Here is a 219,742-nt window from a genome sequence, read left to right as displayed (position 1 = left end):
CATTATGAGTTAGAACAACCTGTGATTACTATTGTTTATTTAGATTTTGGTTTGAATCCAGCCCTCAGGTCAGTTGGTGGTTTTGGTTTCCATTGACCGTTGTTACGTCATTTTGTTCTCAACTAATTACACAATGTACAGTTAAGATTTTGATCTTTAATGTATTTCATTTATCAAGACCCAATGTGTGACTTTAGTGTTCCCTTAATTTTTTTGAGCGGTGTAGCTCTAGAAGACAAGGGTATATTTAGATTTGTACCTTTTGAAGTTTAGAATATTAAAAGTAAACTAAATACAATGGATAGGTTGATTTAATATTTTGGTTTAAACTTTGAACTAAGTTCCATGGTTTTATATCTATAACAGGCTCTCTCATTTCCTTTGTACTGTTGCTTGAAGAGTGGCACCTTTGCTCATTTACTTTGGTTAAGCAGTAGAGCTGTAAGGTTGGGAGGAAGCTAGTGTATCTGTGTCACACGGTTTCTCACCTTGTCCTGCTATGTTTCATTTTAATTTTCCAACAAAGACATTCTGTGGATTTAAATATGCATTTGGAATAAAACTGTTGTATTTTTCCAACCTTTACAACGGTCTATGAGTGGACACTAACTGAACATGAGTTGGCCATGACTAAGTTAGGTCGCCTTCTTGCATTAACACTTTCCCTGAAAAAGACAGACATGGCAATAAGCAAACCAACTAACAACAGCTGGTCCAAAACATGACAACAACAACATGCTTTGTCTTGTAGTGGTACAAGATAGACCCAAGACAACACAAAGGTTGTTAATTTAACATTATATTTATTTATTTTGCATCTTCACAGTAATAGTTTTACATCAACAGGATCTCTTCATCATAATCTACTAATAGAAACAGAATGCAGAATGAGAGCGGTGGCAGAACATACAGCAGATCATGATGATGTAGAGTATGTACCTGCTGAAGAAGGGAGAGGAACTACTAATCCTCATATTATGTAGTCACAATGTCCCAATTATGTCATTATATTACATTGTCCGGATGATCTCATATCACAATGTCCTGATGATGTCATTATATTACAATGTCCTGATGATGTCATATCACAATGTCCTGATGATGTCATTATATTACAATGTCCTGATGATGTCATATCACAATGTCCTGATTATATTTTTATATTACAATGTCCTGTTGATGTCATATCACAATGTCCTGATGATATCATTATATTACAATGTCCTGATTTTATATCACAATATTCTGTTGATGTCATTATATTACAATGTCTTTATGTCATATCACAATGTCCTGAAGGTGTCATTATATTACAATGTCCTGATGTCATATAAAATTCTGTTAATGAATGTGTTATTTATGCAATATTTTGTATTGCTGGAAAATAGTTGAAATGCATGCTGGGTATAGTAATCATAATTTATTCAACTTCAATAGCTCCTTTCATACAATCTCAAAGTGCTTCAAGAGCAAAACAAACAAACAAAAATATATCATGACAGGTCAACCAACTGAGGATAAGCATCAACACTTCGTTCTCATTGTATTTCAGCTTCAGATCAAAATCTAGTAAATGAGAACATGAAATAAACATGAAGCATAGGTATATTGATGCTAAATTCAAATTGCAATAAAGCCAATCATTTTGTACATAATGGAAACAAACTGTAATCAAACACAGGAATCAAACTGTAGCATCATTAATCAGATGAACTCACTGTACAGGTGCATTTAACTTTAGAATATTATTTAATCCAATTGATTTCCTTAACCCTAGGATATGATTTTACTTGGTCAGAGTGTTTATTTAACCCTAGGATATGATTTTACTTGGTCAGAGTGTTTATTTAACCCTAGGATATGATTTTACTTGGTCAGATTGTTTATTTAACCCTAGGATATGATTTTACTTGGTCAGAGTGTTTATTTAACCCTAGGATATGATTTTACTTGGTCAGAGTGTTTATTTAACCCTAGGATATGATTTTACTTGGTCAGAGTGTTTATTTAACCCTAGGATATGATTTTACTATGTCAGATTTTTTATTTAACCCTAGGATATGATTTTACTTGGTCAGAGTGTTTATTTAACCCTAGGATATGATTTTACTTGGTCAGAGTGTTTATTTAACCCTAGGATATGATTTTACTTGGTCAGAGTGTTTATTTAACCCTAGGATATGATTTTACTATGTCAGATTTTTTATTTAACCCTAGGATAAGATTTTACTTGGTCAGTGTTTATTTAACCCTAGGATATGATTTTACTTGGTCAGATTGTTTACTTAACAATGTGATATGATTTTACTAGGTCAGATTTTTTATTTAACCCCAGGATAAGATTTTACTTGGTCAGAGTGTTTATTTAACCCTAGGATATGATTTTATTTGGTCAGATTGTTTATTTAACAATATGATATGATTTTACTAGGTCAGATTTTTTATTTAACCCTATATGATTTAATCATAGAATATGATTTGACCTGGTAAGAGACTTTATTTAACCCCAGGATATGGTTTAAACTGATCAGGTAGTTTATTAAATCCTAAAGTTTATATTTAATCATAGGATATTACTTAACCTGGTCAGAGAGAGTTTATCATTGTGTCTGAAGAAGAATGACATGTCTACAGTATGTCTCTAGAAGCGTTCAGTGCTGTAATCCATCAACACACATGTGAACATGATAATAATGATATGGCCTGGAATTAGAATGGTATCTATTGACAACAGGTTGTTCACAGTAGATGTAATGAGTTCTGTAAGTCAGTCAGTCAGTCAGTCATGGGACTGACAATGTTTTGATATGTCATGCTGCTATATCATGTGATATCTATACATTGCTGTAACAATTCTATAGTTTTCATGCAAGAATAGTATCTTTAACATTCCTCATCAGGAGTCCAGTAGCTCCAACACAGTCACCATGACAACATCGGGCAGGACACTAGCCCGGGGGGGTGGGGGGTGTATGGGGGGGAGAACAACTAAAACATTTAAGAAAAATGAAAACAATCAAACATACATATATAATAATATTGCACTGAGGAGTAAGGAAAGTAACACAGAGCCAGTTCATACCGCTGGCTGGAAAACACTGACGCACATGTCTGAGCCTGTGTGAATGCTGTCTGATTCATCTCTATGTGAACCTTCATTGGGTCTAACCTTTCCACCTCATCACATGATCCATCTAGGGGGAGAGGAATATGGGGGACTGGTGTGTAGGGGGAGGGGACTCGTATTTGGGGAAGGGTGGGGACTGGTGTGTAGGGGGAGGGGAATGTGTGTAGAGGGAGGAGACTGGTTTGTAGGGGAAGGAGACTGGTGTGTAGGGGGAGGAGACTTGTGTGTAGGGGGAGGAGACTTGTGTGTAGGGAGAGGAGACTGGTGTGTAGGGAGAGGAGACTTGGAAGCAGGGGGAGGGACTTGGAAGCAGGGGGAGGGACTTGGAAGCAGGGGGAGGAGACTTGGAAGCAGGGGGAGGAGACTTGGAAGCAGGGGGAGGAGACTTGGAAGCAGGGGGAGGAGACTGGGGTACTGCTGTACAGGATAACAAAGTCAATATAAACAACAGATCACCGAACACCAGGGTGGAGGACGGGCAGGGTGGAGGACGGGCAGGGTGGAGGACGGGCAGGGTGGAGGACGGGCAGGGTGGAGGACGGGCAGGGTGGAGGACGGGCAGGGTGGAGGACGGGCAGGGTGGAGGACGGGCAGGGTCAGCTGAGATCCTACTGACTGAACAGTAAAACTGCCTGTGTGCTGAGACAGTCAGTCGTTCTGATAATGTAGAACAGCCTCCCTTCCACTGTCATACACGGCTTCCATCTTTGAAATCAAAATATTAAACCCCATGAGAACCAACAAATCTAGATCCTCTTCATCCTGCAGAATCACAGGAGCTCAACAACAATATACTGCATAACATCGCATTGTTTTATTAGTCAGAACAAAAGTCTAACAAAATGTATAAAAAAGTGGGGTTCAACAGAATGCTGGGTGAAGGGTCAGAGATCGTCAGTTTTATGTTTTCCTCCCAGACGCGGAAGAACCCAGTCTTATCCTGTCAGAACCTGATTGAACCAGTTGGTATTACAGATAACCAGTCTGAACCGGTCTGCATGAAGCACAGTGACTCAATTTGTTGAGATTGAGTCGGTAGCTACAGAACCCTGCAGTTGAAAAAGAACCAGCCAGGCAACACCTCACTGTATTCTAATCCAAAGGGAACCTATATATATATTGATTAGCCTATTTACTTATTCTTGCTTATTAATCAGAATAGTGAAACTATAGCTGGGACTAGCTATGTCAACAGACTCTAATACTGACAATGAGGCGATGCCTTATTAAAACCTTGTTCTGGTTAATAACAATAATAATAACAAAGTTTGATTATATTATTATCATTATTTACACAAATGCTATAGTATGCACATTGCACGATATACACAAAGCAACGTGACTAAAGTAGTAAATGCTTCAATAATTGGCACATTTCTTTCTGTCTTCCTCTGTATCATCTATCACGGTGGACAAACATCTACTGCTACAACAAAGCTACATTATTAAACTGGAACAGCCAGGAGCTCTGACTAGGGCTGTAGACCCTCCCTGAGCCGGAACCTGGTACTGTTTAAGGTTCTAGGTAACATAATTCTACCTACCAATGTAGAGATACATTGTGTGCTTAAGTTACTACTACTTTATCTGAGCAGGTGTCCAGGTGTAGAGCGTCCAGGTGTAGAGCATCCAGGTGTAGAGTGTCCAGGTATCCAGGTGTAGGGTGTCCAGGTGTAGAGTGTCCAGGTGTAGAGTGTCCAGGTGTAGAGTGTCCAGGTGTAGAGTGTCCAGGTGTAGAGCGTCCAGGTGTAGAGCGTCCAGGTGTAGAGCGTCCAGGTGTAGAGCGTCCAGGTGTAGAGCGTCCAGGGGTAGAGCGTCCAGGTGTAGAGCGTCCAGGGGTAGAGTGTCCAGGGGTAGAGTGTCCAGGGGTAGAGTGTCCAGGGGTAGAGTGTCCAGGTGTAGAGTGTCCAGGTGTAGAGTGTCCAGGTGTAGAGTGTCCAGGTGTAGGGTGTCCAGGGGTAGGGTGTCCAGGTGTAAAACAGTGCTCTTTGTGCTACTGCCTGTTGCTGTGGCTCTGAGAGACAGGAGGGTTAGGGTTGTATTGTTCTAGGACAGTTTTGGATGGTTAGCGGGAGATCCAGAGAGACCCTTTGTATATGTGTGTGTGTGTGTGTATGTGTATGTGTATGTATATGTGTGTGTGTGTATTTGTGTATGTGTGTGTGTGTATTTGTGTCTGTTTATGTTTGTAACTGAGTGTGTGTATTTGTTTATGTTTGTAACTGAGTGTGTGTATTTGTTTATGTTTGTAACTGAGTGTATGTATTCGGTTTTTCTGTGTGTAACTACCTGTGTGTGTGTGCTTATATCTATGTGTGTGTAAACGTTATGTGTGTGTGAGTGTGTATCCGTGTGTGTGTCCCTGTCCTCAGACCACAGTGCTGATGCCGCTGTGTTTGGGCTTGGTGGAGGAGGGGGGGGCGGGGGTGGTTGGTGGTTGGGGGTGGTGGTGTGGGGGGTGAGGGGCGTGGTGCTGGGGGTGAGGGGGAGGCTGGGAGGAGGCTGAGCCGGGGGGTGGGTGGTACTGGTGTAGCGGGGGTTGGGGGTGTGTTGGGGGGTGGTAGTGGTGGTGGTGATGGTATGGTGGAGGATTCTGCTGGACTGGAACATGACAGTACTGAGCCCCATGGTGAACCTCACCCTGGCCCTGGGCCGTGTGGTGGAGGTTGGACGGGTGGGGAGTGTGGGAGATCAGAGTGGGGTGCTGGGGGGACAGGGAGGGAGAGGGGGACTTCCCCCTTTTGGTGCCGAACAGAGAGCCCAGCAGAGAGGAGGAGGAAGGGATGGAATATCCTCTGGAGGGGCAGTCTCTCTCTCGAGATGACATCACTCTGCGTCTCAGGTGGGGGCTGTGGTGACTAATGATGGAGCCCTGTTGACAAGTCAGACAGGCAAACAGACATGAGAGAGAACAGCCAGTAAGAGAAGAGAAAGGACAGCCAGTCATCAAGCAGAAAGGACCGCCAATCAGAGAGCAGAGAGGACAACCAATCAGAGATAAGAGGAACAGTCCCTGTACAAGCCAGGCCATTGCTAAACATTACTGGTCGAGGACAACTACAAGGAGACATGCTGAATGATGAGTGGCTGAGTCAGATCAGCTACTCTGTTAGTGCAGGAACAGACCAAAAGCCTGCACAATGAACATTGTTCAGTTCATTAGGAAAAGAAACAAACATATCACTTCACAGCAGAGTTCAAACAGATGCAGTGGTACCCAGACACAGCTAATCCAGTTACTAAGCACACAACAGCCATGCAGCAAACATGCAGAAACATGACCATGCTGAAATTCTTAGACTGTTAGGACATTATATTCACCTTCAGACAGGCTACATATAAAACCACTCAATTTTAGTTGGGTTTAATTTGTCGTTATCTAAGGTCCAGGATACTTCTTACGATAATTCATCTGTTCAACCGAGTATTGCACACTGTGTTGTATATTGATTAATTATTTATTATCAGTTATTATAAAGAATCCAGATCAATTACTAGGGATACATTGATAACACCTTTTCATTGCCGATACAGATTCTGAACTATGTGTATCTGCCATTGATCCTGATCCTGCCATTTGTAGTTTGTTGATATCTGCACATTCACATAATTATTGTTCATGACTGAATAATAAGTCACACAATTGTTTAGGAACTGACTCAATATTAACCTGACATTTAAAGTGGAATTTACACAGTTTTTACAACATAAAATCTGATTAAAATATGCTGAAATACAGTCCAAGGACACCCCAAGGTACATTAAAGCATATAGCATAGTAGAATGGGAAAGTGGATGTGAAATGAACAGTCACTGCAGTAAAACCTACGGATGTGATAAACTGGCAATTTTCCTTAAACTTTATAGTGCCATTTCTTATCATCTTTTTGTTAAAATGATCAAATTCAATGTGAATTGGCATGTTTGGCTAGTTGTTGTCTAAGCACAACCATCAAAGTATCACTAGATGGAATTCTGTTAGAGGCACTTGGTGTGTAGCGGTACACTTGGTGTGTATTGAAAAAATAAAAAAAGGCTACAACACTTAACATCAGGCTTGCTATTTACCTATGAATCTGAATAAGAGTAGAAAAAGCACAGTTAAAAGTATTATATTCTCATTCTCAATAAGGCAATAGCTAGCTGGCATTAGCTTCTCTATTGTCACCCAATGAAACAACTGGTTGTTAACTACCATTTTGGGTTGTTGCTGTTTTCCAGACTACAGACATTACTGTGGTGGTTGTTGAGCTTCGACATGTTTCCATCTGACCATCATCAGCAACTAATGTGTTTACGGCACACTGGTAGGACAATCTGTTACACTGGTTCATCACACAGAACACTGGTTCATCACACAGAACACTGGTTCATCACACAGAACACTGGTTCATCACACAGAACACTGGTTCTTCACACAGAACACTGGTTCTTCACACAGAACACTGGTTCATCACACAGAACACTGGTTCATCACACAGAACACTGGTTCATCACACAGAACACTGGTTCATCACACAGAACACTGGTTCATCACACAGAACACTGGTTCATCACACAGAACACTGGTTCATCACACAGAACACTGGTTCATTACATAGACTCCCCGTTGCCAATGCCCGATCCAATATATTTGACCAGTATCAGAAATGTTTCTAATGCCAATATTGGATCAGTGCAAATATATAATTTGGCCTGGGTTAGTTATCCAGATCGTTTAGCCTAGGCTCAGAATGTGGCTGCTACTATGAAACATCTAATCACTGATCTAAACATGACTTAGTATAGTTGATGGATGAAATCTACAGTCTTTGTCCTCAACAAATAGATGTGCTGCTCCTGACCAGTAAAACCAAATGTTGCTGTTCTTTCCAGGCCAATATGACCTCATGTTTCTGCTCTGTATTGACAGGACCTGGTATTGTTGGTCTGCAGCCTGGTAGAGTGATCGCTTCAGGTTAGGAAGAAAAGAGACAAGAGGACAGATTTTATTTTCTATTTTCATCATCACTCTGAAGAATGGAACCATGGCTTTCTCAGGTGTACAAACAGCAAAGAGAAAAATAAATACAAAGTAAAAAGCCCAAAACTAAACAGTGACAAATCATCAGCCTCAATGTTACTGAAGATTAGCCAGTTGGATTAGTCAGGTGTATTAATCAGGCATATTAAATATGGGCGAATTAGTCAGGCATATTTAGTATGGGTGTATTAGTTTGGCGTATGAGTCAGTTGTATTTAGTATGGGAGTATTAGTCAGGCATATTAGTCAGGTGTATTTAGTATGGACGTATTTAGTATGGGCGTATTAGTCCGGGGTATTAGTCAGATGTATTTAGTATGGGTGTATTAGGTGTATTTAGTATGGGTATTAGTCAGGTGTATTTAGTATGGGTGTATTAGGTGTATTTAGTATGGGTGTATTTAGTATGGGTGTATTAGTCCGGGGTATTTAGTATAGGTGTATTTAGTATGGGTGTATTAGTCAGGGGTATTTAGTATGGGTGTATTTAGTATGGGTGTATTAGTCCGGGGTATTTAGTATGGGTGTATCAGTCCAGGGTATTTAGTATGGGTGTATTAGTCCAGGGTATTTAGTATGGGTGTATTAGTCCGGGGTATTAGTCAGATGTATTTAGTATGGGTGTATTAGTTCTGCGTATTAATCAAGCGTATTATTCAAGTGCTAGGAGCACCTATATGGGAGGTTAACACTGAGCAGAGAGACAGATGAGCAGAGAAACAGACAGGCAGGCAGACAGCCCAGGCAGGCAGCATACTGTCCTCTTGAAGTTCAGGGAGAAGAAACAATGTAGATCACACCACAGAAACCAGAACAAATAGTGCATTCAATGAAACAACCAGAAAAATTTGATAAACTGTTAAATCAAACCAAAAAGCAAAAAGGGATTCAAGACTACCAAATGCAGTTACATTTTAGGGTACACAGCGTCATGCCACACAGGAAGTTGCCAGACAGACCAATGATCAGGGTCTTCCTACTTACTTCCATATTGCTGTCTAGTGATCCAGCACTGCTGCGGCGCCCACGCTTCCCTGCAGCCCAGGGTCAGAGGTCAGGTTAGAGTCAGAGACCAACACACTACAAAGGGTTAATACCTGTTGTAAAGGGATTAACTACACAACAAACATGGCGTACAGCTACAACTACTAGTTAACCAGCACAGCTGGTGTACAGCTACAACTACTAGTTAACCAGCACACCTGGTGTACAGCTAAAAATACTAGTTAACCAGCACACCTGGTGTATAGCTACAACTACTAGTTAACCAGCACACCTGGTGTACAGCTACAGCATCTAGTTAACCAGCACACCTGGTGTACAGCTACAACTACTAGTAAGCCAACATCCAAACCCTACTATTAGATACTACTAACAACACTACAAATGGTTAATACCTGTTGTCAAGGGATTAACTACACAACAAACATGGCGTACAGCTACAACTACCAGTTAACCAGCACACCTGGTGTACAGCTACAACTACTAGTTAACCAGCACATCTGGTGTACAGCTAAAAATACTAGTTAACCAGCACACCTGGTGTATAGCTACAACTACTAGTTAACCAGTACACCTGGTGTACAGCTACAGCATCTAGTTAACCAGCACACCTGGTGTACAGCTACAACTACTAGTTAGCTAACATCCAAACCCTACTATTAGATACTACTAACACTACAAAAAACTCTAGATACTTACACTAGATACTACTGACAAAACTACAACCAAGCCCTAGATACAAACCCTATCTACTACCAACAACACAACTACCAAAACCTAGATACCAATACTACTAACAATACTACTACCAAACCCTAGATACTAATACTAGTTATTACAAAAACATACTAGATACCAGTATGAGACAATAACAACGATACTACTACCAAACCTCAGATACTAATCCTATAGACACTACCAACTTTATTACTACCAAAATAAAGTGCAGTATTTGGACAGTAACACACATTTTGTTTTCATGGCTCAGAACTCCAGTACACTGGTTTTGAAATGAAACAAAGACTAAAAGGTTAAAGTGCAGACTGATAGCTTTAGTTTGAGTCTGTAGGAGCCATTTCTCTAAGTTATGTAGGAACCATACTAAAACCAATTGGACAGGTATTTAAATACCACTTCTACTGGTATAACCTATACTATTACCAATTATATAAGTATGAACTACACTACTAAAAATTATAGAAGTATTAACAATACTACAACCAGTTATACTAGTATGAACTACACTACTACCGCTTATACTGGTATGAACTATACTATTATCAATTGTACTAGTATTGACAATAGTACTACCAATTATAAAGGTATGAACAACACTACACTGCTACCAATTATACAAGGATGAACTATACTACAACCTATTATTCTGGTTTTAAAAATACTACTACCAATTCTACAAGTATGAGCTATACTACTACCAATTCTACAAGTATGAGCTATACTACTACCAATTCTACAAGTATGAGCTATACTACTACCAATTTTACGAGTATGAGCTATACTACTACCAATTCTACGAGTATGAGCTATACTACTACCAATTCTACAAGTATGAGCTATACTACTACCAATTCTACGAGTATGAGCTATACTACTACCAATTCTACGAGTATGAGCTATACTACTACCAATTCTACAAGTATGAGCTATACTACTACCAATTCTACAAGTATGAGCTATACTACTACCAATTCTACAAGTATGAGCTATACTACTACCAATTCTACAAGTATGAGCTATACTACTACCAATTCTACTAGTGTGAATCCCTCTCTCCCTCTTCCCTCCTCCTCTCTCCTCAACCCAACAAAATTCTAACAAATTTCTTTGCGTTGGTCTAAATGAAAAGGTATCTTTAGCATACTTACCTGGTAAAATAGCAGTACCTTTATTTTTATTTTAAACATTATTGAATACTTAACAAAAAATATAGAGTAAAGGACAGCAGTCTAAACAGATAATAAAATAAAATGACTGAAATATCTTAATGTAAAAATATGTCTGAAGCTCTGATACTATGAGTCTATGGAACAACATGAGTCAGAACTGGCAGGACACTTCTAATGTTCTATTAAAAGAGATTTCAAGAGGGAAACACTGAAAAGGATAACATGAGACTTTAAATCAAAACGATGTGAGATTAAGGTCTATTCAAACAATTACCAGAAACAGGCAGCTACAGAAGCAGATTGGCCTGATTGTGAACGAACACACTCAGTTCTTTAATAAAAATGCAACAGTATTCAAAGCGCCAACTAAAAACTGAGAAATGTAAAAGATTGAAAGTGTGAGAAGAAACAGGTTGAAAATGAATAAACTGAAGAGCAGAGCAGACTGAGATAAACAATACAATTTTGTGCATAAAAAGCTGGAATTGATGACAATGACCCACAGGTAGGTGAGCATCCTCCTGGCCTAATCTAACCAGTAGGGCTGTGTATCAAGAACCGGTTCCAAGTTCCAAATTTCCAAGAACCGAAAAGACACGTGCATTTCGATTCTGCTTCGGTTCCTAACGTTTGCATTTCAGTTGCGCATTTTACAGTCCATAAACGTTGCACTTATCTGTCAGCACCTGATATGCGGACGGTGGACCTAATGTCACGTAATTAAACAGCAAAGAGGTGAGTGTCCTACTGGCCTAATCTCACCAGCAGAGAGGTGAGTGTCTTACTGACCTAATCTAACCAGCAGAGAGGGGAGTGTCCATCCTTCTGGCCTAATCTAACCAGCAGAGAGGGGAGTGTCTTACTGACCTAATCTAACCAGCAGAGAGGGGAGTGTCCTTCCTTCTGGCCTAATCTAACCAGCAGAGAGGGGAGTGTCCATCCTTCTGGCCTAATCTAACCAGCAGAGAGGGGAGTGTCCTTCTGACCTTATCTAACAAGCAAAGAGGGGAGTGTCCTACTGATCTAATCTAACCAGCAGAGAGGGGAGTGTCCGTCCTTCTGGCCTGATCTAACCAGCAGAGGGGAGTGTCCGTCCTTCTGGCCTAATCTAACCAGCAGAGAGGGGAGGGTCCGTCCTTCTGGCCTAATCTAACCAGCAGAGAGGGGTGTGTCCATCCTTCTGGCCTAATCTAACCAGCAGAGAGGGAAGTGTCCGTCCTTCTGGCCTAATCTAACCAGCAGAGAGGGGTGTGTCCATCCTTCTGGCCTAATCTAACCAGCAGAGAGGGGTGTGTCCATCCTTCTGGCCTAATCTAACCATCAGAGAGAGGAGTGTCCGTCCTTCTGGCCTAATCTAACCAGCAGAGAGGGGTGTGTCCATCCTTCTGGCCTAATCTAACCATCAGAGAGGGGAGTGTCCGTCCTTCTGGCCTAATCTAACCAGCAGAGTGGGGAGTGTCCGTCCTTCTGGCCTAATCTAACCAGCAGAGAGGGGAGTGTCCTACTGATCTAATCTAACCATCAGAGAGGGGATTGTCCGTCCTTCTGGCCTAATCTAACCAGCAGAGAGGGAAGTGTCCGTCCTTCTGGCCTAATCTAACCATCAGAGAGGGGAGTGTCTGTCCTTCTGGCCTAATCGAACCAGCAGAGAGGGGAGTGGCCGTCCTTCTGGCCTAATCGAACCAGCAGAGAGGGGAGTGTCCGTCCTTCTGGCCTAATCTAACCAGCAGAGAGGGGAGTGTCCTACTGATCTAATCTAACCATCAGAGAGGGGATTGTCCGTCCTTCTGGCCTAATCTAACCAGCAGAGAGGGAAGTGTCCGTCCTTCTGGCCTAATCTAACCATCAGAGAGGGGAGTGTCCGTCCTTCTGGCCTAATCGAACCAGCAGAGAGGGGAGTGTCCGTCCTTCTGGCCTAATCTAACCAGCAGAGAGGGGAGTGTCCGTCCTTCTGGCCTAATCTAACCAGCAGAGAGGGGAGTGTCCTACTGATCTAATCTAACCATCAGAGAGGGGAGTGTCCTACTGATCTAATCTAACCATCAGAGAGGGGAGTGTCCGTCCTTCTGGCCTAATCTAACCAGCAGAGAGGTTAGTGTCCTGCCATTATGAGATAAATGGCAGGTTATAGACATTGGTACACATTGGAAACTCCAAATGAGACTCTACAGGGATTTGTTTTTTTAAACTAAAGTACAATAAAAAAAAAGTGTCTGGAACCTTCTGTGCCATAGATATGAAAACCTAAGAACAGGTTGCTAAATAGTGAAACTGTCCTTTAAGAGAGGCCATAAGACTCCTATACACAAACTGCTCACCTGCGTCTGAGAGGTCTCGTAGTGAGCTGCTGAGGGCACTCCTTTTTAGCCCCTCCCCCATGGTGTAGCTGTCATCAAGGCTGCCCCGACCCATTTGGCCATTTCCAGAGTCCTTCTTCAGCACTGAGCTCTGTGATAGGCTGGGTCGAACCATACCCTTCTGCTTCTCCAGTTCCGCTATAGGAGAACACACAGATTAGACAGTGTTGTGATAGGCTCTGGGACCAGTCAGTCAGCCCTTAGCGCTGTGATAGGCTCTGGGACCAGTCAGTCAGCCCTGAGTTCTGGATAAATGACACACATTTTATGTTTTCTAGCTCATTTGAATGGAAGTTCTTTATCTTCTGGATGCCTCTGCTCAGGGTTAGAAAAGATAAAAGACACTAACATTCAATGCGGTATTTCTCCATCTCCTGGACCTCAGCAATGGATTCTCTCAGGTCGTCAGTAAACTTCTTTCTGTCTTGAGGGTTTGGGGCGTTGAAGTTTATCAGAACCTTGATATCTGCACCTGGAACCGCTGATGTTAACCGCACACCGTTGGGATAGTCTAAGGAACGATCACAAGACCAGTAACATCTATCATATATTCTTCTGTAGTGGTCAAAAGAGGCAGAGGCAGAAAAACAGTATGTAAATAAAGCTATGTATTATAGAGGTAAAGAGAGACAGAGGCAGAAAAACCTCAGCAGAGCTTCCAGACCAAAGACCGTAGGACATCTCTATCATTATAAGTCACTGACATTACAAGATATGTCTAACACTAGGACATCTGACATTACAAGATATGTCTAACACTAGGACATCTGACATTACAAGATATGTCTAACACTAGGACATCTGACATTACAAGATATGTCTAACACTAGGATCAATCAATCAAATTTCAATCATTCAAATCTATTTATAAAGCCCTTTTTACAAAGTGCTTTACAGAGACACCCGGCCTTAAACCCCAAGGAGCAAACAACAGTAGTGTTGGATTTCAGTGGCTAGGAAAAACTCCCTGAGAAGGCAGAATTTTAGGAAGAAACCTAGAGAGGACCCAGGCGGTGACCAGTCCTCTTCTGGCTGTGCCAGGTGAGATATTAAGAGTCCAATTAGAATAATAAATACATTTCTCTGGGCTAAATCCAGAGTCTATTTGATTCTAGACTAGGTCAAAAGTATGCCCAGGCGGACAAGAACAGGGACAGCAACGGGCCCCCCAAACCAGGTACTCCGCAGGTGTGGACCAGGACCTCATCTTCTCCTAAAATTTAAAACTGGAGGAGACTGAGAAAAGTTAGAAAGTGCATTCCTCATATCCCCCAGCACAATAATATAGCAGCGTAACACCTTGGAACTGAGATGGGGGGGTCCGGCGACAATGTGGCCCTACCTGGGGGAGGCCCCGGACAGGGCCCAACAGGCAGGAAATCAATCCACCCACATTGCCAGGCATCAACCAAAGGGACACCCACCAACCGCAACCCCCCTGAATGAGGGCCGTGTATTGCCAGCAGCATACAGCCCAATTGTACAAGTGCGCAACAGAGAGTCAACAACAAGCCAGTGACTCTTCCCCCGAAAGGCATTGGAGGGAGGGCATCCCAGTGGTGACGAGAGCCCACCTGGCAAGACAGCAAGGGTGGACAATATCAAGCCTACTGGTCACCTTCATGCCACCGGGCCAGGCTACACCTAATTATAAACCACTGTAGAGATGAGTTTTTAGTAGACACTTGAAAGTTTGCACTGAGTTTGCATTTCTAACCTTAATTGGCAGATCATTCCACAGTAGTGGAGCTCTATGAGAAAAGGCCCTGCCGCCAGCTGTTTGTTTAGAAATTCTAGGTTCAATTAAAAGGCCTGCATCTTGCGATTGTAGGTTACGTGTAGGTGTGTATGGTTGGATCATTTCAGCAAGGTAAGTAGGAGCAAATCCATGTATTGATTTATAGGTTAAGAGTAAAACCTTAAAATCAGCCCTAACAGGCAGCCAGTGTAAGGAAGCTAGGACAGGAGTAATGTGTTAAAAAAAAAAAATTCTAGTTAGGATTCTAGCAGCCATGTGCAGCACTAATTGAAGTTTATTTATTAATTTGTCTGGATAACCAGAGAGAAGAGCATTGCAGTAATCTAATCTAGAAGTAACAAAGGCATGGATACATTTTTCTGCATCAGTTTTTGATAGAAAGTTTCAAATTTTTGCAATGTTTCGAAGATGAAAATAAGCAACTCTTGAGACATATTTTATATGTTCTTCAAAGGAGAGGTCAGGGTCAAGGGTAACGCCAAGGTTTTTTACAGTTTTTTGGGATACGACCATGCAGCCGTCGAGGTTCACAGTGAGATCTGCTAACAACACTCTTTGTTTCTTGGGTCCTAAAACGAGCATTTCTGTTTTCCTTGAGTTTAAGAGCAAGAAATTCTCTGTCATCCACTTCCTAATATCTGAAATGCATGCTTCCAAAGTAGCTAATTTAGGGGCTTCTCCATGCTTCATTGAAATATATAACTGTGTGTCATCAGCGTAACAGTGAAAGTTTACATTGTGATTTCGGATTACATCACCCAGAGGGAGCGTATATAGTGAGAACAATAATGGGCCCAGAACCGAGCCTTGAGGAACACCAAAGCATACACTAACAAACTGATATCTTTCAGATAAATAAGATTTAAACCAGGCTAGATGGGATCTGAAACCGGACTGGAGTATTTCATAAATGTTATTGGTCTTTAGGAAGGCATTCAGTTGTTGGGAAACACATTTTTCTAAGATTTTTGAGAGGAACGGGAGGTTCGATATTGGCCTATAATTGTTTAATATGTCGGGATCCCGATTAGATTTTTTTTAGAAGAGGCTTAATTTCCGCTATTTTGAGTGAGTTTGGTACACATCTGGAGGAAAGGGAGCAATTTATTATGTTCAGCATTGGCTGACCTAGCACAGGAAATAGCTCCTTAGGACATCTGACACTACAGGGTGTCTCTAACACTAGGACATCTGACATTACAGGGTGTCTCGAACACTAGGACATCTGACAATACAGGGTGTCTCTAACACTAGGACATCTGACACTACAGGGTGTCTCTAACGCTAGGACATCTGACATTACAGGGTGTCTCTAACACTAGGACATCTGACAATACAGGGTGTCTCTAACACTAGGACATCTGACATTACAGGGTGTCTCTAACACTAGGACATCTGACATTACAGGGTGTCTCTAACACTAGGACATCTGACAATACAGGGTGTCTCTAACACTAGGACATCTGACATTACAGGGTGTCTCTAACACTAGGACATCTGACATTACAGGGTGTCTCTAACACTAGGACATCTGACAATACAGGGTGTCTCTAACACTAGGACATCTGACATTACAGGGTGTCTCTAACACTAGGATATCTGACATTACAGGGTGTCTCTAACACTAGGACATCTGACACTAGGGGACATCTCTGTCACCACTACTCACTCTGGTTGTCAAACAGCAGCACCTGCATGCCATACAGGGAGAAGGACTGGCGGAAGCTGTACGTAACAGAGTTCTTCTTCTTCTGGAAGATTTTCGTCACCTGATGAGGCACAATAAAACATTGACACAAAGACAGAGACATAAAGAGACATTCAGAGACAGAGACACACATAGACATACAAAAGACAGAGACACAGAGACAGAGACATACAAAGACAGAGAGGCAAACAGAGAAAGAGGCACACAGAGACAAATTGAGACACACAGAGAGACACACACAGACATAAACAGAGACATACTGAGACACACAAAGACATATGGAGACAAACAGAGACAGAGACACTCAGAGATAAACAGAGACAGACAGAGATACAGAGAGACAGACCAAGACATATAGAGACAAACAGAGACAGAGACACTCAGAGACAAACAGAGACAGACAGATACACAGAGAGACAAAGACAGAAAGAGACACACAAAGACAAACTACGAGACAGAAACATACAGAGACACACACAGACAGACTGAGACATACGTAGACAGAGACAGACTGAGACAGACTGAATGACTTCATCTGTTCATTGAGATCCTACATGGCCTTGTAGATAACTGGCTGGATTACAACAAATTCTCAACTCACAGAGACACAGTCACTCGACCATGGGTCAGTCACCTCACAGGAGTTAAGGATGACAGAGCTGAGCTCTCCAACGTACCACCAGAAGGTCATTGAAGAGGAAGATCTCTCTTTGGTGCAGACCCAGTTTCTGAGGCTTGTTTGGGTCTGGGACCTCAAACAGTCGACAGTAACACACCAGCCTGCGATGGGGCAGGGAAAGGACACAGCCCAGTCCATGGTGCAATGACCCGATCTGGGGTGGAAAGGAGGGAGGGTGTGGGGGAGAGAGATAGGGACAGGGGGAGAGGAGGTGAGGGCAAACAAACAGACTACTGAAATACAGGCAAACCATTTAAACCTCAGTGGTACAAAATTGCAAATTCATTTTTAAACACTTAATTTGGACCACATTGGGTGGCTGATTTGTGTTAAACTTTCTGCTATTGAACTATTGATAAAATCATATAAAATGTTGTTTTACGACATGTTATCTGGGGTTTTCTTCTGCTGTTCTATCATTCCAGCTTTTTTTCAAGCAAGGAGATTCAGGTATCAAAAGGCTGAACAGAACTGAAAGAGAAAACGGCACTTTCCTGACCTCTTGACCCCAGGTAGATGGAGTCGGGGCATTTCCTAAGGAATTACCAAATCCTGGCTTTTTCATGGCGGAGAGATTGTAAAGAACATGGCAGCCTAGAATGATAGTAAGAATACTACATTAATAAATATGACCTTACCGGCTTCTTTCCAACGATGAGTTTCTCCACCTTCTGGACTTGAGAGACGTGATCCTCATTGGTTTTCAGCTCCCTCTTCCTGATCCTCTCGTAGATCCCAGCTAGCATCTCCCTGGGGATGTCCTCACCATCATCAACACCTAGAGTTGGTTAACACAATGTTAAAACCCTAACCTATAACCCCTGACATCTAACCCTAACTTCATCTCCCTGGGGATGTCCTCACCATCATCAACACCTAGATAGTTAACACAATGTTACAACCCTAACCTATAACCCCTGACATCTAACCCTAACTTCATCTCCCTGGGGATGTCCTCACCATCATCAACACCTAGATAGTTAACACAATGTTACAACCCTAACCTATAACCCCTGACATCTAACCCTAACTTCATCACCCTGGGGATGTCCTCACAATCATCACACCTAGACAGTTAACACAATGTTACAACTAATGTTACAAATAGCCCTAACCTGTAACCCCTGAAGGTTAAGAGAGCATTAATAAAATGTTGATGTAAGTAGACATTCCTAAATAGAGTTACACTATATTCATTCTTGAGAGTTACCTTTCTGCTCTGTTCAGGGTTTAATCAGTCACAATGCTTGGGCTTCAATTCCACTGCTCAGACTGAACGTGATGACTGAACATGACCTTCTAGACTGGGAACCTTTTATAAAGTAGGGTCTCTTAGAGAAAGAAGTTACAGCTTAGAGAAGGAAGGGTCTGATCAGACAGCAGACAGAAGGGGTTGAGATCAAGTCCTGGTCTGATCACACAAAAGACAGAAGGCTGAGGTCTAGTCGTGGTCTGATCACACTGTAGACAGAAGGGGCCGAGGTCTAGACCAGGTCTGAACACACAGCACACAAAAGGGAGGGAAAATGTCCTGTTTTCATAAAGGAATTTGAAATGACTGGGACAATTCCCTACCTCTGAGGTTCTTGATGAAGTCCTCCAACTTCATCTTCCTCTCTGGTTTGACATTAGGAGAGTACATGTCTGTATTTAGGAGAATGATTGCAAAGGCCAAGATGAAGATGGTGTCAGGGTTATGGAACTGACGCACCACGCCAGGGTTACAGATGCAGTACCGCTGACTGAAGAGGGAGAGGCAGGGCGAGAGAGAAAACATGTTAAATGTCTTTACAGAAATGTGTTGAAAGACAGAAATGGAGAGGGCTTTTCTCAAGCTTCTACGTGTGTGGGTCTCTCACCTGTAAGCCTCTATGAGCCGCTCAACCTTCTGGGCCTCCCCCTGGACTCTAATGTGAGCTTGGAACTTCCTCAGAGCTTCATCTAGTTCCATGACTGAGAAATCCATCTCATCCACCACACAGCTGGGAAGGAGAACGGTAGAACAATGAGACACGTAAACTCATTCATCAAACGGCTCTGTTTCACTGATGTGTTGTGTACAGTTTTTCACAATAAATTGTAAATATCTTTCCATCTTCCACAACAGCATACAATGTAAAGGCTCTATTTGCTTGTGCAGTCTTTCACAGAGTGGTGAACCCCTCCTCATCTTTACTTCCAAAAGACTCATCCTCTCTGGGATGCTCTTTTTATACCCAATCATGTTACTGACCTGTTGCTAATTAACCTAATTAGTTGTGTGATATTCCACCAGTTTGTTTTTAGCATTACACAACTTTTCCAGTCTGTTGTTGGCCCTGTCGCAGCTTTATTCAAACGTGTTGCTGGCATCAAATTCAAAGTGGGCCTATACAGCTCTGTAAATAATGAAGAGACCACTGCACCATTTTCTTTCCCTTCCAATAAAGTTGAAAAGGAAGGTTTTGAGTGAGGAACAGAAGGGTTAAAACTAACAGACTTAATTTTTCTGCAGCTGTATTTTTAGAGAACCAATAACATTTCTGTTTCAACATTTAATATGTTGTCTTTGTAGTAAGCACGTTTCTTTATATAGCAACATTCATACATAAAAGCAATTCAATGTGCTTTACAGTAAAAATAAAAATACAAAATGCAATGGAATTAAAACATTCAGATTGTTACAACACCCCGGTATCTCAAGCATTCCAATGCTAGCATGAACTCGTCAGTCCTTTTGTGAGATAATACCCAGCATCGATGTCTAAACAGCAGCACAAGAACTTGCATTATCCGTCATCACCAGATTGTTACATTTACACAGAGTTTATTCCTCTGATAGCACCAGAACTTGCATTAGGATTGGTAAAAGATAGCAAAACATAAATGTTATAACAAAATAAATCAAAAAGGGAAATATAAAATACAGCATAATAATAAAACATAGAATAAAAAAATAGAAATATAATTAAAATAAATAAAATGTGATAAAAACATAGGAAGGTATAAGATCTGTACGACTAAACAGTGCTGTTATGTTGAAGTGATAAAATCATAGGAAGCTATAAGGCTAAACAGTGTGGTTAAGTTTAAGAGCTCAGTCAAGGCATGTTTTTAACCTGGATTTAAAAATGTAGTTTATTCCAGTTGTGTGCAGCATAACTGTTAAACACAGCTTCTCCATATTTAGTTTGGACTCTGGCCTCTACTAGCTGACCTGTGTTCATGGATCGAAGAGCCCTGCTCGGTTTAAATTCTTCAAACATATCAGAAATGTATTCGGGTTAGCCTATTTTCTATTGAATATAGGGTTTAAATCCACATCATCGCATTCTGTTTTTCTTCACATTTTACACTGCGTCCCAACCTTTTTGAAAACAGGTTTGTAATTAGGTCATTAATATTGTAATTTTACCAAGGTGCATTTTGTCATGGCAGTGGTACACTATTTGATTTACAGAGACTTTCAAACAAACAGCATTTAGGGCTCAAACCACCAGGTTTATAATGAAATCAAATACTTTTGAATGGAATGTAAAACCTATATCTAGTGTAATGATATTAGTGTAATTACAGTTAGGTCCGGAAATAACTGGACACTGACACACGTTTTGTTACATTGGCAATTTACAGTTAAATAATGAATATGGGCTGAAAGTGCAGTCTCTCAGCTTTAATTTGAGGGTATTCACATCCAGATTGTAGGTAGGGTTTAAAAATTACAACTCTTTAATATGTAGCCCCCTGTTTTTCAAGGGACCAAAAGTAATTGGACAATTGACCCAAAAGCTGATTCATAGACAGGTGTGGGTTATTGCTTTGTTATTTCTTCATCAATTAAGCAGTTAAAAGGTCTGGAGTTGATTCCAGGTCTGGCATTCACATTTGGAAGCTGTTGCTGTGAACTCAACATGCGGTCAAAGGAGCTCTCAATGCAAGTGAAACAGGCCATCCTTAGGCTGATAAAAAAATCCATCAGAGATAGCAGGAACATTAGGAGTGGCCAAATCAACAGTCACTGCCTGCAAAGGATTCTCAAGAAAGTATTAAAAATTGACATTTTAATTATGATTGTGTTAATTTGTCCAATTACATTTGAGCCCCTGAAATAAGGGGCCTGTGTATGGAAATTGTTGCAATTCCTAAACGTTTCATACAATATTTTTGTTCAACCTTTTGAAATAAAGCTGAAAGTCTGCACTTCAATTGCATCTCGGTTGTTTTATTTCAAATCCATTGTGGTGGCGTACAGAGACATAATTATGTAAATTGTGTCAGTGTCCAAATATTTCTTGACCTAACTGTATTTCATTTATTCAAAGGGCTTCAGATGTTAGAGCTGATGTTGGCTCAGGAGATCTGAGTGCTGCAACCACAGAAAACAGAACATTTGAGTGAATCAAACTGTCTGGGGTTGGTGGGGTGGATGTTGGAGAGGGCCAACTGATTGGATTTTAGAGTCTCTTGTTGCCACGTCAGGAGAACAAGCTCTCCCTCAGATAGATATGAAGCAGAATGGTCAGCCAGACTGGAGGACCACAGAAGCCGCTAGGAGTTGCTAAGATAAGGAAATTATGAAAAACTGAACATTGGGCAATAAGGAAAGGATATCACTGTTTAGGATCATCCTCATGGTAACATTATCACTGTTTAGGATCATCCTCATGGTAACATTATCACTGTTTAGGATCATCCTCATGGTAACATTATCACTGTTTAGGATCATCCTCCTGATAACATTATCACTGTTTAGGATCATCCTCCTGATAACATTATCACTGTTTAGGATCATCCTCATGGTAACATTATCACTGTTTAGGATCATCCTCATGGTAACATTATCACTGTTTAGGATCATCCTCCTGATAACATTATCACTGTTTAGGATCATCCTCCTGATAACATTATCACTGTTTAGGATCATCCTCCTGATAACATTATCACTGTTTAGGATCATCCTCATGGTAACATTATCACTGTTTAGGATCATCCTCCTGATAACATTATCACTGTTTAGGATCATCCTCCTGATAACATTATCACTGTTTAGGATCATCCACCTGGTAACATTATCACTGTTTAGGATCATCCACCTGGTAACATCGTCTTGTGATATCTGGTAAGTGGCCTCAGTACTAATATATGAACCATAAAAGTAGTTTTGACAAAATGAGACACATGGACACAGACAAACATACAGCAACAGACATTTAGCTGACTCACTCCAGGACGTCTCTGTTGAACTGTTTTTGCCTGTTCCCAAGGAACTCTCCAATCATCTGCCTGCTTAGACCTTTTCTCTGAAGCAGGAAGTGAGCCACGCCCACTGGGGTGTCTGGGACAAAACCACGATCAATCAGGTACTGACAGCCTTTCTCTGGTTTCCTGCAGAATAGAGACAGAGGGAAATGCAGGGGAGAAAGGGAGACAGAGAGACAGATAGGGAGACAGAGAGACAGATAGGGAGACAGACAGACAGATAGGGAGGGAGACAGACAGATAGATAGGGAGACAGACAGACAGATAGGGAGGGAGACAGACAGACAGATAGGGAGGGAGACAGACAGACAGATAGGGAGGGAGACAGACAGACAGACAGATAGGGAGGGAGACAGACAGACAGACAGATAGGGAGACAGACAGACAGACAGATAGGGAGGGAGACAGACAGACAGACAGATAGGGAGGGAGACAGACAGACAGACAGATAGGGAGGGAGACAGACAGACAGACAGATAGGGAGAGAGACAAAGACTAACCAGTTATGAAAAAGGAAAGGAACCAGGCAAGCCCACCCGGTCCGGCAAAAACTAACAGACAACTATTTGACACACAAGTAACAATTAAAAAAAGGACCAATCAGCAACATTGCCCTAAACACAGAGAACAGTGATAGAACACCGGACTAATTACAAAACCAATAAAAACCTTGACTATGTACAGACTCCAGACTATGGGTTCACTATCAAGAGGCCACCACAGACAGACCTGAGTCTAGACAGAATATATGCTCTGTACACACTGCCTGCTAAATTATGTGGAAACTAAGCTGCTCTTCCTAACTACCTGACAAATATAAGACCACATATTGCCCTCAGATCATACAGACCCACAGAGAAACTCCTGTTAATATGTGGCAATAGACAGCAATATGCAACAGCATGAGAAAAAGAATGTCAGAGAGAGAAAAGGAGAGAGAGAGAAAGTCAGAGGGAAGGGGGACAAGGAGCAGAGTAGACACAGGAAAACCTAGTACCCTGGATAGATAAGGCTTTGCAATCACTGTATCACAGCAGAACCTTCGACAGAGCTGTACCACAACAGAACCTCAGAGAAAACTGTACCACAACAGAACCTGAGACACAACAGAACCACAGCAGAACCTAAGACAGAGCTGTACCACAGCAGAACCTTCGACAGAGCTGTAACACAACAGAACCTCAGAGAAAACTGTACCACAACAGAACCTGAGACACAACAGAACCACAGCAGAACCTAAGACAGAGCTGTACCACAGCAGAACCTTCGACAGAGCTGTAACACAACAGAACCTCAGAGAAAACTGTACCACAACAGAACCTGAGACACAACAGAACCACAGCAGAACCTAAGACAGAGCTGTACCACAGCAGAACCTGAGACAGAATTTCCTGAAAAAATTATAATTATTACAGTAGTACTATTATCAAATTATTATTACAGTATTATAATTATGAAAACCTAATTATTTTTAAAGTTGTATTATAAAGAAATAAATATTTACAAAGTAACCTTTGGCAATATGTACATTGCCAAAATAGCCATTTGACTTGACTGAAATAGATTGAGAACGAAAGACAGACAGGCAGAGAATAATAGAGGGGCAGGGTGAGGAGGGTTTGGCTTCAGGTCTGTAGGAGAATGTCCTTGTTACAACCAAATAAAAAATCCTCAGAGCAAATAAAAACCCATCCACAATCATCAAGACTGAACACAATCACACAGCCAGCCTGTCATAAGACAGCTTGTCAGTCTGTGAGTCAGCCAGCCAATTAGCCACCCAGTCACTCAATTAGCAAGTCAGTCTGTGAGTCAGCCAGCCAATTAGCCAGCCAGTCACTCAGCTAGTCAGTCTGCGAGTCAGCCAGCCAATTTAGCCAGCCAGTCAGTCAGCAAGTCAGCCAGCCAGCCAATTAGCCAGCCAGTCACTCAGCTACTCAGTCTGCGAGTCAGCCAGCCAATTAGCTAGACAGTCACTCAGCTAGTCAGTCTGCCAGTCAGCCTTCCAATTAGCCTGCCAGCCATCCAGCTATTCAGTTAGATAGTCAGCCAGCTAGTTGTTCACTTCATCAGCCAGAGTTCAGTTAAGACAATTGTCACTAACGTAGGTCCTAATCCGCAGAAATAATAATATTCTTTGATTTGTGTGATTTTGCTATTTATTTCGTGATCAATAGAAATGGCAATCACCCCTCACTGATTATAGCTACCAATTACAGATTACTGTCCAATTCTGAGAAAAGCGATCAGTTCGTCTCTGTGTGTGTGTGGCCGTGAGGGTGTGCGTGTGTATAAGATCGATTGTGTGTGTGCACCTCTCACTGCCTCACGTACTTGTTAAACAGGTTGAGTCCAATGCGGTAGTGTCTCTTCCTGATGATGTCATTACTGAAGGCGGGGCTATCCCAGCTGTTACGTGTCTCTTTGTGATAGGTCTGTTTGCAAAGCGTCTGTTCTCTAAGGCTGTCCCTGCTGGATGACTCAGAGCTGCAGTTAATGGTGTCGTTGCTGTTGGAAGTGGAGTTAATGCTGTCATTATCTCCATCCGAGAAGTCAGACTCTGACTTGCTCTGCCGGTTAGCCGTTCCGTTAATCACCAGATGGGCCTCTAACGGGCGCGGCCGGTGGCGAGGGGCATCCTCATCCCGGGAGGGTCCTCGAGGGGGCAGACCGTGGGGGTGAGGAGGAGGGTGAGAAGACGGGTGAGGAGGGGGATGTTTGGGGCTGGACGTCTGATTACTGGGCTGGCGTTCATAGGCGTTCTGTCTCTTCAGAGAGGAGCGGTCAGAGCGGTCACTGAGCTCCACACTGCTGTCGCTGGGCGGCTCAATGGTCAGCAACGGGAGGTGGTCCACCCCGCTCCTCTGCTCCTGCTTCTCCAGGGAAGGGGTGCTGCGGCAGGAAGTGTCTGACACATGACCTTTGTCTTCCTTGTGAGCCAGAGACCAGTAGTCCTGAGAGGAGGAGTGAGAGCGCAGACGGAGCTCAGACTCTGTGGAGGAGGGCTCTTCTACTAACGGGTGAGAGTAGGGTCGCTCCAAGGACTTGGTAAGAGGAAGAGGAGGAGAAAGCTCTTCTTCGTCGATGTAGAGAGTCACGTCACTGTAAGACGCCGTCATCTCATCCAGTTTGCGGCGTTCCAGGCTGCTGTGAGAGGATGGCTTGGTCTGGTAGGACGCTGACTCCTCGTCCCTGTCCAGGTCGGTATGACCTCTCACTCCCTGCACTCTGACCTCCCCCGTCCCGCCCTCCTCCCCATGAAGACTCCTGCAGTTCAGCGCATCGTCTATTGACTCTGCCAGAGATTTGACCTGCCGGGAGAAGGCGTCCTCCAGCTCTGTTATAGCATCAGTGAAGTCAGAGTTCTGGGCTTCCTCAGATGACTTCATACAAACAGGGACCACGCCCCCCAGGTCTGCACTGCATTCTGATTGGACCAAGGCCCCCAGGTGTTTGGTTCCATTGTCTGTGAGGGACACCTGCTTCCCCTCAAAGTAGGAGGAGTGTTGAACCTTTTCTGGGCCTTCGTAGGAGAACTGCATCCTCATGTTGGACAGGACGATGCGTCTGGACATGCGGTTCTCCGACATGGAGCTGCGGAGCCGCTCAAAGTTCTTGTTCATCTGATACTGGCGGAAGGCAGTCTGAATGGTTCGGGCCGCGTGGCGTGTTATGAAACGGCCTCCATACTTACGCTCTAGCATCTCCACCTGCAAGACAGAACCAGCAGTCAGCGAAACAATCAGTCAGTAAATGAGACAGTCAGTCAGTAAATGAGTCAATCAGTGAATTTGCATGTTTCTCCATACTTCAAACGAGGAACCGATACCTGGCATGATACATTCTACACTGTTTTATACTCATTCAGATGGTCCAGTTGTAAGACATTAGAGAACATGTAACATGGCAGGTCAACTGCAAGTCTGTTAACCAGGTCCATCATTAACCAGGTCCATCATTAACCAGGTCCATCATTAACCAGGTCCATCATTAACCAGGTCCATCATTAACCAGGTCCATCATTAACCAGGTCCATCATTAACCAGGTCCATCATTAACCAGGTCCATCATTAACCGGCATCTCTATGTTTTTGGGTGGTCCCCAATTAGAGGCAGTTTCGCTGGGTTGTCTTTAATTGGGGATCTTATAAGTTACCATTTTCTATCCTATATAAGTTGCCATTTTGTGACCTATATAAGTTGCAATTCTTTTTTGTCATGTAGAAAATGTAGGATTATTTAAAAAACCAGAATGATGTTTATTCATTATATTCCTGATCTTCTAGTCAGGGGTGTTACTGTGTCTTGCATCCTACCTGTTTGTCCTGTAAGTCAGCTGACAGCTCATAGTTCTCAGACAGGGATCGGGAGCGTTTGATGGCCTCCTCCTCTGCTTGTCTGCGGATGATGGACTGGCTGTGCTGCAGCTTGAGTCTACGTGGCCGTGGTTGTCCCGGCAACACCACGTGGCTGTAGAGATGTCCGTCGTCGAAGTGGTCGAGCTCAGTACCATGGATGCCGTGGGTCAGAGGAATGCCACGACTGTAGTGGTCTAACGACCCCCCAACGTCGCCACGACATGCCGCTTCACCTTCCACACTGGAGAGAGAGAAACACATCTGGTGGAACACTGTGGACACAGTGCTATAAACGAACCATCCAGAACCATATTCAGCTGTAAGCAGATATTTGGAAACCCTGCTATATGGCCTGCTTGGAAAACTGCACCTGGATAATACATTGAATATTTGAATTATTTGAAGATCTTCTTTTGAGCTGACCTCCCCAATACACACACCACCCATCCAACTGTCAAGCCTAGTAAGAATCAGGACCAGCTGAGTGACAGTACGGATGTGACACTGCTGGTTCGTCACAACTTCTTCCTCCTCTGTCCCACTACATCACACCGGTTTTAGACCTGTGGTCCTCTGTCCCACTGCTCCACACTGCATCAACCCCAACCAGTCCTGTTAATACTGCATCAACCCCAACCAGTCCTGTTAATACTGCATCAACCCCAACCAGTCCTGTTAGTACTGCATCAACCCCAACCAGTCCTGTTAATACTGCATCAACCCCAACCAGTCCTGTTAATACTGCATCAACCCCAACCTGTCCTGTTAGTACTGCATCAACCCCAACCTGTCCTGTTAATACTGTATCAACCCCAACCAGTCCTGTTAATACTGCATCAACCCCAACCAGTCCTGTTAATACTGCATCAACCCCAACCAGTCCTGTTAATACTGCATCAACCCCAACCAGTCCTGTTAATACTGCATCAACCCCAACCAGTCCTGTTAGTACTGCATCAACCCCAACCAGTCCTGTAAAATACTGCATCAACCCCAACCAGTCCTGTAAAATACTGCATCAACCCCAACCAGTCCTGTAAAATACTGCATCAACCCCAACCAGTCCTGTTAATACTGCATCAACCCCAACCAGTCCTGTTAATACTGTATGAACCCCAACCAGTCCTGTATAATACTGCATCAACCCCAACCAGTCCTGTTAATACTGCATCAACCCCAACCAGTCCTGTTAATACTGCATCAACCCCAACCAGTTCTATTAATACTGTATCAACTCCAGCCAGTACTTTTAATACTGTATCAACTCCAACCAGTACTTTTAATACTGCATCAACCCCAACCAGTCCTGTTAATACTGCATCAACCCCAACCAGTTCTATTAATACTGTATCAACTCCAGCCAGTACTTTTAATACTGTATCAACTCCAACCAGTACTTTTAATACTGTATTAACTCGAGCCAGTCATGTTAATGTTACAGCAAGAACTGAAGACCCAACAGTCTCGTCACACGACCAGTCATGATAAATAATATCTACAGTTCAATTCTGGATGCAAGAGAAGAAGCATTGTTCAGTTATTTTGATACATCTTACCAAAAGTCCAGTTTCACTAGTGACCACCTTCTGTGGGCTGTACAGAACAGTAGACAGTCTGCTGACTGAAGCACACTACCATCAAAACGAACATGTGCTCATGTCCCTGCTCTCTGCTTCCTTTGGCTGTTCATCCCCATAATAGAACAGCAACTTCAGACAAACTCTCAGCAGAAGTGTAATATCTTAATCCCAATCCCGTCATAAAAGGGAGCATGTTGTTGGAAGCTAGCTTTCCTTCTTCTGGCTTCTACCCCTGGAAGCCCTCACCCTGCTCTACTCTGTGTGGGCTGAGGAGAGGTATCCTGTGGGTCGGTAGTATGGAAGGAGGGACAGAGGGATAGAAAAAGTGGAGACAGAGAGGGAGGGAGGGACAGAGAAAGGGGAGGGAGGGACAGAGAAAGGAGAGGGAGGGAGGGGCAGAGAATGGGGAGGGAGGGGCAGAGAAAGGAGAGGGAGGGAGGGACAGAGAAAGGGGAGGGAGGGACAGAGAAAGGGGAGGGAGGGGCAGAGAAAGGAGATGGAGGGAGGGGCAGAGAAAGGAGATGGAGGGAGGGAGGGACAGAGAAAGGGGAGGGAGGGAGGGACAGAGAAAGGGGAGGGAGGGACAGAGAAAGGAGAGGGAGGAAGGGACAGAGAAAGGGGAGGGAGGGAGGGACAGGGAAAGGGGAGGGAGGGAGGGACAGGGAAAGGGGAGGGAGGGAGGGACAGAGAGAGAAAGGGGAGGGAGGGAGGGACAGAGAGAGAAAGGGGAGGGAGGGAGGGACAGAGAACGGGGAGGGAGGGGCTCAACAGGATTGAGTACTGACCAGAAAGGACTAACTAGGGAGCAGAGAGGACAAGCTAGGGACCAGTAAGGACAAGCTAGGGACCAGTAAGGACAAGCTAGGGACCAGTAAGGACAAGCTAGGGACCAGTAAGGACTAGCCAAAGACCAGTAAGGACAAGCTAGGGACCAGTAAGGACAAGCTAGGGACCAGTAAGGACAAGCTAGGGACCAGTAAGGACTAGCCAAAGACCAGTAAGGACAAGCTAGGGACCAGTAAGGACAAGCTAGGGACCAGTAAGGACTAGCCAAAGACCAGTAAGGACAAGCTAGGGACTAATATTTTAAGTCAGCATGTGTTCAGCCTCTTTTAATAAAAACTATTCTTGACACCTGTTTTAAATAACTACAGGCCAATTTTCAAGCTGCCCTTCTTATCCAATATTGTTGAAAAGCAACTTTTACAGGTGGTGGAACACAATCTTATTTTTGGGAAATTCCAGTCAGGCTTTCGTCAGAAACACAGTACAGAAACTGCTCTTGTTAAGGTTACAAATGACTTGTTGTTGAACGCTGACTCTGGAGAATGTTCAGTCTTGTTGTTACTGGATCTTAGTGCAGCTTTCAACACCAATAGACCACAACATTATAATTGACAGACTTAGAAACTGGGTTGGGATCTCTGGGATTGCACCCGATTGGTTCAAGTTGTACCTGTCAAATAGAGCATTTGTAGTGTCCATTAACAATTCTATGTCTTCCTCTGTGCCTGTCATATGAGGTGTTCCACAGGGTTCCATCCTGGGGCCAATCCTGTTTTCTCTATATATGCTTCCATTAGGTAGTATTATTCTTTTTTATTATTTATTTTCATTGTTATGCAGATGATACGCAGTTGTATTTGTTGATTAAGCCAAATGACTCAAGCAAGTTGTGTGTTCTGCATACTTGCCTTGAAGACATTACAAACTGGATGTCCAATAATTTTCTTCAGTTAAACACTGATAAAACCAACATTTTTATTACTGGCCCCTGATCTATTTCGGATTAAGTTTGGTTGGCTCTAGGATCTCTAGCAATAAATATTACACCTGTAGCCAGAAATGTTGGGGTTTTCTTTGATCCAGACTTTTGAATAAAACACAAAAACCTGGTGCAGTCATGCTTTCACCAAATTAGAAATATTGCCAAAACAAGAAGAGTTTTATCTTTTGAGGACACTGACAAAATGATACATGCTTTTTTCATCTTGCTTAGACTAATGCAATGCTTAGTTTACATGCCTCAACAATAAGTCCCTAGGTAAACTCCAAGCTAAGGAACAGTAAGAAGTAGCTAGGGACCAGTAAGGAGTGGCTCCGTACCAGTAAAAACTGACTAGTGACCACAAAGGACAGGAAAGCATGTGTGGTTATTAATAGCACAGAGGATCTGGGTGGTTGAAAGTCAGAGGGGGATCTCTTTTTTTAACACTTCAGCTGCTACACCCATGGATCTGCTAAATCAAACTGCACGAACCTCTGTGCTGTAGATACACTGACAGACAGGCAGCCTGCCTGACAGACAGGCCTCTAGTCTACTGAGCCAGTCTGACTGACGGCTCGAGTTATATTATTACCTCCATCTACCTGGCTGGATGACTCTCAGGCTCCTTATATATTCTGCCGCTACCAGAGTTCAAGACGTTTCTTCTAGTATACAGAATAAGCTGTCTTTTGTTCAAATAGAGCTTCTACGTCCCATGTCACCTAACAGTCATTTCTTAACTGAACTTGTAGTTCACCAGTGATCTAACCATCATATTATACATGCTTTCATTTCATCTCGCCTAGATACTGTAATGCTTTATTTACATGCCTCAACAGTAAGTCCCTGGGTAAACTCCAAGTTGTACAGAATTCCGCTGCCAGACTAAATCAAGGACTCCAGTGTTGGCAGCTTTACATTGGTTTCTGTTGAATTTCAGAGTAGATTTAAAAATTCTACTTATCACTTTTAAGGCACTACATGGTCTGGTACCTGATTATATTAGTGACATGCTCAACCCATACTTGCGCTGTTAGGCTTCGCAGATCAGCTGAAAAAGGACTTCTGGCTGTTCTGGTGTCTAGCTTGAAAACTAAAGGGAACCAGGTCTTTATTATATGGCCCCTAGACTCTGGAACAGCCTACCACAGAATGTCAGAGATGCTACATCAGTGCATTCTTTTAAATATTACCTAAAAATTAATTGTTATAAGATGGCTTTAACGAATATTTTATCATTGTGATTTTATATTTTATTATTCTTACTACCTTTACTTTACTTACTACTTTATATGTTTGTATATATATTTTTTAAATTATTTTAATGCATTTACATTTTTATTGTTTGTAAAGTACTTTGTGTAATTGTACAAAAAGTGCTATACAAATAGTTATTATTATATTCTACTAGGCAGCAGCTGAGGATCAAATGAAGTGTCTATGCTTTAAATAAACACAGGGAAATTCCTGAGGAGGTTTGAACCACATCTCTCTGTACCATCTATCTAACCCGAGCCATGACCATCTACCAACTATATAACACACCATGACTGATCTCCCTTCCCATTTAACGCATTCCAGTTTAATGGCATCATCCTCTAAACTGGGAGGAGGTCCTCTAAAGATGATATCAGAAACTCAAACGTCCGGTCAAGCATTTGACAGAGGTCCTCAGAGGGATCTTGCTATCAGATCATACATGGTCTTATGAGCTCAAAATGCTCTGAATAAATGGGCCCGGTTCATGGGTCAGCCAGGGCCAAGCCACTGCTTATGGAACACATGTACCTGTATGAGCAAGCGTTTGAATCTAAAATGCCTTTATCACTTTGAAACTGTTTAATGTTTAGTTATTGCAGATTTAGCATATTTCCCTCTTTGATGGTGGAGGAAAGTGTCTAGACCATGTACAGTGAATGTTGACATGACTTCTCACACAAAAACTGTAGTTGAAAATTAGTTTTTTAGACAATCTAAAGTAGTTTCTTTTATCAAGCAGAATCAATATCATCTATCTGAGTGAGTGGTCTGAACACTGGAGGGAACATCAATCACATCTCAGAGCAGCCCCTGTGGGACGTGGGCTCTGGGGAAATCAAGAACCAATTAAACAGATGTGCCTACTTGCTTTTTTCTCTGAATGATAGACAGATAGCATCCTACATTGAAACAATAAACATTCAAGATGATGTTTGAAACATTAGATTAGAATTGTAGATAGGTCAACTCCTTATGTGAGCAACCCAGACAAACTAGACAGATTCCTGTCATGTTGACTGAGCCTTCAGACAGAATGATTGACAGACTGACAGATGGTATCGCTCTCTCTTTCTCTCTCTCTCTCCATCTGCATCCTTCTACTAATCTCTCCCAAGGATTGATACTAAGTATTATCATAGGGTTGAATGGAAATAAGTCATACATTAAGAAAAACAATCACAAATGACAACAAAAAGATAATTTATAAGGCATTATCATGACATTATCAGTTTAAAACATGAAAAAAAAGAAAATGATTAACTTTTATGATGCTGTTTGTAGTGACTGGTAGACCTCAGCCTGCATTGTAACTAAAAGGGTTCTAGGCTCAAAATGTACACAGTAATTACACATGTTGCTGAATTATATTACACACCTTTTCAATGATCATAACAATGTTACCTGTTTAAAGATGCCTAAAGCATAGCAACTTATATACGCCCTGGATGACCAAAACACATTTAAAACAGTGTCTGAAATTTGATTGGGGCTAGTTGTGGTTTGATTGGGGTTTGACCGGGACAGTGGGACAGTTATCATTGATCTTCTAGCTGTAACTCCCATTCACCCATGCCAATGTCTACTCCCTGGACCCTCCCTCCCTCCCAAGCACTGGAAAGCAGTTTGGCTGGACTCCTGCCCAGTAAGCTCAGAGATCCTGCCCACGTGGTGTGACCAGGGAGAGAGGGAATACGCACATGTTCAGCCACCACACGGAGTGAGGATTACCTCTGACCTCAAACTGGACATGCAGCAGTCTCTGAGTCTTCACACACACACTCCAAATACAAATAATGTGTTTATGTAGTCCATATTGCAAAAATCTGTAAAATAGTATATTTCTATCAATGCATTTCTACTCTGTATTCTCTACAGATCCCAATTAAATAATCATAGAAATCTTCATTATATGGAGATCTGGCCCTACTGGGAGACAGACAGTTATATGGAGATCTGGCCCCACTGGGAGACAGACAGTTATATGGAGATCTGACCCCACTCGGAGACAGACAGTTATATGGAGATCTGACCCCACTCGGAGACAGACAGTTATATGGAGATCTGGCCCTACTGGGAGACAGACAGTTATATGGAGATCTGGCCCCACTGGGAGACAGACAGTTATATGGAGATCTGGCCCCACTGGGAGACAGACAGTTATATGAAGATCTGGCCCTACTGGGAGACAGACAGTTATATGGAGATCTGGCCCCACTGGGAGAAAGAAAGTTATATGGAGATCTGGCCCCACTGGGAGAAAGACAGTTATATGGAGATCTGGCCCCACTGGGAGACAGACAGTTATATGGAGATCTGGCCCCACTGGGAGACAGACAGTTATATGGAGATCTGTGCCCAGCGGCAGGCAGACAGTCAGTTTGAGATTGGTCTTGGTTAGCAATTAGTGCCAGACAGGAAGTATTTGTGAGATGCCACTTTAGATGAAAAACCCTCTTAACAAGCAGTTAGGTTGAGCATATTTGCCCAAAGATCTGAAGGGTAACAAAAGAAATCTGCAGCAGTGAAGGTACCCAAGAACACAGTGGCTTCCATCATTCTTCAATGGAAATAGTTTGAAACCATCAACAATCTTGCTAGAGATGGCCGCCTGGCCAAACTGAGCAATCAGGAGAGAAGGAGCTAGGTCACGGGGGTGACTTCAATATACAAATATTTGTATGTACAAAGACAAAATACAGGACATAATACAAAAATACAGATTGGCATTGGATTTAAATTTAAATAAACAGCTTTAGAAACAAGTTCCAGCACTAAAGCTGAGCAGATGTCTCCCGAGTATTCCCTGAGTAGGCCTGTATATCCTCAGATATCTCCAGAGTAATCCCTGAGTAGTCCTGTATATCCTCAGATATCTCCTGAATATTCCCTGAGTAGGCCTGTATATCCTCAGAAAACCCTAGTAATCCCTGAGTAGGCCTGTATATCCTCAGAAAACCCTAGTAATCCCTGAGTAGGCCTGTATATCCTCAGAAAACCCTAGTAATCCTGGAGTAGCCCTGTTGATTCTTATCTCATTTGCTCTGTAAACACACAGTAACAGTCCACAAGGCAGTGAATCCCTCTAATAGAGCACATAATAACAACCTTGCAATCCCTTGCTCTACTGAGAGAGTTGAGATTGTGATAGGCACGAAATTAACATGATTCAGAAGATTCCCTAAACTCCATCAGAGAGGGCAGTATTTGTATCACTGACCAGTGAATACAGACCTGTGTCTGTCTGTCTGCATCCTCTGTCTGTCTGTGCTACACAATATGCCTGTCTGTCTGTCTGCATCCTCTGTCTGTCTGTCTGTTCTCTCCCTTCTTTCAGACTGACTAGTGTTTGTCAACGGGACACTGTTTTGTATTAGTGGGCAACACCTCCAGAACAGATCAGGTCAGGACCACTCCATCGACAACTTGAGTTTTCTATGTGGCCAACTGTCTTTAAACAGCAGGAATAAAAAAAAATCCTCAGTCATTAAATTTTTGCTGAAACAACGTGGATAACAGAACATTTATTAACGGAACTAAAGTGTTCTCTTGTAAAAAGATTACTGTAGATGGCTAGCTAATAGCTATACAGCACCTATAATGAAAAAAATGACTCCAGTCACAAAAAAATACAAATGTAAAATGGTCACATAATACAATTATTCTCTTAAATATATGAAATTCATGGAATTACAGAGTGGATATATATTGTTGTGCCACGACTGTGGATAAATAAGTGGAAAAATATTTCTGAGAGACAAAAATTAGAACTAAGTGGAGGGAATTGAACCAGGGCCAAAACATTAAAGGTTAGGACTACAAGGCCTTGAATAGGTAACCACAACGATACGTGAACTACAAGAAAATCGAAAGCATTGGCTGAATCTCAAATCGCATACTACAAGTACGTAGTTCGCGGAAGATGGTAAAGTACGTACTCTTTTATAGTAAGCTAGTATGCCAGCACTGGGACTGATTGGGACATACTACCTCGTCAGAAATTTGCATCTCGACAGTAGATCCTTTTGTCATGCATTAACATCACGCCAAGTTTGAATATTTAGCTAGACACCATCGATCATTGTGTTAAACTGACTAATGTTTCTTATTAGGTTTACTCCCACCACAAACAGCATCTATGAACTGTATGGCTTTTATTAGCCAGTAATAGGCCCACTACTAGACTACGAGACTGAAGATGAGACTGAAGAAGCTATTTTATTTAATGGCACAACAACGTTTGTTTTTCTTTCATTTGTGAATGATATTGATACAATAACTATCAATACAGGTGACAATAACTGACTATTTTGTCGAGTGAAAAGACGAAAGAATTGTGTAAACCCCTCCTCTTTTACTGCACAAGGGCTAGTGATCTATGGGCTATTACCCCAAAAAACGTGCATGCATGTATACTTCAAAAGTCCACTAAAAATAGTCACAATATTACCGTAAAGTTTTATTTTAGGCATAATATAACGCAGCCACTGAAGGTTGTACCCAGCAAAGATTTTGTCTATCCTGAACAAATCCTAATGTGTAATTAGTTTTGTTTGCAGTGAGGCTCAAACACCATTCCCCTGCATGGCAGGCTGCATCTCTAATCACTACACTATTTAACATGGGTCAGTCAGCCAGTCAGTCACTAACTCAGTAAGAGACATTCCCTCTTCTTGGCCGGCTCCGCTTACACGCTCCAGCAATCAAACAAAATCTTCTGGAAAACAACAAAGTTTGACCAGTGGGGAACCGTCAGGGCCCTCTACGTCCTTTCGAGAAAGCATAGATAAAAGTCTATATATATACTTGCAATAATTTGCAACTTGTTTTCATTGATTTATATATTTCTTGTCTTAATTGCAATGATTTTCCTATCGAATTTCTTCAGTTTGTGTTGGAAAAATAAGGATTAATATCCAAATAAATATTTCTTTGGTAATATCTTTGTAGAAATTATCTAGCTGTGCTCAACGCTCATTGGCTAGGCCTTCAGGCTTTGAATATAACCCATTAGCCAGCGTAATTGACAATTACAGCACCATTTTGTAATGACAGTAGAATCAACCAATCACAAATTGTCTTGTAATAGGTGGGATAATTGTATGACACCTCAAGTCTTTCTAGAGGGCCTAAGTATACATCACTAATTCAGAGCCAATAGCGAGTCTTCTGTTTTTTTTCACGCTTGAGCCTAGCTAGCTGGCTAGCTTTTTGCAGTGAGTGTATGTAACGATGGCCCGGTTGTCAGCCCTGGCTTTGATCTCAATAATTTTTTTTTTACATTTCAGATAAGAAATCTAAAGACAAGCAGTATGAACCTGCCATTATCCATTTCATAAAAGACAGGAGAATGGTAATCATAATGGTGAGTGGACCTTTTGTTTCATCAATAGCTTGCTTTTTGTTGGCCTCTCGTTCATATCATTTTGAATACAATGTATAAAATATTGTTTCAACGTTGGACAACTAGTTGTGTGGCAAAAACAAAGGTGATGACATTGCAACAGGAAGTGCTGAGTACATGACATTTCTTGTGGTGCACTGTTTTATTGAATACTGGACATCAAATACAAGTTTCTCTCTGACAGCATATACTTTCTGTGGTCTTGAAACAATGTGAGTAGTTGTGTGGTTGAATTTATTCCACCACTATTTGAGTGACTGTTTTGGCAAATGTTTCTTTCAAACAACACAACTGTTTTTTCTTCTAACGTGGTTCCTGCTATCAATATTTGAAACAGTTTTTTACATCTGCTGTTTCTAAGAGAATCAAATTGCTTCTCCTACATTGTTCTGCAAACAAAGGTCTCAAGTCATGCTCTGTATACACAGGCATCTGCGTTCTCTATCTTTATTTATGACATCAGAACTTTTTCTGCTACTGAGGGCCTAGCTCCAATATCCACGGTTCGCAACTGGGTTTGACTAGGTGTACCAAGTGAGCTACCCAACTGTACATTCTAATGTTCCTAGGGGATAGACCTAAATGACTAGGTAGTAATCTTTATACAGCTCAGTGGAAACCCTCACTGATGCCAGCTGAAACAATCTCATCACGCTGCCAACATAGATCTGAACACACATCTTTTCCAAATACACCCAAAGCAAAGTAGCTGTATAAACAGGATATGGAAAAACCTTTAGTTGAGCTGTAATTCAATGAATAGCTGGGCCCTTGTCTATAATACTCTAATTCATTTATTAACTGGGCCCTCTTCTATAGTACTGTTTTGGCAAATGTACAACTGTACATGTACATTGAACTGGTGAGGCCATCTAATCAACATACACAAACAGGAGAGTGTTTCACTATGGTACTGTAGCATTACATCTCTATGTTTCAGGATCATTCTACTGTAGCATTACATCTGTTTCAGTATCATTCTACTGTAGCATTACATCTCTATGTTTCAGTATCATTCTACTATAGCATTACATCTCTATGTTTCCATATCATTCTACTGTAGCATTACATCTCTATGTTTCAGTATCATTCTACTGTAGCATTACATCTGTTTCAGTATCATTCTACTGTAGCATTACATCTCTATGTTTCAGTATCATTCTACAGTAGCATTACATCTCTATGTTTCCATATTATTCTACTGTAGCAATACATCTGTTTCAGCATCATTCTACTGTAGCATTACATCTCTATGTTTCCATATCATTCTACTGTAGCATTACATCTCTATGTTTCCATATCATTCTACCGTAGCATTAGATCTGTTTCAGTATCATTCTACTCTAGCATTACATCTCTATGTTTCAGTATCATTCTACTGTAGCATTACATCTCTATGTTTCAGTATCATTCTACTCTAGCATTACATCTGTTTCAGTATCATTCTACTGTAGCATTACATCTCTATGTTTCCATATCATTCTACTGTAGCAATACATCTGTTTCAGCATCATTCTACTGTAGCATTACATCTCTATGTTTCCATATCATTCTACTGTAGCATTACATCTCTATGTTTCAGTATCAGTCTACTGTAGCATTACATCTGTTTCAGTATCATTCTACTGTAGCATTACATCTCTATGTTTCAGTATCATTCTACTGTAGCATTACATCTCTATGTTTCCATATCATTCTACTGTAGCATTACATCTCTATGTTTCAGTATCAGTCTACTGTAGCATTATATCTGTTTCAGTATCATTCTACTGTAGCATTACATCTCTATGTTTCCGTATCATTCTACTGTAGCATTACATCTGTTTCAGTATCATTCTACTGTAGCATTACATCTCTATGTTTCCGTATCATTCTACTGTAGCATTACATCTGTTTCAGTATCATTCTACTGTAGCATTACATCTCAATGTTTCCGTATTATTCTACTGTAGCATTACATCTCTATGTTTCCGTATCATTCTACTGTAGCATTACATCTGTTTCAGTATCATTCTACTGTAGCATTACATCTCTATGTTTCCATATCATTCTACTCTTGCATCACATAACTGTTTGTTTCTCCACCTGTCAGTTATCAGTCTGTCTCCACCTGTCAGTTATCAGTCTGTCTCCACAGAGGGGTAGTACGTAGATACCCGCTGGGACTCCAGTAGCCAGATGGGTATTATGTAGATACCCACTGGGACTCCAGTAGCCAGATGGGTAGTATGTAGATACCCACTGGGTCTCTACCAGCCAGATGGGTAGTATGTAGATACCTAACAGTTCTCTAATAATCTAAACAACAAGTATGCTGCTAATCAGTGTTTTTATAAGGTAGTGAATGGAATGAAGAGCTGCATGTCTCTGCCAGAGTCATGGCCTCTCCAGTAGTGTGTTTTCATGTGTGTATGTTTGTGTGTGTGTTTGTTTGTGTGCGTGTGGCTGGTGTGAGAAAATATGATGGAAAGCACAGACGCCAAGCCTCTACCCTGACAAAGTCAGACAGACAAGCAGGCAGACTGAATGCTTGGCTAACATAATGTGTTTCTGCAGAGTAAAAGCAGTGTTTTCCACCACAAGAGGAAAAACACTTCACAACTAATATTATCGAACTATCTGGCCTCTCCCCTATGTACTTCAGCTCCATGGAATGTCGCACACTGTGCTTTCAGAACGCAGTGCTGAGAGACATCTACACATTGCTTTTAGAACACAGAACTTAAAAACATCTTCACTGTGTTTTCAGAATGCAGTGCTGAGAGACATCTACATTGTGCTTTCAGAACACAGAACTGGGAAACGTCTTCACTGTGCTTTCAGAATGCAGTGCTGAGAGACATCTACACTGTGCTTTGAGAACAATGCAGAGACGTTTTCACTGTGCTTTTAGAATGCAGTGCTGAAAGACATCTACACTGTGCTTTCAGAACGTAGTGCTAAGAGACATCTTCACTGTGCTTTCATAACGCAGTGCTAAGAGACATCTTCACTGTGCTTTCAGAATGCAGTGCTAAGAGACATCTACACTGTGCTTTCAGAATGTTAGTGATAAATTCACATTCTTTACCAATTTACAAATCATTTTATTAGGAGACAAAGAGAAACAAAATCGCATACACATCACATCATCTCTCTTTGAATTTTCTCTGCTTATTTTACTGAAGATTAATATTCTACAAATCTAGTAGGCTACATAATTATTCACAAAATGAAATACCAACAACGTTCTTTACCAGTATACATTTTCATTTTATTAGGAGAGAAAGAGAAACTAAATCGCACACACATTCCATAGTGTTAATCTTATGGTCCTATGGAGAGGTTAGAGTGAATAGTCTGGGGTCTTCATCTCCTTTCTACATGTCGTGTGTATTGTGGGAATACAGACATAACATGGAGGGAATGCGTGTGTTAGTTGTTCCTATTTGTCAATGGTAAACGGCACACCAATCCCCATAAAAGGGCATGAGACTGCAGAGCCATGTGCACCAGACACAGACATTTTAAAGAAGAGTTGAGAGGTCAAGAATGCCCAAATCAAAATCTGAAGACAGTGGAGCACCAGACTCCAAACATAGAAAAATGTCAGTAGTTCTGTAGTGGAGGTACTGCTGCAGGAAGTGTAAAGCAAGCAAGCTGTCATATGGAGTAGCGTCAGTAGTTCTGTAGAGGAGGTACTGCTGCAGGAAGTGTAAAGCAAGCAAGCTGTCATATGGAGTAGCGTCAGTAGTTCTGTAGTGGAAGTACTGCTACAGGAAGTGTAAAGCAAGCAAGCTGTCATATGGAGTAGCGTCAGTAGTTCTGTAGTGGAGGTACTGCTGCAGGAAGTGTAAAGCAAGCAAGCTGTCATATGGAGTAGCGTCAGTAGTGGATATAAAATAACAAAAAAGATGCATGGGATGCTATTAGCACCACTAATCAGCGTATGTGCCTTTAACGCTGCACAATTCAAACTGCGCCAAACATGGCAGACAGTAACGTTAGTCGAGCTCCACAAATAGTATCGTTTGGATACAAGGACTTTGAACTGGACCGTGTGAATAAAAAAGATTTGCCAGATGCAAAATATGCAACAACGTCAAATTTCATTCGTCATTTTAAGAACCACAAGGAAAGCTAAGAGAGTAATCTCTTTATATTCAGTTTCACTAAGATCTATAATGATTAAGTAATGGATTAATCTTTTGTTTGTCATAATTTGGCCTTGGTTGCATATTTTATTTTATTTTTTCTTGTTAGAAATGTGTATCATTACAGAATACATCTGGTAAATAGATGTAAGGGAATTTGACTATAACAGTGGCATAGCCTGAATTTTTATGTTGATGGGCATCTTAAAATGAGCGGGCATGTATATTATTACACGTAGGCCATAATGTCTGTATTAAATGTGCGCATTTTCAAGTGTTTGTGGACTGCGTGTGGAAACTAAAAAGCATTGTGCTTACACCATAACAGTTAACTTTACTGCATGAAAGGCTAACATGGAGGCGCCGATGTGATTACTAGCACCTAAACATTTCGAAGAGTTTTTTTTTTTTACTCATACAGACAAGAATAATTACAGCGTAATTACATAGTAGGCAGTTTTTCAGTCACAATAATAAGTTTATAAGGTTGTTATTATTAGCCCTTATTACATGGATTGGCTGAATTCCAGTGCAGAATGCGTGTTATTTCTTGATAACAGACCGTTGCCATGAAAAACAACGCGTTGCTATGGACGCAGCAGTATTCTAACCAGAGACGGAACGGACTATTTTCTTTAGAGGAAGCAATACAATCGTTTTTAAATCAATAAATTCCTTTTGAAATCAATATTTTGTGTCAAATTATAAATGTATTTGGTAGGTAGCCATGTAATACGCGGGGTAAGGTATAGCGAGGCGGTTGTTATAGCGAATACAACCCCTTCAGGCTGATTCAAGATCCCTCCGCTTCGTCCCCCCAAAAATTGTACCGCGGAGGAGAAAAATATTTGATTTTGAAATCGAGCTTCGCACCGAGCGCACGTCAGAAACAGAGGACAGTGTGTGTGTGTGTGTGTGTGTTCATCTCTTTAGTGACTTGACTTGAAACTTATAAGGACTCGACTTGACTTGCTTAGGGTGAACCCTTGACTTGACTTAACTTGCTTGATTTATCTGAACTGTGACTTGAGACTTGACTCGAGACTTGATGGTTAAAGCTTCGTTCACACCAGACACGGCAATCTTTATGCGTTCCGGCGGATGTCCATTCATTTCAATAGAAAGCAATCCGCACTGCTGCGTCTAATCTACCGTACTCGGCCAGATTTGGTTGCGGTACGGCAGGTGTGTCGCATGAGTTGAAATTTTCCAACTTGTGCGGTGCTTTTCCGTACGGTATCAGAAACGGAAGTTGATGTGCCACCGAAGAAGAGCTAATATGTATCTGTCCCTGATGTTTCTCCATTTCTTCCTACAGTCGTCTTCTAATAGTGAAAAAAAATATGTATCTTATGCACTTTAAATGTGTTGATTATTCATACTTTAGCTCTAGCTCTCTACCACACCTAGCAGGTTATTAGCCTATACAACGTTACGTGACAAACAAGAGCTGCTGTTGCTAGCATGATGAGCTAGCTATAACAAATTAAGAATTTCACAACTCTACAAACCTAGCTGGCATCTTTGCTTGCATGGCTACACTTTTCCACGCAGCATTTTTAACATTTAGGTCTTGGTAAACGTCCGAGGTAGTATACAAACAAGGGTGGCTAGAGACTAGCTCTCCTCCATCTTTGCGATACTGGTTATGAAGATGCGGAAGATTGATTGCGTTTTTTGCGTATATTGATTGCGATGTTTGCGTTAAATTACCGTACGGTAATTTTATGCCATGTCTGGTGTGAACGAGGCTTAAGACTTGAGACTTGCTTGGACTTGACCATGTGTGACTTGTCCCCATCTCTGCACCACACACACACTTGTGACACCCAAACACAGAATAATAATAAATTATTATTTAAAAATATTAGAAATGATGAAACATTATTGTAATTTCAATCCTATATATTATAAAATTGTGGAATTGAAGAAAACTATTTGGCACAAACATGTCAGCAGTCAAGTGTGTGTAAGTGTGCTCTTGAGTAGATTCTGTTCTTACTTAAGAACAAATCCCAAACAAGAAAACATTAGTGAATGTCACAACCTTTGTAAACTGCATAAGTGGGTTTTTAAGAAGGAATTTCTTCTTATGAAAGTTTGGTGAATTTTTTGTTCTTTCTGTTCTCTTTATCTTTGTTTATACTTCTGTAATACGGGGCTCAACTGGAAAGGAGTTCATGGTCTCAGATTGATTTCACTTATACATAACAGTTGAATAAAAAAATATGTTTAATACAATTTGAGCGGATAAATACTATGACAAGTGATCCTAGCTCGGGAACACGTCTTAGGGGAGCAGAGAACACGTCTGAGGGGAGCAGAGAACACGTCTGAGGGGAGCAGAGAACACGTCTGAGGGGAGCAGAGAACACGTCTGAGGGGAGCAGAGAACACGTCTGAGGGGAGCAGACCCTACTTGGGTCTCCCTGACTGACAGACTTTCTGCACGCATCACTGGTGGACAGAAATTGCTGACTTCGTAAATCTCATCAGGAGGTCTGAGACTGCATTAGCACCCTTACTTCACACAGCAGGTTGACATGGCGTTAATGGAGACAACAGCACGGAAGTCTGTGGGAGAGTTTTCTCTGCTGCCACTGGTTAACTTGAATTGGACAATACTGCAGCAAATTGACGCCATTGCTTGCGGTTGCAGTTTAAACTCAAACTAACATTGAAAACATTTGAACTATAATAGAAACAGGGTTATGGTTATGAATCTTTCAACACTCAGTAGGCTACAGTATAGTACACACATTGCTGCTGTCATTATGAATGCAGCTGACCTCTCCAGAAGAGCTGCGTGCTGCCGAGACAGGATAGTGAACGCAACTCGCCTCTCCAGAAGAGCTGTGTGCTGCTGAGACTGGATGGTGAACATAGCTCTCCTCTCTAGAAAAGCTGTATGCTGCTGAGACAGGATAGTGAATGCAGTTCACCCTGTAAGCCTCAACACGTTGCAACTGAAAGCAGTCAAGCTCATCTGTGAGGCTATAAAGCAGAGAATGAACGCTCTAGAGAGAGTAAGCTGAGACAGAGGAATAGTTGTGAATGTGGCTGTTGGTGGCTGTCCTGATAGACTGTGATCCACAGCAGCCTTTTGTATGGATTCATAGTTACTTCTGTTAATAAACTCCTTCAAGCAGCACATGTTTACGGTGTATCGGTGTTGTGTCTTCTCTCTGCTACAGTTGCCGTGTTTAAACAAAGCTGTCAGGGTGACACCTGAGTCTTGAATCAGGTATCTGTCCACACACAGATACATCATTTTTATGAGATAAAAACACCCAAACTCTGGAATAGGATCATTTGTCCAGCCGACACAGGCTGACATGATCCAGGCTGGCTTTTTTGTATCAGTGTGTTTTGTTCTATAATTACTGTCATTATCACAATGGATGGCAGGATAATCCCATGCAGCCGATCACAGGTTGCAGGATAATCCCATGCAGCCGATCACAGGTTGCAGGATAATCCCATGCAGCCGATCACAGGTTGCAGGATAATCCCATGCAGCCGATCACAGGTTGCAGGATAATCCCATGCAGCCGATCACAGGTTGCAGGATAATCCCATGCAGCCGATCACAGGTTGCAGGATAATCCCATGCAGCCGATCACAGGTTGCAGGATAATCCCATGCAGCCGATCACAGCTGTTGACAACGTTAGGTGGCCTCCGGATGGGGAGACCACTCCCCCAGAAACAGCCAAACCCACTGAATCAAGCCCAGCTGAGGCAATCACAGTGACAGGAGAATCTCACTGAATGCTACAGGGATATTTACACTGGTAATATCTGACAGCAAAAGAGACATTATGTCATGATAGTGAAGGCACTATGGCTACCCCTAATGAATATTCCTGCTGCTGTTGACTACTGAGAAGTCCCAGTCTGTGGGCCAGTCAGAGACAAGTGACTTGATCCACAATCCACCAAACCAACCATGAACCAACCATGTGGCTGCTGATGGTAATGACATAGGCATGTCTCTGCCTGACACTCTTTGGGTGATTAGGATATTCTATGACAATCCAGAAAACCGCATGCCATGATAATCCATGATAAAACAGTAGCACCACCAGCAGCCTGTCTTCTTCTCTTTGGGCTCCATGTGTGTTGTTAAGGGGTTACTGTAATGAACATTCAGTAGCCTGGCATCCTGCCTTTCAACACAGGGATGTGTGTTCCTGTGTGTTGTTAAGGGGTTACTGTAATGAACATTCAGTAGCCTGGCATCCTGCCTTTCAACACAGGGATGTGTGTTCCTGTGTGTTGTTAAGGGGTTACTGTAATGAACATTCAGTAGCCTGGCATCCTGCCTTTCAACACAGGGATGTGTGTTCCTGTGTGTTGTTAAGGGGTTACTGTAATGAACATTCAGTAGCCTGGCATCCTGCCTTTCAACACAGGGATGTGTTTTCCTGTGTGTTGTTAAGGGGTTACTGTAATGAACATTCAGTAGCCTGGCATCCTGCCTTTCAACACAGGGATGTGTGTTCCTGTGTGTTGTTAAGGGGTTACTGTAATGAACATTCAGTAGCCTGGCATCCTGCCTTTCAACACAGGGATGTGTGTTCCTGTGTGTTGTTAAGGGGTTACTGTAATGAACATTCAGTAGCCTGGCATCCTGCCTTTCAACACAGGGATGTGTGTTCCTGTGTGTTGTTAAGGGGTTACTGTAATGAACATTCAGTAGCCTGGCATCCTGCCTTTCAACACAGGGATGAGTCATCAAGATCTCTTTCTCTTCTTTTGTCTCTCCTCTGCTTCTCTCTCACTGTTTGTCTCTCCTCTGCTTCTGTCTCACTGTTTGTCTCCTCTGATTTTCTCTCCCCTCTTATTTTCTCTCTCATGGTCTCCCTCCATTTCTCTCTCTTTCTCCCCTTTTCTTTCCGTCTCTGTTACTCACCTACTGCTCAATTCAATATTCAATTTGAAGAGCTTTATTGGCAACGCAAGTGGAAAATAATAACCGTAAATAGCTATAATAAATAAAAACGGTGGAAATAAAACAGTCTACCATTTTTAAGTAGACATTACACACAGGTCTTAAAAGGATACATGGAGTGTTATATTACAGACGATGTACATAGTTAAAATGTACAAATAGTGAGAATGACAAGGGAAAATAAACACATGGTTTATATGTTTGTGCTCCACTGGTTCTTTCCTCATGGCAACGGGTCACATAATATGCTGCTGAAGATGCACATTGAGGTATTTCACCTACAGATATGGGAGGTTCTCATTGTTTGATATGGTTTTAAAGTCTTTGTGGATCTGTAGGATCTGAGGGCAATTTGTGGCTCTTATGTGGTCTTACATTTGTAAGGAGGTTAGAAAATGCAGCTCAGTTTCTACGCCATTGTGTGGGCAGTGTGTACAGAGCATGTCTTCTGTCTAGACTCAGGTCTGTCTGTGGTGGCCTCTTGATAGTGAACCCATAGTCTGGAGTCATACTCAAGGTTTTTATTGGTTTTGTGAAACAATAGTCAGGCATTCTATGTACTTTGTGTCTATGGGCTAATTTGCTTTGTCACCATTGGTAATCATTAATCTGATAGGGTGGCAATGACATGCGGAGTTCCCCAGGGATCAGTTCTCGGGCCGCTTCTGTTCAATCTCAAATTCTACAGAACAACAACATTAACTACCATAGCCATTCCAATGATACTCAAATATAAATGGCTCTCAAACCGTATGACAACATTTCAATAGACTCAGTGTGTCACTTTATGAAGCACATAAATACCTAAATAAACCAAAATTGTCAACAATTAAACCAAGATAAAACAGATTGTGTTTAGCACCAATAACACCAGAACTACTATTAGTAAAGAGTTGGATTCTCTGGCCTTTCAGAATGCTGCTGCTAGAATGTTAACCAGGACCAAGAGAACAGAGCACATCACTCCGGTTCTTAAATCTTTGCACTGGCTTTCAGTCAGTTACAGAATAGATTTTAAAGTGGTGCTTTTAGTCTATAAATCACTGAATGATTTAGGCACAGAATACATTTCCGATATGTTTGAGTAAAAACCAAGCAGGGCTCTTAGATCCATGAACTCAGGTCAACTAGTAGAGCCCAGAGTCCAAACTAAACATGGCGAAGCTGTACACAACTGGAATAAACTGCCAGAAGATCTTAGACATGCCCCAAACGTATCCATTTTTAAATCCAGTTTAAAAACATTTCTCTTTTCACTTGCCTATGATTAAGTGTTTAAACTTAACCACACTGTTTATCCTCACATTTTTTAAAGCTTCCTTATTGAATCTATTACGGAATCTACCGGTTAGGATTTTTATTATGTTTTTTATTAAATTTTCTTATTTTATGTTTGCTTATGATATTTTATTGTTGTTTTTCTTTGCTATTTGAGTATTTGTTTCTATTCTATTGTATTTTTATATTTCTCTTTTTCTTTGTGAAGCACATTAAATTGTTTCTGTGTATGAATCGTGTTATATAAATGAACTTGCTTGCTTGTTTTTTGGTTGATTCCTTCCGATGAGTTAAGTAGTTCAGTAACTCTCTTGCATTTTTTGCTCTCTCTCCTTCAATTGTATTTATTCCTTCAATATCCTACTCTACTTTCCTACTTTCTGTTTATTGTGTCATTAATTATTCTCTCTCTACTACTGTTGACACAGCTGCTGACATTAATAATGTAAATTGCCCAAATGTCTTTGACATTGAAACAGCCACAATGCATTAACATGTTGGCCTGGAGAAGTTAGCAGAGTGGATTAGATAACTTTCACTAACATTTCTTGGTTCTTAAACAACAATGATATAACCATCTTCCCCTTGAAGCAAGGACAGCAGTGAACCCTACCTTTTCAAATAGTATCTAAAATAACTCCACAAACCAAATACTGTATCTAACATAGTATCGAACACAATATCTAACACAGTGCATTATGAGGAGGAAAGTGTCTTATTTGGTATGTTTAATGGTATAGATAGCTGTGCACATAACCAGGTCAAATCCATCCAGAACAAAACCTGTTTTGAATCAAACCCACCCAGAACAAAACCTGCCCCTAACCATTCCAGTCCTGAAACATATTGGTCCAGAACCAAACCTGTTTTAAACCAAAACCGTTCTGACCCAAACCCTTCTGGAAACAAACATCACAAACCCATCACAAACCCATCACAAACCCATCACAAACCCATCACAAACTTAATCCTGTTATCAACCCCCCAGGATTTAATTCTAGTTGCTGTATCAGTAGATCACTGCAGATTAAATTCTGCATCCCCAAACGCCAGCCTATTCCCTATTTAGTGGACACTGGATCAAGTGTAGTGAACTGTAGGAATAGGGTGCTGTTTGGGAAACAGATAAATGCTGAATATATCCACGGGGGCAAAACAGTAGCCAAAAACAGGGAAAGTAACCATCAAAATCACTCAGGAAGTATGAAGCAAAGACAAACAGCCAAGCAGAGACAAACAGCCAGGCAAAGATAAACTGCAAGATTAACAGCCAGGCAGAGGCAAACAGACAGATTAACAGCCAGGCAGAGGCAAACAGCCACACATAAATGATAGGCAGAAACAAATAGCCAGACAGAGATGCCAGATAAACAGCCAGGCAAACAGCCAGACAGAGACATAGTTCAACACCAGGCTGCCTGGTCGGTTCTATACTTCAACACCAGGCTGCCTGGTCGGTTCTATACTTCAACACCAGGCTGTCTGGTCGGTTCTATACTTCAACGCCCCCCCTCCCTGGTCGGTTCTATACTTCAACGCCCCCCCTCCCTGGTCGGTTCTATACTTCAACACCAGACTGCCTGGTCGGTTCTATACTTCAACACCAGGCTGCCTGGTCGGTTCTATACTTCAACACCAGGCTGCCTGGTCGGTTCTATACTTCAACACCAGACTGCCTGGTCGGTTCTATACTTCAACACCAGGCTGTCTGGTCGGTTCTATACTTCAACACCAGGCTGTCTGGTCGGTTCTATACTTCAACACCAGACTGCCTGGTCGGTTCTATACTTCAACACCAGGCTGCCTGGTCGGTTCTATACTTCAACACCAGGCTGCCTGGTCGGTTCTATACTTCAACACCAGGCTGTCTGGTCAGTTCTATACTTCAACACCAGACTGCCTGGTCGGTTCTATACTTCAACACCAGGCTGTCTGGTCGGTTCTATACTTCAACACCAGGCTGCCTGGTCGGTTCTATACTTCAACGCCAGGCTGCCTGGTCGGTTCTATACTTCAACGCCAGGCTGCCTGGTCGGTTCTATACTTCAACGCCAGGCTGCCTGGTCGGTTGTATACTTCAACGCCAGGCTGCCTGGTCGGTTCTATACTTCAACACCAGGCTGCCTGGTCGGTTCTATACTTCAACGCCAGGCTGCCTGGTCGGTTCTATACTTCAACACCAGGCTGCCTGGTCGGTTCTATACTTCAACACCAGGCTGCCTGGTCGGTTCTATACTTCAACACCAGGCTGCCTGGTCGGTTCTATACTTCAACACCAGGCTGCCTGGTCGGTTCTATACTTCAACACCAGGCTGCCTGGTCGGTTCTATACTTCAACACCAGGCTGCCTGGTCGGTTCTATACTTCAACACCAGGCTGCCTGGTCGGTTCTATACTTCAACACCAGGCTGCCTGGTCGGTTCTATACTTCAACACCAGGCTGCCTGGTCGGTTGTATACTTCAATGCCAGGCTGCCTGGTCGGTTCTATACTTCAACACCAGGCTGCCTGGTCGGATCTATACTTCAACACCAGCCTGCCTTGTCGGTTCTATACTTCAACACCAGGCTGCCTGGTCGGTTCTATACCTCAACACCAGGCTGCCTGGTCGGTTCTATACTTCAACACCAGGCTGCCTGGTCGGTTCTATACTTCAACACCAGGCTGCCTGGTCGGTTCTATACTTCAACACCAGGCTGCCTGGTCGGTTCTATACTTCAATGCCAGGCTGCCTGGTCGGTTCTATACTTCAACACCAGGCTGCCTGGTCGGTTCTATACTTCAACACCAGCCTGCCTTGTCGGTTCTATACATGAACAGCAGCTTTCCTGATCTGGTAGATTCAGCTTAGATTGCAGACACACTGTCCTCCAGAACCTCTGCATCAGTAAGGGTGACATCACAGCACAGGTCAGATAGAGACATAGATATACAGACAGGGGGTCAAAAAAGGAAGATTAGGGAAGGGGGGGAGAGAGAGGGGGAGATAGAGAGGGAGAAAAGGGGAGTGAGATGGAAAGAAAAGGAGAGACAGAGGGGAAGAGAAAAAGCAGCTGCAGCACTCCTCTCTGCTAGCCAGTTCAAGGCAGTGTAAACACAGTACCACCACGAAGCCAGCAGCACGCACACACACACAAACACGCACGCGCATGCAAACACACGCACACACACTTACCTGTCAATCTATCTTTAGCACATACATGCAACATTCCAGGATTTGCCGCTTGAATCCCAGACAGAGAATAATCACACAGACAGACAGCTCCACCTGACAGACAACTCCACCTGACAGATAAACAGCTTCACCCGTCAGACAGACAGGTCCACCCGTCAGACAGACAGGTACAGGGTTTATCTCTGTCTACTCTGGGTGTCTTTCTCTGTCTCCTACTCTGTTTCACATTCCCTCTATCAGCTGCTTTTTCTCCTTCACTGTCACTCTCCAAACGGACTGCAACTTCTTTCCTCCTTTTTCTGCCATCGCTCCTCCCACCCTCTTCTAATTTCTCCTCCCTCTCTTCCAAATCCTCCTCCCGTCTCCCTGGGTATGGGTGGGTTGACCACTGACGGCGCTGCTTCATTCTGCAGCCCAGGGAGTCTCCGGAGGGGCTGGGCTGTTGTTGGCAATAGAAGGGAGGATGGGCTAAATGACTGGGCAGGCTTTCTGTCCCTAGCTTCTGTTGCAGATCTGCAAGGTCATTGAGTTTTACCAGGCCAGTCAGTCTAGCCAGGGGAGAGGATAGATCTAGGAGCAAAGAGCAAGGACGAATAAGGAAGTAGTCAGTCAACCAGCCAGTCAGGATATGGAGGTAGTCAGCCAGCCAGCCTGTCAGGATATGGAGGTAGTCATCCGGTCAGGATATGGAGGTAGTCATCCGGTCAGGATATGGAGGTAGTCATCCAGTCAGGATATGGAGGTAGTCATCCAGTCAGGATATGGAGGTAGTCATCCAGTCAGGATATGGAGGTAGTCATCCAGTCAGGATATGGAGGTAGTCATCCAGTCAGGATATGGAGGTAGTCATCCAGTCAGGATATGGAGGTAGTCATCCAGTCAGGATATGGAGGTAGTCATCCAGTCAGGATATGGAGGTAGTCATCCAGTCAGGATATGGAGGTAGTCATCCAGTCAGGATATGGAGGTAGTCATCCAGTCAGGATATGGAGGTAGTCATCCAGTCAGGATATGGAGGTAGTCATCCAGTCAGGATATGGAGGTAGTCATCCAGTCAGGATATGGAGGTAGTCATCCAGTCAGGATATGGAGGTAGTCAGCCTGTCAGGATATGGAGGTAGTCAGCCTGTCAGGATATGGAGGTAGTCAGCCTGTCAGGATATGGAGGTAGTCAGCCTGTCAGGATATGGAGGTAGTCAGCCTGTCAGGATATGGAGGTAGTCAGCCTGTCAGGATATGGAGGTAGTCAGCCTGTCAGGATATGGAGGTAGTCAGCCTGTCAGGATATGGAGGTAGTCAGCCTGTCAGGATATGGAGGTAGTCAGCCTGTCAGGATATGGAGGTAGTCAGCCAGTCAGGATATGGAGGTAGTCAGCCAGTCAGAATATGGAGGTAGTCAGCCTGTCAGGATATGGAGGTAGTCAGCCTGTCAGGACATGGAGGTAGTCAGCCTGTCAGGATATGGAGGTAGTCAGCCTGTCAGGATATGGAGGTAGTCAGCCTGTCAGGATATGGAGGTAGTCAGCCTGTCAGGATATGGAGGTAGTCAGCCTGTCAGGATATGGAGGTAGTCAGCCTGTCAGGATATGGAGGTAGTCAGCCTGTCAGGATATGGAGGTAGTCAGCCTGTCAGGATATGGAGGTAGTCAGCCTGTCAGGATATGGAGGTAGTCAGCCTGTCAGGATATGGAGGTAGTCAGCCAGTCAGGATATGGAGGTAGTCAGCCAGTCAGGATATGGAGGTAGTCAGCCTGTCAGGATATGGAGGTAAGGCGGCAGATCCAGTACTGGAGGTACTGTACAGGTCAGAAGCCAGGCGCCAACAGTACTAGGGTCTCTGCTGTCACAGGACTTCCTAACCCAGTGTAATTATCTGTTGTTGGCGTGTTTCTGAAGCCAGAATGTAGTCCTGCAACCCTAACTCCCTAATCCTAACTACACAGGACCCCAGCTCTACATTAATAACACAAACAACCCTAACTACACAGGACTCCAGCTCTACATTAATAAAACAAACACAAACTTCACAGGACCCCAGCTCTACATTAACAACACATATAACCCTTACTACACAGAACCCCACCTCTATATTAATAACACATATAACTATCTACACAGGACCACAGCACTACATCAATAACCCTTAATGTTTTAAACCTACAAATAACCACCACAGAAGACAGTTTCTTCCTATTTTTCTATCAGAATATTAGAATATTAGTTTAATGCTCTACCTAAGTCCCAATTCTGCCCACAAGCCAAACCAAAACTCCACCCCTTAACAATACTACAGACAAAGTAAGGGTTATGGTGAAGGCAGAAACTTCCCCATCATAAAGTACATTTTATAAATAGCTCCAAAGCCGAGCAAAATGGATTGCAAAGTGGTTACCATTGTACTCTGGGATAATTCACTTGGATGTGAAGGCATTTTGCTGTGTGTTTACAGAACATAAGAGATAACAATATACAAGCCTGCTCAGAGAACAACAGGGAGATATACTCCACTAGTAATTACACAATATACCAGTGTCTGACTCCTCAGTATACTCCACTAGTAATTACTCAGTATACCAGTATCTGACTCCTCATTATACTCCACTAGTTATTACTCAGTATAGCAGTATCTGACTCCACGGTATACTCCACTAGTAATTACTCAGTATAACAGTATCTGACTCCTCAGTATACTCCACTAGTAATTACTCAGTATACCAGTATCTGACTCCTCATTATACTCCACTAGTAATTACTCAGTATAGCAGTATCTGACTCCACGGTATACTCCACTAGTAATTACTCAGTATACCAGTATCTGACTCCTCATTATACTCCACTAGTTATTACTCAGTATAGCAGTATCTGACTCCACGGTATACTCCACTAGTAATTACTCAGTATAACAGTATCTGACTCCTCGGTATACTCCACTAGTAATTACTCAGTATAACAGTATCTGACTCCTCATTATACTCCACTAGTAATTACTCAGTATACCAGTATCTGACTCCTCATTATACTCCACTAGTAATTACTCAGTATAACAGTATCTGACTCCACAGTATACTCCACTAGTAATTACTCAGTATACCAGTATCTGACTCCTCCTGGGTATAATCTTTACAGCATCATCCCACATTCCTTCTTTGCCATGGCAGACTCTCCAGAACACAGGTGTGTGTATATGTGGTGTCTTCTGTGTGTGGTGTCTTCGTATGAGACTGTGTGTATGTGTGTGTCTTCTGTGTGTGGTGTCTTCGTATGAGACTGTGTGTATGCGTGTGTCTTCTGTGTGTGGTGTCTTCGTATGAGACTGTGTGTATGCGTGTGTCTTCTGTGTGTGGTGTCTTCGTATGAGACTGTGTGTATGCGTGTGTCTTCTGTGTGTGGTGTCTTCGTATGAGACTGTGTGTATGCGTGTGTCTTCTGTGTGTGGTGTCTTCGTATGAGACTGTGTGTATGCGTGTGTCTTCTGTGTGTGGTGTCTTCGTATGAGACTGTGTGTATGTGTGTGTCTTCTGTGTGTGGTGTCTTCGTATGAGACTGTGTGTATGTGTGTGTCTTCTGTGTGTGGTGTCTTCGTATGAGACTGTGTGTATGTGTGTGTCTTCTGTGTGTGGTGTCTTCGTATGAGACTGTGTGTATGTGTGTGTCTTCTGTGTGTGGTGTCTTCGTATGAGACTGTGTGTATGTGTGTGTCTTCTGTGTGTGGTGTCTTCGTATGAGACTGTGTGTATGTGTGTGTCTTCTGTGTGTGGTGTCTTCGTATGAGACTGTGTGTATGTGTGTGTCTTCTGTGTGTGGTGTCTTCGTATGAGACTGTGTGTATGTGTGTGCAGGGTGGAGGGATTAGCTGTAATAGCTGTCCTGATGACCTCTAGGGTTAAACCAGCCTGCACATGGTGAAACACACACACACACACACAGGCATGTGTAAACGTAAACACACACACACCCACAAAGAAAGAAACAAACAGGGCCTTAGCAATCTCCAGGGCTAACATGTAGGTTCAACCTCTACTATATACAGGTAGACCAAATGATTCAACCTCTACTGTATACAGGTAGATACAATTATTCAAACTCTACTGTATACAGGTAGATACAATTATTCAACCTTTACTGTATACAGGTAGACCAAATTATTCAAACTCTACTGTATACAGGTAGATACAATTATTCAACCTCTACTGTATACAGGTAGATACAATTATTCAACCTTTACTGTATACAGGTAGACCAAATTATTCAAACTCTACTGTATACAGGTAGATACAATTATTCAACCTCTACTGTATACAGGTAGGCCATATGATTGAGCTCGGTATTCACCCCAAAAGTAACAAATTGTGCATCCCATTAAAAACTTCATTGTCACACAAGAATGACAGGTCATATTTACTGGGTAGCTTAGGGATCAGCTCTGCCAGAGAAAGCTTCAATCAGGAATTAGGTCAGCCAAACAAGTTTAAAGTCAGGCTAGAGAAGCAGTTCTGTGGCAATGACTGCATGTCTGTCACCAAACAGATTGTAAACCGCAAATCAAATGGTGCACCCCTCCAAACCTCTGCCGTTCCATGAACCCCCACAATCCTCCACCCTCCCCTAAGCCTGTGTTTCTCCTCTTTTGGCATCCTTGTCATCCAAATGCAGGAGGTCAACATACTCTTTAGATAACAGAACAGCAGGAAGACTGCCTGACCAGAGAGTCACCATCAGTCACAATTAAACATCAGGTCGCTTCTGATATCACCATGGCCCTCATGTTGACTACATTCTTGTAACACACCATGGCCCTCATGTTGACTACAGTCTTGTAACACACCATGGCCCTCATGTTGACTACAGTCTTGTAACACACCATGGCCATCATGTTGACTACAGTCTTGTAACACGCCCTGGCCATCATGTTGACTACAGTCTTGTAACACGCCCTGGCCCTCATGTTGACTACAGTCTTGTAACACGCCCTGGCCCTCATGTTGACTACAGTCTTGTAACACGCCATGGCCCTCATGTTGACTACAGTCTTGTAACACGCCATGGCCCTCATGTTGACTACAGTCTTGTAACACACCATGGCCCTCATGTTGACTACAGTCTTGTAACACACCATGGCCCTCATGTTGACTACAGTCTTGTAACACACCATGGCCCTCATGTTGACTACAGTCTTGTAACACGCCATGGCCCTCATGTTGACTACAGTCTTGTAACACGCCATGGCCCTCATGTTGACTACAGTCTTGTAACACGCCATGGCCCTCATGTTGACTACAGTCTTGTAACACACCATGGCCATCATGTTGAGTATGGACCTGTAACGAACCATGGCCATCATGTTGAGTACGGACCTGTAACGAACCATGGCCATCATGCTAACTATAGAGAGGAGCTGAGGAAGCACCACAGATGCTCAATAGGGTTTAGGTCTGGAGACATGCTTGGCCAGTCCATCACTTATACCCTCAGCTTCTTTAGCAAGGCAGTGGTCATCTTGAAGATGTGTTTGGGGTCGTTATCATGTTTGAATACTGCCCTGTGGCACAGTCTCCGAAGGAAGGGGATCATGCTCTGCTTCAGTATGTCACAGTACATGTTGGCATTCACGGTTCCCTCAATGCTCCCCAGTGCCGGCAGCACTCATGCAGCCCCAGACCATGACACTCCCACCACTATGCTTGACTGTAGGCAAGACAAACTTGTCTATGTACTCATCTGGTTACCGCCACAAATGCATGACACCATCTGAACCAAATAGGTTTATCTTGGTCTCATCAGACCACAGGACATGGTTCCAGTAATCCATGTCCTTAGTCTGCTTGTCTTCAGCAAACTGTTTGCGGGCTTTCTTGTGCATCATCTTTAGGAGAGGCTTCCATCCTATCTTCTTATAGCCTAGGCCATCAGGCAGGCCAGTTCAGCACCCATACTCTTCTACTACGGAGTCATGCTGTGGTAATGCATGCAGAATGTGGTTTGGCATTGTCTTGCTGAAAGAAGCCTGGATGGCAACATATGTTGCTCCAAAACCTGTATATATTGTTCAGCATTAATGGTGCCTTCACAGAAGTGCAAGTCACCCATGTCATGTGCACTAATGCACCCCCATACCATCACGTATGCTGGCTTTTGAACTGGGTGCTAATAACAAGCTGGATGGCTTCTCTACTCTTTGTCCGGAGTCCATGATTACCAAAAATAATTTCAAATTTAGATTTGTCAGATCACAGGACAGTTTTCTACTTTCCGCCTCAGTCCATCTTAAATGAGCTCAGGCCCAGAGAAGGTGGCAACCTTTCTGGATCTTGTTAATGTATGGTTTCTTCTTTGCATGGAGTTTTATTTATTTTTTACATCACCATCCAACACTTACAACATCATGAACATATGGCAGAAGTTAAAACAGTAATTAAAACAAAAGTATAATACTGAAAGGACCAAAATAAGTGAACAAATAAATAAATCTAGACAGCCAAAAATAAGTACATAAAAAATTTAAATTAAATGAAATAAATCTTGATGTATACTACAGCGTACATTGCATGGTAGAGTTTTAACTTGCATTTGTGGACGCAGCAACGTACTGTGTTCACACACTGGTTTTCAGAAGTGTTTCTGAGTCCATGCAGTGATTTCCATTACAGAATCCTGTCTGTTTTTAATGCAGTCCTGCCTGAGGCCCTGAAGATCATGGCCATCCAATATTGTTTTTTGGCTTTGTCCCTTATCCTTGATTTCTCCGGATTCTGTGAGTCTTTAAATTATTTTATGTTCCATAGATGATGAGACCCAAACCCTTTGCAATTTTATGTTGAGAAACATTGTTCTAAAATTGTTGCAGTATTTGCCTGTGCCGTCTTTCAGAGTTGTGAACCCCTCCCCATCATGACTTCTGAAAGAATCGTCCTGTCTCGGGTGCTCTTTTAGACCCAATCATGTTACTGACCTGCTGCAAATTAATCTAATAAGTTGTGAGAGACATTTTTTTGCATTGCACAACTTTTCCAGACTTTTACAGTCTGTTGCCTCTGTCCCAGCTTTTTTTTAAATGTGTTGCTATCATCAAATTCAAAGTTGGCATATATTTTTCAAGTCACAATAACATTCTTAGTTTTAACATTTGATATGTTATCTTTATACTATTTTCTATTGAATACAGGGTGTAAATGATTCACACATCATTGCATTCTGATTTTCTTTACATTTTATGCAGCGTTCCAACTGAGTTCTAGAATGAATCGAAATAATATGAAAAGCATTATGTCCCCTCCATGAAGACCATTATGTCCCCTCCATGAAGACCATTATGTCCCCTCCATGAAGACCATCCTTTAGGTCATTACCACTATGAGTGACACATCAGTGGTTAATCAAAAAACATTCCATCAAACTCATCAAGCTCAGTTCCTGCATAGTTTTCCAGTAGTTTATAGGCCAGATTATTGATAGGCTTCATGCCAGAGAAGAGTTTTGACTCTTCTGTACAGCAGAGGGCGCTATCAACACACCAACAACAATACTGGCTGGTGAGCGATACTGCCTAAGGATCAATGCTGTTGGATGAAAGATAATGTCAGATGATAGACACTGCCCGAGGACAGATTTCGCCTGATAAGAAATACTGTGTTTACATTCGCTAATGGTACGATTTTAATGTACAACGTCTTTGGAGCCTGAAGAAGTGGGTACCCTAATTCTACATATTCCCCCCTCCCTGAGATAGTAAACGGAGTTTGAAATTAATAGGTTTTTGAAGGGGAAAGAAATTGGATTTTCTAAGTTCCCAACAGTGCTTGAACTACTTAAGACAACATTTTGAGCTCTGGGAAAAAAATAAATATAGGTGTGTGGGGGTAGGTCCTGTTCAATTCAAATGTACAGACAATTAGCACTGTTGCTAGTGTTATTTTCTGCTACTTTAGTTGTGTTGCAGTTATAGCACCTTACCAGTAGCTAAAAAGTGAAAAAAGAAACAAACAAAATGTCATTGAGCAAGGCATAAAACCTAACTGCTCCCAGGGCACTCATCAAGAAAACTGTAAATCTAAGGAATGCACTGTAAATGTTTCCTGTCTCCTGCCTTATTTAAATGTAGGAGGACATGAGGTCTCGACCCACACCTCCGGACTACCAGGCTCGATAGACATAGCCGTCCCTGTCCCAAGTGGTTCTCCTGGTTCTGTTGCAGATCATGACCAGACCTGACGATTCCAGCTGCCACTCTGCTGACCTCTGAACCCCACCCCAGCCAGGTTGTCCCTGTCCTTGTCCATCTGGTCATGCTTCTGACCTGAATTAGGTTTTAGAAACTCTGGACACAGCCCAAATACATTTACTAATTATTACAACTTGTACTCTTAATATGTTCTCCCAGCAAAGCCAGAGGAGGACTGGCCACCCCTTGCCTGGTTCCTTTCTAGGGTTCTTCCTAAATTTTGGCCCCTCTTAGTGAGTTATTTCTAGCCCCTGTGATTCAACATTGTTGTTGCTTACTCCTTGGGGTTTCATAAATAAATTTGATTGATTTTAGTGAGTTTTTCCACTTTCTAATATTCACTCACCTATTCCATTTGCTTTAAAATAACTTACATTTTCTAACCGCTATGGTCCCGTTTAGTTCTTTAGTTCATTTGAAATCCTCTTTCCAACAGATATTTCCATCTCTGTCCATGAAACAGATCTCATGAAACCCCTCCATCGTGAATTATATTTTGGAATGTTTGTGCGTATCTCTAGCATTGTGCGAAGAGCTTCACCTAACATGTAGATAAAGATTTCGAAACAGGGTAAGCTAAAAGTTAAGATATGATCCATGAAACGTACTACTTGATACAGCGTATAACTCCAGTAAACATCTGTGATACATATCAGTGGGGATGAAGTGGGTATATGGCAGATACCTGCACACAGACCCCACTACACCACGGTCATGACAGCACAACTGGTACTGTTTTAATATTTACATCACTGCTGGTACTGTGAGAATGCTGACATCACTGCTGGTACTGTGTGAATGCTGACATCACTGCTGGTACTGTGTTAATGCTGACATCACTGCTGGTACTGTGTGAATGCTGACATCACTGCTGGTACTGTGTGAATGCTGACATCACTGCTGGTACTGTGTGAATGTAGACATCACTGCTGGTACTGTGTGAATGCTGACATCACTGCTGGTACTGTGTGAATGCTGACATCACTGCTGGTACTATGTGAATGCTGACATCACTGCTGGTACTGAGTTGTGGCGGTGAGTGTCTGTACCCAGCACAACCCTGCGCAACTAACTACAGATCCCAACCGCTAACTTGGACACCCCCACGTCGGCCTGTCACTTCCCATCACTCCAATAGCATCGATCCGCTGTTTTCTATGCTGTCAGCAATGCAGCACATATTATGAACCTATTATACACCTATTATCAACCATGTCTCCTACATAACCACATCTACTGTATATCAACCATGTCTCCTACATAACCACATCTACTGTATATCAACCATGTCACCTACATAACCACATCTACTGTATATCAACCATGTCTCTTACATAACCACATCTACTGTATATCAACCATGTCACCTACATAACCACATCTACTGTATATCAACCATGTCTCCTACATAACCACATCTACCGTTTATCAACCATGTATATCTATATAAACAATTCTATAACCACATATCTCCAACTAATACCACGTATCTCCCATAGTCATAATTAATTTACAATTTACGATCCATTCTGTGATACCCTGTGATACATCTAGAATAATGAGATACATCTAGAAATATCACATCCAATCATCTGTACACATACAAAAACATGCATACACAAACAGACACACCACAATTATAGTCAATGAGAAGTGTTGTTCATTAGGGTGGACAGATTGGTATGAGGGGACCGCTATGTGTGTGTGTGTGTCTGTCTGTGTGTATGTAAGATTGGCGTGTGGGGACCACTGACTGCGAGCAGTCTCCTCATTACTGCTGGAACCAAGAGCCAGCTGCTAACTCACAGACACACACACCTCCAGCCCTGCTGTGCATGTGTGTCTGACAGAAGGGACAGAGACAGATCCTCCCACTGAATAATTAGGATGGTGGTAATAAAGAGACTGTTTAAGAGGGAATTGCAGATGAGAGTAAATTGATTGGTTCTGTCCAGAAGGTAATTCATCTGAAGGCACCGCAATGCTTGTCTACCATCAAGAAAAATAGAGAGGAGAGAATCTGAAATTTAACAATCCTTTATTGGCACAACTGTGCACCTAGCCAACTATTACAAAAAAAACATGAATACAAATAAACAATAATACAACAAAAACATCCATAAAAGATCTAAACGTCACCACTAATAAAAAGTATGAGGAGGACACAGGGAGACAAACAGAGGGGAGAGAAGAAAAGAGATGGAAAGATAACAGAGAAGGACATAGGAGCAGATGAGGAGGAGAACCACAGGAAGGACTAAATGAACTAGGAGACAGAGATGAGAGAAGAAAACGAAAGATAGAAGAAGAGGGAAAATTCCCAGTGTAGAGAATGGAATGATTTCCTGTAAAAACAAGACGTGTCCATCAAACATTAAATCGTTTCTAACTGCTCACCCATAGATGGTTGGGTAAGTTGGCCTTCGAGGATCAAGAAACTATGTAATAATTATGGTTAGGTTTAAAGCTGCTGGATCAGCCAAGAATTCTATATTCCAGGATGTGTTCCCTAATTCCTTCTGCCCAGTATTCAACATGAAAAGATCCCATGTATTCTGTATTTCTTGGTGAAAGTTTCCAGTTTACTGGCTCCTCTTGTGGTTTGGCGCAGTGACTGTTATGTAACTATAGTTGTGACCAGACTGTAGGCTGTTCTTTTGGAGAGATTCTCTGATAGCGGAGGTAAATGAAGAAGCAGACAACAGGAGAATGACGCTGTAGCTTCGTGGACAGTGATTCTTTCTGTGACTGTTTTAGAGGGCATCAGTAAGCCTTTACCAGGCAGAACTCAAGTCCTTCAACATATTGGCAGAGAACTGAGGTGAATGAAAAACAAGCTCTGTGCACGCAAACAAATGTTTTTTCTCCACCAAGACATTAGTAGCAGATCCTTCAAGTCGTGACGTGGAGCCATTGTGGATTGGACTTGTTGTTCCAACACATCACACAGATGCTCAATCGGATTGAGATCTGGGGAATTTGGAGGTCAGGACAATGTTCCTCAAACCATTCCTGAACAATGTGTGCAGTGTGGCAGGGGGCATTATCCTGCTCAAAGACACCTCTGCCATCGGGGAATACCGTTGCCATGAAGGGGTGCACCTGGTCCACAACGATGTTTAGGTAGGTGGCACTTGTCAAATTGACATCCAAATGAACGCCCAGACACAGGGTTTCCCAGCAGGACATTGCCCAGAGCATCACATTCCCCCCACCGGCTTGTCGCCTTCCCACCATGCATCCTGGTGCCATCAAATCCCCAGGGAAATAGTGGACACATACACAGCCACCCACGTGATGTAAAAGAAAACGTTACTCATCATACAAGACAATCTTCTTCCACTGCTCCAAGGTCCTGTTCTGACAATTGCATGTCCATAACAATTTGGGAGGGTGCAGTGAAGACGGGCACAACAAGGGGAGGGTGCAGTGAAGACGGGCACAACAAGGGGAGGGTGCAGTGAAGACGGGCACAACAAGGGGAGGGTGCAGTGAAGACGGGGACAACAAGGGGAGGGTGCAGTGAATACAGGGAAAACAAGGGGAGGGTGCAGTGAATACAGGGAAAACAAGGGGAGGGTGCAGTGAATACAGGGAAAACAAGGGGAGGGTGCAGTGAATACAGGGAAAACAAGGGGAGGGTGCAGTGAATACAGGGAAAACAAGGGGAGGGTACAGAGCAGATATTTCCAGATAAAAGGATCTAGGTTTTGTCATTGTACTGGTAGGTGTGTGTGTGCAACAGAACAGCTGTAGTGCCTTGAGGCCTGTCATACTTCAGTGAGCAGGTAAGCTAGGCCAGGCTCAGGAGAATACCAGCTGATCCACAGAGCTGTGTGGAAGCAGACAGCACAGCTTGCAGTGAACTGGGACCAAGATCAGTGCGATTTAGGGTGTTCTCTGAAGGGCCCAGGTGTTCTCTGAAGGGCCCAGGTGGTGGTGGGACCCGCAGGCTAATGGCTCTGTCTCCTCCAGGATCTCTTGGAAGCCAATTTCTGTTGAGCCCTGATAAATCACTCCATGTGGTCAAACTGGCTGAAATCTAATGACCGGTCTTCTGACCCACTCCACATTACTCCTGACCTGGACTGGACCTCCCTCCTTCAGCAAGGTCAAACAGAGCCAGCAGATTAATGTTACCTGACAGAAAAGGAGAGGAAGATTGGAAGGTCCTATCTTCCTCACTGACAGGCACTCAAACATAAACACAACATTTCAATCTGAAGGCCCAAAATGCAGATATATTCACATCCTGTACATGATGTAGACATCTCCTCTGGCATGGCATTTCCTGTGTTACTGAGGTGATCCTTCATTTCCGACACAGTATTTGGTCCAGGCAATGGGGACGTTATTCACTGTGACACCGTAAAACATGAAGAACATCCAGAAGATGAAGACATGTCCACCATGCTCTCCTATTACCATGCCCGATCTATGGGTGTTCAGAACAACCATCTACAGTTTACATGAGTCTTATGGATCCAGAGCGGGGGGGAGGGGGAGGAGAGAGCGGGGGGGGAGGGGGAGGAGAGAGCGGGGGAGGAGAGAGCGGGGGAGAGGGGGGAGGGAGAGGAGAGAGCGGGGGAGAGGGGGGAGGAGAGAGCGGGGGAGGAGAAAGCAGGGGGGAGGGGGAGGAGAGAGCAGGGGAGAGGGGGGAGGAGAGAGCGGGGGAGAGGCACCATTAACGAGATCTGCAGCTCAGTATCTGACCTAAGTAACAGAGGACTCAGAGTTTAGAACAACATAGGTCACACACACACCCAGGGTCACACACACCCAGGGTCACACACACCCAGGGTCACACACACCCAGGGTCACACACACCCAGGGTCACACACACCCAGGGTCACACACACACACACTAATCCTAACCTGAACATCAAAACCATAACCTTTACATAACTTTTTTACACAACAGAACCCTGAGCACTGAGAGGGACAAGGAGACAGGAACAAGGAGACATGGATGATTATGAGGACACAAGGATTAGGACATGAGAGGACAAGGACACGGAGATGAGGACACAGGACACAGGGACAAGGAAAAGGACCCTAACCCAAGGACAGGGAAATGGGGATAAGGACAGGGATGAGGACATATTAACACAAAGCATGCTGGGATAGCAGATCTTGTCAGGTCACTTTATATTATTTATTTTTCCTCTTCTTGCTCTGACTGTGCTGATAACTACTTGACTGAGTAAAGTGTTTTTTTCCCCCTTAAATATTTTACGTAAGGGTATTTACAGACTGAGTTGTCAGGTTGTTAAGATAAATAACAGACTGTAATTCACTCTGGATAATAGCATATACTAAAAGAACGAAATGAATGAATGTAAAACACCTTGCCCAATCCCCCAAAACCTCATCCCATGTCCGTAAATACTACCCTTGTCCAAACATCTCCGCACCCCTTGTCCAAACATCTCCGCACCCCTTGTCCAAACATCTCCGCAGCCCCTGTCCAAACATCTCCGCACCCCCAGTCCAAACATCTCCGCACCCCCAGTCCAAACATCTCCGCACCCCCTGTCCAAATACGCTCCCTCTCAACCCTAATCCAAACATGTCTTGCCCCATTGTCTGACACCAACTGTGCAGTTCTGTACTATTATGTAACACAGTAACTGGTCAAGTCTGCCTCAGTGGCGTCGGCTTACCTTTTGTAAAAGCCATTCAGTGACTGCGGACAGAGGAACTCCCAGTAATCCAAACAAAAAGCTTTGAATTTCAGCATGATGGCTGGCAGATACAAATTCATAAAATGCAGCTTAAAACAAACATGGTGGATAGTTTCTCAAGCTAAAATACAATCTGAGAAACAGAAATGCAACATCTGATGGGCGAGTTCTCTGGCAGTCTGAAGTTCTCTGGCAGGTGTCAGTAAGTCCAAACGGTCGGGTCTCATCTCAGCACCTCCTGCACTCCTGGAGCACCCCCCCACTCTTCTGCTGCAGTACTAGGTCGAGGCTGGCCGGCTTGTATTCTCCCCTATTGCCTTGGTCCGTGGTGAACCAGTCCTCTTCCCAAGTCCAAGACAATCCAAAGAAAAACGGTCTATCTGCTCCTTGGAGTTACATCTGCTTCAGCTGACTGCTACAAAAGCAGACAGTCTCCATGTTCAGCAGCAGACTGAGTCTGGCTGGGGCTTCAGAGAACAACACAAAGGCCTTCCACAGTGACGCCTGTGTTCATTATGCTTTATCAGATGCTGCACAGGAAGGCCCAGACCGGCCCGGCAGGGGAGGGGTCCAGCTAATCACCAGCAGGCAGCACATGGTGCACAGAGAGGGGAAAGGAGGAGCAGTAGCTGGGAGGAGGGGGCTTCACAACTATTACTTATTCTCTAAGTGGTTGATAAAGTGACATAAACAAAGCCGTCAAATGTTGATTGTTTAGGTGAACATGGAGGCTTAACAGCATTCAAAAATAAATACATACAAGAGACCAGCTCGTGTTACAGGACCAGAATGGAATTCAAGTAAAAATTGATTGTAATAATTTTTTCCCACATTTATGTTTCAACTTTGATGGTAACATTCTTATGGTTCATCCAGTCGTTCTGGACACAGGAGCTGCATCCTTGTTGAATAGTGACATAAAGAGGTCACTCATTTTAACCTTTTATTATGAACCTTTGAAAAAGGAGGAAGATGTAACGTCTGTTCTGCGTGGCACAGCGGCTCCCCTTCCTCTCCGGCGCTCCACCTTGGGGGTGTACTAATTCTGTTGTTCTCCACCACACAGATGCCGTGTTGGTGACTTTATTATTGTTACAGAAAATATGTTTCTCTTTTTGCCTCCCTTTTCTCCACTCACACCATCACAGAAGGTGAAAGCAGACAGGGGAGAAAGGGAAGATTACAGGGCGAGACAAAGGATTAGAGAAAGGAAAGGTTGGCAGACAGGGAGTTGGAGAAGATTGTTTCTACAGAGTGACGTGTTCAAGCTAATATTTGCCTTTCAAATCAAGCCTTTTAACACACGCAAGTGGTAACGAATGTGGATTTCACAAACAGAATGTGTTAAAAACCGTTAAGAAAAGACGCACCTGGGGCAGTAAATAAAGACATTCAACTAATCCAACAGAAGCACATACAGGTAATCAGTTTGAAAGTTAATATTAATAAACTTAAATTAAAAAACGTATCCTTGAGTAATTAACATCTAAACCCGGGTTAAGTCTCCAGGATATTAAAATATTCCAATTAAACTATCTGTCAATCACTCATCTCATCACTTTATCAGGGCCTCCAGCAGAAGATCATGAATTAAACCTGGCAAGGCATCACAGCTATACACTGTGCTAAGAGCTACTGCAAGGAGAGCTCCAACCATCTTCACTTTGTCAATTAGTAGCCATTCAAAGAGGAAGATGTTTCGGTTTTATTGCACCCTGTGAAAAAGGGTCAAATATATTTTATCACCAGCCTTTGTTCAAAGGACCAGAGGATAAGAGTTTATTTGCGGGGCCACACATGCACGCTGATCACCCCCAACAGGGCCTTTGTCCTTGTGACAAAAAGGCTGTCGATGGGGGGGGTGGGGCTGTACAGGGTAACGGCTACTGAACAGCCGCTGCTGATGCAATATGGAACCTCATACATCATGTGATGAGGGCAGTGCAAAGGAGGGAGGCAGGGAGGGAGGGAGGCAGGGAGGGAGGGAGCAAGCCAGCGTTTGTCTAAGTGTCATCTCATTTCAGGAGGAATTAAGACGTTTCAAAGCCTTATCACCTCCTTCTACACAGGCCACACCCCTTTGCCCATACCATACCCCTCAGCTCAAACTACACCTCAGTGTGGGGGCTAGTCATGTTCTATGCCAAGAAGGACCATATGCCAAAACCAGGGACTCGGTTTTGGCAACATCAAACAAAAATCTGATGTTGGGAGATAAATGTAACAATGTGAGCGAAAGATAAAGAATGGTATTATTCTATATTCAGGCCTGATAGACATGGAAAGAGGGGGGGGGGGGGCATAAATCAAGTCAGCAAAATAACTCCATCCTCCTGCTGTGGCGTTTAATGATGGGTCAGTCCCATATATATACACACACACACACACATATATACATAAATACACACACACACACACACACACACACACACACCCCTAAAGGATTATTAGGAACACCTGTTCAATTTCCCATTAATGCAATTATATAATCAACCAATCACATGGCAGTTGCTTCAATGCATTTAGGGGTGTGGTCCTGGTCAAGACAATCTCCTGAACTCCAAACTGAATGTCAGAATGGGAAAGAAAGGTGATTTTAGTAATTTTGAGTGTGGCATGGTTGTTGGTGCCAGACGGGCCGGTCTGAGTATTTCACAATCTGCTCAGTTACTGGGATTTCCACCCACAACCATTTCTAGGGTTTACAAAGAATGGTGTGAAAAGGGAAAAACATCCAGTATGCGGCAGTCCTGTGGGCGAAAATGCCTTGTTGATGCTAGAGGTCAGAGGAGAATGGGCCGACTGATTCAAGCTGATAGAAGAGCATCTTTGACTGAAATAACCACTCGTTACAACAGAGGTATGCAGCAAAGCATTTGTGAAGCCACAACACGCACAACCTTGAGGCGGATGGGCTACAACAGCAGAAGACCCCACCGGGTACCACTCATCTCCACTATAAATAGGAAAAAGAGGCTACAATTTGCACGAGCTCACCAAAATTGGACAGTTGAAGACTGGAAGAATGTTGCCTGGTCTGATGAGTCTCGATTTATGTTGAGACATTCAGATGGTAGAGTCTGAATTTGGCGTAAACAGAATGAGAACATGGATCCATTATGCCTTGTTACCACTGTGCAGGCTGGTGGTGGTGGTGTAATGGTGTGGGGGATGTTTTCTTGGCAAACTTTAGGCCCCTTAGTGCCAATTGGGCATCGTTTAAATGCCACAGCCTACCTGAGCATTGTTTCTGACCATGTCCATCCCTTTATGACCACCATGTACCCATCCTCTGATGGCTACTTCCAGCAGGATAATGCACCATGTCACAAAGCTTGAATAATTTCAAACTGGTTTCTTGAACATGACAATGAGTTCACTGTACTGAAATGGCCCCCACAGTCACCAGATCTCAACCCAATAGAGCATCTTTGGGATGTGGTGGAACGGGAGCTTCGTGCCCTGGATGTGCATCCCACAAATCTCCATCAACTGCAAGATGCTATCCTATCAATATGGGCCAACATTTCTAAAGAATGCTTTCAGCACCTTGTTGACTCAATGCCACGTAGAATTAAGGCAGTTCTGAAGGCGAAAGGGGGTCAAACACAGTATTAGTATGGTGTTCCTAATAATCCTTTAGGTGAGTGTAGTTATGTGTGTGTGTGTATATGTGTGTGTGTGTATATAAACTCACCTAAAGGATTATTAGGAACACCATACTAAGGGGCCTAAAGTGCAGGTGCAGTAAATACAGGTAATGAGTGGAGAACAGGAGGAGTTAATACAGGTAATGAGTGGAGAACAGGAGGAGTTAATACAGGTAATGAGTGGAGAACAGGAGGAGTTAATACAGGTAATGAGTGGAGAACAGGAGGAGTTAATACAGGTAATGAGTGGAGAACAGGAGGAGTTAATACAGGTAATGAGTGGAGAACAGGAGGAGTTAATACAGGTACTGAGTGGAGAACAGGAGGAGTTAATACAGGTAATGAGTGGAGAACAGGAGGAGTTAATACAGGTAATGAGTGGAGAACAAGTGCAGTTAATACAGGTAATGAGTGGAGAACAGGAGGGCTTCTTAAAGAAAAACTAACAGGTCTGAGAGAGCTAGAATTCTTACTGGTTGGTAGGTGATCAAATACTTATGTCACGCAATAAAATGCAAATTAATTATTAAAAGATCATACAATGTGATTTTCTGGATTTTTGTTTTAGATTCCGTCTCTCATAGTTGAAGTGTACTTATGATAAAAATGACAGCCCTCTACATGCTTTGTAATTAGGAAAACCTGCAAAATCGGCAGTGTATAAAATACTTGTTCTCCCCACTGTACATAATCCAATTTGTAAATATGATTACAGTGCAGTAACCATTATTAAAAGGTAGACTGGCTACTTGCGTCTTCACATAGGTGTGACATACAAAATGTATGGACCTATTTGGGGTTGATAGAATTTTGAAGGACACTTTTATATTGAAGGACATTTACTACGGGTGGCCTATAGGGGGCAGTTTGACATGGTCGTGTTGCGTTGGGACTGTTAACGATCAAAACGCCTGCGCGGTCTCCTAACTCTTCAAGGAAAAGCCATGTCTTTCTCATCATTTATCCTGTTTTCCTGGTCGGTAAAGTACAAAAGTACACTGGACCTTCCGATACAGTTTGAAACAGTTGCCTGTTAAAGTGTATGTAGATGGTTGGAAAAGCCTGGTAATTGTATTACTATGACAGAGACCCATGTCTATGTAAAATGCCAAGATGGTGGTGCATTCCCTTGGAAAAAACGAATTTGGTACTGCACTGTACAGATTTTTTTGTTTTAAAAAACAAGACTCCTAACAATGTCCCTAAGATTAATATAATTGAATTTTGTAACTGTATTGTTTAGGAAATGTGCAATCGTTGCACTGTAATGTTAGCTTGTTCCCTGTAAACTGGCTTTGGTTGGTTATTAGCTGGCTCCAGTTAGCTGTATGTTTGTCAGTTCCAGGTAGCACTCAGTCATGTTCTATTTGTGTTAACATGAAGGTAATTTGTTAAACTATCACTATCTAGCCTACTTTATAAATAATATTTTCAATGTGATTATATTATGAATAGTTTATCTTACTTTGGCTGTTGTTCATGCAAATATTAGGTACTGTACATGAATGGATGTCCTGTATCAACCTTAATTTACTGTACTAACTGTGTTCTTGCAAAGAATGACATGTCCTGTGTCAACATGAACAAATATACACTACACTCTGTTTGTTAATGCATTTGTAAACCATTAATAAAGTAAGGTTTATCATTGTTAACCGTTTGTTCATGTCTTGTTCATCATTTTTCATCAATGTTCGTTCAAGGTAACTACTGCATTTGTTAATGGTTGTTCATGTACCCTTATCGGAAAGTGTGACCAAAGTAGGATTGTTGAAAGTAGTTTTTTTTTTTAGGAAACATTTGTTGTGCAAAAACAATAAAGGAAATGTATTGCATTTTTTTAAGGTATTTAAAAGCATTTTGACAAACTTAATTACATCTTTATGACAAGTCCAAAGTGTACCACTGTACTTGAGGTCAAGAAAAATATTAATGACACTTATGAATGCATTTGACAGTGTTACAACACGTCATGACAACTTTAAGACAATCCAAATACCAATGTTCTTGAGGTCAAAAAAAATATTCATGACAATTATAATGGTCTCATGAGAACCAATGTCAAAACCAACCACATATGACAGTTGTATTTAATGCTAACACATAAAGCTAAATAGTTTCTTCAAGTTTGATAATAAGGCCTGCTATGACATGTTTATGACAGGTAATGTTTCTGACTAACTGCGCCACAGCATGGTTTGGCGTTTGCTCCATAGCCGACTGGAAGGTCCTGCAACGGGTGGTGGAAACCCCCCAGCACATCACTGGTACCCAGCTCCCGGCCATCGTAGACCTCCAGCACATCACTGGTACCCAGCTCCCGGCCATCGTAGACCTCCAGCACATCACTGGTACCCAGCTCCCGGCCATCGTAGACCTCCAGCACATCACTGGTACCCAGCTCCCGGCCATCGTAGACCTCCAGCACATCACTGGTACCCAGCTCCCTGCCATCGTAGACCTCCAGCACAAGCAGTGTCTGTGCAGGGCGTGTGGCATCATCAGGGACCCTTCACATCCATGCCAAACTGTTTGCCCTCCTTCCAAAAGGCAGGTGGTACAGGTCTCTTCATTCCCGCATCAGCAGGCTCAGGAACACTTTTCATCTGCTGTAACCCTGCAGAAATCTGTGACCCATCAATAACCACACCCACCCTTTGTACTACTGGACTCTGACACTGTAAAGTCTGAAGTTTTCAGTTGTTACCTGTACATGTCAACCTCGGGAACCTCATGGCTGTTATCCCTGCATTTCAGTTGCACATGCTACCCTTCTCCTTCAATTTCATTGTACTGTACTTTGGACAGTTCAATTACAATAAAGTTTAGTCAAATCTAATGTTGTGGTTAATGTCAAGTTGTCATAACAAAGACATCCTAAACAATGTCAACCTTGCTTAAATGTTCATAATGATTCATACGTGTCATATCATGGCTATGACAGTATCATGACAATTTCATGTCACTATTATGTACACCCTTTCAAATCAAGTGTTACTGAATACTTTTGTGTTGTAGGTTATGGAGTTTTGGTTTTGCTGAGAATCCCTAACATTTCTATCTATACACCTTAAGCCCAGTCAGAACCATGACCTGGGGCCCAGAGCCAATTGGCTGGAACAACACAACCATGACCTGGGACCAAGGACCAGTGACTCCATCACTTCAGACAGAAGACAGGCCCCACCAACACACCACGGACAGACCAGTGCGTCTCCATCACTTCAGACAGAAGACGGGCCCCACCAACACACCACGGACAGACCAGTGCGTCTCCATCACTTCAGACAGAAGACGGGCACCACCAACACACCACGGACAGACCAGTGTGTCTCCATCACTTCAGACAGAAGACGGGCCCCACCAACACACCACGGACAGACCAGTGTGTCTCCATCACTTCAGACAGAAGACGGGCCCCACCAACACACCACGGACAGACCAGTGTGTCGGTTCCTAGTGATGCCTCCCCCTGGTGGCTTCTTTGCTAAATATCAACACAAACACACAAACGTATGCACAAGCGCACATGCACGAGCGCACATGCACGCACGCACCACCCAAGGACAAAGAAGGATTATTTTCCCCTGTAACCAGTCACACATGTTCATGCTGTGATTACACATTTAAAAAATACATACGAGTTTATCAAAGTTTGAATCTTTCCACATTCTTTCAGTATATGAACCATGGGAAATATTTTTCTCTTGAACGTGATTTTTGCAAAAAAGTGCAGCTCTTCTTCCACCTCATGTTGTGGGCAGTGAACATAGTTTGTCTTGTCTGATGGACCGCGTCTGTTCTCGCAATTCAAATTAAAGAGTAATATTAGCATTGAAAACATTGGCAAAGCAAGTGTAAAAAAAATCTCTGTGTCTCTCTCTTTCTTTCCTGTGATAATTTAATACCAGCTGAGATTTTCTTGACAGTAATTATTTTAATCTGAGACTGAATGAGAGGGTTTATTGGACGAAAGCTGTTTTAGCGACAGAGCTCTGATGGATGATGTTTTAGCTCAAAAAGACACTCAGGAGATGGAGGCTACCAAGGTTGATGTTGAGCTACTGCTGCAGAGTACAGTAACACTATGAGCCATCTGAACTTAGTATTCCAGTATTTTGATGGCTTTCTTCACCCTGCACTACAATACAATCTAAGGCATCTCAGAGATTTTCTCATCTTTGATGTGTTCTAGAGCTTCTGTTATTCTAGAGATTTCTAGTGTGTTCTAGAGCTTCTGTTATTCTAGAGATTTCTAGTGTGTTCTAGAGCTTCTGTTATTCTAGAGATTTCTAGTGTGTTCTAGAGCTTTGAAATATTCTTGTATATTCCAGAAGTGCTCTGCAGTCAAGTTGGTGAGTTATCATCCTGTTATCATTCATGTTACAGGATCTGAATTAACAGTGCATGGTCTTTAAATGGCAGGCCTACGTACTGTAGGGCAAGGATGATAGGCCTGGCAATGTATGGGTACAAGGTGTTTCCCAATTTATTTTATTTTGTCCTTGTTAATTAGTGGGCTCAAATAAAGTTCTTAAAGTGTGTGTTTGTGTGTTGTGTACAGCAAGGTGTACAAATCTCGACAATGTAATTACGTATGTTTATCCCAATAACAGAAGAAAACACACACTGTGAAACATGCCTTACACAGCTTCATGTCCCAATACTATCAATAGACCTCTGGTCTAAAGTAGTGTACCATATGGGAATAGGCCTCTGGTCTAAAGTAGCGTATTATATAGGGAATAGGGTTCTGGTCTAAAGTAATGTACTATATAGGAAATAAGGCTCTGTTCTATAGTAGTGTACTATATAGGGAACGGAGTTCTGGTCTAAAGTAGTGTACTATATAGGGAATAGGGCACTGGTCTAAAGTAGTGTACGATATAGGGAATAGGGTTCTGGTCTAAAGTAATGTACTATATAGGGAATAAGGCTCTGTTCTATAGTAGTGTACTACATAGGGAATGGAGTTCTGGTCTAAAGTAGTGTACTATATAGGGAATAGGGCTCTGGTCTAAAGTAGTGTACTATATAGGGAATAGGCCTCTGGTCTAAAGTAGTGTACTATATAGGGAATAGGGCTCTGGTCTAAAGTAATGTACTATATAGGGAATAGGGCTCTGGTCTAAAGTATTTTCTGTAGCCAGGATGTATAATGTTCTGTAGGTGTATAATGTTCTGTATGTGTATAATGTTCTGTATGTGTATAATGTTCTGTATGTGTATAATGTTCTGTATGTGTATAATGTTCTGTATGTGTATAATGTTCTGTGGTCATGCTGTATAATGTTCTGTAGGTGTATAATGTTCTGTATGTGTATACTGTTCTGTGGTCATGCTGTATAATGTTCTGTATGTGTATAATGTTCTGTGGTCATGCTGTATAATGTTCTGTAGGTGTATACTGTTCTGTATGTGTATAATGTTCTGTATGTGTATAATGTTCTGTGGTCATGCTGTATAATGTTCTGTAGGTGTATAATGTTCTGTATGTGTATAATGTTCTGTTTGTGTATAATGTTCTGTAGCCATGATGTAAAATATTCTGTATGTGTATAATATTCTGTATGTGTATAATGTTCTGTGGTCATGCTGTATAATGTTCTGTAGGTGTATAATGTTCTGTAGGTGTATAATGTTCTGTGGTCATGCTGTATAATGTTCTGTAGGTGTATAATGTTCTGTATGTGTATAATGTTCTGTATGTGTATAATGTTCTGTAGCCATGATGTAAAATATTCTGTATGTGTATAATATTCTGTATGTGTATAATGTTCTGCGGTCATGATGTATAATGTTCTATAGGTGTATAATGTTCTGTATGTGTATAATGTTCTGTGGGCATGCTGTATAATGTTCTGTATGTGTATAATGTTCAGTGGGCATGCTGTATAATGTTCTGTAGGTGTATAATATTCTGTATGTGTATAATATTCTGTATGTGTATAATATTCTGTATGTGTATAATATTCTGTATGTGTATAATGTTCTGTGGGCATGCTGAATAATTTTTTGTATGTGTATAGTGTTCTGTGGTCATGCTGTATAATGTTCTGTATGTGTATAATGTTCTGTATGTGTATAGTGTTCTGTGTTCATGCTGTATAATATTCTGTATGTGTATAATGTTCTGTATGTGTATAATGTTCTGTGGGCATGCTGTATAATGTTCTGTAGGTGTATAATGTTCTGTGGTCATGCTGTATAATATTCTGTAGGTGCATAATCTTCTGTAAGTGAATAATGTTCTGTGGTCATGATGTATAATGTTCTGTAAGTGAATAATGTTCTGTGGTCATGCTGTATAATGTTCTGTAGGTGTATAATGTTCTGTATGTGTATAATGTTCTGTATGTGTATAATGTTCTGTAGCCATGATGTAAAATATTCTGTATGTGTATAATATTCTGTATGTGTATAATGTTCTGTGGTCATGCTGTATAATGTTCTGTAGGTGTATAATGTTCTGTAGGTGTATAATGTTCTGTGGTCATGCTGTATAATGTTCTGTAGGTGTATAATGTTCTGTATGTGTATAATGTTCTGTATGTGTATAATGTTCTGTATGTGTATAATGTTCTGTAGCCATGATGTAAAATATTCTGTATGTGTATAATATTCTGTATGTGTATAATGTTCTGCGGTCATGATGTATAATGTTCTATAGGTGTATAATGTTCTGTATGTGTATAATGTTCTGTGGGCATGCTGTATAATGTTCTGTATGTGTATAATGTTCAGTGGGCATGCTGTATAATGTTCTGTAGGTGTATAATATTCTGTATGTGTATAATATTCTGTATGTGTATAATATTCTGTATGTGTATAATGTTCTGTATGTGTATAATGTTCTGTGGGCATGCTGAATAATTTTTTGTATGTGTATAGTGTTCTGTGGTCATGCTGTATAATGTTCTGTATGTGTATAATGTTCTGTATGTGTATAGTGTTCTGTGTTCATGCTGTATAATATTCTGTATGTGTATAATGTTCTGTATGTGTATAATGTTCTGTGGGCATGCTGTATAATGTTCTGTAGGTGTATAATGTTCTGTGGTCATGCTGTATAATATTCTGTAGGTGCATAATCTTCTGTAAGTGAATAATGTTCTGTGGTCATGATGTATAATGTTCTGTAAGTGAATAATGTTCTGTGGTCATGCTGTATAATGTTCTGTAGGTGTATAATGTTCTGTATGTGTATAATGTTCTGTATGTGTATAATGTTCTGTAGCCATGATGTAAAATATTCTGTATGTGTATAATATTCTGTATGTGTATAATGTTCTGTGGTCATGCTGTATAATGTTCTGTAGGTGTATAATGTTCTGTAGGTGTATAATGTTCTGTGGTCATGCTGTATAATGTTCTGTAGGTGTATAATGTTCTGTATGTGTATAATGTTCTGTATGTGTATAATGTTCTGTATGTGTATAATGTTCTGTAGCCATGATGTAAAATATTCTGTATGTGTATAATATTCTGTATGTGTATAATGTTCTGCGGTCATGATGTATAATGTTCTATAGGTGTATAATGTTCTGTATGTGTATAATGTTCTGTGGGCATGCTGTATAATGTTCTGTATGTGTATAATGTTCAGTGGGCATGCTGTATAATGTTCTGTAGGTGTATAATATTCTGTATGTGTATAATATTCTGTATGTGTATAATATTCTGTATGTGTATAATATTCTGTATGTGTATAATATTCTGTATGTGTATAATGTTCTGTGGGCATGCTGAATAATTTTTTGTATGTGTATAGTGTTCTGTGGTCATGCTGTATAATGTTCTGTATGTGTATAATGTTCTGTATGTTTATAGTGTTCTGTGTTCATGCTGTATAATATTCTGTATGTGTATAATGTTCTGTATGTGTATAATGTTCTGTGGGCATGCTGTATAATGTTCTGTAGGTGTATAATGTTCTGTGGTCATGCTGTATAATATTCTGTAGGTGCATAATCTTCTGTAAGTGAATAATGTTCTGTGGTCATGATGTATAATGTTCTGTAAGTGAATAATGTTCTGTGGTCATGATGTATAATGTTCTGTATGTATATAATGTTCTGTGGGGATGCTGTATAATGTTCCGTATGTGTATAATGTTCTTTGTTCATGCTGTATAATGTTCTGTATGTGTATAATGTTCTGTGGGCATGCTGTATAATGCTCTGTAGGTGTATAATGTTCTGTGGTCATGCTGTATAATATTCTGTAGGTGCATAATCTTCTGTAAGTGAATAATGTTCTGTGGTCATGATGTATAATGTTCTGTAAGTGAATAATGTTCTGTGGTCATGATGTATAATGTTCTGTATGTATATAATGTTCTGTAGGTGTATAATGTTCTGTGGTCATGCTGTATAATGTTCTGTAGGTGTATACTGTTCTGTATGTGTATAATGTTCTGTATGTGTATAATGTTCTGTGGTCATGCTGTATAATGTTCTGTAGGTGTATAATGTTCTGTATGTGTATAATGTTCTGTATGTGTATAATGTTCTGTATGTGTATAATGTTCTGTGGTCATGCTGTATAATGTTCTGTAGGTGTATAATGTTCTGTAGGTGTATAATGTTCTGTAGGTGTATAATGTTCTGTATGTGTATAATGTTCTGTGGTCATGCTGTATAATGTTCTGTAGGTGTATAATGTTCTGTATGTGTATAATATTCTGTATGTGTATAATGTTCTGCGGTCATGATGTATAATGTTCTGTAGGTGTATAATGTTCTGTATGTGTATAATGTTCTGTGGGCATGCTGTATAATGTTCTGTATGTGTATAATGTTCAGTGGGCATGCTGTATAATGTTCTGTAGGTGTATAATGTTCTGTATGTGTATAATATTCTGTATGTGTATAATATTCTGTATGTGTATAATATTCTGTATGTGTATAATATTCTGTATGTGTATAATGTTCTGTGGGCATGCTGAATAATTTTTTGTATGTGTATAGTGTTCTGTGGTCATGCTGTATAATGTTCTGTATGTGTATAATGTTCTGTATGTGTATAGTGTTCTGTGTTCATGCTGTATAATATTCTGTATGTGTATAATGTTCTGTATGTGTATAATGTTCTGTGGGCATGCTGTATAATGTTCTGTAGGTGTATAATGTTCTGTGGTCATGCTGTATAATATTCTGTAGGTGCATAATCTTCTGTAAGTGAATAATGTTCTGTGGTCATGATGTATAATGTTCTGTAAGTGAATAATGTTCTGTGGTCATGATGTATAATGTTCTGTATGTATATAATGTTCTGTGGGCATGCTGTATAATGTTCCGTATGTGTATAATGTTCTTTGTTCATGCTGTATAATGTTCTGTATGTGTATAATGTTCTGTGGTCATGCTGTATAATGTTCTGTGGGCATGCTGTATAATGTTCTGTGTTCATGCTGTATAATATTCTGTAGGTGCATAATCTTCTGTATGTGTATAATGTTCTGTGGTCATGCTGTATAATGTTCTGTAGGTGTATAATGTAGACATGCCCTTATAACCAAGCATTCATAGTGAGACATGCAAAGCATACCACATCATCTGTAAAACACAGTGGAGGCAGTGTGATGGCATGGGCATGCATGGATTCCAATGGCACTGGGTCACTAGTGTTTATTGATGATGTGACAGAAGACAGGAGACGAATGAATTCTGAAGTGTATAGGGATATAATGTCTCCTCAGATTCAGCCAAATTCAACAAAGTTGGTTGAGCTTCACTTTACAGATGGACAATGACCCAAAACATACTGGGAAAGCAACCCAGGAGATTTTTAAGGCAAAGAAGTGGAATATTCTGCAATGGCTGAGTCAATCACCTGATCTACATAGAAAGGTAGGGCTGAATGAGAAGGTTGTGTCAGCAGAGGTCTGGTTTGGACTTAAACAAGATGAAAGGAACGACAGATGGAAAAGCCCACAGTCAGACAAAAAGCCAGTAAACCAGTTAGTCAATCAGACAGCCAGTCTGTCAGCCACAGGGCCACACACTTAACTTCCTCTCTGTCCTTCACACACACAAACGCACACACTCTTCCTCTGTTACTCACACCTACATCCTCAGGCAACTTAAAGGCAGAGCATTTCAAAGAGCTGTATGGTCTGAGGCCACATGTGTGTTAGTGTTTGTCCCTACACCTTCAGCTCCGCCCTTTAATGGAGTCAAACATTCACACAATTGATGTTTATGGGGCCGATCTTCCTCCAAAACAGGTTTTGTTATTAAAAGGCTAACTTGAGAGGGCGGGACAGCTGATTTGTAATTAGGTATGACATAACATCTCATTAGGTTATGAGGGTGTTCTGTGGGGAGATCTGTGGTTGCTGGAACGAGGAGGTTGTTCACCTGCTGTGTTTGTAGCCCTGCACCGGAATAATCGCTACTACCCCCCCCGCCCCCTCCACGAGCAAAGGGAGGGTTGGTCCAGCAGTGGTAGCCATGGAAACAGGAACTGTGTCCAGGCAACACCCAGGGCTTCTCGGGGAGGGGGCACTTTGACATTTAGATACAGATGACTGACTGAACCCCCAAAAGACAACATTTCCTGTGTGTGTGACAGCTGTCAGTGTTGTGAGGCAGTCTGAGGGTTCTGTTACTGGAGCAGTCAATCTCAAGGAAAGACGTAAAGGTTTCTGCCTGTCTGGAACCACTAAACCAAACAGACTGACACTAAAACACAGGTAGACAGGCAGGTGGACAGACAGGTAGACAGACAGACAGCTGAGAGAAACAGGACTATCAACAAGGCTCCCCAGGGTGTTCCAGTGATCCAGTGTTCCAGCCAATGTCTCCTTGGTTAATGTTGCTGAAGCATTACAACTTTAGCTGGAGAAGATGGCAGAGAATATCTGCATGGAATCACTAGTGATCTAAAATACAATGCAGCACATCTACCAGATGAGGGCAGTGTTTCTTCAGAGATCAGATCTATACTGTCCACATTTGAGTCTGTCTATTCTATTTGGACTGCAAAACCGAGGTCTGTCTCTCTGACTGCAAACCAAGGTCTGTCTCTCTGACTGTAAACCAAGGTCTGTCTCTCTGACTGTAGACTGGGTGCCTGTCTGTCTCAACTCAGACTGAACTAGAAATAAAAGGTCAACAGTAGAAACATTTTAACAGCTCCAGTGCAGCTAATCCTATTGGTCCTAGAAACACAGACAGAAAAACTTGGTGGTTGGGGGGGGGGTAATTTTGCTCACATGGAGGCAAATGTAGGTGCATTCAAAAGGTCCAAACATGCACTCTCACAGACACAGACACACACTCAGACCCCAAAATCCGGGTGTTGTTCATGTAAGTAGTTGTGTGCGTGTTTTTACACAACAGTAAAAGAACACAGGGACACCAGACAGAGAAAGTCAGTCTTTCGGAGGTCATGCATCAACAGATAGTCAAAAACCGATGCTTCCCATCCTGCTCCAATGGGAGGACAGCTCCCTCTCAGCCCAGACAAAGCTCTCCTCTGTCCTGGAACCCAATAGCACCTTAGAGCACTGAGAACATACATTGTCATATTTTGGCCCCCCAGTGGGACTCAAACCCACAACCCAAGCATTGCAATGTCTTGCTCTACCTTCTGTTAATGTATGTGTTTTCCCACTGGTTGACTAAGGCAGTGCTAGCTAACACACCGGCTAAATCAGGCTATTTGAATGACAATCCTCGTAAAGTACTTTCTCCTCAGTCAGGTGGAAAAAAAAAAATGAGAAAAAGAAAAAGACTAATGTACGCTCTCACTCCGCTCGCACTACTCACAGAAAATATGTATTCTCATTCAAAACATATTTAGCTGTTTACTCAGCTAAGTTCGGGTTAAGGCTGTTCCACTGGTTAAGGCTGTTCCACTGGTTAAGGCTGTTCCACTGGTTAAGGCTGTTCCACTGGTTAAGGCTGTTCCACTGGTTAAGGCTGTTCCACTGATTCTTTTGGTTGATGTTGGTCGAAGAGATACTATATCTGCAGTATTCATATTGTCTTATAGTGACATGCGGCTACTGCTAAATCTTACCATAGACGGACAATAAAGTACTGAGCGCTATGCTTTAATGCTCCCCCCCCTCTATCACAGCCTGCTCCCCCCCCTCTCAATCACAGCCTGCTCCCCCCCCTCTCAATCACAGCCTGCTCCCCCCCCTCTCAATCACAGCCTGCTCCCCCCCCCCCCCTCAATCACAGCCTGCTCCCCCCCCTCTCAATCACAGCCTGCTCCCCCCCCTCTCAATCACAGCCTGCTCCCCCCCCTCTCAATCACAGCCTGCTCCCCCCCCATCACCGCCTGCCCCCCCCATCACCGCCTGCCCCCCCCATCACCGCCTGCTCCCCCCCATCACCGCCTGCTCCCCCCCATCACCGCCTGCTCCCCCATCACCGCCTGCTCCCCCCCATCACCGCCTGCTCCCCCCCCCTCAATTACCGCCTGCTCCCCCCCCTCAATTACCGCCTGTTCCCCCCTCTTTGTAATGAGCCCAGGAGGTCCTCATTCCTCTCTTTTAATCCCTGTTTGCCCATGATTGTGTGGCCCCACACAGACTCCATCATCAGGTTTCCAGGTGACATCAAGGATGCATGTTTGATGACCACCAACAAGGATTCAGTCTGGGGGAAATAAGAAAACTGGCCTTGTGGTGCAAAGAAAACACCCTCTACCTCCCTGTCAGCAAAACCACATAGATGACTGGTGACTTGTGGATGCAGAGGCACATACGCCCCTTAACCCAGATCAACAGGATGGCAGGGGAGAGTCAGCAGTATAAAGTTCCTCATTCACATAGCCGAGGACGTCCTAGCCCCTGGTTAAACACATGTAGCATAATCAAGGACCTTTCTCACCCAGCCATAAGCTGTTCATTTCAGTCCAGACAGGGACTGAACCAGAGGGTCTCACACCAAAAGGCTTAGAGGTTTCTTCTACATCTTATCTGGCTGAGTAAACGGCTGGTTGAATGGGTTCAGACTGCTGAACACTTGACCTGTCTGATCACCTACATTGACCCTGGTATACTGAACACATTCATGCATACATACAAACGGACACTCATGCAAAGACCTAATGATTTAGTTGAATATAGCCAAATAATATCCATACAGCCAGCCAGCCAGCCATTCAGCCAGATAAGAGAACGATGTAGAGAGACAAGCCTTTTAAACTGTGATCCAGTATTTGAAGCATAAGTCTCACAGCTCCGCACAGCTCTGAACAGCAGTTTCCATCTACAACTGCAAGGTATCTCCATAGAAATTCATCTGTTCCCTATGTCTCGGTCTTTCTCTTCATCTATTCCCTATCTTGAACAGTACCATAGGGTGTGGCGTTCAGTGTGTGTTGAACAGTAATATAGGTTATAGTGTTCAGTGTGTGTGGAACAGTACCATATGGTGTGGTGTTCAGTGTGTGTTGAACAGTAATATAGGTTATAGTGTTCAGTGTGTGTTCAATAGTACCATAGGGTGTGGCGTTCAGTGTGTGTTGAACAGTAATATAGGTTATAGTGTTCAGTGTGTGTTCAACAGTACCATAGGGTGTGGTGTTCAGTGTGTGTTCAACAGTAATATAGGGTATAGTGTTTAGTGTGTGTTGAACAGTGCCATAGTGTGTGGTGTTCAGTAGGTCTTCAACACACACTGAACACCAGCCCCTCCCCTCCATGTTCTATACCAGCCCCAACCAGAATGTGTCCAACTGGGCAAATATATCTGAGCAACAGACATGTCTCTACAGCAACAGACACTTCTTGTAGTTTTATCCCAAGAGTTAAAAAGAGAGTGATACAGAATGGCTGTTCTGAAAAAACAGTGACATGTCAACAGTGGAACAGTGAGATTTAAACATTTACCCAAACGAGGCAGATTTCCAGGTCCGACAGGGGTGGCTTCTTCTACAGGGCGGAGCTTTAAGGGTCAAAGGGCACTCTTTGTCTTCAACTGGCTGAGAAGCTTGGCGCCTGAAACATGAAGTAAAAAGATACTGTCATTTAGTTTAATATTTTAATCGCATGGAAAACCTTTGCTAATTGGACTGGGTAAACAAAACATCTAGAATTAATCAGATCAGTTGACTCAAACTAGTTTTGCTACATTCAGCAGCTGTGTCATCTAATAGCTTTGTTAGCTAGTTATTTAGCTGTCTTTATTATCCACGAAGGGCAATTTGTTGCACAGCCAGCAGTACAATAAACTATCAACACAATGAACACAGTTAACTCCCCAAAGACCACACAACAATTCACACACAAAAGAAACAACATAGAACTTCTTTGTAATTCTATCACTGACTAGGGTCAGTAAGGACTGACTGGGGTTTCACTGACTTCGTACCGTTGGGAGAGGCCATTTAGATTTATGCCTGAAATTTTACTACACAATCTAACAATTCCCTCCAACCTACAGTGGATATGTAAAGTCTACACACCCCTGTTAAAATGCCAGGTTCTTGTGATGTAAAAGAATGAGACAAAGATAAATCATGTCAGAACCTTTTCCACGTTTAATGTGACCTATAATGTGAACAATTCAATTGAAAAAAAAATTCAAATCTTTGAGGGGGCTTTCTTTTATTTATTACAGCACTCAGTCTTTTTGGGTAGGAGTCTGGTAGCGTGGCACATCTTGATGTGGCAATATTTGCCCAGTCTTCTTTGCAAAAAGTGCTCCAAATCTGTCAAATCTCCTGTACACAGCCCTCTTCAGATCACCCCACAGATGTTCAATTAGATTCAGGTCTGGGCTCTGGCTGGGCCATTCCAAAACTTTGTTCTTCTGGTGAAGCCATGTTTTGTGGATTTGGATGTGTGCTTTGGGTCGTTGTCATGCTGAAAGGTGAACTTCCTCCTCCAGGCTATTTTGTGCCAAAATAGCCTGGTTTTTGGAACTGTTCATAATTCCCTCCAGCCTGACTAAGACCCAGGTTCCAGCTGAATAAAAACAGCCCCAAAGCATGATGCGGCCACCACCATGCTTCACTGTGGGTATAGTGTTCTTTGGATGATGTGCAGTGTTGTTTTTGAGTCAAACATACCTTTTGGAATGATGGCCAAAATATTCAACTTTGGTTTAATCAGAAAATAAAATATTTTCCCACATGCTTTTGGGGGACTTGATGTTTGTATTTGCAAACTTCAACCGGGCTTGGATGTTTTTCTTTGTAAGAAAAGGCTTCCGTCTTGCCACCCTACCCCATAACCCATTCATATGAAGAATATGGGAGATTGTTGTCACATTGTAGCACACAGCCAGTACTTGCCAGAAATTCCTGCAGTTCCTTTAATGTTGCTGTAGGCCTCTTGGAAACCTTATAGTAAGGTTTTTATTTTTCATTTTTACCCCCTTGAAGATTTCAGTTTGTTTTTCAACTGAATTGTTCACATTAAGAGTGGAAATATTTCTGACATGATTTATCTTTGTCTCATTCTTTTACATCACAGAAACCTGGCATTTTATCAGGGGTGGGTAGATTTGTTATATCCACTGTATTTATATATAGAAAATGGTAAAATAGACTCAATGAAACAAGAATAAAACATTCTCATAAAAGGGGGGTTGACATTAAAATATCTAAGCTTCCGATAAAAATACATGCACTGATGGTCCTTTGCACGACCAACATCCATATTTAGTTCAAAAGTTACTTATTAACAATTGTTGTTCGACACACGTGGGGGACGACCCGACCCGACCCGAACCACCCACCCACCCACCCACCCACCCACCCACCCACCCCCCCACACACACACACCCCCACACCCACCCCACACACACACACACACACACATACACACCCCCACACCCACCCCACACCCCCACACACCCCCACACCCCCACACCCACACACCCACACACCCACACACCCACACACCCCTGGGGGGAACCAGTGGAAGACAGAAGGAGAGATAAAACGTCATTGACTTCCACCTTTTGGGACCTGTCAGTTAAAGTCTACCAGACAACATTAGTCCGTGGTCAATGTTGTGAATGTTGGCAAGTCCATCTGCTAAGATGTGAGGTTGGATACAATTAAAAGCTAGGGAGAAGTGAATACTAAGCAATCGTGCAGCATTAAAGCATTAATCGTGCTTTAATCTCGGGCACAGATACAATTACTGAATCCTTCCAGAGATGAGGAACCATATGGAGTTGAAGTTACTTCATAAAGATGAAGGAAAATGTGTCAGAAAATTGTTCTTCACAGTTCTTAAGAAGTTGACTGCCAATTTTATCAGAACCAGGGCATTTCCTCCACTCACCTGAAGAGATTAAAAACCTTGTCCCTATCAACATCTATCTCATTCTGCTCAGTGAATACATGAGGTCTTGACGCTGACTAGTTCATTAAAGACATTACATTTTTTGTTCTGCAATCATTTTGATGCAGACTGGTGTGTTTTGGAACATTGTCTGGCTGGATGACCCTTAGCTGAGGCATGAAGATCCCTGGATGGTGTTCTACTGATCTTGACATCCAGGATGCTGTTCTGTTGTTCTTGTCATCCTGGATGTTGTTCTGTTGTTCTTGTCATCCTGGATGTTGTTCTGTTGTTCTTGTCATCCTGGATGTTGTTCGGTTGTTCTTGTCATCCTGGATGTTGTTCGGTTGTTCTTGTCATCCTGGATGTTGTTCGGTTGTTCTTGTCATCCTGGATGTTGTTCGGTTGTTCTTGTCATCCTGGATGTTGTTCGGTTGTTCTTGTCATCCTGGATGTTGTTCGGTTGTTCTTGTCATCCTGGATGTTGTTCGGTTGTTCTTTGATCCACTGATAAAAACAACTAAAGACATAGTCAAAGAATAGTGTCTTAATGTAGTAGGACTTAAGGAAGTAGGTCTAAGAATTGTTGTGACTGAAAAGCATCCAAATGGTATTGGGAAGTTCATCAGAACCTCAGGGAAGATCAGTAAGCATTAATTGAGTGTAGAAAATAACACTTTCCCTGCTTGGAATTTTGACATTGTCACAGTACCTTTAAACATGGTAAACAGCTTGAGGGCGTCATGGAGAGAAAACAGATGTAAACAGATGCAGGAAAAAGACAAATGCATTTGTTCCTGAGAGTCATATCTTCAGTTCAAGAGATAACCGCTAACAGCTTAAACCTTTGGTAAGCTACATTGGTAAGCTACATTGGTAAGCTACATTGGTAAGCTACATTGGGCCTGGGCTTGAGAAACGCTCGTCTAGGTAGTTATTACAGTAGCACTGGTACATTTGAGCCTTGTCTCTGTCGGCCTCAGTCGTGGCTTCTGATTGGCTGAACAGCGGGGGATGGTTGGAGTGGCAGCTGATTACATCTGCAAATAGCCTGGCACAACCCACCTGATAATGAGATCATATGTGTCCAATTGTAAGGTGTTCATTACTCTAAATTGTGAAAAGAACATATGGTTATTACCAGGCTATCACAACAAACCTTACAGGTCTATAGGCATATACATAAAACACTAAAGACAGACAAAGAATTGCTGTTCCATTTCCACATGTTTATTCAGATTTGTGCTGCAACATCCATTAATTAAATTAAATAGCTTACAGCACTTGCTAAATGTTAAAATCAAAAGGCTTTGGCACATAAATGTCAGGGACATGTGAACTGAGCAACTGATTATCAAGAACAGATAGCTAGGAACACACCCATTTTAAAAAAAAGCTTGTTCCATACATTAATTAAAAGGTACGCTATAGCCTAGACAACCAAAACAATCCAACTGTTAAAATCAAAAAGTCAGGATTAACATGACATCAAAAACCAAAATCTAGTCCACAACACAATTAAGATTAGGCAACTCAAGCCTGTTTAGACACTGATTTCTGACATGGACAAGCAAACAACTGGAGCAAGGAAAAGCTTATTGCCATGGATTAGAATTACTCTCTATGTCTTATAAACAGACACTCAACCATGTTTCACAAAACAACCACTGATAATAGATCTTCTATTACACCAGGTTATGACAGCATCGCACTGACAATAAATCCTCTATTAAACCAGTTGGTACTGGTGGAGGTAGGTGTTAGTAGTAGTTGTTGTAACAGTAGTAGGTGATGATAGTAGTAGGTAGTTGTAGTAGTACTAGAAGTTGTTGCAGTTGTGATAGTAATGGTAGTAGTAAATGGTTGTAGTAGTTGTAGCAGTGTAGTAGTAAGTGGTTGAATTAGTGGTAGTAGTAGTTGTATTGTAATAGTAGTGGTGGTAGCAGAGGTGGGGGACTCGAGTCACATGACTTGACTCGAGTCTGACTCGAGTCACAATTTTCAGGACTTGTGACTTGCTTGATTAAAGTATGAAAATGACTTGACTTGACTTTGACTTCAGAACAAGTTACTTGAGACTTGACTTGACTTGAAGTGGAAGACTCGACAATGACTTGAACTTATAATAAACAAACAGCAATACAATTATTTTATATGTTGTAACATCAGCACCACTAATCAGCGTATGTGCCTTTAACGCTGCACAATTCAAACCGCGCCAAACATGGCAGACAGTAACGTTAGTCGAGCTCCACAAATAGTATCGTTTGGATACAAGGACTTTGAACTGGACCGTGTGAATAAAAAAAGATTTGCCAGATGCAAAATATGCTACAACGTCAAATTTCATTCGTAATTTTAAGAACCACAAGGAAAGGTAAGAAAGTAATCTCTTTATATTCAGTTTCACTAAGATCTATAACGATTAATTTACTAATGTAATGAATTAATCTTTTGTTTGTCATCATTTGGCCTTGGTTGCATATTATGTTTGGTTTTTTTCTTGTTAGAAATGTGACGATTATCATTACTGAATACGTCTGGTAAATAGATGTAAGGGAATTTGACTATAACAGTGGCATAGCCTGAATTTCAATGTTGATGGGAATCTTAAAATGAGCGGGCATGTATATTTTACACGTAGGCTATAATGTCTGTATTAAATGTGGGCATTTTCAAGTGTTTGTGGACTGCGTGTGGAAACTAAAAAGCATTGTGCTTACACCATAACAGTTAACTTTACCGATGTGATTACCTAAACATTTCGAATAGTTTTTTTTTTACTCATACAGACAAGAATAATTACAGAGTAATTACATATTAGGCAGTTTTTCAGTCACAATAATTGGTTTATAAGGTTGTTATTATTAGCCCTTATTACATGGATTGGCTGAATTCCAGTGCAGTATGCGTGTTATTTCTTGATAACAGACCGTTGTCATGAAAAACAGCGCGTTGCTATGGACGCAGCAGTATTCTAACCAGAGACGGAACGTACTATTTTCTTTAGAGGAAGCAATACAATCGTTTTTAAATCAATAAATTCCTTTTGAAATCAATATTTAGTGTCAAATTATAGATTTATTTGGTAGGTAGCCATGTAATATGCAGGATAAGGTATAGCGAGGCGGTTGTTATAGCGAATACAACGCCTTCAGGCTGATTCAAGATCCCTCCGCTTCGTCCCCCCAAAAAATTGTACCGCGGAGGAGAAAAATATTTGATTTTGAAATCGAGCTTCGCACCGAGCGCACGTCAGAAACAGAGGACAGTGTGTGTGTGTGTGTGTGTGTTCATCTCTTTAGTACTGTGACTTGACACATAAGGACTCGACTTGACTTGCTTAGGGTGAACCCTTGACTTGACTTGACTTGCTTGATTTATCTGAACTGTGACTTGAGACTTGACTCGAGACTTGATGGTTAAGACTTGAGACTTGCTTGGACTTGACCATGTGTGACTTGTCCCCATCTCTGGGTGGTAGTACTGTTAGTGATAGTAGTAGTAGGTGGTTGTAGTAGTAGTAGTAGTAGTAGTAGTAGTAGTAGTAATAATATTAGTAATAGTAGTATTGTAATAGCAGTGGTGTTGGTAGTAGTAGTGTTGGTAGTATTAGTAGTAGTAGCTGTATTGTAATAGTTGTGGTGGTAGTAGAGTTGGTAGTTGTATTAGTGGCAGCAGTAATTGTAGTAGTAATAGCAGTGGTGGTAGTAGTAGTGTTGGTAGTTTTATTAGTGGCAGTAGTAGTAGTAGGTGGTTGTAGTAGTAGCAATAGTAATAGTAGTATTGTAATAGTGGTGGTGGTGGTGTTAGTAGTGGTACTAGGTGGTTGTAATACCAGTAGTAATAGTAGTAGTATTGTAAATAATATCAGGATCCCCAGACAGGATCTATGGCCCTTGGTTCAAGACAGTAGACTTTATAGAGAATAGGGTGCCATTGGTTCCGTCTCCACTGAGCTGTAATGGGAAGAGCACTTCACATTTAAAGGGTCTTAGGGGTCACATACCCCTGAAGGATTCCATCAGGCTGCTCCCATTGGAAATGATGAGGCTGTTACTGTCAAGTCACTGACGTTGGTATCAGTTGGGTATATGATAAAGCTCTATACTCCCATTTATTCTCACCCTCTCTCTCCCACCCTATTCTATTCTGTCCTTCCCGGTGTTATCAGTACAGAGCAGGTTCTTCTCTAATATTCATCTCAACAGGCTGAGGAACATCAGTCATGTAATGAGGCTGCTTCATAACACCAGCATCGCCTCTAGATGAGGACCAATGGGATTTACCGTAGGCCTAGGTAGTCCCCTGTAAACAGACAACTAGATTCAGAGGGGGGGGGGCCCTAAACAGGGTAACCACCTAACCTTCAACTTTCTAAATGGAACTTGACAGATTAAAGACTTGAGATGTATCAACTTTAAGCCCCACAATCACACAGAAAAACACAGAATCAATCAATCAAATGTATTTATAAAGCCCTTTTTACAACAGCAGTTGTCACAAAGTGCTTTACAGAGACACCTGGCCTTAAACCCCAAGGAGCAAACAACAGTGGTGTTGGATTTCAGTGGCTAGGAAAAACTCCCTAAGAAGGCCGAATTTTAGGAAGAAACCTAGAGAGGACCCAGGCTCAGAGGGGTGACCAGTCCTCTTCTGGCTGTGGCGGGTGAGATATTAAGAGTCCAATTAGAATAGTAAATACATTTCTCTGGGCTAAATCCAGTCTATTTGATTCTAGACTAGGTCAGAAGTATGAGCAGGTGGACAAGGACAGGGACAGCAACGGGCCCCCCAAAAAAGGTACTCCGCAGGTGTGGACCAGGACCTCATCTCCTCCTAAAATATAAAACTGGAGGAGACTGAGAAAAGTTTGAAAGTGCATTCCTCATATCCCCCAGCACAATAATATAGCAGCGTAACACCTTGGAACTGAGATGGGGGGGGTCGGGCGACACGGTGTCCCTACCCGGGGGAGGCCCCGGACAGGGCCCAACAGGCAGGAAATCAATCCACCCACATTGCCAGGCATGAACCAAAGGGACACCGACCAACCGCAACCCCCCTGAATGAGGGCCGAGTATTGCCAGCAGTGTACAGCCCAATTGCACAAATGCGCAACAGAAAGTCAACAACAAGCCAGTGACTCTTCCCCCGAAAGGCATTGGAGGGAGGGCATCCCAGTGGCGACGAGAGCCCACCTGGCAAGACAGCAAGGGCAGACAGTATCAAGCCTACTGGTCACCATCACGCCCCCGGGCCAGGCTACACCCAATTATAAACCGCTGTAGAGATGAGTTTTTAGTAGACACTTGAAAGTTTGCACTGAGTTTGCATTTCTAACCTTAATTGGCAGATCATTCCGCAGTAGTGGAGCTCTATGAGAAAAGGCCCTGCCGCCAGCTGTTTGTTTAGAAATTCTAGGTACAATTAAAAGGCCTTCATCTTGCGATCGTAGGTTACGTGTAGGTATGCATGGCTGGATCATTTTTAGCAAGGTAAATAGGAGCAAGTCCATGTATTGATTTATAGGTTAAGAGTAAACCCTTAAAATCAGCCCTAACCCTAACAGGCAGCCAGTGTAAGGACGCTAGGACAGGAGTAATGTGTTAAATTTTTTTGTTCTAGTTAGGATTCTAGCAGCCATGTGCAGCATTAATTGAAGTTTATTTATTAATTTGTCTGGATAACCAGAGAGAAGAGCATTGCAGTAATCTAGTCTAGAAGTAACGAAGGTATGGATTAATTTTTCAGCATCAGTTTTAGATAGAAAGTTTCAAATTTTTGCAATGTTTCGAAGATGAAAATAAGCAACTCTTGAGACATATTTTATATGTTCTTCAAAGGAGAGGTCAGGGTCAAGGGTAACGCCAAGGTTTTTTACAGTTTATTGGGATACGACCATGCAGCCGTCAAGGTTCACAGTGAGATCTGCTAACAACGCTCTTTGTTTCTTCGGTCCTAAAACGAGCATTTCTGTTTTCCTTGAGTTTAAGAGCAAGAAATTCTCTGTCATCCACTTCCTAATATCTGAAACACATGCTTTCAATGTAGCTAATTTAGGGGCTTCTCCATGCTTCATTGAAATATATAACTGTGTCATCAGCGTAACAGTGAAAGTTTACATTGTGATTTCGGATTACATCGCCCAGAGGGATCATATATAGTGAGAACAATAATGGGCCCAGAACAGAGCCTTGAGGAACACCAAAGCATACCTTTGACTTGTCATAGGATATGCCGTCCACAGTAACAAACTGATATCTTTCAGATAAATAAGATTTAAACCAGGCTAGAACATGTCCAGTCCACGTAGGCCAATATGGGTTTCCAGTCTCTCTAAGAGAAGGGAGTGATCAATAGTGTCAAAAGCAGCAAAAGATCAAGAAGCAACAGGATGGATGCAGAACCTTTGAGGCCATTAGAAGGTCATGGAGTATTTCATAAATGTTATTTGTCTTTAGGAAGGCATTCAGTTGTTGGGAAAAAAAATTCTAAGATTTTTGAGAGGAATGTGAGTTTCGATATGGGCCTTTAATTGTTTAATATGTCGGGATCCAGATTAGATTTTTTTAGAAGAGGCTTTTGCGCAATTTTTTGTGAGTTTGGTACACATCCGGAGGAAAGGGAGCAATTTATTATGTTCAGCATTGGCTGGCCTAGCACAGGAAATAGCTCCTTAAGTAATTTTGTTGGAATCGGGTCTAGCTGACAGTTTGTGGGTTTAGAACTCATTACAAAATGTGTCAAGCGGTACGGTAACAAAAAATTCAAGTGTCCCCATTGACACCTGGTCAGGGAGGTTCAGGACATTTTTAGGACAACTGAGATTTTAAGGAGGAGTCAGTTATTTGTTTTCTAATGGTGATGATCTTTTCATTCAGTAAGTTCATGTATTCCTTACAACTAAAGTGAAGACCCAGTTCACTTGCTAAGCTTTGCTTTTTTGTTAACTTTGCAACTGTATCAAAGAGAAATTTTGGATTGTTTTTGTTCACCTCAATCAGGTCGGAGAAATAAGCTGATCGAGCAGACGTGAGTGATTTTCGGTATTGTAGTGTACTGTCTATCCAGGCTAGTCTAAATACTTCCAACTTGGTGGAGTGCCACTTTCGCTCCAATGTTCTGGAGGCTTGCTTAAGTGCTCTAGTATTGTCGGTGTACCAGGGAGCAAGTTTCTTGTTGCGTATTTCTTTTGTTTTCAGTGGTGCAACTGTGTCTAATGTATTTCGCAATATTGAGTTTAGATCCTCGATTTGATCGTTTACAGATTTATTTACTCTGTCGTTAATGAGTGAACTTGTAAGAATATCAAGGAATTTATTTGTAGTCAGAATTTATAGTACGGCTATTGAAACTCATTGTTTGCGGAGCAAGTGGATTTCTTGTTTTAACGGTAAATGACAGTGATCCGATAATCCAGGATTTTGGGGGGAAATTATTAGATCTACAATATCTATTTCTCGTGACAGGACTAAATCTAAGGTGTGATTGTGGCAATGTGTTGGACCTGAGACATGTTGGATAAAACCCATTGAGTCAATTATGGCTTCAAAGCCTTTTTGAAGAGGATCATTGGACTTTTCCATATGAATATTGAAATTTCCAAAAAATAGAATACTATCTGCCATGACTACAAGGTTAGACAAGAATTCTGGAAACTCATTGAGGAACATTGTGTATGGCCCGGGGGGCCTATAAATAGTAGCTAGGTAAAACGATTTATCGGCCTGGTTAACGTTCAGTGGTAAAACTTCAAAAGAATGAAACTCAGTGATATGTTTGAGAGCAAATTTATATTTACTGTCATAAATATTAGCGACACCCCCTCCTTTTTGGGATGCACGAGGGATATGATCACTAGTATAACCAGGAGGAGAGGCCTCATTTAAGGGAGTGAATTCATTAGGCTTTAGCCACGTTTCACATAAACCAATAACATCTAGTTTATGATCAGAGATTAATTCATTTACAGCAACTGCCTTTGGAGCAAGGGATCTAACATTTAGGAGTCCCATTTTGAGATGCGAGGTGATAGTCATTTGTATTTTTATTTGTGACCGAGGCTGAGGAAGGCTTTATCTTAATAAGGTTGTTTTTGTTAACACTACCTTGTTTAACTTTTCTCAGCCTGGAACAAGTCACAGTGGCAATAGGTAAAGCTGTACTAACTACTCTGGCTATGCTATCGACAGACTCCACTATGCTAGCAGGCTGGCTAACAGCCTGCAGCCTGACCTGCACCCTCTCTCATGTTAAGGCTATAAGAGTGAGACCCAAAAAGAAAGCCAGTTATCTACAAACTCTACCTCCTGCGACAAGCAGAACTCCGTTTTCAGCCAGCGATTAAGTAGCGCAAGTCTGCTGTAGAGCTCGTCACCACCCCTAGCTGAGAGGGGGCCAGAGACAATTACTCGATGCCGAACACATCTTTCTAGCTAGTTTACACGCTGATGCTATGTTCTGCTTCGTAACCTCTGACTGTTTCATCCTAACATCGTTGGTGCCAACTTGAATAACAATCTCTCTGTACTCTCTATACTTGCCAGTTTTAGACTTCGCTAGCACCTGCCCCAGCCCCAGATTTGTGGCTACGTCGGTGGCTCTGTCCCCCGGTAAACAGTGCACGATCGCCGGCTGATTCTTTAGTCTAATACTGCGGTTAATGGAATCACCAATGACTAAAGTTTTCAGTTTTTCAAGGCCACCGGTAGAAAATGCCTGCCGATCATTCCCCTCCGAAGACTGCTCGGGCCTTGACTCCGACTCCAGTGGGGAAAACCTGTTGAAAGTCTGTTGGATTTAGCAACGATTCAGGTTTAACTGGTCGACAGCATTTCTTCCCAGTGACCAAGAGAAAGTTCTTGCCCGGCTGCAGGTGCTGTGCCGGGGGGCTAACAAAACTATCGTTTCTACCTGGTGGCACTGACGCAGATTTTTCTATTTTTACACTAGCATAATTCTTGCCTGACATTTGCGTCAGAAGCCGGGCCTCTAACTCTGCTATCTTTAACTGAAGATGATAGTTCTCCATGTTGTAGCTACAACAATTACTGTGATAAGGCATTTTAATGATACTTAGCCTTGGATGTTCAGGGGTGAGTAGTTCTGTTAATTATGTCCAAAAAGAGTCCCGGTGTAGTAAAGTTGAGTAAGAGGTCAACAGATGAAAATCTTGCGTTGGTAAAACTCTTAAAATAGACTTTTGACCAATTAGTTTATATAGAGTAAATTCGAAAAAAGTTTGGCAGGCAGCCAGGTAGGTAACAGCAGGCAGCGTACAGCACGTCAACAATCCGCAATCTCAACAATCCCACAATGCAGTTCGTGAAATGAATCAGTGCTCTAGTACCTAGATCAGAATTGAAGCACACCTGCACTGGATGTAATGGCAGCATTTCCATTACCTAACATTAAAAGATGACATTCACTAATTAAGGTCACATAGTAAGAATGGTTTTGGTGATAGGATATAGCCTGTGTACATGGTCACACCAGCAGGGACTTGGACAAACTGAGCATTAATATTGTTTTGTTTGCTGGGGCATAGATGAGCTTGTTGAGTGTCCTTTGGAAGCCCCCTCCCAGGCAACATCCCAGTCCTGCTGTGCAGGCAGAAGTGCTTTGCCTCCTATCGCTCTACTTTTGGCAGAGGTTCAAATCCATTGGAGTCCAGCTGTTCCCTCCATCATCCTCCACAGAGCCTTCAGAGGGTGGTATAACACTGCCCAATCATCACATTACCATTATTTGGTGTTATTTGTCAGTCATCATTAGGATGCCAGTCTGAACAATCAGTCTGAATGATCTCTACAGGTTTGTGATTGATCTGTAGTGTTGCTGCAGCCTATTACCTGGCTGTGGACCAGCTCTTCTCTGAACATCCCATCTATCAGCATGATGAAGCTCCCTGGCTTACCACTGATGGAGACCAATGTTCACATCGGGTAAGATCCCACTCCACAGATGAACGGTCCACACATCTGATAGACTGACTTTTCTCCCAAAAAAATACTTCTCAGTTGAAAATGGTTCTGTGTAAAACTCTTATGACTGGAGGGCCAACTTCTACAGAGATGACCGATGTGTTTAAAAGGTTCTCCTCATCACAAAACATCACACTAAAAGTCAATGTCTGGTCCTCGCACAACCACAGCACATGAAAATAATACACCTAATATCTTGTGTCACTCCATGCTCTCTCTCTACTTCATCTCCCCTGCAAACCGTGAAGAAAGTGACCACGGGGGCTTTGTCTAACAACGGGACAGCATCCCCAAAACATTCACATTTATTGTGCCCACTTAAATTTTTAGATTGAGATCAAAAAGAAAAAATGTATTGTAATGTTTAATATCTCTACCAATATGTGATATTCAATGTCTCCTCCAATACATGTACTTGTTACACCCTTGTCGCTTTCTATTTTAAGCCAAACAGATTTGCCATTTATTTATCTATGGATGTCTAAGTACTACCACTACCTGCAAGTCAATTTGAACGTTCTGGGCATTTTTGTGTAAGTACTCACACTTACTTATTGTTTAAGTAAGAGATGTTTTTATTCATGTGTCTATTACCATCATACTTTGTTTAATCTAATTGTCACCAACTGCAAAGATGGGTATTACTAACGAGCGCTCACAACATACATGCTAGGTGTCAAGCAAAGACTCATATTCCAATATGTTTGGTCTTATTTTACCGTCAAATGAAACTTGTTATACACTAATAATTTGTTTGGAAATATTCATTTTATTTCAGGTGGGCTTACAGTGTGGTTTGGTGGTTTCTCCACAGCCAACCAGAAGGCTCTGCAACAGGTGGGGAAAACCGCCCAGCACATCACGGGTACCCAGCTCCCAGCCATCGTAGACCTCCAGCGCTAAGCGGTGTCTGCACAGGGGGTGCAGTATCACCAGTGACACTTCACACCCACGCCACAAACTATTTGCCCTCAAACCATCAGGTAGGCGGTACAGGTCTCTTTGTTCCAGCCCCAGCAGGCTCAGGAACAGTTTCTTTCCATCTGCTGTACCCTGATGAACTCTGACCTCTCATCACTAACTATACAGGTGCTGGTCATAAAATTAGAATATGATCAAAAAGTTGATTTATTTCAGTAATTCCATTCAAAAAGGGAAACTTGTATAATGTATACATTCATTCCACACAGACTGATATATTTCAAGTGTTCATTTCTTTTAATTTTGATGATTATTACTGACAACTTATAAAAAACCCAAATTCAGTATCTCAGAAAATTAGAATATTGTGAAAAGGTTCAAAATTGAAGATACCTGGTGCCACACTCTAAATCAGATAATTAAATGGTCTCTCAGTCTAGTTCTGTAGGCAACACAATCATAGAGATAGAGTGAGAAGCGCGGTCACCCGGGAGGAGCTCAGAGTAGAGCCGCTGCTCCTCCACATCGAGAGGGGTCAGCTGAGGTGGCCTGGGCATCTTTTTCGGATGCCTCCGGAACGCTAGAGGAAGTGTCTGGGGAGAGGGAAGTCTGGGCATCCCTGCTTAGACTGCTGCCCCTGCGACCCGGCCCCGGATAAGCGGAAGATGATGGATGGATGGATGGACAATCATGGGGAAGACTGCTGACTTGACAGCTGTTCAAAAGACGACCATTGACACATTGCATGAGGAGGGCAAGACACAAAAGGTCATAGCTAAAGAGGCTGGCTGTTCACAGAGCTCTGTGTCCAAGCACATTGATAGAGAGGCTAAGGGAAGGAAAAGATGTGGTAGAAAAAAAGTGTACAAGCAATAGGGATAACCGCACCCTGGAGAGGATTGTGAAACAAAACCCATTCAAAAATGTGGGAGAGATTCACAAAGAGTGGACTGCAGCTGTAGTCAGTGCTTCAAGAACCACCACGCACAGACGTATGCAAGACATGGGTTTCAGCTGTGTCAAGCCACTCTTGAACAAGACACAGCGTCAGAAGCGTCTCGCCTGGGCTAAAGACAAAAAGGACTGGACTGCTGCAGAGTTATGTTCTCTGATTAAATTCAATTTTGCATTTCCTTTGCAAATCAAGGTCCCAGAGTCTGGAGGAAGAGAGGAGAGGCACAGAATCCATGTTGCTTGAAGTCCAGTGTAAAGTTTCCACACTCAGTGATGGTTTGGGGTGCCATGTCATCTGCTGGTGTTGGTCCACTGTGTTTTCTGAGGTCCAAGGTCAACACAGCCGTCTACCGGGAAGTTTTAGAGCATTTCATGCTTCCTGCTGCCGACCAACTTTATGGAGATGCAGATTTCATATTCCAACAGGACTTGGCACCTGCACACAGTGCCAAAGCTACCAGTACCTGGTTTAAGGACCATGGTATCCCTGTTCTTAATTGGCCAGCAAGCTCACCTGACCTTAACCCTATAGAAAATCTATGGGGTATTGTGAAGAGGAAGATGCAATATTCCAGACCCAACAATGCAGAAGAGCTGAAGGCCACTATCAGAGCAACCTGGGCTCTCATAACACCTGAGCAGTGCCACAGACTGATCGACTCCATGCCACGCTGCATTGCTGCAGTAATTCAGGCAAAAGGAGCCCCAACTAAGTATTTAGTGCTGTACATGCTCATACTTTTCATGTTCATACTTTTCAGTTGGCCAACATTTCAAAAAATAATTCTTGTATTGGTCTTAAGTAATATTCTAATTTTGGGAGATACTGAATGTGATTTTCATTAGTTGTCAGTTATAATCATCACATTTAAAAGAAATAAACATTTTAAATATATCAGTCTGTGCGCAATGAATGAATATAATATACAAGTTTCACTTTTTTAATGGAATTACTGAAATAAATCAACTTTCTGAGGATATTCTAATTTTATGACCAGCACCTGTACACCCTATCAGCACTACTGGACTGTCGAATAGGTTTTTCAGTTCACATCATTGCTGCTATTACTGTTTTTCATTTGAACATGCAGACTTGCACCTTAAACGTTCCCTCATTGCACATTTAGAACTGCAACTGTACTTGCATTTTTTAATTGTTACATACTGTAAACATCTAGCTCTAGAACCTTTTGTTGCTATCCCTGCAATTCAGTTACACATGCTACCCTGCTCCTTCAATTTGCCTCGATTATAAAATCAGAATGCCATTGAGAATTGAGAAACTATTTCTCACTTGTACATACATTATACTTAACACCTGTACATTTTCAGTAGAATTGTGAATTTTCCACAGCACATTTAAAATTGCCATATGTAATGAATTTGCATTAATTGCACAGCTATACCTTCCACTTGTTTATACTTCTACATTTTTCTGCACTCTATTTGCACTTCGGGTTAGATGCAAACTGCATTTCATTGTACTGTACTTGTACTGTTAGATGACAAAGTTGAATCTAATCTTACAGGGCACAGGTGCATAAAATAAATGTTTTGGAGAATCACAAAAATGTAAAACTTCCTCAGATCTACATAAAAAAAGACCAACGTGAAGAACTACCTCAGAACAACACAACCACCCAGGAACAAAGAACCACCTCAGAACAATGCATAAAACCATTGATTGAACCTCCTCATAACAACATGTACAGAAGAAGTCATTATAACTCTTATTAGGGTTCCAGGCTTGGAACGTATAACATGGAATCTGTAGACGCACTTGCAACACAAGGGATTTTACTAAATGCTTTAAACAAACACTATAATTAGTGGCCCAACTAAACAGGTTTTGTGTTATTACAACATTTGTTGGGTGGCTTGCCCAATTCAGGTTGGTGGAGAGTGCCTGCCTCAAGTGGAGGAGTTTAAGTATCTAGGGGTCCTGTTCACGAGTGAGGGAAGGATGGAACGGGAGATTGACAGACGGATCGGTGCAGCTTCTGCAGTAATGCGGTCGATGTATCGGTCTGTCGTGGTGAAGAAAGAGCTGAGCTGCAAGGCGAAGCTCTCGATTTACGGGTCAATCTACGTTCCTACTCTCACCTATGGTCATGAGCTTTGGGTCATGACCGAAAGGACAAGATCCCGGATACAGGCGGCCGAAATGAGCTCTCTCCGCAGGGTGGCTGGGCGATCCCTTAGAGATAGGGTGAGAAGCTCGGTCACCCGGGAGGAGCTCAGAGTAGAGCCGCTGCTCCTCCACATCGAGAGGGGTCAGCTGAGGTGGCTTGGAGATCTGTTTCGGATGCCTCCGGAACGCCTTCCTGGGAAGTTGTTGTCTGAAGACTTCGCCAATGAGACTGATCTTTGAGCGGTTTATATGCCAGTTGAGTGACATTCCCTTTATAGAGCACTACTTTTGACCAATAGTCCCATTATGTAAGGAAGAGGGTGCCATTTAGAACGCCATCCAGCAGGAGAGGATCCTGGCTCAGCAGATGTTTGACAACCTTGGCCTGACGTCTCGGTATATGACCTACAAGCTGGTGAGGTGGAACCGTTCCTCTGCTAATGAACTGACAATTCCTCACTTTCCTTTCCTGATCCAGTCCGGTGGTGCTCCAGAGAAAATAGAGGAGCTGAAGAGAAACTGACAGTTCAACATACTTTGCTTCAATACCACTGGACTACAGAAACAGCATCCCAGCTCACACAACTGTCCTTAGCAGAGACCCAGCGACAGTACCCCAACACTGGGAGCTGGTAGCGGGGAGCTCGCTGAACACTGGGACCTGGTAGCGGGGAGCTCGCTGAACACTGGGACCTGGTAGCGGGGAGCTCGCTGAACACTGGGACCTGGTAGCGGGGAGCTCGCTGAACGCGGGGAGCTCGCTGAACGCGGGGAGCTCGCTGAACGCGGGGAGCTCGCTGAACAAACAAGCACTGAGAAATAAAAGCAGAAGAGTGAAATAAACTCTGGTGAGTGAATCACAACCCGACCAGGGCTGAGCAGAGCTGATATTTATCCATGTAATGATTCAGATTATCAATGTTGACTGTTTAGACGGGTGCCCAATTCCTTCAATCCTTCTCTCAGCATCCCGCACCTCTTTGTCCCTTCCCTCTTCTTGGCCTCTCATTGGTTGCCACATCCCTCTCAGAGGATATGCCGGATCAAGGAGAGAAGGGATGGTCTTTGAGCTCAGTGACAACAAGAACAGATGAGACTATCAAGGCTAAAGTTTAGGAGATAGAGAGATAAGATTAAAAAACAAAGAGAAAGAGCAAGAAAAAGAGATTAACAGATTTTCAGACTGATACAAGCCAGTTATTAATGATATTACCTAACGAATGAAGGGGTTTGAAGATTCAAGGTTCCATGTAAGATGATTTAATCACTGGACTCTATACATTCACACGGTCTGTGTGTTTGCATGTATTTTTTCAGATGGTCGGGTTCAATTTGGAATTTCTATATTAAACTCGAAAAAAAAAAAATGTAATGTCCACATGCCACTAATGAATGCAAAGACTACATATGTTATCACTTGACTAGATTTCACAGAGAATTGTAATGGTAATAAAATGTTTCTAAATATATTAGTGAATTCTGACGGATTTGTAAGTCATACAATATGATCTTAGAATAGTAACAGAATAGGGTTAACGAGAAAGTAACTGAGCAACATTATTGTAATGTACAGTACAGTGACATATGTTGTGACAAAGCTGGCTTTTGGCCAATACATAAAATATGACTGTTAGTTTGGAAGTCTAATACATTTATATCCAGGGATTGCATGATGTACAATAACAGAACGATTAATTAAGTGTATTTATTATATAACTTATACATTTTTCATCCATTACCAGACTTACTTTGGTGAGTCTTTTGTTATTAAAATAAATAGAAAGATACATTTTACAAATTTGCATTTGAAGAAATCAGAAGTGTCATCAAAAGGATTTTTATTTATGCCAAGGTCCAGAATGCCTGGGTACACACACACAGAAATGGCAAAAGATTGGTACCGGAATCCAGATCAGACAATTGGGTCAGACAATTTAGCTCAGCACAGCGAAGTGTTCAGCTAGGCTGTTCAGGATTTTTCACTGGAGATGAGGAGGCTGAGGGTTAATCATGTCTCCTCCCCACATGCACAGCCATCATGAGGCAGTTTGTTAAAAACAGATAGGAAGCCTTTTTCCAAATACTTTACAATTATCGTCATTAACAAAATGAAGACAGTAGGCTAGTAACTACCAGCCGTTCTCACAGAAGGTCTTATGGTCCCATGTTCATGCACATTCAGGTAGGCCACTTCTCACCCCACTCCAGCAAACACCTACATATAAAAGAAATGAATGTGCACCAAGACAGAGAGCACTGGAGAGAGCAGTGTATAACATTTTTGCTTTAGAGTGCTTCCCTTTTCATCCAAATGGTTTAAATTAGGGATGTAATTATGAAAATGCTAGGAAAACAGTAAGCTGTAGACCATACAGCATGGATTAGATATGCCAGGCTAAAAAGGCTTGTGAGAAAAAGCATTTTTATATTTCATACCAATGTGCCTGATAAAACTAGGGCAGGGCTATATGGCAAAAAACCCCACTTGTCTTTCATAACATTTGATATTGATGAAATATCACAATACACACCAGGAATGGGACTTTCCCATAATTTAGAGCTCAAACTTAACATTTTTAATACGGCTAAAGTGCAATACAGTCAGATAAAGCACTATAGAGTTGCACACAGTTATCTAGCTGAAAGTGTTATTGAATTATTATCACAGGTAAGATATTACTGTTCATTAGAAAAATAATATGCAAAATTTTGCCTGCATTAAATACCAGTATCAGACCAACAAAGGCATTTTTTCAGGCAATAAAGGCTGTCTAAAGGGACTCACAGGGCCTGATCGGCTATGTGGGCAACATCAAACAGAACAGTACCACCTGCATAGAGGTGAAGTTAAAAGTTGTTTAATTTTAAACTAATAAACAGTGAAAAGAACCGGTCCAAGAACCAAACTCTGCAATCTTCAGTGTTCAGAAAACCTGATGTAACACCATAAGTAGAAATGCACTGAGTTCTGCCTGTTAACTACATTTCAAAATGGCTTCACTATTTGTTTTCATCCATACAATTCCCAGTATGATGTAATCTTAGGACTTCGCCTCAGCAGATATGGTGTTGTGACTTGGTCTGAAGCCTGACTTCACTGATGAGGACTAATCGGGTGGCTATATTCAAAGGGAGATTAGTCGCCACCCAAGAGAGAAGAGAGAAATTGACAATGGGTTTGCTATAGTTATTTTGTTTCGTCTTGTGTTTCATAGCGGAGACAATTGATCTGTTCCACCACCCTGGCTGTCAGAGCCCGAGGGCAGAGCAAGCTCTCCCCCAACCAGCAGCTGTTCTGTTCGCCTTTTAATTATTTTGTGTCAATAAATGCCTTTGGGCAATGTCCCAAGCTCGTGTCTGTGATCCCCTCTCACTACTACATCCATGTATACATATACATTAAGGAAATGGTTGCTTTAAATCCTGAATGCAGTTTGGCTGATAGGTGTCTAAGACCGTATTCCATAGGTATGACATCACAGCACTTTATACAATCTTATTGTGTTGAAATCCTGCTCACTGATGCCCTGATCCAGGTCTGGGAGGGGATCCCCCAGGACACCATGCGCCGTCTCATCAGGAGCATGCCCAGATGTTGTCGGGAGTGCATACAGGCATGTGGGGGCCGTACAGACTACTCCGTCACATTATGATTTGCCGTGATAAAACTCACACCAGTTGGAACAGCCTGTGATTACCATTGTTTATTTTGATTTTCGGTGTGAGTTTGAATCAGCCCTCAATGAGTTGGTGGTTTTGGTTTCCATTGACCGCCGTTACGTCATTATGTTCTCAATGAATTACACAACGTACAGTAAATACTTTGATCTTAAATATATTTCATTCATCAAGACCCAATGTGTGATTTAGGTGTTGCCTTAATTTTTCTGAGCAGTGCATATAACACAGCTCAGGAAAAAAGTAACACCACTGCACCTTTTTCTTTCCTTTCCAAAAAAGTTGAAAAGGAAAGTTTTGAGTGAGGAGTAGAAGCTTTCAATTTGCAGTGGTCTCTTAATTTTAACCCTTCTGTTCCTCACTCAAAACCTTCCTTTTCTCTTAATTTTTTCCAGAGTATATAAAAAAGATTTAACCAGAGTACCTGACCACCCATTACCAGTGGAACACAAACACTGAACATGACTCGGTAAAAATATTTATCATCCCTTGTAATTAAAAAAACTATTTGCAAATTGGTACACTACTCTACCAAGTTAATATATTGTTTGCAATGCCTTTATCCTTTTGAAACTGTATAATACCAAAAAAATGTTAATAAAATAATATTATTTTTACTTTATCTTCCCACTTGCATTCACAATGTGAACAAATACTTCCCATAACAAGAAACCCCTTCTGATAAAGCAAAACTCCTACAGCAAGGTGGAGACCAGCTGCATTTCCAATTACGCTGTGACAAATACCTCAGAGAAGCTTTCTTTCCCAAGAGGATCAGTCATTACGAAGAACCTGAAACCATTAAAGATTAAGAAAATAATTGTATGTAATGGGTGAAAAAAGTGCAGTTTTAAAAGCCCAATATGTGGGTTACTTCCACTGAGATAGGGACAGCCAATAAATAAGACTTGACCCCGAAGAGAGACAAGTGTTTTCTGTAAAGTTAAGTCATGAAATTACCTGGAATGAAGCAACAGGGTCCACATGAACCAGTGCCTCTACAAGCGTCCCATGCTATATAATCTACAACTCTATATGCCCAAAAATAAGAATTCAACCCAGCTAACGAGAAACTAAAGAGACATCCCGGTTAACCGGGAACTAAAGAGACATCCCGGTTAACCGGGAACTAAAGAGACATCCCGGTTAACCGGGAACTAAAGTCAGTGTAATCTGCTAATATGCTCTGTATGATAAACTAGCTAATTGGGCATGCATTACCAGAATGCTCTTGGGCCAATCAAAATGCTACAAAATGTTCTTGCTCTACTGAGTTTGAAACATTTTCTTGTAGTATGTTTTTAACTCATTAGTTTCTAAAACTTAAGCAGGACGGTGCAGGACTCCTATGTTAGTTTATAAAACACGTGCAATAAAGTGCTGTTTTCTTACAGTATATAAAGTTAACATGCTCGTTTATAAAACAAAGTGTTATCTTGTTTTCAAAACAGTTTGTGTTCACTCCCATGACAGTTTAGTTTTTGATCAAATATGGTCTAGAAAAGTAAACTGACACTGTACCAGGTTGGTGCCAATGGGTCTGGTGTAGCGTGTGTAGGGAAACCAGGCTTGCCAGAGTATGAAGGTGACAGTGACAAACTGTGGTGACAAAGCGGAGGGCAGTGTGTTAAGTTATATCTAATATATTAAGGAGTTTCATGTCACCATAGTCAATGATTAGCTTGACGGCCATTTTGAAAAAGGTCTACTTGGCAACATGGGTGAAGGACACATTTTTGAGGAACAAGATTTTAAACTGAAAGTGATATGGGTATTGAATGAGAGTAATCAGGCAAGCCTTATACCAGGGTCTCTCAGGTGTCAGAAGAGTCTGAATGAAGGTTCTGAATAAATGTTAGGGGTATTTAAAACAGAAGTGCAACTTTGTATGTCGTTATTGAGGAACAGCTATGTTGAGATACACCCATGGCCAGCTATGAAGTCATTTGTTGAGGACCCTACTGCACAAGTTTTGATATCTGCAACATCTTCTGAATCAGCTTTTTCTTTGGTGGGACATTTATTTTTTAAGACAATCCTACTCATCATTTCATAAAACTGTTTGCACAACTGAATGTGTTTTTATTACTTTACACATTCACCTTGAGATCCAATCCTGTAAATGTAATTTTCAGGAGGACAAATCCATGGAGGGTCTCATTTTTGAGCACTTTCATTCCATAGTATTGCTAGTTAATTCCATTGTGTTGTTAGTTAATTCCATTGTGTTGTTAGTTAATTCCATAGTATTGCTAGTTAATTCCATAGTATTGCTAGTTAATTCCATAGTATTGCTAGTTAATTCCATGGTATTGCTAGTTAATTCCATGGTATTGCTAGTTAATTCCATTGTGTTGTTAGTTAATTCCATTGTGTTGTTAGTTAATTCCATTGTGTTGATTGTTAACTGTGAAAGTAACTGGTTATTTATTTCATTACGTTTGTAATAACATATTTCCTTTAAACATGAATTGTAGCTATTTTGTAATCATACTATTATTAAAATGCAGCAGAAATACATTACTGTTCTGAAGTAATCTACATTGCTGGTCAAATATCAATTTACAGTACGAGGGAGAGGGAATATAGCACTAATCCTGCCGGCAACACACACACAGTGGCAGGGAAACCACAAGCTCGCTCTCCAATAACATCAAATATTAATTATAACCGATGACATTTCCCCACATAGACTGCTTCACTGGCAGAATGAGCAACAACTCTTCAGGATAAACAAATGTGGATTATTCAAGCTACAAGATACGTTCAACACAGTGTGTGTACATGTCTTTGTCGGTGTGTGTGTGACTAAATGCATTCAACTTATCGTCCTCAATTTGCTGCTTTCTGCAAAACTGCATTGGAATGAACCCTCAATCTGCTAGAGATACATCATTACCCACGTGACCCAACTACCAAACCACCAGCCTGGGTTCCAGCCAGCAGGTGGTCAATCACACTGAAGAGACAGGGTGGGCTTTTTGTGAGCCATTCGCTTTACACTAAAATCCCTTATGTGCCACAAAAACATCCATGCAGTGAGCAAGTTGTTAAACTCCCAGCCTTCCAATCTCATGACCCACAACCGAACAACAAGTCCACTAAGTTGATGAAGTTCCAGGTTGTTACTTAAAAAAATTACTATTTCTAGGTTTAGGGGGATAAAAAGTGATAAATCCTCAGATGTACCTAAACCCCAGATAAATGTTGTGAATGCAGGACATTTTAAACCCCAGATAAATGTTGTGAATGCAGGACATTTTAAACCCCAGGAAAATGTTGTGAATGCAGGACATTTTAAACCCCAGGAAAATGTTGCGAATGCAGGACATTTTAAACCCCAGGAAAATGTTGCGAATGCAGGACATTTTAAACCCCAGGAAAATGTTGCGAATGCAGGACATTTTAAACCCCAGGAAAATGTTGCAAATGCAGGACATTTTAAACCCCAGGAAAATGTTGCGAATGCAGGACATTTTAAACCCCAGGAAAATGTTGCGAATGCAGGACATTTTAAACCCCAGGAAAATGTTGCGAATGCAGGACATTTTAAACCCCAGGAAAATGTTGCGAATGCAGGACATTTTAAACCCCAGGAAAATGTTGCGAATGCAGGACATTTTAAACCCCAGGAAAATGTTGCGAATGCAGGACATTTTAAACCCCAGATAAATGTTGCGAATGCAGGACATTTTAAACCCCAGATAAATGTTGTGAATGCAGGACATTTTAAACCCCAGGAAAAATCCATGGTAAATGTTATGAATGGAGGACATTCTGCCCGTCCTCATTAACTGGCTTGGAGTCTTTAGTCCAGAAAATTCTTTTTTTAAAGAAACAGCTTCTAGAACATGTAAACTAGAATGCTCCTTAATAACAAAGTATTGTGACTGTAAATACAAAAAAGCCTTCTTTATAGCCACAAAATACCAAAAACCTTCCCAGTAACTATGATATTGGTGACATAATTTGGTGTCAAGAGATCATTTCTGATTAGTCTGCCATGTGGCACATTTTTTATTAACAGATGTATTCAATTTTAAGATAGCTAGCCACTGAGAACTCCGGAAGTTTGGTTTCTGCTTACAACAACATTACTGCCCCGATTTTAGCTGGTTCTCCCACTGTTGACAAAGATCAATGGGATCAAGTTATGATGGATTACCTTTTGGAGGATGATGGAGTGCTTCCACTATGAATCAGACAAGAAACACCCATTCTGGGGATAAACACATTGCTATAGAACCAGACAACAGACTGATGTTAAAAATTGTTTTAGAATCACAAGACATTACAAACTGACGTTAAACATCTATAAAACCAGAAGACATTACAGAATGATGTTAAACACATCGTAGTAGAACCACAAATTACAGATTGAGGTGACACACCTTCTATTAGAACCAGAAGACATTACATATACCGATCAGCCATAACATTATGACCACTGACAGGTGAAGTGTTAGAAGCAGGGAAAATGGGCAAGCGTAAGGATCTGAGTGACTATGACAAGGGCCAAATTGTGATGACTGGGTCAGAGCATCTCCAAAACTGCAGCCCTTGTGGGCTGTTCCCGGTCTGTAGTGATCAGTACCTATCAAAAGTGGTCCAAGTAAGGAAAAGCAGTGAACCGACAACACTCATGGGTGGCCAAGGCTCATCGGTGCACGTGGGAAGCGAAGGCCGGCCTGTGTGGTCCGATCCAACAGACGAGATACTATAGCTCAAATTGCTGAAAAAGTTAATGCTGATACTGATAGAAAGGTGTCAGAACACACAGTGCATCGCAGTTTGTTTCATATGGGGCTGCATAGCCACAGACCAGTCAGGGTGCCCATGCTGACCCCTGTACTACCGAAAGCACCTACAATGGGCACGTGAGCATCAGAACCGGACCACAGAGCAATGGAAGAAGGTGGCCAGGTCTGATGAATCACGTTTTCTTTTATATCACGTGGATGGCCAGGTGCGTGTGCGTCGGTTTCCTGGAGAACACATGGCACCAGGATGCACTATGGGAAGTAGGCAACCTGGCAGAAGCAGTGTGATGCTTTGGGCAATGTTCTGCTGGGAAACCTTGGGTCCTGCCATTCGTGTTGTTACTTTGACACATACCACCTACCTGAGCATTGTTGCAGACCATGTGCACCCTTTCATGGCAATCTCTGATGGCATTGGCCTCTTTCAGCAGGATAATGCGCCCTGCCACAAAACAAAAATGGTTCAGGAATGGTTTGAGGAACACAACAACGAGTTCAAGGTGTTGACTTCGCCTCCAAATTCCCCTGATCTCAATCTAATCGAGCATCTGTGGGATATGCTGGACAATCAGGTCCGATCCATGGAGGCCCCACCTCACAACTTTCAGGGCTTAAAGGATCTGCTGCTAACGTCTTGGTGCCAGATACAACAGCACACCTTCAGAGGTCTAGTGGAGTCCATGCCTCGACAGGTCAGGTCTGTTTTGGCAGCAAAAGGGGGACCTATACAATATTAGGCAGGTGGTCAAAATGTTATGGCTGATCAGTGTATCTGTTTGGCTAGATAATGTTAGCTATTTAGCAAGGATTACTGAGTGTTAGAAAAAAGTTTGCTTTCCATCATATGCTGCATGGCAAGATATCTGTACTTTTTTGTTGTTACATATAGCCTACGGTTTGTATAGTAAAACATTACTAAATGGGCTGGGATAATGATTCATTTTTTAGCAAGCACTGAATAATGTTAGTTAGAAAGCCAAGCTTGCTATCTGTTGTCGAGTCAGCTCCTAAATTAAAACATAGGATACTCTGTCCATCCTGTGCCACCAGCCTAGGCCACATACAGTGTTTGCACAGTTATATAGTTATATTACAGGCAGGACAGTATGTAAAAATTGATCTACAAACCAAATCTATCTAGTTAGTTGCAAATACACAGTTTTAGCTATTCCCAATGTAGACTAGAGGTCTGAACCTAAAAGATTTCTCCTTTGAGTACGCGCGCATGCAAATGCACTTGTCCTCAGCATGTGGCAACAAAGCAGGACTCCACTGGCACTGGTGACACATAGCTGATTATACCGTGAATTATACTAGTTTCCCCCCCGTGTGCAGACGATACCGCGGATGTGGCGAGTTTCCCCCCCGTGTGCAGACGATACCGCGGATGTGGCGAGTTTCCCCCCCGTGTGCAGACGATACCGCGGACAACAACAGGCACACAGGTTCACAAACAGGGACTGATGGACCTCTAAACACAGAGCAGAAGTATTCCGGATGTCACATGAATCATAAAATAATTAGAATATAAAAAGCCATTAACATTGTTGACAGCCAACAGTGAAATTATTTTCCTCTGACATATTCATTGATGTTATTAGATGTTATTCATCTTAAGTCTGTCTCACAATGTCATCAGCAACCTCCAGAAAAACAAACACATCAGAAAAAAAATCAAGAAACAAATGACACTAACAAGCGCATGTACTGATTAAATAGATGACATTAACCGTTTTTAATTAAACCTAGTTGTTGCCATGGTGTCAGCTAATAGGGATGCAAACCAGCAGAGAGAACATCTTCTAAAGGCTACCTTTCAGACCATCTCCAAGCATCTAGTAGCACGTACAGTGTTGGAGTGGAGGGGCCAGTTCTCAACCAAGGCAAGGAAAATACAATACTTATGTGACACAGTGAAACCCCATTACACACCCTGAACACTCGGCTCTGTGCCCAGAATATCAGATCACCACATATATCAGCAGTATTTTCACTAAGGTAGATTAACTATACAAAGTATTGGGACACTAAAGTGTTTTAGTTTTTTTTGCTGTACAGTCAAGGGAAAGAAATCTGATCACAAGATGAATATAAGACAAAAGCCCACATTGTCACCTTTATTTTATTTTTATTACTGTCTGTTTAACTTTTAACCAACTAAGAAGAACAGCCCTGTCAGAGTTTGGGACATTTAAACATAATGCTAGGTTTTCTACTTCTTACAGTTGATTTAAGTTATAAATCCCTTGCATGCGATAACAGCATTCAGTCTACAACCCACTGACATCACCAAACTCTGTAGCATCCTTTACCGGAGCCACTTCAGTCATCTCTTTAGGAAGTAAAATGCATGTTCAATCAGATTTAAATAAGGAGATTGACTTGGCCTGACTAACACTTAATTGTTTTCCCTGATGAACATGTTGGTTGTGTTGGCAGTGTGTTTTGGATAATTTTCCTGTTGAATTGTGAAGCGCTGCTCAATTACTCTGGTGGCATTGTCGTGTACATTGGTAGCCAAGATGCTTCTGTAGACTTTGGAATTAATTCTGCTGCTGCCATCATTCATTACGTCATCAATAAAGATGAGTGAGCCTGTTCCAGACATACACTACCCTATGCGATGACACTACCTCCACCCAGACACCTTCCTCCACCCAGACACCTTCCTCCACCCAGACACCTTCCTCCACCCAGACACCTTCCTCCACCCAGACACCTTCCTCCACCCAGACACCTTCCTCCACCCAGACACCTTCCTCCTTTCTATCTATAAAACTGTCCCTGAACTGTATTGGCTGATCTCTGAACTTTTCAGCAAATTCTAATCTGGTCTTCCTGTTTTTGTTGCTGATCAGGCCTGCATTTTGCAGTATAGCCTTTGTAATTCTCCTCTACAAATCTTTGGTGAATGGTAGATTGTGACACTTTTACCTCAGCATTCTGAAGGTTGTTGTTGATTTCATTGACACTCAGACGCCATCTACTCTGCTCTTCCGATTTATTCCACCCTCAAATCACCTGAAGAACAAGCTAACCATCTTAACACTGCAATATCTGTCTCCCTCAACACTCTGGCACCACTAAAAACTAGACATGTTTCTTTCACCTCCTCATCCCCCGGTTTACATCTGAGCACCGAACCATGAAGCAAGTTGGTCATTGCCTTGAACGCCGGGTGAGAAAAATCGGGGCTCACTATCCACAATGAAACCTTCAAACACCACCTTTCAGCTTCCAGAGATGACCTCAGTGCTGCTTGGTCCTCCTCCATCGTAAACAAACTCAACAGGTCCGGTATGAACTCCCAGACCCTCTTCTCTACTGTCAGCAAACTACTTCAGCACTGCAATGATTGCAATGATGACTCTCTAGCCCCTCCACTACACTTCCCAACAATTTTTTGCAGTTTTTTTAAAGATAAAATAACAGCAATAAACTCCTCACTATCTAATGAATCTACCACATCCCCCCCTACTGTTAACCTCCATATTTGTCCACCTGCTGCCCAGGACTCTCCTTATTCAGTCCGGTTGATTCCCCTTACATCACAAAACTCATAATGACATGCAAAAATAATACCTGCTCTCTCGATCCTCTTCCCATAGTCCTGCTTAAAGCCTCCATACCTGCTCTCTGTCCACACATCACAAGCATAGTCAACCTCTCCCTCACCAACGGTACTGTCCCCTTCTGCTACAAAGCTGCTGCTGTCACCCCCATCCTAAAGAAACCTGGACTAGACAACACAATCCTTAACAATTTCCGCCCCATCTCAAACCTCCCCTTCCTGGCAAAAACTCTTGAAAGAATGGTTGCCTCACAGCTCCAAGACTACCTCCTAAAATATAATCTATATGAGCCTCTTCGGTCAGGTTTCCAGCCAATCCATAGTACAGAAACTGCACTCCTCAAAGTCGTCAATGACCTTCTCTTTGCTGATGCCGTTACCCTCAACATCCTGATTCTCCTCAACCGGAGTGCTGTCTTTGACACTTAACCACCAGATTAAGCACACCAGGTTTGAGGGGTTGGGTGTTGAGGGAACTGCACTTGCCTGGCTGAATTCATATCTCACTAACCAAACCCATTTCATCTCACTCCAAGGCCTAAACTCAGACTCAGCCACAGTCACTCTAGGTATCCCCCAGGGCTCAGTACTTGGTCCCCTACACTTAATCATCTACATCCTTCCCCTTGTCATTTCAACCTTAATTTCCACTGCTGATCATGCACAAATATATCTAGCCACCAAGTCTCTCACCAACCCAACTCTGACCCATACTGAATCCTGCCTGACTGCAAAAAAAGGACAACTTCCTCAAACTGAACAGTGAAATAACAGAACTTCTACTCATTGGAACCAAATCAACCCTCACCAAAACTGGCACTTTCAATCTCAGCATTGATGACACGGTTGTTTCTCCATCACCCCACATACGTAACCTTGGCGTCATTCTGGACTCTACACTCTCCCTTGATCAGCATGTAAAACAATAGAGCATCTTTGGGATGTGGTGGAACGGGAGCTTCGTGCCCTGGATGTGCATCCCACAAATCTCCATCAACTGCGAGATGCTATCCTATCAATATGGGCCAACATTTCTAAAGAATGCTTTCAGCACCTTGTTGAATCAATGCCACGTAGAATTAAGGCAGTTCTGAAGGCGAAAGGGGGTCAAACAGTATTAGTATGGTGTTCCTAATAATCCTTTAAGTGAGTGTATATCCCTCCATAAGCTGCAAATGGTTCAAAACTCTGCAGCCAGACTACTCAGTCCCGGCAGCATATCACTCCTATCCTCTGTGAGTTACACTTGCTTCCTATCTCCCTACGCATCAACTACAAGATATTTTTATTTACATATAAAGCCCTAAAAGATACTGCCCCTGCCTACCTCTCTGACTTTCTTCCATACCAACCAACACACACACTCCGTTCCAGTACTGCAGGACACTTCATAATCCCCAAGTCCAAGCTCAAAGGCTTTGGTGACAGGGCATTCTCAAGGGTTCCTCCTAGGCTCTGGAACTCTCTCACCAAAACCATCCGTGACTCTGAGACTATCCCCATTTTCCAGCAACGCCTCAAGACTCATCTGTTCTAAAAACGCCTACCCATAGCCACGCCAAATCCCACACTCTCAATCTTTGTTGTTTTCTCATAGTATTTCTATTGTTTCTGTTTGTTTTCTGTTTCATGTCACTTTTGTACAGCGTCTTCGGGTCCCTGAAAAGCGCTATGTAAAAATAATGTATTATAATTATTATTATTATTATTATTATTATTATTATTATTATTATTTTTCACAGCTCTGGTTATTTCTGATTGCTGAAAACAAGCGGTTTCATTCCAAACTATTGACTTGTCAATGCCCAACTTGGGAGTTGTGGTTCTAAACGTTCCTCTAAGTATACAAATAGTGTGCTTTTCATTCATAGACAGATCCCTTCATGTTGGATTATGCCTATTGACACCAAACACAGACTCCAAAGGCAATATCAGACACAATAAGCGAAAGAGGGGTATAGATTGAAATTATTTTGAGCTTTTGTACAGAACTCATTTGAAGTAAATGAGAAACAAGGTTGTCGAGGCGCGACCACATTAACTGATAAGAGAGGTTAATGATGATTGTGTATCCATGTATGACTGGGTGTGTTTTTTCATGTGCATGTCCATTAGTGTTTTCTGGCATAATATGTAATCAATAATATTTAGCAGACGTTTTTTAAACGCACAGGGTCCAGATCTTCCAAAACAGTAACAGGACAACAGAACAATGAGGGAGCATTATTGGGAGCATACAGCTCTGGAAAAAAATTAAGAGACCACTGCACCTTTATCTTTCCTTTCCAAAAAAGATGAAAAGGAAAGTTTCAAGTGAGGAACAGAAGCGTTCAATTTACAGTGGCCTCTTAATTTTAACCCTTCTGTTCCGCACTCAAAACCTTCATTTCCAACTTTTATTGGAAAGGAAAGAAAAGGGTGCAGTGATCTCTTAATTTTTTCCAGAGTTGTATAATGCAGGCTGGGGATGTCTGTATGGAGCTAAATCAGGTCCAAAACAGTTCAAATGTAACTATCACACTGGCATCAGTTTGTTTAGTAAAAATCCCATGTATATGGTGGATAGAAAGCATTCAGTCATAGTTCTCGCAGTAACACCATTTCCTGAAGGCAACATGATTGAGGAGAGTCTTCTGCCTTCTTTGTTAGGCTGTCACTCATAATTCCACACCCCCCTGAGTTGAAGCCACGCCCCCTACACAAAATCAGGGCCAAAAGTCTGAAACTGAAAAAAACAGATCGGAAAGAGAAAAACAGATCTGAAATTGAAAAAGATTATTTGAAGCCATAGGAAAAAAAAAATATATAAAAAAAATATAAAAAGTGAAAAATGTAATTTAATTTATTCAAAATAATTCCAGAATGTAATCTAAATTTTATTCAAACAAAGAAAAATTTATACATTTATGCATGTTCGTATCCCAAAAAACTGTAAAAAACCTTGGCGTTACCCTTGACCCTGACCTCTCTTTTGAAGAACATATAAAATATGCCTCAAGAGTTGCTTATTTTCATCTTCGAAACATCACAAAAATTTGAAACTTTCTATCAAAAACTGATGCAGAAAAATTAATTCATGCTTTCGTTACTTCTAGATTAGATTACTGCAATGCTCTTCTCTCTGGTTATCCAGACAAATTAATAAATAAACTTCAATTAGTGCTGCACACAGCTGCTAGAATCCTAACTAGAACAAAAAAATTTGAACACATTACTCCTGTCCTGGCATCCTTACATTGGCTGCCTGTTAGGGTTAGGGCTGATTTTAAGGTTTTACTCTTAACCTATAAATCAATACATGGACTTGCTCCTACTTACCTTGCTGAAATGATCCAGCCATACATACCTACACGTAACCTTAGATCGCAAGATGCAGGCCTTTTAATTGTACCTAGAATTTCTAAACAAACAGTTGGCGGCAGGGCCTTTTCTCATAGAGCTCCACTCCTGTGGAATGATCTGCCAATTAAGGTTAGAAATGCAAACTCAGTGCAAACTTTCAAGTGTCTACTAAAAACTCATCTCTACAGCACGGTTTATAATTAGGTGTAGCCTGGCCCGGGGGCGTGAAGGTGACCAGTAGGCTTGATACTGTCCACCCTTGCTGTCTTGCCAGGTGGGCTCTCGTCGCCACTGGGATGCCCTCCCTCCAATGCCCTTCGGGGGAAGAGTCACTGGCTTGTTGTTGACTCTCTATTGCGCACTTGTGCAGTTGGGCTGTACGCTGCTAGCAATACTCGGCCCTCATTCAGGGGGGTTGCGGTTGGTGGGTGTCCCTTTGGTTGATGCCTGGCAATGTGGTTGGATTGATTTCCTGCCTGTTGGGCCCTGTCCGGGGCCTCCCCCGGGTAGGGCCACAGTGTCACCGGACCCCCCCGTCTCAGTTTCCAAGGTGTTACGCTGCTATATTATTGTGCTGGGGGACATGAGGGATGTACTACTAACTTTTCTCAGTTTCCTCCAATTTTAAATTTTAGAAGGTTTGGGGGGACCGTTGCTGTTCCTGTCCTTGTCCACCTGGTCATACTTCTGACCTAGTCTAAAATCGAATATACTCTGGATTTAGCCAAGAGAAATGTATTTATTATTCCAATTGGACTCTTAATATCTCACCCGGCACAGCCAGAAGAGGACTGGTCACCCCTCTGAGCCTGGGTCCTCTCTAGGTTTCTTCCTAAAATTAGACCTTCTTAGGGAGTTTTTCCTAGCCACTGAAATTCAACACTGCTGTTGTTTGCTCCTTGGGGTTTAAGGCCGGGTGTCTCTGTAAAGCACTTTGTGACAACTGCTGTTGTAAAAAGCGCTTTATAAATACATTTTGATTGATTTTTGATATACTTATTTTTTATTTGAATACATGGTTTTATTTTTCACGTTTTAGACCAAAACAAAAAATTTCTATTTCAAGCTTTAATTTTTCAACTATATATATTTTTATTTTTTTTCAAATTAACACATTTGGCCCTGATTTAACTCCATATGTCTGCAGGGTCCTAAAGTCACCAGCCACGTTGGAATTTTGTCTGCAGGGTCCTAAAGTCACCAGCCAAGAAGGGTTGTTTGCAGGGTCCTAAAGTCACCATACATGCTGGGGTTATCTGCAGGGTACTACAATTTCCAGACAGACCAAATGTTTGAGTTATAGTTATTCTCTTTCAGGCATGTTCACACATCTCTGCAGAAAAACTCTGAAGTTCTGTTAGTGTGAACATTGGGTTCTTGATCACCTCCCTGGCCAAGGCCCTTCTTGCCAAGTAAATTAGTTTGGAATGACAGCCAGCTCTAGGAATAGTTTTGGAGGTTCACAAAGTCATTCAATTTCACAATGATAGAGCCCATGGCACTCGACCCTTTTAATGCTGTAGCAATGTTTGTATAACCGGCCCTGGTTTATACCTCAAGACAACACTATATCATCAGAGTTGTATGGAAGAGTCCTTACATACTCTATGATGTGTGACCATTTATAGAAAGTGTGTTTTTCTTAATTTCAGTTGGAAATATATTCTGACTGTTTGGCCGTGGGCCAAACATAAACATGATCAACTGTATATAGAAATGTAAAGAGTAAACAAAATTATGCTGCCATCCAGACAATGTCTTTTTCAGGGAAGGCCTTGCTTATTTCAGCAAGACAATGCCAAACCACATTCTGCATGTGTTACAACAGCATGGCTCTATTGTAAAAGAGTCCGTGTGCTAAATTGGCCTGCCTGCAGTCCAGACCTGTCACCCATTGAAAACATTTGGTGCATTATGAAACGAAAAATACAACAAAATTACCCCGAACTGTTGAGCAGCTGAAATCCTATATCAAGCAAGAAAGGGAATATATTTCAAAACTACAGCAATTGGTCTCCTCAGTTCCCAAGTGTTGTCCAAAAAAGTGATGCATCACAATGGAAAACCAGGGTTAACATTAAGGATAGCTCGCTGGACTGGGGCAAGTAAGACCTAACGCCGGGCCAGTAGACAGTCACTGGCCCAGACAGGTCAGTGTTCAATTTCCCCATTTAAATTCATAGAATCGTATTAAAACATTGGCTTGTCATCTTCGTCACTCTTCCCACTTCGATTTTCACATGTTCTCTCACTGAAATCAGTCTGTGGTGTGGTGATAAGGCAGGGTTGTTTAAGAGAGCGAACTACCACTGAAATCCTGCCCTTAAGTCCCTGCAGCATGTTGCATGTATTGTGGACAAACTGGCTGTTGACAACCCCGTGGCGGCATTAGCTTCATGCTGGCATCATTAGAGATTCCGTAGCAACAATAAGACTTCCGGTTTTCGGATTTTGCCTTCAAAATAGAAGTCCGCGGTAAAACGTGATTTTAATAATATCGCTTAGTGTATATTGTAAAAATTTACTCTAGGAAATGTTCAGGAGAGTGGGTAGAATAATTATATGCAAGGAAATCAAGGGGCACTGTGTATTTGCAATTGTTGCTGGCATTTTACTCCACCCATCCTAGATCCTATTGGCCACAATGTAACTCAATGGATATGAAATATATATTGCCCTATAGAAATAAAACTTCTATACGCCGCAGTGAATGTGTTGTAGGAAATGTTCAGGAGACTCCATAGATTGATTATATGCAAAGAAATCAAGGGGCACTGTGTATTTACAATTGTTGCTGGCATTTTACTGCGCTCATCCCATTGGCCACAATGCAACTCAATGGATATGAAATACATATTGGCCTATAAAAAATAAAAATAAACTGTTCTATACGCCGCGGTGAATGTATTGTAGGAAATGTCAAGGAAGGTGGATAGAGTCATTATATGCAAAGAAATCAAGTGGCACTCTGTATATAATGAATCTATCCACCTTCCTTGACATTTCCTACAATACATTCACTGCGGCGTATAGAACAGTTTTTTTTTTTATAGGCCAATATATATTTCATATGCATTGAGTTACATTGTGGCCAATGGGGTGGGCGAAGTAAAACACCAGCAACAATAGCAAATACACAGTGCCCCTTAATTTTTTTGCACATACACTCTACAGAGTCTCCTGAACATTTCCTACAATACATTCACTGCAGCGTATAGAATATACATTCTCCTGGATATTTCCTACACTGCATTCTCTGTGGAATATTCAATAGTTTATGAGCTATGAGGCAATATGTATTCCATGTATTGTCTGAATTTTACCCTTGGAACGTGTTTTAACACCCACTTTTTATCTAAATTACACTTAAATATGATCATATTTGAATTGTTTTCAATGTTATGAGAGGTAAATGTTCTCAAACAATTAATAAACTCAATTTATCTCAGTTTATAAGTAATTCGTTGGTCTCTTATTTTGAAACATTCCAGATTTTCGTGACCCGGAAGTGTTTCTTTAATGTTGCTCACAAGACGCTGATTTTGGCGGCACCTGCTCCAAATGAATGAGGTGGCACGTAGCCGAATTGAAAAACAAATAACGACCACCTCTCATGTGGTGAAGAGGGAGAAAAAAAATCCACGATAGTCTGTTGAATACGGATATTGAAACCATACTGACATGGCTAGTCGACAGTAAGTGTCATGTTAACTACGCCTGCCTAAGCGCTTGCTAGCAGTGAAACAGAAAAAGCCAGTCAACCAATTACTCCAAGCACTGTATTGTGCCATATTTATGTTAGGGCCAGTGAGAAAATGTTGGCATTGGACCCTGGATAAACATGCCCCTGTCCCAACTTTTTTGAAACGTGCTGCTGGCATCAAATTCAAACCAGGCATGTATTGTTTCTAAAACACATTTTCTGAGTTTCCATATTTGATGTTGTCTTTGTACTATTATCAATTAAATAAAGAGAAACGATTCGCACATCATTCCTTTCTGTTTTTGTTTGCATTTTACACAGCGTCCCAACTTTTTTGTAAATGGTTTTAGATTTTTAGGGAAAGGTTTTGGATTCAAATCTCCAAGCTGTAAGCAAATCACACAACTCTACTTGATCCTGTAAATCTGATAAATGTAAATATAATAAAACCTTTTTGGTAATAAAACCATTGTGTTGTGCAAAAACGGCTGAATGTTATGTACATAAGATCACTTCTAAAGGGTCAATCTCAAGGAATCAGCAGAAGGTTAAAGAAATTAATACTTTATGATATCAGGCTCCAGATATTATTTTCTAACACTTGAGTCACATAAATGATGTATTGAGCCAGGGATATATTCCTTGAAGAGGTTTAACCAGCACATTAGTAGAGTTATGGAGGAGACAAATGGATTATTACAAGTCATAAAGTCACAGATCCACTGCTCATAATAAAACTAAAAGCCATACACGATGTCCTGTTCCTGCCTTCTCAGATGAACTGTCATCCAAGCAAATGGCAATTGGAGGGGTGGATCTCAAAATGAAAAGTAACATTATATAGTTAAAGCAGTATATTGCTTTCAAACGACATTTTTCTCTTGAGATAACTAAAGCCGATTCAAAGAGGGTGAGGCAGAGTTTTCTAAACTTTGTCTTCTGTCCAATTTTTCCCAGACCAGAAGTGTTAGAAGGCATCATTCTAATTATAAGAACAGACCACTCATCCACTAGCTTACTAACAACTAGTCAATGACTTCCTGGCTTCTGGAACAAGGAAGACAGTGAGAGTAAGGAAGGACTTTTATAGAATAAACCTCTTTCTGCACCTCCACTAGCTTCCTCTAGATAAATGAAGAACATTTATTTTAAAAACTAGGCCTGTTAAAGAAGGGCTGCATATTATAGAAGGCATGCTGCTAACACATACGCTATTTGATAAGGTATGGAAGAACAGGACCTTCTGTAAAATGTCGGTATAATATCAATCCGCTAAGGAGGACCTCATTTCCTGATCAGACAGATAGGAGGGAGCAGCAAAGGGGCGGAAAGGCAGGAATTTGAACCCAGCTACTTCCTGTACTGTAATCTGTGTCTTCCTGTGATTCAGAACCCAAAAAAGGGACAAGCCCCACCTCTGACATCACTTCCTTCCAGAGCCATGTTCCAACTGAATCCTCACTCCTTCTGACACAACCTGGCCCAATTGTCTCACGTGGCTTTATATTTCCCCCAAAGAGCTGGAGATAGAATGATAAGAATAATATGTAATACCATTTACAGGACTGGCAGGGACATCCTAAGATCTTCGCTCCTACAGTAACTACAACTCATCCCTTGGCAGCTGTACTGTAGGCAGAGTCATTCAAAACGTTCAGTCAGCGCATTTAAACCGCTTACAGAACACAATAAAATCATAACCTACTGGAACAGACATCATCCAACAAAGTATCAAAACCTAACAAAATGTAAGGTATTAGAATTGCTATAGATGGAAGATAGTGTATGAACATATAGAACAACTGCCAAAAAATTAATAAAAAAATAATTCAAGACCACAACCTGAAGTAATTGTTTCCCTGTATTAATGATGTAAACTTACAATGAGAAATACTATCTAATCAAAAACCAGACCAAAAAAACAAAACAAAAAAACAGAACACCTGCCTTCACTATGGGGTAAAATCAAGTATTGAAATCCAAAAAGGAACAGCATGTCAGAAAAAGGATTATGTTGCATTGTTGATCTTAGGAGTGAGGAGGGGGATTGCTACGCGATATATTGCAACCTAACCCTATTAAAGTAGATTTTTTGGTTGTTCAAGTTACTCAGTCCAGATCATGTCAGGTATGGGCACAGTTGTCAAGAACACATCTGTCTATAGACTGGACAAAGTATGCATTTCATTTATATTTCCCCTCTGTTGTCAATTGACTGCGCAGAATATGGATAAAATATGGATAAAATATGCAGCATGACATCCGCAACGTGATTGGGTAACAGTCTGCAGAGAGGGAACATTATACATCACGCCACAAACCCGCCAGACTCAGCCACAAACCCGCCAGACTCAGCCACAAACCCGCCAGACTCAGCCACAAACCCGCCAGACTCAGCCACAAACCCGCCAGACTCAGCCACAAACCCGCCAGACTCAGCCACAAACCCGCCAGACTCAGCCACAAACCCGCCAGACTCAGCCACAAACCCGCCAGACTCAGCCACAAACCCGCCAGACTCAGCCACAAACCCGCCAGACTCAGCCACAAACCCGCCAGACTCAGCCACAAACCCGCCAGACACAGAAGCAGACTGTTTCCAGACCAGATGACCTGGTGCTACTCTTCCCATCTAAGGAAGGACTGCAGCACTGCCTACATTGCATCTCATTTCATTTCATAGCAATTAAACCAGGTAGAGAACCCATTTCACTCATTTTATAATTTTCCATTTGTTTGCCTTCCCATCCTCCCCGTCATGGGTCACATTGAAGAATCATTGCCAGCACTGAATCGGTTTATGAATTAGATTGACGGAGAATATTAATACAGAGACCATGTTCTTTTAAAATCCATCCATCGTCATCATCCCATCATGACAACATGGGTCAGAAAGAGGCAGCGCCCCAAATGGTATCCTAGCCCATCCCCTAGAAACCCCATAAGGCCTTGGGCAAAAGTAGTCCACAGTTTAGACATAGGGGGTCATTTAGGCCTCTGTTATTTCCAGCACAGCCTCTTCTTATGTAATGCCAGTAAAGCTGCTGAAAACCTAATCCTGTAGGTTCCCATGGACACGAATACATACACTTTGTAATCCTTTGTGGTACGTGATGCAGCTTAAATCTTCAGGGGACAACTCCAATGAGTACAGCCCAGGTCAGGTCTGGGCGGGGGAGGGTTAACACAGAACCAGATTAGATCGGGCCACAACAACTGATGCTCCTCCATAGCACCTTAACACCATTCAGCTCATGGACTGGCCAGGATTAAACACACTGCCTCGTCAAGCTCAGGGATTGGCCAAGATCAAACACAGAGCAGAGATGACAGAGTGTTCCTCCACTTCCATTGGCTGTAGAGGAGTAGGTGGGTCAATGATATGATGTGTCCAGGACAGCAGAGTGGGAGAAACAATCATAAGATAATAATTAAAGCCAACCAGCCGGTGCAGCCTTAAAAATCCATCCAATAAAACAGCCAGAATTCAAGGATCACTAGAGGAAGTTAATGGTGGGACAGACCAGATCAACAGACACAGAAAGAATAGAAAAGCTGTCATGTCTCTGGAAGGTAAAGTGAAGCAATTGCTGCTAAGTCAGGAAACAGCCTTTACACACAGCCACAGACAGATGACTCACACACGTAAAATGTCACTTCACAGAAATGACACCATTCCTTATTGAAAAGACATTGTTTAAAACTGGGGAATTCCTCCCATAGACGTTGTGGGTAAACCAAGATATTCAGTCAGAGCTCTCGGTCTTGTGTCCCAATCTGTATGGTATTCCACTAAAGATCTTGAAGCTTTCTTTCTAGCATACACTGGAGTGTCTGCAAACAACTACACCACAAGGGGTTAAATTGGGATCTGTGAAGGGGGGGTGCCCTACTTTCCGATTGCATCTAAAATGTTAAACTGCAGGCCAGAGGAAGTATGGGGTTCCCATCCTAAAGGCTCCTGCCCAATTTAAGATGGTCACTGCCAGAGTCTAAACCTAACCCTTACATTATACTTTCCACCCTTTGAGATCTGGGTGTATCAGGCTCTGCAGACTCTTGGATTACTTCCTATCTGGCAGACTGCTCCTACCTGGTGACGTGTAGAGGATCATCGGCTGCTGCACAGCCTCTTACAACTGGTGTTCCCCAGGGCTCATTTCTTGGCCCACTCCCAAGTCCCTTGGCTCTTTGATATACTCACACTGTCTTTTTCCTTTCACTTCTAAGCAGATGACACGGAGCCTTTTCTCTGCTTCCCCTTTTCAGAAACCCAGGTGACAATAGCATCTTGGTGACATTTCCACTTGGACGTCGGTTCACCACCTCAAGCTTAACATGACTGAGCTGCTTTTCTGCAGGAATGTCTGCTTCAGATCGTGTCCACCATGGTTAACAACTGAACAGTGTCCCCATCCCAGAGTGCAAAGGACCTTGGCCTGACCCTAGACTACACCCTGTTCTCTGCTAACATCTAGGCAGTGACTTGCTCTTGTAGATTCATGCTCTACAACATTCATAGAGCTTGACCTTACCTCACAACATTCATAGAGCATGACCTTACCTCACAACATTCATAGAGCATGACCTTACCTCACAACATTCATAGAGCATGCCCTTACGTCACAACATTCATAGAGCTTGACCTTACCTACACAACATTCATAGAGCTTGACCTTACCTACACAACATTCATAGAGCTTGACCTTACCTCACATAAGAAGCAGCACAGTTTCGTGTCCAGGCACTTGTAATCTGGATTACTACAAATTGGTAGGGCTCCTGGCTGTCAAACCCCTGTACCAGCCTAGCGTTCAACCTTCCCAAGGCTTCCCACATCACCCTGTTTCTTTACATACTCCACTGATTTCCAATTGAAACTCATCTGCTACAAGGCCGTGGTTCTTGGCTACAGAGTAATAAGAGGAGCTTTTCCTCCCTACCTGAACCAATGCTCAAACCTCACATCCCAACCCTGGCTATTTGTTCAGCCACCACTGGGGACTTGGTCATCTCGCCCTTCGAGGCAGTTCGGGCCAGATCCACACAGTCAAAAATGTTATCAACATTACATGGAGGCTAGGATAGCAAAATCTCCAACCATTATCAGAAAACATCAGAAACATTCTCTTCAGCTCCTAGATGCCCCTGGTTCCTACCCAGGTTCTTGTTTCAAACACTGAATTGAAGACAGCGTTGCCTCTTCAAATTTGCTTCTCTCTGTCTCACTAGAATTCGCCTTTGGCATGCTGCAGCTGAGAGAATATTTAAGTTCCCCTCTTTTCAGGGCCAGGATGATCCTAACAAAATAAAATGTCCACGGGTCCTTAAAAAATCTGAAACTAATTTATCTTAAAAAAAGGCTTTGAAAAATCTTAAATTGTCATATTTCATATTTTTAAAGGTCTTACATTTTTAAGTACGGTTAGCATTGTGAAGAGGTGATGAGTGGTTTGTGAATGCATTTTAGCTCTGGTCGCACGCAGAGAGGAACCACGATTGCAGTCAGAATGTTAGTAATCAGCAAGACACGTGACGATTAGCTGCTTTTCTCCCAACACTTGTTTATGAGGTAGATAGCTAGCTAGTACCAGGCTAGGTGATTCAGCTAGCTACATAGTGGATCTTAGCGGTTACACTTCCCGCAGGCACCATGGGAAAGTGCAAATTAAATCAGAAGTTGTATAACAGCAACTTTGCTTTGTGGTTGAAATCTGTTAAAGGGAAAGAAAACAAAGCCCACTGTTTTTTGCAACAAATCTTTCAAACTTGGCACACTTGGGAAGCGTGAGAAACAAAAATACTGCAAAAAGCTTCCAACAAACAGCCAGCATTTCTCAGTTTTGTTTGGTCGAATCACAGAAAAATGTCCAGCTGAGTACAGCCAGTAACGTTGTTGTTAACAGTAGGCTGCTCTAACAACAATTGCATGGGGTGTTGCGAAATTGGTGTTACATTTTACTTGCCGAAACCTGCAGATACCATTTAGGGAGGTTTCCTACTGAGATGTCATTGCAGATCATCCATTGGTTGTCAAATGAATTACACACTAGCAAGCACATACGTTTTACTATCAGCACAGGCATTTAAAAAAAAGTTAATCACCTAACACTAACCTTACCCAACCTTTATGCCTAAACATATCCTAACCCCAACTCTTAAACCTAATCCTTAATGTCTAAATTTGACCCAAATTCTTACCTGAAATGTAACCCCAAGTCAGGTAGATTCTTGTGAGGACCGGACAAATAAGATTGAAACAAGAACACAGAACTCACCTGGAGCATTGTGCCTGTAGCTGAAATGCTGCTCATCAAATCCCTGAGCCAACAAGTTTGAAAAATGCGTTATGCCCTTGAGCAAGATACTTACTGTTGCTGTCAATAATGGCTGATCCATTGTCTGTGACCTCACTCCCCCAGGGAAGTCTCAGGGAGACTGTGATAGTAAAAAATAAAGGTCTCACACTTCTGTCTGTGTGTGTGTGCGCGCATGTGTGTGTGTGTGTGTGTGTGTGTGTGTGTGTGTAACAGGACAACTATAAGCACCCCATATTAGACCTCTGACACACCCCCCTCAAACCCCCCCCCCCATACACACAGATGTGCTTTGGGGGAAGCTAAGATTAAACCAGTAATACGTTTTCCTCCTGCATCTCCTGTTCCCCCTCAGGCAGGATTATTATGGTAATAACCATCACTCTTAACTGCGTTGGTTCAGTTAGGATGCTGTAGAACTCAAAATATAGAACCTTCAACTGTCATTCAGTTAAGATGCTGTAGAACCATCAGCTAGTTTAGAATTTAGAACTATTCTAGAATTTTTCCCCAAACAGCTCACAAAAAAGGTCATTAACATAATCTACCCAACTTTAAATGTTTCTTGACAGCATGGTGTGGAAATATTAGAAACAAGAAACCAGGAAAGCCTAGTTCAGCCGGCCTGCAAATAGAAAGTGATTATTGTGGCTGTCCTCTTGAGATTCGAACCCTGGTCGCCCACGTAAAAGGCTGTTACTAACCACTACGCCACAGAGCTGATCATTTGCTGTGTGTCAGTATCGCATTATATAATATTTTCATGCATTAACATCACATCAAGTTTGAATATTTCATTAGACACCATTAACCATTGTGTTAAACTGAGTAACGTTTCTTATTAAGTTTACTTCCACCACAAATTGTATATATGGTCTGCATTATTTTGCCACTGGCTGTTTTAAAAGCTTATTAGCCAGTAATATGTCTCTAGACGCCATTATGCATCGCGTTAAACTGAGTAACATTTCTTATAAATTTTACCACCACCACAAATAGCATCTTTTAACTGTATGGCTTTTGCCACTGACCTTTTTAACAGCTAATTAGCCATTCGTGAATGATACAATAACTACTGATATAATAACTATCAATATAGGTGACAATAACTGACTTTTGTCAAGTAAAAAGATCAGAATCGTGTAGCCAGGGAACTGTTTGACTATCCTAAAGAAATCCTAAAACATAATTCGAAAATCCACCAGAACTAGTGATGGCTGTTCTTCTAGCAGCAGGATAATATGCTAGCAGAGCTAACGCAGGAATTCTTTTTTCAAAATAAAAGCCATCATAGAACTATATAAGGAGATATACTTAATCTAGTCTGTAATTTTATGTTTAATGCCCGTTCCAATGTTGTTCTTGTCTGTTGTTTTTTTTACATACTAGATTGTTAACTACATGGCTTTATACATTTCAATTATGGCTTTTATTATGATAATGAAAATGAGGGCTGCCAGCATAATATCATGCTGCAAAAATAACGCTTATGAAGCCAGGTTTGGCCATCACTACAGTAGTCAGTTAGTCAGTAAGAGACATTCGCTCTTCTAGGCCGGCTCTGCTTATGCGGTCTGGCAAAAATGAGACATCAGGATTTTGACTGTATTGGGCCATTAAGTATGGACAAATGTTGAGACCAGAATTTTTGTATTTAGGTCACGTTATAGAAAAAATTACATTGCCTTGGGAAAATGGAAAACCCTGTCAAACTGTGGCAACTTCATATTATTTAATAAATATAGACTATACTGTTTACTATACATGGAGAAGCAACATGACTGGACAGTAAAATTCACAGGGCTAAGCTTCAGGGTCCAATGCTAACTTTGTTCTCATTGGCCCGATCTGGCCAGTTGGTCTGAAATCTACTGGCCCAGATATATTATTTACAGACATATTGTATGTAAATAAATCATCAGAATATTGATTTATACCACAGATTTGCACGTAATTTGAGACATTAGCTGAAAAAAATAGCTGTTTACATACAGAATGCAATGAACATCATTACTTTCTTATAATTGGTTGTCAAAATATTAGCTACTATAAATATCATTATCATCTTTTCATGAGGATGCTTGGTTATTTTATGTGATGAGAGCATGAAAATAAAATAACTGAGATAATATATGTGTGGTAAATAATATAGTGCGATACAGTACTTGTACTAGTTGGTTAACTGTCTTCTTGTGTGTCACTGCTAGTATAGTGCTTAGGCAGGCGTAGTTAACATGACACTTACTGTCGACTAGCCATGTCAGTATGGTTTCAATATCCGTATTCAAAGGACTATGTCATGGATGTTTTCTCCCGCTTCATAACATGATAGGTGGTCGTTATTCGTTTTTCAATTTGGCTTCGGGCCACCTCATTAATTCTGAGCAGACAGACATTTATTGGTGCAGCTGCGGTGTTGTCAAGTGTCTAACTTTTTGGCTCACCTGCCAAGGGAACTGGTAGATGAAAAAAATCCACCGGCCAAAATAATAAAGTGCCTTTTTGTGTCACTTATAAATTAATTTCAGTACATTTCATTGAGATAATAAAAAGATTGTTGAATACAATCTTTTTTATTTCTGATGACAATTTGGTTGTTTCTGCTTTGATCTTCAGCACACTGGCCACACACAGAACAACTCATCACCACAATTTTCTGCCTAATGTATATAACATTTCACCGCAAACTTATTTTGAAGGCAAAATATGAAAACCGGAGTTCTTATTGTTGCTGCCGAATCTCCATTACCTGCATGAAGCTAATCCATTGTTCCTACAGAGTTGTGACAGTTAGCTAGCTAGCTTCTTACCTTGAGTTGTGACAGTTAACTAACTAGCTTCTTACCTTGAGTTGTGACAGTTAACTAGCTAGCTTCTTACCTTGAGTTGTGACAGTTAACTAGCTAGCTTCTTACCTTGAGTTGTGACAGTTAACTAGCTAGCTTCTTACCTTGTTGTCCCGCAGACGTTGGCAACCTTCTTCATCTTGAAACGTCCCGAATTGGGACGATGCAAAGCGAGGCAGACACGGAGGTGCGAGGGAACACAGCTTTAATTCCTATTGTTCTGGCCACAGCCAACACCACTAAATCACAGACAATCACAGTACCTCAGTAAGAGCGATGGTTGACAGGCTCCTAGGCTCAGGAACACATAACCAAAACAAGTACAACCCTGTACAATATGAATGTGACAGCCACTTACTGACAGTTCAACACAATCTTGCGCATGCAGACACAGCCAGTTACTTTTCTCTGACCTCACTAGCTAGTTTGATACTCCGAACATTGTTGCTCTGCTCTGATGCTCGTGCAATAGTAAACTGTGCGTGATGGGAAATGCGCTAAGTAAAAGTAAGGTAAAAAAAACTAAGGCTTGGTAAAAACAAGAAACCAGGCAAGCCTAGTTTAGCCAGCCCGCAATATAAAATGTTGCCACCTCCAGATTCGAACAGAGGTCGCCCACATGAAAGACTGTCATTAACCACTACACCAGAGCTGCATATTGGCCAGGTGTCAGTATAGCATCTTGTCGCTATCCTGAACAAATCCTCTATTGCCACTGGTCATTTTATAAGTTAATGGGCCATTCGTGAATGACATTGATACAGTTAAACTGACTAACGTTTCTTACTATGTATTGCGTTTGCCACAGGCCGTTTTAACAGCATATCAGCAAGTAATACGCTTTACCGGTAACTACTAACTTACTGGAATAGGCATAAGAATTGAGCAATTGCTAGCGAGTCTGCCAAAGCTATTTCATGGCATGAGAACGTATTTTTTTCTTTCATGGCAAAACAACATACTTTTGTCTTTCATTCATGGATGACATTGATACAATAACTATCAATAAAGGTGACGATACCTACATTTTTCATCAAGTGAAAACACGAGAGAATCGTGGAATCTATCAGAAATAATAAATGTCATTGCTCTCAGTAGATTCGAACTTAGGTCTTCCACATGAGTGGCACTGTCTTTAACCACTACCCTATAGCTGTGGCTTTTGCCACTGGCCGTTTTAACAGCTTATTAGACAGTAATAGGGTTACTAGTATCTACTAACTTCCTAGGACTAATCATAAGAATTGAGCAAATGCTAGTGAGACTGAAGATGAACTTTTCCATGCCAGAAACAGTCGCAATATAACCGTATACAGTTTCAGTTAAGGCCTTACTATAACATAACTACTATGTTGTATCCAACAAATGTATTTCTCTATCCTGACCCAAAATGCATGCACAGAAGCCTACTTCGAAAATCCACCAGAAACAGTTGCAATATAACCGTAAACTGTTTTATTTTTAGCCAGTGAAGTTTGTCTATACAGAACAATTCATAATGCGCGTCTAACCACTACGCCATGTTTTGGTTGGCTAGCAAAAAAAATATACATTACCTATAATGAAAACAATGACTTGAATCTCTCCATGGCTGCTTTGTTTCTTTAAAAAACAAATAGACAGTTGAAAAGCTAACCACTACACCATGTGAACCACGCTATGCAAATTGAAAACAGAGCAATATGCAAATCCTAATACATAATTTGTTAAAGCCATAGCAAGGATCAAACCCCAGTCACCTGCGTGAGAGACTGCTTCTCTAACCACTATGCTATTTAACAGTGCGTCAGTCAGGCACTCAGAGACATTCCCTCTCCTTCACCGGCTCCGATGACACAATCTGGCAAAAAGCTAAAGGTGAAGCGACCACTCAAGCACAAGTCAAGTGACAAAGTTACCCGTATACTGTTGCAAATGAATGACAACTCCCGCTCAAGTCAAGCACGAACTATGGTTCAGAGGCAAAAAAAATTATAGAAAAGTGTTATCGCCGATAAAAACATTAACAGCGTTAAATCGCATGCGTTAACATTAAGTATATGTCCAGTGATATGTACAGTGAGGGACATTTTTTGGATCCCCTGCTGATTTTGTACATTTGCCCACTGACAAAGAAATTCAGTCTATAATTTTAATGGATTTATTTGAACAGTGAGAGGCAGAAAACGCATGTCAAAAATTTTATAAATTTACTAGCATTTTAATGAGTGAAATAACTATTTAATCCGCTCTCAATCAGAAAGAGTGGAAGGGCATCAACCCAGCAGCAGGACCGGTATCTGGTCCTTTGTGCGAGGAGGAACAGGAGGAGCATTGCCAAAGCCCTACAAAATGACCTCCAACAGGCTACTTGTGTTATTTAAGTATTCCCTTAATTTTTTGGAGCATTGTATGCCTATCCCTGTAGACACTGTCCCTCCAGTTAGAGCAAAGAAAGACTGTTTTAATGCGATCAGATATTGTTGCCATTTTAACTTGGGTGAACCACTCCAACTAAACTTTTGCAGTACAAAATTATTAACTGAACTCAACCAGTGTTCGAGACTTGCCGCAGTCAAAGCAAATTATGCATTAGGATTTGTTCAGGACAGACAAAAACTTTGCTGGACACAACCATCAGTAGCTACGTCATTGTAAGCCTAAAATAAAACATTATGGTTATATTGTGACTATTTCTGGTAGATTTTCCAAGTACACATTTGTGCATGCTTTTTGGGGTAATATACAATAGAACACAACCCCCACAACCCTGCAGTGAAAGAGGAGGGGTTTCCACGATTCTCTTGTATTTTCAATTGACAAAAGTCATTAATCATCAACTATATTGATAGTTATTGTATCGATGTTATTCACAAATGAAAGGAAAACCAACATTGTTGTGCCATGAAATGAAATAGCCTTGGCAAGTTCATCTTCAGTCTCACAAGCAATTGCTCAGTTCTTATGACTATTCCAAGTAGTAACATAGTAATTACTAGTAAGCGTATTACTGGATAATAAGCTGTTAAAACAGCCAGTGGCAAAAGCTATACAGTTCATAGATGCTGTGTGTGATGGAAGTAAACTTTTTACTGACATTTATGGTGGAAGTAAACTGACTAACGTTTAAGAAACGTTAGTCATTTTAATATGCTTAATGGTGTCTAGCGAAATATTCAAACTTGCTGTGACAAAATGATCTAATGTCGAGACACTACACTGACACTCAGCATATGTATAGCTTTGTGGCATAGTGGTTAAAGCCAAAGCCTCTCACATGGGAGATTCAATGAGGACAAAAACATTCATCCAGAGGTGGTTCTAGTGATTTGGGGCCCCTAATTTATGCATTTCTTTACCTTCTAAGCCATACCGACAATCATTTTAGCATACCTTTTTTATGGTTGACTGGGAATGCCGCTTCCTAAGACACCTGCATTGCTGCCCCTTTCTGGAGAGAGTAAATCAACAAGAAGAAAAATTATTACTTACTGTAGTCGTTGCTTACCAACAGCAACGACTACAGTAAGTCATGTTAACTGGTTCTGTTTTTCTCTCTCTCGTTCCCTCTTCAATGTCTTGTCTCTGGTGGCGTCCGTTCGTGATGATGGTCCATAGTGCTTTCATCATGTCCTGTCAATGTCAAATCGTCTTCAGGAATAGTGGCAGCCGCTAAGCTATTCAAATTAATAATACTAGCCGCAGCCGCTAAACTAATACTACTATTGCAAACATTGTTGGGAGAAGGGAAAAAAAGTGTCACCTTTGGGGAGGGTGCCAATAAAAGTTTAGTTTTCCTCCTTCTTCTGTATTTCTTGCAGCACCGCTAACATATAATAATTTCCCATGTTTCCTATCTGTCTGTCTTACTGTAGGGCTAACGGATTAAGCTACCTAACAATATGGCACAAACCATTTGAGTAAGATAGAGGGGTTCGGGTTTGTTTCACACATGAATGAAGTAATGAAGACAGGATATAAATTTGTTTACATGTTTGGGAGAAACAGAAATATGAAAAATAACAATGTACTATTCAATATTTTTGTAAATTCTATTTAGAGTTTTCACCGGGGCCCCAGACATTCTGGGGCCCTAGGTGTCTGCCTACTTTGCCTAATGGTAGCGCCGCCTCTGCATTCATCCTTTCTAATCGCGGGTCGGCAGAACTTGGCTTGCCTGGTTCCTTTTCTTATTTCACTCTTGGTGGGGTCTTAAGATATCAGTAGTCTTGGCCAAGTCCTTCCTATCAGCACCTGAGGCTGGAGTGCTTTAATGGTGTCCCAGCTGCCACCCGGACCAGTCTTTTTTATACACACACACACACACACACACATACACACACATACACACACACACACACACACACACACACACACACATATATATATTTAAATACATAACTTCTATTTGGCATGTCATCAAATTGTAGTCAAGTCAAAAATTACATTTGCCATGAGATCAGGAAATCAACCGCACTCCTCCCTAAAGCTTGTTGCAGTTTTTAAAAACATGAGATTATCACGAAATACATAGCGGCAGGTAAAACTTGGAAACCTGTTGTACCTAGCATTCAAACTACAGAACGCACTGACACGCTGCTTTCACTGTCAATGATTGAGGCGTTTTGCGGTCAGGAGTTGTTCTATAAGCATTTTTCTTTTAAATCAGTTCTTGTTTTGTTCCTCAAACTAAGAGCAGAACCTGTCAAACTGCCTTCCTCTTCACCCTCCAAAACATCCAGGGAAGCTGCTTTAACAAACGGGCATCCTCCACCCTGGCAGGTAGCGGAGAAAAGGAAGATCCCCAAGATACCGTACAAAATCATCCAGCGGATTGGGTATTCTTCGATACGTTAAGGAAAACCGATGTTAGTGTAAAAGGCCTTTAGATCTCCCTCTCCTTTAAGCCCTTCCATGTGGTTGAGTAAGATAAGGGTTCTCCGGGTGAGTCTATTATGATCTATAATTACAAGAGTAAACTAACATCAGATCAACGATGTGAGCAACATACTCTGAACTAACATGATTCAAGCTAAACGACATGTGGATTTACAGGTCATTTCTGAATCCAGGGCTGAAGTATAGACCTGGCACATGGACACAAAACACAAACATCTATAACAGTAATAAACATAAACAATGCCTGTGGATTGGACTGAGTGACAGCAAATGTTCATAGCTGCCTCTTTAACATACAAGTCAAACCTCCACCCACCACACATAGCAGACCCCCTTTTCCACAGCCAATTGGGCTTCAGTGCCTCACTCAAGCACATCGACAGATTTTTTTGGGTAAACTTTGACTTGAGATTAGAACCAGGGGAGGCAGAGTAGCCTGCTCGTCGACTTCAAATGAGTACCAGGGGAGGCAGAGTAGCCTGCTTGTCGCGAACCAGTGCCAGTAAACAAAGGGTTGCCGGTTTTAATCCCCAAGCCAGCCATTCTGTCCCTGGAGACCGTAACTGTAGCAACCCTAATTGGTCTCAGGTCTAGGCTGACAATAAGAATCTGTTCTTAGCATACTCACCTGGTTTGGTAATGACGAACAAATTAACAAACAAATAAAAATAAAGGTTTGCTGAGTTCAAATCATTGGTAATTGTGGAAATATACTAAGCTGATGAAATGATTAATTATACCATTGTATAGGAAAGTGAGAAATCACTAGCTACCTACTGTGTTGATAGTAAAGTACTGAGTCCATGTATTTAGTTGGCAAATGCAAGATGTGCTAATACAGTTAGTCTCTTTCCGTCTCCATTTGCAAATAAAAATGAACTGTTATGGTGTTAAAGACTAAATTGATCTATAGTCTTACCTGACTTAAAGGGTTCTGACTTAAAATTTCTATCACACTTGCCCAATGAATGTGAATCCAACCAATTATTGATTAGAACCAGTCAGTGAAAAAATGTGGTCATGTCCTCTCAGTGTTCCTCCAACAGACCCAGTAACTGTCTGTTCCTGTCACATGATCCATGTCACATGATCCTCATCTGTGTACATGTGGTGACTTGGTGTCCCTGCAATGACAGTGAAACCTGACAAATAGGTCCCCACAAGGTCTTTTGGCAGGTCCCCACCAGGGAAAATATGATTTTCAGGCTAAGTTTCAGTTTAAGCTCAAACTTTAGGCTTAGGTTATGGTTAGGGGAACATACATAATCATTTCTCTGGTCCCCACAAGGATGTGTGTAAGGTATTTGACAAAGCTGATCCCCCCCCAATATGTGAATCCTCTCGGCTTAGACATCTAGTCACAACAAAACCAAATTTACACTGTTAGAAGACACACAGCACTGCTGAGCATATTAACCAACTGAACACTGCAGTGTCACGGACAGATCATATAACCTGAAAGAAGAGAATAATCTTTATGAGGATCTACTCTATTGCTGTCTGCTCATGAATATTTTATCACCTCAGGAGGGGGTTTCATCTTAGTGTTCGTTTACCCCCCTCTTCTCCCCCTCCCTCCTCCCCATCTCCTTTCCTCCTACCCCCCCTTCGTATGTCTGAAGGCCCTACCTACCTAGAGGGTTTGATTGAGTCTGGGCTAGCTATGAGAAATGGATCTCTCCTAGAAAAGCAAGTGTGTGGCATAGTTACAGCCCAGAGCTTCAAATCTCGAGGAGGCAACATTATCTCTTGCAGCGCGGCTGAACTAGGCTTGCCTGGTTTCTTGTTAATCGAGCTGTATGTGTTTGGATGTCTACAGCAGTCTGTGTGTACCACACTAAATACAGCAAACAAAAGGTTATATTTCAGGACCCTTTTGGATTTTAGTTCTGGCCCTGATATCAAACAATTGTGTTTGGAGTGTTGCATGTGTGGCTTGGTGTCCCACCCTCTCACCCATAGACCGGCGTGGCAGGGCACAGACCGGACCGGCGTGGCAGGGCACAGACCGGACCGGCGTGGCAGGGCACAGACCGGACCGGCGTGGCAGGGCACAGACCGGACCGGCGTGGCAGGGCACAGACCGGACCGGCGTGGCAGGGCACAGACCGGACCGGCGTGGCAGGGCACAGACCGGACCGGCGTGGCAGGGCACAGACCGGACCGGCGTGGCAGGGCACAGACCGGACCGGTGTGGCAGGGCATACAGTGGGGAGAACAAGTATTTGATAACCTGCAAAATCAGCAGTGTTTCCCACTTACAAAGCATGTAGAAGTCTGTAATTGTTATCATAGGTACTCTTCAACAGTGAGAGACTGAATCTAAAACAAAAATCCAGAAAATCACATTGTATGATTTTTAAGTCATTTGTATTTTATTGCATGACAAGTATTTGATACATCATAAAAGCAGAACTTAATATTTGGTAGAGAAACCTTTGTTTGCAATTAAAGAGATCATACGTTTCCTGTAGTTCTTGACCAGGTTTGCACACACTGCAGCAGGGATTTTGGCCCACTCCTCCATATAGACCTTATCCAGATCCTTCAGGTTTCGGGGCTGTCGCTGGGCAATACGGACCTTCTCCCATTCATCCTCTGGATCATCCAGATGGTCATTGGCAAACTTCAGATGGGCCTGGACATGCGCTGGCTTGAGCAGGGGGACCTTGCGTGCGCTACAGGATTTTAATCCATGACGGCGTAGTGTGTTACTAATGGTTTTCTATGAGACTGTGGTCCCAGCTCTCTTCAGGTCATTCACCAGGTCCTGCCGTGTAGTTCTGGGCTGATCCCTCACCTTCCTCACGATCATTGATGCCCCACGAGGTGAGATCTTGCATGGAGCCCCAGACCGAGGGAGATTGATCGTCATTCTGAATTTCTTCCATTTTCTAATAATTGCGCCAACAGTTGTTGCCTTCTCACCAAGCTGCTTGCCTATTGTCCTGTAGCCCATCCCAGCCTTGTGCAGGTCTACAATTTTATCCCTGATTTCCTTACACAGCTCTCTGGTCTTGGCCATTGTGGAGAGGTTAGAGTCTGTTTGATTGAGTGTGTGGACATGTGTCTTTTATACAGGTAACGAGTTCAAACAGGTGCAGTTAATACAGGTAATGAGTGGAGAACAGGTGGGCTTCTTAAAAAAAAAAAAAAAAAGTCTGTGAGAGCCGGAATTCTTACTGGTTGGTAGGTGATCAAATACTTATGTCATGCAATAAAATGCAAATTTAAAAAAGTATCATTTCAAAAATCATACAATGTGATTTTCTGGATTTGTGTTTTAGATTCCTTCTCTCACAGTTGAAGTGTACCTATGATAAAAATGACAGCCCTCTACCGGCAGGACATAGACCGGACCGGCGTGGCAGGGCACAGACCGGACCGGCGTGGCAGGGCACAGACCGGACCGGCGTGGCAGGGCACAGACCGGACCGGCGTGGCAGGGCACAGACCGGACCGGCGTGGCAGGGCACAGACCGGACCGGCGTGGCAGGGCACAGACCGGACCGGCGTGGCAGGGCACAGACCGGACCGGCGTGGCAGGGCACAGACCGGACCGGCGTGGCAGGGCACAGACCGGACCGGCGTGGCAGGGCACAGACCGGACCGGCGTGGCAGGGCATAGACCGGACCGGCGTGGCAGGGCATAGACCGGACCGGCGTGGTATCTGGTATGGTAAATTCTGGCTCCATGTGCCAGGAAGGGACAGTGTTGGAATTGAAGGTTAGTCTCTTATCTATGAACAGGACGTCCTGTGAACTCCAGCCCTGACAAGCTGCTGCTGCTTTGAGCTAACCAGGATGACTCCTGAACGTCAGCCTACTCACTTCATAGGCCACTACTTCTGACCTGGCCCAATAAGCTATATAGGGACTAGGGTGCTGTTTGTGGCTGATCCATTGTTCAAACAGTAGAACTATTTATAGAACGACTGAAAGATGGAGGAAAACTGCCACACAAACACACACACACCAACATCCCTGTGATGTCAAGGATCAGAGATCAGAAGGCTTTACATTCAGCCAACCGAAAGAAAGAGACAGAATGCTCCACACACACACACACACACACACACACACACACACACACACACACACACACACACACACACACACACACACACACACACACACACACACACACACACACACACACACACACACACAGTTAGATATCAGTAGTCTTTGCCAAGTCCTTCCTGTCAGCGCCTGAGGCTGGAGTGCATTAATGGCGTCCCAGCTGCCACCCGGACCAGAGTCTACCCACCTCCAAACCCACTCTCCCTATCAGGGGGTTGGGTCGGACCTAGTACACTGTTAGGTTTAGGATGCAGATGCCACTCGGGTCACTGGGTTCCAACCTGACTGAGGACTGTGAAAGCCTGCAGTACTAAAGCCTTGGCATGTGTTGTCAGGTGGCACCATAGAGACGGATAAAGTCTGAGTGGGCACTATGGCAGGTCACCATTGGTCCAATCTCTATTGTGAGGTATTTTCTTTGAGCATCATTTATTGGCAGGTCCTTCCTGATGACCCGGTTGGAGTCGTGATCCCCATCACTCCAACAGCCGGAACCCACGAAGAAGTCCCATGAAGAATTTCCCTACAGGTGACCTCAGACAGGCAGAAGACCTCTGGGCTGTCCAAGCTGCAACACACTTCGCGCAAGAACACAGCACTCTGAGCCAGCTTGACTGCAGCATTCATTCACCACTGTCTCTCCGTGAAACAGACAAATGAAGGAAGAGGTGTGGTTTGCTTCATCAGGGCAGCTGCAACATGCCCTGAACCACAGCGATGTTGGCAATGCAATGCCAGGATCAACGCCAGAGCGCATTGCCAAACGAATGCCAAATCACAGTAACATCAACAAAACAGATTGAATAGAGTTCTGATGGGCATAAACACTGCATGTTTCTCATCTCTCAGACCCCAACATCATTAACAAGCTGGTGTTGAATAACTAATATACATGTAGTCATATTCAAGATCTTACTCTCCCACTATTCTGTAAATAAGGCACTTAGCATAGGCCTGTTCCTGTAGGCCAAGGTGGCTGACACTACAGAAACAGGTGATAGACTCCTTCCCTATGGGCCACTGCCTTACAAGTCATTCCATCTCAAAAAGCACAAGGAAGAGGATCGACAATTAGATTCAGTTTTGTTCTGAAATAATGAGATTAAGCTAATTGACTGCTACCAAGTTGGCCAATTAATATACAATTCCATTACTTGGCATCAGCAGGTAGAATTCTAGAAAAACTAGGTGAAAAACCTTTTAATTCTTTACCCAAAACATGTCTTTAGTTACCAAAGCAAAAGCAGTGAACACTAAATATTCCAGTTTGCCTTGTAAGACATTACGATTATTATTCAAAGGACTCAATGTAAAATTTTAACAAAATCTTATAAGAATGATGAAGATGGGAGAAATACAGATAAAATGGTCACCCACAGCTAGCCCACCCTGACTGCTAGTGAACAGCATCAACTCTCTATTACCAGTGGCTCGGGACCTGTGGTTTTCAGTTATGCTTCTTCATCCTTTGTAATATATTCCCACCCTGTGTATCCATTGGCAATTTCTCCCTTTTCAGATATATCTGTCAATGAAGTTTCTGGTCCATCATATAAACTGATGTTACCAGATTCAAACTAGTAGATACAGGTGTTTTGGCAAAACCATTCCTATCCAGTAAGAGGATAATTAGAGCAGGACGATAACCGGAAAATTATGGACAACAGCGACCATTTATCACAGAGGTTCTGCTGATATTGTTCCCTACAATAAGTAGCCTATACTAGACAAGTGACTTTGAAAATAAAATAGGTTTGCTAACATGGATGATTCTGACAATATTTGTAAATGGGGAGAAACAAACCTGTTACCCGTAATAAATGTATCCCGTGGTTATCACATTAGCGCAGGCAATTTACGTCTCAGAAGACTTCAGCTTGATGCATTTTCTACTGGTACATTTAATATGTAGCCTATTCCCTTCAAATGGTCCGGAACAGTTCGACAATTCCCAGTGAACAAACCATTTGATTATAACAGTTGTAATGGTATGGAATTATATTCAAGTAAAAATGCCCCAAAAACACACAATGGCCCTCATTCATGAAACCTTATCAGAAAATATCTCAGATTCTAACATTGAGAGACTTATGATCATCGCTAAGTACGATTCACGAAACTGTCGCACCTGGTCAAAATTAGTGCAGATGTCATCGCAGATTGATAAATCAGATAAAGCTGTGCACGTGAGAACGCGTTGCACCAGTCCTTATTTACATATGACACGCCCATAATTTATGCAGGTGTGGCGATCAGCACCTACGAATGGACAGCTTTCAAGATAAATTATAGCCTGAAAAAGCGAATTAACCATTCATCCATCTCCATGACAAACTCAGCACAGTTATGGAAAATTTTCACATCTCAGCCCAGAGCCGAAGTCCTTTAAAAGAGTAAGCTCTGCCATCATTAGGGTAACTGCGTGACCCAGAACCACTGGTTTATTCATCCTCTTACTAGTCAATTTAAGACCTGTTAGCCAATCATGATGCCAGCTACCAAAATTATAACGACCATTTATGATCTCCAAGTATGTCGATGCAGCTTGAGTGACTCAGGAAAAACAAGGCAAAGCAAGTTCATTTTTCTAGTGCATCACATACACAAAGTCATTTAAAACAGTACAAACGCATGAACAACCAGAGAGAAAACACAAAGTGAAATAAATGAATACAATAATAGCCTACATAGTGATACAATATTTGATATTGTGGTACGTTTGTATGTGATGTTCCTCGTCATCTTATTTTATATTAACTATTATTATAATAGCGGTTGTTGTTACTGAGGCTGTTACATATGTTTTGCGTGATAATGCTTGATTCACAATAAGAATTCTCTTATATTTTGACGTTGGTTCACACGGTCTCGGACCAGACGTAAGGATACGACAAAGATAATATTGATGAATAGCAGCTCTGTTTGTGAATTACATTTTATAAACAAATTTGATCGTACGCACATTTCATTAATGTTTTTTGCAACATTGTTGCAATACAGGATGCACATTGTCTTACTATACTGTAGAAAGAGCATTTGCCTAAATCAGATGTGGGTTATTGCATTATTGAATACTGAGTGAATCTTGTAAACTAATATGGCCAATTTGGGTACAATTAATTCATTAAAATCAATAGAATATCAGCAATATCTTGCATTAATTTTAAAATTGTCACTTGGTCACAAGATCAGTCATTTGAAAGTTGCCCTCCTTAAAAACCGATAATTACAGGTTTAGAGGACATTAAAAGAGTCAGAACTAATTCTAGCCTATTAAGAGCAGAACTGAAGTTAGATTTAGACAAAGCAAAAACTGTTTTACAGGATCTGGGCAAATAAAACCGGGCAATCATTAGACCAGAGTGACCATATTCCAGATTCAGAAATTCTCTCAAAACAATAAGGGTTGGATGTCATTGCTTGCTGAAATGACATGGAATGACCCTCAGTGACAGGAACAAGAGGCCTCCTTTCCTACAGGCCACTCAGGCTGGAACAAGGCCTCTGTCCCTTCCAACCAACTATATTAGAGCGTGCCCTCCAGCCCACCATATTAGAGCGTGCCCTCCAGCCCACCATATTAGAGCGTGCCCTCCAGCCCACCATATTAGAGCGTGCCCTCCAGCCCACCATATTAGAGCGTGCCCTCCAGCCCACCATATTAGAGCGTGCCCTCCAGCCCACCATATTAGAGCGTGCCCTCCAGCCCACCATATTAGAGCGTGCCCTCCAGCCCACCATATTAGAGCGTGCCCTCCAACCAACCATATTAGAGCGTACCCTCCAACCAACCATATTAGAGCGTACCCTCCAACCAACCATATTAGGGCGTACCCTCCAACCAACCATATTAGGGCGTACCCTCCAACCAACCATATTAGGGCGTACCCTCCAACCAACCATATTAGGGCATACCCTCCAACCAACCATATTAGAGCGTACACTCCAACCAACCATATTAGAGCGTACCCTCCAAACAACCATATTACACCATAGTGGAATATCAAAGAAGATTATTAGAAAAAAAAACTGAATGTCAACAGTACCTATAAAAGGTTGAATAATAAGAACAGAGTTGCGTCCCATGGTTTAATCTGGATTCCATAAATATCCCAGATAAATACATCTGTGCTAAAGTCCTTATCCTCCAACAATGGAGAAGTCCCAAGTAGAACCCTACTCCATACACACTGCACTTCTCTAGACCAAAGGCGAGAGTGAACTATAAAGGGAATAGGCTGCCATTTGGGATAGGTACAATGCTCTGCAGAATATAATCAATTGATACTAATATCATGTCCAGTTTAATAACTACATCCGGATGGTATTAGGCTGCCTGATTAACAACTTCCAATTAAGCAAATACAGATTCTATGTATTTACAATTTGCTGGTCTGTCTGGTGCAGAGAATTGCTCTTTAACTGACTAAAGTGTTAATGTGTTTCTGTGACTGGGGTTCAGGAGCTAGTCGTTTTAAATGGAACAGAGGAAAACGGCTGCCAGAATTTCCCTACAACATTTGTGATCTAGTAGTCATCTGGGAGCTACAGTACAAATAATCCAGCCAACCAACATGCATAATACACTGAAATATATAATGTAATGGATCTTAATCACTAACAACGAATTGCACGAATTGCACAACAAAGCAGGCATGTTGTTATAGATTCAAGTGAATGCACGATTGTGTTGTGTCACATAGTAGGTCTATGTACAAATCGTGCAACCTGAATTACATAAAATCCACACGGACAGCTTTTACCGTTGGAGATCCACGGCCAAAGGTGTCTATCAGTAAACTTTAAGTATGTTAACATACAATAATTCCTGACTATACACATAGTATAGCCGTAATCATTAGCAGTGACAACAACGGCACCCAATAACGACACTGAATTTTTAAATGGCTGTCATAAACAAGCACCAGGAGTGACTAATTCAATTCTCTGATTATCGTTTCTGAGGGGATACAGTAGAAGGCTTGTTTCCTCTTACAGTAGCCTACATTCCGCTTGGTCAATCAAAGCTGAGCTTGCCGGCGCGCCAGGGTTCCTTCTGTCAAAGCTACACTTTTCGTAAATGTGAAATTGTCTAACAAAGTACAATTCACACTGGCCACACAAATACCAAGCAATAAGCATTGAAATAGAATAGCCAGTAGACTCCATTTAAACAACTCGCAGCACAGTAGATTATGACAGTGTCTATCTGGGTATTACCCACAGCCCCGTGAAAAAACAACACCGTAACGCAGTAGACTTCACGATGTTTTCCCCGGTGTACAGCACGTAGTGCTGTGTTGTAGCCTGTGTGATAATTACTACAAACTTTAACCCAGCGTGACATGGTCCCTAACGCCATATGCAGGATTTCCCCTCCCAAAGTCAGAATGCAGACACGATACAGTGCCATGACCAGAAAGGAAACAGAGACAAAAACTTACTTTTCTTGTATGACATTCTCCTTGATGGCACCTAAGGTTAGCGACGGGTGATTATTGCCTTGTTGGAGCCGGCAGGTGGCCAGGTGCCGTTGGTGTTGTTCCTTCAAACAGGCGTTCTCAGAACATAGATCCGTTACCTGCTGTTTCAACTCCTCTATACGAACATTTTGCTTCTCCAGCAACTCCTGCTGGGTCTCTATGATCTTATTGAGTTCCGTCAGATACTCCGTCGCCTTGCTGGGGTTCTCCGCGGCTTGGTTCGACAGCTCCATATCCTCGTGGCGCTGCTGCCCGTCCATCTGCAGTTTGACAAAAATCCCGCTATATACACGCTGCTTTCTCAAGCCTTGATTACCACGGTACGGCGCAGTCAAATTCCGGTTGGATGTACTCTTTTCTCTGCCATTGTTTGTGTTAGCTGGTGTCTGGGTGAGTGAAGAAGTTGAGAGATGGACTGGTGTACCGTGCGATTGCGGTCCACAGGCTCAATGCCACGATAACTACCCACCGACTACGGATACAAACGCAGAAACTCTGAGGACCGAAAACCATTAACCCTTCACCGGACTACGCGTTCTTTCCTCACATTTAGCCCCATATAGCATAATTTTCCCTTTATTTAGCTGTAATATCATAACTATACAGCTAATCATTTTATTGTTCAGAAGGCAACAGCCGTGTGTTGTGGTTTCAGTTCAGATCTTCATTAGCATGGGGTGCCCAAATGTCAACCTGCATGCATTCTTGGAAACTGGATTTTCCAATTAAGCAATTAATTAAAAGTTGACATGATTTTCCCTTGCATCGCTGTATGCTTTCTAAATTAATACGTAAGGGGTTATACATCAGAATGTGTCAATGGTTTGATAAACAAAGTAATTACAATATTTTATAATCTAATAGGATTTGTAAAGGACTATAGATTAGGCCAGTGAGAAAGGTGTTTCTGTTAAGCCAATCAGCTGTAGGTTATTATTATTCAGCAAATCAACTGTAGGGTATTATTTTTCAGCCAATCAACTAAAATACATTATTTAGCAGCCAATCACCTACACAGTATTATAATTCAGCCAATCAGCTGTAGCTCATTAATATGTAGGCAATCATCACCCTTCAAGCGCAGTGACAAAAATAGGAAACTACACATCAGATAAAGGAATAACAAATTATATTAATTAACTCAGAAAAAAGACAAACTGCCACCTTAAACCAAAACAAAAAGCATTAGCATGGAGAAAGATCTTGGAGAAGAATGAGAAACCAGGGCCTTTATCTAGTGGCCCAATCAAAACTGTCAGCACTCCCAGATCCATAAACTGACACCGCAAAAAGAAAACAATAAAGAGGGATAAGAAGACAGAGTAGGGGAGGGTCATCACAGCATTCAGCTGTGGGTAATTAATATGCAGCCAAGTGGCTATCTTTCCTTTTTTATTCAGCCAGTCAGCTGTAGGTTATCTTTCAGCACCATGGTAGATTGCTTAGGGTTATGATGTAGCGAAAGAGGATGTTTAAATATGTCCGTGATGGGAGGATCATCATCTGCCGTCCTACTGTAGGGTAACATGGGGCAGGACAGCCCCCCTAAGATCACTGTCTATTTACTAAAACAAGTTTTGTGATTTTTTTTGTATGTTGAAGTTGGCTATGTTTAGGGTAATGTATTATAAAGTAAAATAAATGGCTATAGTTGACAGATTAATTTGTATTTTATAAAATGTATTTTTGGAAAGGGGCATTTTTTCCAGATACTGTGGTAAGTTCACCCCTATGGGGTTTGTTGCCCTTGGGGAGTCTTCTCCCAATAGAAGATAATGCCTAGGGCTTTTTAAGAAATGGCCCTGTTTTTTTACACCACTTACATTTTCCTTACACACCATTTCATACAATTAAACTAAACTTGTTTTTGTTTAAATAAGGCAATGTTTTAAATCCCAGCAGTCCTTAAAATGAGATACACAGTTTTTAATAGCTGGCTGAGAAGGTGTAATTGATGTAATTGATTAAGACTAGTGGCAGCCAGAGGATGTGTTGAAAAACAAGAATGGTGACATGGGGGGGGGCGTTTTACCCCAGGTTACCCTACTACACTATAAACTGGGTGGTTAAACTCTGAAACCTCCTTGTTTCACAATGATGTAGAGATGCTGTCCAGGAACTTTAGATTTTAGCTGTAAAATTGGCGTCATCAAGCCAAAATGTGTCCCCACAAATGTTGTGTACTACATCGTACAGTGTTAGCTAATCCCTGTATTATGTGCCTGCAGATTATGCATGTAGATTATGCACATATAAACAACTTATTCACACACATCCAGCCCAAGATGGGAGGTATCCCCAAACACAGTCCTCCACACCCATGGGGAGTGTAGTTTATTCCCTAGCCCTGACTGAAATTATCCAAACTTGATGATAACAATGGTGACCCGAGGACGCTTGTTTGGGTGGAGCTCTAGTGCCTTGTGTTGATCATGGTCTATGCGTGCTCTGAGTCGGGAAAAGGGGTAGCTTAGGAACCAGCCAACTGAAATTCAGTGTCACAGTTTGACCGCTACAAATGCACATGTGTAGTTGGTCTGTCTGTCGATGTGACGTGTGTCAACACTGTGGATGGCCGTGCTTCATCCATCCATTCCAGATCAGATGCACACCAAACACACCAGCTGATCAGAACACTACAACTGCAGAACCCCAGCAGCTGAAAGCCGTGGTACCTCTGGTCTGTACTATAGATACAGTGAAGACATTAGATCATGTTGTTAGAGAAACTTTCCTGAAAACAGGAAACTTGACTATTGAAGGTTTTCAAAAGCCTTCTAAAAGTGTTAATTTTAACTTTTTTGACTGCCCAACAAAAATGTGAATTTGAATTAATCCACAAAATAATTCAAATTTTCAGTTGCTGAAGGATTATTGTGTGGCTGTAATCCATTAGTTTCCAGTTTTTGTAACAATATTACATGTAACATTCTAAATATTTCATCTGAATAGTGAAGACAACATTTCTGGTGATAGAGATGGTTATACTGTTCACAGACAGAAGAAGAGTGGAGGGAACAGGAAATGAGATTTAAAAAAATGAAAGGGAGTAGAGAGAATCTGTGAGAGGAAAAGAAAGAAAGGTGCTTTAAGAAGAAAAGGAGAGGAAAGGTAAAAAATCCCTGGCACTCTGACATACCTGGATCTCCATGTTGTTAGTCAGACTACACTTAATCTACACTAAATGTGTAGAATGGCAGAAAGCTGGAAGTAAATTCACTTTTTTATACTAAGAAACATCCTCTTTTGAGATGGGCCACTAAAAACAAAAATTCTGCAAGATGGAGTGTGGGTTTCTAACTAAAGCTCACCATGATGATAAGGTTATGATCAGCCCTGCATGGAAGTAAAATATCTCTGGGTGATCATGATAAAGCTGGTACTGTTGCCCATGGATCAACTTCCACACAGTGATGATGCTTCAGACCACAGTGAGGATGTTTTAGAAAATAGTGAGAATCTTTCAGACCACAGTGAGGATCATTCAGATTATAGTAAGGATCTTTCAGATTATATTGAGGATCCTTCAGATTATAGTGAGCATCATTAAAATGAGAGTGAGGATCCTTCAGATCATAGTGAAGATCCTTCAAATTATAGTGAGGATCATTCAGATTATAGCGAGAATCCTTCTGAATATAGCGAGGATCCTTCAGATTATAGTGAGGATCTTTCCGATTGTAGTGAGGATCCATCTGAATATATTGAGGATTCATCAGATTATAGTGAGGATCTTTCAGATTATAATGAGGATCCATCTCATTGTAGTGAGGATCCTTCAGATGATAGTGAATATCTTTCTGATTATAATGAGGATCCTTCAGATGATAGTGAAGATCCTTCAGATTATAGCAAGGTTCATTCAGACGACAGTGAGGAACCTTCAGAATGTAGTAAAGATCCTTCAGATTATAGTGAGGATCGTTCAGATTATATTGTGGATCTTTCAGATTATAGTGTGAATCTTTTAGATTACAGTGAGGATCCTTCAGACTGCGTAGTCTAGGTCAGAAGCATGAACAGATGGACAAGGACAGGGACAATGCTGGGGAGGTCAGCAGAGTGGCAGCTGAAATCATCAGGTATCATCTTGATCTGCAACACAACCAGGAGGACTTTGGACAGGGAAAGCAACAAGTCTTTCAAGCCTGGTACTCTGGAGGTCTGGGCCAAGACCTCATGTCCTCCTATGTTTAAAACAGGGCAGGAGACAGGGAAAGTTTTGAAAATGCATTCCTTAGATCTACAAAGATTTATAGTGGAGAAGGAGAACTGACTCTACTCCCCCAGGCACTATAATATAGCAGTGTAAGACCTTGGGGCTGAGACAGGGGGGTGGTCCCCTATCTGGGGGAGGCCCCGGACAGGGCCCAACAGAGCGGAAATCAATCCACCCACATTGCCAAGCATCAACCAAAGGGATACCCGCCAACTGCAACCACCCTGAAATGAGGGCTGAGTATTGCCAGCAGAGTTCAGCCCAATTGCACGATGACAAGTCATGATAAGTTTGTGGAGAAAGATTTCTATGGAGATTTCTATCAAAATGTTGTCAACTTGTAAGTAGCGAGTCAAAGGTATATCAAAAGTATGTACAGCAAGTCACTAAAACATAATGCAGCTGTCAAATAAAAATCACTGTCAAGAAATATATGCATATACACCCATCAGCCATAACATTATGACCACTGACAGGTGAAGTGAATTACACTGATACACCCATCAGCCATAACATTATGACCACTGACAGGTGAAGTGAATTACACTGATACACCCATCAGCCATAACATTATGACCACTGACAGGTGAAGTGAATAACACTGATACACCCATCAGCCATAACATTATGACCACTGACAGGTGAAGTGAATAACACTGATACACCCATCAGCCATAACATTATGACCACTGACAGGTGAAGTGAATAACACTGATACACCCATCAGCCATAACATTATGACCACTGACATGTTAAGTGAATTACACTGATAATCACTCATTATCATGGCACCTGTCAGTGGGTGGGATATATAAGGCAGCAAGTGAACATTCTGTCCTCAAAGTTGATGTGTTAGAAGCAGGAGAAATGGGCAAACATAAGGATCTGAGTGACTTTGACAAGGGCCAAATTGTGATAGCTAGAACACTGGGTCAGACCATCTCCAAAACTACAGCCCTTGTGGGATGTTCCCATCAGTCTGCAGTGGTCAGTACATATCAGAAGTGGTCCAAGGAAGGAAAAGTGGTGAACCGGCGACAGGGTCATGGGGAGTCAACGCACATTGATGCACGTGAGCATCAAAACTGGACCACGGAGCAATAGAAGGTGGTGGCCTGGTCTGATGAATCACGTGGATGACCGGGTGGCGTTGCCTACCTGGAGAACACATGACTCCAGGATGCACTATGGGAAGGAGGCAGTGTGATGCTTTGGGCAATGTTCTGCTGGGAAACCTTGGGTCCTGCCATTCATGTGGATGTTACTTTGACACGTACCACCTAACTGAGCATTGTTGCAGACCATGTGCATCCTTTCTTGGTAACGATATTCCCTGATGGCATTGGCCTCTTTCAGCAAGATAATGCACCATGCCACAAAGCATAAATGGTTCAGGAATGGTTTGAGGAACATATTAACGAGTTCAAGGTGTTGACTTGGCCTCCACATACTCAAGATCTCAATCCAATCGAACATGTGTGGGATGTGCAGGACAAACAAGTCTGATCCATAGAGGCCCCACCTTGCAATTTACAGGACTTAAAGGATCTGCTTCTAACATCTTGGTGCCAGATACCACAGCACACCTTCAGAGGTCTAATGGAGTCCATGCCTCAATGGGTCAGGGCTGTTCTGGCAGCAAAAGGGGGACCTACACAATATTAGGCAGGTGGTCATAATGTTATGGCTGATTGGTGTAGTTTCACACACATACAGTGGATATAAAAAGTCTACACACCCCTAAAATGCCCGGGTTTTTGTAATGTAAAAGAATGAGACAAAGATAAATCATGTCAGAACTTTTTCCACTCTTAATGTGACCTATAATGTGAAGAATTCAATTGAAAAACTAACAGACATTTTTAAGTGAAAAAAATTTATAAAAAATAACTTACAATAACCTGGTTGCATAAGTGTGCACACCCTCTTATAACTGGGGATGTAGCTGTGTTCATAATTAACCAATCACATTAAAACTCATGTTAAATAGAAGTCATTACACACCTGCCATCATTTAAAGTGACTCTGATTAATCACAAATAAAGTTCAGCTGTTCTAGTAGGATTTTCCTGACATTTTCTTAGTTGCATCTTAAAGCAAAAGCCATGGTCCGCAGAGAGCTTCCAAAGCATCAGAGGGATCTCATTGTTGAAAGATATCAGTCAGGAGAAGGGTACAAAAGAATTTCCAAAGAATTAGATATACCATGGAACACAGTGAAGACAGTCATCATGAAGTGGAGAAAATATGCCACAACAGAGACAAAACTGGTCAGGGAGGCTTCCAAGAGGCCGAGAGCAACATTAAAGGAACTGCAGGGATTTCTAGCAAGTACTGGCTGTGTGCTACATGTGACAACAATCTCCTGTATTCCTCATGTGAATGGGCTATGGGGTAGGGTGGCCAGATGGAAGCCTTTTCTTACAAAGAAAAACATCCAAGCCAGTCAACCCTCTCACTTAGATAACCCAGTCAACCCTCTCACTTAGATAACCCAGTCAACCCTCTCACTTAGATGACCCATTCAACCCTCTCACATAGATAACCCAGTCAACCCTCTCACTTAGATAACCCAGTTAATCCTCTCACATAGATAACCCAGTCAACCCTCTCACTTAGATAACCCAGTCAACCCTCTCACTTAGATAACCCAGTTAATCCTCTCACATAGATAACCCAGTCAACCCTCTCACTTAGATAACCCAGTCAACCCTCTCACTTAGATAACCCAGTTAATCCTCTCACATAGATAACCCAGTCAACCCTCTCACTTAGATAACCCAGTCAACCCTCTCACTTAGATAACCCAGTTAATCCTCTCACATAGATAACCCAGTCAACCCTCTCACTTAGATAACCCAGTCAACCCTCTCACTTAGATAACCCAGTTAATCCTCTCACTTAGATAACCCAGTTAATCGCCTAACTTAGATAACCCAGTTAATCCTCTCACTTAGATAACCCAGTCAACCCTCTCAGATTAGAGCAGAGCCAAGAGGGATGCCTGTAGCAAGAAAGAGGAGGAGTGGGACTAGAGGAGACCCCTGGGAGATGCCTGTAGCAAGAAAGAGGAGTGGGACTTGAAGAGATCCCTGGGGAATGCCTGTAGCAAGAAAGAGATGTGGGACTAGAGGAGAGCCCTGGGACATGCCTGTAGCTAGAAAGAGGAGGAGTGAGACTAGAGCAGAGCCCGGGGGGACACTGTAGTGAGAGAACATGGAACAGACACAGATCCTCTCCACATCACCAGGTATGAGCAGCCTGCCAAGTGGGATGACATCCAAGAGAGTGTTGAGAAGCCTGTCTCTGAGAAGGTGGAGAGGACACACTCAAGATATTCAGGTGGATCTCAATTAAGATTTGTCTCATACCTCTTTAGCTCATTCATTACAAAAGCAAACAATCTCACAAAAGTCCAAATTGTACACTGATTCCTAAAAAGACATGCAATACTTGTGTTCAGCAATAATCACATTCATACTGTCCTGCCCTGTCACATCCGCTGCATATTTTATCAATGTGAAATGGATAGCCAGTTAGCTGTGCACTCTGGCAGCAATTCAATCATTGATGTTAGTCGCTCCGAGTCCTTAAAGTAGACCTAAAGCCTGCCGTCTGGCTTTGTGGGTTGATGGTAGTTGAAATGCTCAGGGGACAGAGGGATCATAAACAACTACTGTTGTTCTGTCTAAAATATGCCAATTTACATTGTAAACTATATTGAAAGAAGGTGAATATAATTTCAGGTTTGGATCTTATGTTTGTGCTCTCAACCTGAAACTGTATTTCCAGCCTTTGTGTGATTGGAGTCCTCAAACATCCCCGTAATCAACTAAGAAGTGCAGTGCCCTCCACAATTATTGGCACCCTCAGTAAAGATAAGTAAAAAAGAGTTATAAAAAAGTAGCCTTTTGGTAAATTAGCTTAATGCCACACTGAAGAAAATGACAAACATCCAACCTGAAACCTGAAAGTAAATTAATAAAAAAAAAAAAATATCTGTCATCAAGAAATAATTTTTTCTGACAAAACCATATGTAGATATTTTATTCTGCCTGACAGACATGGCTTGTGACTTTTATTTTCCTTTTGTCTTTTCTGTCAGGATTTTCAGTTTTTCTATATATTTTTAGTGGCAGATGATTCCACCATGTGGTTTGCCTACATGGATGTCGAGGACCGTAAGTTTTACTGCCTGCATGGAGACTCCATTCAATGACTACACAAATAAAGTGAGAGGTGAAAGAGGAGGGAGAGCGAGGGGGGGGGGGCATGAGATGCAACACAGGGAGGAATAATAAAAAATACAAATAAAATAATAATAATATTATCTCTGCTTGCCCGGGCCTCTATGGGGTGATGAACATTCTGATCACAACTTCTTCCATTTCCTGCCTAACTCGCTGTCGTGACACATTTCCATGAGAAATGGGATGCATTTACGCTAACAGTGATGCATTGCTGACTGTTATATATTTTTCCCTTCATTTCAGCACTGCTAGTGAGGTGGAAAATGATAAAGCAGGCAAGGATCACCATCACAATCAGTGGGGTGCCTTGCATTGTAAAAGAGAAGATTCTCAAAAATAGAAATAAGGAAATTGATTGTTCAGCTTTTGCTGCATCCAGTCACACACAATGACTTAATAGGAGAGAGGGGAAGAGAAAGACAGAGCAACATATAGAGAGAGAGACAGAGACAGAGAGAGAGACAGAGAGACAGAGAGAGAGAGAGAGACAGAGCTAGAGAGAGAGAGAGAGAGAGAGAGAGAAAGAGAGAGAGAGATGGAAAATGAAAAAAAGCAATAGAGAGCAAATAAGAGAGGCCAGAAGTAAGAATACAGTAATGTTGAATGTTGTTATGAAGATGAGAGCAATGTATTATACTAGTATAAAGACGTTGAAGGTTGTTGTTGACAAAACACTTTGTGTTTGACAGACCTTCTCTTGTCCCTACAGAATTTATTCAGCTTGACATATACCCAGAATGCCTTGTGTTTGACAGTAATATTCCCAGAATACATTCTGACAGTTTGCCCACTGAAAAACAAATGATAAGTCTATCATTTTAATGGTAGGTTTATTTGAACAGTGAGAGACAGAATAACAACATAAAATCCTAACAAATGCATGTCGAAAATGTTATGAATTGATTTAGCATTTTAATGAGTTAAATAAGAAGTATTTGACCCCTCTACAAAACATGAAGGTTGTTTTTTCACTTAGATAACCCAGTCAACCCTCTCACTTAGAGGGTTCAAGTATGTAGCTTCACTAGCCCAGGCCAGATCCAGCCAAGTTGGCTACAGAGGGAGATGAGTCTTCAGTGATCCAATAAAACAGAGTGGAATAGCTGTATTTGGAAAACATATTTTTATTTAATTGCAAACATAGTTTTCTCAAGTCCCCTCCCAAGGCCTCCCTCCCAAGGCCCCATTATCCATCTGGTTTCTAATGTTGCAGATTATCTCATCCAGAGCAACTGAATGGCCCTTGGTCGACAGCACATTGATACCTTTTTCAGCTTATTGTCTCAAATATTGAAACTCCTTGTGTTGTTGACTTTTCTAGCTAACGTCACCATTAACGGCCATTTCCAGTGGTCGGAGAACTAAATCCTCTAATGTTCAAAATGTAAATACACTGGAAAACAATGGTACATTTTGCCATTAAATATGACGTTTTAGGGTAGCCCACCAACAATTTTTATCGAGGTTAAATAATATTTTTGTAATGAAAAACATTTAATGTATGGAAGTTGTTTTAGACAAGTTGCAAATTGTAAAATTAAATCGACCAGACATCATGTAATATCAAAGTGATCAGTCTTTTTTTCATTAACGGAATGCAAGAAGTGTAATTGCGACTTCGTAGTAAACATTTGAGAGAAGACTATGATCAGTCATTAGTAACACAAACAAAAAGGAAACAAAATGTTAAACTTGGCTGATAATAGGGGGGTCATATTTTTCAACTACATTGCTCAACAACTACCAGAATATTTGTGTTATATTTTTGTTACTAATGACTTTCAGAAATGCTAAGGAATGACATGCAAGCTGACACTTTTATGTCACTAAAGATAACAAAACAACAATGACTTGATCAAATGATTTCTCCGTAAAAACAGATATATTTCAAAACTGCTGTTGGCTATGTCGACAATAGGGGGTTCTACGCTAACCACTATCTCCTGGCCCCAGAGCAGTTCTCCTCACAAAAGTCTTCTGGACAACTAGAAGCACACATACTTCAATTCCAAACTGTGATGTGTACCAACTTTCCCTCAGCCTCTGTTGGCAGTCCAGATACCCTGTTAAAACGCCAGGTTCTTGTGATGTAAAAGAATGAGACAAAGATAAATCATGTCAGAACTTTTTCCACCTTTAATATTACATATAAAGTGAACAATTCAATTGAAAAACAAACTGAAATCTTTGAGAATAAAAAAAAAACCCACAATAACCTAGTTGCATAAGTGTGCACACCCTTAAACTAATACTTTGTTGAAGCACCTTTTGATTTGATTACAGCACTCAGTCTTTTTGGGTAGGAGTTTATTACCATGCCACATCTTGATGTGGATATTTGCCCACTCTTCTTTGCAAAAGCACTCCAAATCTGTCAGATTGCGAGGAAATCTCCTGTGCATAGCCCTCTTCAGATCACCCCACAGATGTTCAATTGAATTCATATCTTGGCTCTGACTGGGCCATCCCAATACGTTAATCTTCTTCTGGTGAAGCCATTTTCAGCTTTCTAATGGACGCCTGAAGGTTTTGTGCCAAAATCCCATCACACTGACTAAGGCCCCAGTTCCAGCTGAAGAAAATCAGCCCCAAAGCATGATGTTATTTGGGTGATGTGCAGTGTGGTTTTGGGCCAAACATACCTTTTGGAATTATGGCCAAAAAGTTCAACCTTGATTTCATCAGACCATAACACAATTTCCAACGTGCTTTTGGGGGACTTGATGTTTGTTTTTGCAAACTTGGATGTTTTTCTTTGTAAGAAAAATACATTTCTACTTCCATCGTGCCACCCTACCCCATAACCCATTCATATGAAGAATATGGGAGATTGTTGTCACATTGTAGCACACAGCCAGTACTTGCCAGAAATTCCTGCAGTTCCTTTAATGTTGCTCTAGGCCTCTTGGAAGCTTCCCTGACCAGTTTTCTTATTGTCTTTTCATATATTTTGGAGGGACGTCCAGTTCTTGGTAATATCTCTGTTGTGCCATATTTTCTCCACTTCATGATGACTGTCTTCACTGTGTTCCATGGTATATCTAATGCTTTGAAAAATATGTTGTACCCTTCTCCTGACTGATATCTTTCAACAATGAGATCCCTCTGATGCTTTGGAAGCTTTCTGCGGAGCATGGCTTTTGGTCTGAGATACAACTAAGAAAATGTCAGGAAAATCCTTCTAGAACAGCTGAACTTTATTTGTGATTAATCAGAGTCACTTTAAATGATGGCAGGTGTGTAATGACTTCTATTTAACATGAGTTTTAATGTGATTGGTTAATTATGAACACAGCTACATCCCCAGTTATAAGAGGGTGTGCACACTTATGCAACCAGGTTATTGTAAGGTTTTTATTTAAATGTTTTCCCCCTCGAAGATTTCAGTTTGTTTTTCAATTGAATTCTTCAAATTATAGGTCACATTAAAAGTTGAAAAAGTTCTGACATGATTTATCTTTGTCTCATTCTTTAACATCACAAAAACCTGGCATTATAACAGGGGTGTGTAGACTTTTTATATCCACTGTAGGTGTTGTTAAATATATATATAAATTATAATGACAACAGCACTGCATTGCTGAAAAGACCAAGTGATGTATTTACTCAAAAATTATATACCCTGTTTGGAATGCTAATTATATACTGCAGAAAGCAGACCAAGTAACACCAGAACAGGGTCAAAAATGAAGAACTGGGGATACCCAGATTACCACCCTATTTCTAATATGGTGCACTGACCTGACCAGAGTCCAATGGATCACTGTCCAGGAAACAGGGTTCCATTAACGGTTCTATTTGGAGACAGTTTATTTGGAGACAGTCTATTCTACACAAGATTCATAATTTCAGTTGACTTCTAGAACCATGCTTAAACCTAGTGTTGGTTTTAGTCCACAACACAAACTCTTTCATAATTTTCTGATCTGTCACTCTGTACCTTAAATTACCTTAAATCATCTGTCTGTAGATCTACGACTCTCCACCTTAAATCTTCTGTCTATATATCTACGACACTCCACCTTAAATCATCTGTCTATAGATCTACATTTCTCCACCTTAAATCATCTGTCTATATATCTACAACTCTCCACCTTAAATCTTCTGTCTATATATCTACAACTCTCCACCTTAAATCTTCTGTCTATAGATCAACGACTCTCCACCTTAAATCTTCTGTCTATAGATCTACGACACTCCACCTTAAATCATCTGTCTATATATCTACAACTCTCCACCTTAAATCATCTGTCTATATATCTACAACTCTCCACCTTAAATCATCTGTCTGGAGATCTACATCTCTCCACCTTAAATCATCTGTTTACTGATTGATCACCTTCATTCTCTGCATTAATAACCTCCACCCATCAGCCTAAACTCCACCCACCAGCTTAATCTCCACCCATCAGCCAGTCTCTAGCCACTAGCCTCCACTCATTAGCATCCCCTCATCAGCCTCCATCTATCAGACTGGCATTCAAGCATGCATGCACAAATGTGTGCACACACACACAAACACACACACACACACACACACACACACACACACACAGAAGTGTTTCTGTCTACACAGACTATAGAGTAATTTATGTTCTGTTGTTCATTCAATACTTTTATTGCTGATGATTGATTCTGTGAATAAATGAAAAGGCCTCCTCTTCAGCAGATCTCACTGTGCTGTGTTTGTAAGTGTGTGTGTGTGTGTGTGTTTGTAGGTCTGTGTGTGTTTCTCTCAGTACAGCAGTCCTGCTCAAGACTCTCATGCATTCTCATTATCACACAAACCTCTGGGCGTGGTTAGAGTCAATATCCCTGTAATGACATACACATCACATCTGAACTGTTCAAGAGCTGTTCTCCTGTCATGAATGTGGAGCCGAGGAAAGCCATCAACACTGTAATGAGAATCCACCCTGTCTGCCTCCCTCCAGGTCTCCCGGTGAAGCAGAGAGCCAGCCTCCCTGAAGACAGGTATTTCCTTCATGGACCTGACAGAACCAGCCTCCCTGAAGACAGGTATTTCCTTTATGGACCTGACAGAACCAGCCCCCAGCTCCCTCCTTCATCCACAGCCCCACAACCCTCCCACACCCCATTTACCAGTTCCATTCAGCACAGCTACAAAGAAACAGCGTTCTCCAGTCCGTCCAGCATATCTACCGAGAAACAGTGTTTTCCAATCCCTCCGACCCGGGGTGTAGGTTTGATTTCAAATGTGAGGGGGGACAAACACTGACATAGCGTGGTGACACTGGGCTGGGGATAAAGACCCCCTCGGGATAAAAAATTGCAAAGCAATTAATGTGTACTGTATATTGTCTCATCAGTCTTACTATGTTATTGTTTTGGTTTATTATGTGTATTTATGTGTACTGTATATTGTCTCATCAGTCTTACTATGTTATTGTTTTGGTTTATTATGTGTATTTATGTGTACTGTTTATTGTCTCATTAGTCTTACTATGTTATGGTTTTGGTTTATTATGTGTATTTATGTGTACTGTATATTGTCTCATCAGTCTTACTATGTTATTGTTTTGGTTTATTATGTGTATTTATGTGTACTGTATATTGTCTCATCAGTCTTACTATGTTATTGTTTTGGTTTATTATGTGTATTTATGTGTACTGTATATTGTCTCATCAGTCTTACTATGTTATTGTGTGGTTTATTATGTGTATTTATGTGTACTGTATATTGTCTCATCAGTCTTACTATGTTATTGTGTGGTTTATTATGTGTATTTATGTGTACTGTATATTGTCTCATCAGTCTTACTATGTTATTGTGTGGTTTATTATGTGTATTTATGTGTACTGTATATTGTCTCATCAGTCTTACTATGTTATTGTTTTGGTTTATTATGTGTATTTATGTGTACTGTATATTGTCTCATCAGTCTTACTATGTTATTGTGTGGTTTATTATGTGTATTTATGTGTACTGTATATTGTCTCATCAGTCTTACTATGTTATTGTTTTGGTTTATTATGTGTATTTATGTGTACTGTATATTGTCTCATCAGTCTTACTATGTTATTGTTTTGGTTTATTATGTGTATTTATGTGTACTGTATATTGTCTCATCAGTCTTACTATGTTATTGTGTGGTTTATTATGTGTATTTATGTGTACTGTATATTGTCTCATCAGTCTTACTATGTTATTGTTTTGGTTTATTATGTGTATTTATGTGTACTGTATATTGTCTCATCAGTCTTACTATGTTATTGTTTTGGTTTATTATGTGTATTTATGTGTACTGTATATTGTCTCATCAGTCTTACTATGTTATTGTGTGGTTTATTATGTTTATTTATGTGTTCTGTATATTGTCTCATCAGTGTTACTATGTTGTTATTTTGGTTTATTATGTGTATTTAAGTGTACTGTATATTGCAGTCCCGTGATTATTAAATCTAAATATTTTACCTGACAGAAAGTCTAGGTTTCACAGCCATGGTATTCTATACATCAGTGTATAGAAGAAGGACACAAAAATAACATTACAGCATCAGTGTATAGAAGGACACAAAAATAACATTACAGCATCAGTGTATAAAAGGACACAAAAATAACATTACAGCATCAGTGTATAGAAGGACACAAAAATAACATTACAGCATCAGTGTATAGAAGAAGGACACAAAAATAACATTTACATCAGTGTATAGAAGGACACAAAAATACGTTGATTAAAGGTTTATTTATATATTCGTACATAGAAGCATTTCAGTCTGCTTTACAAAAAAAATACAATAGAATAAAAACAAATACTAGAATAAAAAGATAAATAAAACATAAATAAAACATAAAACAAGGCAGACTCTAACCACCTTAATCTAATTACAAGGCGGAGTCTAACCACCCAAGGCAGACTCTAACCACCTTAATCTAATAACAAGGCGGAGTCTAACCACCCAAGGCAGACTCTAACCACCTTAATCTAATAACAAGGCGGAGTCTAACCACAGAAGGCAGACTCTAACCACCTTAATCTAATAACGAGGCGGAGTCTAACCACCCAAGGCAGACTCTAACCACCTTAATGTAATAACAAGGCGGAGTCTAACCACAGAAGGCAGACTCTAACCACCTTAATGTAATAACAAGGCGGAGTCTAACCACCGAAGGCAGACTCTAACCTCCTTAATGTAATAACAAGGCGGAGTCTAACCACCGAAGGCAGACTCTAACCTCCTTAATGTAATAACAAGGCAGAGTCTAACCACCCCAGGCAGACAAAACATTTTAAATTGAAACTTTTGGGTTTAAAAAGTTTAATGTTCTTCTGGTAGTTAATTTCAGTTGTGTGCAGCATATCTGTTAAATGCTGCTTCACCTTGTTTAGTTTGGACACATGGAGTTCATGGATCTATGCCCTGCTCAGTTTATAATCTTCAAACATATCAGAAATGTATTCAGGGCCTAAACCATTCAGTGATTTATAAGAACCCCTTAAAAATCTATTCTGTAACTGACTGGAAGCCAATGCAAAGATTTAAGAACCGGAGTGATGTGCTCTGTTCTCTTGGTCCTGGTTAACATTCTAGCAGCAGCATTCTGAATGAGCTGCAGTTGTTTTACAGTCTTTTTTTCTGGAATCCAGTTAAAAGGCCATTACAGTCGTCAACCCTACTAGAGATGAAAGCATGGATGAGCTTCTCTTGGTCTTTTTCGGACACCAAGCCCTTGATTCTAGCTATATTTTTAAGATGATAGAATGCTGTTTTGGTGACCGCTTTGATATGAATGGTGAACGTGAGATCAGAACACCAAGATTATGAACTTGGTCCCTGGTTTTTAGGACCTAAGAATCCAGCTCTTTACTAATACTAGTTATTTTATTTTTGTTGCCAAACAAAATAATGAATTTTTTATCTTAGTATAATTGTAGACAGTTTTGGTTCATCCAGGTATTTATGTGCTCTATACAGTGACACAGAGAGTCTATTGAGCTGTTGTCATACGGTTCGAGAGCCATATATATTTGAGTATCATCGGCATAGCTATGGTTGTTAATGTTGTTGTTCTGTAGAATTTGGCCTGTTGGGGCCCAGAGGTAGCATAAAGAGATTGAACAGAAGTGATCCAAAAACGAATCCCTGGGGAACTCTGCAGATTCCAATGGTGACAAAGTAACTCCGGCCATCTAAAAAAGACCTGAACCAATTAATGACTGTCCCGGAGAGTCCTACCCAATTTTCCAGTCTGTCCAGAAGTGTTCTATGATCTACAGTGTCAAATGCAGCACTGAGATCTAATAGAACCAGAACTGTTAATTTATCTGAATGAATATTCAACTGTATATGAAATTAAACTTTTATCAGAGCCGTTTCAGTACTGTGGTGAGGTCAGAAGCCTTACTGAAATTTGTCTAAGAGACCTGGATGTTGACCTGGGTGGGATCTCTGCAGCCACAGATCTGAAAATATGTTTAAAGAAGAACATTTCCCAAGTGAAGATCCATGTCCTGCAGAAATCTGGTTCTTTACACATTCTACCTGTCAGAGTCTTTGTCTGGCTTGAGCTCTTGTTACAGCAAAATGGCCTGGCAGTCTTGTTTAAACTGGGCCCTCAATGTTTCCCACACTAATGAGCTCAGCTGACAACTACGTTTAAGGTATCTTACCGCAAGTGCCCACTTGAGATATAATATTACGGAAATATAATTTGGCAGTGATGAAATGAAATTAACCACATAGTTAGGCAGTGTTAAGTTTACTCCAGAACTATTATCTTTAGTAATTGATGTAAAACACTTGCATTTCTATGTGAGGTCATGAAATAAGTTAAAAAAACGAATAGCCCACAATGCGACCTCTCCAAATTAGAATTTCATAGACCTTTATTTGTAGGCTGCTTTCATGTGCAACATGGTTATAAATTATAAACATGGTTATATATTTGTAGGCTCACTCCACAGCATGCTTCAAGTGTTGCCGATGGGGCCATCAAATAAGTACCTTTTCTTTTACCTTTCAACTATAAAATATCAAATGAGTGATTAGGTCCCTTCTTCATTGCATCAACTCCCTGTAGAATTGGGGCAGTTGAAATATGTCTACTGAAGCACATGCAATACTGTTCTGTTCTTGTCTCATTGCTCACTTAACCAGAAAGTCCTACCAGAATCCATAGACGCCAGAAAGAATGTCATCTCCAGCCTTGACTGAGTTCACTCCAAGGCTAGGTTGATGCTAATGCTGCTATCAAATGAATAGCTTTTGTAGAGCTCAAATGTTTGGAATATTTTCAAAGAGGGCAGTAATGTGTGTGACAAAGCTGAGGACCAATTATTTGTACCTAGTCTGGGGCAGGTGAACTGTCATTGGAGGAAGCTAAACTGTTCGCACCACCATGTCCTAGTTTCACATGCATGCTTAAGCATATTTCTGTTCCTTTTTTCTTTCTTTTTTCAAGTTAACCAATATACCAATTGTAATTCAACGCTAAGTTAGAATTAGTCAGGGGTCTGAATACTTTTGCAAGGCATTGTGTTTCAGTGTGTAAATCTGTTCTACCTCGGATCCTAAATTTATCATGTCTTGATTTTTTTTAAACACTGGGAATATTGTTCCAATATAAAGTACCTTAAAGAGAATAGGGCACAATAGTGAAATATGCAGGTAATATGGTACCACAGTAGTTTACTATAAACAGAATAGGGCAGCATTTGTGACACATACATTCTAAAGAAACTGCTCCGATTCCTACCAAAGTCAGCTGCCAGTTCCCATCAGCACCTGGGCAGTTCAGAGGTTAGGTAGAGTCCTGAGGCTATAAATGACCCTCTAAGTTCATGTCCCCTAAGCCTGGTAGTGACTGCATTATCTCTTAATACACATGGAAACTGTGTGCTACCTAATGACTCCCCCATGGTGTTTCAACTTGATGTTTCCCGGTTGGTGTGTGAGTGTAATGGTTCCCCATGGTGTTTCAATATAATGTTGCCCCCTTAGTATGTCAGCTTAATGTTTCCCCCATGGTGTGTCAGCTTAATGTTTCCCCCTTGGTGTGTCAGATTAATGTTTCCCCCATAGTGTGTCAGCATAATGTTTCCCTCATGGTGTGTCAGCATAATGTTTCCCCCTTGGTTTGTCAGCATTATCATTCTTCCTCAGTGTGTCAGCATAATGTTTCCCCCTCAGTGTGTCAGCATAATGTTTCCCCCTCAGTGTGTCAGCATAATGATTCCCCCTCAGTGTGTCAGCATAATGATTCCCCCTCAGTGTGTCAGCATATTGATTCTCCCTCAGCCCATCTCTGTTTAGATCCTTTCTGGCAGGTCTCTGTTCCTAACCCAGGAGTTCTCTGGTCCTAGCCCAAGAGATATTGGTTCCTATCCCAGGAGGTCTGATTTGGATCAGTCTGTTGTCTTGGAGTTGCAGGAATTTAGCAAAAAAGCAAGTGCCCCTCTTTCAGACCTTCTTTCTACTTCTGCTTTTCCTGCTCCTTCTTATTTTGTTGCACCATATCAAAGGAAAATCTCCAGGACATCTCTAGATTATCTCTAAAACATCTCCAGAACATTTCCAGACCATCTCCAGATGTCTAAAACATCTTCAAGAAATCTCTAGAACATCTCCACAACACCTCCAAAATCGTTCCAGATCATCATAAAACATCTTCAGATCATCTCAATCAATCAATCAAATGTATTTATAAAGCCCTTTTTACAACAGCAGTTGTCACAAAGTGCTTTACAGAGACACCTGGCCTTAAACCCCAAGGAGCAAACAACAGTAGTGTTGAATTTCAGTGGCTAGGAAAAACTCCCTAAGAAGGCCGAATTTTAGGAAGAAACCTAAAGAGGACCCAGGCTCAGAGGGGTGACCAGTCCTCTTCTGGCTGTGCCGTGTGAGATATTAAGAGTCCAATTGGAATTATAAATTCATTTCTCTGGGCTCAATCCAGTCTATTTGATTTTAGACTAGGTCAAAAGTATGACCAGGTGGACAAGGACAGGGACAGCAACGGGCCCCCCAAACCAGGTACTCCGCAGTGGTGGACCAGGACCTCATCTCCTCCTAAAATTTAACACTGGAGGAGACTGAGAAAAGTTAGAAGTGCATTCCTCATATCCCCCAGCACAATAATATAGCACCTTGGAACTGAGATGGGGGGGTCCGGCCACACTGTGGCCCTACCCGGGGGAGGCCCCGGACAGGGCCCAACAGGCAGGAAATCAATCCACCCACATTGCCAGGCATCAACCAAAGGGACACCCACCAACCGCAACCCCCCTGAATGAGGGCTGAGTATTGCCAGCAGCGTACAGCCCAATTGCACAAGTGCGCAACAGAGAGTCAACAACAAGCCAGTGACTCTTCCCCCGAAAGGCATTGGAGGGAGGGCATCCCAGTGGCAATGACAGCCCACCTGGCAAGACAGCAAGGGTGGACAGTATCAAGCCTACTGGTCACCTTCACGCCCCCGGGCCAGGCTACACCCAATTATAAGCCATGCTGTAGAGATTACTTTTTAGTAGACACTTGAAAGTTTGCACTGAGTTTGCATTTCTAACTTTAATTGGCAGATCATTCCGCAGTAGTGGAGCTCTATGAGAAAAGACCCTGCCGCCAGCTGTTTGTTTAGAAATTCTAGTTACAATTAAAAGGCCTCCATCTTGCGATCGTAGGTTAGGTGTAGGTATGTATGGCTGGATCATTTCAGCAAGGTAAGTAGGAGCAAGTCCATGTATTTATTTATAGGTTAAGAGTAAAACCTTAAAATCAGCCCTAAACCTAACAGGCAGCCAGTGTAAGGACGCTAGGACAGGAGTAATGTGCAAATATTTTTTGGTTCTAGTTAGGATTCTAGCAGCCGTGTGCAGCCGTAATTGAAGTTTGTTTATTAATTTGTCTGGATAACCAGAGAGAAGAGCATTGCAGTAATCTAGTCTAGAAGTAACAAAAGCATGGATTAATTTTTCTACATCAATTTTTGGTAGAAAGTTTACAATTTTTGCAATGTTTCGAAGATGAAAATAAGCAACTCCTTCAAAGGAGAGGTCAGGGTCAAGGATAACGCCAAGGTATTTTACAGTTTTTTGGGATATGACTATGCAGCCGTCGAGGTTCACAGTGAGATCTGCTAACAACGCTCTTTGTTTCTTGGGTCCTAAAACAAGCATTTCTGTTTTCCTTGAGTTTAAGAGCAAGACATTCTCTGTCATCCACTTCCTAATATCTGAAATGCATGCTTCCAAAGTAGCTAATTTAGGGGCTTCTCCATGCTTCATTGAAATATATATCTGTGTGTCATCAGCATAAAAGTGAAAGTTTACATTGTGATTTCGGATTACATCACCCAGAGGGAGCATATATAGTGAGAACAATAATGGGCCCCGAACCGAGCCTTGAGGAACACCAAAGCATACCTTTGACTTGTCAGAGGATATGCCATCTACACTAACAAACTGATATCTTTCAGATAAATAAGATTTAAACCAGGCTAGAACATGTCCACGTAGCCCAATATGGGTTTCCAGTCTCTCTAAAAGAAGGGAGTGATCAACAGTGTCAAAACCAGCACTAAGATCAAGAAGCAACAGGACGGATGCGGAACCTTTGTCTAAGGTCATTAGAAGGTTATTTGTTACCTTCACAAGTGCAGTCTCAGTACTATGATGGGATCTGAAACCAGATTGGAGCATTTCATGAATGTTATTTGACACATTTTTCTAAGATTTTTGAGAGGAACGGGAGGTTCGATATTGGCCTATAATTGTTTAATATGTCGGGATCCCGATTAGATTTTTTTAGAAGAGGCCTAATTTCCGTGAGTTTGGTACACATCCGGAGGAAAGGGAGCAATTTATTATGTTCGGCATTGGCTGACGTAGCACAGGAAATAGCTCCTTAAGTAATTCTGTTGGAATCGGGTCTAGCTGAGAGTTTGTGGGTTTAGAACTCATTACAAATTTAGTGAATGTGTCGAACGATACGGTATCAAAAAATTAAAGTGTCCCCATTGACACCTGGTAAGGGAGGTTCAGGACATTTTTAGGACAACTGAGATTTTGAGGACCATAACTATTTAAGGAGGAGTCAGTTATTTGTTTTCTAATGGTGATCTTTTCATCAAAGTAGTTCATGTATTCATTACAACTAAAGTGAAGATCCACTTCACTTGCTAAGCTTAGCTTTTTTGTTAACTTTGCAACTGTATCAAAGAGAAATACTTCCAACTTGGTGGAGCGCCACTTTCGCTCCAATGTTCTGGAGGCTTGCTTGAGTGCTCTAGTATTGTCTGTGTACCAGGGAGCAAGTTTCTTGTTGCGTATTTCTTTTGTTTTTAGTGGTGCAACTGTATCTAATGTATTTCGCAGTGTTTAGATCCTCGATTTGATCCTTTACAGATTTTTTTACTCTGTCATTAATGAGCGAACTTGTAAGAATATCAAAGAATAGTCCGAGAATTTATAGTACGGCTTTTGAAACTCATTGTTTGCGGAGCAAGTGGATTTCTTGTTTTCACTGTAAATGTAATAAGACAGTGATACGATAATCCAGGATTTTGGGGGGAAATTATTTGATCTACAATATCTATTTCTCGTGACAGGATTAATTCCAAGGTGTGATTGTGGCAATGTGTTGGACCTGAGACATGTTGGATAAAACCCATTGAGTCAATTATGGCTTCCAAGGCTTTTTGAAGAGGATCATTGGACTTTTCCATATGAATATTGAAATTGGCAAAAATTTGAATACTATCTGCCATGACTACAAGGTTAGACAAGAATTCTGGAAACTCACTGAGGAACATTGTGTATGGCCCGGGGCGCCTATAAATAGTAGCAATGTAAAACGATTTATCGGCCTGGTTAACTTTCATGAGTAAAACTTCATAAGAATGAAACTCAGTGATATGTTTGAGAGTACATTTATATTTACTGTCATAAATTAGCAACACCCCCTCCTTTTCGGGATGCACGAGGGATATGATCACTAGTATAACCAGGAGGAGAGGCCTCATTTAAGGCAGTGAATTCATTAGACTTTAGCCACGTTTCACATAAACCAATAACATCTAGTTTATGGTCAGAGATTAATTAATTTACAGCAGCTGCCTTTGGAGCAAGGGATCAAAAATGCCATTTTGAGATGCTAGGTGATACAGTCATGTTTATTTGTGACCGAGGCGGAGGAAGGCTTTATCTTAATAAGGTAGTTTTTGTTAGCACTACCTTTGTTTAATTTTTCTCAGCCTGGAACGAGTCACAGCAGCAATAGGTAAAGCTGTACTAACTACTCTGGCTATGCTATCAACAAACTCCACTATGCTAGCAGGCTGCCTAACAGCCTGCGGCCTGACCTGCACCCTCTCTCATGTTAAGGCTATAGGAATGAGACTCCTGTCAATGTTCCTAGATAAAAGAAGAGCACCACTCCAACTAGGATGTTGTCTGTCGCTCCTCAGCAGATCAGGCCTGGCCCTATTTCTGGGAGAGTCCCAAAAAGAAAGCCAGTTATCTACAAACTCTACTTCCTGCGACGGGCAGAACACCGTTTTCAGCCAGCGATTGAGTTGCGCAAGTCTGCTGTAGAGCTCGTCACCACAACTAGCTGGGAGGGGGCCAGAGACAATTACTCGATGCCGACACATCTTTCTAGCTAGTTTACACGCTGATGCTATGTTCTGCTTCATGACCTCTGACTGTTTCATCCTAACGTCATTGGTGCCAACGTGAATAACAATATCTCTGTACTCTCTATACTTGCCAGTTTTAGACTTTGCTAGCACCAGCCCCAGATTTGCGGTTATGTCGGTGGCTCTGCCCCCCGGTAAACAGTGCACGATCGCCGGCTGATTCTTTAGTCTAATACTGCGGGTAATGGAATCGCCGATTACTAAAGTTTTTAGTTTTTCAAGGCCACCGGTAGAAAATGCCTGCCGATCATTCCCCTCCGAAGACGGCTCGGGCCTTGACTCCAACTCCAGTGTGGAAAACCTGTTGAAAGTCTCAGTTGGATTTAGCAACGATTCAGATTTAACTGGTCGACGGCATTTCTTCCCAGTGACCAAGAGAAAGTTATTTCCCGGCTGCAGGAGCTGTGCTGGGGGGCTAACAAGACTATCATTCCTTCCTGGTGGCACTGATGCAGTTTTCTCTATTTCTACACTAACATAATCCTTGCCTGACATTTGCGTCAGAAGCCGGGCCTCTGCTATCTTTAACTGAAGAAGATTGTTCTCCTCCGTGTTGTTGCTACAACAATTAGAGTGATAAGGCATTGTAATGATACTTAGCCTCGGGTGTTCAGGGGTGAGTAGTTATGTTAATTATGTCGAAAAAGAGTCCTGGTGTAGTAAAGTTGGGTAAGAGGTCAACAGATAAAAAACTATTGCATTGGTAAATCTCTTAAAATAGAATTTTGAGTAAATTCGAAAAAGTGTGGCATGTATCCAGTTAGGTAACAACAGGCAGCGTACAGCATGTCAACAATCCCACAATGCAGAACATCTCCAGTTCATGTCCATTACTCTACAAAATATCCAGAAAATCCTTGGAACATCTGCATATAATCTCTAAAACATTCTTTTATTAGTTCGTTTATAACCTCATTGTGCCTCTGTCTTCCTACTTCCAAAGCACATGTTACTGGTGCTATGGAAGTAGGAAGATGCTATTATAGGAAGGAGGACAAGCCGATTAATTTCACTAAAACTATAACCAAACCATCTGGTTTCCAATGAAAAAAATGCTATTTGTGAAGGTGCTTATTTAAGTAAATAATTTACAGATATTTTGATTGATCCAGGAAGTACATTTCATTGGTGAAATGTGTTTATAATGTCCTGCAGTGGTTGGTCTATTACCAGAAGAAGAAATTTGACCAGTGAGGGTGGGTCATGAGGTTGGCCACATGGTGGGCTTGCATGGGAAGTCCTGTGGGGCAGTTATGCACAAGATCTGGCTAAGTGATCCTTGACAATTTTTCTGTCACCTGGAAGTGACTAAACATTAGCTCTCCCACTTTAATATAATCAACAACTTTTGTTTTGCTTTTCTTGGGCTTATCCAAAAAAACATTTACAGGATGGCTGCTGGTAGAATTCCTGTTCCTATCTCTACTCAGTAAATGTATTTTTGTTTCGCTTGAAAGATATATTTTTGTTTTGGAAAGATTTACTCTGAACTGTCTTTATATTCTACTGAATTATTCCCCATTGTATCTGATCACAAGATCCTGTTAATTTTGTAACGACCAGATAAAAGAAATGTTCTATGCTGGATACAGATTAGTTTATTTTTCACCATCTTGAAAGCAAAAAGACTGTCTGTACTCTGGTTCTTTTATACTACTTTAACTATGTCATTGTAAATAAGGGGTTTAAGGCAGTCCTGAGTAGCTTTGTTGTCTTCGTTATTTTGTCGTGTGTGTGACACAGACAAATTTGTTGAGATCTGGGATCTATAATATATGGGAGGAAGTTCACACATTTGGGGTTCTGGAGGAATGTATTAGGCGGCTAATGTAAAATCCAGATCCAGCGCAGAGTGCCAGTTTAATTTTTAAAGAGAACAGGAAAATAGAGAGGGGGACTGTCACATTTAAAACATCATTATCATAGGACAAGTCTAGCATATGATTATGACAATGTGTGGGCACTGATACATTCTAAGCAAAGCCAAAAGACTTTAAGAGAGGAAAACACCAAACCCCTGGCACCAAGGTCATTACTGTAGCTGTGGTATACTGACTCATATTAAATCATATTATACACCACATCTTTCAGCCAATCAGCATTCTGGGCTTGAATCACCCAGTTTATAATTCAAAAAGAATGTCTGAAAGGAGAAAAGGTCAGAAGCAGCAGTAGGTTTAAAACAGTTTGTCACATTTAGAGACATACCTTTCCAGTCTCAGTCTGGTCTCCATTGAACTCAACACATTTATCTTGCTGTCTGTAATAAATTAAATGAAGAGCAAATATTCAGTCTCTATAATAAATGTGCGTTAGTATGGTGATGCAGTTAGAAGGCAGATGATGTTTGTGGTGGCTGGCACTTTGGGCATTATGGGTGGAGCCCCTGTGTGAACTGGCCCATTAGGGAATTATGGATGGAGCCCCTGCGTGAACTGGCCCATTAGAGCATTATTGGTGGAGCCCCTGCATGAACTGGCCCATTAGAGCATTATTGGTGGAGCCCCTGCATGAACTGGCCCATTAGGGCATTAAGGTTGGTGCCCCTGTGTGAACTGGCCCATTAGGGCATTATGGGTGGATCCCCTGCGTGAACTGGCCTGTTAGGGCATTAAGGGTGGTTCCCCTGCATGAACTGGCCCATTAGGGCATTATGGGTGGTTCCCCTGCATGAACTGGCCCATTAGAGCATTAAGGTTGGTGCCCCTGCGTGAACTGGCCCATTAGAGCATTATTGGTGGAGCCCCTGCATGAACTGGCCCATTAGGGCATTAAGGTTGGTGCCCCTGCATGAACTGGCCCATTAGGGCATTATTGGTGGAGCCCCTGCATGAACTGGCCCATTAGAGCATTAAGGTTGGTACCCCTGCGTGAACTGGCCCATTAGAGCATTATTGGTGGAGCCCCTGCATGAACTGGCCCATTAGGGCATTAAGGTTGGTGCCCCTGCATGAACTGGCCCATTAGGGCATTATTGGTGGAGCCCCTGCATGAACTGGCCCATTAGGGCATTAAGGTTGGTACCCCTGCGTGAACTGGCCCATTAGAGCATTATTGGTGGAGCCCCTGCATGAACTGGCCCATTAGGGCATTAAGGTTGGTGCCCCTGCATGAACTGGCCCATTAGGGCATTATTGGTGGAGCCCCTGCATGAACTGGCCCATTAGAGCATTAAGGTTGGTACCCCTGCATGAACTGGCCCATTAGAGCATTATTGGTGGAGCCCCTGCATGAACTGGCCCATTAGGGCGTTATGGGTGGTTCCCCTGCATGAACTGGCCCATTAGGGCATTATGGGTGGATCATGATGGGACAATCTGAACCCCTCAGTCAATGTGATGATTAGATTCAACTTTGTCATTGAACAGTACAACGAAATGCAGGTAGCTTCTAACCAGAGGAGCAAATAGAAGAGGTATTACGTATAGTGTATGATACAAGTGAGATGTATGAATGTGCAATGAAAGCAAATGCAATTACAAATGACACTTCTAAATGTGCAATGAAGGCAAATTGACGGTGCATGTGTAATTGAAATACAGTAATACTTGTGTTAAAAATGTACCGTCAGCCATGGAGCATCCGCCAAACCACACTGTGGTGCAGTTTGTCAGAATGCCCTTGATTCAAGTTCACAAGGATCTTGGAATACAAGCGAGCCTTCTTCAGCCTCTACAAAAAGTACAGGCGCTGCTGCACCTTTTTGACCAGGGCTGAGGTGTTGAGGGTCCAGGAGAGGTCCTCGTAGATTTGGACACCCAAGAATTTGAAGATGGATACATGCTCCAACTCCGTGCCATCTGTTACGAACCCTGTGGCTCTAGCAGTCTAGGGTGGATGGTACAGAGACCTGTAACATAAAACTCAAATTAGTGTAGTGTAAAGGCACAGTGAGAACAAACGAAACAGACAACCAAAGCTACCGTCAAACATAAAACGTTTATTATAAACACACAGTAAAGGGGTTAGGGAAAAGGGTCTGAACTGGACCCAAGAAATGAAATAATAGTCCAAACACCCCTAAACTAAACTTGCCTGCCTCAAGAACCGCTTAGCTGACTACTAACCAATACAGAGGGTGGTCCGCACAGTTCTAACTATTGTTTTTAGACAATCATTTTCCAACAGGTTGTGTATGCCAAGGGTGACTTGCTAAAGAACCCCTTTTCCCAGGGACACAGGGACAAACAAAAACACACAGGTTGTAAAAGGACTAAACAGCAAACAGCAAACAATTGACTAGACAACACCAAACAAAACACCACAGCAATACATACTCACATGAAACAGGACAAAATGAGATGTATGTGCTAAACTATGTGATGTATGAATGAACAAAGTGTCTGTCTATCAAAAAGGGTGTGTATCTCGAGTGTCTATGTCAAAGGGGGGTAAAGTAAAAGAGTCTCTCTGGGAGAAACAACTGCTTGGGTTTTTAAACCAGGGATGTGTGATGCAATTGGGTAATGGAAAAAGGAACAGGTGGTGCAATTAGGAGGGGTGTCCACTGATTGGTCCACCTCAGCAGTCAGGCGATGCACTCATGAATGCCAGGTGGGAAACTCCAACGAGCACAATCAGGCAAAATAAGGGACACCTAGGGAAATGGCAGGACTGGAAAAACACAAACGCACATACATAACACTCCCACCCTTAAAAGAGCAAACCCACTCTGGTTTGCGACACAAAACATAAAAAGTATACAGAACACTATTCAACGTGCAAAGGCATCCACACATGATAGAAAATAAATCATACATCTCTAAACACAAGACAATGCATCTGCCAGTACATTATCAGACCCCTTTTTGTGACAGAACAAGTGCCCAATGCATAAGGTGTTGGTTCTGGTTGTACATACAGTGGAGAAACACTAAGGGGTTATGGTCCGTATACACTATCACTGGCAGTACACTGGAACCAACATAGACTTGGAAGTACTGCAGAGTAACAACAAAGAAAGAGCTTCTTGTTCAATGGTTGAATAGTTAGTCTGACACATAACAGACTGGATGGTCTACTCCACTTTGGTCTGCCTGTAGCAGAACAGCACCAGGACCTCTGGCACTAGCATCTACCTCAAGTTTAAAAGGTTGCTCGAAATGCGGAGCAGCAAGAACAGGGGTATTACACAGGAGTGCTTTGGCTGTGTTGAAAGCAGCTTGACTATCTGTAAACCAGACAAATGTTCTTGCCGGACTGAGCAAATCCGTCACTGGAGTGACTACTGCAGAGAAGTTCTTGCTGAAACTATGTTAGTAGCCAACCATTCCTAAAAAACGGCGTAGCTCTCATCTGGTAGTAGATACGAGGAAGGTAGTAATATCTGAGACCTTGGCTTCAACAGGGCGCACATGAAAGTGACTAAAGTAGTCTGACACATTGTCCTTTGCACACATAAAAACTGATCCTTAAGGACTTTCATAGGTCCTCTGACTGTGTGTCCAAACACCAGTTCAACCGGGTTGAACCCTAGGGATTCCTTGACCATTTCACGGACAGCAAACAAAACTAGAAGAACTTTATCCCAATCCTTCTCGGATTCCAAACAATATTTATGGAGCATAGACTACAGATTCTGATGCACCCGTTCAAGCGCACCCTGAGACTCTGGGTGATATGCGCTTGACACACGACGCGTTATTGACAAGGTCTTTAACCCCTGTTTGAAAAGCTTAGAAAGGAAATTTGTACCTTGCTCAATTTGTACCATCTAAGGTAACCCAAATGTTTTAAATAATTTAATCAAGGCTTTGCTCACCACCAGAGCAGTAATCCTTCGCAGAGGAATGGCCTCTGGGTATCGTGTGGCCACACACATAATCGTCAATAGAAACTGGTTACCAGCTTTTGTTTTCGGTAATGGTCCAACACAATCAACAACCACATGCCATAGGTGAACCCTTTGAACCCTGGCGAACCCAATGAAAACTGGGGAGTGACTGCAGCCTTTAGACTTCCTGTAGTGCACAATTAACTCATTGGTTTTCTTTGCCTTGAGGGTCAGGTTGTTGGCTGACTCGTCATTTTCACTGATTAAACCTACCACCGTGATGTCGTCTGTGAACATGATGATGATGTTGGAACTGTGTACAGGAACACAGTCGTGGGTGAAGAGAGAGTACAGGAGGGGGCTCAGCACACAGCCTTGTGGAACACCAGTGTTCAGGATCAGGGTGGAGGAGGTGAAGTTGTCTAACCTGACAGACTGGGGTTAGGAAGTCCAAAGTCCAGTTGCAGAGATTGGGGAGTTTGTTGACCAGCCTAGAGGGGATGATCGTTTTGAATGCTGAGCTAAAGTTTATGAACAGCATTCTAACATAGGTGTTGGTTTTGTCCACATGGGTCAGGGCAGAGTGTAAAGCTGTGGAGATTGCATCCTCTGTAGATCTGTTTGACCGGTAGGCAAACTGGTAGGGATCCAATGTTGGGGGGAGGCAGGACTTAATATGGGCCAGTCTTTTGAAGCACTTCATGTTCGAGGGGGTGAGTGCGAAAGGTTGGAGGTCACTCAGGCTTGATGCGGTCGACTGCTTCGGCACTGTCATAATGGTTGCTGTCTTGATACAAGTGGAGACTACCGCCTGGTCTAGTGACAGGTTGAAAATGTCAGTAAAGACCTTGGCCAGCTGCCCAGCAAATGCTCTGAGCACATGCCCAGGGGACCAGCAGCCTTGCGAGCATTCACCCTGCTCAGGGCTGACAAAACAACTGCAATGGATAGTCTGAGGGAGAGGTCGTCTGTGGGGAGCTCAGCTTTAATGGCTGGATCTTTGTTGCCCCTGTCGAAGCGAGTGTGGAACCTGTTTAACTCCACCTGACCTACTCAGTTAACTGTTTGTCGGAATGCATCATGATCAGGATACAGTATCTGTCCAGTCCCTATGGACTCAATTTATTATTAATTACATTAATGATTTTTGTCATTGAGTTTCTTAGAAATGTTATGAAAATGAAAAACTTAAATATCTAATTTACTGAACAATTTCAGACCCATTGCCACAACAATGGAGCTCAAACGATCCTTGATGTCTCTAGAAGTTTATTGGCTCCCACTTGTGGCAAATTAAATTGACTGGACATGATATAGACACCATCTTTCACCATGTCAGAGGAAAAACCAAGCCATGTCCAAGGAACTCCGTAGACCTCCAAGATAGAATTGCGGCATAGATCTTGAAGACTAATAAAAAATGCTAAACCATTGAAGGTTCCCAGGGGCACAGTGCACTCTATCATTGTGAAATAGAAAAGGTTTTGATCAACCAAGACTCTTCCTAGTACAGTATATTATAAAGGGGGGGAACGTTCAGTTACATGCAGTACAATATATTATAAACGTGAAAGTGTTCTGACTCATCCAGTACAGTAAATTATAAAGGGGGGAATGATCGTTTCATCCAGTACAGTATATTATAAATGTGAAAGTGTTCTGACACGTCCAGTACAGTATATTATAAACGTGAAAGTGTTCTGACACATCCAGTACAGTATATTATAAATGTGAAAGTGTTCTGACACATCCAGTACAGTATATTATAAACGTGAAAGTGTTCTGATACATCCAGTACAGTATATTATAAAGGGGGAGAGTGTTCTGATACATCCAGTACAGTATATTATAAAGGGGGAGAGTGTTCTGATACATCCAGTACAGTATATTATAAAGGGGGAGAGTGTTCTGATACATCCAGTACAGTATATTATAAAGGGGGAGAGTGTTCTGATACATCCAGTACAGTATATTATAAAAGGGCAGAGTGTTATGATACTTTCAGTACAGCATATTTTTAGGTGGGGAGAGTATTCTGACATATCCAGTATGACATGGGTCAAGGGATATAGGACAAGATGGGTATAGGAAATAGGGCAAGATGGGTCAAAGGTTGTGTGGGATATACAGTTGGGAGAACAAGTATTTGATACACTGCCGATTTTGCAGGTTTTGCCACTTACAAAGCATGTAGAGGTCTGTAGTTTTTATCATAGGTACTCTTCAACTGTGAGTGACAGAATCTAAAACAGAAATCCAGAAAATCACATGGTATGATTTTTAAGTAATTCATTTGTATTTTATTGCATGACAAACGTATTTGATACATCAGAAAACCAGAACCTAATATTTGGTACAGAAACCTTTGTTTGCAATTACAGAGATCATACGTTTCCTGTAGTTCTTGACCAGTTTTGCACACTTGTGTTTTTTTTGCACACTTTTGATTTGGGCCCACTCCCCCATACAGACCTTCTCCAGATCCTTCAGGTTTCGGGGCTGTCGCTGGGCAATATGGACTTTCAACTCCCTCCAAAGATTTTCTATTGGGTTCAGGTCTAGAGACTGGCTAGGCCCCTCCAGGACCTTGAGATGCTTCTTACGGAGCCACTCCTTAGTTGCCCTGGCTGTGTGTTTCGGGTCGTTGTCATGGTGGAAGACCCAGCCACGACCCATCTTCAATGCTCTTACTGAGGGAAGGAGGTTGTTGGCCAAGATCTTGCAATACATGGCCCCATCCATCCTCCCCTCAATACGGTGCAGTCGTCCTGTCCCCTTTGCAGAAAAGAATCCCCAAAGAATGATGTTTCCACCTCCATGCTTCATGGTTGGGAGGGTGTTCTTGGGGTTGTACTCATCCTTCTTCCTCCAAACATGGCGAGTGGAGTTTAGACCAAAAAGCTCAATTTTTGTCTCATCAGACCACATGACCTTCTCCCATTCCTCCTCTAGATCATCCAGATGGTCATTGGCAAACTTCAGATGGGCTTGGAAATGCGCTTGCTTGAGCAGGGGGACCTTCGTGCGCTGCAGGATTTTAATCCATGACGGCGTAGTGTGTCACTAATGGTTTTCTTTGAGACTGTGGTCCCAGCTCTCTTTAGCTCTCTTCATTGACCAGGTCCTGCCATGTAGTTCTGGGCTGATCCCTCAACTTCCTCATGATCATTGATGCCCCACGAGGTGAGATCTTGCTTGGAACCCCAGGCCGAGGGAGATTGACCGTCATCTTGAACTTCTTCCATTTTCTAATAATTGCGCCAACAGTTGTTGCCTTCTCACCAAGCTGCTTGCCTATCCTGTAGCCCATCCCAGCCTTGTGCAGGTCTACAATTTTATCCCTGATGTCCTTACACAGCTCTCTGATCTTGGCCATTGTGGAGAGGTTGGAGTCTGTTTAATTGAGTGTTTGGACAGGTGTCTTTTATACAGGTAACGAGTTCAAACAGGTGCAGTTAATACAGGTAATGAGTGGAGAACAGGAGGGCTTCTTAAAGAAAAACTAACAGGTCTGAGAGAGCCAGAATTCTTACTGGTTGGTAGGTGATCAAATACTTATGTCATGCAATAAAATGCAAATTAATTATTTAGAAATCTTACAATGGATTTTTGTTTCTGGATTTTTGTTTTAGATTCCGTCACTCACAGTTGAAGAGTACCTATGATTATAATGACAGACCTCTACATGCTTTGTAAGTAGGAAAACCTGCAAAACCTTCAAAATCAGGCAGTGTATCAAATACTTGTTCTCCCCACTGTAGTATATATGACACCAGCAACAGAATGTATTATTATTCAGTGGTGAGTTGCAGACTTGGAGAGGAAACAGCATGAGAAAACCGATGAATCGTTGATTGATTAGTGTGGTGAAGAGCGGAGAGGAGGGCATCCATCTTGTAAGAATCACACTGCTCTTCAGTTCTAGTAACTGACAAATGAAGAGAAGCTGGCTGTGATGGACGCATGGTGGCTACCTGTCCACCAATATTGATCATAGACCGTCACTGCTGGGCGACTCCCAACAAAAGTCCCTCTCTCTTTCTCACACACAAACACACACACACACACACACACACAAACAAACACCCATTCACACACAGACTACATCTGGTGCATTGCTTCTTTTATGATTTTAATCGATCAGTCCGTCAGTGATATCTCTAATGATATTGTGGATTTCTATTTAGACTCCAAGGAGACCCTCAATCAGCTTATTTACCTCCTGACAGCTTAATAGAGTCACCACAACATCAGAAAGTAATGTCTGGTAGATTCACCACAATATCAGAGAGTACTGCCTGGTAGTCACCAAAACATCAGAGAGTACTGCCTGGTAGAGTCACCATTACATCAGAGAGGAATGCTTGATAGAGCTACCACAACATCAGAAAGGAATGCTTGGTAGAGCTACCACAACATCAGAAAGGAATGCTTGGTAGAGCTACCACAACATCAGAAAGGAATGCTTGATAGAGCTACCACAACATCAGAAAGGAATGCTTCGTAGAGCTACCACAACATCAGAAAGGAATGCTTGATAGAGCTACCACAACATCAGAAAGGAATGCTTGGTAGAGCTACCACAACATCAGCAAGGAATGCTTGGTAGAGCTACCACAACATCAGAAAGGAATGCTTGATAGAGCTACCACATCATCAGAAAGGAATGCTTGATAGAGCTACCACAACATCAGAAAGGAATGCTTGGTAGAGCTACCACAACATCAGAAAGGAATGCTTAGTTTCAAGGTTTATTTGTCAAACGCACCGAACAACACAACGTCATCCTGCACAATGAAATTCTTTTGACATGGCACCCGACATCTACATAGTAAGAGTTAAGAAGAAGAGTTATTAAGCAAAAATATAGCTAGCCAAAAATAATAATAACATAAAGCTATAGTATACACAACACTGTACACTAGCAGCAGTTTAAGAAAGAGTAGTGTAAACTAGCAGCAATCTGGGTAGTATTATTGATAAAGCAGCAATCTGGGTAGTATTATTGAACATTTAGATATGGCAAGTATGGCAGTAATATACATAACAGTGTGAACTAGCAGCAATTGGTAGAGTTATTGAATATTATAGATACATATGAGTGCAAATAAGCTTATGGATGGTGGCATAGCACGCTACAACTATGTAGTGAGAATTAAGAAGATTCTTTTGTATTTACACACAGCAAAAATATAAACCAAGAGGATAAAGCAATAATATAGATAACACAGTACATTGCAGCAGTTTTAAAAGAGTACTGTAAACTAGCAGCAATATTAGTAGTAGTACTGGATACAATAGATATGGCAAGTATGGCAGTAATATACATAAACATGTAAACTAGTATCAAGTTTTGAAAGAGTAGGATGGGGAGTATGAACAGTAAGTGTATTGTGCGGGGGTAAGTGTGTTTGCGCGGGGTTAAGTGTATTGTGCTGGGGTAAGTGTGTTTGTGCGGGGGTAAATGTATTATGCGGGGGTAAGTGTATTGTAGTTTGTGATGCGGTAAGTGTATTGTTGTTTGTGGTGGGGCATGTGTATTGTAGTTTGTGATGGGCTGAGTGTATTGTAGTTTGTAATGGGGTGAGTGTATTGTAGTTTGTAATGGGGTGAGTGTATTGTAATTTGTATTGAGGTGAGTGTATTGTAATTTGTATTGAGGTGAGTGTATTGTAGTTTGTAATGGGCTGAGTGTATTGTAGTTTGTAATGGGGTGAGTGTATTGTAGTTTGTAATGGAGTGAGTGTATTGTAATTTGTATTGAGGTGAGTGTATTGTAGTTTGTAATGGGCTGAGTGTATTGTAGTTTGTAATGGGGTGAGTGTATTGTAGTTTGTAATGGAGTGAGTGTATTGTAATTTGTATTGAGGTGAGTGTATTGTAGTTTGTAATGGGGTGATTCTCTCTCTCAGGAGCAGGCAGGGAGAACAGCTGCTGTCATGCTCCTCTGGCACTCTGCCAAGGTGACTCTGGGTCTCAGTTCAACCATGCAGCAACAGGCTGAAACGGGGAGTGAGGAAGTGAAGGAAAAAGAGGAGACACTGATTGGACCTGACCAGCTCTGGAAGTGTCCTGTTATTTCTGTCTGGTTTCACTGTAAAGACTCTGACCTGTGTCTTTAAGGCTGACCCACCATGTGCATGACCACAGTGGATCCTGCTCAACAAACTCAGTTTCCCGCTTTGGACTAGTGATAATGTCTGTAGTGAAATATCACATTATGGTGAAAGACTAGCGTCTGTTATAAGAAGGGGAAATGGTTTGAAGGCTAAAGCCCTATGGGACATAGACATGAACGTAGGTGTGAAAGTTACATTAGTACCTAGTGACTTGGGAAGTGCTAGTGGTGATTATGTACAGGAGTGGTTTAGCAACAATACACAGAGATCACACGTTTAGCTTTTTTAGCAGTTTTATAGGAGAGAATCCTAAGATACACAAAATCTTATGGCTTAATTGGAACCGCAAAGACTGTCCAGACCCAAACCCAAGTCCTCCTCAACAAGCACCGTCCCAGGGGATATGTCCCTGGTGTTGCTGTGTCAGTAAAACAAACGCTGAGCCTGCAGTGAAGGACACCATAGTCATAGATTATGACTGTCTATGTTGTTCTGATCCCTTCAACAAAACAAACTCATTCTGTGTGTCTTCTGATACCTACAACAGAACAAACTCAGTCTGTGTCTCTTCTGATACCTACAACAGAACAGACTCAGTCTATATTTCTTCTGATACCTACAACACAACAGACTCAGTGTTGATCTGATACCTACAACAGAAAAACTCTGTCTGTGTCTCTTCTGATACCAACAACGGAACAGACTGGGTCCTCTCTAGGTTTCTTCCTAAATTTCGGCTGTCTTAGGGAGTTTTTCCTAGCCACTGAATTTCAACACTACTGTTGTTTGCTCCTTGGGGTTTAAGGCCGGGTGTTTTGTAAAAGCACTTTGTGACAACTGTAGACAAAAAAGGCTTTATAAATACATTTGATTGATTGATTGACTCTGCCTGTGTTGATCTGATACCAACAACAGAACAAACTCGGGCCGTGTTGATATGTTACCTATAACAGAACAAACTCTGTATCTCTTCTGATACCTAAAACAGAACAAACTCTGCCTGTGTTGATATGATACCTATAACAGAACAGACTATGTCTGTGTTGATCTGATACCAACAACAGAACAGACTCTGTGTCTCTGAGCCACCAACAACATATTGTTTCAAACATAGGCAGGACAAAGTTGGCTGTAGCACAAACTATTCCCATAGATACCTCATTAGAAGGCCAAGAAAATACATCCTGGCACTAAGCAAATAGCTGGCATCTCACTGCATCCATATCTATCCAGCACTAAGGAATCTGTATCCTGCATGTCATATTTAGGTAGCTTGTCCTTGAAAATGCAATACTTTCTGTTCAGTTTGTCAGTAATGGTGGAAAGAAAGTGGACAGAGCAGAGTGGTTAGGCAGGTCTAACATGTCAACTCAAGGCTTTATGGGCCTTCAATAGCATGACTGAATATTGTAACATGCCTGTGACCGACTGAAATCTGTGGAATATCCTTGGAATATGCTAGATGAAGACACTAGTTTTTTGACACTGCAGTTGGTACACCCAGTTGTCCCCAGGTTATTCTCCTGGAAGATGGTGAAGAAATCTCCCTCCTGAACCCTCCACATTAATTAATACCACATCATAACTTAAAAATAGTGATAGTGAAACAAATAAGAAATGACCTAATGTCCTTTCTACCATCCTGCTTTGTGTGTAACCGTCCCCTTGGTCTTTAATGGAGAAGTGACATAATAAGCCTTCTGGTTCTTACTTTGGTACTTAAAGTTATTTTGAATATTCTGACACCCGCAGATTACCACAGGATTCTGTTTCAAAGGGGATGTTGTCCTCCTGTAATTTGCAGGAGATAATTATTTCTTCCAGCTATAAAGGCTTTAACAGGTCAGAGAGATAATGGTGGATAATGGTGTGTTTGGGAAAAAGATCAAGAAAAATACACAACTTCCTGCAGTGTCTATTGAACTCATCTGTGTGACAGCCGAAGGCTCTAGTTATGTCTTTGTGGTGTCTTCACACAACTAATAACGTAGGTAATATGTAGATGCAAAAGGAGAGAAAGAGAGGGAGATATAATGAGGGAGGTATTTTTGTTACAGTGCTAGCATTACTGGAATACAAAGACATGATACCATGTGAATCCTTACAACAACCACCATACCTTTACCATGATACCATGTTATCATCAAATCCATGTCATGCTAAAACAATACAGGAAAACAGGAAATATTTCCAAATTTACTCACCATAACTACCCTCATATCTGCCCTCATATCTGCCCTCGTGGCTGTCCTCGTGGCTGTCCTCACATCTATACTAATATATGACCACATATCTACAGTCATTGCTGTCATCCTATAGTATCTGTCCCCATACCTGTCCTCATACATCATCTGTCCTCATGACTATCCTAATACAGTATCTGTCTTCCTATAGTATCTGTCATCATACCTGTCCTCATACATCATCTGTCCTCCTATAGTGTCTGTCATCATACCTGTCCTCATACATCATCTGTCCTCCTATAGTATCTGTCATCATACCTGTCCTCATACATCATCTGTCCTCCTATAGTATCTGTCATCATACCTGTCCTCATAGAGTATCTGTCTTCTTGGCTGTCCTCATATAGTATCTGTCATCATACCTGTCCTCATACAGTATCTGTCCCCATACCTGTCCTCATAGAGTATCTGTCTTCTTGGCTGTCCTCCTATAGTATCTGTCATCATACCTGTCCTCATACATCATCTGTCCTCATACAGTATCTGTCCTCATACCTGTCCTCATAGAGTATCTGTCTTCTTGGCTGTCCTCATATAGTATCTGTCCTCATACCTGTCCTCTTACAGTATCTCTCCTCACACCTGTCTTCATACAGTGTCTGTCCTCATAGCTTCCTTTATAGCTGCCATCAAAGCTCTGTACCCTATCTTATTGCTTAACTATATTATAGTATTTTTTCTGATGGGACATGGGCCTATGTTTCCTATTTTGCATATGTAGGGAATAATATGCAATTTAAGATGTCCCCTTGCACTTTCTAAAGGCCTGTCTGGATCTGTGAAAATATCCAAAACACATCAAAAAGTATCTACCACAGACACAATGTTCTGACACACAGGTTGTTTTATCAAAATATTGTGCAGACTCAAATCTGACAGTTGGTCCTAACATGAAACGTCAAAATATTTGGTAGAAAGATACTGCTGAATATTGGATTTCTGGGCTGCATTCCAAATGGTACCCTGCAGTATTACCTTGGGAGTGCCATCGTTCCAAACATGCACCATTAGACTCCTCTCAGAGGTGGTACACTATGTATGGACTAAGGGTTTATTTGGGATGTATCCCTGGTAATGTCTTTTGAATGTCAAGTCATCCTGAAACATCAACCACTTGAGACACAGCTCTGAAATGTCCCAGAGATGCCCTTGCTCCTATCTCTAGTTGACAGAAATGGACAGGCAAAGGAAATATGATCCCACTTCAGAAACTGTGCTAGCTGAGCACACTGTTGAGACGCCTTTCAAAAGGTTTGGCTAGTACGCATACAAAGCTGTGTCTCATCAAGAATAACATTCTGTTGTCATGTTCAAGATCAAATAACGTGTCCACAAAAAGTGTGTGTTATATGATACATTTTCAGGTAACTGTATTAGTAAACAGTGCTGTTATGTCATACAGTGGGCAATATTGAATCAAACGTTGAATAAACTCCCCACATAATCTCTGTTTCTCTGTCAGCTGAACCACTTTGGGAGAAGTATTCCGCAAAGATGAATCAACAAAGAAATACTCCATGTATAAACGAGGAAGAGGAGGAGTTACCCTGCCCGGAGGAAGCCCGGGGCCCCCGTCTGGAGCCAGGCCCAGAGGGAGGGCTCACCGGCAAACGCCTGGTGGCCGGGTTTGCCACGGAGCCCGGTTGGGCATAGCACGAAAAAGCAAAGTGGCACCCCCCTCTCCATCCTATGGGCCCACCACTCATGGGAGGAACCGCTGGGGTCGGGTGCGCTGCCATATGGGTGGCAGTGAAGGCCAGGGGCCTCGACGGACCAGACCAGGCGGCAGGGGCTGGCTCTGGGGACGTGGAAAGTCACCTCTCTGTGGGGGAAGGAACCGGAACATGTGAGGGAGGTGGAGCGCTATCAGTTAGATCTGGTGTGGCTAACATCCACTCACAATCTCGGTTCTGGAACCGTACTCCTGGATAGGGGATGGACTTTATTCTTCTCTGGAGTTGCCCAGGGTGTGAGGCGCCGGGCGGGGGTTGGGATACTCACAAGCCCCTGGCTGAGTGCCGCTATGTTGAAGTTTACCCCAGTAGATGAGAGGGTCGCCTCCCTACGCCTACGGGTTGTGGGGGGGTGTCTTTGACTGTTGTTTGTGCATATTTGGTATTTGGCCTTCTTGGAGATCCTGAATGGAGTCCTGTATGGGGCTCCAGTAGGGGACTCCATAATTCTGCTGGGGGACTTCAACGCACACGTGGGCAATGATGGAGACACCTGGAGAGGCGTGATAGGGAGGAACGGCCTCCCTGATCTGAACTCGAGTGGTCGTTTGTTGTTAGAGTTATGTGCTAGTCATGGATTATCTATAACGAACACCATGTTCGAACATAAGGATGCTCATAAGTGTATGTGGTACGAGAGCACCCTAGGCCAAAGGTCGATGATTGATTTTGTGATCGTGTCATCGGATCTGAGACCGCATGTTTTGGACACTCGGGTAAAGAGAGGGGCAGAGCTGTCAACCAATCACCATCTGGTGTTGAGTTGGGTCAGGGGGTGGGGGAAGACTGTGGACAGACCGGGAAAACCCAAATGGGTAGTGTGGGTGAACTGGGAACGTCTGGAGTAGGCCCCTGTCCGAAAGATCTTCAACTCACACCTCCGGCTGAGCTTTTCTGGCATCCCTGTGGAGGTTGGGGGCATTGAACCTGAGTGGTCAATGTTCAAAACCTCCATTGCTGAAGCTCTGGCGGGGAGCTGTGGTCTAAAGGTCTTATGTGCATCAAGGGGCGGTTACCCTCGAACACCCTGGTGGACACTGGTGGTCAGGAAAGCCGTCCGACTGAATATGTTATCCAAGAGGACTCCGGAGACGGACTCCGGAGACGGTTGCAGTGTACCGAAGGGCTGCGACCTCTGCTGTGAAAGAGGCAAAACAGCGGGTGTGGGAGGAGTTTGGGGAAGCCCTGGAGAAAGACTTTCGGTCGGCACCAAGGTGTTTCTGGAAAACCGTCCGCCACCTCAGGAGGGGAAAACGGGGAACTATCAAAGCTGTGTACAGTACGGATGGGACACTGTTGACCTCAACTGAGGAACTCCTAAACATCACTAACACGCCCTCTATAGTGGAGGCAGAGCTGGAGGCTGGTGGAGAAGCATCGTCAATCTCCATGGCAGAAGTCACTGAGGTAGTCAAACAACTCCACAGTGGCAAAGCTCCGGGGATTGACGAGATCCGTCCCGAAATGTTGAAAACTAGATAGTCGAACCTCAGATTGAAGAGGAAAAATGTGGATTCCGTCCTGGTCACAGAACAACCGACCAGCTCTTTACTCTTGTAAGGATCCTGGAGGGGCCTGGGAATATGCCCATCCTGTCTACATGTGTTTTGTGGATCTGGAGAAGGCGTATGACCGGATCCCCCGGGAGATACTGTGGGAGGTGCTGCGGGAGTATGGGGTGAGGAGGTCCCTTTTGAGGCCTATCCAATCCCTGTACGTCCAAAGTGAGAGCTGTGTTCGCGTTCTCGGTAGTAAGTCGGACTCGTTCCAGGTGGGGGTTGGCCTCCGCCAGGGCTGTGCTTTGTCACCAATCCTGTTTGTAACTTTTATGGACAGGATATCGAGGCGTAGTCGGGGTGGGGAGGGGTTGCAGTTCGGTGTCCTGGGGATCTCATCGCTGCTTTTTGTGGTCCTGATGGCATCAACGGTCTGTGACCTTCAGCACTCACTGGACCAGTTCGCAGACGAGTGCGAAGCAGTTGGGATGAGGAATAGCACCTCTATTCCAGGCACGTCCAGCTGGGAGGAGACCTCGGGGTAGGCCCAGGACTAGGTGGAGAGATTATATTTCGACACTGGCCTGGGAACGCCTCGGGATCCACCAGTCAGAGCTCAGGAAAGGGAAGTTTGGGGTCCCCTGCTGGAACTCCTGCCCCCACGACCTGATACGGATAAGCGAATGAAGATGAGATGAGATGATGAATCAACAAATCCAGAGTTCCCTGAACACCTCCGACTTATCTTAACCAGATGACAGTCATTGAGTTTTGGGTTCCAAGTGGCTGGTTCTGGTTTTAATTATTAGATTAATTAAAGCCCAGATTATTCCAACAACTTCCTTGTGCAAGAAAGAATTTAAAAGGATGAAATGAAAATGATATAAAACTTGATGGACATCATGTAATCAAAAGATAGAGCACAATATGTTGGTGGTTCGGAACAATACATTTTTTCTGATTCTGTATTTTGGGTTTGTAATGCACAGTAATCTAAGAGTAAAGTAACACATTCATTTTTCTAGGGAGTAATAAGTAATGTCATTTAGTAACATTTAGTGCACTATAGGAAATAAGGTCTCCATATGGCTCAGGTCTAAATAAGTGCGCTTGATAGGAATTAGGGTAGATGGAAACCATTGACTAACAACAGGGATTGATATCTAACCCAAAGGAAAAGAGGACCACCTCTTCTCTACTGTAAATTATAGGAACAAAGATAAACATGCTAATTTAGTCAGTATTTATGGAATAACTACTGCCTACACTTCAAAGAAAAGCATCCCTCAGTAACCCTGAGCTAATAAAACTGGCCAACAGGATTATTATATAGATCTTCACAGGCTGGTCTATAATGTTATTAAAGAGATTCACAAGCTGGTCTGTAATGTAATTATAGAGATTCACAGGTTGTTCTGTAATGTTATTATAGAGATTCACAGGCTGGTATGTAACATTGTTGAAGAGATTCACAGGCTGGTCTGTAACGTTATTATAGAGATTCACAGGCTGGTCTGTAATGTTATTAAAGTGATTCACAGGCTGGTCTATAATATTATTAAAGAGACTCACAAGCTGGTCTGTAACCTAATTATAGAGATTCACATGCTGGTCTGTAACATTATTAAAGAGATTCAAATGTTGACCTATACTATTATAATAGAGCTTCATTTTGAAGGCCGCTTGATGGGGTGAGCAGAGTCTTATTGGTCTCTATGGCCCAGATGGCTGGTTGCTTTAGGTGACAGCACAAGGAAAGGAACTCTTTAGGTGGTATAGTTTTTTGGTCCTGATTGACCTGTACTCCCTGCCTGCGCTCTGCCTGCTGGAGGACCACTGTTTTGAACAGTGGGTGACCAGAGTGGGAGGGTCATCAATGATCCTGCCTGCATGTTTCCTTGCCCTGGAGTCATGCAGGACCTTGATGGAGAACCCTAACCCAGCTGATGACATACAGGAGCTTAAATGGAAAATCCATTGCTAGACACTATTCAAGGTGTTTCTCAGTCGCCCTACATAATTCTGAATTATTGGAGGTGTTTCAGACATAATTATGCGTCCCAGCAGTATTTTTTACATGTTGTGCCCGGACTTGACATCACTGGTTGGTTGAGCATGCCTTCTGATCTATAAAAGAATGGAATGATGTAATATAGCATTTATTGTGATCTTTGCATTTTGCTGACTGACTGATCACACTAGTGGCAAACATGGTTGTACTTGTTCAATAGAGCCAATGGCTTGCTTCAGCAATATTCCTATTGACCACATCATTGCAGGATAGCCAGGTTGACAAATGTTCTCATACTTTGTAAAGACTACAAACCAATTCCCAACCTTGAAGGTAGGCTTTTCAAAATGGGGGACGGTACTGGATTTTACAGATTCCCTGGAGCTCACTAACTAGCTATCCTTTTGAGTTTGTAAAACAGCGATTGTGACTGATGATTCCTCATTCCAAGAAGAACTGGACATTGATATGAATACAGGATATTCTGGTCAACTTCCCACCAAGAAATGGTGATGGAATGTTTCTACCAGAGAAATGCATAAATGCTAATGTAAAAGGTATATACAAAATTATTAAATATTAAATTGGACAAGTAGTGGCAGCATATCTTGAAATGTGTGAGTCTGATGTCGGTATGCATGTGAGTGTATCTGTGTGTGAATCTTACACAAGTGTGTATACACATTAAGTAGAGGCCTCTATAAATCAGACTGGTGCCTAGGATTGTTTAATCCAGCGCTATCAGCAAGTGGAAGGAAGTGACATCATTATGCAAGGCGCTCTACACAATGCTATTATTAGATCTATAAACCCCTGGAACCTAACAGCTGGGCAGTGTGTGCAGCTGTGGAGAGGCCACAGGGTTAGGAAGCAGATCAACTCTTGATGAACACAGATATCATATCTCTCTCTGTTGTCATGGAAGCACGGTGTCTGCATATTAATGAAGCATGCTTTTAAATCTGCACACTCCCAGCTCAGGGAGACAACCTCCCAAAACCGACTGAATTTAATTGCATTTTCTTTGATAATTCATTTCAAAAAGTAATTGACAGGACTCAAAGAAAATGAAGAACGGCCAATGCCATCAATCTAAATTCGTTGTGTTTTAATCTGAGAGTATATGATGAAAAAACACGATATAAAGTATTAACATCAGTAGGCCTACTGTTGTTATAAATATTCATTATAAATACTAAGTTATTCTGTGATTTGTTGGGGCTTTAGAAGTACAATGTAAATGCAGTCAGATCATCGTACCGTCCATTAACACAAATGCACATAATTTCGGTCATTTCATTGTATCTAGACCATAGAAGCATCGCTGCACTTTTATCAAAAAGGGAAAATGAAATGTTTGCCAATGAAAATAAACGTAGCCTACAGTAAGTGACGTAGGGTCGAATGTTGTGAGTGCGTATACGTATTTGGCAGACATCCTCACTGGTACAGGCTGCACCAGAATGATCGGTTTGCTTTCTGTTTTGTTTGCCTTCTGTGTTGTTAGCTGTTGGATTTGACTAACAGAATGATATCGGACGAACATAACTAAACGCTGAATTTGTGAAGATGCCAAAACATTTGAATATAATGTCTTAGCGTCAAGTAATAGATCAGTGCTGGTTTATATTTAGCAGGTGAGTCCAGCTAATTTGCGAAGTGGATGACTGTAAAGTACTTTTTGTCGTTTTGCGACGTTCTTCTTAATATGTACAAAAAGTTGTTATAATCATGTTGGGTAACATGACTACTAATATAATTTTAAGGATGGGAAAACAAGTGTAAGACTTCCTTATTATGGCAATGTTTCTAAGTTCCGTTGCGCATGTACAACTATCGAGTGAAAGGTGGGACTTGTAGTTTCTCTGCTTCGGAAACGTCATCCTTGCAGTGACTTCTAATTTAACCAACCGGACTGGTTCTGCTTTCCACGAAGAAAAGGCTCGTTTCAGTGCGCCTATTCTTTGATTTGTACTTACACAAAAAAAATGTAATAACTAAACTTATTTGAATAAAATGTATCGTAATTAGCTACGGAAATTATTAAAAAGTAAAACAAAAAAACTGGAGCGACCTTGGTAGGGCCACTACTCGCCCTATTTGGAGCAGTGGGTAGTGTGCCCGCCTAGGAAGCTGAAGGATGTGGGTTCGAGACACTGCCCTGCCAGACGCTACATTGGTGTCAGAAGTGGGATTGGCCCGGATGGCCATCGGAGAGGCGTGTCTCTGTGAGAGACTTGGTAGAGTGAAGCGTGAGGAGACGCTCTCCTGTTTGGTGGGGGCAGTGTAGCGACCTTGGTAGGGCCACTACTCGCCCCTCCAAATGGGATGTCCTTATTTGGAGCAGTGGGTAGTGTGCCTGCCTGGGGAGCCAAAGGTCACAGGTTCAAGACATTGCCCTGCCAGACGCTACAAAACTATTACAAATATAAATTACATAAGATTGAATTATATCACATTAGTTTATATACTCGTCTTACATTGAGCAGGACCATTAGAATGAAAGCTTCAGGGACACACGTGAAGATGACAGATACTCTGACTGGGAGAATAGGATGTGTGTATACTACCTGTATGCAAGGATGTCACCGTCATTGGATCCTGGGATTTTCACTCTTTTCTGGGCGTGTTAAATTGACCTGACAGTAATATTGACCTGACCCCTGTTCCACCCTATATCTACGCCCTTGCTGGTACTTGTAAAATAGGAGAGGTATACTTAAGCACCCACCTTGTTTGATGTATGATGTTAATTTGTTGAGTTCCAGATGAAAGCTGTGATGCATGATCACTATGTCTCAGCCCCAAGATAAGGATGGGAATGGAAGGTAGGCCTGTTGCATGTGCATGACTCAGGAAATAAATGCATAGAACAGCCTGGAGTTGAGGAGGCCTGACTCTTCATTTGCATGGATAATAAGCTTCAGTGTTTTGCCAAAGCACATGGTTTAACTTAATGTTTAACTGGCCACAGTGTTTGTATGGGGAGATGGCGACCAGGTGTCATGACCACTATCTCACAACATGATTTGGTTGTTTTCAGCCCACACTGCACACAGCTGTACATGGACATCCCGTCCTCATGTCTGCCCATCGTTTATTCCTCTCTTTACAACATCACCTTCATGGGACTGGAGAAACTACACCCCTTTGATGCAGGGAAGTGGGGGAAAGTCATCCGCTTCCTAAAAGGTACAGTTGGTTATTTATGTAGTAGGATGATGAACAGGTAGAGTAGGTTAGTTATGTGGTAGGATGATGGACAGGTAGAGTAGGTTAGGTATGTTGTAGGATGATGGACAGGTACAGTAGGTTAGTTAAGTAGTAGGATGATGGACAGGTACAGTAGGTTAGTTATGTGGTAGGATGATGGATAGGTACAGTAGGTTAGTTATGTTGTAGGATGATGGACAGGTACAGTAGGGTAGTTAAGTAGTAGGATGATGGACAAGTACAGTAGGTTAGTTATGTGGTAGGATGATGGATAGGTACAGTAGGTTAGTTATGTAGTAGGATGATGGACAGGTACAGTAGGTTAGTTATGTGGTAGGATGATGAACAGGTAGAGTAGGTTAGTTATGTGGTAAGATGATGGATAGGTACAGTAGGTTAGTTATGTAGTAGGATGATGGATAGGTACAGTAGGTTAGTTATGTAGTAGGATGATGGATAGGTACAGTAGGTTAGTTATGTAGTAGGATGATGGACAGGTACAGTAGGTTAGTTATGTGGTAGGATGATGGAAAGGTATAGTAGGTTAGTTATGTAGTAGGATGATGGACAGGTACAGTAGGTTAGTTATGTGGTAGGATGATGAACAGGTAGAGTAGGTTAGTTATGTGGTAAGATGATGGATAGGTACAGTAGGTTAGTTATGTGGTAGGATGATGAACAGGTACAGTAGGTTAGTTATGTAGTAGGATGATGGACAGGTATAGTAGGTTAGTTATGTGGTAGGATGATGGACAGGTACAGTAGGTTAGTTATGTAGTAGGATGATGGACAGGTATAGTAGGTTAGTTATGTGGTAGGATGATGGACAGGTACAGTAGGTTAGTTATGTAGTAGGATGATGGACAGGTATAGTAGGTTAGTTATGTGGTAGGATGATGGACAGGTACAGTAGGTTAGTTATGTAGTAGGGAGATAAAAAGGTACAGTAGGTTTTGAGTGAATGGTAGCCCAGGTTTCTGGTCTAGCTATTGAACATGTAGCCCTCATTGCTAGGTATTAATTTTTTTTATCATTAGCTGATGCTGTTATGCAGCTTGTCTACATTTATTATTAACTGAATACATTTAAATGCGGGAAGTGGATGAATTGGTTTTACACCCCAACTCTTATGAAATGAGGGAATTCACGTAACACAAATTGCATGACATACTGTGAGATACATACATACATAGACAGATTCAGCAGGTGAGGCGTGATGGGAGATGAAGGGTATTTTTGCAATGAACCAGATGTTCGCCAAAGTGCAGATTTTCAGTGAGCAGAATGAGAGATCTACCAGGTTCATTTTGTTAAATAATTTGGTAACAACTTGTCTCTTTGTGTATTTAGTGGAGGACAGTTAACCAGAATGTGAAGGTCACAGTGATGAAGGGGTGGCTGCTGGGAAATGACAGCTATTGAGGAGAGTCCAAACACTACATCTCTGTTGTGGAGGATTGATATGATGGGGATTTTTACAAGGATATACAGTGGATATAAAAAGTCTATACACCCCTGTTAAAATGGCAGGTTTTTGTGATATAAAAGAATGAGACAAAGATAAATCATGTCAGAACTTTTCACTCTTTTAATTTGACCTATAATGTGAACAATTCAATTGAAAAACAAACTGAAATCTTTCGAGGAGGGAAAATGAAAAATAAAAACCTTACAATAACCTAGTTGCACAAGTGTGCACACCCTCTTATAACTGGGGATGTGGCTGTGTTCAGAATTAACCAATCACATTCTAACTCATGTTAAATAGAAGTCATAATTTAAAGTGACTCTGATTAATCACAAGTACATTTCAGCTGTTCGAGTAGGATTTTCCTGACATTTTCTTAGTTGCATCATAGAGCAAAAGTCATGGTCCGCAGAGAGCTTCCAAAGCATCAGAGGGATCTCATTGTTGAAAGATATCAGTCAGGAGAAGGGTACAAAAGAATTTCCAAAGCATTAGATATACCATGGAACAAAGACAGTCATCATGAAGTGGAGAAAATATGGCACAACAGAGACATTACCAAGAACTGGATGTCCCTTCAAAATGGATGAAAAGACAAGAAGAGAACTGGTCAGGGAGGCTTCTAAGAGGGCTACAGCAACATTAAAGGAACTGCAGGAATTTCTGGCAAGTACTGGCTGTGTGCTACAGGTGACAACATTTTCCCGTATTCTTCATATGAATAGGTTGAGTGGCAAGATAGAAGCCTATTCTTACAAAGAAAATCATCCAAGCCCGGCTGAAGTTTGCAAAAACAAACAGCAAGTCCCCCAAAAGCATGTGCGAAAATGTGTTATGGTCTGATGAAACCAAGGTTGAACTTTTTGGCCATAATTCCAAAAGGTATGTTTGGCACAAAAACAACACTGCATATCACGCAAAGAACACCATACCCACAGTGAAGCATGGTGGTGGCAGCATCATACTTTGGGGCTGTTTTTCTTCAGCTGGAACCGGGTCCTTAGTCAGGGTGAAGGGAATTATGAACAGTTCCAAATACCAGGCAATTTTGGCACAAAAACTTCAGGCATCCGTAAGAAAGCTGAAGATGAAGTTCACCTTTCAGCATGACAATGACCCAAAGCACACATCAAAATCCACAAAAGCATGGCTTCACAAGGAGATTAATGTTTTGAAATGTCCCAGCCAGAGCCCAGACCCGAATCCTATTGAACATCTGTGGGGTGATCTGAAGAGGGCTGTGTACAGGAGATGTCCTTGCCATCTGACAGATTATTGCCACGTCAAGATGTGCCATGCTAATAGACTCCTACCAAAAAAGACTGAGTGCTATAATAAAATCAAAAGGTGCTTCAACAAAGTATTAGTTTAAGGGTGTGCACACTAATGCAACCAGGTTATTGTGAGTTTTTTATTTTTCCCCCTCAAAGATTTCAGTTTGTTGTTCAATTGAATTGTTCACGTTATAGGTCACATTAAAAGTGGAAAAAGTTCTGACATGCTTTATCCTTGTCTCATTCTTCTACATCACAAGAACCTGGCATTTTAACAGGGGTGTGTAGACTTTTTATATCCACTGTACCTGGCAGCTTGGTTAAAAGATGCCTTTTTGTAGAACCTGTTCTGGATTAAAATTAAGACCGAATGTGGGAGAAATGGGTAACGCATGCGAGTATACATTACAGCCATGCTGAGGTACTTGTACGTGTCGACACACTTTGACCCAGTCTGGCAGACATCGGCCGTACCTAGGCCGAGGAACGAGCACATCAGCAATGCCTGCAAGACACATGCTGTGACACGCCAAATACATGAAATCATCAGAAAACTGTAAAATCTAATGCAATTATACAAGATTCTATTTCTCACAACAAAAAAATTCTCACCCACTTTGAGATTGACCACAGGAAATTAATTGGTTGGTCTTAAAATGTTCTTCCCTCAGAGGACAAGATTATAACTGATGGCAGAATCGTAGAGGCTCGGGAGGCGACCGAGGACGACCTACTTGTCGTTCACACCAAACGCTACCTCAGCCGTCTGAAGGTATCTGGCTGTATGTTAATGTCTGAGGTCCGCCTTGCCGGTAATGTCAAAATTGCAGAATGGTGATAAATAAAGACGTTCCAGGCAGAGATTTTAGTTTTTGTTCTTTTATGTAAAGCCTTTTTTTTTAGCAAGCCTTTTTTTGTGTACAAACAAAAAATGAAATAATCCACAAAGGGAATAACTCAGCTCAGTCATTTAAGTCCATTAAGGTTTAACTAAGGCATGTCCAGGCAGCAGTTAACATGAACTTAAAAATATAAGGCAAAAGAAAGCCAGTCGTCACTCATATTCTGCCCCTAAGGGACATTAGCCTGACTTGCAAGGAGCACTAGGTCTGTACAAGAGAGACATGTTCTAATAACTACTGCTAACCAGTGAACTACCGTAACAGTTTAATAAGAAGCGAATTAAAGACGAGAACTGTCGTTTTCTCACTTGTGGCTGTTGCCTCCTGTAGCGAGGAGCGCTGCGCCCCATCCCGGAGGTGATTAGCAGCACTTGTTTTATAATGGACATGGAGAGAGGCAGTTACTTTCCCAGGTGTTCCCTGTTATGTCAGACTCCCCTATACTCACATGCTGGGTCTGCTGCCGGGTCTTACATTCCCCCCTTTCACAGTTAGTAGTGATACCTGAGCAGACTGAATGTATCTGGTTGTATGTTAGTAGTGATACCTGAGTAGACTGAATGTATCTGGTTGTATGTTAGTAGTGATACCTGAGCAGACTGAATGTATCTGGTTGTATGTTAGTAGTGATACCTGAGCACACTGAATGTATCTGGTTGTATGTTCGTAGTGATACCTGAGCAGACTGAATGTATCTGGTTGTATGTTAGTAGTGATACCTGAGTAGACTGAATGTATCTGGTTGTATGTTAGTAGTGATACCTGAGCACACTGAATGTATCTGGTTGTATGTTAGTAGTGATACCTGAGCAGACTGAATGTATCTGGTTGTATGTTCGTAGTGATACCTGAGCAGACTGAATGTATCTGGTTGTATGTTAGTAGTGATACCTGAGTAGACTGAATGTATCTGGTTGTATGTTAGTAGTGATACCTGAGCAGACTGAATGTATCTGGTTGTATGTTAGTAGTGATACCTGAGTAGACTGAATGTATCTGGTTGTATGTTAGTAGTGATACCTGAGCACACTGAATGTATCTGGTTGTATGTTAGTAGTGATACCTGAGCAGACTGAATGTATCTGGTTGTATGTTAGTAGTGATACCTGAGCAGACTGAATGTATCTGGTTGTTTTCATCCAATCTAGTGGTCCCTGATTGTGGCATCCATCACAGAGATCCCACCCCTCGTGTTCCTTCCTAACTTCCTGGTTCAGAGGAGAGTTTTGCGACCACTCAGGACCCAGACTGGAGGCACCATCATGGTAGATAGATCCTTTACTGGTCTCCTTCCCCAGCTCTGTGTGTGTGGCTCCTTCCCCAGCTCTGAATGTATCTGGTTGTATGTTAGTAGTGGGCTCCTTCCCCAGCTCTGTGTGTGTGGCTCCTTCCCCAGCTCTGTGTGTGTGGCTCCTTCCCCAGCTCTGTGTGTGTGGCTCCTTCCCCAGCTCTGTGTGTGTGGCTCCTTCCCCAGCTCTGTGTGTGTGGCTCCTTCCCCAGCTCTGTGTGTGTGGCTCCTTCCCCAGCTCTGTGTGTGTGGCTCCTTCCCCAGCTCTGTGTGTGTGGCTCCTTCCCCAGCTCTGTGTGTGTGGCTCCTTCCCCAGCTCTGTGTGTGTGGCTCCTTCCCCAGCTCTGTGTGTGTGGCTCCTTCCCCAGCTCTGTGTGTGTGGCTCCTGCCCAGCTCTGTGTGTGTGGCTCCTTCCCCAGCTCTGTGTGTGTGGCTTCTTCCCCAGCTCTGTGTGTGTGGCTTCTTCCCCAGCTCTGTGTGTGTGGCTCCTTCCCCAGCTCTGTGTGTGTGGCTCCTGCCCAGCTCTGTGTGTGTGGCTCCTGCCCAGCTCTGTGTGTGTATTCAAACATGCTAATGTCTGTATCAACAGTTCCATCAGCCAGATATATTGGCTTAGATGGGCTGCTCTCTGCCTCAGGGCTTAAATGTACATTGACATTTGAGTCTTTTAGTCCTGTCCAGGGTGACTATAGTCAGTCCATTCAACTTAACATCAGTCACATGCATTTATCCCTCCCCTGTGTCAGTATGTGAAGACCAGGGTTTGGCCCAGAGGCTTTAGAAGGTGAAGATGATTTTAAGAAATATGTTCTTTTTTTGTATAGAGTCCAAGAGGACAAGTTGACTTTATTTATTCATGAATTAATTCTGTGATGATGGTGGTGATAATGAATAGATAAGGGAGACCCATTATCAGCAACCATCAGTCCTGTGTTTCAATGGCACATTGTGTTTGCTGATCCAAGCTTATCATTTTAAAAAGCTAATTGATCATTAGAAAACCATTTTGCAATTATGTTAGCACAGCCGGAAACTGTTGTGCTGATTAAAGTAGCAATAAAACTGGCCTTCTTTAGGCTAGTTGAGTATCTGAAGCATCAGCAATTGTGGGTATGATTACAGGCTCAACCTTCTTTTGAAACTTGTCAGTCTATTCATGTTTTGAGAAATGAAGGCTATTCATTGTGATACATTTCCAAGAAACTGAATAACTGCAACTGAAATTTAGGGATAGCAGCAATGAGGTTCCCAAGGTAGACATGTTCACGTAACAACTGACAAAAGTACAATGGCAATTCTAAATGTGCAGTGCAGGCAAATTAAAAGTGTACTAGTCCCATTCAATATTAGATGTGTACTTCCCCCTTAACAGAACAGCGCAAACTGTCTCTAACCAGAATAGAAAGAGGAGTGGGAGGCTCCGGTGCACAACTGAACAGGAGGACAAATACATTAGAGTGTCTAGTTTAAGAAACAGACGCCTCACAGGTCCTCAACTGGCAGCTTCATTAAACAGTACCCGCAAAACACCAGTCTCAACATCAACAGTGAAGAGGTGATTCCGAGATGCTGGCCTTCTAGGCTGAGTCACAAAAAAACGCTGCGCTGTGGGTGCGCTGTGCCCGAGCCATGTGACACATCAACTAGACTGACAAGTCTGTCAGAGCTGCAAGGACACTGGTCCAACAGGGACGGACGTTGTTGAGAAGTGAGTGAAGTGTCATTGAAAGGTCCATGGCCATTGTCATAACAACACATATACATGTTCTCAGACTGCTCCCAAACCACCAGCCTTTTCATTATACACCAGGTTGCATCTGGATCCCTTTCTAGATCAGTATCCAGATCAATATCCACACCTGATCCCATACTAAATCCAGGCCATATCAGATCCCATCTTATATCCAGTCAGTATCAGATCCCTTCTCAAATCCAGTCCATATCAAATCCCATCTTATATCCAGTCCATATCAGACCTCATCTCATATCCACTCAATATCAGACCCCATCTTACATCCAGTCAATATCAAATCCCATCTTAAATCCTGTCAATGTCAGATCGCATCTTAAATCTAGTCCTAATCAAACCGATGGATGGACTATATTTGAGTATTTAAAATACAAAATAGTATTTTGTCATTTGTATTTGATAGGGTTGATGAAATTGACATAGTATTTTGTATAAAAATACTTTAGTGTTTTGTATTTTGTAGTTTAAAAATACTGTAAAGTACTTTGTGTGACGTGTACATGATGACATCACAAAATGTCTCTGATTGGTGCCTACTCAGTAATTTGCCCAGACTGGTTGTGATCAGAACAGAAAATGTATCCAAACCCGAAGAAGAAGGTCAAGGTGAGAAACGTGTAGGTTACCAGCTTTCCATTGTTTTTACCATAAACTGCTAAAAAAAAAAATCAGTTCATGTTTTGGTATTCCTTTTAGTAGTCTAGGCTAAATAGTTTACCAATTTACGTAATGTTCTAGCTAACTATCTGACCCAAGTAGCAGCCCTCACAGTTAATGTTAGCTTGCAACTACAGCATATGTTGTTTTTGTCGGTTGTGCACAAAAAATAAAATAACGCGTTTCAGTGTTGTCCAACATTACATTATAATGCCACGATATAGTGTAACTTGTTAAATGCACACGCGTGTGCTTTATTGTCATTAACACTCACTCAATCACATGCTTACTCTCTCACTCACAAGATCATTTGCATTGGGAGGACATTTCAATGGGCAACTTTAGGGAGCAACACATTTCTATGTATATAGGTGCATGTTTCCATCCTGTCTACAAAAATGGATTCCCTGCGTTTAGCATGATGTTTACTAGTCCTTTAAAGCCATAGTGCTGATCTGGTTTAAAGCCAATGTACTGATCTGGTCTGTTGTCTACACTGTTAACTAATATCTGTTTGTTATAGGCTGGGAAGCTGGCAGTAGACAGAGGCTGGGCCATCAATGTAGGTGAGTTCTGTGTCCTCGTCATTCGATTTCGACAGTACACACTGTCCAACAAATGATCAAACTACCAGCCTCTAAACACATTTTCCAATCAAATAGTCAAACCAACAACCTCTACTCACAATGTGTTATCAAATAATGAAACTAACCAGCCTCTCAATGTAATGCCCCAATGAAAAGTTAAACTACAAATATCTAAAAATACTGTCCAATCCAATAATTAAACTAACGGCTTCAAATAACACTGTCTGAACAAATAATCAAACTTCCAGCCTCTAAGCATACTGTTCTATCAAATAATCAAACTACCAGCCTCTAAACATACTGTACTATCAAATAATCAAACTACCAGCCTCTAAACATACTGTACTATCAAATAATCAAACTACCAGCCTCTAAACATACTGTACTATCAAATAATCAAACTACCAGCCTCTAAACATACTGTACTATCAAATAATCAAACTTCCATTCTATACTCTCATCATATAATATTCCTGCATTCTAAATGTGCCTTAGCCAGAGTAGGAATCCTTTTAAGACCACAGTAAACTAGACAGGTGTGACCTGATCTTAGATTCATTCTCTTCCGCTGAGACCCTTTAGACACAAGGCCCTTGCTTTAACTTCCTGTTCTGGATGAATGGGTTTCATCCAATTAAAACCCTGCCTCTCCATTCCTCCTGTCACCGTGGTTACATCCTCCAAGTCCTTTAGAAGCCATGGAACAACAACCCTCAATCCTGTCTGATGTTAGTGCCCATTGTAGTTCCACAGGGGACCTAGCCTGTGCGCTCAATACCAACATTTACACTGAGTTGGTCACAAGGGAACAATTCTCGGTTACTCTGGGGTCTGTTGTCCTGTCCTTTCACAGAATAATGTTGTAATAGGCCTGGCACCTTTCCGTCTGACTGTCTTCTAGGCGGGGGGTTTCACCACTGTTCCAGTGATAGGGGAGGAGGATTCTGTGCTTATGCAGATATCACCTTAGCGATCAAGGTACGAACATTAACTATTGTAGACAGAGACATTGAAAATGAGTTAAAGGTAACATGTCTGTCTGTCTTTTCTAGTTCCTGTTTGACAGGGTTGACAGAATCTCTAGAGCTACCATCATAGATTTGGATGCACACCAGGTGAGCGGTGATGTCACTTTCTCTCTGACGTTATTGTCTCAGCAGCCAACATTGCATCCTATTTGCTGTCTTACCCTTTGAGCACTTTATATTCTGACTGCGGTATTACCTCCGCCACCCTCACTACCTCTGACCCCTCTGCCAGCTTCACTACCTCTGACCCCTCTGCCAGCTTCACTACCTCTGACCACTCTGCCAGCTTCACTACCTCTGACCACTCTGCCAGCTTCACTACCTCTGACCACTCTGCCAGCTTCACTAAAACTGACCCCTCTGCCAGCTTCACTACCTCTGACCACTCTGCCAGCTTCACTACCTCTGACCCCTCTGCCAGCTTCACTACCTCTGACCACTCTGCCAGCTTCACTAAAATTGACCCCTCTGCCAGCTTCACTACCTCTGACCACTCTGCCAGCTTCACTACCTCTGACCACTCTGCCAGCTTCACTAAAACTGACCCCTCTGCCAGCTTCACTAAAACTGACCCCTCTGCCAGCTTCACTACCTCTGACCCCTCTGCCAGCTTCACTACCTCTGACCCCTCTGCCAGCTTCACTAAAACGGACCCCTCTGCCAGCTTCACTAAAACGGACCCCTCTGCCAGCTTCACTACCTCTGACCACTCTGCCAGCTTCACTACCTCTGACCACTCTGCCAGCTTCACTACCTCTGACCCCTCTGCCAGCTTCACTACCTCTGACCCCTCTGCCAGCTTCACTGAAACGGACCCCTCTGCCAGCTTCACTAAAACTGACCACTCTGCCATTTTCACTAAAACTGACCCCTCTGCCAGCTTCACTAAAACGGACCCCTCTGCCAGCTTCACTACCTCTGACCCCTCTGCCAGCTTCACTACCTCTGACCCCTCTGCCAGCTTCACTAAAACGGACCCCTCTGCCAGCTTCACTAAAACTGACCCCTCTGCCTGCTTCACTACCTTTGACCCCTCTGCCAGCTTCACTAAAACGGACCCCTCTGCCAGCTTCACTAAAACGGACCCCTCTGCCAGCTTCACTACAACGGACCCCTCTGCCAGCTTCACTAAAACTGACCCCTCTGCCAGCTTCACTACCTCTGACCCCTCTGCCAGCTTCACTACCTCTGACCCCTCTGCCAGCTTCACTACCTCTGACCCCTCTGCCAGCTTCACTAAAACGGACCCCTCTGCCAGCTTCACTAAAACTGACCACTCTGCCAGCTTCACTAAAACTGACCCCTCTGCCAGCTTCACTAAAACTGACCCCTCTGCCAGCTTCACTAAAACTGTCCACTCTGCCAGCTTCACTAAAACTGACCCCTCTGCCAGCTTCACTACCTCTGACCACTCTGCCAGCTTCACTACCTCTGACCACTCTGCCAGCTTCACTACCTCTGACCACTCTGCCAGCTTCACTAAAACTGACCCCTCTGCCAGCTTCACTACCTCTGACCACTCTGCCAGCTTCACTACCTCTGACCCCTCTGCCAGCTTCACTACCTCTGACCACTCTGCCAGCTTCACTAAAATTGACCCCTCTGCCAGCTTCACTACCTCTGACCACTCTGCCAGCTTCACTACCTCTGACCACTCTGCCAGCTTCACTAAAACTGACCCCTCTGCCAGCTTCACTAAAACTGACCCCTCTGCCAGCTTCACTACCTCTGACCCCTCTGCCAGCTTCACTACCTCTGACCCCTCTGCCAGCTTCACTAAAACGGACCCCTCTGCCAGCTTCACTAAAACGGACCCCTCTGCCAGCTTCACTACCTCTGACCACTCTGCCAGCTTCACTACCTCTGACCACTCTGCCAGCTTCACTACCTCTGACCCCTCTGCCAGCTTCACTACCTCTGACCCCTCTGCCAGCTTCACTGAAACGGACCCCTCTGCCAGCTTCACTAAAACTGACCACTCTGCCATTTTCACTAAAACTGACCCCTCTGCCAGCTTCACTAAAACGGACCCCTCTGCCAGCTTCACTACCTCTGACCCCTCTGCCAGCTTCACTACCTCTGACCCCTCTGCCAGCTTCACTAAAACGGACCCCTCTGCCAGCTTCACTAAAACTGACCCCTCTGCCTGCTTCACTACCTTTGACCCCTCTGCCAGCTTCACTAAAACGGACCCCTCTGCCAGCTTCACTAAAACGGACCCCTCTGCCAGCTTCACTACAACGGACCCCTCTGCCAGCTTCACTAAAACTGACCCCTCTGCCAGCTTCACTACCTCTGACCCCTCTGCCAGCTTCACTACCTCTGACCCCTCTGCCAGCTTCACTACCTCTGACCCCTCTGCCAGCTTCACTAAAACGGACCCCTCTGCCAGCTTCACTAAAACTGACCACTCTGCCAGCTTCACTAAAACTGACCCCTCTGCCAGCTTCACTAAAACTGACCCCTCTGCCAGCTTCACTAAAACTGTCCACTCTGCCAGCTTCACTAAAACTGACCCTTCTGCCTGCTTCACTACCTCTGACCCCTCTGCCAGCTTCACTACCTCTGACCCCTCTGCCAGCTTCACTACCTCTGACCCCTCTGCCAGCTTCACTAAAACTGACCCCTCTGCCAGCTTCACTAAAACTGACCACTCTGCCAGCTTCACTAAAACTGACCACTCTGCCAGCTTCACTAAAACTGACCCCTCTGCCAGCTTCACTAAAACTGTCCAATCTGCCAGCTTCACTAAAACTGACCCTTCTGCCTGCTTCACTACCTCTGACCCCTCTGCCAGCTTCACTACCTCTGACCCCTCTGCCTGCTTCACTAAAACTGACCCCTCTGCCAGCTTCACTAAAACTGACCACTCTGCCAGCTTCACTAAAACTGACCACTCTGCAAGCTTCACTACCTCTGACCACTCTGCAAGCTTCACTACCTCTGACCACTCTGCCAGATTCACTAAAACTGACCACTCTGCAAGCTTCACTACCTCTGACCACTCTGCCAGCTTCACTAAAACTGACCAGGACCACTATACTGTGTTAGTAGGGCCTCAGTAAGGAGTCATGATAATATAGTAGATTCACTTTAGACTGGAAGCCTGCTAATTAGCATTTTTAGCTCTAATGTTGTGTTCTAATGAGCCACGTCCTCCCAATTATCTCCGAAAAGTTTTTTTTTTAAGTCAAGGTTCTGCTTTCCAAGGCCCCTGGCTGCTGTCCAGAATAATATGATATTCATACTGAGGCTTTAGACCAAATTGCACACTATTCACTACGATATTAATACTGAGGCTTTAGACCAAATAGCACACTATTCACTACGATATTAATACTGAGGCTTTAGACCAAATAGCACACTTCACAGTAGAGCCCTAGGGTCCATCAGGCTCTGGTCTAAAGTAGAGCACTCTTTAGGGAACCGGGTATAATTTGGCCCTGGTTCAGTAATATTATTCAGTCAGTATATGGACTGAACCTGAGATCTACACACATTGATAGAGACGCCACTGTGTTAATAATTAGAGAACCCAAGAGGGAATCTGCATTAAGGAATAAAACTCTTCTGAAAACTGCCTGATCAGCAAAGAAGAGATGGGTTGAAGGGGAGTGATAGGGTGAGGGGAGGAGGGAAGGGGCAGAGGTGATGGAAGGAGGGGAGGAGGTGGTAGTGGGGGAGGGAGGAGGGGATGAGGTGCTAGGGTGGAGTGGATGAGGGGATGAGGGGAGTGAGTTGATAGGGTGAGGGTTGGAGATGGGAAGGAAGGGAGGAGAGGATGAGGTGAGAGGGTGAGGGGAGTGAGAGAGAAAGAAAAGGGGGAGGAGGAGCAGAAGAGAGTTATCAGTACCCAGTTAAGGCTGGGTTTTATGTATGACACTGTTACTTTGAATAATACCTGTACATTATGGACTGGTGAGCAATGCAGTTTGCATAATGATGAAACACATACACCTCTCACTCTCTCTCACACACACACACACACACACACACACACACAAATCAAATTGAGGGACATTTAGTACAACTTTTTTTTTATACTTTACCTAAATAACCTAATACCTACACTTGTTGCGGTGGGTGTTGGTGTGAGTGGCAAGTTGGAACCAAATTGTTTGCAAATTTCAGAGAACCGCGGATTCAAAAAGCACCTGCATTTCGATTCTACTTCGGTTCCTAACGTTTGCATTTCAGTCGCGCATTTTACAGTCCATAAACGTTGCACTTATCTGTCAGCACCTGATATGCGGACGGCGGACCTAATGTCACGTAATTTCACGAAGAACGTCAACAAGCAGCGTGTGAGAACTGAAAAGAGACACTTCTGTTTCCATCTTGTACCATGGCTGGCCACAGTGAACGCTCGAAAGTTTGGCTTAGCTTCACAATGTAAAATGTAGCCCCTGCAGTAAAAATATTTTGTGCAAGGAAGGAAGCACTTCCAATATGATTAAGCATTTACTTCAACACAGTGTGAATTTGAAGGAATGTTCGATGTGTTGCGGTCTCCCAGTTCCAGCCACAATAACGTCCCGGATAACAGTAGCAACGTCTCAGGCTCAGGTACACAAAACACAGTAGGGCTGTCAATCTTCCTCTATAATACTATTCAAATTTAATTTCTCATTATTTTAATATTGGAGTTAAATTCAAATATTAATCCTCAAATTTAGCACATCAACTTATTGTCACTTACTGGACATCAATAGCAACCACAGCGAGCTAGCCAACGTGGAGGGTACTGAATTGTGGCAAGCTAACTTAACTAGCTAGCTAACGTGAGCATACTATACTAACGTACATGGACACCAAGCTATATATCATCATTATTATTATATATAACCTACCAACTGGTTTGTGGGTACATTAATGTCATCTACCCAGCTTGTTTGTAATTTCTCTTTAAAACTAGAAAGCGCGCTTATCACAGTGACATTAACTTAGCTGGACAACGTCATATCCCTCGACTCAATTTTTTCTGTTCTCTCTCCATTCTCTAACACAGATGAGCTGACATTCGCCTTTCATATTGAAGTTGAAGGAATGATTTCTGCAAATTATTCTAATATATATTTTGTTAGATACAAGTTCAGAGGGCACCACTATACCTCCGGTCCTATCCCATTGACCCCCTTCTGGTACAGCAACTCCTTTCGCTTTAGCCACGAGGGGAAGATGAGCAAGGAAAAAGTGGAGGATTTGTGATAAAGTGGCAATATCTGTTTGCTACGGTTGAGTTTCCATCGATTAGATTATATTTTTCTATTATTTATTTAGATAGTTTTGGTTTAATTGTTTTTGTTGATCATTCCTTATAAATGAAGGGAAATGAATCCTGTCACAGTTGACAGTTGACTGATTATAACCTAAATGTGTAAACAATATAAGTTTGGCAAATTTTCCTTCTTGAAAAAAATCTGTTTTTCTTCTCTTCCAAAAGTATTGGAATCAGAACCAGGATTCGATACGGATCAGATTCGATAAGCAGAATCGGAATTGATGAAATTGAAATGATACCCAACACCTAACCACCACCCCCCCCCGCAACTACAACCCACACCACCCCCCTGCAACTACAACCCACACCACCCCACTGCAACTACAACCCACACCACCCCACTGCAACTACAACCCACACCACCCCCCTGCAACTACAACCCACACCACCCCACTGCAACTACAACCCACACCACCCCACTGCAACTACAACCCACACCACCCCCCTGCAACTACAACCCACACCACCCCCCTGCAACTACAACCCACACCCACCCCCTTAATAGAAACTACCTTAATAGAGCTTAAAAGATCACTGAGACATTTTCTGCACTAGGTGACCTGACCAACCCCCCTGGGTTATGGAATATTAGTCATATTTTCACAGTAATGTCTTTGGATGGATGGCTAGACCATTAGCCCTCATTTTACCATGTCACTCACAGATTATCAGAAGCTAATAAATGATACAATGTCAAGGATGTAGAAGGGCCTCTGGGTAGACTGGCTCTGACATCACTTCTTCCTGTGTAGGGGAATGGCCACGAACGGGACTTCCTGGATGACAAGCGTGTTTTCATCATGGATGTCTACAATCGATACATCTACCCTAGAGACGAATACGCTAAGAGTAAGATACATCTACCCTAGAGACGAATACGCTAAGAGTAAGATACATCTCCCCTAGTGACTAATATGCTAAGAGTAAGATACATCTACCCTATTGACTAATACGCTAAGAGTAAGATACATCTACCCTAGTGACTAATACGCTAAGAGTAAGATACATCTACCCTAGTGACTAATACGCTAAGAGTAAGATACATCTACCCTAGTGACTAATACGCTAAGATACATCTACCTGGAACTCTGACCCCTGACACAACCCTGACACAGCTTTGAAGATGAATGTACGCAGTCAGTCTCTAGCAGGAAGGCTTGGAATTCTAAATGTCCTTTTTCTGGCTCTGCCTGAGAAAGATACATTGGTTTGTAAAACAGTGAAAAGAGGCCAGTGGTATATAGAACTGGCCTACAGGGGGCAGACTGACCTTTCTGTTCTGCTGCCGGGAGACATGACTGTGTGACTCTGCCCTTCACCATTCACGGGCTGCAGGGAGCAGCATACACTTCTACCCACTGTGGCACGCTAAAGTGGGTAGATTTACCTCAGTCTTTGGACATTAAATGTTTTACATTTCCATTTTATCCAAAACTACTTAAAATTGACTTATTGTGTGTTTTTTTAATGCCATTATTTTCACCTAATTAGGTGACTGTACGTTTTGTCTTTCCAAGATAAGTCTTGCAGCACCTTTAGAACCTGGTTGTCCTTTCATGTTTCTTCTCCAGGAGATGCGTCTCTGCCTTTTTTATGGTGCCCTACCCCTACATGGTGCCCTACGGCCCATCGACCTCTGGTCAAAGTAGTGCACTAAGTAAGGGTGTTAGGTGCCTTTTGGGACACACCTCTGACATTTAGATCCTTCAAACGTGGAGGTATCTCCAGAGACAGAGTGGCTGTCCTACTGAAGGCTTATTTAAAGTCCTGAAAGACATGTTGGAAAACAGCTAATGACCTCTTATTCAACACAGCTGTGGCCCCTCTAACCTGCTGTGGTTCAGGAGGATTAGGAAGAGAAGGTTACAGACCTACACCTTCACAAATGATTATGCTACATGACTCACTTGCTGAGTAACTAGGAATAATGAAGCATCTACACATTGTGTAACTGTTTAATTAACTACATTGGACGTTAGTGTATCTGTCTGAAAACGAGCCTGTCTGTCTGAACGAACACCTGTCTGTTTGCCTGCCCGTGTGTCCTAGGGGCCATAAAGCGTAAGGTGGAACTGGACTGGGGGACGCAGGATGAAGAGTATCTGCAGAAGGTGGAACTGCACTTGGAGGGTGCTCTAAACGAGGTCCGTCCAGACATCCTAGTTTACAACGCTGGGACTGATGTCCTGGATGGGGACCCTCTGGGAGGGCTGGCCATATCGCCTCAGGTATCCACACCACTGTCTGTCTGGTACACACCTGTCTGTCTTCACCACTGCTATGAAATGTACCTCTCATAGTAATTAAATGGACCTCAAGCTCTGCTGTTCTAGCATCAAGCAGAAGCTGGTTCAACCATTGGTTTGCCAATTCAGAGAGGACATTTGAACAGGTTGAGCAGAGCTGCCCCATGCGAGGCCCAAGAGACAACACGTGTCAGAACAAAGAGCTCTGGTAGGGATGTAAGATTTGAGCATAGCCTGGAGGTTAAACACCAGAAACACATCAGCCTACGATTGCCTCTACACATCCATCTGTACAGCCTTAAACTAAAACTACATGGATTTTCTTACATTTCTTTCCTTAAATCCTAGGGTTTCTATGTCTTTCCTGCCCAGACACAACCCAAAGCTATTTCAAATGAGTATAGGGAATCTCTCCATGTTTAAAACATTCCCTACCAAACAGCCTCAGGGACCCATCATGCTCGTTTTCTACCTGATCCCTCCTGCCTGTCTTCTACCTGGCCCCGCCTGCCTGTCTTCTACCTGGCCCCTCCTGTCTGTCTTCTACCTGGCCCCTCCAAGTAGAAGACAGACTGGGTGTGGATGTGTGTGTGTGTAAGGTGATATTACCATATCATCATCAATGTCTCCATTCCTCTCCACCTTTCAGGGCATAATTAGACGGGATGAGGTTGTGTTCCGGGCTGCTCAGAGGAGAGGGATCCCCATTCTGATGGTGACGTCGGGAGGCTACCAGAAGAAGACCGCTCGCATCATTGCTGACTCCATCATCAACCTACGATGCCAGGGCCTGATTGGAGGAAATGAGGATGGGGAGGGGTCAGAGGGGTGTGTGGGCGGAGTCTCTCTAATGATGTGCAGTGCTAGCTCCTCCCCTTCTTCAGTGTTAAAAGAACATGCCCCCAACACCATTTGACCGGGAAAGAATCTGCCCCCAACACTATTTGACCGGGACAGAACCTGCCCCCAAAACCATTTGACCGCAACAGAACCTGCCCCCAAAACCATTTGACCAGGACAGAACATGCCCGCAACACCATTTGAGTGGGACAGAATCTGTCCCCCAACCCCTTTTGAAAGGGAAAGAATCTTCCCCCAAAATCATATGACTGGGACAGAATCTACATAATAATAATAGTGACACTGTTCCCAGCATAATGCACTCTATTCCCAACATAATGCACCCTATTCCCAACATATTGCACCCTATTCCCAACATAATGCACCCTATTCCCAGCATAATGCACCCTATTCCCAACATAATGCACCCTATTCCCAGCATAATGCACCCTATTCCCAGCTTAATGCACCCTATTCCCAGCATAATGTACCCTATTTCCAAAATAATGTCTCCCTATTCACAACATACTACATGTTTTTCCGAACACAATTTACCCTATTCCCAGCATAATTTACCCTATTCCCAGGATAATTTACCCTATTCCCAGCATTATTTACCCTATTCCCAGGATAATTTACCCTATTCCCAGCATTATTTACCCTATTCCCAGGATAATTTACCCTATTCCCAGCATAATGCACTACATTTAGTCCTAAGGACTATAAGGTTTTATATTTGCACTAAACTGGGGGTTTCTTAACAGATATAGAATCAGACCATTGGATATCTGCAATTCCTGTCATCACTTGATAAAGAACAAAAACATTATTCTGGTATTTTTTATGTTATACGATTGTTAGAGGATTTAAAGGGAACGCTACAATTCTGAAAATTTATTTGTCAATGTTTCATTGAAAAGGAGTATCCTAAAACTCAGTCCTAAATCCTAAAACTCAGTGACCATTATCAATGACAACGAGCTTGTTGTTCTTCAAGGAAAAACAGATGTGATCTGTGCATTCCACTGCTTGCAGATCACACATTGGCACAAAATAAAGATATCAGAAAGCTTTGAAGCTATGATGGATTTTAATATTTAACCTTTGTACCGTTCATAATTATGCATTCATCCTAGATTTTTTACTGTTTCTTTAAGCAGCTCTTTAAACCCATACTCCTACACAGGTCAAAATTCCTGTAAGACGCTGAATTCTCAGTAGCTGTACAGTAATGTGATGTACATGTTTTTAACAAATGCAGAGAAATGTACAGTAAATGTTGAACAGTGTAGTTTGCATTCACTCTTGTGTCTGGTGTATTCTCACCTTTGGTGCAGCAATTTTCCCATCATATCTAAACCGTTTCTTCTCAGTTTTCCCATCATATCTAAACCGTTTCTTCTCAGTTTTCCCATCATATCTAAACCGTTTACTTCTCAGTTTTCCCATCATATCTAAACCGTTTACTTCTCAGTTTTCCCATCATATCTAAACTGTTTCTTCTCAGTTTTTCCATCATCTCTAAACTGTTTCTTCTCAGTTTTCCCATCATATCTAAACCATTTCTTCTCAGTTTCTGTCAGGGGATGCAAAGGTTTGTCCTTATCCTTCTGTAAAAAATATATTTATCCCTATCCATAAACCAGTTCATTTTCAAATAACGTTCTATTATTTTACTTCAGTGAGAAGTTCTTTTATACATTTGTTATGTAACAAAATCTTTGTATGCATGATCGGTTAAAAAAGACGATATTGAGAAGCTTCACATCTGTTTAGGTGGAGTGACAAATGAAGCATCTTCATAAGATAAAGGATTTAGGATTTTTCTTAAATTACTATTTTCTTTTTAAAGTGTGGTATCCTAAAAGTACAATTTATCTTTAATTACAATATTCCTTTTGTAGTGCCCTACTTTGGACCAAGGCCAATGGTGAATATTGTTCAATTTGGGATGCATTTTAAGTCTCTATTATTGTCCATTATGGGAGTGAATATCTGTCATTATCCTGAGCTCTACGGTCCAGTACTCCCATTGGATGACCCATTAGATGACCTTACAGTAGATCTGTCACACTAAGACCTCCCACAGGGACCATTTCATAGGCCAAGTCATGGCCTGTTGAACACAGGGACAAGCTCACTGAGACAGACGCTATCCATGACCAGCCGAGTGACCCCATCTGTAGGGGATGTGCTGGTCTCACTTCATCGATGTGATTTTCAGTCTACACGACCAGAGCAGCCCCTGCTTGATTAGTGTACAGAGATTGATGCACCTGGCTGTATCACAGAAACCAGTTTGAACCGGTTAGACTACTTTACCCAGGCAAACCTCAATCTGTCTCTGCATTAATATAATGGTGTAAGCTGAGCTATTAGACACGACACACAATTACCACAGCGTGCCATCCTTCACAGAGAGACGCAGGTTACTAGAGTACATTCCATTCAGAGTAGGTTCATCCTGAAATCATGCCATCCTTCACAGAGAGACGCAGGTTACTAGAGTACATTCCATTCAGAGTAGGTTCATCCTGAAATCATGCCATCCTTCACAGAGAGACGCAGGTTACTAGAGTACATTCCATTCAGAGTAGGTTCATCCTGACATCATGCCATCCTTCACAGAGAGACACAGGTTACTAGAGTAAATTCCATTCAGAGTAGGTTCATCCTGACATCATGCCATCCTTCACAGAGAGACGCAGGTTACTAGAGTACATTCCATTCAGAGTAGGTTCATCCTGACATGCCATCCTTCACAGAGAGACACCGGTTACTATCGTACATTCCATTCAGAGTAGGTTCATCCTGACATCATGCCATCCTTCACAGAGAGACGCAGGTTACTAGAGTACATTCCATTCAGAGTAGGTTCATCCTGACATCATGCCATCCTTCACAGAGAGACGCAGGTTACTAGAGTACATTCCATTCAGAGTAGGTTCATCCTGACATCGGTTTCAGATGTCAACTCATGCTGACTGGGAATTCCTAGTGCTTAATGTGAGCTGCTGTGTTCATAGCACGGTTATGAGTTGACATAACTGGTTGGTGTGTTCATAGGAGTTGTCATAAGAACTAGGGGGTTATAAGATTAGGACATGGTAACTGGTAGCTGTGTCTATAAGGGGTTATGAGCTGTCATGGGGAGGATGAGGGAAGGAAATGGAGTGCGTGAGTCTGTAATGAATGAACACTGGGGCCCTGGATCAGGAGTGACCAATAATAAAACAACATTGGTTTAAAGTAGTGCCATTAAAAGCTGTTTAATACATTTTAGGAGCTGTTGAAATAAATCCTATAATGTATCAGAGTAGGATTTAAAATAATGAAGAACTGAATGTAAAATCTAAAGAAAGCCTTAGCCAGGTGTTTCATGTGCTGCTGTTAAGTTGTGTTGCTGACTGGCTTTAACACTTTCTGGATTTCATTAAGGCAGCTGAGTAGCGCTAGCTTCAACGCAAGGCCTTATGGGGAGGCGTTATGTCTAAGGAATGCTAGCTTTGTCAAAACACTGTTTTTGCTCTCTTCATATGGTACTGAAGTTGGTCTGTATGTTTAAATTAACAATGATTTATTAACTCTGCATCTATGCCAAAAACTCTACTGCATCTTTCTGAGATTCTGAAGTTTTGGTGTGTTCTGCATCCAATTTAAACACTACTTCTGTGCACTGTACATATAATTAATTGTAATAAAACAAACATTTAATTGTCTTTTGCAAGAAAGTTGTTACGCAATGTGCCAACATTTTTCAGGTTGTTGGCTCAACCGGTGGACAAGACCTGGCACCACTGCGTCCACATAGACCAACAGAAGAGTCGTTTATAGCCGGCAGACCTCCAGATCCGTCTATGTGAATGTTTCTCTCAGTTGTCCCCGCCCCTATGATGTCACAGCATTCCAACACAGCTCATCACAGTTCTTATACAGTCCGCCCCTATGATGTCACTTAGTTCTCACAGTGGATCTTTGTAACTGCAAATATGAACTGCCAAAGAACCATTCTGCTATGATGCTATGTGAGGCAAACTGTCCACATACACAAATATGAAGCCACCCAATCTCTGTGTCTGAATAGAGTAGTACAGTGTGCCTGGAACACCTTTTAATATTTTATTGAAATGTCCCTTGTACCCCATATTTACAGGGTGATATTTTACCTAGTAGAATGGACTGAAAACTCATTCTCATTTGTAGCAACGACATGGGAAGACATACAGCAACATTATGCAAAAAGAAATAATTACATAATACAACACACAATAATACAATTCCAAAGTCAATTATTTAACAGAAAAACTAAAATATAAAATTGTGAACCTCAAAACACCCCCTCACACTTTCAGACTGCTCAAACCTACACCCCAACCTAAGGTCTTCGTTATGCCACCTGTGAGCTCCCCAATGTCCCACCCCTACAGGTTTTCAGAGCAGACAATGTATAGCAGAGGTGTCAAACCGGTTCCACCGAGGGCCAAATGTCTGCAGGTTTTTGCTCTCACCTTGTGCTTGATTAGTTAATGAGGTCACTATTTAGTTAAGATTTTCCTTCACCTGGTTCTATTTGGTCTCAGTTGGGCACCAGTTTAAAAGAAAAAGCAAAAACCAGCATACACAGCCCTCCTGTGGAACCAGTTTGACACCCCTGATGTATGGTATTGGTTCTAGGCTTCAAGACTGTTCCTGGTGCCTAAAAACATGATGACCAAAGTGTCAATGCAAGTCAAGCTGGCCATCATATAGATAGAAATGTCCAAATCAAAAACATTCACATTGCGTATTGCCTGTGCAGTGAGCACTGTCTGTTGACTTATTTAAAGACACTATCCTTAACCCTAGCTTTACACAGAGATGTTTGGGTTAGCTTTACACAGAGATGTTTGGTTTAGCTTTACACATAGATGTTTGAGTTAGCTTTACACAGAGATGTTTGGATTAGCATTACACATAGATGTTTGGGTTAGCTTTACAGAGAGATATTTGGGTTAGCTTTACACAGAGATGTTTGGGTTAGCTTTACACATAGATGTTTGGGTTACCCTTACACAGAGATTTTAGAATTAATTTTACACAGGACTATCAGAGTTAGTTTTATACAGGACTGTTCATGTTCCATTGTTGAAGCGGCCGCTCGGAGCTGTGGCCGTAAGGTCTCCGGTGCTTGTCGAGGCGGCAATTCCCGAACCCAGTGGTGGACACCGGAAGTAAGGGATGCCGTCAAGCTGAAGAAGGAGTCCTATCAGGCCTGGTTGGCTTGTGGGACTCCTGAGGCAGCTGACGGGTACCGGCAGGCCAAGCGGACTGCAGCCCGGGTGGTTGTGGAGGCAAAAACTCGGGCATTGGAGGAGTTCGGTGAGGCCATGGAGAAGGACTATCGGCTGGCCTCGAAGAGATTCTGGCAAACCGTCTGGCGCCTCAGGAGAGGGAAACAGTGCCCTACAAACGCTGTTTACAGTAGAGGTGGGCAGCTGTTGACCTCAACTGGGGATGTCGTCGGGCGGTGGAAGGAGTACTTCGAGGATCTCCTCAATCCCGCCGTCACGTCTTCCATTGAGGAAGCAGAGGAAGAGGGCTCAGAGGTGGACTCGTCCATCACCCGGGCTGAAGTCACAGAAGTAGTCAAGAAACTCCTCGGTGGCAAGGCACCGGGGGTGGATGAGATCCACCCTGAGTACCTCAAGTCTCTGGATGTTGTGGGGCTGTCTTGGCTGACACGCCTGTGCAACATCGCGTGGCGGTCGGGAACAGTGCCTCTGGGATGGAAGACCGGGGTGGTGGTCCCTCTTTTTAAGTAGGCGGACCGGAGGGTGTGTTCCAACTACAGGGGGATCACACTTCTCAGCCTCCCCGGGAAAGTCTATGCCAGTGTACTGGAGAGGAAAATACGGCCAATAGTAGAACCTCAGATTCAGGAGGAACAGTGTGGTTTTCGTCCGGGCCGTGGAACACTGGACCAGCTCTATACCCTCTACAGGGTGCTGGAGCGTTCATGGGAGTTTGCCCAACCAGTCCACATGTGTTTTGTGGATTTGGAGAAGGCATTCGACTGTGTCCCTCGCGGCATCCTGTGGAGAGTGCTTCGGGAATATGGGGTCCTGGGTCCTTTGCTAAGGGCTATCAGGTCCCTGTATGACCGAAGCAGGAGCTTGGTCCGCATTGCCGGCAGTAAGTCAGACTTGTTCCCAGTGCATGTTGGACTCTGGCAGGGCTGCCCTTTGTTGCCGGTTCTGTTCGTAATTTTTATGGACAGAATTTCTAGGCGCAGCCAGGGGCCGGAGGGTGTCAGGTTTGGGGACCAGGCAATTTTGTCTCTGCTCTTTGCGGATGATGTTGTTGTGTTGGCCCCTTTAAACCAGGACCTTCAGCCTGCACTGGGACGGTTTGCAGCCGAGTGTGAAGCGGTGGGGATGAGAATCAGTACCTCCAAATCCGAGGCCATGGTCTTCAGTCGGAAAAGGGTGGCTTGCCCACTCCAGGTTGGTGGAGAGTGCCTGCCTCAAGTGGAGGAGTTTAAGTATCTAGGGGTCTTGTTCACGAGTGAGGGAAGGATGGAACGGGAGATTGACAGACGGATCGGTGCAGCTTCTGCAGTAATGCGATCAATGTATCGGTCTGTCGTGGTGAAGAAAGAGCTGAGCCTTGTGGCTCAGCTCTCGATTTACGGATCAATCTACGTTCCTCCTCTCACCTATGGTCATGAGCTTTGGGTCATGACCGGAAGGACAAGATCCCGGATACAGGCGGCCGAAATGAGCTTTCTCCGCAGGGTGGCTGGGCGATCCCTTAGAGATAGGGTGAGAAGCTCGGTCACCCGGGAGGAGCTCAGCGTAGAGCCGCTGCTCCTCCACATCGAGAGGGGTCAGCTGAGGTGGCTTGGGCATCTGTTTCGGATTCCTGGGAAGGTGTTCCGGTCCCGTCCCACTGGGAGGAGACCCCGGGGAAGACCTAGGACACGCTGGAGGGACTATGTCTCCCGGCTGGCCTGGGAACGCCTCGGTGTCCCCCCGGAAGAGCTGGAGGAAGTGTCTGGGGAGAGGGAAGTCTGGGCATTTCTGCTTAGACTGCTGCCCCCGCGACCCGGCCCCGGATGAAGCGGAAGAAGATGTATGTATGTATGTATGTTCATGTTAGTTTTACCCAGGACTGTTATACTCAATTTTACATAGGACTGTCAGAGGTAATTTTACAAAGGATTGTTGGAGTTAATTTTACACCGGGCTATTTGTGTTAATTTTACACAAGGGTGTCAGAGTTAATTTATACAAATGGCTTCCTATTTCCTCTATAGTGTACGTGAGCCACATGGGGCCATTGTCATTAATAGTGTCAATACTTGGAAAAGGGTTAAAAACAGTGCACTATGTGGGACATAGGGTGTCACCTCTGTTTAAAAGCAGTTCACTATGTAGGGAATAGGGTGTCATTTGGGACATAGTTCTCTTAGCTAGAAAGGCTTTGATTTTTCTGAAGGAGACGTCTGATGTTTTTTCCAGCTATTTATTCAGTCCAATTAGATAGAACTTTGCTAATCAAAGCAGGACTCAGTGTAACCTCACCTCAGGAGAACTGAGCTGGCTGTATAACCTATGTTCAAATAGTGTTTAAAATAACTCTAATAACTTAGTTGTAAATCATGGCACTTGCATGAGTTGATTTTGTTGATACAGCTAATAGAATAGTCCCAGATGTGTGAAGTCTGTATTCTCTGCCTCTCTAACCAAGTGGTCCCACATACACGCTTAAGATGATGTTGTTTAGCTGGCCTGAGTCAGCTAATGTTGTTTAGCTAGCCTGAGTCAGACAATGTTGTTTAGCTGGCCTGAGTTACGGTAGATAATGTTGTTTAGCTTGTCAGTCAGATGATGTTGTTTAGTTGGCCCGCGTCAGATGATGTTGTTTAGCTTTTTGGTCAGAAGATGTTGTTTAACTCCTTGGGGTTTAAGGCCGGGTGTCTCTGTAAAAGCACTTTGTAACAACTGCTGTTGTAAAAAGGGCTTTATAAATAAATTTGATTGATTGATTTAGATGACCCTAGTCAGATGTTTTTTAGCTAGTCCAGGTCAGATAGTGTTGTTTAGCTAGTCCAGGTCAGATAGTGTTGTTTAGTTAGTCCAGGTCAGATAGTGTTGTTTAGCTAGCCTGAGTCAGATGTGTTTTAGCTAGTCCAGGTCAGATAGTGAGGTTTAGTTAGTCCAGGTCAGATAGTGTTGTTTAGTTAGTCCAGGTCAGATAGTGTTGTTTAGTTAGTCCAGGTCAGATAGTGTTGTTTAGTTAGTCCAGGTCAGATAGTGTTGTTTAGTTAGTCCAGGTCAGATAGTGTTGTTTAGCTAGTCCAGGTCAGATAGTGTTGTTTAGTTAGTCCAGGTCAGATAGTGTTGTTTAGTTAGTCCAGGTCAGATTGTGTTGTTTAGTTAGTCCAGGTCAGATAGTGTTGTTTAGTTAGTCCAGGTCAGATAGTGTTGTTTAGTTAGTCCAGGTCAGATAGTGTTGTTTAGTTAGTCCAGGTCAGATAGTGTTGTTTAGTTAGTCCAGGTCAGATAGTGTTGTTTAGTTAGTCCAGGTCAGATAGTGTTGTTTAGTTAGTCCAGGTCAGATAGTGTTGTTTAGTTAGTCCAGGTCAGATAGTGTTGTTTAGTTAGTCCATGTCAGATAGTGTTGTTTAGTTAGTGATTGTTCCCAAAGGTGGATAGGGGTGCAGTGCTCTATTGACATCTAAACCCAAGTCTTGGTGAAATATGTGTTTGGCATAACCAAAGCTGAACAGTTTTGTATGGATATTTGGAAGTATAATGAATGTATAGAGGTGGTTACAGTAATCCTGCCAACTCTGGGGCACCACATCCACATTGATATCTAACTCCATGGCATTATAAAAGAGAACTGTATTCTCTGGAAAATATATTCAAAACGAAAATGATATTCTCCTTCCAGCCTGTGTGTGTGTGAGGGGCATTCTAGCCAATTCATTAAACTCTGTCAGTCATTCCTGAGGGTTTAATTCCATGCCTATTCTCCTCTTCCTCTCTCTCATTCCCTCCATCCTCTTTCCCTCTCATTCCCTCCATCCCCTTTCCCCCTCATCCCCTCCTTCCTCTTCCTCTCGTTTTCTCCTTCCTCTTCACCCCTCTCCTTTCCTCCTTCCTCTTCCTCCCTCTGATTTCTTCCTTCCTCTTCCTCTCTCTCATTTACTCTATTCTTCCTCTTCCTTTCATTTACTCTTTGCATACCTCACTTATTTACTCTCTTCTTCCTCTCATTTACTCTCTTCTTCCTCTTCCTCTCTCCCTCTATTTTATTCTCTTCCTATTCTTCCTCCTCTTCCTCTATTCTTCCTCTACTCCTTGTGTGCTCATAATTTAATCTGGCTGCAAGGAAATATAGAGGATCCCATAATATAATTTACATATGGTTCCTGTAATATCTTATAATATGCTGATGTAAAAAGTGAGCCCAAAATGCAAACTCTTTTTCTTAGCAGCTGACTAGACATTGGAGTAGCCTATGATCAGAAAAGATGAACCTGCAACCAACATTTCTGCCAGAGTTTCCAGTATGGAGGCGACGCTCGGACAAGAGTAGCCATGATCCCAAGAAATATTGTTGAACTATTTAAGATTTAAATTATCTTGTGAATCATACAGGAGGAACTGTCCAGAAATTAACACCTTTGAGAATGGGAATACCTTGAAGGTCTTCCAATTGTGGAATATCAAAAGTCTTATAATCTACTGAAAGACCTACTCTTTTATTAACTCTATTGCTCAAATTTAATTAAGGTGGTCATACCTGACATTATACACTCACCTAAAGGATTATTAGGAACACATGTTCAATTTCTCATTAATGCAATTATCTAATCAACCAATCACATGGCAGTTGCTTCAATGCATTTAGGGGTGTGGTCCTGGTCAAGACAATCTCCTGAACTCCAAACTGAATGTCAGAATGGGAAAGAAAGGTGATTTAAGCAATTTTGAGCGTGGCATGGTTGTTGGTGCCAGACGGGCCGGTCTGAATATTTTATATTTTGATCAAAGTCAATTAGATAGCCAGGCTGCCATCAAACACCAGGTTGGTGATTCTGATGGTACTTCCTGATGTTATGAGGACCATTCTGATGGTTCCACCAGATCTTACAAGGACAGGTGTGATGGTTCTACACTGCTAAAATCATCAACAAAGTTAGGACAGTTAACTTGGCAGTGATGAAGAAGCTGGGAGTGTGTTTACTGAAGTCATCTCTTCTGGTGTAGTTTAGTGTTTTGTTTTGTAGAGTTGTTTCTCATATCCCACAATCCCTTTCTGCAGTTTGGCCCCTCCTCTATCCATCCCTCTCAAAATGCTTTAGACATAAAAGCATAATGGTTCTGCAATGGCTCCCCAGCATTACAGATGAAATATTAATTCCTTTCACCTACAAAGTTCTGTTTTGTTGTATTTGTTCACTCACAGTTTTTCAGTTTTATTCTCTCTGTTGTCCTATTGCTGCTGAGGGATAAACAGTGCCTGGCATATGTTGGAGAGCTTTGATTTCTCATCCAGCTTTTGTGCAGAACTGAAAGGGGAAGGTACCAAGAGTACTTGTTATTTTGTAGGACAAAAGCAAGTTGCTTTATTGACTGCATCATCATGATGTGTGTCTTTGTGTTAGGAACCCAGGGAGTCGGATGTTCATTGTTGGCTTGTTCTTTACTTGAAGCACATTAGATGCTGCTTCACAAAGACATAATGCCTCTCCTCACCTCTTTTATTCTATCCTCCCCTCTTATCTTATTTTCCCTCCTCTCCTCTCTGGGGTGATAGATGTAGTGGTGGTGGGGTGGTGGTAGATGTAGTGGTGGTGGGGTGGTGGTAGATGTAGTGGTGGTGGGGTGGTGGGGTGGTGGTAGATGTAGTGGTGGTGGGGTGGTGGTAGATGTAGTGGTGGTGGGGTGGTGGTAGATGTAGTGGTGGTGGGGTGGATGTAGTGGTGATGGGTGGTGGATGTAGTGGTAAATGTAATGGTGGTAGATGTAGTGGTGGTGGGGTGGTGGGGTGGTGGTAGATGTAGTGGTGGTGGGGTGGTGGTAGATGTAGTGGTGGTGGGGTGGTGGTAGATGTAGTGGTGGTGGGGTGGTGGTAGATGTAGTGGTGGTGGGGTGGTGGGGTGGTGGTAGATGTAGTGGTGGTGGGGTGGTGGTAGATGTAGTGGTGGTGGGGTGGTGGGGTGGTGGTAGATGTAGTGGTGGTGGGGTGGTGGTAGATGTAGTGGATGTAGTGGTGGTGGGGTGGTGGTAGATGTAGTGGTGGTGGGGTGGTGGTAGATGTAGTGGTGGTGGGGTGGTGGTAGATGTAGTGGTGGTGGGGTGGTGGGGTGGTGGTAGATGTAGTGGTGGTGGGGTGGTGGTAGATGTAGTGGTGGTGGGGTGGTGGTAGATGTAGTGGTGGTGGGGTGGTGGTAGATGTAGTGGTGGTGGGGTGGATGTGGTGGTGATGGGTGGTGGATGTAGTGGATGTAGTGGTGGTGGGGTGGTGGTAGATGTAGTGGTGGTGGGGTGGATGTAGTGGTGATGGGTGGTGGATGTAGTGGTAAATGTAATGGTGGTAGATGTAGTGGTGGTAGATGTAGTGGTGGTGGGGTGGTGGTAGATGTAATGGTGGTGGGGTGGTGGGGTGGTGGTAGATGTAGTGGTGGTGGGGTGGTGGTAGATGTAGTGGTGGTGGGGTGGTGGTAGATGTAGTGGTGGTGGATGTAGTGGTGGTGGGGTGGTGGTAGATGTAGTGGTGGTGGGGTGGTGGGGTGGTGGTAGATGTAGTGGTGGTGGGGTGGTGGTAGATGTAGTGGTGGTGGGGTGGTGGGGTGGTGGTAGATGTAGTGGTGGTGGGGTGGTGGTAGATGTAGTGGTGGTGGGGTGGTGGTAGATGTAGTGGTGGTGGGGTGGATGTGGTGGTGATGGGTGGTGGATGTAGTGGATGTAGTGGTGGTGGGGTGGTGGTAGATGTAGTGGTGGTGGGGTGGATGTAGTGGTGATGGGTGGTGGATGTAGTGGTAAATGTAATGGTGGTAGATGTAGTGGTGGTGGGGTGGTGGGGTGGTGGTAGATGTAGTGGTGGTGGGGTGGTGGTAGATGTAATGGTGGTGGGGTGGTGGGGTGGTGGTAGATGTAGTGGTGGTGGGGTGGTGGTAGATGTAGTGGTGGTGGGGTGGTGGTAGATGTAGTGGTGGTGGATGTAGTGGTGGTGGGGTGGTGGTAGATGTAGTGGTGGTGGGGTGGTGGTAGATGTAGTGGTGGTGGGATGGTGGTAGATGTAGTGGTGATGGGTGGTGGATGTAGTGGATGTAGTGGTGGTGGGGTGGTGGTAGATGTAGTGGTGGTGGGGTGGATGTAGTGGTGATGGGTGGTGGATGTAGTGGTAAATGTAATGGTGGTGGATGTAGTGGTGGTGAGGTGGATGTAGTGGTGCTGAGGTGGATGTAGTGGTGATGGGTGGTGGATGTAGTGGATGTAGTGGTGGTGGGGTGGATGTAATGGTGATGGGTTGTGGATGTAGTTGTAGATGTAATGGTGGTGGATGTAGTGGTGGTGAGGTGGATGTAGTGGTGATGGGTGGTGGATGTAGTGGATGTAGTGGTGGTGGGGTGGATGTAATGGTGATGGGTTGTGGATGTAGTTGTAGATGTAATGGTGGTGGATGTAGTGGTGGTGAGGTGGATGTAGTGGTAGTGGGGTGGTGGATGTAGTGGTGGATGTACTGGTGGTAGATGTAATGGTGTTGGGATGGTTAATGTAATGGTGGTGGGGTGGTGGATATAGTGGTAGATGTAGTGGTAGATGTAGTGGTAGATGTGGTGATGGATGTAGTGGTAGTGGAGTGATGAATCCCTTTCCTCTTTTTCCTTTATATACTTGTCTCAGTCATTAGATTTAAACTACAGTTCAGGGTTCATTCTGCTGCATTGCAGGAGTTGAGGCACAATAATTCACCCTTAATATCAATATCTGCTTAACTGTAAATTTGACAAATAAAACCATGAAACAATAAAAACTCTTAAGGCACTAAATTCTGAAAAAACGACAGGTTCCATATTCAGAATGCTTCTAGATATAGAATGCTAATTTAGAAGATGTTCTCTCCATTTAATCTTTCAATCTTGACACTTCCAACTCTGTGGTGTTTTATAAATAAAAAGGCTGTGGACATAGCTTTTTAATGAGGGTGTATTTGTTTTAGCTTTTCTGGACAAGTTCACCAGTGTCTATGTAATAATTGTTGTATTTACTGTCTACACATGAAGAATGAGCTATGTAATAACAATTAAATGCATCTCTGTGTCTCCACTTGAAAAAAAGGGCTGACATTTTCGATATTTCATTAAACAAGCTTATTGTTGACAGTCTCATCTACCAAGCGTAGATATGTTAAGGATTTCTTTCCTGAACTTGAGACGCAGCCTTAAGCCTGACGGAGTCTAACAGACAGGCACACAAACATAGAGCAGAATGAATGATTGGACCTCTGAGAAAGGAAAGGAAGTTTCAGTGCTTCAACCAACAGGTGTTAAGTTTAAGATAGAATTCAAGAAATTTCTACTCAATGGATTGGGAAAGAAAAAACTTGCACTGACTAGGATTGTTTTTGTTAGATTTTTGCAGCATGGTTTATAACTGAAGGACATGATTCGGCTACAGCCTTCCTCAGCGTAAGATTACCAAAAAGCTGATTACATGGTCTATGGTACACAAGGAACTAAGGGTCATTCAAAGTTCAGTAGGTCAAGATTACCCTGGGTTCAACTGTGTTCAAGATGGCTCTGGCCTGGGCCAACTCAGTAACAGATGACTCTGGTTGGGGTCAGGTCTGCTTTGTCTGCTTTGCAGAATTTAAATCACATAGAAAAAACTCTACCCACAGCATACTTCAGATATCATAACCCTGTACCTTACCATAAGAAACTCTTTCGCCACTTTTCGTGCAAGTTTTGGAATAATGATGCTGTGATAATTTGATATTTCAAAGCCCTTTAGGTAAAGGATCTGACAGGCCTATCATCTTTCAGCTGTACATATTCAACCTTCACTTTTAACAATAACAAACTGTATTTTTGAGAAATTCCAATCAGATTTTTCAGCCAACCATTCCACAGAGACAGCCTTTGTTAAAGTAGTAACTGATCTTGTAGTCAAAACAGATTAAGAAGCTCTTTGTCCTCGTATAGTTGGATTTGATTGGAGCCTTTGATACTGTTAACCATACTGTTACTCTAGACAGACTCAAGAAGTGGCATAGGATCTGTTTACCAGTTGATGAACACAACACGACATTCTGCAAGGATACATTGTGGATTTAGTTTGTTTACGGTACCCCAGGGCAATGTGAAAACACGGCATTGGTTTCTTTGTGCCTGTCAGACATCTCTATTTGGATATCAGCCCACCACCTAAAGCTCAACCATGACAGAGTAGAGCTGCTCTTCCTCTAAAAGAAGGCCACTCTGCGGCCTCGTTATCAAAGTTGACAACTCCATGGTGTCTCTCTTCTAGAGTGCAAAGAACCTTGACTTGATTCTGACCACACGCTGTCAACATCCACAAAAATCAGGGGTACTAATTGAAGCACTTGTCTGAACTACTGCAAGATCCCTACCCACGCTCTTCATTGAGTCACTTCTGCCCTCTTGGCCGTTCCCACCCCTCCAGGAATGCAGCTCCCCATCTGCCAAGTCAAAGCTCTTCCCTGTCCCTGCCCTCCTAAGGTGGAAGCAGCTTCCACTTTAAGGTAGGTCATCAGAGTCCACTATGAATGTCGGGTGCATGTGTCAATTTTTGTTGTATTTGTATTGTGATGTCCATTATGTTAGGGTTATAATCGAAATTGTGATATTAATATGTGCAATATCCAAATTGCCAACTTGAGTGATTTTCAGCTCCAAAAAAGGTAAATGAGATGCGTTTTGCGCGCGGCAACAGGCTCACATCGTATGGCAATGCATTTCTGTCTGGATAGAGTTATTAAACCATTTCTAATGTTATCTATTGTCCAAATAGATAACATTTGGGACAGTATAGAATCTTCCAAAGAAGATTGGGGCTTTTGCCTCAGCTAAAGTCAATGTTCTTGAGTCCACCATCTGAAAGACACTAAGCAAAAATAAGATTAATGGCACCAGAATAGCAAGGCAGAAACCACTGCTCACTTAGAATATGAAATAATATAAGAATATGAAATATACCTGGATGATCCTCAAGAACAATATTTAAAAAAAAGAGTGGAACGTTTTTGGGTGACATGGACCGGTTATATCTGGTGGAAACCACTGAATTCCATATTTAGAACCTCACATCAACGGTCAAGTGTCATGGTTTCAGGATGCTTTTCTGGATCAAGTTCTGGACAACTTGCCAAAATGTAAGGAACAATGAATTCTGCTGTTTCAGGGAATTCTTCATGTGTTTATTCCATTCATGCATGAGCTGAAGCTGAAATCACAGCTGGGTCATCCACCAAGACAGAACAGAGACAAACAATTAAGTCTACATCACAATGTGGAC

The 219,742-nt window shown here is 42.3% G+C and overlaps 2 protein-coding genes and 1 long non-coding RNA gene across 7 annotated transcripts; 2 read left to right on the top strand and 1 right to left on the bottom strand.

Annotated features, from left to right (window-relative positions):
* Positions 1-5,392: 5,392 nt before the first annotated feature.
* Positions 5,393-141,854, bottom strand: iqsec1b (IQ motif and Sec7 domain ArfGEF 1b). 5 transcript variants are annotated; one of them, XM_029113622.2, is made up of 14 exons: positions 141,131-141,854; positions 82,111-82,218; positions 27,117-27,399; positions 25,135-26,510; positions 22,765-22,926; positions 19,422-19,544; positions 19,138-19,304; positions 18,201-18,340; positions 17,561-17,716; positions 16,845-16,944; positions 13,766-13,927; positions 13,378-13,554; positions 9,135-9,184; positions 5,393-5,999 (listed from the first exon to the last, which is right to left on the bottom strand). In XM_029113622.2, exons 1-14 carry the CDS (start codon positions 141,427-141,429, stop codon positions 5,496-5,498), a joined length of 3,807 nt encoding a protein of 1,268 aa, XP_028969455.2. In that variant the 5' UTR covers positions 141,430-141,854; the 3' UTR covers positions 5,393-5,495. The 5 variants fall into 5 exon arrangements, with proteins under 5 accessions (XP_028969455.2, XP_028969456.2, XP_028969465.2 ...); XM_029113623.2 differs by lacking the exon at positions 141,131-141,854 and adding an exon at positions 126,830-127,056; XM_029113632.2 differs by lacking the exons at positions 82,111-82,218; positions 141,131-141,854 and adding an exon at positions 64,588-65,098.
* A 43,249-nt stretch (positions 141,855-185,103) lies between these two features.
* hdac11 (histone deacetylase 11) lies at positions 185,104-205,139 on the top strand. The gene is made up of 11 exons (XM_029124907.2): positions 185,104-185,309; positions 186,441-186,500; positions 186,716-186,864; positions 190,299-190,399; positions 191,678-191,794; positions 194,748-194,790; positions 195,713-195,789; positions 195,864-195,926; positions 201,873-201,969; positions 203,170-203,348; positions 204,016-205,139. The coding sequence occupies exons 2-11, from the start codon at positions 186,457-186,459 to the stop codon at positions 204,280-204,282; spliced, it is 1,137 nt and encodes a 378-aa protein (XP_028980740.1). The 5' UTR covers positions 185,104-185,309; positions 186,441-186,456; the 3' UTR covers positions 204,283-205,139.
* A 17-nt stretch (positions 205,140-205,156) lies between these two features.
* On the top strand, positions 205,157-207,925 carry LOC117595559. Its single transcript, XR_004576789.1, has 2 exons — positions 205,157-206,943; positions 207,011-207,925. It is a non-coding gene; the product is annotated as an uncharacterized LOC117595559 (long non-coding RNA).
* The last annotated feature ends 11,817 nt before the right edge of the window (positions 207,926-219,742 follow it).

This window comes from Esox lucius, chromosome 2, assembly GCF_011004845.1.
Source record: "Esox lucius isolate fEsoLuc1 chromosome 2, fEsoLuc1.pri, whole genome shotgun sequence".
NCBI classification, from domain to species: domain Eukaryota; kingdom Metazoa; phylum Chordata; class Actinopteri; order Esociformes; family Esocidae; genus Esox; species Esox lucius.
The sequence above is the reverse complement of the archived record's forward strand: the minus strand, read 5'-3'. Positions and strand labels throughout refer to the sequence as shown.

Bases quoted from the DNA above. Each gene is read 5' to 3' on its own strand.
- iqsec1b (XM_029113622.2), bottom strand. From the start codon at position 141,429: ATGGACGGGCAGCAGCGCCACGAGGATATGGAGCTGTCGAACCAAGCC. The intron at 26,511-27,116 runs GTAGGATGCAAG...TCTGTCTTGCAG, and splicing joins CTGACTTACAGGACAAACAG to GTGGAGATGCTAGAGCGTAA. The intron at 19,305-19,421 runs GTGAGAGACCCA...CTCCCTCTTCAG, and splicing joins CGGCTCATAGAGGCTTACAG to TCAGCGGTACTGCATCTGTA.
- hdac11 (XM_029124907.2), top strand. From the start codon at position 186,457: ATGATCACTATGTCTCAGCCCCAAGATAAGGATGGGAATGGAAG. The intron at 191,795-194,747 runs GTAGATAGATCC...TGTTTGTTATAG, and splicing joins AGACTGGAGGCACCATCATG to GCTGGGAAGCTGGCAGTAGA. The intron at 203,349-204,015 runs GTATCCACACCA...TCCACCTTTCAG, and splicing joins GGCTGGCCATATCGCCTCAG to GGCATAATTAGACGGGATGA.